Genomic DNA, 235542 nt, shown 5'->3' on the forward strand with positions numbered 1-235542 from the left:
TATAGGCTGTGTGTCAAAGTGCTGCACTACGAGGCTATCAAAGATTTTCCTGATGCATTTTAGCCTGAGAGATTGAAGGTAGATGAAAGTGTAAGGCCTGTACAAGACCCCATTACCAAAGAGAGGATCCACAGTGGAGAATACTGTACTCTAGTGTGGTCACTAATGGTTTCCTAACAAAATTCCAGCTTAGGTCAATAGATGTATGTTACCTTTTCCCACACTGAGAAACATTTTTGTATTAGATTGAAAACATTCTTCACTTTCCTTGATACTTGTTCTGCAAGTAAAGGATCGGAATAGAAAAGAAGATGGGTTTTGCTGTTACAAAGTGAAATGACCATGTTTTAGAGAGGAAGACTGTTGAGCACATACTTACCATTTTGCCTCAGAAGGATGTTCAGATCACTTTGCATCAGTCTGTAGAAAAAAAGTAAAAATAGGCCTGCAAACTTTTTTTGCAAGTCATGCTGAGTCTTAGTACCGACATCAGTTCAGCAATAAGTCACTTAAGGGAAACCACAGTGCTCTGTTACTCGTCAGATGTGCCATGCTCAAATTTCTCTCTGAATTGCTGTCGGTGGTAAAAAGCTGTTTAAAGCAGAGTGGAAATTATTCAAAAGAAGGCCAAAGAAATTAACACAATGCCTTGAGAAATGAAAATGAAGCTCTGGTTTATACGTCAGATCCATACTTAGCTTGCAGCAAATTCTGAAATAGCACATCTAACAGTACAATGCCTTTATAAACCTGAGAATAACCATCAGCTGTTTCTGATTAGCATGTACATCTGACGACAAACTTCATATAATGTCAGGAAAGTCAGAGTCCATTTTAGCTGATTAGTCTTACATAATGATCTTTCCCAAGACTTTAAATGTTACTGATACTGATAGTACAGAAAATGGATTTTTCAGGTTTGAAGTTGCTCTCCATTTTGATAGAAGATAGAATCTTAAGCATTTTGTATTGGAATTTTTAGTTAAAAAGTGGATAGCCTCTGAATTCAGGCAAGATGTACATAGCTGTTTCAGTTTCTCACACAAATTCAATAAAACTTCTGACATGTATGAGACGGCAGCCCTAGATTAATCATTTCGAAGCTAACAGTGAATATGGTAAAGAGGAAACCTAAGCAGAATAACCACTGATTTGAAAATACCTAAACATTTTACAGTGAAAACATGCTCTCAGTTTAAAAGACACACCCATGTCTGAAACAATTTATGTCAAGACAGCTTGAAAGAACAAAAACATTTTCCACTAGACCTGAAGTAATGTAAAGTAATTATTTTCCAAGCAGAGAGACCTGTTATGTAAATGAGGAGGTTTGGTTAACAGTTAAAGAATTGCATGATATATTATGTTATACAATGGTTATTGTCGGTCATATCCAAATAGATATGAGCTCATAACTCTGGATGATAAGTGTTGCCACAAAATGCTCCTGTGGGTGGCTAGATGAGGAGGGTGTCATTGAAAGGGTCATTTAATATGCAGACAATCCACATCACAGTATAGTTTTTCTATTTAGAGAAACGTGAAAACAAATAACAAAAGTGAACAGATTATATCACACAGAGTATATCACATAGTTAAATGATCAAATGATTAATCTATACATGTAATATACCAGATGTGAGCCTGGTTTGAGAAGCTTATCTTTAGGGGTGCTCCTGTGTGAAGAGGTGACACAGTTACAGTCTGACAGCTCTTGCTAAAGCAATAACTGATAGTGACCACAGCTGACTGCTGTACTAGAATGTGGCGGTGCAAAGGAAATAGAACATTGTACTACTGAACTTAGAACAGAGCAGTCTTCACTGTGTGCTACCAGAGTCAGGTAATCTGCTGCTGCAGAAAATGCTAAGGGGGTTGTGTGTGTAAAAATGCAGAGTCAGCATAGCATGTACACCTGTATGAGCAACAAGTATCTTGAAGAGAATGTGTGTGTGCTCTTACCTTCTGACACATCAAACATGTATGTGCAATTGAAGCAATTTGAAATGAGAAGGAAGTTGTTGTCTGAATTTGTCAGATTTTAGGCATCAATTATCATTTGGCTATGATGGATAGAAAAACTATGTAGTTTTATATAATTTATTTCCTGTAAAAGTGTCTTGTAAGTGGGAATGAGCAGAGTATTACTTTGAGGTGGATTGTGTTTCTCTTTTAACTTCATACATAAATGGTAGAAATGGTTGACCAAACAGGGATATCACTATATTAAATTAAATGGCATGGAATTCATGTAATGTATGGATGTAAGTATATGTGTTTACACCTTCATTCAGGTTTACACTCTTTGGTACTGTTTGCAAGAACCAGCTTTAGATAATTCAAGGACCAATGCATAAAAAGAAAGCCCCTAAATGCTACAACTGAATTAAAAGCCAAAGGAACATCTTTCCTCAGACGCATCTGAATTATGTGTTACTGAATATAGATTTTAGATATAATTGAGAATGTGGACTATCACTGTATAAAAACTATTTTGAATGCAGTAAGCAATGATGATGTTGCTACAGACTCATTTTAATGGTAGTCAGGCTGTGATTTTGTGGAATCATGCGTGTGCAGTTGAGTGTTCACAATGTTCAAGTCTTTCTTTTAACGTCACGATTCATTTGAATAGGCTACACTGGAGAAACATGGAATTGTGTCTTACAGATCACTCCATTACAGCTGTTATTCTCTTGGTTCACGATTGGCAAAGAAACATATTCCCCTAAACTTCAAATTAATATAACTAGATGAAAGCATTATGAAAGATAATTTTATGTTTTCAATGACTCTCTTTACCATTTCCCAGTGTCTTCACTTTTATTACGACCTTTGTCAGGTTATAGGTGCGGAAAATGGGGCATTTGCATAAAACAGTACTCATACTGTATCAAGCTGTGAAAGTTATTTTCCATCATGTTAAAAATTAGGTATACATAGAAAGAATTTAGAGCTGGAAAGAATGGTAGGGAGAGCATGACAGGGATGAAATTATTGCATTCTACTTTTTAATCCTATCCGTTGAAACCCACTCCCACTGTTTGTTCAACATTTGTGCAGTGCGGTCAGACTCTTGGACTTTGTGAAGATCATGTTAGTGACAGGCCAAGCATCAAGGGTCAACTCAGCATGGTATTTGCACATGCCAACAAACTCTGAGTAGCAGTCCTCAGTGCCCAATGGCAAGACACCTTGCCATTGGCAACAGCAAATCATCTTTAACTCTTCAGGACCCCCTTGCTCAAAGGAGCTATAAGAACCTTCGGCTCCAAAGAGGAGGTCCCGTCCAGTCTGAGAGGTTCAGCAGTGTAGGTAAGTCTCTATTAATTCGTCACTGAATAATACATCTTGTGTCAGGTTGTTTTTCGTTTGTTATTTGCAGAATGAAATTATCTAATTGCTGGTTGAAGCAGAACAGGCATGCTTGATGACTGGCCCTTTTGTACTTAAGGGGAGTATAGGATTTGTGGGATGTTGAAAGAAAGGCATACCACAAACCTCAATGTTACAAATGTGGATTTTTATCATATTTTCAGTTGTGTACCATTTTTGTGTATGATTGCTGTTTTGAGGTGATGCAATAAAGTCTGGAGTAGCTGCATTAATGCTTTTCATTAATCTAAGATGATTATAAACTAGACAGTGAAGTCAAGTACAGTATGTGGTTTACATACAAAAGTGCCCAATTTGTTATATGCAATAAATCTATTAGAGGCCAGTGCATGAAATGAAATGCTCCATTCTTCACATTAAAGGGCCACTGATACAAAACCAGTGCATTGTGATGTTTTCAGAAAGGACATTGAAACAGAAACAAAAGCATATGCTTTTAACATTAAATTAAAAAGCATTAGACAGCCCTGGATGCCCTCAACAGACCAATTAAATTGAAGTAATCCTATCCTGTTTTCAATTGTCAGGTGGCCTTTCCTATAAGCAGTCATGAAGTTCTCTCATGCTGCTGCCCTTTTAGTGGTTTTGGTCCTGACACATGGTAAGGATTGAACTCATAAGCAACAAGCCACAAATCCTCAGAATATTTTGGCAATTTGGGTGTAAAGAGTAGTTCTAAGGAGAGTGTTGGGGAGTTAATAAAAATCATAAGCATAGTAGGAAAATAAAAATGCTGTTTTTTATCACTACACTGTCTAGACCTGACAGTTTTAAAATTTGGATGTGGGCTCCTTCACAACCAGTGAAGGCACTTCTTCTTAGTGCAGGCTGAACCCTATGACAAAGGTTCAAAACTATCCATGCTGTCTGCTGACAATGAACAGAAGCCCACAGAGGCAGAAAAAAATGGCTTTGTCCTGTCAAGGAAAGGGGTGGTTAGGTCTGCCAGAATTTGCTCATCACACTGCTGGAACACCTTGTGACTGACTGACTGGGTGCCTCTAGTCAGATAGAGTTAGGGCAAGGTGCTTATCCTCCATTCGGTACCTGTCTCCGGGTACACTGTGCAACTTGTAGAGTGAAAAACATAGTCACATTGGCTTGTGTGTGTATCAGAGGATCACAAGGTCTTTGCATTCCCACTATGGTTGTTAGGAAGGAACGAGCCTGATGTTCAGCTGGCGTTTATGAGACATTGGGTTAAAAGGAGGAAAATTATAATAAGAAATTGTGTGAACACTGTCTTATTCTATGGCTGTTAATATCATTACATGATCATTAAATTTAAATGTTTAAATGGGAAAATGAGGCAGAGGGGCGCTGTATGGCAGGAATTAGGAAGGGTGGTTGTTTGTCCTGCAGGCAGCGAGTCTGCATCTGTTGCAAAGAGGGAGGCACCCACACACGTGGACACCATAATCCAGTATGCCTGGGACCTGTCCTCTCTGCTGACCAAGACCACCAAGGACCTAGTGGAAACAGTGAAAGGTCATGAACTGACAGGCCAGGCAGAGTAAGTCACCTAACACTGAGACCAGACTCTGCTTTCTGATGCCACATTCTTAGGACATCTGTGTCCTGCTGAGACAGTTTACTGGAGTCAGTGCATTCAAGTGAATGTAGAGGTTTGAACAGACGGAGCACACTGTATCCCCCCGTTCTGTCCTGCAGGGCCTACATAGAGGAAAAGGCTACCCAGTTGTGGCCTCTGGTCCGGGAATACCTGCAGCCCCTCACCACCACCATCAAGGAGCAGATCAGGCCACTGACCGAGCCTGTGGAGGCCCATTTCAAGCCCTTTACTGTCAAAGTCCTGCCCCAGCTTTGGGACATCTGGTCGACCCTGGTGGATGCCACCGAGGCCATCGTCAGCCAGCTCCAACAGTGACACGGCCCCGGGGAAACAACCCCCAGGTCTCTGCCCACTTTAATATCTATTTTCACAAATAAAAAGCTGGAGAGTTAACATGAATCTTTACTTGATATATTTAATCTTGTTTGTTTGACACTTTGCAATAATAGTATGTCCCCCATATGTTTCCAGCTGCAAGCTGGTCTGGCTTTAGTTGCGCATTGGCGCGTTCCTCACAACACTCTTCGCATTTTAATGCAAGGCATAAAATATAATATGCATCGCAGTACAATGCTTTTCAGGATGTACATAATGATACACTTCTTCATTGTAAAAAAATATGCATATATTAGTGCACATATTTTGCTTTTAAAAATCAGACTCAGTGCTCATTGAATTGATACCAATATCATACAATGCTGAATTGTCACAGTCCTGGAATTGTGGTTATAACCTTGGCTTCATCCGCATGAAGTCGAGCAATGGGTAAGAAAGGGGACTGAAGGTAGAGTTTCCATTCATCTTGTGGTGTTAGGTCGGTATGGGAAATGGAGCATTGCCAGGATTCAATTGCTGGTGCTGTAGCGGGGCCAGTTTCCTTCCATTAAAATGGAGGAGCACATATAATTCATAATGCTGACAGAGTTTCTTAAAAGGCCTTTTGATTCCTCCACTGGCAGCACATATTTGACACCTGTGATCAAGAGTTCTTCAATATTGATTAAGCTGCATCAGCACTAATGTAAGGAATAGCTCAGCCCATTCACAGATTTAGGGCATATTCATAGAGAAACAAAAATAATAAAAGCCAACAAAGACAGACCGACAATGATCCAGGTGTAAAATTAGCAAGCATGGATAAGGAATTGCATTTAATTTATTACAGCACGTTGTTTCAAATAGCTAAACTGTGTGAATATTACATAGTAATAATTACAATTTTAAGAACAATAATACAAATATCATAAACAAAAGAATGTAAACTTTATTCAATGGGTACCCATCATGGTTCAGAATCCTTTGCATGTTGAAATGCTGGAAAACACTGTACAAGGACTGTACAAGGAAACAAGGAAAAAGCACTAAGAACAAGTCAGAGAGCAAATATGTTGAGGGCAGGAATAATAGCAGGGCGACAGAGAATCAACAAAGGAATGTGAAGGCTGAGTCTTGAATCAAAGCAGAGAAATCTGAAAAATATACTGACTATCTGCTGTATAAATGTGTTATACGTCAAAAGAAAAAATGTAGGTTATGTACTGTATGTCACCCCCTGGATAAGGCAGACTGACAAACATATTGACAAAATTGCTGATTCCTGTATTATGTCCTTTTTCATATTATAATACATGGATTATTTATTTTGCCTCTACAATCCTGAGCCATATACTCACTCTTGATGTACTACTCTGAAATTTCTGTTTACTGCTAGGAAGATATCAAATGCGATACATGCAAGTATCTGCAAGTTTTGAATATGTTTCTGCAGGCAATCACTTCAGACAATAATACACTGAACATGCATCCAATCATGTTTGACATTTCTGGTGTAAATATTGTTATGAAAATATTTGCAAAAAAAATCATTGCCAAAAGCCAGTAGCATAATGGATAGTTTTAATAGGATTTTAAATTTTGTGGATACTGCAATATGTTATTCTTCCAACAGAGGGCGACCTACATTAATACATTGCACCTCTCTTTAAACGAACTGCAATTCTGAACTGTAAATACATGTCAGTTGCTTTTCATTGTCATTTAATGAGCTGTATGAGAGACATTGTCACAGAGCTGTGAGGTAGACTATGACTTGTTGTCAGTTTTGACACCTAGAACAACAAAATCACTAGTCTTCCACACTGCAGTGGACTAAAACCAGACACGGAAATGAGCAACATTGCACAGCTGCAGTGAAAAGGCTTCCTTTCTAGATATGTGGTGAATATAAAATTAAGGTCAACCACCATCACAATACTGATGCACATTTTCAAATGAATCACTAACCTTTCATTTGAGAATCAAAGAAAGCCAATGAAGTACTAGCTCACAATCACAGTTAGTTGTTGATGATCCCCCCAGAAAAGTGCACAATTATGTTTTTATTGTGTATTTTATTGTTTTATTATTCAGAGACATATAAAACTAAAGGCATATAAAAGCAGCCAACATGAAAGTGCAAAATGCCAATTTTGTTCAAATCCTTTTTGCTTAAATTGAAGCAGTCCCCCACCCCCATAATCATTAACCCTGAAAGGAGTAATCAGTGAAGAAAAAAAGATTGTCATAATAACAGCCGGACAACAGAACGTTCCATTTTCAAGGAATTCATAGAATGGCCCCAGCTGCTTGGCCTAGCTCATGCCTTGGCCTTTCTGTTGCCAGGTAACAAACAGGCTGTGCTTAGTCTGGCCTTCTTGGTTTAATTTTTTGTGCTATTCCTCCTCATAGTAGGAGTGTAGGAGGTTGTCAATGAACTCCAGCTAGAGCAATGTACTTGTCCACCACAACAGCCCACAAGCCCTCTGCCTGAAGGAGATATGACCAGCACTGAGTGACCTTGTCCTTCTCTACTCTAAATGGACAAAATACCAATAATGCAAGCTGCTGGGATGCCAGAAACCCACATCCAACTCCCACACACAAAAACTCATTCAAAGGAAATGAGCATAAGAGCACCAATCATTCCTGAGGTAAACTTGAGTTTGTTTTTCAAGAAAGCAAATGAATGTAGGAATTGTAGTTAGATATGTGGGAGACATGCAACAGATGGGCCCTTCCAAGCTTTTCAATAACAGTTTACCTTGAGTAAATGGGGGTATGAACCAATTACATTTGGTGACTCAGTTAAGAGAACACAAGTGTGAAATAAACGTTTGTCCAACCATAATGTAGTCCTGTCAGTAGCAAATTTGTTACAGTCCTCAAGTCTTTTCTGCTGATAAACAACTTAGAATAAGATTGAGTTACATGCAATGTAAAAGCTCAGGGAGCTCAATGGAAGGAAAGAATATAAAAAACATAGAAAGAGAGAAGAGCCATAATCACCATGAATCACCTTCTGAAGTGAACACCAAGAGCAGAATATACACTTGAAATGGTGTGTTCAGTAATTGTGCACACTTCGAGCTGTGGTCTTTTAAAATGTTTTAAACCACAAAGACATCCATTGGACAATACTTCACTGATTAAGGGTACTCTCATACTTAATTGTTTTAATTGGAGATTTATTACTTGGATATTAAAGAAAGTGTAGATTTATTCCACAAGAGCATTAGCTGCTCACTTAATTTGCAATGATTCAAGATACAAGATTATTTCAATTTGATGTAAATGAGCACGACTGAGCCTTTGGAATGGATTCCACAACACCCACGACCCATGCACCTCAAAGCTTGCTTGATTGAAGAATTGCCTTTATATTAATATAAATAATATATTAATATTTAATGTTAGAAAAATGCTTTGTGTTGCTGGAGCTATACAGCCCCCTGGAACCATGGACTTCCAAAGAGGGAAATATGGCAATATCTCAGACAATAGATTCAAATCTGAACACTATATAAACAGCAGTTGCAAACCTGGTAGTCATTGGTGTTACGATTGATACAATTTGAAAGACATTTTCTTGTTAGGGCTGCACCACAATAATTGCTATCATTTTAAATTCCTTGATTAGGAAGTAGACTGAAGATCTGTTGAATGGCACCTCTATTCTAATTCAGGATGATATAGTCTTTGACTATGTGTCCGGCCACAAAATGGCTTTAAGCATAATTTGTTTAATGTTCATGTAATAAAAACTGAAATGCACACATTTTCACTCAAAATGCAGATGCCATTAGCTGAGTTTGAATGACAGCACAACAATGAGCTTTGACTCAGTGATCACATATTTTGCTGGCCTTGAGAAGGAAAAATCATCTTGAGAAGAACAGTACCTCTAAAACTGAAGAGGAATCTTAAAATGATCCAAATTATCCACTCACATGACTAGATTTAAAATATATGGCCATAAACCATCACCAAAAGAAATCAGTTGTCATCAGCACTTGTTTTCATGTTGAAGGATCACATTACATATAGTGAACTATTTTCATCTCCAGTCTGTTCAGCAAAGTTCATAACGCCGGTCTTGGGTGTTACAGGGCATGCAGGCTTTAACTCCGTTTAAACATCCCACCAACAGATTCTGCCATAATAAGCTCATAATTGTGTAATTCAGACCCTGCCCTGTTGCCGTCATTGTCTTGAAAGGAGGTAGAAAACTAGACTGCAGCCCCAAGTCGCTGGTGTGCCGTAGCATTGCTGCTCTGGTGCATGACGTCACCCCATAATTAGCCCATGGCTCATTATCAGTCTGAGACAGATAAGGAGAAGGACAGCTCCACACGTGTGGCCAGCTGTTTACATCAATACCAGCTGATAAGCCCCAGTGTTTACAGTGTCCAGGCATGGGCAGAGCCACGCAGATTGGCACGGACTGGCACACACACGCAGGTGGGCACAACAGGAAGATGAAGGGGCTGCTTTGGGACAGCTGCTTGTTCCTCATGTGCCATTGAGCTAGGCTTCACGTTTATCTCATATTTTGAATTATAAGATTTCTTTTTGAACATGCTAAGCACTGAATTCAGTTTTGACTCTACTTGAAAAGGGTCTGTTTGATCAATTACTCTCAAAACACACTTCTTTCTGTGAGACTGTGAATTGTAAATGTACTTGCCAAACTAGAACATCAAATAATGATTTAATAAAATTGCAAAATATATTTACACGTACATAATAAGTGGAACATATATGTTGCAATGTGGCTGTAATAGTTTACTAGTCTATTACTGTTACAAGCTGTTTTGTATTTTAAGGTGTTGGAAGTGTTGAGATCATTCTGCCTATTCTACAGGCTTCAAGTTGAAGAGTATACACAGTATATTCAGATATTTTTACTGAACTTTTTTTTTTTTTTTTTTTACTAAATACTGAAATGACCATGTTGATTGCCCTTTTATTTAAGTGTGATTTTCAGTTATACATTTTGCTATATAATTTTATCCTCACTAGTATGGATTTTAAAATCAGTGAACACAAGGTTCTTGTTAGCGCATAAAAAGCATGCCATTGGCTTACTTCCTGATTCCCTGGAGCCATATTGATTTTTTTGTCATTTTTTAAAATGTCAGACTAAGCAAATACAAACATTAGAACTTAATGAAGAATTTCAGGATGAGTGGATAAAAGTGTTTTAAAAGTGTTACCATTGGTGAAATATCGTATGCGGTACCATTTCCTGCTTGTTTACAGACATTTTTATTTCTACTTTTTCCATTTGATTAAGAATCTCAACAAACAGGTTTTGCAAACACCAGACATGTACTCAGCCCTCCGTTACAGTGATCAAGAGCCTTTTAAAAATCTTTGGTTTGAAATAAGCAGGAACTATTGGATCACCTTGGGGGCCATATTGATTTTTTGCCCTTTTCTTTAAACATCAAGCTTACAAAATACTGAAATTGATCCACAAGATATGGATTCAGCATCCCAAAATAGGTTAAACTGTCAAAAAAGTGTCTGCCAGCTATAGCTCAAAAATGGCTTTAATTTTCATGTATTCCCACTTTCACATTTTAGACTAGACAACCCAGAGTGGAAACCATTTTTTTTTTCCAAAAATGAAAAGCAGAAAGGATCACGGCATAAACTATGTTCTCAACTTGTTGCAGAAATGTACCTAAACCCTCTCTCCAAGTTTTCATTGGGAGTAGGATTTATCTCTAGACTTCTGCATATTATAAATGTTTCCCAAACCTGGTCCTTGGAATCCAGCATGCATTGGAATCCAGGCTTGAGTGAGCTGTTAGCTAAATATGGATCTTTATTTGACATTTCTAAGTAGTCTGTAATACACTCTGTACAAAATGAATGTTATGTTTGAGGTGCCCTCATGTTAGTTGACAGAGGGCTATTTATTTGACACATCTTTGTTAAAATCTTCCTCTTGAAAAAGAAATGGTGCAGCTGTTTCAATTAAGCTTAATTAGTTGTTAAATTACTTGTTGCAGGCCCCATTGAACCACTAATTACTCCTAATCAATGAAGCAGAATACCTGTTTGTATTACTAATTTGTTTAATAGGCTCAAATGAGTAGAAATAATTTATAAAAGCATCTTTACTTGTATCTCTCTGTTGGAGCAAACAGGTTCCTAACAACTCATATCTGCAAGCCACAAACTAACCGCTGATGTTTCTCGAGTCAAATTCATATTAGTACTCGGTTAACAACTCAATCAAGCTTAATTAATTGACATCTCAGTTGCAGTGAAAACCAGCATATACAATGGGTCCTGAAGACCAGGACCGAGAACTGTTTTAACTCACAGATGGATGTTTGTAATCCTTGTAAGATACAAAATATTTTATATTTTATATTATAATAAAACTATCTTGGTTATATTAATCAGTACAAAAATATGTGATCATTTTAAAGAATCTTTTAATGTCTATCTTTTATTTTTCATGGTGGATTTTGTGAACATTCATGAAAATGAATCATTATTACTGTGTTGTATTTTGCCCATTCAGTACAGCTGACAAGACTCTTATGTAAATCTTTTCATCAGTGCCATAGGATTGCAGTGCAATGAGTCTCTAAGGTTTATTCAACATAATTTACCTATTTAAAGGTACATTATATTAATAACTACCTAGAAACAGTTGTAAGATGTAAAAATAGAAAATCATCATCCTTTCATAATGGTTCTGTTCTCTGCTGAATACCACCTACTGCATTCTTCCTTGTAAAAGCTGGAGAGCTCTAAGCAATACAATATGCTTCTTTGATTTTAAAGTTCTTTGTTGCTTTTTGTATAATCATTGACTAATGTACTGTGGATCCTAATTGATCCACAGAGTCTGTATTCAACTTGTGTCTGTGATAGCCATACACACTGATGTGTGAAATAGTGTGAAATTGAGTTTGGAATTTGAGTGATTTTTATCATATTTTTTATACTGTGAGACCATTTGAACGATCTATTCATTCCAAGGATTTGAAAATATACATTTACTGTTTCACTTTCCTCTAGATCCCTTGCCAAAGTGTATGTGCAATTCATTTTCAGCTATTTTGGGGCAACAAATAAACCCTCTGTATTATGGATCATAATTTGATCATGATATGCATGGCATTTTTGTTTGTCACAAAAATGGATGTAAAAAACCATAGTTAATCCACACACCAAAAATGTTTTGATGTGTGATGAAGATGAAAATGATAGCATTCCTCCTCCTATCCTTCAATTCCAAAGGGTTTGTCCCAGCTGAGACAGACTTGCGTGTTGGATTGAATGAATGGACTCTTACAAATAATACGTTTTGTGTGTTGTTTAAGATTGTATTCGATCCTGCTGACACAGGCTTCAAAACCATTGTTCCAGCACACTGCAGACAGTAGCGGTTTACTTCCCAGCTCTGATCAGGCGTCATTTCTGTGTAATTGTTACCGTACTTTTTCTTAATGCAAAATGATGCACACACTCTTTAGGAAGTTCAGGTAATTGCAAGTTAGCATTGTAATATTATCATATTTTGCTGTAGAATTAACCTTTATCCTGAGCAGTAAACTAAAGTGCAGTTATGCATTCTGTAGGAAATTCACATAAATGTTTAGGAGATGTCCTCTGCTGGACATTTTTAGCAATTAGTAAAATGTGTTAAATGTGCTGGCATTAGCTGTTGAGGAAAGTGTTGCCTGGGATACACCCTTGAGGTCCATCATGGTGCATTTGCTGAAATATCACAGGTTTGTTTTCTTACTTTGTGGTGCTTGATAGAAGATGCTAGAAGTGTTTTGAATGCTTGCACAGACTGGATGAGAGTGAGGATGTACAGTGTACAAGCCATCAAATCACAGATTGGAAAAGACACGTCGACATAGTGCCTAGGATGAACAAGAGTAACACAGGGACGAAAAACTGGTAAAGAATGAACAGAACATATGGCTGACGTTTCAAATTTGCAATGAAAATGACACAAAAAGTACAGTACATGCCTTCACTGCAGTCTTTGAACACATCATACACATGTACACATGTCAACAATTTTAAATTTAGCACGTAAGTAAAATATTTAGCACTTACCATATTCAAATTGGCCAGTTGGGCTTGCCCGGTAGGATTTCATTTGCCCGACGAAAAAGGGGAATTGAGATGAAAGAATGGTGCTGGCAAATCACTGGACTCTCAATTGCACTTGAAAATAAAAAGAGAGGGAATAAAGAGGAAAGTATCATTGATGCAAACCCCAAGACGCTGTGAAAGAAAAAGAGGGAAAGGGGGAGAGGACGAAATCGGGGGTGTTGAGGAACCAGCGGTCCCATGTTTCCCATCCCCACTGAGGCACGCTGCTGCTCGGATGTAGAGAATGGACAAGCCCCTGGCTTGCTGTGGCCTCTGTGGTACCAGGGCACAGTCTCTGTGTGCAGAGTTGGTGACAGATTGATACGCCTGGCAGGCATAGCTAATGGTTTTTACTCAAAGGTAACAGACAGTCCCCCTCTCCCCACATACATACACACACACACACACACACACACATACACACACACAGATACACACTGTCTCACACACACACATACGCACACACACACACACACACACACACACACACACACAGACGTACACACAGGTGCTATTCAAGGAAATGGTGTAAAAGTGATGTCATTGGAAATCGCAAAACCCTTTCAGCGTAAAAGTCCCGCCTTAACCAATAGGATCCCTCTCTCTCCCGCTCGCTGTCTCTCTCACCCTCATATAGACATTTGTACAAATTCAAACTAACACAAATAGAATGTATTCAAATACACACATTCATGCACATCAAAACTATAACCTTTATGTCTAGATAAAGGTTATAGTACAGATAAAGGTTACAGCAGATTTCAGCCCAAGCATTCTACAGGTGTCCATACAGCATGTGGGACAAAGCTGCAGAATCAATACATCAGTTGACATAGATTATTATGACAGTGAAAGCAGTAAATAAACCAAACAGAAAAGGAGTGGATGATTCCTTGTTTATACACAAATATACACACAAACGTAACTTAGGTGCATTCTGATATAAAACAGAGTAGCTCTCCTCTCTTCAATGGTTTCCCAACCCTCCCATCTCGTGCTATAATTCTCTAATTATCCTTTCACCCCGATTTCAGAAATTACAGTATAATCAGGAAAAGTAGACACAGACAGAAGCTAATGCAGATGCTTTGCCTCGGCAACAATGGAGTGCTGGCCTTGGTGATGGTTGCTAGGCAATGGAAGAAATCCAGTGGCCTCCTTGGAAACTGGAGGCCCTTGAAAAGGTTTAAAAGAACAAGCAAAACAGGAAATAAATATATGAAGAAAGGAGAGAGTGAGTTATTCTTTTGGCCCTCATTATTCGCAACGGTCTCAACGTTGTCATCTATGACACCTGGGGGGGTGGGAGGGGGATTGCAGAAGGAGAACAGTACTGGTCTGGCAAACAAGGCGATGACTGCGAGGTTTTGATAATGAAAGCAAATGCAGAAATAGCTATGATAACTCACATCTGTGACGCTCAAAGATAACATGGACCCTCAGATAGCCAGATACGGTTTCACCTCTGAGAGGAACATGCTGTTGTGTCCTTGAGCACAGATCAAGCTCTACCTTGCAGCAAAGTCACAACCTTAAACTAAAGGGAATACACCTTCAATAAGATGTTTGTCATTAAAACCAAAACTATGGTATATGGTGCCCTCCTTCTTTTTCATAAAACTGATTAAATGTAGCATATTCTATCATTCTTCCTGCTGAATATATGTTATACTTTAATCTTAATATATTGCACAGAACAAAACCATGGTTGTTCACAAATGCTACATTTTATTCCAGAAAACATGAGGGTCCCATTTATTTACACCAAGTAATCATGATCTTTCATTAAAATCCAACAAAAACAAACCAATACCAACAAACCCCATTTTGGAAGTACAGAGGATGCTTCTGAAACTATATAGAGGCATCCAAAGTGTTCCTGTTTCCCTCAGGTGTAAAGGGAGGGAAGAGAGATATTGAATTCAGTAATACGCAATCATGGTTAAGGTCAGAGAATTCTCTAGAAAATGCAAACTATTTATTATTGACCTCCACAAAGAGATGGCTGTAAAAGAACTCACAAAAAGCTCAGTCTTATGAGCTGTCATGTTTGGTGCATTTATGCTGAGATTAAAAAAAAACATGCTCACTGGGAAATATAGCATATTTCATATTATATGATTATTATCATATATCATATAGGATATTTTACATTGATAGGTCCTGGAGCCGTTCTTAAGACAGAGGGCATCAGGAACACCAACACGTACCAGAGCATTTGGGACAAAAACATAGTATCCTCTGTCAAGAAGCTCAAATTTGTCCAAAAATGTATTAATTCCAGCATTACAACGACCCAAAGCATTCATCCACACCTGCAAGGAAACTGCGTACAAAATCAATGTTCACAACTAGTCAACCCAATTTTCAGACCTTAATCCATTCTAATATTTGTGGTTTGAACTCTGTAAAACAGTATTTACATGAAAACCAAAGGATCTGAAGGACGTAGAGAATTCTGCAGAGGGAATGGTCAAAAATACCAGAAGTACAAATATCAGAAGTACGAGCCTGTACAAAAAAAAAGTAATATACTGAGAATGTATTTCAGGAAATATATTTTTAGCTATGTTTGCTTTGCATTATTTTAAATTTTATTTGGAATATATTTGTGGGAAACATATTTCTCAATATATCACATTTAATTTTTGAAAATAAGAACCTCGTAAACCACTACAGGAACCACCTTATAAGTGAGACAGTAGAAAAAGTACCTTCATGAGTAGCAGAAAAAAGGAACCAATAAGTACATCTTTTTTATGTCTTTGTAACTATTTTTTCAGTGTTATGAGGGCCTTGTATAATCTCATAACTGGCGCTAAAAGGTGATATCAAAGTGACGGTGGGAATTATTTAATGAAGCAGCAAAAAGAAAATTCTCAATCAGCTTTCATTTCCTTGTGTACTCCTTTCCCTTCAGTGGCGTTGTACAGAGCAGCACTCTTTATGTCCTCGTCACACATCCATGGCACTTCGGCAGGTAATGCAGGAAAAATCCAGGGCTCCTCTGTGGGGGCTTGCCTGGAATATCAGTGAGATGCTTCCCACAAAGGTGAGGTCAATCCTCTAACAAAGACAGAAAGCCTGGCCGGGCCTGGCTGACACGAGTCCTGTTGAGCTCGAAAAAAGGCCTGACAATGGGAGCGGAAGTAAAATGTAAATTGTGTACAAATGACTGGCAGATGAAGGCTTGGGGAAGTTGCGGGGTGCATGCAGGAGCTATATTCAGATTAAAGAGGTGGTGTAACTCCCTGTGAACATACAAATTGCACAGCGACGCATATGCCAAGCATCCATCCTTAAATGTTTCACAAAAATAGAATAACACGCATAGAAGTATTCTATCATAAGAGGTTAAAAAATGGTAAAAAAAGGTGAAAAGGTAAAAACATAAGTTTTATAATAGAAAGATGGGTAAATGAGAATATGGGTATTTATATCAGAATGAACATAAATTGATATATTAATCTAGACTAGATAATCTGATAAAATACTGACTAACTATATAAATGTTACTTTATAAATATTTGTGTCACCATGTTACAGCCAGACATCTGGAAAACGATTTTCCAATTCTGCAGACTCCAACTTCACAGCTGAACATGTGAAATGTATGTACATATTTTGTAAGTACCTAGTAAACACATAGAATAGAATCTAGTACCTAGTAAACACATAGAATATACAAATCTTTTACTACTACTTTTCAAAATTAAAAACATGATCATTTTTGCATTCATTGAGCAGATTTTAACTAATTATCTCACCAAAAATGAAAACAGCATATATTTAAATTCAAATTGTTTAAATAATGCCTTTTAATAATCCTTTTGTTAACTTTTTTGTGGAACACTTGTGTAATGCAAAATGCAGCCAAGTATGTTCATAACTAGTATATATCCTGTAAAAGGTTTTTGTTTTTTTTATGGCAGATTAGCTGTCAATTATATGTGCGATATAGATCATTTCTTGAAAAATTTCTTGATAGACCTAATTAATGCAACCCAGTCTGAGCAAAAACCAGCAGACATAGTGTGTCTGTAGAACACTGAGTCTGTGGGCTGTCTCCATTTTGCCCCTACAGCCATGGTTGGGAAATGCTGATTTAGAGCGCTGTCTTAAAAACAGCAGACCGCCAAAGAGCCTCTCTGAACAAGAGTACTCAAATGGAGGAGACTGTTCTTTTGTATGGCCAAAGGAGGCAGGTGCAAAATGCTAGTCACTGCAGGACTAAAAGGTCTTGCTGTGTAGGGAGTAACATCTTAACATAAAAAGGTTTTCATTTTGACAGCGTTTTTCAGGCACCTATTTTTTTGGTATGAAAATGGAAGAAACTCTGGTACCCTAACAAAAAGGCTGTGTTTTTTTTTTTTGTTCAATTGGGTTATATACCGTGTGCACGTGTGTGTGTGTGTTTGTGTGAGTGTGTGTGGAGACGGATCTATTACATAATACACATTTTCCAACCAATTACGCAAATTAGTCGATGTTGCAACATTTCAATTGTATTTCAGACAGCAGTTCAATATAGTTTGTCATTTTTACTCACTTTCTCAGGTGAAAGTAACACTGTCTATGAAATACCTTGTTCACTGATCATTGCTTGTCAATGGTTTGTATTTAAAAAAAAAACATGGTAATATATCCGGTATGATTTCTCACCTGCAAATGTGTAATGCATTCAGTAATGATGTGGGGATGCTGCCCCTGATAGCGTGACAAACTGTTGACCATTGCCAATTGAACAACTGTTGAAAAAACTGTTTTCTAGATGTTGTTCCTTGTTTATTTTTTCCCCAGTGCAAGCAGCTAGGTTATTTTAGACATACTTTGTGCTTTGCAAGTGTATGGGTCTTACAGAGCTGATTATATCACCAACCATTCCTGCTTCATCCAACCAAACACTTTCAATGCTAGTAATGCTGTGGCCCTCTGTGTGGTCCTGCAGACAGTTCTTGAATGAGGGGAGATTCTGCATCAGAAAGATGGGCATGCTGCAGTCACTGATGCACCAGTTCCCGTCTCCTCATCTCCTGCTGTTCCTGGTCAACAGCCTCAGCATCAACCATCCTCATATGTGCATGCTGCCCCTGCTCCCCCCCTCCCCCTCCCCCTCCACCCTCCAGCAACAGCATTCTCAGTGCATGCACTCTCTTATACCCCTGCCATATTCTAATGTTCTAATGTTGCAATCAAATTTACAGTTGGATTGGACACACTCCAATCATTACTCGTGCATTTCTTTGCTGTCTCTCTTCCACTACTTTATTCATTTTCACACCTATTCCTGCACTACTCCTGCTTATACACTTACTCCTTTTTTATTCATTGACCCACCACCCACCCCTCTCATTCATTGCATATTTTACAATTCGCTGCTTTGTACAGATTATATTACGTTATTTCAGATGCTGCTGTTCTCAGAGCCTATTTAAAGTGACATTTCCAACTATATTTGGCATCCAACTTTTTTCAAATTAAGATTCCACAGATAATAAAGGAACAGAAAGGAAAATGGAAGGAAAGGTAAAAATCAATAAATGGATGGAGAAAGAGAGAAGTAGTTAGGCTGGATGGTTACTACAGTGATAACAATTGAGACATTGGATGAAAAACCTTCATGTAAACATATTTTGTAATTTACAACCCTTCCCTGTGATTACAATTGTCTGGATGCACATGATGTTTTTATTTGTGTAAGAAAAATAAAGTGGTGTTTCATAAAGACTGTAAATCTATGTGGTCATATTGATATTGATTCCAGAATGTGTGCCTTAAAATATATATGAGAATGATAGGTTGTTGATTATTGAACATGGAGTCTTTCAGATCCGCCAATATTATATTAGGAAGGTAAACTGTAGCTGGCCATTATGGTCAGAGAAACTGCTGTGCCTGTGTCCAGAAAGATCGAAAGGACAGACCCAGAATAAATATATAGATAGCTCAATATCTTCCTTACAAAAGCTTCAAAATGCAGACTGTTCAAAACTGCTTTGTATTTAACATTATCTTGGCTTTTTGTTTTATTAATTGATTTTATATTAAGGTCTGTAGACCTTAATATACTCATTTTCTTCCTCATCCACAATATCATTAAGAAAAAGTATTCCTTTGCTGAATATTGACATATGACATATTACAGTAACCATATGGAGTTCAGCCAAACATGTTTTTCTTTCCCTGCAACCTGGAGTGCAGACATACTCCATACTCCACATCAGCCCCCTAGTGGTGAAAGGAGCACCACCCTCAAAGACTGCATGTGGGCATCTGCCAATTAGTTGAACACTAATATGGTAGTGCTTTACTAGTAGCTCTTGTTGTATGAGTTGTAGTAATTATAGCATCAGCAACAATAATGCTGGTAATAATAATAATGGTTTCATTCCTTTCACGATTTGTTCCTTTGTTTCATGAATTATTCAACAAAATTGAGATGTCTGTTAAATTTTTTTCCAGTACCAAAGCAGTGTGAGGATGACATTCTCTTTTTTCAGCTTCACTGGCCTCATCAATGTTGTCAAAGATTTCCATACCTAAATCTTACATCTCCAGCTGTGTTCAATTAGACGCTCTAAGAGATATGCAATTATTATCAGTCGAGGCGTGATCGTATGGACTTTTTGCACGTTACCAAGCTGAATGTCACAGACAGGTCTGTATCTGTTTATTTACTGCAGATGACATTAGAATTAACCAGTTGTGCTGACAATGAAACAAAAATGTTTTTGTCTGCTGTCGCCATGGCAGCAGAAAATGGCCAAGATACACATGCTTCACCCTCCCTCTGCAAGTTTAAAATAATGAAGTGCGACCTTATTCTGATTTAATTGACATTTTATAAGAACCTGACATCAAAATAATGAAGTGGATAAATGAAAGGACAAAAATATTTGATGAAAATGACATTCAATAATGCAATATGCTGATAGGCTCGTTATAAATGTGGGATCTGAAAGAGAATAAACAAATGTCAAAGTGCAACAAAGCAGCTGAGCGTGTGTATATGACGCTGTGAACTGCCTTTCACATGTCCATGTGAAACATGTAGTTGATGGGTCTCCCTATTACCCCCAGATTCCCTTCCCTTCCCCCTTTTCAGTATAAACTCTTTTTTATTTATTTTGATAATCACTGAAGCTGGGTTTTTTTTTTTTATTTGAAAAACAAAAAAGTAAAGCATATAATTTTATTATATTTCACTGTGACTCAAAGTCAAGGACAAAGGAATAAATCAAGGAGATAGTCTTGGTAGTGTGGCTTCACAGTTCCATGTGATAATTCACCAATGTTTTTTGGAGGCTACCCTGGTGGTCTACTTACCCAGAGGTGCACCTCATTACACATAAATCTACTGGATTCAGTCCAGCAGCTAGCTTCCATTTACTTCATACATGTATGCATGTGTGAAATGCATGCATAGTATTGATTGATGAGGTAAGCACATGACATTAGTGCACATAACCACACGATCAGCAACGCAATCCATAAAAATTGTCAGGCATGTTTTCATGTATGCGCTAAGAAAACTCTAAGATGGAAGTAATACTGCGAACAATTAACCAGTCAGCCATTTTTTAGAAGTTAAATTATAGTTATAATTATACATAGTTAAATTCTAATCAAGTTATATTGAAGGTTGGTGTTCAACCATTTCAATGTCACCTGTGTAGGAAGGTTGCCTGCAAAGTTGCTAAGCAATAACAAATACTGGAATTGGCAGTTTTTAAATAAAATTTTAAATATAATTTTCTCATATTTTTCTTCAAGAACAATATGAAACACAAAGTATATGAAACCACTATATTTCAGTTGGCGTGTGTCAAACTGTAAGCCAAGACATAAAAGATTCCAGAATTATTGACTATTGAACAAGAAAATGTGTCATTCTGGGCAATATTTAAAATTATTAAATATAATAACTGGATCTCTTTTGTTCAAATAAATAAAAAAAATGTCCCTTTGTCCTCGTTTGAATTTTTGTTTTTCAACTTTAAGTGACCTTTCAATGTTTGATTTTGACTTTTCATTGGTTTGTGGAAGCCATTCTGGACTGACATTCTAGCCAATCGTTGCTTAGCATGTTTTTGAAAATGAAAAGCAATGTTTTGAGTATAACACAATAATAATTATAGGGAGCAATCCTCATTTGATATTTGCTCATACTGGCTACATAAGCCCTTGATAGCTAATCAGTCACTACCGTTTTAATGATTTAATTCAGTCCAAAGGAATTTTACCACTGAAATACCAACCCTTTTTGAATGGAAATTGACTTCTGCAGAGCCAGGTGCAACAAAAGCTAGATGGCCTTCTTTTCTCTTAGACTAGTTTCAAAGTCCTACCTTCTGAAATATTCTAGCGAGGTTATTTGTTTCTTTTGTTTTTTGCAAGCTCTTGTCCTTTTTTCTCCCCACTTCATCTTCATTGTTCCCACAGCCCCATTGTGGAGAGGCTCCTACACACCCACACCAAAACAATGCTGTTTTTTTTCTGCTTGCCGAGTCCAGGCCCTGAAGTGTTCCACTCTATTAGTGCCCCTTAATGTAAATTCCATTTCACCGGCTATTATGCCTCCCTATTTTCCAGACCCGCCTGCTGGTAATACATGCTGCTGCTCTCCCTCCTCCAACCCCTCCCCCAGGGAACCCTGCAAACTGCTTATTCAACAATTGCTTGCCATAAAGATATGTAATGACATTTCAGAGGCAAAGAGGCCTGTGTGGTTTTTAATTCATATTTAATGGTTGTCAGGGTAAATAGCCCACCATCCTAAATGGGAAGTGCTGGAGCTCCCCTTCCCCTCTCCTTCACTTAGGCCTGATTGTTGTCTGCTTTTATTGCTTTATCTTTTGGCTTTTCGGCCTCTCTGTCTCTATCCCGATCGAGCCTGGCCCTCTTTCCAGCAGCACTTACCTGAAAGAATCAGAGTTGGTGTGCGGGTAACACATAGTAACAGAAGTAGGAGTAGTAGTGGTGGTAGTACAGTACCAACCATAGCAAAGTAACAAAAACAGAAGTAGAAGAGTGAGTGGTAGTGTCCTATTGCAGTGGCACAGTCAGCCATTTTTTAGTAGTGTTGTTATTATCGGTGGTGGTGAACACTGTTTCGTTCCAATTATTTTCTTCTATGGGCATAAATTGCATATAAAAGTGAAATTTTGTGAGCGATATACTGTATGACAACTGGTCACATGCTCATAGACAGCAGAGTAAAGTAGGGCACAGGGGTTGCTTATTTGAATTCCGAAAAAGGACAGGGCCACTGAAAGCTAACCATGAACAAAACTTCTGACCTTCAGTACATATCCAGCTGGTTAAAGGTAGCATTGCCTTGAATCAGCAGGTGTCTTTAAGGTAAGATCGTGATGGAACTTTTTGGTCAGTTAAATACAAATGAAACAAAAAGCACGTTAGCAATGCAAAACTACAGGATAATTTTGAAAGTAATAAAAGTCCAAATCGCCGCCCTGTATTCAAAATTACATTCTCATTTTTTTTGCTTGCCTCTTTGTTTGACTCTAAAATGACTCATTTACATGTATTATTTCTTTCTCCCTTTTCAGAATTCAGCTTGTCCCTGTTCTTCCTTCACCATCAAACTGTTTACGCTGTATCCATTTCATATTTGATATATTGCAACGTTATAAATTTTCATGAAGTGACAGATCAATAGACAAGCAGACAGGCAGAACTATAATGATGGCAATAAGGACCAGTTGGGGAGACATATGGCACAGGCAGGTTATATTCAGCCAAGTGCAGCATTTGGCCAGACAAATATAGTAGAGAGAGGGTTAAAAAAAAGCCTGATCATTACTACAAATATTGATGCCCTCCTACTATTTTTTCAAATCAGGACCCAGGCGCTGAAATGTAAATAAATCTATCAGGGCAAGAAGCCCTGATATCATGTTACCACTCCTAACAATCAAAAACCCTTTCATGCTGCCCTGGAGGGCCATTCTTGTAATGCTAGCACACGAGAGAGGCCCACAAATCATCTCTCTCTCTCTCTCCCTCTCTCTCTCTCTTCCTCAGTCCCACACACTGTTCTCTCTGAGCTCACAGTTGTTTATACCCATCTGCATAAGTAATGAAGAAGAGGGTGGAGGGAGAAGGAGGGGTATTCTGTATCATCTAGAATCTCGTCATCTTATCTCCCGTAGTTTCACAAGCATGTTTTAGCCACATCTGACTGATAGTGCCATCTCCGTTTGGACGTGATCGATGACGGGCTCAGCCACAGTCGAGCTGTTGTTTTGACCTGCCACAGCAACGTATTGCCGGTTCTGGATCAGCGAGGTCGAGTAGGTTAGGAGGGTCATGCTACTGTTTGGACACACAGGGTCCGTTTGGTAATGCAAGCGTTACTTGTGAGCATCACTGATGTACCGTCAATGTCCATTTGGCAAATCTATTTTTCTAAATTCATTCTTTTCCTACTATAATTTAGGAACATCATAGTGTCTCACGGAGGGCAAATCTATTAAATCTATCAAATAATTTTTCCATTACACAAATATGTTTTTGTTTGTCACAGAAACAAAAACATTATTTAATGTTATTACATGTTGAGTGACACAATCATTGAAAATGATTTAAAATACACTGGAAACTATACAAATATGAATAGACCTGTACATTTAGCTTACAATAATACATATATTGGTTTCATTTATAAAATTTAACCATCACCTGTTTCCCAGGAACCTACCTTTCACACATCATTCATCAGAAGGATCCAAGCACCAGTGTGTGGGAAATTTGAATATAAGCTGAGCTGAACTCTTTTGGGGACCCCAACACATTCTCACATTTTTTTCTCTGTAATTCCTGTTCAGTCATACAATTACCCCTAAGCAGTAGTGCACAGAATAGTGATGTAGAAAAATAACAACACAAATACTGTACAATACAATTCTGTCATAATGCAATTCAAGTGACATAGCAGGGGTGTGTCTTAGTTTCTTCAGTGTGCTAGTGGGGAGTCAGAGGTATGTTGTGTGTCAGTGCGGTTGAGTCAGAGGGTTGTGTGAGTTGGGTGGGTAGTATGTGAGTGAAGTGAGGTGAGGTTTCAGAATGTGGTTGACCTTTGAATCTCCTAATATCAGTTTCCTTAAAACTGTTCAGATGTGTACCTCTAACCTGCAGTGATCACGTTATGTTGATATAACAAGATTTTTAATTTCTACTTATTTCAGTACGCATATCCTTCGCATAAGATTTTGTTGCATGGTATTAACAGGTGAGAAAATAAAGTGCGTATTTGGCGAGCGTGGGAGAAAGTGCAGGGTATATAGTACTCAGATCTTTGCCAGTTCCGATGAACGTAACCAGATCTCATCTCTCAAGTCTTCCGACTGGGCTCCCTGAGTGCCCGCTTGCTGGCACACTGACATTTGAGCAGAGCACCCTGAGAGGGGCACAGACTAAGGCAAACACTGTCCATTTTAATGAGGGAGATAGTGCCTATTTTCATAATAGATGCTGACATAATAGATGCAGAGCTCACTCTGTGAATAGTTTCCAGCTCAAGTGTTGGGCCGCATTAGTACCTGCCCAGAACAACATGCTGTGTTTCGGCACATCCGAAAACAAATACGGGAAGATGTATTTGCAGCTTAGTCTATATCATCATGAGCTAGCTTCCTGAGTGGCTCTGCTGCTCCAATATTGTCTCCCACAAGACTTGATCTCATAACATTTCAGTCATATGCCTGATGTCTTAACTGCACCACCACACTCCACACACTGTTTAGGAAGGCCTGAATATAGTATGACAGGGTTCCAGACCTGCCCACCCCCCTCCTCCGCCTTAGGCCTCTCTATGTTCAGGATGACCCGACACACAGAGCAAAGAGCCCCATTAATCTACCATAATCACTGTCAGGCTTCCGGCCCACACCCCTCTCATACAGATGGGCTGGACTCATTCATCTGAGCCAATTGGCAGCTTTATAGGTCCTGCTTCTGATCAGGATCCCCTCTCAGTCAATGCACGATCAGGGGGTTCTGAAAGTGAGCCAGATCTCCCCTTCATCATAGCCTCTGTGCTGTCATTTTGCAATGCCAACTGTTCTGGTACATCCCATACTCCACTCTGCTGCTAGTATTTGCTAGTTACAGGCACCTGTAGCAAGAATGTGGAGGTGTAGGGAATCTGTTCTGCAAGTATTAGCATTAGGATGTTTCAGCTGCCAAATCTTATATATAAATATTTAAATATAAATCTAAAGATATTTTATGGCTTCGGATATGTTATACTTTGCTGCTTGAGGTAACCATGAATGAAAATAATTAATCATAATTAAAAACTACATCTCTCAGAATGGATAATGGAGAATTGGAACAGAACGAAATTTTCGATCTTTTTGATCTCAAAGAAGATCACACACACTTAGCTGATAATAACGCTAGTAATAATCACATTGCACATTGGAACAGGCTAAAGGAGATATCCTGTACAATCTGCCGGTAACAGTGTTAATGGCACATTCTAAAGCAAGTAAAACACAGCAGGGGTAAACACTGAAACTTGTGAAGCCTATTTTTTGACCTGGCACATACATCTATGAGACAGAGAGCGAAACCACAGCAGGGATCCATCTGCTCAGTATTCCCAGTGGATCCAGTACTGGATCCCTCCCCCTCCGTCTGTTCTAAAAGTAACCCGGACTCATGTTTGTGCTGGCCTCCTTCTACTCACATAATGGCGCACAACACATTCCAATCACAAAGCCAATGTTATGAGTGTGCGGTCCCAAGCTAGTCTATGTCAGCGAACTATCTCTGTTGATGAATGTCTCTATGGAGGGCAAGCAGGGTGAGGAGGTGGGATGGGGGTGTGCACCAGTCACCCCTGACCAACCCATAATTTTTCAGACAAAAGATTTAAAGTTTGACAATTTCACAAACTCTAAGGTTCAGCTCCATGACTTCACAGGGTCCTAAGGTCACAGATCCTAACATTCTGATTTTGTATCATATAGCGAGAAACTGACTTGCTGTTTCTGTACGTCACTCTGTTTCTCCCTGTTTTTCCGTACCTCCCCTGCAGGCTCTGTGTATGCCCAGAGCTGAGCATACAGCTTGTTTGTTACCCTCTCACAGACTAAGAAAAGCAAATATCCTGCAAAATGTTGCTGGGCCCCCTGTGCGTGGGTACAAGGTGTGTGTGATCACAAATCTTCATGCCAAAGTACTAATCTACCACTAAAGTGCATTAGTAAAGATGTGGCTGAGTGCATAAATCAATACAGATGACAAGGGAAGCATGATGGTGAAAGTGTACATTCTATATTTTTTGTTTTGTTTTGTTTGATTGAAATGAAGCTGAATATCTATAAATATACAGGTCTTTAAATTTTGTGAGAGATATTGGAATGTAACAAAGACATACAATATGTGCATGCATAACTGGGCCAATGGGGGCTTAGGTTTTCAGTCTTTATATTGGAAACAAATTGACTTGGAGCTGAAGCTGATTTCATTTTTTCAAATTTGACAGTAAATAGTACATTATGCACCTCACTTGAAGTATTTGGTTACTTCTGGCATCGTTTCATGATCTTGTTTTGTCATAATCTTATCTAAAAATCTCACAAGTCAGCTAAGGACCCGCTTATAGATGTTTGTGAGAAACAATCCTATTTCCTCATTGCTATGTGTACATTTTCAAAGGTCCTAAAACTGATTACTTGTAAAGCATTGAATTACCATTGTTCCCAGTTGTTTTTAAATGTGTGGACTGGAAAAAACAGCCATACCCCAGGCAACTATTTCTGGAGACCATGAATCAGTTCAGTAAACATTGAGCCTTGTTAAATCTCATTTTTGCTTCCACAAAATTTGTCTTCTGATTTAAATTTGAAATGGAGTGGTGAGTTGTGAAAAACAACCACGCTGGCAGAGAGGGAGGGAGGGAGGGGCAGGTTTTCATTAGTCTTGGGGCTAACTGTTCCTCACAGGAGCTGCTCAGGTTTCGTCTCATCTGCATGAGGACAGGCCTCACGTCTCCCCAGCCGACCAGAGAACGCTGCTAATGAGAGATACAGGATTCAGTTACATTACCCAAACCCAGAGAAGCTAGAGCCCATCGATCCTTGGTTTACCCCTGTGAGTTTCACTAACACGGCTCACTATCTAGTCTGGATATTGGTATTTGGGTGTTGATGGGATTTTTTTTTTTTTTTTTTTTAGGCAGTTGTTTTTCCTGGTACAGCAGAACTGCAGATGGAAGATAAAGGCTGCAGGGCAGAAAATGGGAAAAGAAGAGGAGGGGTGAATCTGAGAAGGCTAATCCCCTTTGTTTTGCCTGGTAATGTATTGATCCGAGAAGAAGTTTGTTCAACGACGCTGGAGATCTTCGTGATTTTTGTTCTGTGTACCCACAGCTTTGTAGATAAGAAATGCCCTCCACTTCCTGCAGCTGCAGTACCTGGAACAGTTTCAGTCTCCTGCTGCTGCTCTCTTCTCAGGTTATCCATTTGGTTTGCGCTTGTTAATTTGACAGTGTTCCACAGAGATGCCTAGTGTCATGTTCTGGGCTGGCAAGGCCTATTATGTCAGCCAACGCCCTACTTTGCGCAAATTACGGCCCTGATGAGTTGTGGAAAGTATTATGATCACTTTTCTAATGAAACTATCAAGGCCGCAGTCTTATTTCCCGATGTTCATCAAATCAAAAGCGGATCAATGCTCCTATGGAAGATTTGAGTATTGGCTCACTGTGGCCGAATCCAAGTGATCCGAGAGTGGACCTGGGTGTGGCTTCCACGATTCCTACGTGATGTACAAGGCTGCGACCTGGAGAGCTGCTCAGTGCATTAACCGTTCTTGGTGTAAAAGCCTTTCCTTGTACCAGATCCAAATGTGCTTTTACTCGGTTTCCCTTTACTCTGCCTGTGCTCTGCTGCAGGACATTAATTGGAAGTGGACTGGGTGTCGTTTTAATGCCTGACAGGCGTGGACATTTTGCCTTGTCTGGGCATTTATCAGCCAGCTTTATTTTATCAAGCAGACTTACCTTGGTGCTACCAATGCCATTACTGTGATTAAAATGGCTGTCTTGCAGAAGATGGAGATGCATGGATTAAGACCATGGGGCAGCAGGGGTACTGTACAGATAACTATTAATGTCAGATTATACAACATTCTGAAAAATGACAAATAACAGCTGCTACAGATTCTGTCTTACCAGGTTTCCATCAATCGAACTGCAATAACAATACCATCCAGTTGAAGCTGCAGATAAATACATTGAAATAAACCCACTGAAAATAGCTAGTTCTCAATATCATTTGATCAAACAGTTGGATCAAGTTAGATCAATGACCCATAATTATGAATAAGGCTACTGGAATAACTGGGGGGGGGGGGGGTCTTTCACAGGGATTACAATAGGATCAAAACCAATAGGCATGAGAAGATGACTTGAACTCTCCACCCCTGGCACACAACCACACACTCAAGAGCAGCAGATCCAGGGGAGCATTGCATGGCTGGCACAGAGAGAGATGGGTGGGGAAGGAGCCACAGATTGGAACTCCTTTGTTGATGTGGTTGTTTAGCAGGTAGTGATGGGTTTGACCCGAGGACAGCTCCACTGTAACCAACATTCATAATGGAGTGATTTCCTAACCAGTGCAATGACCAGTACTCTGTAGGCCGCTGACACTGGCTGACAAGAAGAAGGATTAATGATTACATAGGAAACACAGAGGTGATTAATAGTTTCCTTGCCCCGTCAAAGTACTACCCATTTATCATGTCTAAAAATGGATCTCATAATTGAATCAGACAGTTGCGTTTCACAACAGTTCGTGAGTGGGTATGGGTATAATTATGACCTTTTCGCATTTTCTGTCAGAGCGAGATGCATTGACCTGAAGATTTACGGACGCCTCAAGGCCCAGTGGGCTACTTGGTTGCGACCACTAAACCTTGACACACTGATGGTTTTTTCTGCCCCTAAGCTGTGGGGAAGTCTCACATTAATCAATTACAATGTTGATCTTGTAGTTAAATGAGACGGTCCCTCTTTGTTCACCTTTCTGAGTGTTTTTATTTAACCTGTACATATTCCACACCAAAATGGATTGCATGTTTTTTAGTTTTTTTGGCTGCTATGGATCACTGCAAGGATGTGACTGTGTGCTTTGTTCATTCTCCCAGTACATCTGGCTGTGTCTGGCGAGCAGAGCCAACTGTGCACACATGAGGCCCCCACACCATAGAGGTTTGTCACTAGAGGAACTGAATTTACCATGCTGAATGTACAATTTCATAACTTGGTGTCTATTCATTGTACTACTAATTGTCTGGCACAAGCTCATATTGTTACCACAGTGCAGAACTACAATCAATTTGTCTAATTCACTTCAGCAAACACTGTGTCCAATGAACACCCACTTCAGATGATCAAAATGTCAATAACAACCTATTGTGTTTTAACAACTGATTGAGGAGAACAATGTGATGTTGATATAAGCAACAAGATTTTGATATACTGCATGTCTAAGCAAGTTTACAGCACTTTTATTGATTCCTGAGTTGAATTACTTCATTAGTGAATTAATGAGGTGCCATAATGAAGTTTCACTGTGCGTTTTTTTTTAAATAATAATTTGATAAAGTTGGATCTCAGACAATGTCCTAAATAGGTAACCCAATTGACCATTGCACTATCAAATGCTAACCCTGATCAGTAAGAGCTCTTCTCAGTCAAAGCTCACACATCTTAAACGCCAGAGAGAAGGGATTCTTTCTCATGTGTAGGAGTACTTCATTTAGTCTGTGATTGCCCTTAATGCAATTACTGATTGCTTTCATTGTGTGATGTATTCGGCATATCCTGCTTCAGTCTCCTGTCAATTTTTTTCTTGTTCTTTTTCTTGCTTAACCATCCCAGATGAAAAAGAAAAACAGCAGTCACAGAAATTCACAATTCATTTTTATTTTCAACATATTTATTTTCACTTACTCAGTCATTTTACAGTTCAGTCAGTACCACAGTCATTTTCTATTTACATTTACATTTACATTTATTCATTTGGCAGACGCTTTTATCCAAAGCGATTTACATAGGTTACAGTTCTTTACAATGTTATCCATTTATACAGCTGGATATTTACTGAGGTATGTTTGTATAAGGAAAGCAAAAACGCATCAATGAGAACATGCACTTTCACACTTCACTGTAACAATCCAACAAGTGTCAAAAAGACCCACGGTACAAATTTGCCAGAGGGTTTATAGCAATTAGTCATAAGTGCTTATTATATGTTTTGATGAAAATTCAGTGAAGCCCTATTGTTTGTCCAATGTCAGGTGGTAACAGAGGAAAAAAGCGTTCGTTCTGTAGAGGAGAAAGGTAGCAGCAGAAAACAAGTTCAATTTGTCGAAGTTCTTCTGACGCTGTCTCTTTTTAGGCGTCACATTGAGGAAATGAATATTTTTCAGATGATTCTGGGGAACAACAATGCTGTTGGCATGAACTATGTACAAGCCTCCACTGCAACAGTAAGACAAAAAGTGCACTGTCTCCTATGTTTCAGTGAGCAGTTGTGCATGTTTGCGAGCGCAGTCGCTGAGTGCACATGAAGTCGAAGAACAAAGAGGAAGTACTGAGCCATCAGTGTGTCCTGATTGCAGCAGAAAATAATGGCAATTCAGCTCTTACCAGTAATTGTGGTCAGGGCGTTTTGACCTGCCTCTGTGTATTGTGACTGAGACGGATAGGGGGCAGGGCATTATATTTGTCCCTGGAGGGGGTGCTGGCTCCACTCACAGTTTCTATGATGGACACTACCCCACCACCACATCCATCAGCACTTCCTTTCTGTCATACCATGTGTACTATACATGTATTGTACCTGTAAGATGTGGATGTCACGCATGTTATTCACTGTCACCATCTTTCAGAACTGCAGAGATTGTGAAATACAAGGCATTTTGCATGAACACCTGCCCCACACTCACCTTAGTCTCACACTCGTTCTGCTGTCGGCCATAATTGCATGCGTGGTTGAACTAAGAATCGTTCTTTTTTCAGTTGATACCAGACCAATAAACTCCTAGAGTAAAGGTGTGGTCAAGATACATTGCCACACCCGTTGCCATGCCCACACTGCAAAAAATATTGACAAGGGTGTATGTGGTCTGGGACAGTGAATTTATCCAGAATTCATGCATACAAATTTCTCATTGCAGCTAAAAATATAGAGTTTGAGTTGTAATCATTATCTTTTAGTCATGTCAGTTTTTACAGATATTAATTAACATATTCTTTTCCTAGCTATAAAAGGCAGGTGTCAAAGGTTTAACAAGCACTGTGCTATCATTGTATTTGTCACTTTACAGCATAAGATTCCAAATTTTATTATAACTTAAATTTGACAGTGTTGTAATTAATACTATCTGTCTATCAGAATTAAAACCTTTAAAGCGTCGTTAATGTACCTCTTTAACATGTGTTTGCTATTGAGAGAGCTGCAACAAAGTAATTATTTTACACACTGCTGCCAGAAGAAACAGCAGAACCTTATTTATTAAACACTAATGCATTCAAACACATGATGTTGTATGTATTGGCAGCTAGCCAGGTTTAAATGGTCATACCTCTGTAATGTTTTCAATAACTTATATTTACTTGTTTAGCTGATTTCAGGTTTACTGTCTTTGAGGTGTATAGACACAGAAGTATTGTTTCAGCAAGTATATCTTCATTATCACTTCTGCAAAATTTAGATTATTACTGTTTAGATTGAATTAATGAATATTCCATGGATGATCATATTCCTGTTACACAGTGCAAATGAATATAACAATAAGTATGTTTATATATTCTTCCAGCACTCATACACATGTACTTTCAGATTTTAAGCTTTCAATTAAAACATTTGAAAGGTTTCATTAATTGGCTTTCTTGTGTAGTCAACAGATTTTTAATTCAGCCATTAGGAATTTTTCCTTTCACTTCCCCACACCTTGTCACTTCTGAACTTTTGTTAAAGAGGAAGTCTTCAATGGCACAAATCCTGACATGTGGTCAGACAACAGGATTTGAGCCATTGTCTGCAATGGCTGCTAATTGTAATCTTTGCCTGTATAAGTGGGCAGCTCATTGTTCTAAAAGGATCCATTCCAACTCTGGGGCTAGCTTTGACTGTAATAGACCAATCAGTTTCCAAAGATCGGTGTCATGTGACATTTGTTTTGCTAAGGTCCACCTCTTAATTTCTGCTCACCCGTAACACCTGTCGTACTGCTCACTTGGGGACAGGTAATCCTCCCATCCTTCCATCTATGACTGTCTCTCTCTCTCTCTCTCTCTCTCTAACTCTCCTTTGGTCTATTTCACTCTGTTCCTCTCACTCTGCCTCTCTTAGGTGTCTTGTGACCACAGCTCTTCCCCACTAATTCTCTCTCTCTTTCTCTCTGTCTCTCTGTCTCTCTCTCTCTCCCTCTCTCTCTCTCTCTCTCTCTCTCTCTCTCTCTCTCTCTCTCTCTCTCTCTCTCACACACACACACACACATGTACACAGCAACTAATGGACTGTGTTGCCCCTCCCTCCATCTCTGACTGGAGCGAGGAGGGAAGGAGGCTAAACTCCCAAAGGGCCCTGCTTAGCTGCTGTGGCTCAATACCAGAGCGCCTGCCTGGGAGCAGAACCCCAAGTGTCGGCCAAGAGAAGAGGTGTGTGGGACAGGATCCGTGCCGTTCCTCTGCTGTATCTACATCAAGCTGGCCATGGCTGTGGGTGCTGCGCGCTGGCTGGCCCTGGTACTGGTGCTGCTCTGTCTGGCGCCGCCAGCCCAGTGTGGGTGCCTGGGACCCTGCAGGTGCTCCTTTGCCATGCTGCAGTGCCTGGAGCCCGACACTTTGACCAGCATTCCAGTTCTGGCACCACAGGAGAGCGAGAACGTCACCGAGATGTGAGTCCTTCTGGTTGTCTTTACCGCCAAACTGCGTTTTCTCAGTTGAGACAGTTTTGCCCGTTTCCTAGATCTACCCGGTCTCGTGCAGCTACTTTTTAAAAATAATTTTGTTTGTCGAAGAAAATGTATATAAATCAGGACCACCTGAGTGAAGAAGACCAGACTAAGACAACAAACCTGATTACTTTGATATTGTTGATCTGGCGTGACGACCTGCTGTTATTTCTGTAACTCATTGTTCGCTTGGGTGTCATTCATTAGTTTGTGCTACAAGTGCTTATGAATGTTGTTCTTTCTGTGTGGAGGGTGCCTCACCATGTGTGTAGCCTAATGCAATACAAAGTGCCCAGATCATTTGCATTCATTTTGCATGGGTCATTTCTGCCTTTCTGTGGATATGTGTGATGTTTTCTTTTGCGCTTCCTGATAAAATTGTAATTATGACATCAACAACCATCTTGTTGATGTTTATAGGTGATGTCTTTAACATTGTTGCTTCTCTGCCACAGCAAGAAATTTCACATAAGAAAGTCTAGGTGATACCTTCAGTTTCATTCCTAGCCCAGACAAGTTCTGTTTTTGTTTCAACTTAATCCAATCAGCAGTACTCTCCAGTTAATATTACAGTAGCCCCAAAGCAAATTTGCACAGGTTTCACAAAGTTGAAAAGGGAAAAGAAATGCTCTGTTTGGAAAGGTAGCATTCGATTAATGTGATGGATTCCTTCGACTTGTTTGCTTGGGTATAATTCTTATTTTTGTTTCAAAAATGTTCCACACTCTGTGTGGAAGGTACTTTAGTGTGTGCATAGTTCAGAGCAATAAGTGTCTAAATCATGGATTATTTTTCATGTTATGATACTGATACTGATACTGATACTGATAATTAACAATATTGTTGATGCTGATGGATGAAGTTCTCAGTTTGTACCAACTTAATCAGATAGGTGGTACTCTCCAGTTGTTGTTGACCATAAGCCCAAAGCAAATTTGCATGCTGCACAAAGGTCAGAAGAGAAAATAAATACTGTACTTGAAAAGGTAGAGTTCAGTTAAGGTGATGGATTCCAATGAATTTACAATGGGAGAGAGTAATATGAGGTCATGGATTCAATGCATTTTGGTTGAAATATATATGCTTGTACGGTAACATGCTAGGGGAAGTATATTTTCTTCCCTATGGTTCTTCATACTCTAATCGGCTCATTAAATGGAGGAATTTATCTAGTACAATGTAATTCTAGCAGCCTGACAAAGATAGAATTCAAACATTAACACCCTACGTCGGCTAATGTGGACGATCACAGATTTTGTGATATTTGTGAGGAGATTTTTGTCATTGAAGACATTTCATGTTGTAAAAATTCTATGAAAAATTCTAATGTATCACAAGGAGTAAATTGATAGTCTCTGGCAGAACTCCTCTGTCAGTGATAATAGTGTCTTTTGTTTGTTGTATCATCATACATTTAATTGTCTGGTGAATTTCTCCACAATCTAGATCTGTATGCACTTTGCACTCATACAATCAATGTGTCAATATTTGACAGATCCAGCAACAGTGACCCACCTGTAGTTTGAAGCTTCATCATTGCCCTCAATGAGCACCTGTTACTATCAAAAGCCTTTGATCTCAACTTAGGCATTACTAGTGTCTGCATCTCCATGGGTATCTAATGAAGAGTAGACTCCACACATCCTGGCTCAACTCGATCTACTCTCACTTTTCAAACCAGAGTGTGTATTGGTTATCCACAGCCAAACTATTGTTCAATAAACTCTAAGAATAACCTATTGATAAAGAAGGAGTGGGGAGCCGTGTCTGGGCCTTGGGACTGGCTTGATATTGACGCTGCACTTGACTGATACCTCTCTGATGGCAAACAGTCCCTTTCTTCTGAGCACTGCATTCAGCATCAGAGAGCAGCATGCTCAGATACAGTACTAGGCGAGACAGTACAGCTGGGCATTTAATTATCTATATTGCTCATGAGCAAAAAAGCTTTGCAACTGTAAAAACTCTAGCATGTATCTATGAGAACAGATTTTTTTTTGAGAATTGGATGGAGTAGAGGGGAACATTAGCAAGCAGCTAAGGCTGGCTGTATGCTGTTGTGATTGTGGAGCTGGGTTTATGAGCCAAATGCGCAGGTCTGATTACCAGAGAAGGTGTTCATGTCCAACCATTGGGTAGGGTACATACAACTTGAATTACTTCAGCTGCTCTGATACGTGACTTGTAAAAATATAGGCCATACAATTTTAACAGAATAAAGGGTGTCTGCTACACAAATGATAATGGTTGTATCTCTGTGCTCCTTTTTGTTCTCAAATCAGAAAAACATAGATGTACTCAGTTGGAAAAGGGCTGCTGTCCTCTACTCTTGTAGTTCAGTGTTCCTAAATGTGTGATTGCATTAGAAACGTGTTTAATGTTTTGGTATTCTAAACTCTCTGCATTGTAACATCTCCTGGATTAAAAACTGAATTTGACTTTTTGAATTTAGCAGCTTCCTACTGCATCTCTCTCCAAAGGAACGAGATTCCCGTTTCCTTGGCACTTGTAGCTGGATATGCTGTGCTGAAGTCTGGCAGAGCTCTTAAATTTACTGCAAAGCATTTTGTCAATAACTTTGAAAGCTCTGACTGCGTGCGCGCATACTGAAATGTTAGTGCCCGTAAAAGGTCACACGTTGCAGGGTGTGTGAAATGGACGGAGCGCGGAGAAACATATCTGCCCTGGGGAACAAACGTAGAACACGTAACCATTATCGGTGGAACAGGACCTGAGATACATCATGCATTAGGTTATAAATGCAATTTTCGCGAATTGCAGACGAACGCCCGCTTGAGAACAATAGATGAAATATACCCCATTTGGCCGAATCCAATAAGCCTGGACGATTTGTGAATCGTGTCCCACCTGCCCCGTAACTGAGTTACAGCTCAACTGGTCAATTGGAGACAAACAAATGTTTCTTGAGTAGAATGGCACCATGTTGTCGACTTTACAGAGAATTCAATGATGGTTTTTTTCTTACAATTTAGAGAGAAAAGCATATGTCGTTTATTTGTAATTTAGTCTTGTAGCATTAATACTTTGTGTTTCACCCTAACAAGTTATTAGGTGGAATCAGAAAGATTGACTCCCTTCTTTCCACAACATGTATGGAACCATTATGTTGGTCCAAGTCCCTGTTCTAACATGTACTGCAAGTTGCTCATTTATCTTTTACAATTGTATCACTCCTTTGCAAATCTTTTACCTTGTGTTATCCTACAGCACATATTATGTAACTGCTTTAGCTCAAAGGTCATTGGCTTACAATGGGTAAGTCCCACATCAGTATGACTTGAACTGCTCAGATTTAAATGCACAATTTGATGCCTTAACCACTCCTTTATCCTTTCTTTAAAATATGAAGGTGTCGGACAGAAAATGGTGATAGCCAGTATGTTCATTTTTTTTTTTTTTTTACAGTGAAGTCAAATTTAATATTGAGAGGAAGGTAAAGACCATTGCTGTTCCACAGTTTACAACACTACACAATTGTCATAGTAACAATGGGGGTCCACTGTCTTCAATCCCTGAAGATGACTAACAGCAAACTGATATCTGTAATAGGGCACTTCAGCTAGTTTTCCACTTGTGCGGCGCGATGGTGCATTTCTCAGCAAAGGCTGTTTGCTAGCAGGGCTGTGCTCTTCCTGGTAGTGGAATGACTAATTAGAGCTCAGGTCTTGCCCCTAACGCAGACAATTACTGAGACCCAGACTCCTCTGTTTACTACACCACTGGTTGGTTCAACTGAATGAGGGTACAAATTAAACATTATATTACATTCCCTCAGTTGATAAAGAAATAGAGTTTAGAATATTCAGTCATTGTTATATTGTTATTTGTAGTTGTAGCAGTAGTAGTATAGGTGGTAAAAGTAGCAATGGTAGAAGCCATTCTAGCTGTAGTAGTGGTTGCAGTATTAAAATTAAAATTGGTATCTGTGGCATAAGTATGAATGTAGGTGGTGGTAGCAGTGATAATGTAGTATGGCTTCAGGATACAGGTACACTATGCACTCAGTATGTCACTCAACAATCTAAACATCATTTCCAAGGTTATCCTGACAGCATAGTAAGTTTCTTTTAAGCACTGCAGATAAAGGAGAAAATGTCCTTGTATCATGCAAGTGAAGTTGCTGTTACTGCAATAGTTTGCCACAATGAAAGGGAAGACAGAGCTGGCCTCACGGCTGTGCTATTTGGTTATTTTGTGAGAGCTGTTGGTGTAAAGAGAATGGTAAGATTGGAAAACAGTGCAAATGATTGTAATCAATGGCCAATTTTCCTGTCAATGATGTCACCGGAGTTTTTATATTTCAAGATTTCTGTCAATACTCTTCCTGAGCATATTTATTTACAATATTATCTTTGTGGTTTGCTTTCTCTGTGACTGCTTTTGTCTGGCTTTTTGTTTGCTATTTGTTGACTTTAGCCCGCAACATCAAATGGGCTGGGAGATGGCCTATTGTGTTACCTTCAAAAAGACAAACAGGAGTTCTCTGACATGTACTGCTGTATGTATTTTTTTTATTTATTTTTGAAGGCTTAAATCTTGTTTTGAATGATTATTTTGACACATAATCATTTTATTATTGCTTTCTGTTTTGCTTTGCAGAGATTTACAATTCAATAGCCTTGCTTTTTGCCCTCACTGTAGCAAATTCTAATCACACTGGATGGTGAAGTGGTCAAGGCTGTTATTGTGGTGTGTGTGTGTGTGTGTGTGTGTATGTGTATGTGTGTGTGTGTGCATGTGTGTTCCTATATGTATAAAACATAACAGTGGTTCTGTTTATCTTGTCTATGTGGCCATCTGTCCCCCTCCCTCCCATTCTTCATGAACATGCATGTTGGAAGGACCAAAGGTGTCTTGGAAGATAAACATGAGGAAAAAGTATTATACTATTATTGATTAACTCTGTTTATGCTCTTTATTTTTCTATTTGTGCATATGTGTGTCTGTTTCATACGCAGCTACATTGAAAATCAAGCCAACCTGGAAAACATTACAGAGTTAGATCTCGCCAGTTATCGAGAGCTGAAGAACCTGTAAGCATACAATCTCATTTGCAGTTGTTGTGCAGAAAATTGTTTAGCAGTTTAGCTGGGTTTTTTCTCATACCACTGCTTGGGAAAACATTTCAGTGAGAAGACATTGTATAGTACATCTGTTAAAGCTGTATGCCTTATTTACACACAGTTCAAATACAGTTCAGCTGTAAGGGAAAGCAGCAACCACACTGCTGACATTTGTCTAGTGCAGGTATGAAATATGGTTTATCATACACCATAGTATGGTTGGATTATCTGCCCTAACAAAGTATGTGCATAATATTCACTATGACACATATAGTGTTTAAGCATTAACATGCAAACTAGTAACATGCATGTAAAAACTGTCTAAATCCAATCATGAGACCGCTAATGTGGAATGTAATCTTCCTGCTTAGCTGTTAGGGGACAATTAAAATAACAAATTGAACAAATCGTTACCTTATTATCACTGCCATTAGTTTTTGCATTTATTTTAGCTTCAAAGCATAGAAACATGTTTCTGTTCTGAAAAAAAAAGAAAAGGTAGCATGACCTTAAATTTGTTATTCAATATTGAGGTTAAGGCATTGTTCTCTCAGACCTACAGTGAAAAGGCCCTTGACCTGAATAAAAGAGCAGCCTATACTACATCACAGCAAGGGCTACTCTACAGTTTAATGGTTGGGAAAGAGTGCAGCTTGGATGTGCTGCTTTACTGAATACAACCCTAGACCAGGCATGGCTTCTAATTTTGCCATGTCCTATCTTCTGCATCTTCCGATGAGCCAGGCTCATTGAATTAAACATGTGTTTATTGCTCATAATGCATGCATGTGTCTACAGGCATGGTGCAGATATGATCTGATAGCGGACTTCCACATTGGCGGTTCTTACAAAGCTTCCTGTTCTCTCTCACCAGCACCATCACTTCATGCGGACTGGTACACATTTCTGTCAAGGCCTTCCAGTATAACCTCAAGCTCCAGTATGTGTAAGTGTCCTTGTCTGTACAAGGGATTATCCTTCTCCTTCTTGTCTCAAACACACTTGAGGTATACAGTTTACCGCTGTCAATCAATGACAGCCCTTGCTGTCTGTCTCAATCTCCTCTAGTCACTCCCAGCTTTGTGAAAGTCCCACATTCACACACTGTCTCTGCTTCCTAAACTCAAACGACTCACAGGCAAATTCCAATAACATCTCACACACCTCATCCAAAATGGCAGAGATCTCTCCTGCTCCACATAGATGTTATTTTCTTATTTGTTGGTTTTAAACAGTGAGACCTAGATGTTTCATTATATCATGATTTCTGTGATCTCCAATACAGTGCAAATTCAGGTTGGATACAACATGGCTACAGGGAGAGTGTGATTGTAATTTAGCAACATGAACACTCTAGAGCTCATTTGATATTTAATGGATGAAGGGTTCACCAGCAGGATATCATACGAGATTTGATCCTGTGACCCACATGTCATGAATTAGTAAAACGATTTTTGAAGTCAAATTCTAAAAATGAGTGGCTTAAAAACACATACTTTAAATAGTCTAACTGCAATCACAATGCATGCTTTGCATTGCATGACTAGACAGTTTCAGAAACTGTAAGTTTCAGCAGGACAGCAAGCTTTGGTTTGAACAGAGAGATGTCCATTACAAATGGCATAATTTTTAGCTTTTTCGACAGCACTGAGACCCGGGGTGTCGACACCATGTCAATCACACCACTTTGTAGTTGTGAACACTGATATCCATCATCTCGCCCTTACTGTCTCTGTGCGTCACACACCTTGAGTGTTTGATCTGCAAGAGGAAGGTGGGTGGGGGGTGGACAGGGAGCTGGGGGCAGGTGGGAGGGGGAGGGGTCCTGCGGTAATTGGAGAAGACATCCACCAGTCACCTTTTACTCGCTCACTTGGGCAGATTATTGACAATTGATGCATAATAAATACACTCCACTAAGGGTCCATTATCACTTAATCAATATTTCACAGAGGCTGCGTAGTGTAACAGATGTGCCCCTCCAAACAGAGGGGTTACTCTGGAGAAAAGGGGAGAGAGCTGGGGGGGGTGGGCTGTGCACTGTATATGGGGGTGGCTTTCAAGAGGGCGAGAATTAATGTTTTCAAGTCTGCATCTTGATTTCCTCTCCTCTTGATGGTGCACCCCCATTCCTTTATATGCCGGGAGGGAGGCATAACCAGGAGCAGCAGCTACATTTCCCAGTCATCTTCTCCCTGCGGCTTTCAGCCGAATCGAGCTGGTAACAGATAGGCCCTGATGGCTGACCTGTCTGACATGAACTTTTGGGGATCAAGGAAAACAAATAATTGACCCCCAGAAACCCCATTCCCCCCCTGCCAAAATGGATATGTATCAGTTGCACGGCCACTCTTCCCAAGTGTTGTGCGCTGTCATTTTTGTGTATAGTAAGGATTTATATCTATCTGTTGCCATCAGGGAACATTCCAGCACTGTTATTCTGACCAGCTACACTACAACAGGGATGGGCAGCTCCAGGCCTTGAGGGAAGCTGGTGTTACACATACAGTATCATGCCTTTAAATAAAAAGGAAAACCAATTTTACATGTTGTCTGATACATTTATGACCTGATCCACCACCTTTAGCTTACACTAGTCACTGGATTGCAAAGCTCCTCGAGTCTTTTCAATTAAATGAAGCAACTGTATTGATCTCAATACCCTGTTATTCCAGATTTGAATAAGTTACATTATGAAAGGTATCCATACAACCAGCATGTGTCTAATGCCTCAGAACTGTAAATATCTAACCCTTGATTTAAAATGAAAAAAGGAATTAATTAATGTCCTACAAATTGATATACAATTAAAAAAAAACACTCACATAGGTTCTAATTAGTTAGGCCAACCACCTCACATAAGGATCACTCTTGCTCAATTGCTATTTTCACTGACTTATGTGTATGCTTTTCACTTTACCTTACATGATAAAAAATAATTGTAATGCTTTGAACAAACAGTATCATGAGCTAGTAGCCCTTCTGCCTAAAGATGGGCTAGATGCCCTTTATTCATAACTGTTATTATGATGGTGACATATTCTTGGTTAACACATTTTTTCAATGTCCTGTCATTGTAATTGCTATTTATTGAGATGCTGAAAATGACAAGGTGCAATGACATCAGTGAAGACGTATACCCGTGACAATAATGGGCTTCACAGAGAGATATACTGTACACAGTATATCGTTGTCACTGTCAGAGCTACTCTCCTTCTCACTATAGGGCTGTGTAATCTGACCACTCCACTTTCTATGCTGAATACAGCAGCAAAGCTTCACCCATTGTAGTAAAAACTGGTGCAGTGGTGCATTTCAAGGCCAAGCCGTGTATTTTGTGGCTTTTTCACATTTATACTGGGAAAATATATGTCTATTGTATGGTACGTGTACTGCGGAACACCACAGGACTCAATGTAAACCTTTGGTATTCGTTACTTTTATATTGTATTTAAAGACTCTCTGCAAGACTGTTTTCATGTGCTTCCATCAGTGCGCAAGCCAAGACATAAAAGCTGCCCGTGTATTGCACTGATAATTTTGACTGGTTTTAATGGCATCAGATTCTCACTATCACAAAATTTTGTCATTGTCATCCATTGTCTCTAAGTTGTATTTATTGATTTTATCTTCATGTTACATACAAGGAAATCGCAACCAACAATTCCCTCCATCCCCAACCACTCGATCCCACCCTTTCATATCCATCAAAACCCTGTCATCCCTTCCCTGCTGAGTAAATGAATGAATGAATGAATAAATAGATAAATAAATAAATAAATAAATAAATTTAGAGATCTCAGTGACTGTTTTGCACAAAATTAGCTACATGTACATGTATGTAACATTTTCCAAAATGTCAAAAGAAAACACAAATCAAGAATACATACACCCACAATTACATTCCTTTAAAGGTAACACAGACACTATATATGCATATAGTACGTAGGGGTATGGGAATAGTATTGTATCTATGGTACTGTGCATATTGTACTATACTGTTGTATGGGTTACCTGTAAAGGACTGTGATAGTGGGTATATGGTGACTGAAGAATGATTGTTTGGGGTAAACAATTATTCTGAATTGAGTAATATTTACAACTACCATTAATGTAAAGCCTCTTTGATAAGCGTTATCTCTCTGTGTCACAGAAACCTGGCCTCCAACTCCCTGGAGCACATCAACTGGAGGGTGTTTCATTTTCTTCCCCTTCTGAACCTGTGAGTATGTTTATCTCTGAGTCATCCACTCTGTGAAGTGAAGTGATTCCTAACTGCATTAAAAAAAATAACTATTTTTACACTGTATAATTGTGCCTCTCCTTGACAGTGTACATGTATTGTTGCTTCGAGCACTTTTAACAAGATGGGATGAATGCTATCTTTCTAATATCCTAGTTTTTACAAGGTCTTGTTCAAACGCATGTAAAATCGGTCCATTGCTTCAAACTACTCTTCAAAATGGTTCAGAGCATCAGATAAATCTTTTCATTTCCACTTTAGAGTTCTGAGGGACAACCCCCTTGCCTGCTCTTGTGACATCCATTGGCTACAGCAATGGCAGCGAAGTGGGCGCGGTGACATTAACCAATCATTGAGTTGCCGCTCCAATGGACTCATTCTGCTGTTGGAGACCATGATGATAGAGAATTGCAGTGGGTGGAATGTTTCATTTTTCCTTTAATATAATATAATATAATATAATATAATTGAATAAAATTGTTCCTGCATTAGTTTTGTAATTTGTAGACAAATGTAGTTAAGATCATAGTTAATGGTACATCAGAAAGATTTATTCAGTTTAACAAAGAACCACAGTTTTATGGGCAGATCCCACCACAATGTTCCAGAGAAATGCTCTAATTAAGTATATGTTCATTCTGTGCAGGTATGCCTGAGGTCTCTATCATTGCTTCCCAGCTGACTATTCAGGAAGGAGGGAATTTGACCTTCGTCTGCCAGGTGACAGGTACCCCCACCCCTGTAGTGAGGTGGCACACAGAACGCCTGGAGTCCCATTACACCCTCCAGGTAAGGTTCTGCAGAACAGCATTGCCGGAAAGGGCCATCATTGTAGCTACCATATATCTAAGTGTTTTATCATTGTGACGGAGTGCCGTCACTACAGTTGAGTATGCGCTCTGACTGCCATACCAATGAGCCTGGCTCTTTGGTGTTGCGGTCAAAGTTGCAAAGTTGGTACCCCATAGACCCGGGTTCGAGGCCAGGTGGGGTGGCTGCTCTCACCCTTGGCTACAATCACACTTTGTAGCTTGCATGTGATGTAACTGTACCATGACTGTGCAACAACTGCTAGTAGCAATTTATCATAAGGACACTACTCTGCTCAATTTTGTCTTAGCATTGAAACTTGTTGAATAGTTGAAATTATTCATTTGACTTCACTAATTGAAAAATGTTAAATAATTTCTGAAATTGGTTGGTGTTTTATAAAAGACAGGTAATTCAAAAGCATAGTTGGCACAAAGCACATTCAGCAGCTCCTAGCTATTTTGACACCATCTATTATGGGGCTGTAATATCAACAGAACCACCTATGCAGTATACATACCTCAGCCATCACTCCTGGTTGAAAAAGGAAATAGGTTAAATAGTTTTTTGTTGTTGCTGTTCTTGTTTAGATATTGTGAAAATCCACTGCAACTAATTAAGATATTTGTGTCACCATGGTGAAGCAATGACGGCTGGTCTATGATTCAATCTACAGAAGAGGATCTGGGGTCCCACGCTGGAGCTGGTCCTGCATCTGGTGGACGTCTCCCGTAAAGACAACCTCTACAACCTGACCTGTGAGGCTGAGAACAGAGCAGGACCAGGGGAGGACATGGTCCTGTTGGACATTCAGTGTGAGTCTCCAAATGACAGCACAGACAACACAACACACGCAGCAGGTGTTTTTTAGCTTCCGTCCAGTGGTGAGCTGTCAGTTATGGCATAGGGTGTGAAAGACGGAACATTGGTGATTAGGTGTTTGTGATCAATCTGCAAAAAGGGGCAAAAATGTTCATTGTTAAAAGTCGTCAGAAAAACACACAAACCAAATGCACTCTTTGATACTATTTGTTCCATTTCTGGTCATACCCCTACCTAAAAAAGGTTCCAGTAGGGGACTGGAGAGGACTCTGGGAATATCTGCAGTATAGCTTTCCACAATGACACCTTACTTGAGGGGAAGGGCCTTATCATTGTTATTAAGTGCACTTAGCCCACACAGCTTGACACGCAACTGATAATATCACAGAGTGATATCACATATTGCGAACTTCATCAATTCCCCTTCATGCAATAATTGAAAAATAAATAGCAGCACAGCTTGACTGGACATAGGAGCACTAAAACTGCAGTGCCATCAAGGGACTGAATTAATGCCAGGGAAAATGGTGGTGGTAGTGGGAGGGGGAGGGTGATATTGAGACAAGCATCAGATCTTGTTTGAGCTCTGCTAATGGACCTCGCCCTCATACTCCGGAAACCTAAATTGGTGGGAGCTGATTGGCAGGCAGTAAGTGTGCGGCTGTCCTCATCTGTCAATATCAGCCGACTCCTGGACAGATGCTCGTTAACAGCCTCTCCTTAATTACCACTCAGATCAGCTGGGTGTGTACAGTGCTGGAACTGTGGGATGGTTTTGAGGGTAGATGGTTACCACAGATTCCATGAAGACCTCAGTGGTGTCACCAACTTGAAATATGTTTATGCAGAGGAGTAACCCTTGAAGAACCTCCTTTGCTTTTTTTTTTTACAAATAATGATATGAGTAATATGACTTCTCCTGAATAAGGTCTAAGTATAAAACATACCCTTACTTTTTAAATGATGCATAAATAAAATGACTCACAATTGTTTCTCACCCTTAGGATTTTGAGTACATTTACATTTACATTTATTTATTTAGCAGACGCTTTTATCCAAAGCAACTTACAAAAGTGCATACAGTAAGTATAGCGACAGTACGGGGACAGGATGTGTACAGTTCCACAATGAGACAGTTCTCAGCTGAGAGCAAGGTCTGTTTGAGGACACAGTACTATCAGATTTGTACAACTACAGCGTATAGGGCAACTAATACGATACACCTTCAAACAGCAAACTTCAACAACTTCAAACGGCGCAATGAGCGTCAGGGTAAAGGCGGCAACAAGAAACAATTTAAAAAGCACAGCAATTTACGAAAAATGAGTAGAGGTGGGTGGGTAAAAATAGTGATTATGTTTCCCATATATTATACAGTAACAAAGATGTCCTCTTAGACTACTCATGCTATGCGCTAAATATCTTCGTATCCCATACAAAGCACTTTCTTCAGAAGGGTCATGGGTTAAAAGCTATGGAAGGCAATAAGAACTGGGCTCTGTGCATCAGCATGCCTTTCTTCAGTTAAAAAAATAATTTCCTGCATCTCACATCTACTTTGCTCCCAGGTACCTCCTGTGGTCTGGGTTCCTCACAAGATGAAGATTCATTATTCATGTTAGGTCAACAGGTTTACTGTGCAGATGGAAGACATTGATTAATGGAAAATAATACCTGAAACCTGAGGGACAGACGTCGGCCCTTTTCATAATGTGGGGGGAAAAAGTGTTGAAATCCTTTCAAAGAATGCTCTTCTAATCGATTTCTAAATAGCTTCATCTCAGGAATATACAGAGAAAAACAGGAAATTTTCAGTAAACTGTTTCTTGCCATCTTGAGAGTCAAGGAAGATCTTTTCTGAAAGAAAAAAAATTAAGTTTGCTTCAGTTTTAATTAATTTAGAGCAAATATGCCAGGGATTGAAAAAGACCCTCCAGGGCTGTGGGGTCTGCCAATATTCATTTTGGCTCAGCTCTTAATTACCAGAATAGAAGCCATTATTTCTATAGACAGTTAACCCCCTCAGGGATGTGGGCACAAGTCAGCAGCCTACCCCATACTTTAACTCTGATTTCTAGTGTTTCCTGTCTCCTTATACCCTAGTTCCAGTAAAGATCCTGTGGCTAAGAGATGCCGAACCTCAGCATCACTGGTGCTTCCCCTTTGCGGTGGACGGCAACCCCGCCCCCTCTATTCGCTGGCTTTATAATGGCTCCAGGCTGAATGAGACAGAGTTCACCTACACCCAGCTGATCCCAGACAGTGACGACGGCTCAGTGCAGCATGGCTGCCTTTTCCTTAACAAGCCCACCCATCTTAACAATGGCCACTACACCCTCATTGTGGACAACGGACTGGGCAGTGATCATGCAACTGCCACTGGAAAGTTCATGGACAACCCCTTTGACCCCTTCGATCCAGAAGGGATCATTCCTGGTGAGAGTTTTAGCTAAATGAATTAATGTAGTTTCCAGTCATTTTCAAATTCCTTGTTTCTTGCAAGTGATATATTTTCTAAAAATTGTTGTCTTATCTTTCAAATGCCAGTCCCTAATAATGGCCCAGGTAAGCTTATTGCATGATTTTTCTTAAGTAATATTGCATGAACTAACACCAGTAGTTTTTCACTAATTCCTCAAAACAAAGCTTTAAGAATGCTGCTCACTCCACAGAATCATCAGTTCAACACCAAATTATTTTGTCTTATTTATTATATTTGTTTGATTCATTAATGCTGCACCGTAGATTCATATATTGGGTATTGAGTATCCCTTGCAATTTGCCTATAGTTGCCTATCAGGAGGATGCGGTTTTAAATTTTCAAAATGATCAGACCAGTAGGCCATCATCATGAACTGAACAAGAGTGTTCATTCAGTGTGAAATTAGATGCTTTTTATCATCAAATTCACCTTGCATGTTATCTTTCCATTCTATCTTTCCATAAATAACAAGCTTGACTGATCTTCCTCAGCTCCCACTGACAGATCCAGTGAAAATGTCACAGAGAACCTGGAGAGCAGGGTTTTTGGAGTGAGTATTCCATCAAAGAGGGAATGTAAAATGCATTCAGCACTGGTGTGATCATGATCAGACTAATCCTGCTGTATGTTTCTGGCCAAAGGTCTCAGTGGCTGTGGGTCTGGCTGTGTTTGCCTGTACCTTCATTCTTCTCATGGTTCTGGTCATCAACAAGTGTGGACAGCGGTCCAAGTTCGGCATCCACCGTGAGTTCACACTTCTGTTTGTACCACTCCTTTTGATATCTTATAATGACATTGGGTTTGTTGCTTGGGATGCCAACCTCTAGGAGCAAAACAGTTTGTTTATCTAAGAGAGCAATTGATGGACCACCAGAGCATTGATACTGCAGGCTTAAATGAAAAATATGTGAAGGAAGAGCTCCTGAATTTGCTGGTGCTGGATGGTGATTTCCGTGAGAAGTAAAACCCTGGCTTAGTCGCAAATGACATCATTGCTTGTCCATTTCACAGGTATAATTGCAACAGAAGCCTAATGGGAGATCTATCCAGCAGGAACTAACTAGTGCAAGCTAACCTTTGCTACTGCTTTTGGACTCAGAAGTTCTTCCTGAACCAGGCATAATATTTCTCATAATGCACAGAGCAAATGATTTCTGCTCATCTGTAAAATTGCGCATTGCCAGCCTGACAGCCAGGCAAAGTGCTGGCAAGTCTTAATTACAGCATGAAAAGTAAATACCATCAGGTCCCATAGCTGGCAAAAAGGCCATTAAAGAAGACTGATGGATGTTGGCTTTGCTGGTCTTCTTGGACCCCACTTAAAGTGTCTAAATGGGTCTGATTGCCTCGCTCCCCTCCTTCCCTCATTTCCCTCTTTTGTTCTATTCAGCCAGCCCTCCAGGGGTTCTGTGGTTACTTACTGAGAGGGTTTGATGATTTTGGAACCGGTTTGGCTTTTAAATAGTGTCTGCAAGAGCCTCAGTCGGCTCCTCAATGTTTTAATGTCCACATAGTTGTTTTCCACTGCGTTGCAATGCTAGCCTGACTGTTCACAATGTCCCCAGTTCTGGTTTTGCATGTGAATTAGGACACAGTGTAGCAGTATTCCAGTCAAATACTGCAGAGGTCAAGTAATGAAGAGGTTGTTAGCCAGTTCAGGAACTACTCTTACCAAAAAGCAGGTATCCAGCAAACTGTTACAGTAAAGCTGCTGCTAAAGGTTTGCCAAAGGCTGGAAGGAGATTGTTCTTAATCTCATGCATCACTCAGCTTTCACATTAGAGCTACTCACAAGATGTATCCATCACAGTTGGATCACACATCAGAGATGTCACAGTTTCACGCTTTAGGAGTCTGATTTCAGGTGCTGGAGGAGCTGCAATATGCACCTGACTATGCATAGCAAGGGGAATTTTTTACTGTGTGTTTGGAATGAATGGTACCTCAGTGACACAGCAGTTTCATGCTCTCTCTCTCTCCTTCTCTCTCTGCTTCTCTGCAAATAGGGGCATCTGTCCTTGGCACTGAAGATGACCTTGCAGTCTCCCTACGCTTCATGAACTTTGGGGCCAGCCCCCCCTCTTCAGACGAGGGAATGCTTGACTCTGGATTGTCCAGCTTTGTAGAGAATCCCCAGTACTTCTGTGGCATCATCAAGGACAAGGACATGTGTGAGTGCCAAACACCATATTTTATCTGTCCCTGATCCTTCATATAGTATTTTCAATCAATTTTAACAATTTCAATCTGCCATTCTTCCTTTTGACCATATCTTTTGCATTGTTGTCACGTAACTGTCCATTTGGAAATTTGGATTCCTGATACATTCCCTTCGTAAAGGCAAGGCAAAGTTTCCTGTATCTGCATTTTTATCTTTGGCACTCCAGGAAACTAACCATCTTATACACAATACCAGTGAGTCTACAGGATGCATTCCTTTAACAGTGTGTGAATGAGACTGTGATCTTCACACAGGTGTTCAGCATATTAAGCGTCAGGACATTGTGCTGAAATGGGAGCTGGGAGAGGGAGCGTTTGGCAAGGTCTATCTGGCAGAGTGTGCAAACCTCAGTCCTGACAGTGACAAGATGCTGGTGGCTATCAAGGTACAGTTGTCCTTTTTGGCATTGAGTCCCAGGACTGTGAAATTGACAGAAGACTAGCAGACTGGTGTTTCTGTTATTTTAAAGCTCTGAAACAGCTGTAATTTCCTAAATATTCTCCCCAGGCAGGTTTCTTCATTTGTGTGTACTGTCATAAGGTAGATGATATGAAAACACCCAGAAAAACCAGTGTGGTCAACATTTTATTCCTCTGGACTTGTTATTTGTGTAAGGAACTTGGTTCGGATGTGGGTTCAGTTCCTAGCAGGGACACTTGTTGCAGCCTTGTAAAAATCTTTGCTGTGTATGTCTGTCTGCATATGTGATGAAATCCTGTACAGTACCAAACATAATGGAAAGTTCTAACTTTGAGCCTTTATATGCAGACTCTAAAGGACGCCAATGAGTCCACGCGGCAGGACTTCCAGCGTGAGGCGGAGCTGCTGACTGTTCTGCAGCATGAGCACATTGTCCGTTTCTATGGGGTTTGTGCCGACGGAGAGCCACTGGCCATGGTTTTCGAGTATATGAGGCATGGTGACCTCAACCGCTTCCTCAGGTACTGCAACGTTTCAGCTCTGTCTTCTAAACACAGTGCATAAAACAGAATAGAGGTGTACAGCACCAATGAGACCACACAACCAGAGCTGGTGGGCCCAAATCCCAGTCCTGGGATTACAATGTATACTGTGTGTATTATTAAACAATGCAAGTAGCCATGAGGGTTAGGATTTTCTAAAGAAACCTTTACTGTATGATCAGCACCTTCAATGCATTTCTTCAGGTGAAATAGATCTATGACTCTTTCCTGAAACAAATGTATAATCTGGGAATCATCAAGGAGAATAGGAGTCAGTTCACACAAGACTGTTCGTGAATCCAAACCTTTTATGGAAAGAGCAAAATAACTAAAAAAGAAAATCTGTATTCGTGGCTGAGGGCTGAGGCATTTGTGTGCCCATTTTCTTGTTCAGACTCTGTAGGGAAAAACCCAAGAAAGATGCAAACGTCTGGTAAGAAGCAGTTCACTCAAGGGCACGACCACGCATACAGCTGTCTATGTGAGCATTCTGCACCTGCATGAGGTCCAGAGACACAACCAAAGAAAGGGAAATGTGTCCAGACGAGAACTGCGTGCCATTTGTCCATAGGGCCAGATTGGAAGTAGGGATTCCGGGTGGTTGAGCAATATTCACAAACTATATGATCATGGTGCAATGGAAGAAATCACATTTCCAGCAGACGGTTGGATGTGTCTCCAGCCCCAGCAGCTGCTCCTGCCCTGCCACCTGCCTTTTAAACTAATAGTAATTACACGTTCAACTTCCTGAGAAATGGGGCTGACACCATATAAAACAGTAGGAAGCACGCAAGCGACAAAGCACCAAGCGCATTATGAGGACAATTGGAAACGTGTCAGCATGGATTTGTCCATTGAGGTTTGATGGAAGTAGCATGGGTAACATGTGATACATACAGCAAGACTAAATTAACAAGAAACCATCATTTCATATCAAAATGTGTACCACAGAATTAACAATTTGCTGTCTAAAAATAGTTTATCCAACAGACAATATGCCTATCAGCCTTGTGCTTCTCTCTCCACTCATCTTTTATTGTAGCACATAATGCTCAGCGTAAGATGATAGCCACTGCATTTTAAACTTAGCCAACCACAGATAAAGGAGATTTCTCACAGAAAGGTTTGCTGGCCTTGGTCGTGTTGCATCCTGTATTTTATTATATACCTGTTTGCCCCAGATTTTTTCATAAGCTGCCAGGTCACTCACCTGCTGCTTTTTCCCTCTCTCAGGGCACATGGCCCAGACGCCCGGATCCTGGAGGAGGTGAAGATGCCCCCTCTGGGTCAGCTGACTCTGCCACAGATGCTACAGATTGCAGCTCAGATTGCCTCAGGGATGGTGTACCTTGCCTCCCTGCACTTCGTCCACAGGGACCTGGCCACTCGAAATTGCCTTGTGGGGGAGGGCCTCGTGGTGAAGATTGGGGATTTCGGAATGTCCCGTGACATATACAGCACCGATTACTACAGGGTGAGACGGGCTAGTGGGGTTACAGTTATGATGGCATGGAAGTTCCTGAGTATCCTTTACTATGACATGCCCAAAGCATTACATTTATTTGTATGCTGTCAAACAACAAGACTTTTTGTGCATGCATGTCTGTGTGCTTCTATGCATACATATGTATGGGTGTGGGTGTGTGTGTGTGCGTGTGAGTGTGTGTGTGTGTCTGTCAGCAGTCATAGTTGTGTGTTTATATGTGCAAGCTCATATGTGTGAGATAGAATAGCTCTCCTAAATCTGAACAGTCAAAGGAATGGTGACTTGTAGGCATTGTCAGCATCATGTACTATAGCCAGTTATAAATTCCCTGATCCTAAGTACTGTACACAGCTGTACTTAGTCTCAGTTCATTTCAGGACTAAGGTTTGTGCTACCGTTCCTCTGCTTCGGTTAGGTTGGTGGCCGGACCATGTTGCCCATTCGCTGGATGCCACCAGAGAGCATCATGTACAGGAAGTTCACCACTGAGAGTGACATCTGGAGCTTCGGCGTAGTCCTCTGGGAAATCTTCACCTATGGGAAACAGCCCTGGTACCAGCTCTCCAACAGTGAGGTATGCAAGGAAAGAACAAACACACCCCTTTGGGTACATAAAACCATATGCAAACCATTGGTTTTCTCCAAGAACCATCACAGATGCCTTTTATAACCAGTTATAACCAGTTAATAGTGTTTTAAAATGTTTATCTACTTTTCACATCATTGGAGCATTTGCAGTGTTTTATGATACGCAGTAAGCACGCAAAATAATATAACATTCTGGAGATCACACACATGTCAAGTCCTGCTGTGATAGAATGCCAGTATGCCACTGAATGATATACATTAATACATATAAAAGGGTAGGGTGAGAAAATGGAGCACTTCTTGGGAGCAAAGATGCAGCTGTGATAGAACTGATAGTGAAAGGGACTGTGCGTGGTCTAGTCCTTTTTGATTCAGTAGTAGAGAAGTGGACTCCAGTGAAACCACAGTGGTGCCATTATGGAAAGAGGGGCCTCTCTGCGTCAGAGTGGGGGTAGATCACCTTTCCCATCTACTCTATTCTAATCCCATTTGCCCTCATCTTCGCTCTGGGTCGACTTTGTTTAACCTCGTTAGTCTAATCCCTGCCGGCTCGTGATTGACGTCCCCAGCTAATTACGAAGGGCGCGGATAGATCGTCTTGGACACTCCGGCTCAGCCGAGGGAGGGGGCGAAGGATGTTGGGATTAGTCAATATAAATCTTTGTAAACTCATTGCGGTGATTGAAAGCCTATTATAGCACAATGCAGTCTACTGCTGACAGCCTCTTCAGATGATTTGATTAGCAAAAGCGAGGGGTGAGGTCACCCATACCCAAAACGGGGGATTCAGACAGCCCCACGATTGGCCTGGATGCGAATCAAATTCAACCTTCCACACACCCCCCACCCCCGGAGTCATTGACAGTGAGTGATATACTCCTGCCTGTTTAACAGAGGAGGGTTGACTTTGATACAATTTGGCCAAAGCAATCCCGTAGACAAGGAAATAGAGAGGTTTTTTACCATGATTTACTATACCCAATAAAATGCAATACTGTAGATAATTCACTTTGGTCACCTGTCGTATGGTTCAAAGTGCACATTCGCATGGGCTGAACATTCCATTCCATCTCCATACCGATTAAAGGTGCTTTTCATAATAATATCATGCTCGCAGGCAAACACACTTGCCCTCACAATATGCTTGTGACATTGGAGCATGACAGCAGAGTTGCAAAGAGCGGTGCTGGAATGTTGTGTAAACATTGTGTCCGCTCTGCTGTGCCTTGCAGGCGATAGAGTGCATCACGCAGGGAAGAGAGCTGGAGAGACCCCGCACCTGCCCCAAGGAGGTGCACCTCCTCATGCAGGGCTGCTGGCAGAGGGAGCCCCAGCAAAGGCTGGTCATCAAGGACATCCACAGCCGCCTGGTTGCCCTGGTCAAGAACCCTCCCGTCTACCTGGACATCCTGGAATAGTGGTCGCCGGGGGAAGCAGGGGTGGTGAGGCGGGAACCTCGTCCCGACCGCTGTGTCCCTAATTCAAACCCCTGACGCACAAACTCAAAACCCACGCTGCTCCAGCCTCACCATGACAACCCCCATCTCTGTTCCAGGAAGTATCAGACACAGCATGCAGGCCGAGTGGCTGTATGGCGTGAGGGGCATTGCTGAATACTGAGAGGTGTATGGTTTGGTTTATTTGTACTATAAAGAGAGGAAAACAGCATCCTACCATAAACGAGAGGAACAAGAAACAGTAGGAATGTGTAACAGAAACATACTGTGACAGGATATACCTGTAAAAAAGGAGAAAATTAAATAATGAATAACGTGCTGCCCCTCCAGTTAAGATTTGACAGTGATCTGGGCTATCAGTTCCCAAGCACTGTATGTAAAAAGTTGGATTATATTTGATCCTACAAAACAACAATTTTTGCATTTTACAGTGTCAAATTTTGACAAAAATAGCAAAAGATGCATATTTGCAGATGCAAACTCATATTGCATTTCCCCATTTAGTGCTCGGATTACTACTGTATTTCACAGTGCACTATTTTTCAGCCGTTGGAATGTATTGTGCAGTTGTTAAAAGACTGCATTTATGAGAACTTGGAATTAAAAAAGGAGAGCAGAAACGGCCATTACTTTTTCCCTGATCGCCACAATGTATAGTCGTAGATGTCGACATAGATGTATCCCATAATCTATACCGTTTCCACCATTCTGTTAGTGTCACACAATCAATTTATTGTTTAGGAGATGTCATTGCGCAAAACAACGCTTAGCTTTTACAGCCGTTACATCTGCCAACAGCGCATTGCTGTTAGAACACAGACTGTTCACTCATTGAGACAACGTCTAGTGCAGGCTACATGGGACTAAAAATTGCACTGACTTTTTACAAATAACCTTTCTCTCCTTGGCTGCCCGATGCTGCCTTATCAAGGAAATATATCTATGGCGCACTTGTTGGAAGCTGGTGATTGCACGGTGGTTACATTCCCAGTCCGATACGACACCGGCACTAGTCTTGTCTTTTCACCTTACACTGCGGCAGAATTGCACTGCTGCCGATTATGATGGAGATTAAAGAATACATAAAGGCGAATTTTTCGAGACCATGACGGGTGACATGTTGCTCCTTACTTGACGAGAAGTTAGTCTATACACGGTCTGCTGTGGAAGAATTTCTATCGGTTCATTTTGCTTTTACTTACCAATCGGAAACCAACTGTCTTAAAACCCTATTGTGAAGATCGAAGATTTCAACTGAACGGCTTCTTTTCAGAATCCATTGATTTCTGAAAGAAAGGGGAGTTTACTGTATATAGCCTACTCAAATACAAAGCATATTCTTCAAGCAGAATTCAGAAATTAACATGTTTCTAAAGTGGGTAAAATAATTAGAAACAGAAATTGTATATATCACTGCTTTGATATTGTTTGTTACAGTGTTTTACAAGTGTGGAATATTATTTCTGGAATAACACTCAACAAAATAAAGTAGCCTACTCAACTCAAAGTATATATCTGTCATATTTGCAGTACAGACTGATTTGTGTCCCATGTGTTTTTAAAATAGAGAAAGGTTTTTTTTTTTTTTTCTTCAATTTTGGTTGTTATGCACTGAGCATTGAATATACCCCTTTGCTTAAGAACCAGCTGTTAATGACTTGTTCGTATAAGACCCTGAATGTGAAAATATTGTATATACGTGTACAGATGTTGTTACTAGTTAAGAAAAAGCAATGTTTAATCGGTTTCTTTGTATTATTTTTATTAACAATTACAACAGTTGTGTTTGATACGCATGGTTGCATTCTGTTAAGGTAACTCCTACTTTGCTTATTGCTGCTTGCAAATAAAAAAAAAAAAATCACAGACTCATAAAACCGAAAAGAGGTGGAAAGGGAAACTGAGAAAAGGTCTTTATATATAAAAAAAATATGGATTAACATATTAAATCTATACAGTGCAACTTGCCTAAATCCCAGCTGTAGTGCGAGGGTAATGGAACGGGCTAATAACCGAATTTCAAATTTTCTCAAGGAATCACAACCAAAAAAGCACAAAGAAACTGACTAGGCAAGTAACAACACAGCATTTTCTACATCTTTTATGGCAACCCTATACGGTGTCTTAAAATACTTCTGCAATGTCATTACATTCATTAATACCAGCTCACTAACAACAGACACTAGTTATGTAGGTCGATAGCTGTAAGTAACATATTTATGAAATGGGAGTGAAGCACGGCTAATTACCTATACGAAAGATTATTTGGGAAACAAGTCCCCTATTTTTACAAAACGGGACGTTGCTCCCATCTAGTGTTTACAAAAAAAACTGCAACAGCATCTTATGAAAGATTCACAGTGTCAGTCAGCGTGAAATCAATGTATTCGGTTACATCGTTGATTTGAATTGTTCAGCTCGTTCACTCTTTTGACAGACGTTACTACAAGTGATAATATGCAGATTTCTATAAAATATTAAAGACGGTTTCTTAAACATGGAAGTATTTGGAAGACGGGCATTGTTTTTTTTTCTTGCATTAATGGGGTTGGAATAAGTAAACATATATTAGGCAGGTCCATCAGTATTATTTTTATTGCATTTGGAAATATGGATGTGCCATGTGGACCATCAGCGCCTGGTGATATCAGCAAGCCATTGCATCCTCACAAACAAGAAGCCACAGCCTAAAATGTATGACCACAAAACAGAAGCAAGTCTACTTTATAGATTAAGATGGATAGAGATGCTAGGCAGATTTTGTGCAAAGTGATAGCATGAACTGAAAATAAATCCACAATCCTTACCACAGCAGTCAGGAGAGTAAAAGGGTCTTTTAGTTTCACATAAAGGATTAAAAACAGCCTATTCCTTATTCCTTCAGTAAGAAATAAGAAGCCCTGAGGAGGGAACGTCACTGTGACAATCTGCAACTGTATACTATTTGTAAAATAAATGTCAAAACTTGTGGTCTGAAAAATCGTAATCCTGGCAGTTGTAAATCGTCTAGCTATAAATAAAATGTGATGACCATTCACGGTCAAGATTGCAGTACCTTCCTTGTTTCATTGCTGTCTGTTTCATGAGGTACTTTAAATGGTGAGGTGCATTACAGTTTGTATAAACGTGTCATATTTTCCATCTTCCATTAGCCCTTTAGTAATGTCTTGCTTCAACATGATCTCTCTGCCAGTTACTGAATGCTTAATGGAAAATGTTGCAGAAATCTTCTGCAAACTCCACAGACACCCCCCCAACACACACAAGCCCATACAGACAGACTCACTCACACCTTTTACATACACCCCCCCAAAACACACACACACACACACACACACACACACACACACACACACACACACACACGCCCTGGGGAGCTGTAATGGATTCTGAGTAATGCAATCATTGACTCATTACTTTTCTCAGCAGCGATCTGGCCAAGAGCTCTCATGGGTCCTTCATGTCTGTCTCACTATTTAATTTCACTCCATCCAAACAAATAAAGCCCTCTCCATTCCATCCTCACACCCCACCACTTTCAACTTAGGATCTTCGTCACTGACAAATCTGATTGTCTGACAGTCAGGTATTTTCCCATCTCAGCTCATTTTGGATCCTCCGTGGTGTTCTGATTACAGACATCCTTCTTTGCATCTCATATCATTCTGTCAGGAACACCTAAAGGAAGAAATGTTTATCCTGTGTAACACTTTCTTCAATTTCCCTGACACTGAAACACTGAAACAAAAGAAGTTCTCTCTGATAAACTTATAGTGGATATTAAAAAGAAACAGCATAGAGAGTATGCTGAAGTGGTCGTCAGTGATGTCATTACTTCATCCGACTTAGCTAAGTACATCAAGTCCTTTCATAAAATGGATTTTTGAGATAAAATTAGATTTTTTTTTACATGAACCAGTAATTTTTAAAATTATTCATACCAATTTCAGTTTTTCACTTTTCTTTTTCTTTGGTTTAATGCTTAATGAAATGATTTTTAATAATGTAATAATGAAGTGTATAATGAAATAATTTTAAAATTTCAGTGTCCCCTATAGTCCAGATGTTCGCAGGCAAAAAGGCTACAAATGGATTAAGCCCTTGCACTTGTCAATACACCTAACTACTTATGAAGAGTAAAGTTATGGGCAATGACCATACACAGATCTTTACATCATTCATTTAAACATGAATGTGCAAACAACCTCCCTGCTGCTCTCTGCTGCAAAGGCTTCACTGCAAAGGGTCGGACTGAAAATGGATGTAAATCGATCTGGACTTTCAGGGAAGCTACGCTACAGCTTGTTGATGCTTGTTTCTCACCAGAGACGGGCTGTAAAACCAAACTGTTAACAGACTGTGAGTAGAGAGGTCGGCTGTTTTTTTTTTTGCAGTGCTGCATACACAACAGGATAGGCACAAGCAGGTAGGATTTTATTTGTGTGCCTAACATTATGTCACCTTTTGCAGCTACTACTTGTACGTCTGTTTGTATTATCATTTCTGTAGCTCCAAGGTGTTTTTAAAAATGTGCATCACCCTGTAGCTGACCTGGCAATCCCCTCCATCACAAGCTCCTTACCATGTTCAAACCCAAAGGTAGAATCCATTGTGTCACCACATAGTTCAGAATTACTTGCACAGTGGCAATCCTTTGATCAAAACAGAACTGCAATCTGTGGTTGTGAGTTTTTGACATCGTTACACAGTCATATTATATATATATATAACGCTAATATCCTCTGTCCCTCTGGGCCTCGCTGGCCTGGGTTGTGGTTGCTGCACAGTAGTGTGTCACGGTCATGACTGTCAGAAAGAAGACACTGGCATAGACAGCCATGTCCATCATCAAGGTCACCACCTTGCACATGCACAATCCGAAAGGTCCAACTGTAATCTAGAGCCATTTCCACCACAAAGAAGAGCATAGTCATCAAGAACAGCAGATCAGTAATGGCCAGGTTAAAACAAAGAAATTGATGGTGTTTCTTGCCTATGCTCCTGCTGTAGTGCATAAGGTAGAGCATGATCATATTTCCCATCAGCCCCAAGGAACACACCATTGCCAACTTGAATTGGCATAGTAAGGAGGGAGACTGTTGTTAACTTTCTCCAGTATACTATAATCAGCCACTGGTGTCTTTGGTCACCAAAACTGATTGAAAATGCTACAAAAAGGGACTTCTATGGTTAAGTCAGATAGTGAAGTGTGTTTAAAAAAGGGGGTTTTGTTTGGTTCTTTTATGGCTATGAAACCCATAAAAGTCACCTCATCAGAATATAAATCTGAAATTCACTTAGGTTAACCTTTCTGGCTCTCAGTCCTCAGTCAAGCTGCATCTTATTTCCATAGTTATTCATCAGACATTGCTGAAACAAAACAGGCAAGTGCTGTTCAATTACAACTGAAACTTTTTGTCCCAAATTTCATTTTGTTTCCTTGTAGCAAAACCTCCACTTTTATAGCATTCTTTTATTCCATTATTGAATTTGCCAATTCCTGATCTAATCTCTGTCTTTCCACATTGTTAAAACATCATCTGTAATATATTTAAGTTTATGCCAATAAACCCCATTTGATAACACAATAAGGAAGTGTGCTGCTCTATGCTTATGAATAAACAGAGGTTATGTTCCTGTTTTTTGGTCATTTGAATCAGGGTAGAAAAATCAATATGAACACATTTAATGTCACAGAAAGTGTACACTTCAATTAATTAATTAGATTAGAGATGGCGGGAAAGTGAGGGAGGGGAATGGAACGATGAAGTGGGACAATGAGGAGAAGGACAGCAAACAAATTACTTCCAATATTGTTGAATCCTTACAGTTCTTCACTTGTGTTATACTCTTTCTCACTTGTCAGTTGCTTTGGATAAAAGCGTCTGATAAATTAATAAATGAAAATGTAAATGTAATTGGACTTATCTCTCTCTCTGCTATAAATCACCGATGTAAATCAAGTGTGCTAAACTGGAGTGAAGGTTTAATGTGTGTAGTAATACATTTCATACAGTTGAGTGTAATATGATTATCTTGTTTTGTTTTTTCATTAGATGGGTCAGAGGGTGATAACTGATAAGATACCAGAGGCTGAGTCTGAACACGTATGATTCATATCGATCGAGCTTATCCAAATTTCAGTAGCATGGATCACTGATACAGCTGGATGTAAAAGTACACACTCTGGACAGGACAGCAGTCTATTACAGGGCTTCCACACTAGTGTGTTTCTCTTAATGCTGAGAGCCATGCGGAGAGGCATTGGGTCCTATTTTAAAATCTTTGATATGAGTCAGTCTGGGAGTAGATCAAATAATCATGTGGAACTTAAACACTTTAACAACAGTGAAACAACAGAGGACTCATGGTTCAAAGTTGTTCTTTTTGTTAATCAATCAGCAGTAGTAAAAACCAGTTTATTGAAAACACAGACACAAAAACTATTCCGTTCAAACACATGTCTGATGATGCATTCTGAGTTTGCCTAGAATGACCATGAAACACTCATAAACAAAGAAACTTGAGCCCCTTATAATCGCTGATACTCCACAAGAGACAGTGAGGCTGTCAGGTCATTACAGCTTCTCTGTGCAAACATATGAAGCCCTCCTGACAACCCGCTTCATTATTTAGGTGCTGCCTATTGTGACAGGCATTTTGTTTCTGTTAGCTAAGCATTACAGGGAAGTTATTTTCTTTCAATATGTACGCTTACGTCCTGCAGCATAAAATGAGAACTATGACTTTGTCAGTATCAGTGTTTGGGGACAGGTTGTCACCTGCTGTTATAAAAAAGTATTGCAAGTCTGAAACATTTGAAAGTCTCAGTGAATCCCCATATTACATGTTGTGCTTATTTAGGTATATAAATCTGTTTATCATTTTTGCTACAGAGATCATTTGTCTGCCTTACTCTCATTTTGCTATGGTAACTGTGTTTTATAGATATTACATTACCCACAACAACTTCAACAGGTCACATTTATTATGCCCATTAATACAAATTAATATTTGCTATACTTATTCAGGTCTTTACTTTAGGTCTTCAGATTTACTACATTGCTTAATGGTACAAGGCCAGTGCCCCATCTGGAAATCAAAATGCAGCATTCTGGTTATAAACCCAGTCCCTTAATTCTCTTAATTCCCAGGGTTATGTGTGATAAATAAGAACCTATCCTCTCAACCCATCTTCAGATAAGCAGACAGACATAAGGATGTGGGTAAGTCATTTTTATTCCAACAACTTGTTACATTTTTTCCCGTTATGTGGTAAATATACGTTTTACACAATTTTAGTATGAGATGTTACAACACAGCAAAATATACTTTAAATATTAAAATCAAGAATGGCAGTTTTTCACTGTCATGAATGTTTTTGTCCCATTGTAGGACAAGGCACTCAGTATTATGTCTCCCAAAAAATCACTTCATATTTTATTAAAAAAAAAAAACTGTATTAGTTGAATAGGTCCTATGAAAGGCATCAACACAATTTATTGCTCAACATTTTTTCTTCATTCTAACATCAGGTTGTATTAAAAAGCTGCAAAACTAGTCATAAGGCATGTTCAGCTTGATTTCTTAAAAGCTTGCTCAGATATCAAACTAAGTCTTGTCACAGGCTTCAATTTTCCTAATGGATCTCAGTATAATTTCTCTGCATGTATCTACAAGTCAAGTAGCATTACTTTCATTGTAATATAAATGCAACCACATGCAAGAGAATACAAAAAAAAGCTAGCCGAACAAGAGCTTTATCTCTCTGTGGTACAAAAAATGTGTCATATCTTGCCTTGATATGTATATAAATCAACAGATACTGTTGAACATGAAAATGTAACCAATTTTACACACATATAAGTGTATGTATGTATGTGTAGTCAACAACAAGAACCATAACTTGGTATGGTAAGAAAAGAGCAGGGTTTCCACAGGTTGCTAAAATTATTCCAGCCGTTTTGGACTAAACAGATTTTATACACTTAATTCAACATGGATTGGACAGCATACCATTTACTTTTAAGAAACCAGGACAGAACAGATAAAACTGGCGTATTAGAAGCATTAGCCAAGCAACTGGTATTTTTCTGTGGGGATTACAGGCTGGGCTTAGCCTTTTGCTGTGGGAGAGTAAACCACTTTCCATTTTGTATCACAGAGTAAGAATTGATTATCCAAGAGGATCAATGGAAACTATGGACACATTTAAGGCAATCAGTTCTATGCAACGAGCATTTGACTTTACAGCAAGACTCCAGCTATTAGTTCTTAACAAAAGTGCTGCAGAGCAGCTCAAAGTGGCAGACTGCTGACTGACAGAGAAAGGAATCAGTACCACCTAAAGTCACCGCAGCATGTTTTTGGCATCTAGAGAATCGATGGGAATAACACAGACACACGTACGCATGCACACAGACACAGGATACAAACCTTGCCGTTTGTCACAAGCACACTTTTACATTTTAAAGGTTAAATATTGGATGCAGTATATTCCATTTCTCCATTCAGTAACAGCAAACGTTCTACTAAGCACGTTATTATTAGGTTAGCATGGCATGCATGCATGGCTTGTTTGAACATGGTTCAGTTTTGGAGAGGAGAGTGGCTGCCACATTCTGTTACAACAGTTACCGTTCCAAATTCCAAATTTTAGTGACTGAGAGTCTTAACTCCTCAGACACATCCCCATGGACACAGTTATACATGCTGAAATCAGGTTCAGCATCTGTCTACAAGCCATAACAGTGACATAAGGGTGGTCTAACTGGACATTATTCAATGGAATGGAAGCAGTGTTATGGTGTGACCCCTTAGGCTGTACTTTTGTTTCCCCTCACAAATTAAAAAAGAAGATTAAAGCAAGAAAATAACCTTTTCATTGAGCTTGTCTAGTGGCAGTTTAAGCCAAGAAAAGCAACTCTTTCTTTGTTCTATGCACATTTGCCTGTCTTATAGCAAGTAAGCTCCCTCATCTTCCAGTCCAGCTGAACTTTCACCCATATTGAGCATGTTTGCATAAACTGTGCTACCTTCTAGGAATATAACTATGAATCTAAGTACTGACCTTTATTATACAACAAACCTCCTTCACTGACCACTGCTACACATACTGTTCCTTTCTAAACCGCTGACCCTTTAAATATCTTACTTTTCAAAGTGAGAAGATCCAGGAAGCACACCAGGTTAACAAAAATCTGCACAACAGCCATTCAATCACTAGTACTCTGGGGCTCCTGAGTGGCTGAGCACTATTCCTAGCACAGGCTATGCCCAAACTGCCACGGGCCCAAACTGACTAATGTCATTTGCTTACAATGACTGAGAGCTCAGAGTGGCACAGCAAACCGGCCTTGTTCTGCTTTGGGCAGGGGTGGGTAGGTTGGATAGAGTTAGCTTGTCACATTGTTGGCACCTGTTGCTCAGATGCCTGTAAGGTACTGAGACAGCATTAGGGTGGATGCCACTATTCTCCATTTGGTGTCTGCATCCTGGTGCACTGTGGGACTTGTAGGTTGCAAAAGCAGTTGCGCTGACTTGTGAGTATGGTACATGATTGCATTTGCCTTGTCCTGCAATCCTGCTTGGGTTCAAATGTTGATGCAGTAGGTTGCACTTGATGTTCAATACATGTGATGACTGAATAATAATAATCTCTTATGGCATTTAGAGTGGATTTGTCAGAAACATACAGTGGAAAGAGGTCATTAATAGTAATTGCAGTTTTACACTATGGAAATAAATACCAAAAGCACAATGTTTTTTCTTTAATGTAAACCATAGGCCACTATATTAAATTCAAGAAGTAACAGAGGTTGTGCTTTGTATGCCATAAACCTGCAATGGACATAAATACATCAGCAACATGGACCACAAATAAAGTGTCCCACAAATAAAGAGGGAGGAATGCCACAATTGTGTATACTAGCTAGTATCTCATGTTTGAGATATACTTCTAGAATTTCTGGAATTTTCCATCAGTGCATTCTGATGTAGCTGTAGCTACAGCCTGTGTGATGCAATCCCTCTCAATTTCCTAATTTCTCTGTTGTAAGTAAAAACAGTAAAGTACAAATGAGAGACAGTCTGTGCATCAATATCATTGTAGTAGTTCCCCTGCTATCGTCAAATCTACGATATAAACCAGAAGCTTATTATTGAGAAAACAATAATGTGTGTGGTTTGATGAAAGCAAAAAAGCCCCTTCCAAAATTGCCTGGTGAGAAACAACTATTGTTGTTTGTTTTGGTTCAACACTGCCAGTTGCTCATCACTTCCACTGTCTCAATTATGCAGTAAGTCAGCCTGACAGAATGTGCACTGATACCTGCTTAAAAATCTACAGGACAGGAAATTTGCTTCAACACCTCTGTAAAGTGAGATTACTATAACTGGAACACCCTGCATAACTAATTGGATCTTGAAATCCTGAAAGCAAGTGATTTTACGCTGTGAAAATAACCCTTTAAAGGCTAAAGGATGAAAGCATCTTGTGTTTAACCTCACCCCACCTATGTTATTTATTTTGTGGAAGCAAGTGTTCACACAGAAAGGATACTGTGGTATTCTCAAATGATGACAGAAGTGGCACTTCTATTTCAGCAATCAGCACAATAGTCACTGTCTTTGGTAGCTGTGTTTCCTCAGCTCTGGACTTAACCATAAAACTGATCCTTAAATCATATCAGGTCTAATTTGAATCAATATCATTTTATAAATAGTGTAGGGACAAGTCTTTTTGCAAATATAACCGCCAACATCCAAGTGAGAGAAAGGTGAAGAAGAATGGTAACAGAAAAAGTCAAAACTAGTAGCTTCAGAAATGACTCAAACACATATCTTGGAATTTAACTGTTGAACCTGCCTAACATTCTAGATAGCATAGAGGGTATCTAACCCTACTGCCAAAGGCACTTAAAATTTTTATTTGGACAGCACTGTATCATGTCTAATAGGATTTTAGTAAGCCCAGAGCCAGTTATTTATTAAGGGCTTAAAACAATCATATAAGTACTATCAATGGAGTTAGTTTGGTAGGATACTTGACATAAGTATAACATCCCTGATTTTAGATATTCATAGCTCTTAAAATGTGAATCATGGACACCCTGAAATCTAATACAGATCACCTATCCACATGCTGTGAAAACATGTAGACTGTAGATGACCCACAAACCGTCAGCACATCTACCACAGATCACCTACCAACCATGAATGCATCTGCTATAGATCATCCATTCATCATGAATAAAAAGGCAGCCATCTTTTTTGTCAGGGGCTGTTATTTTTGTGTTAAACTAATAATCTGCTTCATTTAACCCAAAGCCTCAAAATAGGTGTGAATAAGCTCCTAAAGCACCTAAGAATAAGGCAACCTTCACCTGTCATCGACCTGAAGCAAGAAACAACTGAAAGTGTCCTTCAGGCTTAAAAATAACTGGGTCTTCAGCTGAAAAATTAATAGTTAACACACAGAGTTTTACCATGCAAGTGTCTTCAGGGAACTCTTATGGACTTTGATGATCATCGTCTTTACTCTTCCCACCAAACTACAACACACAAGGAAACTCTTTTGCTTGAAATATAACCCTAAATGGAAATCTTAGGATTCTCGGAATAATCTTGCAATATCGGGGTGCAGCAATGTCCAAACTAAGGCTGAAGTGAGCACCATTTGAAGAATTTAGTCAAAGTCCGCTGGTGGGATGCAGTGGACAATTAATGCCATGCCAGTTGGTGGGAGGGGCATTAATGTTCCTTATACTCGGCGGAGGGTTGGTGCTTGGCGATATGGTACAGACCACTGTGACTGGGTGCCCGTAGTAAGGCAGCACTGAAGAACGCCAGGATGATCAGGTTGAGAAGAAAGCCCAGGGCAAGCGCACCCATGGTGCCCAGGAAGGAGGGGACAGCAGAGTGGGCGGTCAGCCAGGCCCTGCGTGATGTCATGTCTGCCAGCACCGCCTCCATCTGGAAGTGCGTGCCGATGACGGCGCAGATGTGGAAGAGCTGGTGGCTGTGGCCTGAGAAAGTGGCAGAGAGACAAAGCGGATGGATTCAACAGACCAGGAAGAGAAGAAAGAATGGAAACATTTAAAGAATGAGATGATACTAGGTATGTAATATTAAAAAGAAACCAAAGTTGTTCTATGAAAAGATAAAACCTATGATATGTATTTGTTGCACATACCAAACACTTATAAATCTGTCTTGTAAGGACCACTGGGTCGATATGTTTGGTTCTTGAAACAAGCCTCTTTTTCTGGTAGTAATTTTTAAATACTTACTTAAGAAAACAAGAAACTAATTAGACTCTGCATACCGATATGTTATAAGATAATTCAGAACAGGCTTGGGTGTCCTGTAAGGACATTTTCATGGTCCACATCCACAAAGCACACATGCTGGGATTGACATCTAAACAGGACACTAGACTGAAGGGAAATGCAGTAGAGGAGCTGAAGTATGTGAAAACACAATGTAGCATGATGTCATACAGGCCAAATAATAGAAGACATGATGGTGGCAACATATGGACAGTCACTGACAGTCATACCAATGTAGTCAAAGCGCCCTGGAGCCAGTCTCTCTGGAAGATGTGATGCGAACAGGAAGCAGGTGAGGAAGGCAAAGAGCAGGTGGTAACAGTGGCTGGGAAGGGCTTCGGTCTGGCCACAGCTCCCCCCAAAGCATAGCAAAAGCTGTACAAAATCAGAGAGGAGGACACAGAATGGTCAGAGTGAGAGTTCAAACCCAGCAAGATGAATTTGGCTGTCCTTAAAATATTCAAACAACGCTGCAAAAGGAGCGAATAAAAGATACAGCAGCACTTCCTTAAATTTGTCTCTCAAAAGTCTGGGACAATGTGCATTAACTGCTGAATTAACAAGTACATATTTAAGAGATTCTTTCCACAGTAACATGGCAATCTACCAAGGGCCTGTTATAAGTTAATAGTGACAAAAAGGATGCATTGATAACCCAACTTGAAGCACCTGTTACTCCAAGAACTGTGTCTATCTTGTAATTTACCTACAGTTTGTACTACACCATTAGAGTATAAAGCAAAAGAATATTTGGGAAAATACATTTGTGTAATTAACTGTGAAATTGTACTGCCGTTTTAATTACTGTCAATGACAACGCTGTAATCTATAATAAAATGTCAATGTAAAACAAATGAACTCAGTATGTTATATACATCCTGCTGTTAAGTGTATAATGGTGTTCCTTTATTTAAGTGCATAGTGGTGCTCCATTACTTCATTCTGTGTGTTTCGGGTCGTGTTATTACTGCAAATGTTCAAAAGTATCTAGATAACACCTCCCATAACTCTCAGGAAGATGGTGAAAAGTCACATCATGTCCCTGCCACTTTAGAACTCATTAGGTCATAAGTCAAAATAATGCTTGATATATTTTAAGTTCACTTTTATTTATTTATTTTTTTTGCATAGAGTGCTCCTGCAAGTGTGCTATGGAGCAGTATTATGGGGAAATTCATGAAAGGTAAGTCATGTTCTATTCACAAAAGCAGACATCTTTACACATCTACATGGGTCTGGGATTTAGCAGCCTCTAATCTGATGTCACTCACTCTGTAGAAGAGAGGTATGTTGTCAAAGATGAAGGGATAAACGAACGCCCCCGTGCGGAGAATTTTACTCTTGCGTGGAAACTGCAATTCAAGGAACCTGTAAAAAAATGAGGCAGTGAATGAAACCTTTTCAGATAGCACTGGCCTTTTCAGTCTTACACTCACCCAGTTTATTTCCTCAGTTCTAGTCTTCCACCCACCACAAACAATTCAACAAGGAAATTTAAAGGTTTTCATGTTACTGTGGTCCATCAGAGCACAGCTACAGCCCGAATGGCTCTTTTTTCCATGTCACTATGGATGCTTAATGTATATTAAGGCCCCACATGGAGAAAGATTAAAAAAAGCAGATTGTTTTAAAATACTCCTGGAAATTCAGATCAATTTTGCGTTAAACACTGCAGTGAACACCAGTTACATTAAATTACATTCATTTAGCAGATGCTCTTATCCAGAGCAACTTCCAGCATAATGATATACATGATGAGATGCAATGTTTCTTTCAGCACTACTGTGAAAGTTACTATCCAAATTATAGTAAGTATGTTTAAGTAATTTGTTGTGGTATTTTCAGGGATTCTAATTACGCATAAACCTAATTCAACAATGAGACTGTTACTGAATGATATAATAAGGTTACAGCCTCTGCGGCATGGTGTGAAAGGCAGTAGTCATGGCCTAATCAGGAAAAAGTCTTAGGCTGCAGGCACCAAAAAAGTCAGTGTCCTGGATCAAAATATCTACTGTGCCTGGTGTCCCTTACCTGGAATAGCAGGACAGACTGGTGCAGACCAACGTGTTGCCAATGGCGATGGGTACAAAATGGCGGTGCAGCCAAGTGTTCACCCAGCAATCAGGCATCACATAGGATCCATAGCTGATGGCACAGCCTGGGCACATGAATAAAAGGGAGTTTTTCGGAGATAGTTTTCGCATCAACTTCATGCCATAAGCTCCTGAAATATGGAAAGTGCTGAAATAAGATGTACCAGATTTGCAAAGGATTTTTGGGTGGTGTGATGGCCAGTTACCACTCCAAACTAAAGCTTATGGTAAAAAAAATCTGCGGCTCTGATATATTTGGAGCTTGCAAAATTGTGTTTCATTTCTCAAACCATTCTATTGTGCATTAGTACTAATGTTTTTTTTTTCTACAACACAAAATACAACCATTTATCATGTATTTTCACACACCAATTTGTTGTAACAATTCATTGGCTAGATGTTTAAAGCACACTGTTTGTGCAGACTTGTGTGTGTTTGCCCAGGCCCATTTTCACAGGTCCGAAGTTAAATAGGCTTTACTGGGTGGTATAACAACACAGAAGGGACTGCAGCAAAGCCCAGCATTGTCTCTGATCTTGGAATGTCACCTCCTCCTAAGCAAGAATATTGTCGCCAAGCTGGACAAGTTTTGAATAGCTGCACAACATATGATGCTCTAGATATATGACCATCTTTTAACACAGTAGGGTTAGCCCATGGTATTCTTATGATTTTCTTAATAAACCAATGAGAGGGACTTATTCAGTTATTATTACTTGTGATCCAATCCGTGCCAACTACACTAGCAACAGTAGTACAAATACACTTTGTACATGAGAGTACACTGGTGGGGGGGCTTCTGAGTGGCTCAGCTGGTAAAAGCACTCGTTCTGAGCACCACGGCCAGGTTCGACCTGACTGTGTCACTAGCCAACAGTCACAGGCGGAACACATTGGCTTCGTTCCGCCAGGGATAGTGGTGGGTACGACGGCAGGGGCTTCGGTCCCATTAGCAACAGTGACCCCTGCTGGTCGATCGGGCGCCTGTAGTCCACATGCCAAAGCTGCATACGAAATGTCTTCCTCCGACTCATCTCTGTGCTAGCTTAGCTTGTGGACCGCAGTGCGAAAAGAAGCAGCGGCTGACATCACATGTCTCAGAGGAGGGCACGTGCTTGTCCACGCTCTCCTGGATTGATAGTGGGGGTTGTGCAATGGGAGCGAACATCGATTGACAAATTGGACATTCCATAGGTCTGGGAATTGACCATTCCAAATTGGGGAGAAAATGGAAAATGGACAAAAAAGAGTACACTGGTGGCAGAAAATAGTAGCAGGAGTGAAAGTGTAATCACAGCCTGGCCATACCGAGGCTATATAAGCTGAGAGCGCCGTAATCAAAGAAGTAGCAGATGTGGCGAGCCTCGGCGGACATGGTGCTGAAGGTGTGGGCACAGCTGGAGGTGAAGGGGTACAGGCAGATCAGCACCATGTAGACCAGCAGGGGCCACGTGTAGCTCTCTGACAGGAAGTCCAGCGTCGAGAAGAGCACGCTGAAGCGCCACAGGAAGTACCTGTTTTCAGGAAACACAGCCATACTTATCAGCAAGAGAACGAGATGGGCGAATACGCACAGGATGCACTGAGCCTGGAGAGACAACCACCAGGACTCTTCAAAAGGGTGCAATGAATTGCCCAAAGTCTAGCTTGGAACAGTGACGACAAAGAATTTAAGGGGAAAGGTCTAAACCAATGTCAGTTATACAGCAGAGTATCACCGATCAAAGTCTCATTATCAAACTCTTTCAATACTTTAAATCAAAATATTCAGTGAAAGAAACCATTACAACGTTTTAAAGGTGTCCCTGCTGCAATCCCTGCAATCCCTAATCCATGGCTGCAATGTGAAGGGTTTTATCCCACCTTTATATTTCACTAGCTAACAACGTTCTTGGCCCACCTTGACAGGAATGTTTAATTCTCAGTTATGATCAAGTTTGTGACTAAGATAAGACAAAAAACACAATATTTCTGTCTGATGTCCCCTTTTTCTTTAAGGCTTTCTAAGACCTGCATCACAGTTTGTAGCAAATGTTGGGGCTATATATAGTAAAATGTCATTTTCCTCATGCTTTTCTGGCTATCATGACAACAGATAAAAAGAAAGGCTAAATTTCTGTATCTCTGTTGGGATAGTGTAAGTATGATGTTGATTCATAGATAAAACAAAAAGACAACATCGACCTTCACCCCTTTCAGGATGTCTAGCTTTATCTGAGAAAACAGTAACCAATGTTCTTGTTACACAGAAATTAGACAACTCAATGACTCATCATTTCAAGCTACCGATTACAAACATAAATGCATGATTTGAGTTAACTACTAAACATAGATACCATCATTACAGTGGTTAACATTTTTCTAATGAATCATGATAACACCCCATTCTTCTTCTGTGTGACCTTGGGATACTCATTAGTTACGGGTTGTTCATCATGTTGCTATATTTGGAGTTGTGTGCGTCTTTCAAAGTTTCTTAATGTGAGCAAATATATATTAAGTTATTTCTCTAGGAAATTGGCTTGTGTTGACAAGACATTATTGTGGCGTAACATTTAGAAAGAACAAATAATTTGTAAAAGCAATGCTCCATTGACACACGTGTAAAGATCTGAATAGAAGCATTTACTTAAATTGGCTCTTGAAACCCCCAAAGGAGCTGATCAACAACCTCAGTCAGGCCATACTGTGAAAATGATTTCATGCACTAAATTGTCAGTACACACAGCCTGCAATGAAGCATAACCCACCCGAAGACATAGCTGCTGTTACTCTTTCATGTAAATGAAAACTGAATCACAAGCCAGCGCCTCTTAACACTGTTGAGTCCACTTGTTAGGACTACGTATCTTCAGTATACACTTACATCCTACAACAATTCTCCACAAGGAGAAATTATTTTGGGATGACAGGATCATATGGACTCCATATGTTAGGCTCAGCAGTAAAGTGTAACATTTTCTTTAAGGTCTGAAGCATTTGACAGCAGTTGGCAAACAACCCAACCTTAAACACTGATTATTTAGGATCTAGAACCTAGACTACTGCAACACAATCTCCCTTTGTGCTTGTCATGGTTCTAGGAAGAAATGTAAACACGTGCAGCACAAACCAGGTGGGCAGGAAGTGGGTCCAGATGTTGACAGTCTCGTTGGTCATCTGGAAGCTACTGAGGATGCAGTCGAGGGCGGAGCTGCGGGGGTGCCGGTATCCGGAGATGATGCCATCCTCACGGAACACCTACGAGGCGGAATATTAATGGGTTCACACTAACAGTTCATGTGCTACAAAGGGAGATTAAGTCCTTACAATGCTTGCCTGTTGCATAGAGAGAAATAATCGGAACTTGATTTTTTGCTGTTGTTGAGGATATCTCAGCTTTTTTCTAGCATATAGAACAAGCTGACAAACGGTAGACGTGCAGAATTTTGGTTCACTACAAATGAATGTGTACATAACTGCTAAAAACGTGTTAGAAAATATAGGGTGCTGGATACATGTTGGAGACTGTGTTTGAGAATGTGCTGTAGATGGGCAGACTGCGGTGGAGGAGCTATGATAATGAGATACAGAGGGGCATTCACACAGGTCACTAACGCAGGGGCCACAATCCCAGTGTGTGTCATACTCACCCGTGGCACCTGGTGGATGTCGAAGAGCTGGGGGAGCTTGATGCTCAGCATGTCTGCGGAGAGTCCCAACACGCCCCTTCCTCTCTGACACACCTGCCTGATCCGGGCCCTCCCAACCCGACACAGGGCGCACCACACGGGACACTCAAAGCGAGGGGGCTCGGCCCCTCCCCCCTCCTCCCATTGCATGTACCGGCCCCAGGTCCAGCCCTGACCCCCACGGCCGTGCCGCCACACAGGAAACACTGCAGGAGACAGGAGGACAAACAGGCACATTACTCACAGAGCTCTTCCTCAGATGCCAAACTGATATGGCTGGCTGTGCCCTGCTATGCGGTCCATGTGGAATCATTCTGAATGAACATTCTGGAAATAACACAGAGCAGCACAGGAACCGCTGCTATCAGCACCCGAATGCATACAAATGCAAGAAATGCAAATATGATCCCATGAGTTATCCGGCTTTATGTATAATTTCAAGTACATTTAGAATTTATCTTCAGATGTCTGAGAAACTAATCGGAATTGCAAGTTCTAACACTGAATCTTGCTGCTGGAATCATGACAAATGACTCCATTATTTCACCTACCCAACACAGGGTTCTTCCTACATATTGCTCCAGTAATCCAGACATATATTTGCATATTTTTTTCAGAAAGCCAAACCAAAAGAGAGTGCTCAAGTTTGCTAGCTTTGTTTGAGAGGGAGGTTTGTGATAAAGTGACACTTGAAGGCAGGGCAGACAGTCTGATAGCTAGAGTCTGCAGACTGGTGCAACTACCTCCAAATCAAACAGTGAGCTGCATTGATACATTGCAGCAGTAACAAAGAACGTGTGTGGAAACAGCACTGTGGCATTACTCAATGGGCACAGACGGAGGACTCTCACTGTGCGTCTACTGAGGTTATCAGATGCTGCAGGCCTTTTAAATTCAAATGCAAGACATTTAACATTTTTGCCTGAAATACATGATGAATAATACACTTTCAAGAAGGTAAAAAGCTGCCATTCTTATGACAGGTAGTCTCAAGAAATGGATACCATTAAACAATTAAGGGCTTGGATTAAAGGAAAAACAGAAATGATGTTAGCTCCCTCTGAGCTAGGAAAATTATGTTGTATCATCTCACATCTTTGAACACTTACAGCAGCTTCTCAACAAAAAAAAAAATCAGCAGCACATACGTAAAAGTGCACACGCATGCACAGACAAAGAGAAAAATACAAACACACATGACAAAGAAAGGTATCCATGCTTTAGGAAATACACTGCCAAAGGCACAGATTTGTGGAGCTGACCTATCCGGGAGCTACTGTGCCCGTGGAGAACAGGAAATGTGATTCACTCAAAGAGCAGGCAAAAACATGCAGGGACACACACACACACATGCACACACACACAAACATGCTTACAGACAGGAAGAGGTCAAGGACCTCACGTGCCTTTTACATAAGAAACCTGTCAATCACTTCAGTGTGCATCAAGCCTCAGTGTCAGCAGCATGGAAAAATGAAACAAAATCTCTCAGGCCTTCAGGACATCAGAAATACTGTTATGCTATATCCTTCAGAGTTATTTCTCATCAGTTCTATAATTAGAAGCTAGCACTTTTGCATACCTTGCTACACTGTCTTTTAGTAACACTGTATTTAATATTTACTATTTATTGTTAATTGATAAGCTAGAGTCAGCTCTGCTTAGAATTTTCTTTTTTAATAGACAACCAATACTTTGAGCTGATACTTCACCAACTGAAGTGTTGTAAAACAAACACTGCTACCACCAGATTTGTAATTAGCAGATGCGTTAAATTTTATTGTATTCTAATCACACTGAACGACAATGTCTGTAACACTACACAAGTTCCAGGCACAGCCTTGGGCCTGGCTGAGAGAGAGCGTATTACTGGGTATTGCACAACAGCCTCCTCCACTCCAGCAAGACGTGACATCATCTGGCTGTTTTTCTGTCACCACCACGCAGACCTCGGCCACCGGAGGGTGCGGCGAAAGGTTCACTCCGCGCCACAGCACAGGCTGGAGGCGTCTCTCCTGTTTACAGGGACAGAGCGTGCCTTGTGTGAGCCGTGGAGACACCAGGGCCGAGGGGCGACTGTTACGTGCGGCGCCGTACGAAAATGAGCAGCGTGAACACAAGGAGCAGAATGTGGCACCCCCCGTATCCATACACAAAGCAGATGCAAGACGCCGGACAGTCACCCGTGGCTGCCTCACACTCGGCCATGTTAAGGGGTAACCCGGCCCAGAGTGGTGTAGCTTGCACAGGCCCTGGCACAGAGCTGTGCAGAATGCACTGGCTGGAGAAGTCAGTGGAAAGTCAGCTGCAATTATCCAGTACTGGTGTACTGCGTGACAGTGTTTATCAGTGACGTTTGCCATCATGGGTGGTACTGATTTTAATATTCAAAATTTGCACTGAATATCTTTCTTCACACCCTGCTGAAGCTCATTACTCACACAAAAATCAATCCCCCGCATAACCAAATGACAAATTAATATGACTGCATGATTATTTGTTGAATTATTAGTCAGGCACCTGGTATGAAGCCTGTTTGTTTGTCTGTACTCTGAACTACATTTCACTAACAATGAAATGTGGAATGACTAGGAATATCCACCTCTAACAGATACACAAATGCCTCCTATAAATGCAGAAATAGGGACACATCACATGAGGGGGCAGAGGTTTACTTCTCTGAAATGTACCTCTTTTTCCTCCAAACTCAATTACCATGGGTAATTGGCCCTGTTTCCATGGCAGGCAACTCAATCTTTCCACATGTTGGAATGACTTAAGCTAAAGAGTTATAAACTCAGATACAAGTATAGGTGTACATTATAGGTATAGGTGTATTGTGGTTATATTCTAAAGAAAAAGACAGAATCACATTTCTGTGGGGACATTAAACCACATATGGCCAGCTATATTTTGAGTAAAGAGCTAATATACTTTCTCATTTACACTTCTGACTTGAAAATTCATGCAAAGAGTTTTCTCTGAATACAAATTTGATTCTGAAAGAGCCTGTTCCTCAGTGTAATCACACCTCTTCCCTGAATATAAAAAAACAGAATTTATTCTAAATCTTGGATTCAAAATAATTAAGTTGTTTTTTTTAAAATAAGATCCTGACAAACAATATTCGAAGGTGGTTTCATCTGGTGTGAAATGAGAAAGCCACACACACCTCAGTGCCTTGTTGCTTGTTCTTTACTGTTTATATCTCTCCAACTTGCAAATCAAGTAAATTCAATTAGCTGATAAGTTGCAAAATGCTTGAGGGCCTTGAAATGTCAGACTGTAAAAACAGAAGGAAATCTCTCAAGCGCAATATGTCAATGATAACTGATTCACCAAGACCAACAACTGCTAGAAGTTAATGCTTTCAATGTCAAAGTGGAAGCACTGTGTCTGAATAGCAGACTCCTCTGCTGAAGTATCCTTTTAGACAAATGTGGCGTACATGTAATCAAAATAGTTCAACCTGACTTGAACTATCTCCCTGCTAATACTGGCAGTGGTTCTATAACTCATTGAATATGACAACTGATTTTTAATGAGACAGAAGGCTCTTTCTGTTGATGTCTAAAGTGCAAATAATATATTCCGTCCATGTGTAACACAGCACAGTGCATTAATGGGAAATGGTTCCAGTCCTGCTCTGAGTCTACTGTAGGGGGAGCATGGATGATAATGATTACCTTGCAGCTTGCCTGCAATGAATAGTTCTGGGATGCCCCATTTAATACTGAACAGAATACAATGTTCTGCACTCTGCGTTGGCCAAGCGCTGGATGGGTCCGGTGGCTAATGCCAAAACTGTAGAAGGGGGTTTGGCCACTGAAATAAGGCCCTCGCTGAATAGGATGGCATGCTGACAGAGCGGGTGCATTCTGGGTCAGCAGTGATGGGAGCAGCTCATGAATCCCTGCCCACCCCCCTCCCTAGTCAGATCTCTGTGACATTTTATCAACCACAGGCACATGACCTGTGCTGTGTCACACAACAGTGGGAGAAGCCCCAGCATTCTTCAGTTGCACCTCAGCATACTGAGGGTGTGCCTATGTCTGCACAATGCCTTACAGCCTTGCAACATGATTCACAGTATGACCAGGTTTGTTTGACTTGAAAACAGTTATGGAGCAAAGCAAAAGCCATCCTTTCCCTGATGTTATACTCTGTTGAACATGGTTACACTTAAAGTCAAAATCTCTCTACACATTAGGCAGAAACACTTCTATCTCCAAAAACAGGAAATGATAGAATAGTGCTTGTACAAAAAGAAAAAAAAAATGCTTGCTCTAATCTAATTTTTCACCCTTAAACCATGCATAATTCATACATAAATGGAAAGAGATGACATCTTCCCTTGGCTTCAATAATATTAACATATTACCACAATGTTATGTTATGATTTATGATTTCCAGATCTGTGCTCCACAAACGTCAAATGTTGTGCATGGCCAAAGAGGTCACGTAACAGTCAATTCACAATGCTTGACAAAATAAATAGTGTCATCTTTCTCAGCAGGAAGTGTGGACTGGAAACGCAAAGCTGACACTTTGTAGTTCACATGAAAGAAGACCCTTTGAGTGCAGGGATCCTGGAGGAACACGAGTGACAGAGATGGGTTAGACAGTACTCTGACACACTTGTACCCCAGTGATAACCACCACTAAATGGAATCAGATTCCACAGTCCTGAAATTCTATGAACATTATGCACTGACCAAACTAAACAGCTTGTTCATAGCAACCTGATGCATGTTGGGTGATGTTTGCATACAAGGAACAAAGTGTGCAGTGCACCTGTATTATTACAGAGCTGCTAATGAACCACACTCACACTTGTTCTTTGAAAATAGGCTGCAGACTCTGAACAATATCAGATTTCTTGTTCAGCATTCTCTCTTGAACATTCAAAAATCAATACATAGAATGAATACCAGAAACTCTAAGGACTTGAATACAAATTGAATCATGCATAGCAAATATCCACAAAAGAAAATGTTCACTAGAAATATCCAACAAAAAGATTAAAAAATAGAAAGCAATAAATAAAAATAAACAAGCAACAAAACTGGATTTTTGTTATTTATAACAGTTGGGAGAAGTGAAACATGAATTGTTTTATTTAAAATGGAAATTTTTGGATCTTACAAGACAAGAGTACAAGAGTAGATCCCAGTCTCTCTCCTTCCTTGATTGGAGGAGCATATTGTAGCATGCATACAGAGCCTGGATTAATCTTTTTGTGACCCTCTGTCTTATCTCCAACTCTCACTGTCCTGTCCAATGTTCCACCCTCTCTCTCTCTCCCTCCTACTGAATTCTAAATTCTTTCCCTAGCTCGTGATTCCAGCACATGACCTTTCTCAATGGCTGTCTTTATCAGCCAGCCCTGACAATAAGAAGCCAATGTGAGGGACACAGCTGCACATATGTCAGTATCCGCATCTGTGCAGCACACGCCAAAGTGCCATTCTGTACTAATGACCATTCACAGTCAGGTGGAGATTAGCTAATCAGAGCTTATTAGACATGAATGTTCACCACGTCCATCATTATCTTAGGCAAACAACATACCCAAACCCTACAGTTAATCTATTGTGACATTGCATTTTTATCTAACGTGTTCATAGTTAGGACTGAGGAAATACACATACCTCTCATCCAGGGCAACGTACATAGCATACATTTTCCATCTTTTATCCATGCATCTGGATACTCCAGCACCCCAGCTTGGAAATGACCCTGCCACACTCTGATCAAACGTCAGGTTCCTTAACCAAGACATTGTTATATACTTATTTATTTGGTAGACACTCCATTTCAGAGCAACCTTCCATGTGAACACACTACATCGCACCAATGTCCTTTCTTTTACATTCTTTTACCATTTTGCTCTGCAGATCATTCCGATTTGCGAAATGTTGGTTGACAAGCTTGAAACCTCAAAGACAGGTTACACAACAACACACATCCAACACACAAAAACTTGCAGTGTGACTGATCTGAACTATATCCTGCTGCGGATATAGGCATGGCTGCCTCTTCATTTGCGCAGCACATCTTGTTCCAGACTCAGTTTACCGTAAAAGTCAGCATTGTTGCTACTATACTGTATTTATTTTATGATAAAAAAGACATCCCCATGACCTTGCCAGAGCACAAGGGCACATAAGATCTTTGATTCATACGTGCTATTTGGTGATGTCAGTGGTGGGGATTAGATAAGGTAAAAACTATTACACGCAGCAGTGGCTTGTTATCTGTGACTAATCCTATGTACCGTGTGTTACGACAGCATCCTCACTCACTGGCAGCCACTGTGTTAAATGGTCTTAACTGAACTCAAAGCTTGAATCACCAACCCTTTCAACGCTAGTGTACTGAAGTGATTAGGTCAAATGTGTCTGAGGCTCCCAGGTTTGAATTCTGACACATTGTATGGAATCCCATATGAAGCAGTCAATTGAAGTAAGCATGATTTTACCCTTTTCTTTTTTATTTAGAGAGTAAATCAGTGAGCAACAGAATAGAACAATTCATTCTTAAGAAATTCATTCGGTGAATCTCTTGCGATTCATTCATTGTTTTCTAACGTACAGTTCTAACTGGACCCTTATGTTTTCAGCTGTACACTAATACCTTAGCGAAACACCAGCATATCTGCTGACTGAAGGTCATAGCTTCCTTCGAAAGCAGGTTGACCTGTCTTGAGATGCCTTTCTAATGGTGCGTTTTTGCAGTAATTTCCAAGTGTGCGATGTAACAGAAGTTGTAAACATATCTGTATGTGAACAGGCCTTTTACCTTTAAACACCATAACTTACAAAACTGAAGAATCGAGGAAAGCTGTATGTAACCCAGTATCAACAGTATAGACACTTGGGAAAGACAGATGAAAACAATGAAGGCCATTTTAGGAATGATGTAGGCAACACTTCATGCCAGTTCATAGCTGCACACATACACTATTCTGGAGGTGACTATTTCAGTCACATCATGTTTCAGCCCTTGATGTTATTAGCCTATAGATCCCATATGCCATACTTTGTGATCAATTTTAAAAATACAAAACAACCTGAGCTACACCACAACAGAAGTAGTATAAAAAAGAAATTCAACCATATTTAATCACTGCTATTTATGAGCAAGTCATTAGATAACTGTGAACAACTGTTAAGATCTCCACACCCTAGCTTTCAGAAAGAATTTCGTAACACCCACTACAACAGCTTCATTTTTCACTCTCAACTGTGCATATGGAACACTGGACATAAAAAAATACCATAAATCACTTCGTAAGGACGTTTTTTTTTATTTTGCTAATGAGTGCTAGGAGCAAGTTACCAGCAGCACAGCAACGTGGGAGTCAGACATGCAGAGAGAGAGGGGTTGCGCAAGAAAGGCTTGGAATGACAGGAAGCCGAGGGGCCAGCCTTGCTCTGTGACTGCAAGCTATCAGGGGCTGCCCATCCAGTTATTTACCAAAGGAACCTGAAGGATTTAGACAATATATTCCTCTGTGCTCACGTGGACCACTGCTGCAACAATAACAAGGGCCATGTGTGCTGAGCTCAGTGAGCCAGTCTTGCCAGCACATGAATGTTCCATCTCCACAGCCCAACCACAAATGAACATTTACTGTGAAACACAAAGGGGGCCTTTGGATGTTTTTCAAATACCGATCCCATGCAGCCCTGTTCCATTTCCCTCTCTTCTTGGACACTGTGATATAGATAGTCTGGAGTACACTGCTGTTTTCTTCACATTTATTTTCAATATAGGGAATCTGTGATTAAGCAAGGAGGACTATACTCATTGAATTTTAGGCTATATTCAAAGCTTTGACATGTGTTTCAAATACTTAGAATAGTTTTCTAAAATAATAAAACATGAGCAATAAACATGTATTAAGCATGGAACCTGATCTTAACTCTGTGATTTGCTTGTATGAGGGAATTATGACACTTTGACAGGGCAGTGTAACCCAAGATCTCTTTACAGTTGATCAGTGCAACGCCACCTTATAATCGAAATCACACTCATCATCATCAGTTGTTTAATTATCTACGTCTATATTTACATGAATACAATTTCCATTAACACGATTATTGTTCACGAATTTCAATCATTGACAACTCAATACTATGTCAAAATACAAGAAACGTGACGGTTAAACGGAATGTTCTCACCCATCCCCCTCAAACTGCCGAGAGATAACTTTCACTAAGTTCATGTGGAATTCATGACAGCGTACACCCCAAGGATCTCAACTTGTAAAAACACATTGTGCTGGAAACAGGAGAAATAGCTAGATACACAACTGTTGATGGGGTTACACAGTAGTTCACGAAATGAAAGTTCAACACATCCATAACGCCATAAATCAGACTGGGAAGCTGGTTTTCCTCGAAGGCATTTCCATGCCATTTCGTCACATCGAAAAGCTGCTGTAAAGATGTGCATCCACAGATCTTGCACCAGTGGGCAAGAAACCGATATGATTAACAGAGGCAGTACTATTTATTTCACCTTCTTGCTGTTGTAATGTGATCCACGACATGATTTACATGACACAAAACATGACATTGTTTCTGCGCACACCCAGGGGCGCGCATAAACACAGAAACTCAACTATAGCCAAATAAAACACTGAATCGGAAAAGTTAACAGATTTTTTTCCAAACTACTTTATGGTAGCGGTGGGAGTGGTCGAAGCGCGCTGTCTGTGTCAAAACTTGCTCTGAAACGGTAACAAGAGCCCCTAAATAAGAATGGAACATGATGTCCTTAGGAGTAAATTAAAATAACCGCCAACTGTCTCAAAAACTTTGAGCTACTTTGGTTGAAGCCGACATGCATTAAATAGCAAGGTACACATGCAGCCAAAAAGTACAAAGAGGGCGTGATTGATCAAATTAAAGCAATCGGAGACAAACCTTTTAGCTTTATTTTGCCGACGAAATGATATCCGCATATCTTGAGAGAGACGAAAATGTGACCAAGATCCCGAGTTCGGAGTTTTATTTATTCATTAAATATTTTTTTATAACTACAGTTCTATCACAATACTAAACGTAGCTACGATAAATTACGACCTAACCGTGCGTCGACTGTCTGACTTCGCATTCCTCTGCACGCGAATTAAAAACACTGTAGTCCAGTCGTCGAAATCCCACCCTCCGAAACACACTGCCTTTTCATTGGATAGGAACAAGAAAGAAACATTGTTTTTGGAATCAGGAGACAGTCAAGAAGAGAAAAAGACGCACAAATTAACGCACAAAGTCGGTTTTTTTCAGTCGATTGGCTAAATGCTGCCGAGTTATACTGCGCTTATTTCAGAGTTTGTGATAGGCTACTTTTTACCACTCTTGGCAAATACCGCGGAAAGTGACCAATACTGTAACCTTGACACAGGCAAGAGATAACTGTGCAGGATTATCAGAGCATACATTTGCAGTGTTTATAATATACGATGATAACATAACCGTTGGTGAAACATCTGTGCGTCTACAGCTGCTGGTTCCTTTTTCATGGTTTCGATTTTATTCTCTTTCACCTGATACCATGATTTGTTCAGCGATGAAGGGATCATACCCCCTTAAGACGTACGCATACTTCCATACTTTTCAAGTGATTTGAGCTGCACAGTGCAAGCTTGCGGCTGACGATACTGACACCCTATTATATTCACGCCAATATTCGGTTATGAGCTACTTTTCATCTGCAGCCAGCAGAAACCTACGACAACCGATTTTACGTTGATACTTGTGTTAGTTTTGTCACAAATACAACACCAACACAGGACATTTGGAGGAGGAGGCTCTTTTCGGAGTCACGTAAGGCCATTACATAACTCGGTGAAACCTTGTTACAGCTTCTGAGAGTTGATACAATTAAGCTTTTTGTACATATTGCAAACGGTTGATGTGGCAGTGGTGATTAATCAAGTTTCAGTTTCTGCTTCGTTAGTGCTTCTTCTGTCCTTCAAGGTTCATCTGGGCACGGGGACAGGCCTGTGTGGAACTCCCAAAAAGTGGGACAATGACCTGCCATCTTCATTTTAGGGTGGCACCAGGGCCACTGCCAACAGACTGACGGCCTCTCTGTGGCGCGATGAGGACTGGGCATTTAGCCGAGTGCTGGCTGGCCCACGGGACCTCCAAACACTGCAGATAATGGTGGGGACAGTGGGTCCTAGTTACAAAGCAATCAGACTCTGAAGAATGAGCTGCAGAAAGGAGAGGGGGGTTGTGCACGAAATAAGAGTAGAGGAGATATTATGTGGAAAAAGATTTGAGTTGATTTGACATACAAGTAAAGTTCCATACTCAGAGAGCAGTCCTGGATTAGTTAATTTACATTTTAAGGTTAGGCGCTGCCAGCTCGAGCTAATGGACTTGGCCAGCTATAAAATGAAGAACACAGAAAGACAGTCTCTTTTTCAGTCTTGGTATTTCACAGTTTCTGGAAGTTTCATCATGCACTTGAATTGTAAATATTCATCTTGCACTGAGATCATCCCTGGATCACTAATATGTGCTTTAGTTAAAATTCTTAGGTATCTGATCCTGCTGTTGGCCAGGTTTTTTTTCCCCACACCATTCATTCTGGCCGTGGCAAAGCCTAATCTTTTTAGGAAATGCACAAACTTCAGTGATGTAATAATAGCTAAACTTTCACAGTAGAGGGCATCTGACATAATTTTTAAAAGTATAACAATAATGACTGGTAGCCATTCCAGCATGTAAACCTGTGTAAAATACAACTGTAGATAGTGTCTTTTAAACAACTGTGAATCGAAATTCACAACTGTCCAAAGCGTTCATTCCAAATTAAAGTGAGTAAACCCAACAAACTCCTTTAGTCGATGTCCAACTTGGAAGACAGGAGGGCTTCTGAAAAGAGGACATTAAGTTTAGAGTCCTGGGTCTTACAGTTTCTGCTTGTGGAAAATGTGTTGCCTGATGGTAAAGCTATTACATTTTGCAATTACTTTCGTACTGGCTGCCAACACAACACTAGTTCTGTTCTCATTACTCTCACCACCTCCATTAAAAATCTGATTACAAACACAAAGCTCAACGTGGTCATGTGGTGCTGGGCATATGGTGGGTCAATGCCCAGTTTGGTTCTTCAGCTCCACTAACTTGCACCTTACTGAAGTTGCTTTTTATTCAATTTCTAATGTCAAGTCAGATTATTATCACGCTTTAACACAATTCCTTCTGAGGCAACTGTCCCCTCAATGTCATAAATTACACACTCAGAAATAATTGTGTTGAAAAAATGCTCTTTGAAAATACATATATATATACAAGGAGTGAAACAGCATTTACACTAGCCCTCCTATGGGAAAGCATACAGTGCAAATAGATTTATCACAAAGAAAACTAATAATTCTGCATTCTTCTCTGGTTTAAAGACTACAAGTTGCTTGTTAATGGTTGTACTAAGGAGCTCCAGAAAAAAAAACATTTGGTTCAATGCAGGAACAGGACATTCTTGAGCCAAAGTATACAGTCTCTGATTTAGTTTTGTGCATTATCTCTATTAGTACTGTTCTTCTGATAATGCTCCTCTATCATTTGGAAGAGCCCTTTTCTCACTCTTTACCAATTCCCATTCTGTGTAATACTCCATAAACAGTACCATCTTTTACAAAGCCTTTTGAGGACAACCTCTGCATGTCCTCATTATAGCATTATATGCCCCAAGCAGGAGTTGCCTCTGAGGCTGATCCAGGATCAGATCTGCTGTTTATCTTATAATGATTGAGGTTAGAATTGTGTTTGGGGAATCTGATCCTACATCAGAAACTCCTCCCTTGAGCATATGTTACAAAAAAAAAAGTATCTTGAGCCTGTGGTTCGTAAACGAAATATTTTATTGTTTAATGCGTGGCCACACACACGTTGGATTCCTCTGCACAGTGCATTATAAGACAGGAACGATGGAGTAGTGATGGTAGATGGGTGAAGGGGGTTTGCTGAGACTGGCAATGCAACTGGACCGCACTTTGGGAGCAGTCGGTGGCCTGCCGTCTCCTTGGCCCCATCTGTGGCGCGAGATTGATCAAAGGACTCCAGCCCACCACAAGGGCTTTGCCTTGGCAGGAAGCCCGAATGTTTTCAAAACAGAGGCATGATGAGTGTTTCAGGAACATACAAGACACTGACCCGATCCCCGTAATTTCCGTTTCTTTATAACACAGCTTACAAAAGCAAAATTTACAGTACGACATAAAAAAATAAAATCGAATTCAAACAGCCAGGGCACAACCTGCCATTGTACATCTTCCCCCTCCATACACAGACAATACAATACTTTAGTCACCAGTCACAAAAGTACACAGCAAAAAAAAAAAAAAAAAGATCAGCCACATAAGAGAGAAACAATCCCTAAGATGTGTACATCCATTGACCTGAATCCTTGGTTACCCTTTAAGCTACAAGTCCCTGTAGGTTTTCAGGCTGAAAGCTGGACAGATATAGGACTCTTCACCAGGGACATTTTTTTCTCTCTCTCGTTCTTTCAGGTTTCTGTTACAACCTTTGCTGTAGCCATGCAAACTCAACACAGGCTTCTTGATTGTATCCTCTCATCTCAACAAAAACTCAGGGTAAAAGAATGAAACGAAAATACAAAAGCACTTCTCTAAATATATATTTATGTGTGTATCTGTGTGTTTCTCTCTCAGCATGTATATACTCATTTATCCATACACAGTATATACCTGGATATATTGTGTAAAGGGGGCACTTTGTTGTTAGTTTGTCCCCCTTGCACACCCCACCCCAGCTTCTGGAATCCTTTCCTTTTGTTGGAGTAGTTGGGGTAGGGATCTGCGATGTTTTTTAACCCCCAGGCCCATTTCTTGCTTTTCTTTCCCCTACTGTTGCACTTTTCCACCCTCTTTCTCTTTCTTTTCTTTCTTTCTTTAGTTATGTTCCCTGGAGACGTGGATACAGACAGAGCAAAATAGTGGGAGAGAGAGAGAGGGAGTGAGTGTGTGATCAGCTGACTGCCGTGCCGACCTCGTCCCCTCATGCTTTCAGCCGATCTCCTTCCACTGCCGGTAAAACTCCACAATGTTCTTCAGCTCCATGCCTGCCGCAGCCACCGCCTGGACAGCAGACTGCCGAGAGAGAGCGGAAAGCCAGGAGGTGAAATTCACGCTGCTTTGTCAAATCATACAGAATCACGCAATATGGCTGATAAAGCTCGATGCAAGGCAAAGATATGATAAATATCGGCTGTTCTGTTTATGATGGCTGGATGTAAGATAATGCCCGTTTTACAAACTGATTTTCACTTGTATAGGCGGGCACGTTCCGTACTTCTGTCTCTAAAATGCAGCACTGACAAGACTTTTATTCAGCTCTTGCGTGGTCTCAGCACTGGCGCGCACAGACCTTCATGGATGGGGAACGCGCCGCTAAGTCCTCTGTAGTCTGTCCCGTGAGGATTGTGACCATGCCTGCCGTGTCTTCGTCCCCGTTGCTCTGGGAGACGGTCAACTGGCGGCAGCTGTCCACCATCTTGTACAGGTGCCTAAAATTTCGACAGTTTGAGAACGAGAGTGTAGAAGATCACATGAAATCCACACATGACCCCGGTGCCGAAAGCAGGTGCAGTCTAAACAGAAAGGCCAGCTTTTAAACCCAGCTGACCTGTTTCGCAACCTTACCAGGCCTCGATGTCCAGCCGTTTCAGCTTGTCTCTCTCAAAGCTCCTTCCAGACTCTTTCTGGCAGCGGATGTATCTGGAAGGGCAACAAGAGAGATCTTGAGAAACAGACACACTCTGTCATGAGTACAGGATTCATGCAATCCTTACAACAAAACCACTTAATCAGCTGGGAAAGGCTTTTTAATATACTAAGCCCAAAATTCTCAATTATTTTTAAGGGATTAAATTAACATCTGGAAGATACAGCAGCTTGTACCTTACATAAATGAAGAAATGGCTGAATAACACTCATGCTGAACTTTGTGCTGAGAACCTTAAATGGCATGTAAGAACCTTAAAATGCAAGAGGTGCAAACAAATACACACCTTATCCTCTTTCAGATACAAAACTGACAACCATGCATCAGACCCAAGAATACTGTAATTTTGTATTCATGATTGAATTTTTTTCGTTGTACAATGGTACCTTTTTCCCCTATACAAATATTAGCTTGGACATATGAAAATTGCGTACACTCTGGAGTGCGTAATGTGGACAAGGCTGAATGATTGTGCATACCGCTTTGTCTCACTATTCACATTGGTTTTTTCATCTAGTAAAATGTAGGCAAATAGAGAGCTACACTTGACATACAATAAAACCAGGAGCAGTAAGTGAAATTACCATGGCATTTTAGAGACGACTCTAAAATATAGTGTCAAGGTGCTAGGAAATAAAAGAACCAATATAATATATATAGTAGTGCCAGGAGCTACTTTGCAACACTATGAGAATCTGCTACATTGTGTTTCTTGGCCTGTTTTCTCTATGCATATCCACCAAATATGAAACAAAATGTAATTGGTCCATAACTTTTACAGGCAAACACATCCTGTTGGGGGGTGGTAATGCTGGCTGCTGAAATATTTTGCAATTATGTACTTTACAGCTGAGTTTCTTACTGAGCCCTGAGAGGGAAAGAGGTAGAGGGAGGAAGAAAGAGAGGAAAAGAGAGGCAAACCTGTTGCCCTTGCGAAACTCTGACTCCAGGAATCGGATTCCATCCCTCGCTCCTGCGTTCTCTTTCTTCAGCACATCCAGACCATCAATCACTGTGGGGAAGGGAAGACCAGCTAAACCATCCGGTAAAGTCCCAACATGCTCACGTTTGCTCAAACCAAAGGCTTCCCATCCAGCTCTTGTCAGGCAAATTTAAATCCTTTCCCCAGCCATGAACATTCCTTTCCCCCAATACAAAGTACTATTATGCATTTATACTCTCTTGACATTTAAAAGGGTTGTCTGAAGTGTTAAATGTTTTCAATGAATTCTTAAATACTCTGAAGGCAGAGTAGCTGCTTTCTGTTCTTTCTTTCTGTTCTACTATAGAATGGCTTTCTGCCATTCTATAGTAGAATTGAGATGTATATTTATTATTCTGAGGTACACTGTTACCCATCTCCTGAAAACAGCAGATAAGATACAGTACATATTTAATCAGGAACTCCACCTTGACTTCACAATGTTTCTTACAGTGAACTTGATTTTCACTTGCATTACTCATTTTTTGCCCAGTACCTTTCCCCTTACATCTCAACTGGCCAGCGTGATTTCATTCACATTTCTGCTCTGGTTAAAAAAAATATGTTTAGACACACAAATGCAATAACTGCTTCTAAAACTCTGTATCTGGAACTAAACGGGCATCTTTGTTGATGTGAAATGATGATAGACTGAAAACTTTTTTAGCGCTGAAGGAGAACAACCCTGAGATTTCCCTACTTTAGCTGAAAACCTGCAATGCTATTTACATCCTCAGGCCAGAGGCAGGTAGAGGTATGTCCGTTTGTCTACCTGTGCGGGGGATGATGATGATGAAGCAGCCGCTCCCCGCTAGTTGCCGCAGGATGCCCAGGTGTTGGCAGAGGGCGGCCGTGTCGGGCACCAGATAGGGGGACATGGAGGACTGGGCCTTGGGCTGCTGCAGGCTGCCCTCCAGCTGGGAAACCTCCAACTACAGAGGGGGAGCAGAGGCAGGAAATCACTGTCAGTGCCTGCATTGCTACGTTCATCAGCTTCACTCCCACTGAATGTTTAGATGTACAGGCCACAGCAGTATGTATACATAATGGAACAGCCCTAATTCAAAGTCACAAAAGAATTCATCAAAACCTTTGTACAGTAATCACTACTATACTCCCTAGATCATTAATTCAAGCCCTGCCTGAGCAACAATCAAAGACCTTGTTCCTTGTTCAAGATTCATTATGTTGTAATAAAGAAATTCACAATTACAACCAAGGCTGTAAAGCTACAGAGCACCTTTATGATGCATTAAGATATTACCTATTAAATTTAATTTTGCCTTTGTTAACACCTAGTTATAGTTTTAAATACAAACTGAATCTATGAATTATAAGGAATCCTAATGTTCAAAATCCATTGGAATAAAATGAAAATACCTTGCTGATGTTTGTCATGGCATGCCGGTAATTAGTGTCTTTCAAATTGCAATACACATTCCAAACTACTGAATGGCAGTTCAGTATTACATGCAAAAATGTTTCAGTTCCACTATGTTTCAACATTTCAATAATTCAGCAGTTGATGAAATGTAAGCAACACTCATAGTAAAAAAGGTTCATCACCTGCATCAAAAGTGTAGTATTGACACCTCTCATAAATACTTCTAAGAGGCTACTGCATCTCAAGGTCTTGCTTTTAAAAAGCATAGTTCTATAGACTACTATTAATTAAGGTTTTAATTCTAAACTGGCTAAATGGAGAACATGGCTACAGAATAGCATCAAAATGTCCTTTGCTAACAGACTTGCAGACACACGCGCGCACACACCCGCAGCAGGTAACCAGTGAGTGGAGCAGTAGAGATGAGAAATTAACAGAAGATGAGCCAATGTAAACCCGGGAGTGGATGTGACCTTGGAATGAAGTGGACTGAGGCAAAGTAACTGGAGAGTGAACTGGGCTGAACTTGAGCTGGCTCTGGCCTCAGCTCTGAGTGTGTGTGCAGTGAGTGTGACAGACCTGCAGGCGGAGCTGGGCCATGTCTCTCATCAGCCGGTTCCGACGGGCCTCCTCCTCAGCCTGCGGGAAACAGAGCGTGGGGGTCACCACACTCCCGTTACCACAGGCTCTTACAGGGGGCACACCTCTAAATTACACAGACTGTAGCCTCTACTGAGCCTTCTGCCAGGCATAAGATCAGGCAGTGTCCACCCAAAGGTGCACACAGAATGAAGCAATATCTTAATTATATGTTTCAATGTAGCAAAGAAATACACAATTCAAAAAAATGCATTCCGCAGAAGGAGTTCATATTTAAACCAGCTCCCTCTCATCCTGCCTTCATAAATTACCAGCAACAAGAAAATACGTTTCTATAATTCAATAAGACCCTAACAGCAACTAATACTTAAAGACAGGCTGTAAGGCCGTAATGAAAACACAAGGACAGACTTAATGTGACAAAAAAGAAAACGGAAAACAGTAAAACGGCAAAATTCCCGAGCAAGAGGGAGTGCAGTTCACTTGCTGCAGACAAAATGCCGCATTTGGAAGGCAGCATTTTCTGTATGCATCAGCACTAGCAGACGGCTTTGGTGTTGGGCCTTTCTATTCAGACACAGGGAAAAGATGCAGACTCGTGAGCTCTTTATGTCCCCCTCTGCTGCCCGTCACTCACCATGCGGAACTGGGCCTTGGCCTGCTGCACCAGGTTCTCCTGTTCCGATTGGCTGATGCTGGTGAAGATTCCCGCCTCCGGGTTGAAGTGCAGCACGTTGCCCTGGAGATTGGTGAGGAAGTGGCCAAAACTGCGAATGCAGCAGAGCCGCACTACACACTGGGAGCCAGAGAGGAAGAGGGAGGAGGAGAAGGAGAAACAGGGACAGTGAGAAAGAGAGAAAAAGAACAGAGAAAGGGAAAGAGAGAAGTTATACATGGCGCATGGAAAGTTCTTACGACAATGTCCTTTTCATCTTTACAAGACTTGAGCAGCATACTGTTCTCAAGCAACATTTCCTCCTCTAACGAGATCCTCAAAGTGATACACGATTTGTATCTCTCAATGCGTGCCGCTCAACTCTCACACCCTCAAGAGCACCACAAGTTATAAAAGAGGATTGCACAGGAAAATTCAGAGGCACACTGACAATCATGGATACAAGTTATTGTCATCCTGTCACAATAAAGCTTGTGTCTCCTGTAATTATGACATGTCATGCAAAGGTATGCAAAACAAAGGACTAATGTACTTTGAGGCATAACAAGGATGTAAATGCAAAATTATTCAAATAGTACAGCACTTCACAGCTACAGCATGCAAGGCTGTTAAGGGTCTTACAGTGCAGACTACGTTTTTGCAGCCAACAAAAAACGCATTTTCAAATATGGCAAAGCCTCATCCATTTGTTTTTAATATTCAAGACTAGGTGACTACTGAAACTAAGCTAAACTGCACATAGCACTGCACAGCCCTGTGGTAAGCAATAGGGCTTTTAACACAATGGCTGCTGGTTACCTCAGACAGGCTCCCTAACACAAACTGCTATTTAAGTCACTGTGGATGAGAGCACATATGGAGAGTGGAGTGGACAGGGGCGAGCCTGGAGGCAGCTGCTGGGGCGTGCCACGGTACCTCCTGCAGCGGGCTGAGCGTGGGTCTCTCGCGGGTGAAGTCCAGCCGCCGGTGTGCCAGGCTGAGGGCGGGCAGGTGGCGCAGCGCCAGGTCTTCGGGCAGGAGCAGGGTCTGCGTCAGGCTGGGCTGCTCGCACTCGTTCAGCAGCTCCGTCACTTCCTTGTTCAAGCCCAGCTCTACGGCACATAGAGAGGGAACGATGCATCACCCACCACTCATTTATTCAACCAACCCCCCTGCCCAACGCAGACCCAGACACAGACACCTTTCAACAGATCTCAGGTCAGCAGTGTCACTTTCCAACATTACAAATGCAGTCAACCCTCATTCAGACCAACCAGGGATAGACAGAAAGGGGAACTACTGTCACCACATGTATTTGTGACATCTTACTTTAGTTATGCTAAAGACCTCCAGGACAGACATCAGGTTTAAATGCCTTGGAATTTCAGAATTTCTTTTCTGAGGAATAACAATAGTTCTTTTCCGAAACATCAGTCCTTAACCGCCCTTTGTCTACTACATCTAGGCAGAGCTTGAAATGGAATTTATTTGCCTTGAAAAAATTCCAAATGTTAAGATGGATGTATTCAGCGCCCAACAAACAGACAGATCGAGCTCAGTGCTGAATGTCTGGCAAGTTCCAGGGTGCAGTGTACTTCAAAGGGAATGGCTAAGCAATCATTTTATCTTTCCTGGAAGTCTTTTCATAAACATTCCTAAGATCTAGTATGTAGGATTGTGGTCTGTGGAGAAGGTTCCACAGTTTGGTAAAGGTATGGTTGTAACTGTCACTGGGATGCCACAGCCACAGTGATGACATAAAGTGCATAAAGTGGCTTCATACGACGATTCATATGGACGATTCTCAGTAATAAGACATCATGGTTTTTCTTCGTAACTTCATTTGGCATATATTGGTTGGAACACTGATTAGGCCAAGTTTTAAACGAATGACACCGGATGTGTGACTTTATTCAGCAGTAACACAAACAGGGTTGATAACACAAGTGCAACATGCACAAGAGGTGATAATGGTTAATTAGGCCTGAGGGAGTTGCTAACACGTCTATGCTGTTAGCCCTCTGTGAAAGAATGTGCTTAATGGGACGATTGTTAGTAAAAATTACAACTACAAGTTAGAAGTTAACTTTGTGAAAGCAAATTTGTTTTGTTTTTGTTACCCCCGAAAAAACTGCTATACTGATTATTCAACCTAATTACAACTAACTGTTCAATTAACTGCTTGAAGGGCTTTGAAAAACCAATTAGGCTTAATGGAGTAAGCTGCTCTGACTCTCATTAAGGGGCAGATATCAACAAAATAGGCTTAACAATTTTAATTGTATCTTTCTCCTAGTACAGACATACCTAAAACAATGCATATCTCTTTCAAGGACTTAAAGCAGAGAGCTCACGTGATATCAAATCCAGATCAGTATTCATTCAATCAACAGTTGGAATAAAGAAAGAAACCTACATGTATCATGTGACCCCAGAAATAGAGTTGAGAAACACTGCAAGAAAGTACTGAAACATTCCAGCCATTAACAGCGCTCACAACACGTCAGCATTAAATATGTACCTGCACCCAGACTGGTCACCTGTGCCCTCCCTACACAAACTGTCAGTTATTCCAGCATTTCAAGTCCAAGGCAGACAGAGAGATGACAGACAAGCATGCCACCATCACAGGATCTAAGTATCTAGGAACTGCAGCATTCAGAGCTGATAACATTTTTAGTGGGAAATGCCCTTTGAGCAGTTCTGCTAAGTTTCTCTTGACAGATCTGTAGCCTTGTGAGATTCTAAGTACACTGCAATCCGCTTAGCAGAATCACATTTCAGCCTAATATGTTGATTACAAACAGAATTACAATTACACATCTATCCCTCCATTTTAAACAATGTTTTTCTTATTCTTCTCCTTCTCAAGAAACATCCTTTACTAAATGCTTAAAACATGGAAAATGTATTTGAATGTACAGTATTTTATTAAAAAATAATTATATTTAAAATTGAGGGTCATGTTAAGTGTAAAATTTTCCATAAGCAACAATCCTCTGGTGCACCCAATATAACTACATTTTTTCAAACATATTAGTTTGATGTTAATTATTTTCAAGCATCCCCATGATAATAACAGTTGGAGCTACTACAGCTACAGTGTCTTGCCGGTTCACATGTTTTCTGTCTTTCGTTTTTTCATTCTTGTTGATCCTAGACAGTGGAATGGTCAGTTTCTCCACTTCATCCTTGGCTGATCTTAAGACCATATGCTCTAAAAGGCAGCATTTTTTGCTATTCACCTTTCCTGCCATGGTGAGTCCTCCCAGGCACTTAGCTAATCTCTATCAGAGTATGTCATATGCTAAGTGCTGCATTACTGGTGAAGTTATGGGTTTGTAGACACAAGACACCCTGTACTTAGAGTTTCTTCCTGTGTATGCATTCAACAGGACACATAAAACAAACATATTTCAGATATTTCAGCATTGGTGCAAGAATGGTTCTGTCATTCTGTCATCTAGCAGTGTTACTGCTGGAATGATTCAGTGCCCCCTCCATCCCCCCATCTCTCTCTCTACCTGCTTCTAGCATCTTGCTCCCATCAGGTAGGAGGTTGAGCAGCACAGACAGTCTGTTCCACAGGCTCTGAGAACTCTGCAACAGAAAGAGATAACAAGATAGTTATCATGTCATAGGTTTCCAAATTAGGCCCTGGGGAAACACAGCATTCCGTTGGAATTATTTAACATCGAAGTCATGGTAAAGAGGTTGCGCCCCTTGTGAAATGCAACAATATTGCAGATCAACTAACAGTTCAACTTTATGCAAGTGCTATTTCTTCTTATAGCCAGGTGAAAAGAAATATGGCACAATTGTATTAGTTCGAAAGAGGTGACATTAAACAGGGGTTAAACATATCCCTTGCAAAATACCAAACATGAGCAATTAGGCAGTTATGCATGTATGATTTTAGCACACTTTCAATAACATTCAATAGGACTGCCACAAAGAAGAAGAAAAAAAACTAAAGTCTAGTGTTTTTGGTAATCACAAAACGTCATCAATGATCTGATATCAGCTCAACTGATATTCTCTAATTTGGCATCCTGTTAAATCTGTAAATCTGTAAGCATTTTATATGTGTATATTAAATATATGAAATAATAAAAAACCATGCATTGTGTCCCAAGGGATTTGTATTACCCTCTGTAATATTCTTTGTATTACAAATATAATGCTTATACAAGTCAGTGAATATGTCTCTTTCCCATATGTTCCATCTATCACTTTTCCATTTGTTCTCTTTTTATTTTAAACATTCACTTCCATCTTACCTGTGCACACATGACAATGATGTCAGTGTTTGTTCTCAGCCAATCCACAAACACTTTTACGACCTGGATCAGGCCCTGATTGGTCAGAATCTCCAGTCTCTCTGAGAGGGTCTTCTCACTGTGACATGACTGGTTACTGTGCACACTGCCCTCGGAGTCAGATTCAATCTCTGTAGCAAAAAAAGGGGAAAAGAAAGTGAATACTACTGCTACTCACTTTTTTAAAGATACAAGCATTTCTGAAGAACAAAGCTTCTTGCATACTGATTTAGGCAACAGGTGCATGAGTGCTTCTCTAACCTTGATTTGAGAGCCGACATACAAATCGCAGGAAAAACTGCAGGATCACATACCACAATACACTTTTGGATTTTGCCTACATTAAGACTTGCATTGTATTTACACAAACCTACATATAATTCTGTCACGTTTATGTGATGCTGAGAGGTTTTTGTTTCTTCTTTCCTCATGAAACACAGCTCAAGAATTGTGAAATTTTGTGTATTCATTACCTTTGAATCCCTTTAGCTCAGAATTTGAATCCTCTGGACTCAAGAGATTTCCACCAAATAAGACATTCCTTGCTCTTTAAATTTTTAGTATACATTCTTTCAGTTAAGTTCAGGCGCTGAACCTTATATTAAAGATATTTATTGGTAGTGCACCACAGTATACTTAATTCAAAAACAATAATTAGTACTAAAAACATTAAGTCACAGTTTGCTTTAATTAAAACCATAACAAGCCTGGCTGGTTTACCGTTGTCGTTTGTTCCATTGGCTGTGCTAGGGCTGACATTGCGGGGCGTGTCCTCAGATGGAGCGGATGCCTCCTGTGAGGGGGCGGAGTCGGGGGCAGGGGGGGCGGCCATCTGGGGACGCAGCAGCACATTGCTGAAGGTCGGGGCAAGACGGAAGCAGCGTTTGGCCTGGAAGAGCTGGGAAGACATGGCCTGCAAGTTACTGGTGATGCTGGGGTCACTAGGCAGCAAGGGGCCGTTAGTGGCTGGGGGGGTGGAGCGCTCCTCCCTGGGGGATTCCTCCTGCTGCTGCTGCTGCTGCTGCTGCTGCTGCTGCTGCGAGTCCCGGGGAAGGCTCTCCGAATCCTCCATGTCCTCCAGATCGGAGCGGGACTCCTGGCTGTTCATGTCAGAGTCTGTTTCCACGTCAAAGGCCGTCCCTCCTTCCTCCTCCTCCGAGCCGCTCTCCCAGCTCCCCTCTTCGGCCAGTCGGTCTCGTTTCCCCTCCTTCCCCATGGAAGGGGTGCTGGCGGGGGGCCCCGCAGCCCCCGGGCTGTCCGCCTGCCCCCTCTCCTCGTAATCCTCCTCTTCATCACTCTCGAATCCCTCACTCAGGTCACTCTCATCCTCCTTGCGGGCACAGCGGCGCCGCCGCAGCATGGACAGGCGGGAGTATTTCTTCTTCTGCTTCTGTTTCCCCTCCTCCAGCTTCTTTCCAGCACCTTTCTTTGATCCAGCTTTCATCCTGCCACCACTGTCTCCCACCTCTCCTTCACCTCTCTCCTCATCTTCCTCCTCCTCCTCCTCTTCCTCCTCTTCTTCATCCTCTCCCCCTGTGCCGTTTGGCAGACCCCCTTCATCTAATGTCATTGGTTCTGTGGTCTCTCTTAGTTCTGGGTCATCTAAAAAGTAGCAGAATGACACAGCTCAGTTCACACTGCAGTCAATATCCTGCCCATGTCACTTAACAGGAAAGTCAGGAACAATGGAAAGACAGGATTTCAGTGCTTTCAGAATCATAATCTCTAAACTGCAACAATTGCAACTGAAGGAGAAAAAAAAAACAACCAATGTAAAATCCAGCCCCCTCTCACTGCTGCCCCTACCTGCCTTCCCTCCAGACCTCCCCTTACCTGTGTTGTCAGTATGAAGTGGTGGCACCTGGCTTTCTCCGTCCTCCAGTTCGGCCTGCAGGCGGATGTTGACGTGGTTGACCAGGTGTGAGAACAGGGCCAGTGTGAAGGCTATAGATGCACTGTACTGTTTAGCACCTGAGACGCAGAACACAGGAATACAGACCTGTCAGTTGTCAGTTTCTTTACTGAGAAATAAACATCTGACAGGCTTCCCACTCTGAATTACCTGACAATCACAGTAGCGACATCTTCGTGATCACAAAATGCTCAGTTTCACAGCTGTCTAGCAATCCTGGTAATTACAAAAGCAAATACTTTCCTTGAATGTTTATCCTTAAAATGGATAAAGGACATAAACCTGAAGGGTTTTTTTTGGGAAAGCTGCACCTTGTCCTAATTAATTGTCCTGATTAAAATACAAACTGTGACTATAATGGATTTTAAATGCATATTCAGCACCCAAGAGATGATTACAAACTATATTATACCATGCCATTTCAAAAATGTTACATGTTCACATGGTAACAATGGGCTCAGCTTTTATATGGTTTTCTGGAACACTGAAACAAGACTCACATTAGTGACCCTGCACTGAACCTGTGACATTTGACATGGCAGGCCAAACTCAGCAGCGTTTTTCCTGCCTGTGAGCTCAGGCTTACTAGTCTTCCTTGGGCACTTCCTTCCTGCTGACAGAGGCCCTCCTTAAATCTCTGGAGTTCAGGTGTTATTATATGGTTAGCCCGCATTCTCATCTCCATCTGTAAATACCCCTGTTCCGAAGCCTGCTATCAGCGCAAGCCAAAGGGAGGATTTGGCTTCAACTCGAGTTGAGACCAAACAGTTGACTATTTGTCCTCAACTGATTAGCTAATCTCAGAATGGAGGTTTTCATTTCCCATTCTTTCCGTTGCGGTCATTTTAAAAATAATAACTGTATTTGTTTTTTCTTTGTTTCTTTGGAAAGACAGAGACAATGGAAAGCAACAGAGCAGAGCAATAGTTGGATTAATGTAACCATCCCCTTTGGCCAAGCCATCAACAGGAGTCTATGGTAAACAGTACACATCCCGCTCCTGTGCCAAAGTGCTGCTGGGAAAGACTTTATTAAATAAAGATGAAAGTAGATGAAAACAGATGAATGCTAAATGCTGCAATTCACACCAGCCTCAAACCAAAGCACTCAACAGCATCTGTGTGCACAATAAGATGCAGAACAAAACCATGCCTTGCAAATGCAGCTACTTGGGTGCCATCAGACAAGGTTTCCAAAGGTTTTCTAAGCAACACACACGCCTTCTTCCTAGTCATGTTGAAATGCCTTTCCTAGTAAATGGCTGCACTCACCCAGTGTACTAGAGGCGCAAACTTAACTGCAGAGTATCAAATTAAAGGAATACCACACACTCAGACTCATCCATGAATCTGTAACCTTGACTCGCAGAAGAGGCCACAACAAACAGAACTTTAGAATAAAAGAACATTCAGCCCGACTACTCATCATTTCTATTGGAACACTAAAGGTGTCTGCTTCCACTAGAGACTACAGTAAGCTATTCTATGCACTAATATCTCTGTATGAAAGAACAGTTGCTTCTAGCATCAGTGTGAGTATCCTCTGAGAGTTGCAGTAACTGCTTCTGTTGAATCTGACACAGGGGTCATGAGGGAAAAAAAAAAACAGAGGCCACTTTTCAATTTTACGTTGTTATTGAACCTCTACAGCAAAGAAACCTGTCGGCATCAAAGCAGTCATTAGACATGAAATCCCCCTTTATTCCAATGACCTCACTTGGCAAGGAAGACAATCAGTTCAATTGATGGAAAGTCAATGCAATGAGTTTTCCAGTTTTCCTTGCTTATTTCACACCAATGTCAAAATATTTCTTACATACAAGAGGGTGTTCAGTAAGGCAGGGGGGCTTGTTAAACTAAGTTCTACCCTAAAATCAAACAATGCAGACTGTTCTGTTCCTGAATGATCAGCTATGTATGAGTATGCCTCTTAAGTTAACGTTTGACATCAAAAAGGATATATTTCCCACACCTGACTTTCTGAGGATTTGAGGACTGTTTGAGTTCTCTGCAGTTCCCAGACTTTGCTGTATTAACCAAGCCCTCCTGGAGTGTTGTTATTCTCATTTTTTGCTTTCGCTTCATTTCATTTACCCAACAACTCACAGACAGAAATCTTCAGTGATCAGATATTTAGCTATGTAGCCAAAGCAAGGTTTCCCATTTTTCGTGGAAATTAAAAGCTTTAGGTATTCTGACATGCATGACTTTCTGACTGGAAAAGCTTCCATTCTGGTGAATGCATTTCACTTTGGGAGTTTTGTGTTTGTATTTACTTGCTGTAAATTCTGTGTGTGAAGAAACATGTCAGGATTATTTCCAGTTTTAGCATGACAGTAACTAGCCTCTAGGGTTTAGTTTTACTGTTAAGCAGTAGCTCTCATGACTGACGGCTTCCTCTTATAAAAAAGAATGCGTTTGATTACATAGGTTGTACAAACAGAAGTACTACTTCTATAAGAATTCTACAGATTTTTAAAGCATATGTCATAATGATTCCACCTTAAAAATTGGTAAGATAACTCAAAATGTATGAGCATATTCTCTTCATCCTCTCATCCTCCTCCTTCCCTCTGTCACGGTCACTGACCTGCCCTCTTGAGGCTGTGAACCACCATGAGGCAGGTGACCACCATCTTGAAGACCAGCGTGTCAGGCAGAAAGGAGCAGCCAACATCATGCTCCTCCTCTTCCTCGCCGGCGGCTGCAGTGCTATGTGCAGGTGTGGGCAGGTAAAACAGCACCAGGTTGAAGTCCTCCAGCACTGACTGGCATAGAGATGTCAACTCTGTTTCCAGTAGGCTGCAGACAAAAGACAGAGACACAAGGCTTATTCTCCAGCATAAAGAAATGGTAAATACACTTACGTGCAAATAGTATCTATTACTAAGCATCTTTCAAACATGCTGCATCTTCACCTGTTCTTGGGCTGTAACAGGCTCTGCAGGTACATGAAGCTCACCAGAAGTCGCTTGATGTCTCTGGACCTGGAGTGTGAAAACAGAGACAGTCTGATTCTCTCAAAAAGCGATTTCAGAGGAACATCTGGGACACATGTAAATCTCATTTTATTGTGTGCACCGATCACAAATAGTTTTTCAATGTTTAATGTTTACACAAGCTGCGGGGCTGTTTGAAAACACCTTAACCGTACAAAACACTCAGTGAAAACACTCCCATCACACACCACCTCCACACACAATATTCAAACCAACACACATTTCTGGTTTATTTGTCTGCCATGGGTAATTTGCAGAAACTGAATCGCATTCAATACAGGGTGCAAAACTGTATGATAATGGATATACTCTTTGCAATGTGAGGGCCATTTCCATTTATGTAGCTTTGACAGTAAGGGACAACAGAAACCTGCTAATATCCCCTTATTAGAAGATGGAAATTGCATACACTAACATTGCAGTCTTAACTGACCAGCTATGGAAAGCAGTGCAAGAGTGAAAATCTTAGACATGGTAACATGCACCATAATTAATTAAACCTCTCCCTTTCTGAAGCAATGATTCTGAAAATGTATCAATTGGATATCGCTGGCTAGTGGGAAAGGCTTGAACGCTCAAGCCTGGCTAATATTCAGCAGCTTTTTATGACAACCTCCTTCTCGGGATTTTCCATTACCGTGGGAACCTTAAATATAACTCATAAGGGTTTTATTCAGCTGCTTCCTGCTGCTGCTGATGATGAAGGTCAGCTCCCCCCCCCTTATGAGCCCCTTTCCCCTTGAATACCAATTTAAACTACACAAGCATGAGCCATACATTCCCATACAATAACATCTGCATTTTAGTTGGCACGGCTCCAGTACACTGCTGTCCTGAAAACTCTGGGCTCCTGATTGGGAAAATGACAGGAAAAAAGTCAGTGGCAGAAGGAAGCAGCCCTCAAAGTGGTTGTGCCCCTCGTATTTTATGGTTTGAGCCAGCAGAAGGCGAAAAGCTGGGGCAAAAGAGATGCCACCACAGCGAGTAGGGTCTGTCTGTTCAATTCTTGTTGTTGTGTTCAGCTTACTGATGCTATTTACCCCCTACCTTTGTGTTAAAATTGAAACCTATCCCTTCCATACATCTTACATTTGTCCATAACAACAGTACACACACTAGTCACTGTTAATCATTCTACTACACTCCTCCACTTCAAAGGGTATGACCACACACCGTACATTTTAGCCATTTTTCATTACTGAGCATGGTTCTTTATCATTTTCACCATGAAAGAAAGCTCTAAGAGAACTCAGTTCCCCTCAGAATAAATAAAATTAAATGAAATTAAACCAAATTTGAACCATTTCCTAAGGTAACCAAACTCATATTGGTTTGGTTAAGAGCTCATGCTCAAGATTAATTATGGCAAAGTCATGGTTTGCGAGGCCAGCGGTGATAAAAGCATGAATCTACTCACCGCTGACGTGAGGGTGAAAGCTTCTTCATTTCCTGCTTCTTCACCTGGTGATACATCTTGGCTGCCTTGTCAAATAAACGCTTCAGGTTTCCATAGGCGCCCTCAAAGGGCGTCTCCGACTGTATACTGTCACACAAACACACATACAAACTACATGTCAGGCCAAGGGACTCCTTCCAGACAAAGTCCTTGTCTCTCAGGTCCTAAGTCTTTAATATCCAAATAGACTGTAATGGGCACATCAGGCAAAAGCAGCGAGCTCTTTCTCCCACAAATTTAATCTAGTCAGAATAAGGGTTCACATTTGGCAGGGTGGGATGGGAAGCTTTTTGCATTATAGAAATAAACACTTATTTCATCATTATTACTTACTTAATGATAACTTTTATTCACAATTAGTTGCTGCGATTCATGGAGACTACCACTTAAATGCTTCACAGCTTAAACTCTTCACTTTCATTCAGAGCGTACATTTACATTGTCTTGGCTGTTGAACTGCTGACCAGATGGTTAAATCCCTAGACTGTGTCTTTTCTTTACATTTCGATGACATGAACGATTCATTCCCTACACTGCTGACCACTGTCATCACTATCAAGATAGATACACGTTAATCTGCTTTATCTGTATGTAGAAGTGTGTCCACACTGACACCATGAGGTGAACACGAATAGTGTTTATGGTATGCGACAGTTCTCCTCACCAGCGAAGGTAGTAGTAGGTGGCTTCCACATTGTAGAATTTACTTCCTGCTAGGGTACCCAGCTGGTTAAAAGGCATTCCTGCAACACAGCACACAGGTGTGTAATCAGTGCAGTGCACTGACAAAACTGCTGAACTCCTGCCAACAAAGGACCAATTAGTACACTCTCCTCACCACAACTCTCAGACAAAATTCAAAGTGGCATCCTACTGCTCCACTTCAGGACTATTTTGTACTTTGAATGACTTTTTGTCTGATACATGACATGGACTCTTAATTCTGTGACAGCCTTTTTTCATTTACATGACCAATTTGAGCTTATGCTGGCATTATTAAACTAAATAGAACTGACACACTGTAAGTGTCCGAATTGTCTGTATCTATGTAAAGCACGTTTTACCGTTAATATGATGAAATGTGAGCAAAGGGGAAAGCTTAAACGTTTGAGATGTTGATGTGATGTGGTAATATCCTTAGGCGAACACGCAGAGACCGGCGCTGTCGCGGGGCTGTCACTCACCGACGTGTGGCGTGACGGACAGGGCCTGGTGGTAAAAGCGCTCCGCCAGCTGCTCCGCCTCCACACCCGCCAGCTCATTCTGGTAGCGTGCTGCAGACAGCATCAAAACAACGTCCAATCAGCCACCTGACCTCTAAATCAGCATTCACACTTCCTACGAGACATGCTGCTACCTATACATGTTAAGCATGCCTTGCTATTCACCCAGTTATTGTTTCCACAAGCAATGTCTGGGAAATAAAATTGCTTTCCTGACAGCATTTCATACTCATACTTTTACTGTTGGCCTACAGAATCTTTTGACTGCTTTTTCCAAGCAGATTATCAGTGCAACACGGTTTGGTACATACCTGTTGCACCACTATAAACAGGTGTGCGAGGATCTATTTTTAAATTCTCCTCTGTGTTGTACATAAGTTGCATGTACCACACATAGACACATTATGGACACATTATAATTCAAAGCACGGCCTTACACATCTCCTTTACTCTTACTCCAGCTCAGATAACTTCATGACATGAGCACATCTCTAGTTAGCTGAGCTCTGTGGACAGCGGCCTTACCAAGATCCCCCAGGTACACCAGGCAGCGATGACAGGCCATCTGGGCCCACTCCATCTCTTTGGCGGAGGCTGACACCGGCTTCTTCCGACCTGCAGGGACAAGCAAAGGGCATGCCCTCAGATTCACAAAAATAAAGATATAGTTTGGGGTTTACAGGGCAACTCTTGTAAGGCTTCAAGATGAACAACAGTGGAACAGTTTGAATGAGCAGCAATATTTTCCCCTCTATTCTATTTGTAAATCAATACAGAACAGCCAAGGCAGTATGTTTTCAAATGTTATTTTAAAATATTCTAATTATGGGTGTCCAAGAGTCTCCATTTAAGGTGCATGATAAAAGAGTGCTTATCTGGAGGCCAGTTTCCACTGAAACATTAACCAAACACCTATTCACATTATTCAAACACCTACGATTAAAACTAACTTCAGGTTGCCAGTTCAGATGTACCACCTCAAGAGCAGGAAAAAAAAAGAACACTGAAACCTGATTTTAAGTTGCTATGAGCCAGGGTGCCAAAATGTGTTCCAGGCTTAATTTGGATATGAGAGGCAATGCACTCAGATATCCCAAGAGAATATAGCGTGAATGAACTAGTGACAAGGTCTGGAGGACACAGCCTTGATTCGGTGCCTCACCGATAAGCGGGTCGGTGACATGTGTCCAGTCTATACAGTCCTGCAGCTCCAGTTGATAGTGAGACTGGATATAGAGCAGCAGGTGCTGGTAGAATCCCACGCCCGCAATCAGGTGAGTTCTGTAGGCACACTCGAGAGCGCTGCGACTGTGAATGTGCTAGAGAGAGAAAGAGAAAGCGCAAAAGTGAGGAAGGGGGAGAAGTGAAAGAGAGAAGTAGAGAGACAGTTAGTGGAAGAGGACAAGGGAAGAGGAGTGTGAAGGGTGGAGAGGTAGTGGGCAAAAGACAACAACTGAATGGTGGGGAAAGGAGAGGAGAGAGTCTGTTGTCCAACTCCTTTATGACCACTGAGAAGCCCCAGTAAAGGCTGCCAAAAGCATACCAATCCTGTTAAGTACAACACCATCACATCAAACAGGTACCCAAATACAGAGATGGGGTCGCTTGTAATTAATAACAGAGTGTGGAGTATTCAACCCCAAGGACGATGATAGACAAAATGTGCAGTATATTACTCCGAGTCAAATCTTAAGGTAATTTTTTATGTTAGGTTTATCATTCTGGAGCATCGTTGAGTTGTTTGTACAACAGTTCTTTGAGAACCACAATAAACGTTTCTCACACGCTAGCATTGTTGCTCTTGTACTTGTTGTCACCCGTTACTAAAAATGATAAAACCACAATGAATTCACGCTACCTCTTATTTCCACTGAACAAAAATAAACCGCAGTCTGAATATTCAAAGCGAAGGGGTTTAAATCAAGCCAGCAAAGCAGAACGGAAGATTTGAAATTTTATGTACAGTGAGTGCGCTTAGCAGTACAGTTTCCTCATAAACCACACACTCAGCAAAGCAGATGGATCAGAATGAGGATGAAGCACTACCTTCTTGTTGGTCTTAATGACTTGGATGACTTCATAGTAGACCTTCCTCCAGAGCAGCTCCTCAGCCTTGCGGCCATAGTCCACCGGGTGCAGGAACATCAGCTTCACACAGAGCTCCCGCAGCCTGCACCAGGAAGAGAAGAGGACAGAGAGAGAGGAGAGAGGGCAAGACAGGTCAAACAGGGGACACCAAGAGTCACATTATACTGATGCATTACATAACACTCTTCTTTAGGAGTGGCAATGATCATATTCATATGTAAAATAGGCAATGCCTGATTTATAGAATTGTAACATAATATAAAACACTGATTCAGCAATGTGTATTTAGGCAACACCAGTCAAACAGAAAATGACATCATGCAATACACGTTACTAGTGCTTCAACAGTGATATTCAGTACCGTTAACAAGACACCCTGTTCATCCAAATACTGCAAAAATAACGTGGAAGTACCTTAAAAATCATAGCACTTAGTTTTCATACCAGCTGTCTTGGCATATTTTATTGAACTTTAATTCAAATACAGGAGAATGTATAGCCCAAGGCGTTGCTGTAAAGAAGACAAAATAAGTCTAATTTCACTTTGCTTTTTGTTTTTATGTAAGGATTCACACACTGTACAGGAAACTGGGGTAACTTCCACACCGACATGCTTTGTTGGCTTATTATTGGCCCTTTATACAGAGCTAGGAAGTGAAATGTAACCTTAACAGAACTGAAGCACTCAGGCACTTACTTGTTGCGCAGGCTGATATTCTCTGGCTTGAACACCTCCCTGTATGATGACTTGTTGCTGATGATGACATCCAGCTTATGAACAGATTCCACTACAGCCCTGGGTCAACAAAGCAACAAACTAATTAATTTAATAGGTGTACAAGAAAGTATTGGTGCTACTTTCAGAATAAAATAAAAACAACTGAAGACACGTATATTTAATTCAGGCTGCAGATGACGGAAATCAACAAGTGACAAATAATTAAGTGATACATAATGTTATTTGTAATTTCAGTCAGCTGTACACATTTCAGTATCAAAAAACATTATTCAAAAGAGTACTTCTCACAAAACAGGATATGTGACGTGTATGGTATGGTTATGACAGGCCTACAACACAGGTGCTGATGAAATGCTAGACAGATATCCACAGAAATAAAATTAATATTGGCTTCTAAGCATCGAAAATTAACGTGTTCTAGAAAGTCAAAGTCAAATAAACAAGACCATGAACACTTATGGATGTGATCACTGACGTGAGAGCACTGTGATCATTGATAACTGATCCTTGCTGCTCAAAGCCTGAGTGCCAGTCTCTTATTTAACATTAGCCTTTCACACTAAACACATAACAGCCTGAAATTAAACCACAGGGAAATAATTTACCTTTGGATATTGGCCAGGAAGGATTTATCTGTGAATGTTTGCCTAGTTTGTATACAGGAGTATCAACTGGATAAAAAAATTTCGATTCAACATCCAGGGACATCAGGTAACGCCACTGGTCTAGTATGAAGCAGCAGGGAAAGTTAAAAGCAATGCAGACCATGCTGACCATGCTGACAATTAAGGGCATCATAAAAGAAGTTTAAAAGAAGAACTGTCTCTGAGGCCATGTAGTGAATCTTGTCTGGAGAGAAAAGTAAATAGAGTGATACGGCTTAATTCACTGAACTCACTTCAGATCTTAACACCTTATGGTGCCTGACATTCTGATAACAGCATTTCTCCTTATGTTATCATTGCATGCATGACTATGGGAAAATCTGACTGTTCCAGACAGCAGGTTATACGCACTGCCCACAAGGTAAAGGGTGGGTCTCTGAACCTTGAAGCAAACCTATCATTACGTTGAATGAGAAGGTAAATGAGCTCCTCAGGTGCACCTCACAAAGATCACAAGATGTCAAAGTAAATAAAGCTAATACTCAACAAATCCCCTTTTAGTCTCAAAAACTCCCAGGGAATTGAGGGGGTAGCAGGCCAAAAATTTTTTTTAATCATTTCAGGCAGACTGGGTCTCATTTTTGATAACATATAAACAAAACAAAACAAAAAAGGTAAAAAAAAATGCTGGTGCTGCTTGCATATTTGCCTTCAGGAAACACCTTCAATTTGTGTAATTACTAACATGCTGTAAGAACTTTTCATGCATGTCACACACCTCACCTCTGCCCTGTCAATTTTCTAAGGGAAAAGGGGATTTGTAGACCTGTCACACCCCTTGTCTGGCAACCTCCTAAATGTGAATTATAAGCACCAGACATTACATTTTTAAAGGCCTGATCATTACGTATCTAAAGAGGGACTACACACAATGGTTGCACTCCAAATTGAGCCTATGTTTACTTTCTTTCAAGGCTACTTCTTCCCCTTTTAGATAAAGTTTGTCGAGTAATACTTCAAAAGGTTATTTGCAAAAATATATAAGCGGATAATTACCTGTCAGGTCTAAAAAACTGTAAATATTTCAAACGAAAGGCTCATAGACTATCATTTGCTGGGCAATTACACTATCTTACTAGTTAGGTAACGTTAGCTAAATACCAAAACCTTAGCAAATGAACACAAGGACGAAATATGTCAAACGTACACATACACAAACCTTACATGATTATTTGATCTCGCAGTTACTTTTGCTAATAGCATAGCTGCATCATTCATGTTTGATTAATTCTAGCGAAATCATAAACGTATCGTTGAATACGTATTTTAAGTTAACGACCTAGCTATAACGTGCTTTCATTTTATCTTAACCAGGGCTAGTCTGGCTACCCGTGTCATTATGGCCCAGGTATTTAGCTATATAGGTACGTAAGATCGGCAACATTGTTTTGCCACAGGATGCACGATGAATAGCTTTAGGTTAGCTATGCCATACTCACGCCATTAACGTCGCGTGTGTCACATCTGCTTCCTTAGCTAGCTAGCTCCACATGATATTCGCACTGCTGTAAATGGGCCGCCCATATAGGGTGGCTAAGTTAGGTAGCAGTCAGACGGTAGGCATGTTCCCAAGCTAGCTAACATTCACTAAGTTAACAAACCAGCCAGACACCTACCGCTAACGTTATCCAGGTAGCTAACTCACAATGGCAGTGACATGCAGTTGTCCGTCATATTAATACAACGTTAACATTGACATTAAGAGAATTGCAAGTAAATACTAAGGCAATTAGACCAAATGACAGGATAGCATTGATAACAAGTTGCGACAGCCAATTAACTAGCCAGCCATACTACCCCTTATCTTAGCTACGGTGATGTTAGCTAACTGGCTAGCCTGCCAGACGGGTATTACTGCTCTGTATTAGCACTATAGCTTTTTACAGACTTGCTAGCGCTTTATCAACGCGACAGCTGGTTAGCTAATAGCTAAGTGCAGCCAGCTAGCTAGTTAGCTAGCTGGGCTATGACATGTAGCTAGCAAGCGAGCCAGCTGCGCAAACGTTAAACATAACTATTACTCACCCAGTTATGTTAATTCAGATTATATCAATTTATCAAGTTATTTGAGTCAGTCCAAGCCGGCCAGTCAGCTAGCAATTTCTGCTGCTGGTAATTTGTTGATGTACCGTTACTGTTGTGTTGACGTTTGGTATGTGGCGAGCACAGAAGATAGCTAGTCTAGCTGGCCAGCTATCTAAAAGCAAGTTAGGTAGCTAGTTACCTAAGTGCCGTATGAATATTGTGTGGCAAGATAGATATTCTGAGCTAGCTAGCTAACTACCAGCTAATGTTTACAGTGGATGGCAAACCAGCTAGCCTAGCTAGCTAACGTTAGCTAGCTACATGGGTTTGGGTGAACGTTCCTTCACTTCTTTGCACCGGCCATGGCAAGTTAACTGACCTGTACAGACGCTTGATGTGAAGGACTTTCGCCTCCGGTTCGCTGTCCTGCCCAGGTCCACTCATGCTAGCAACAGCCCCGAGGTTTCGTCGTTTTCAAAGCGCCCGATGTCCTGCCCACCCTTTGCCAAACTATGCCTGTCTGCGTTCCCCTTGCTAGCTTGACTGTGCGGTGTTGCCTTGCTTTCTTTCACTTGTCTGCCAACCGCTTAACTTGTCCCTGTCTTTCGTTCCTCAAAGTCGTTTGGGCTCGACCCCCTCTTCCCATCCGTTCTGTAGCCGGGTAGGGGAGGGAGTACCTGGATATTTTAGTTTATTTTCGGTCAGCTATCATGTCCCGGTATGAATCTTCTGCTGCTGCCCGTTCCAGGTATCGTTCCGAGGGCGGCCATTATTGTTCAGACATCGACCGCTCGACTATCGCGAGATTTGCAATGACACCTTGGCTCTGTTCGCGGGATAATGCTCGGGGTTGCCAGATGCGTGGGAAGCTTTAAATATTGCTGGAGACTGTGATCCAGATTTTTCGGCTGTGCTGTATTGCGGATAATTTTTATGGCTACATTTGAAAAAAAAGTTTAAAATGATAAACTAAAAGAGTAAAGCTTTAACATGGTTGGATCGTAACTAAAGTTATGTCGCTATATGTTTATAGAATTAAAAATGATTTTTTAAAATAGAATTTAATGTTGTCATCGGTTCCTGTAGTCTAAATCTTAGTAATTCTATGAGTTTTGTTCAATTCAATTTAATTTTATTTAATTTCTTATTATTTCAATTGTCCTATCTACAAGCAAAAACAGTGTCTGGTTCTATTATGTTTGGTGATTTCTCAGACTTTCTACCAGAATATTGGTAGGAAAGACACAAACTCTGGATATTGCTATTAATACCAATACTGTTATGGCCCTCTTATTATTAGTATCACTACGAACAGATGTGAAAACGAGTTAAGACCTGTGACATAAAAACCTGTACACTGAAATGTAACATTAGCCTTTTCTTTCAGTCATGAAATTCCAACCTTTCTCCATTTTCTACGCTCAGATTACATGTTGCAACTGATGAAACAACCCATAATTTGTGTTGACTCTCCAGCTGATGGATGCACTGTTTGAGTCAGATGGCACTGAAAGGGTGTTTGGTTTTGATGATCTGGAACCAGTGAAATAGGTGAAGTGGTGAGGATGCTTCACTTGTGGCTGGACAGTACCCACTATACCCTCATATGTGAATTGTGTGTGTTACCGACCACAAACATATGTGCAAAATATTTAGTGATTTAACAGTTATAAAATTGTGCCACTACGCTGGAGAAAAAAGAATGTTTTGTGAACCCTACCTATTCATGAGTTTCCTATTTAAATAAAGAAAACAAATTAATTGCATTGCTTACATGTCTTATTGCCATGCTGTATTGCTACTGCAGTATTACATGACAATTTATTCTTTACGTACAATGATCAATAATGATCAATAATCACACGTTGTGTGTGACCACTGTACTTTTGTCAAGAAATATCAATCAATGTCATGTCAGTTGTCATGTTTTTCAAAACAACTGGAGCAAACCAACATAATTGCAAAGGAATTTACCTCAGAACTTTTAGGGAGTAGAGATTAGGACGCTGAGTTTTTGGAGTTAAATGTGTACGGCACCTGTTTTTTGTTGAGCTTTTTTTCTATAGTCTGTATTATCTACTGTTAAGACTTGACTCCAGCATAGCTGAAACCTAATATGCAGTAATGCAGCCAAAGGAATAGGAGGAGTGCCTAACCAAACTATAGCATTCACAATAGCATGTTGACAGATGATCCTACTTGAAATGCCTTCACAATCATCAAAATCAAAACTGAACATTAGGTGAAGATTGACATTATTCTATTCATCACTAACCAGTATGGAAACATCCCTTTGTTTCCTGCAGTGATTTTTATATGGATTATACACTGTAATTAAATTCAATTTTTCCATTTTTTACTATCATGAAAATACTTTTGTATGCAGACATTTTGGATGACATATTTAAGTGGTTAGCTAATTAAAGTGAAATGCTTAACAGAGAAAGCTAGCTTTTTCAAAAGTAATTTATTTTGGTATGTGGGAAATATATTTTTACAATGTTCCAATGTCTGGAACAATAGAGTCTGACTCACATCCACATTTGAAATGTTTTTAACTAGACCTACATTGTGTGAGTCGTAGCAAGTTGCTGTCTCAGAGCTTAATGCAAAACCAGTCCCAGACAGTGGTTAGAGTGTCTTTATGATGTGCGATGCATTATAATGTCATGGAAGGGACTGAGTCCCAAGAGAAAACACATCATGACCCCCACATTGTGCAATATTTCAACCATCTATGGAGAAATAGCAATTGCCTTACCTGAATTAGCAGTAGTCCTCTGTGTGTACAAAAACACAAGTTGACACAGGAGTGACAACGGGAGTTATTACAGTAAAAAATCTCCTTCATTCACAGAAAATACAGTTGACCATGTAGCTGTAAATCTTTTTTGGAGTTACTTACTGTACGTTATCAACATTTGTTATGACTACATTATTGCTGGAACAAAAACTTCAGCAGTGTCTATACAGCAGTGTCAGCTGATGAGCAACAAATAAGAAATACAATGTTAAGAAATATAACACTGTCTGTAATCTGTTTGGATTTGTAACATGCTGACCATTTTTAGTAATGTTCACTCATCAGAGGCTGGTTCTTTATTACTTCATGTTTACTTCATGTTCAAAGCTATAGGAATGACCTTACGTTCAACACATTAGAACCAAATGTTTCCCCATCATTGCTTCTTTAGACCCATTTAAGTATAATTGCAGGTTTATTGGGTTTACTGAGTATATTTCAACTCTACCAATGGATTGCCTCTTATACAATAGGTCACTTTTCAGAGGTAATTGTGAGCAATTTAAATTCTGTTGAGAAAAGTAGATTCATTTATTAACCACACACGGTAAAAAAAGCCCACTTTGGCCCAAGAAGAGGCCAAACACTGATTACTGTTTATTTTTTGGACTTTTAATGTTAGGGGCATGAGAGTGTTAGATTCAATGAAGTAAAAAAGAACCAGTTACCTATGGGTAATATCTACCAAAACAACGATGAGATGAAAAACGATTCAAAACAATCATATTTAAAGTTACTTTTTCAACGTTCAATTTCATTGCCTGCTCATGGTTGACAGTGTTATGTAGTATAAACCTGTCACAACAACTGTGTACTGTTATGGTTAAAGGACATACCCTTTTAAGAGGAATAACAAATCAATATGAGAATTAATTTGGCATCAGCTATTTTAAATCTATGTGCTGTATAAGACTCATTTCATACTATATGTACTGATAGACAGCCAGTTATTCCCCCTTGAGTTCAACATGTCTCTGGATTCGATTCAACATTCTGTCTATTCGGTTGCATTTGCACCATTCACCTGTGTCCTCCCATGCGAGATCTCAGAGAGTAAAATGTAATGCCTGATACAAAACATTATTGCATTGCATTATTAGCTCATTAACTATTTTGTAAGCCACTTGCAATATCTCTTTACCACAGAGCTTGACAGTACAGTACAGCTAGTAAAAATGTTCATATCACATGTGAAGTTAGGAATTTAATTATTTGTTTATTTATTTACTTATTCAATTATTAATTTATTTCTATCTCCAGGATTCTCCCACCTGAAAAATATAAACTCCTGCTTATTCAAAAAGAAAATGAAGAAATAAGCATGGACCATCTCAAAGAAATTGTTCAATAAATTAAAGTAACAATAATAATAACAATATTAATCATTATTATTATAATAATCCGAATATCCACATTCATAACAAATCCATTTACAGTGCAATGCACACTTCAATATTCACTCTTTCCATTGACATGTACACAAGGTCAGTCCCCGAATGTCTGTCCGTTTAAAAACCAACAAAAAGAGAGGGGTCGGGGAGGTTATGGCTTGTCAAGGGGCAGGAGCAGGGGGTGTGGTTTCTGGAGGCGTGGCATATGATTTGTATGATTAAGAGCAGTTACAAAATGGCATCAGGATTTACAGGGGACTCTGTACATGTAAAAAGACAGGATTGCAAAAAAGGTTGGGGGGGAGGGGAGGTAATTGTACAGAGGAGTTGCTTAGCAGCTAACAAGTTGATCTGTACAAACTGAAATCCAGCATAACAAAATGTGAAGAGCTATGAGGGGCAGATTTCGGGGAGCAAGATCTGAAAAAGAAGAGGGCTATCTGTATAAATAAGTTAAATAAATCTGAAGTACAACCCCAGCAAACACATAATTCAGAAACATAACTGAAGATCAACAAACCAGGAAGAATCATAATACTAATAGGAATTAATAATAGTAATGAAGATGGTGATAACTGGAAATATTGTTATACTCTATATACAGACATTGCTAGGTCACATCAAAATCACTCTAAAATGCCTCTGTCAGTGACAAAATGAGTGTAAGAGAGAGTGACGGAAGGAGATGTATGTCTGTGTGTGTGTGTGTGTGTGTGTGTGTGTGTCTGTGTCTGTCTGTCTGTGGTTGAGATAGTATGCATGTAATTAGACAGAGTTTTCCTCTGCTTGTATGATCAGTGTAAGTATGGAACATGCTTTCAGGACGCCTGTCCTTTAGGTTGTCTCTTTGAAACTGTCTGTCTCCCAGCGTCCCTGCCGTGTAGAGATATTTCACCCTGTTTTTCAACATGCACACGTTCAGAGATAAAGAGATAGCGGGAAAAGAGAGGGGAAAAAACACACACTCTGTATATACACACTTTCACTGACCGCACACATACAAACAAACTGTATATACACATAGACATACCTTATATACACACACATCCCGTATATACACAAAGAATATACACACCGTATATACACACACATACATTCACTCAAACAAATTCAACTTAAATCTCTCTCTCTTCATTTTTGATCTCTTTTTTTCCCAGTGGTGAAAATAAGAGAGAATCGGAGGAATATCAAACCCCCATTTCAGCAAAGTCCACACAGGGAAATAAAACTGGAGGGAACATAAACCCAGTTGCAAACCGCCGTCCTATCATTGCACTGATCAACTGATTACCCAGCTACAGTAGCTGCCCAGCTGAGCATATCTTATCAAGATGCAACAAAAACAAATTAGTAAGGGGCAGATAAGGTAACTAAGTGTCAAAGGAGAGGATGTTCTCTGATCGTCCGCGAATGAAGAGCTCCACAGCGATTGTCAAGAAAACCGATCCACCTGTCTCTCCGTCAGACAGCTGGATAGAGTGGAAGGGAAGAAGGGGTACGAGTCACGGCAACGTCCAAATCGTTGAAGATGGGGGAGCAGGTATAACAAGTTTTGCATTTCATTTAAATCCAGGGAAAATGAACTTCCACAAAATGAAAATGTCCCAAAAGATTGTCACAAGAGAAGTGAGCTGATTTTTTTTTTGTTTTGTTTTAAAAAAAGGATCATTTCTTATTAGAGTTCCTTAGCATTATCAAGAAGTAATTATCTGCATTGGGTGTCCTTATGACTAGTTAGTGTTCTAGTAGAACAAGATATTATAACGATAAAAAAGAAATCATTGTATTTTGTCCATTACTTCCAGCTTCCAAGTTTTCCGTTGGAGCCAGATTTATTTAAATCAGTTTCTGTTGAATTGAGGCAGTGCATATTTAATATATTTCCTCTCAAAGATAGAGAGAGATAAAGCAAAGACTAAATTACTTACAGTGGGATTGGAAGAAAGTAAAAATAAATGAGAGAGAGAGAGATGGGATTAAGGATACTGGATATGAGAAAATGGAGTGTGGAAAGCCAATGAGGAGAGGAGCAGATGGATGTGTAAACAGGGAAATGATCAGGAAAAAACCACAGAAGAGTGTTAGGAAGAGAAATGAGGAGGACAGTTACAACAAATAAGGCTGAATTACAGATGGAGGGAGAGAAATAAGGAAAACAGCTGGGACTGAAAGAAAGAATATAATGAAAATGGAGCAAAGCATTGTGTTTTATCCCAAATATCTCTCTCTGTTATATATTTCTTCGTATTTCCCATAAAACTGACAACACAATAGGTTCAACACACTGCCAACCAGGAAGCCGTTCTTCTTGTAATTATTGGGCCATCACAACATTTAGGCAGAGAATGGCTCATAGTCCTTGAAGAAACTAAATATCCAACAATAGGTATCTAATACAAAAAGTCTTGCCAATCACCCAATCAGAGAGAGAGCATAGGTAAGGGAGGGATGCCCACTTCAATTTGAATCCTCCAATGACACAGCTTCCTGCGGGATCATCCGTGACTCTGGAGCATCCAGGGTGTGGCGGGGACAGGAGTTGTGCTCATCCCTTGTCCCGCTTTCCCCCTCTGTCAGCCAATCGGATTGTAAGGGTGGGCTCCTGGATTAAGGCCGGGCCAATCTGAGGTCTGCCCACTCTGCATCAACCAATCAGGTTCCAGATTGGCTTCCTCGACGCTTTGTGAATGGCTGGAGGGAGAAAAAGGGAGACAGAGAGAGAAGGAGGGGGGAGGTGTTCGATGAAGTGGTGTCCAATCATGGCTACTGATCCTACGACTGATGGAACAACTGCCCTATGACAGTCACTCTGTGTGTGTTCAGTGTGGACTAATGTCTTGTCAGCCTGTGTTCAGCTCTGAGGCAATTGATTGTTTACCTGAGTCTCTCAATTCTGTATCTCTGAGGTATATTCATGGCAATGCACATTTAACAATCATTAACCCTGTGGACCATGTCTCGACTAATTGTGGATTAAGACATATAACCAACAGGCTTTCTATGCTTACTACTTAATGGGGAAAAAATGTCATTTTTCAATTAATAGTGTATTGGTTACAATAGTATACCATATTTTGGGCCTCAGTGTTTAATGATTAATTAATCCTCTTTCCTTACTCTTGACCAAATTACAATCAGATGCCACTGTTGTGCAATAGATCTGAAAGGCATGGCAGGAAAAAAACAAACACTTCCAACAGTTCTAGCAACCCTTAAAACCAACAGGGCAACCATCACCTAAAATGTTAGCTGTGCAAGGCTAACTTTACACATTTTCACATAGAACAGCTGGTGTAATCTGACTACAGCCTTCAGCATGACAAGGCACACACCTTTACTAAGACCTATCTGTATACTGCAGCAGTAACATGCCTGCCACTCTCAATGATGTGCTGAATCACATACAATTGAGGAGCTAGTATGGCTCATTATGTAAACATCAACACAACTGTATAACTAGTGTAGCTAGAAATAGGAGATTTAGGAAAAGATTCAATCTAACTTCAGTGTAATTTCTTGCAACTAAATGGCAATATTAAGTTGGTTTTCACTTCTCACACCAGACTTCCCATTTATTTCAGGGCATACCAAATTCACAATCTTGTGTAAATAAACACAATCTATGCTTTGCTTAATTTTGTTATTTAATCTGGCACTTAGGGCAAGCCAAAGATATACTTCTTGCAGTGGAATCAAACAGCCAAACATTATTCACTATGTCCTCAGATAGACCCATAAAGTAAAGCGCACTATGTCCAATGGACTGCACGAGATTGGGAAAGTCAAATAAATATATTAATAGCCCTATGTTCTTTAAACTGTAATTATGATTTAGCTGTGAAGTCATAACAGTTATTGTCACATTTCAGGCCTGCTATTCATAAACACATTGAATATACAAATTAGTGTCATATTTGAAGGGATAATTGAAGTCCCTAAGTTTTATGGCAAGTCGCAAATGGAGCAATATTGTACAATGTATGGCGCACGTTGTATCACGTGTAAATTAATTTTGGGTTAAGGCCTTCTTTGAAACATGAAACTATAATCCTATACTACATAACTATACGTCATAGCTTTGCTATTCTGCGACTTAATGTAAGATGTAAAAATTTGGCAACTTATTTTTGCAATGTTGTAGTAGTAAGCAGCTTGTGACATTTGATGACAGGTTATCATTGTGCTTCCTTATTGTATTTTTTGTTCTGCTATATTTACTTTCCATCCGAACACATTTACTGATGGATACTGTTATGTGTACTGTGTGGAAACACTTCAGTTCAATGAATGTCATAATCTTTTGAATTATTTTAAAATGTCAATTCTTTCTCAGCACATATTTTTCTGGGGTGCAGCCCCTAAATTGATCTGCCCACAATGCTAATTACTTTGCAGAACTAAATACTCTAGAAAGAACTAGTTCTCCAAATGATCTGACATAAACATAGCACATGAGCTTGACATGGTTTGAAGATCAGTCAAGAGTTTTTAAACCAAAATTCCGCTTTTACTCTTCATTTGGATGGTTTATGAATCATTTGGCTCAGTTCTACAGAGTCCACAATGCAAATATCACTTCCCAATTCCAGCTGTTAAGAATATATTTTGCTCTGTGATATAACAGGAATTTCAGGATCACTGATGCAAAGTTTGCCCATCCCATGTCTTCATATGGGCCTACAAAACATCAGTTCATATAAATGTCTTGTGTGAAATATACACCTATAGCTAAGTTTTTTAACCAAATAATGTGCGGTATATGTCCTTAGTTGGGGGTGGCATAGCTCCCATAACCTCAGGCAGGACAGATTAACCACAATTGCTCCAGTTGAAAATCACATCAAAAGCCTACCATGTACATGGCCTTATTAGTATAACAATATATATATATATTTATATATAAATATATAGGTACTCTGACACATGTGCACATCATTTTGCATATGGTTTAAGGGAAAGTGCCACAGATTAAGTACAAACTCAGACCCATCTCCAAATGCAGACTGTGATGTACTGCACATAAATACAGTTGCGACAACAACAAAGAACAACACTGAATGACATGCTCTGTCGAAGGCAATCTTGAGTAATAAGTCCTTGAGGGGGTACAGCACCATTTGTCAGATCCTAAAGCCCTTATTCATATTTCTCATCTCTAGCATTTACCTGTAGCACCGTCTGGGGAGGACGGTAGGATTATTAGGTGGCCAGATTGGGACAGTAAGTTTTGGAATTTGATTTAGCCTTCAGGGGTAACCACCCTAACCCCAACCAACCAAGAGGGAATTCTGAATCAGTCTAATATCAGTCTAATATTTGAAAGGCAATAGCATAGTGCTACAGCATGTTTTTTTTTCCTCAATCACTACATTAGAGCCTCAGTCATTGCACTGATTTGATTTGGGGTCACTCTCAGGCCCTCTAGCACCATTTTCAGCAGCCACATTGTTCTCACTGAAGATGTCCCATCTCAGATCTGACCAAGGGAAGTCTTCATTTAGGCCAGGGGATGCTACAAGGTGCTTCACACACCCTGAACGCATTCACTTTCACTTTTCAAAAATGGAGGAAGGGGTTTGTCCTCAAGGGACTTCTTTTGCTGTGATACATCTAATGAAAACATCAACATACCAGTCTTGGGAAATTCAGATTCTTTGGTAAAGGATAAACTTATTCTTTCTTTCCTCAGCGAATGACTATAACATGATTCTCATTGTCAAAGATGCTTGAGCAACCAAGTTTCTCTATCTTACACTGTGCGCTCACGGATTGCACTCCTATTTACACTGAATAAGGTCTTGTAATGGTTAAGGTACAACTGGACATGACAACAACCATGTCAGCCACATTGTAGTCTGAGTGTTTCTGTAAAAGTGTGATTCAACTGTTTATGACACACTTTTTACACCTTGTTCTATTCTTCACTGTTGTTTGCTTTAAAGAAGGGCTCAAAGATATGAGACAGAGGTCAGAGTAAGCACAAAAAAATCTGAAGCTTAACAACTGGCCCTATGGGTAATGGTTTTGCAAAGAAAGCCTGCCCTTGCTACATTCCAGCAGGCTTGGATGGCGATATCAGGAAAATAGGAATCAGTTTGTGTTGCTAACTAAATAAGTGGAAAGACTTAAGTTATAAACACTCTAAATTTTATAATTTTACCTGACACTGTACTTTATGAGAATTATTTGTTTTTCTATGTCCTTGAACCTATTTTGGTAAAAGCATAGTTTTGACTTGACAGAGGTAAACACATGACACTTACAATAACCAAACACACAGCCTCACCCCATCATACAGTACGCACAGCATGCATGCATATATCCACCCTGCCACACACACACACACACACACACACAAACTGAACACTTACAATGAGGTTACATTCAAACATTGAAATAACAACCTTGTACAGCATGTGAAAGAGACAGAGGGAGAAAGACAGCTAGACAGACATAAATGCATGGGAGCGGCGGAACTATGAGATTCATGTTGGAAATGGCACTGTATGTTTAGGTAGCACCAGTTCATCACATATTGGTTCTGAGATTGAGAAGAGAAAACTTTGCACAAGTCCAGTCCAGTTAGTGAAGTCCAGTCCTTATTTACCATTTGAGATCATCAGAGTTTTCTGAAGGTGTTTGGAGGGTGAAATCCATCAACTCAAGCTATATTCTCCTTCCCAAGGACCCTAAACTGCACTAAGTTAAAAACATCACTCTCATCATTAGACAGCTTTCTATTCACCGAATAGTCTCCTGGATTTCTATTTACCCTGTGTCGGTAAACCATGGTCGTTAACTCTCAATCACAACATCATCACTGCTTTTTATTTGAAAACCCTGTTAGAAGGTACTGAAAGGCACTGAGAACGCTAGACCACATGACTATGTCTCAAACAATGGAATCTGAGAGCTGGCATTTTCAGGACAGGAATGTGTCCCCCTTCTTTACCCAAGGAATCATGGGATAACACAAGCAGAGCAACCACAGTAAACAGGGAGATTGCAGCTCTCTGACTGCACTGACTCATACAGGCATTTTGCCTTCACTGGCAGCTGTTTTAACCCTTGAAACATACGCCATAGTTTCAAGTTAATGTCCTGACAGCAAATCCCACTCAATAACACAAAACATACAGAACAGAAAAGTCACAAAATAATGTAGTTTCATTTAGCCCATATTGCTTATTTGGCAGATCAGTACTACTTTGACCTAATTGCCCCAGGTAGCACATAAGAGGACCCCATGATATCCAAGGAGTTCAAAAGAAGGGACCATTATCCTGTCCTGCAACACAGACACTGACCAAAGACCAATTTGACCATGAAAAAAAACACATTCTGGTGAGATCAGGTCAATTGGAAAGCCCTTTTCATGTGTGTATATGCAGTGTGTATAGTGTGTGCACCCCCTTGATCTCCCCTCTCTCTGTCTTGGGCACAACAAGAGGGAAAAGGATGCCACTTTTTCTGCCTCCATAAAAAAAGAGGAAGAAAATGAATGAAGACATGGGACCATTGTTGTCATTTTTGTCTTCTCTCTCTGATTTGATTGGGGCTGTTATTGACCTGCTCCCCCTCCTGATCTTGCTGTTGCCGTGGTCCCATGTGCCATGACGGCTGTCATTGTGGAGGATGTTTGGCTGCCGCCGAGCTCTCCATTCTGGTTTGGGTGCAGACGAAGAGGGGGGAGAGGAGGAGGAGTTAAGGGTGGGGGGAGGACTCCGTTCCAAGGGGAGCTGGCAGAGGAGACGCCCGAGGAAGAGGCTCCAGAGCCGGGAACGATGGTCATTCCTCCTCCTCCAGCATTCACACCGGGGTCTGCAGAACCCAGGGAGGAAAACTGCTCCTCCTAGCAAGACAGAGACAGAGAGGGAAGGGGGGAAAGGGCCGAGGGGTCGGGAGAGGGGAAATCCCAAGGGCGTTGGAAAGGAGGGGTGGGGGAGGGGGGGCAGAGGAGGCAAAAAAGAGTGATATGAGAGGAGGAAAGATGGAGTGAAAGTATGGGGGGTAGGAAAGAGAGATTGTGGATTTAAAAATGGTGAGTGTTGGAAAGATACAGGAAAGCAGGGCAGTGGTGAGTTGAAGGAGGAAAAGAGGTGGAGATAAACAGTGGTAATAGAAAAAGGAAAGAAAATGGAATTGCCACATTAAGGAGATCCACAAGTAAAGAATGGCACATGGCATAGAGAGGTAAATGTAGCGTGAGGTTGAGAGAAGAGAAGGTGATTGAAAGGTAAGGTTAGAGAGGTGATTAGAGGTTCAAGTTGAGGTGAGCGACGGGATTGTACAGTCAGGGTCGTGGAAGATTGGAGGGTGATGCCCAGAAGTAAATAGAAGATAAGAGCGAGGGGTGATGGGAACGTGAAGTTGAAAGGGGATTGGGTGGTAAGGTAGAAAGATGTTATTGAAATGTATGTAGAGAAGTGATCAGAGGGTTAAGTTAAGAAGTGATTGGAGGGTAAGGTAGAAAGGTGGTTGAAGGATGAGGTTGACAGATAATAGTTGTTTGGAGTATGCAGGTGAGAGGCAAATGGAGGTTGTGGTTACACGGCGATTAGACAATGAGATTGAAAGTATGGAAGTTATTGGAGGGGGGAAGTGAGATGGGATTGGATGGTGAGATAGAAAGGTGATTTGAGGGTAAGGTAGAGAGGTGATTGGAGGGTAAAGTTGAGAGATGATTGGTGGGGGGAAGTTGAGTGTGATGAACGGATGAGGTTGAAGTGTGACAATGGAGATGGAGAACAGTATTGTGGTGGTGGAAAGCATAGAGGTAGAGGACAGAGAACAAGGGAGAATATGAGAAAAATAAAGAAAATAGATGGTAAAGGAAGAACAAAGGGGAGAAATAAATGGGTCACAGAGCAGAGGAATGCAGTACAACCACAGAGATGGAGAGAGCAGAAGAGGGAAAGGGGGGACAGAGAAAAAGAAAGGGATGGGAGGGATTAAAAATCTGGGGTTGACAAACAGGTCAGTGTGTGCTGTACTCTTCTCAAGATGCTGTAGAGCACGGGATGAACTACTAGTATGTCAGTATGGATGAATGTCAAAACAAGTCAAAACAGTCCAGTGACATGTAAGGTGTCAAATAAGGCTTGGTCAATGGGTTTCATTACACTGAGCTTCTTTACATTGTCATCTTAAATTGTCCTCACAAAATCATAATGGTAACAGTGATATAATAATCACTGCTGTTATGAAGGTTACACTAGTGTACACAATTAAATATTATTGAACCTATTCTTAGTCAGAGTTTGTTGGGGTAATATTGATTAATACACTTGCTCATTTGCACAGAATCAGGCTAATGCCCCCCTGAGGTTTGGTCAAGGGTTCATTGAGAGCATTAATGTACTAATGTAATGAACTAGTCTCATGCACATAAATACACTGCAATCTTAGGTGTCTTACAGTATTATACAAACTTAGCCAAGGGTGTAAACAAATGAAAACTGTTTTATTAAATGAGGTTACATTTTAAAATGACAGATGAAAAATACTACATAGTAATACTATAAAATAATAGTATTGACACAGGTGGCAAGGGTTATACTGTGGAGAAATTTACCTTGAAACAGATATACATAAAATGTTAACACTATATGGTATCTGAGACTTATGTTTCTATAAAACTTATCTTCAAACCAAATCAAAACTATGTCCAACCCACTAATCAGAAATTCAGAGGCATACCTTTTGGCAACTTCTTTCAATCGGTCTTCCTTGCTTTGCTCAAACATAAACAAGTCCTGGGTTGTGATTTGTGATTAGTGGATGAGACAAAGTTTTTATTTGGTCTTGACCACTATTCTTACCTACATATGGCGTAGGGTAACGTCATTGCCAATACCAGTCTGATTTCAGTTATTAACTAATCAAGTTCATTGTACAAGCCGTCATGTCCAGTCCAATTCAATGAAGTCTGTATTGAGGCAGTGGGAAAGAAAACATTTTGGTTAATTCGGTGCAGTCTTATGTATGTTGAAATATGGCATTAAATGTCTAAAAGTGCTGTTAGAAATATGCACTGTTAGAAAATAAATTTATGTTATCTTCTGTATTTTATGGATTATGTTAAATAAAAATAATTTTCTAAAAAAAAAAATGAAAAGAGAAAATCTGGAATGTAAACCTTGCCTAATGCAAGAGATCCAAACATCCACTGGACATTCACATGAAAAACCAATTTTTTGGACATTCAAAGCCATTTTCAAATCGCTAACAACCCATAAAATGACCCCATTCTGTTTGAATGAAATACTGCAGGGAAGGAAAGGTAGGAGAGAATATGTTCAGATGGTTTTTCAATCTACACTCAGCAGAGAAAGAGGTCAATAATATACAGTATGTGTCCCATAGAAAAATAGGTTAACACTGTTGAAATTGATTTCAATTTCAGTGAGTTTCATGCAGTGCACACATTGCCAATAGTGTATAACCAGTGATGAGTTGAACTGGATCAGCAGACCTTTTCTCTTCTCACTCAGAACCTTATGAAGCACATGGGTTTCAACACTTAAAAATTACCTGGAGATGCACACCCCCACTCCCTACAGTGCTACTGTACCAACAGGAACAGGCCTATGGGCACTGAGGCATAGAGGTGTTTGTCTGTCAGTCTGGATCACTGTCAGTTAGCGCTACTAAGAGCACACTACATCCCCATATCAATCACCAGCAGTAACATCCTTCATATAATACATTTAACTGACTGACATTTCTGACTTAATCTGTCTGCCTGAGAGTGACTTAGCAACTCAATTGCTGTACAGTTGAAAGACTGACCCTGTGATGCATGAAATAATTCACCAGAACAGAAAACTGAATAACGGAAATGCTAAATAAGTAGCTCACAATGCAACTGAATGTCCAATTAAGACACTGTCTGAGTGATGAATAGTCTCTATGGTTCCTTGACTAACAGGCATAATCAGATGGCTGACATTCCTACTAACTACTGCAATTAACTGACATATTGACCAGTCGACATACCACAAGATTTCACCCCTGCCAAATTAAATCCAGAATTGACAGACATCTTGCAGCACCCCAGAATTCAGGGACTGTGGATCTCCTGTAAACTGTGTAAAAATGTGCAGGAATGGCATTACACACAGAAGCATTCACAACACATAGACTGCAGTGGTATTACAGTGCTGAGTGCAATGTGAGTGTGGTTAGTGACACAGATACAGAGACAGACACACAGATATTCTGATCCTCACCCATCTTCCCATGTCTTACTTTTGTCAGCATTGATTGCTCCCCTCCCCTTTCCAAGTCCGGAATTTAAATTTCACTTTAAGATGTGAGGGAATTCAATGTGACAAATGACAAAGACAGAAATGCTCAAATGGCACATTTTCTTGCATTGTTTCACTGTCAGGAAGAAACAGGCAGCCAGCTTCTAAATACCTACTGACATGCATAATGCTATTGCTTATTTAAAGGGACATAATCAGGGATAATGGCAGACCCTAGCGTACACTAGCACAGACATCTTCACGTAATTATACAACCCCTACTGTGCTGACACACTCCATACACAATTCAGTGTCTACCTACACATTTACAAATGCTTGGTCAAAGTCACAATGTGGCAACACAGACACTGATACTGAAACAAAGGCATCACAAACAACAGACATACACACACAAAATAAATGTACTCTTTGTAGGAGGGTATTGTGTTAGATACGGAGATTTCCCATATTTCCCATAGTCTATCTTGGGGAACGGAGGGGAGGAGATCCAAATTAAAAGGGTATGCTCATGTGCCTGCAATTAATGACACATTTTATGGTCACAAACAGGGCAGTAATACTCTTTTTAAAGAAAAATTGTAGCACTGTATGTCAACGTGTATCTGTATATGTCTGTGTGCTCCTCTATGCATATGTGCCATTGTGTTAATTATGTGTGCACAGATAGTCACTTGTGTTTACATGTGTGCATGTGTCTCTTGTTATGCAGACTATGACTAGAAGACAGTCCAGAGAATAGTTTCATTTTTACTTTGAAAATACAATTATGTAGGTTTTTTGTGAATCTTGTGTTTCAACTCTAACCTTATTAATGCTGTTTTTGAATTTCTAAAAAAGTAAGGCAATGATGCTGCTGTGAGCCTGCAGGTTGATAATACCTGTGCATTTTTCTAATTCCACAAATTTTTGTTGAAAACAATTGATCCATTTAAGTGATTTTTTTTTTCAGAACTGGTTCAGATTTTGGCATCCTGGATCCAGTACTTTAATCAAACATTCACAAGCATTATAATTAAGATGAATATTTGACAAAAGACAGTTAACCAATGCTCAGTCTAAATCAAACAGCAAATTAGTTTTTAACATTTAAAATGGGGGGCATTAATGACCAAAACTGAGATGTGAAGTAATAACAATTTCTATGTGTGTGTGTGTGTGCGTGTGTGTGTGTGTGTGTGTGTGTGTGTGTGTGAGAGAGAGAGAGAGAGAGAGAGAGAGAGAAAGAGAAAGAGAGAGGATATAACTAAGTTGCTGTCTGTCTTTCAGGTCAAAATTGTGTCAGTGTTTTTAAGATTTGTGTCGTGTCTGTCAGTTTTTGCTGCACCTCTTTCTAATGGTGACAGTCCCTGTCTGTCAGTCTGTAGGGACTAATTAATTGAATTGTATTCGTCTACAAAGCTTTATGGGAAGTCTCCGTATCCGTCTGCTGGTGTATGCTAACATGACCGTCTGTACATTTGCACTCCAGTCAGTGTGATAATGGCCTCGAACTGAGCCTTTGCAGTGGGTGGGTCAGCATGTCAGTGTTGATTTTTGTAAAGATAATGCATCGGTGTGTATCTTTGGACTGCTCCGAGTGAATGTTCCAGCTCCAGCATAAATATTGATCTCAGTATTCTGTTTAGGTAATGGGTAAGATACAGTTCAAACATTTAATCAACACTGAATACTTGCTGCTTCTGTAAATTGGTAAGAAATGAATACACTCTGTAGTCTTGAAGAAAAAAAAACTTTATATTACATATAGCATGTCCACATTTGTAGGGTTTTGTAGGGTATATTAATTTTTTTAGATACCACAGACAGATACATGTGATTTTAAAAAACAGTGAGCTGAGCTTAAACTATAGGTGCAACAGGTGGTCCCCCCGGTATCTGTAGTTCTGGGGTCGGTCAGATTGTCCTTGGTCTGTCAATGTGTGTAAATATGAGCCGCGGATCGCAGTATGTGGACAGAGATGTGCATACAGTGCATGTCACAACATGGCAGCATGTGGTTACTGAGCTTGCAAGTAGCAGCAGGGTGTATGCTTGATTTGTATATTACCTGTGTACTCGAGGTGGGACGGGCGCGAGACGGGGCTGCACTAGGATGGACTGCCGCCTCCCCTAAGAGAAATCACCGTATCTCATCAACACAGAGAGGAGAAAGAGAGAGAGAGAGAGAGGGAGCAGGGAGAGGGGGGGTGGACGACGTGCTTGTGTTGAAAGATCTGAGGGGATGGGGAAGTTGTGGATTGTCTGAAGCCAAGAATAACTGACACGCATACTCATACATACCCGCACATAAATCCGCACACGTAAAAAATTAGAAAAAAAAAGAGAAAAACCCTTCTAAAGTACAAATGTGACCTGGAAAAGAACTAGCAAATGATAGTCATGCTGCTTAGCCCAAAAGAACTGACTGCAAAGCTGGCATGCCTGAGGATGGTCAGCTGAAGTTAAGGCCTACAACACATAGTGGTAAGTTGGCCTCTATTTACATGCTGTTGATGTGTCATTCACATTTGCACACACTGCAACTGGGCACATCCACAATCACTCTTAGATCTTCTGAATGTGGCACATGAGTATCTGTGTTTATCAAGGAACACACACATATACTCGCAGTAACAGAGAGAGAGAAAGAGAGAAAGAAGGGTAGAGAACACATGCAGTATGACATAGAAACTTCATTTAAAACAAAAAAAGGGCTAACACAGATATACAAACATTAAAATAATCAAAGACTATCAAACGATGAACACGAACCATCAACAACAAGATGACAGACAAAACCACAAAACAACAGCATTTAAGCAGGAGAAGAGAGAAGCACACAGGCACATAAAACAGCAAAGTCTACACAGAACACAAACAGAGAACATAATGACAGTCACACACACAAAACCCATCCAAACCACAGAAACAAAGTTGCCATGGAAAACATGCAATGAGGTTTTTTTTGTTGTGAGAGGACACACTTATTTTATACTGCTCCCACTATGGTTATAAAAAGAACTTCAGTCCGTTAGACAACTTGCTGTGTGTTACACGATGCTACCTTCTTATTCTTATTAAATTGCAAAAATGTGAGAAATCTGTGCTGAACTGAGCAAACAGCACATAAACTGTCCCTAGGAAATATTGACAGAAAATAATCATAAGATAATACGGTAGTATATTATAAAAACCTCTACCTTCACAAGTAAGGTGACATATGAAACAAGCTCTTTACACAAACAGAGCTCTGACATCTATGATTGCCTCGTAGCAGTCCTCACTTCTGGTAAAATCTAAAATCTCCATTTAAATTTGATATCTACTGTACATTGATATATTGCCTGCAATAACTTGCAGTAACCCTTAATATTAAGTGGACTAACACGGCATTGACACATATATAATGCATGATGACACAATGTACCTGTGAACTGGTAATTAATTCTCAAATGTCTGAATTAACAGTTCAATCCCAAGTGGGATAGTGCAGCTGTAACTTAAGAGATGCTTAATACAAATGGCTTCAGCAGGTAATGCTGTGTACATGAACGGGTAAAAGGTAATGTTAAAAGGTAAGCCACTTTGTATGGAAGTGCTAAACAAATAAAGCACACATATGCATAAGGCTCTATCCAAACTAGGAGCATAAAGCATCAGATAAACTGAAAATCTTATTAACTATCAAGTGCTGCTTCTCAACTCAGCAGAGAAAAGTTCAGTGTTTTCAGATGAAGAGTTCTCTGTTCTCTCTCCTTTGTGTCCAAGGCTCATAAATGGAACTATGTGTCTTATTGTGAGAATAAGAGTTTAATTCTTTTCTGAGAAACAGTTGTTCCACTTTCACAAAAAGACTGGGACATGCCACAAGAAAAAGAGTAAAAGAAAGGAATTCAATCTACCAATAACGACACCCTAGTCACATCTGCCTCTGTGACTCATTCAGACTTAACTTGCTGGATGCTCACTTGTAGTTAATATAGCATCTATGGACTACATAAAAGGAATTCATAGTTACTGCAGTAAATATCTGAGGATCACTACATATGTATTTCACCCTTTATTTCTCTGCTATCATGTTTTTCAGGGGTTGATATGGTGATGACACATACGATTCTGCTGTTATATGAAAAATATCTAGTTCTTTATCTTATTGTTCCACACTGCAATTGAAATGCTTTAAAACACAGAGCTATTTGCTACAGCTCACAGGGATTGCAAACTCTAGTGTGCCAGAGATTTTCAAAAACACCCAAATATATCACAAGGAGGTCAGTTTATTTGCCAGGAATGGCTTAGACATGGGCTTTGCCAACCAACCAGAGAGGAGACACTGCACATGACCATGAGGGTAAGCTTAAGTTGAGTGATTCACCAGGAGCCCAGCCACTAAACACACCACTGATAACCTGTTATTTCAGCCACAAGGAAAGCACAGCACATGAAATACACTGCCACAAACAAGGCAATCTGCTGAGGGCTGGCGGTGTGGGTATTGTGGATCTGTGGCTGTTAAGCAAAAAGGCTGTGCCAAATCTCAGAGATGCAAGTGGATGTGTCTTCACCCTGCTTACCCACCCAGGGTTCAGACTTCTTACACATGTACAGACAGTCCTGGGAAGCACACACTACTGAGAATCCATATCCACACACATAGGACACATTAGATATAATGCAGTTGACACACAAATGTGTAGTCCCCAAACCCGGTCAGAGTGCATTAATGAATTCAGAGCAGGCAGAGAGCAGCACAGCCTAGTCCATGCCACAAAATGACACAAAAATGACCTTAGACACATTATAGGAGCATGAGCTTGCACAAGTGGTTGTAGAATATAAAACGAGCATAAAAATTATTGGTGGCAACTTATGTAATCTTTCATATTTTTGCTCCAATTTATTACACTGCTATTCATTTTGCACGCACCTTGGCACGCAAATGAACTGCATGAATGGTAATTTTAAAAAAATTAAAAAGCAAAACATGAAGCTGAGGAGTACATTAAATTCTTTGACCATGTTCATATCTCCTCTTCATGGTAGCTGTTTTCCACCTCTAACACACTTTGGAATAGCTACCACAGAATGCTAACCACTACACAATCTCCTTATCTCTGGCTATATGAGGCTTAGCTTCTGCATTCAGGTTTGTCTTGGTACTAGTCTCCCTCTCCTAACTTTGTAGGGAAGGAAGATCTGTATTCCATACTGAAACTGTATCACCCAGCTGTATCACAGCCTGATAGCACATGCACAATTTCCTACCCGTAAGCAGTCTTTGCAAGTCCAGCAATTTGCTGTATTACAAGTTCCATTACAGTGTGAATCCTGATATGCTGTCTGATATGTTTGACTGTTTGAGCATTCCATATATATGTATCTGAAATAATGTATGCTTGACAGAGGATGGATCACGGTCTGTTCTTCCTCTTCCGTGTTGCTTTTGATGGTGATCTGGAAAAACACATTTAATTTGTGTATCTTCTGATGTGTGGTGCATTGATATGATCTTTGTGGTGTGAACCCTGAATGGCTCCAGTAATGTTCACTGGAGTTCACTTATGTAGACAGACACAGACAGTCAGCATCATGTGGTTCTGCAAAATGACTAATGATTAGTGGTGCGATTATCTGATTTGAGTGATGAGGGGAAGAGGTGGGGGGCACAGGGAAGAAAATGGAAAACATTAGGCCAATATATCCAGCTGTAAAGTGGTTTGGCCAGAACAAATAGTGGTGCATGTGTGCTACAATTTTGTGTATTGCTTACACAACATTCCTGACTTCCAAATAATACACATTGCTGAAATGTTGTGCAAGTTACGGCAAAAAGTAACACTGCCTTAAACTGGTACTGAAAGTTAAGGTCAAACCGCTTTGATGTTGGACTGAATTGCCACTAAGGTGCACATAAAGACGTACTGTAGTTAAGTCATATTGAAAACCATACAGACAAATGACGCAAGACAGACAGACAGTTTTGAATAAGACCATACCGAGAGACAGATGGACAGACAGACAGACACAGAACGATGGGAGGAAAAAAGAAAATCCTACAAATAAGAGGGGTTATTTTAGACAGTCAAACAAGACTGACACAGACAGACAGTCAGACAGATGCACAAAGAGTGAGAGACTCAAAAGCAAAAATAGTGACAGAGAGACTGTAGGAAATAACCAAATTGGCAAAGACAGAGGGACAGACAGGACTGCAGACCTCACTCATACAAGAGCACAGACAGACAACAGACCTGCTCCGCGAACATTCTAGGTTTGAGATCAGAAACAGCTCCACCCCTCAACTCATCTTCTACCGCCATAAGCCTAGGAGTGACAGAGGGGAGAGAAAGAGAGACAGAGAGAGAGAGAAGGTTAATAAAGACATGTCTATTGCAGCAAATACAGACTACATTCCTGTAGCATCCAGCAAGACAGATTCAGCTGAAGCAACCCATTCACAAGAGGAAAATGTGTTATTTTTACTGGCTTGAGAATGTTATATTAGCACCGTGCATAGAGCTTTCAGCCTTTGGTATGATGATTGTTCTATTTATGACAATGGCTAAGGTGCCTCTTTTTTACTTGTCCATAAAATTGTTCACAACACTGCGTCCTCTTGTTGACACCATTGTAGCATGTCGCAGAGTAAGTCTATGAAAAGGAAATATAACTGAGGCTATACAGATGTGAATTCAAATTTTCCCAAAGGTATTCATTTCATTTTTCATTTATTTCCTTTCTCTTTGTGATTGTGATGTTCTTCAAATGCAATCAGGTAAAGCATACTCAGAAAAATTACTCTCTTTATATCATTCCGATCCAGAAGCATCAGATGAATAATTCATTAAACTGCTATATAATTGGCAACACATGTAAAATCTGTGTATCCTAATAACATTTTTATATGGTATGGGAAAATGAATTCTGAAGGGCTTTGATAGCTGGTACAGCACAAGTTCATTATCTAAGGCTTTACAGAGAGGGCTGGATGGTGATAATTATTGCAATAAATGGTCCCATGTTTATGTCAGTTTTATTAAGTTTACACTGATCTTGTTACTTTGAAACACCCTCCAAGAAAAGTCTAATGTGTAGTGACTTTACAATGTGATATATCCCTGTATGGGGCTAGCACATTCCTGTTTGAGCTAATCAAAAGTAGTCTGTGAATATCTCAAAAGGAAGAGTCATGATTCTGCACAGATCATTGAAATAAAGGAGTTTCTCATGTCATAACATTATTGTTGAAGTGGTGCGGGGACCAATCAATGGAGTACATCAATGGTATGGTGTTTCCACACATTTCATGTAAAGATGAATTACAGTACAATATGGATTAAAATGAAGTTAAATGAATTGATCAAACATACCTGAATCTGTTAAACAATTGCAGACATAGGTTAACATTTCTTGCATGGAAGTTTTTTTTATGCTACATTCATGTCATTGCCTGAATAAAATTAACTTGGCTGTGAATCTGGTGTCCTGTTAGAATTATCAGAATGTGATCAAAGGCCGTGTGCCACAAACATTGTGTTTGTGGTACTCTAGTAATGATGGAACATAAAAAAGACTGATGCTCAAGACCTACTATCATCTCCTGATGGTATGGTCAGTTGACATGGGGAGAACAACTTTCCTGTTCAAATTTTGGTTGGTGCAACTGTGACCATTCAGACAGCCTCTCTGTATGCTGAAAAGTCCATTGATGAAAGTGAAACACTCCTTAGTAAAACTGCTTCAAGCTTTTAGTGAACATAGAAGAGCAAATTGCAGTAGAATCATTTTAGGCATAAGTACAAAAATGCCCTACATCTTTAGAGTAGGTGTTTGGTTCCTCGTTATCGTGCTTAACTGCAATATTGTACCATTTGTACTTTTCCTCCCCAGGAACATTTCCTCAGAACAAATTACACATTGCTGTAAAACATTAATAAATAATGAAAATCCACAGGTGAAGATTTCAAACACTGGCATTTGGATGTTTTATTCCATGAAGAGAGTACAGTGTACTGTTCTTTTACAAAATAGGAAGACAAAAATATAAAAATCAAGAACAAGAATACAGACAGAGAAATTGGTACTGGAGAAGTAACAAAATGAACCACTGACATTAAGTTTTAGCATAATCCTTAAAAGACTTATAGGGAAGACAGGGATTCACGAGTGAAACAGACATATGCTACAAAAACAGACCTGCATGTTTACTGTTCAAGTGATATGCTGAGCGGATCAATTTTCATGCAGTCACAACAGAAAGGGAACTTATCCACAACAGGTCAAAGAAGATCATAATGTCTGGCATTCGTTGCTATTAGGAAAGGAAGTAGGACAGAAAGGTGTACTCAACAGAAGTTCACATGTTGAAGACTGAAAGTACCGTCTGGCCAGTACTTGTTGGCTCCTTTTATACAAGAAGAAGAAAATAGACAGAGACCACTATGCATTTGTGACTCCTATTTCATCTTTGTAATACTTTCAGACATTATTTATTTATTTGATAATGTCTACTCACAATATATAGCAGTAGAGCCCACGCAAGATTGCTTATCATTTTCACATACATTATTGCATTGCATTGCACTTAAAAGTACATCTGTGCTATTACAACAAATTACTAAAAACTAAAACTATTTTTGAAAATAACTATCTTTTTCATATTATTTTAAAGATATAATATATTTATACATCTCTAGTGGTATGTGATGTGTACAGTGATTAGGTTTCATTAGGCTACTGTTAACTGAAATTCAAAGATGCAGAAGTCACGTCTTACTGATACTGAAGAAGATTTTCAATATAAAATGCATTACTCAACATAACTAGAAACTAACTGACACTAGCAACCTTCAAGGTAAAACATATGACAGCATTCATGTTCTGCAGACAACCACTTCGTTCTAAAGCAAAAAAAGTTTAAGGTTGGGCTTCTAGGCGTTGCTGGACAACAAGTTGGTGGCTGTTTCTAACCCCACCTGAGACAGCAGTAGTGCTACTGTGACCTAAAGTGCTTTATTCCACCAATAAAGCTGCCTGGGATAAAGCCACCAAAGAGAAAGTCGTTTTCACGGAAGGTTCACGTGGAATAACAGTGCGACGGTTGGCCTTTTGAGGCTTGTAGTGGTGGGATTTTTCACATCCTTCATTAGGAACAAGTGCAGAAACTCTTCTTTTAGAGTTATTCATATATATATATATATATATATACACAACTGTTCTACAACTAGTTTTAATATAACACGAGCAAAAGGAAATCACTCTGCATAGACAATTTCTTAGATTTGTCGTGCAAAATTCAGACACCAAGTTTACCATCCATTTGAGCCAATCTGAGCAGACACAAATTAAAGGTTATTCCTTTCTCAGTTGTCTTTGTGCCACATTTATCTCAAGACAGATTGGCAATTTAGTGGAGTGGTAGGAGTTTACAGTTGGTAAGGGCTAAAAGGTTCATGGGTATGGATGAATCCTGGGAGCCCCAGTGTAGTGCTACAGCAAGACTCTATCCCTCTCACTCCAATCAGAATTGTCACTGAAAATTTGCATTTACAGAATGAGACCGTAATCCATTGGGTGCGAGTTAACATGTGTGTAAAAAAAAAAAACAAAGAAGCACTGATTTGTACTGTACAGCTCCATATAAAATGAATTCTGAAAAGATGTTTGAAATATATCCAATCTACAGTATTTCTTCTTTCTTTATCACAGTTTCTGGATAGCTAAGATCTCTATGTAGCATAGCGTCTTCCCATTTCTGACCTATGGCCAGCTGGCTCATCCTTCACAACACTCTTCAAAGGGCAAAAAAGGCATTGTAATCCTTCAGGTTGTGGTATTATATATTCTTCATTAGTCCTTCTGAAATGCTCTCAGCCATTCTGCTTCTTGTTCCTCTGTACATTCTTTGTACTGCCATGGAAAACATTGCCAGGAGGGTATAACTATGAAGAAATATCAAAAAGCTTGCAGCCTCATCTAGATGGTTTTCCAGAAAAAAAACAGCTCATACGCTTGTTTTTAAAATAATCTTCTCTGACTTCAGTGCATTTACTCCAGTGATGTCCCAGTTTCTATATATTCTGATTGTAGTACTTCGGTCCCACAGTACTCCTCATCCATGTCATGTCACTTTATATGACTGACAGAAACTGCTTCCATGCAACTGAGACGTCAGTTTAGGGAAGATATACCGGCTGGGTGGTGCTACTTCAAAACAATAAGGGGTGTGGGGAAGAAGGGTTTCTGCAGGTTGTTTTTCATGTGTTTTATTTTTCAGTTTTCTCCATTTTCCAAGTTAGGCCTCACACTGTCAACGTCTTCAGTGGTTATCCTGAATATGAATAAAGATATCAGTGTATAATCAGGTGCTTCCGTGTGTGACACTATGGTTTATGTTAAAATTTTCAAACTACCACAGAAACTCAGCTATTTTGGTGAGGCCTGGAATTGTTCCTACCTCGTTTGGCACTCCCTCCAACAGCCTTGAACACCAAATCATACCAACTTAATCCTTTATTTTATGCTTTACCTTCTTAAGAGTTGTACTTTTTCCATTTACTTGACAGTTACGTTTTATACCAAACAAAAATGCACTGCATTATAATGTGGAATAGAACGCAGGCAGTCCGTTTTGCAACAATCTGGCTGACATCAATCTGCGTTTATGATGTACCATACCACCATAAATCACCATGGTTTATGATGATTTTATGATCACCATGTTTTGATGAATGAGAATGAGGAAAAAAGTGACAGCAGAGTCAAAAAAAAAAAAAAAAAAACCATATGAAAAGGTTCATCACATTTTATTCTAGGGGTCCCTGTTTGAGTTTATTGTATTGTCTTTCTTGATTCTCTCTTTGTTTGTAGTCGTGTGAATGAGTGTTGAAGTCTTGTGAGTTCTTACTGACTCTGCAATGCATGTCATGGTACTGAACAGTTATTCTGTACTTAATTTTTATGCGTATTTAAATGTATATATATGTATTCAGCCACATTAATACTTGTGAATACCTGACTTCATTCCATGTTAATCCATGTTTATCCTTTTTGATAAAACAATCAATTCTTAGGCCCCAGCATAGCTCCCATTTATGTGCCTGTAAGAGTCAATCCTCAATAATCCGGTTTATGACTGGTTTCAAAAAACACATTATTTTGTGAAAGCTAGGATTGCCTGTATTTCAAACATACATATTTGTTGGTTAACATTAAAACCCCACTACTTTAGTCTTTTTGCATAGCTCTGACCTGTGTCTACATTACCAGAGAATTATACATCTTCCAGATTCTTCACACATTCCCTCCACCCTTGTATAACCGAACAAAGATTGACGTAACAATTTTTGTAATTTGCCAGGCATGCCATTTCTATAATGGAAAGCTACAGCCACAAAAACACATGGCTCTTTTGACAACTTTGCACTTAAACTACAAAAGTAGTTATCAGGTAGAATTTTTCAATTACATCCCTTTTCTCACAATCACAGCACAGAAATTCTGCTGTCAGCCATTAACAGTCTTCATGCACCACAAATTGATTTTTAAATGCATTTTTTTCTCATTTGAAGCTCTTTGCAGGTACATATGCCATTCCACACCTTCTCTTTGGCATTGGAAACCCAATTCCTAAAAAACTCTTCTGTGTTCTCTTTCTAAAACAACTTGGAGTGGCTTTATTTTTCCAAAGACCTATGAACTGCAGGGGCTTACAACATGTTGGGCTGAATAATAGTGAAAAGTTCCTTGTAAATATTTTATCAGCTTCACACTTTACACACAGCTTACTGCAACATGGCTGCATGTGTTATATGGCTACAGAAGAACACAGTGAGTGTTGTGTATGTGTATGTGTATCATATAGCAATTGTGTCTTCTATACCCAAGGAAGTGAACAGTGCCCTGCCACCTGCTTCTGAAACATTTTACGCCTTTCTCTCTCACTCACTTCAGCCCTTCCACCCTCCACCCCCTCCTTTTACCTGTTGATTATTCCTTTAATTTGGGAGTCTTTCTCCAGCTGCTGTTGCCTCAGCCTCCTCTCACTGTCCTCCAGACGGCTTTGATACTCCTGGAGGATTTTGCTGGTTTGCTGCTCCTGGGACTGGAGCCGCCTCTCGTACTCCTCCAGCTTTCGATGGGACAACATCAGCCGCTCCTTCAGGGAGTGGATCTCCTCCTCGTACTCCCGAACCTAAGGGTGGAGACAGGGGCAGGAATAGGGTTTTTGCGTTGCATGTGTATGCAATCCTTCAGTGCGGTACAGTTTTATTCCATTGCCTCATTACAGCATTTCAATGTTAGCACTTTCTTTTTAATACAAAGTCTTAACTTACAGAGGTTAGGTTATGCTGCTGTGCCAATCTACAGGGAACAAATTCAAATCAACAGCAGTTGTAACTTCTGGTGCCACTTAGTGCAGTCCACCATTAATTGGCATCTATCAAAAAAGCACTACAAATTTAAGCCTCTAGATCACAAGAGAGGTGAAACTTGAAAAAGGATAAAAAGATAACACAAAACCATATTACTGCTCATATTTTCGTTTAGATGAATTATATCCTTAGCTAACACCCTTATGTAGGGTAGTTTACATATTTTTCCATTTTACTACCAAAAGAATTGGGCATAAGAACTCTGCACCAGCTGCTGCAGAACTCCTGCACTCTGGATTCAAAAAAGTAAATACTACCACACACTATCACCAGTCCATTTAAAACAAGGAAGCTACATGCTGCAAAAGTATCATGTTTGTCTGTGCTTTGGATAAAACAATAGAAAATTGTAAGTGGGGAGGGGAGGGGGGGTCATTGAGTATACTCTAACAAAGCTTTTGAAGGACAGAGCTGTTCTTTTGCCAAAAATACATGTCTCACAAGTTTGTTTACTTTCAATGACTCATTATTGTTCAAGTTCACATTCTGCATATTCCCGTTTAAATTATGCATGAATGTGTTCCTTAACACCATCTGTTCAGCACTGATAGACATGACTTGCATTTTTCTGACATCTGCACCATGCATTGAGAAGCCTCTGATGAAGGAGATATGACTCAGACCATTTGGAGATGCCAGATCTCTGGCTGTGACCTCACAGTATGCTATGTTGATCAGTATTGAGAAGCACTTTATAAATAATTAAAAGAAAGTGGCTGAATCTGACATGAGTGGGGGAGGGGCACGCTGCATAACAAGTTGGATTCAGAAGTGAAGTCGAGAAAGGACTTTGGAAGTGACTGCAAAGATTTTGTAGCTTCCAATGACAATGACTAGTGAAAAAAAGACTAGAATAATTCTTTATATCTGTGTAGTGATAACATACAAAAGGAAACAAGAGAGTGATAAATCAAGCAGTTATATATTTCCCAACCAACAACATTACCAACAACCTAATTAAACATCCAGACTTGGTGGTCATCTATTGGCTGTTGTCAGCACTGTGTTTCTCAGATGAACTTAATACGTGATTACTGTGTTGTACGTCAGGTACTAAAGACCCTGCGGGAAGAGGACATGGCATAGAAGGCTTCCATTGACAGACGAATCACTAGACTCACCCTGTCCAGACGTGACTCGTCCATGCTCTTGGAGTACTCCTTCAGCTTGAATTCCTCCCGGTCAATGCGTGAGCTCTCGATGTCAGCTGAGAGGTGAGGCATGTTCGATACCCAGGCTACAGTTCGCTCTGAGGCAGGGGTGGGGGGATTCAGGGTAGAAGGCGACTGAGACCCCTGCATGGATAAAATATCAACAGAATCGGATGAGGGTTATATAACAATGGTGCACCACAACAGAACATGATGCACTTTTAGCAAAATATACCAATTTCTTAGAATGTTATGGCAGGAGAATGTTGACTGGAAAAGAACAGGCGTTATGGAGTCAGAGCTCAGTTAGGCAGGAGGAAGACAGAATGACGTCAGTTGGTTCAGTGGCCTCCAAAGGTGATGACCACTACTTATTTGATTTGGTGAAGACAGTGACTACAGCTATCATTCTCCTACAAATAAATCCTGCTCTATCCCAACCTTAACTCCACATTTTGTGTGGAAAAAATGCATGTACTCCATATATGTCCATATGACAAGGAAACTCAATTACTGTCACTTTTTGGACTGAAAAAAGTGCATGGCTTTTCATAAGAAACACCCATGTTTTCGGCCTGCAACCAAAATTATACCTCAGTTGAACTCTGATGTGCACAGTTCACCCTTTGAGCCACTAGCTGGCAGCAACGAGCCTAACGGTTTTTTCATTTTCTTCAAGGGAGAAGGGTGAGGTGCTTCAAAAATGAATGAGAGCAAGCTATTCTCTTTTTTACCAGTGTGTTTATACAAAAATATAGAAATATGTTTTTCTCGTATAATGTCTATAGTGATTTCATAAAAATAAATAAAAATAACTTGCTTCTGTATTTATCCCACCAACAACAAAAAGTCTATTCAACTATTCATTTGCAGTATTTGCTGGATATCAAGATAATCCTGATCGCAAGTTAATTTGTCTGTCAGCAGAGAAAATAACCAACAAGTTATATATTGCTTCAAAATATCAAGTAATTCACTGTCCATTTTTGCAGTTTCAATAAACTTACTTAAAAATGGATTTAGGAACCCTTGAGATACAGTATGTCATGTTGAAGTGGTTTTCTTCAATACCTGAATCTGTTTTATTGAGCATCTATAGAAAATAATTCAAGATTCCAACAATTTTCCTTACTGATAACTGTTCTTGAGATTTGAAATTTGGAGCTCTTTGCACTAACTCCATTAAGTAACATATTTCATGATTTTGAGGGTAAAAGCAAGCAAAATTCAGGCTGCTTTATTGGCTGTCTCTGAGGTAATGCTACTAGGTGTTTAGGTTACACCTAGGCTGAGAATACATTCTCTGGCTGTTGGCCATTCACCTGTTTGCTGATAGTGGGCTTCAGTAAGTGCTGCTGCGGAGGCTGCTGCTGCTGCTGCGATTGCTGTGCGGTTTGCGTCACTCCCCCCTGCGGTCCCTGGGGGCCCTGGCTCTCTCTGACTGAACTCTGCTGGTGTGGCAGGCCAGGGGCGGGGCTGTCCTTGACAGACAGCTGTTGCCGGGGAGCCTGTTGCCGGCCCCCGAATCCAGACTCCGGGGATTGGAGGAGATTGCCACTGGGCGGGCGCACCTTGGCCGGGGGTGGAGGAGCGGCCGCCGAACTGACTGACAGCTGGTGGGAGGTCTGGGATTTGACGCGCTGCGGGGGGGCGATGGAGGTCTGGCGGACTGGGTGAACGGTGGAAGGAGGTGTGGCGCCAAGGTGCTGCTGCTGCTGCTGCTGCTGGATATTTTCCTGAGGGAGGTTAGAAAAAGTTGAACAGAAGAGAGTAATCGCATGAAATCAAAGCTTCATGCCTGGGACATTAACTTCCCACTTAAAGGTGCAATATAATAATATGTATACAGGATTTTTTTGCTGTTATCCTGATACAGATTCACTTGTTGTGAGAGCTTAATTGAATAAAGAGTTCATATCTGCAGGCACCATCTTGGCCTAATATGTAGTCAGAAATTCTTTACAGGTGTTAAAGTATGAAAAAAGATGCAAAATATTGTTTGTGAAAGCTGTGAAATGATTGTGGAACAACCTATACAGTGAAAACATGTTCTCACATAAATCAGTAACTGCTGTAAAGTTACTGCAAATGAACAAATGGCAATGCACATGTAAAATGAATGTCTTCGGAAGAAGGAAGCATTCCATGACAAATTATAAATATCATACTCTGATAATGTTGGGCGCCAAAATCAATACTACAGAATGAATGTAGCAACTTGTATCACATTCTCATCTTGTTTTTCATCCTCTGTGTGTCTCTTCAAATGATCAATTAGTGAGTATCTAAGGACACACGGTCATTTGGCCTGAATACTGCCCTTACGCAGGTCAATGAATCTATCAGCGTGATGAATGACAGTGAGACCAGAGGCCGATGACTGGGCTCACTCACTGGCATCTGGGGTACCTGCATGTGGACAGACAGCTGCCGGCGGCCGTAGTCGGCCTGGTTGTGCCGGGTGTAGTCGTCGCTGTAGCTGTGGGAGTGGATGATGCTGGGCTGGCCAAGGCCGGCTGCCCCGGGTCGCAAGGTGGACAGGTCCTCGCTGCGGGAGAAGCCGCCGTGGCCGAAGGCTGGGATGTAGGCGGGGTGGGCGGTCTCGGGCTCGGGAGCGAGGAGGAGAGGTGGAGGAGGCTGGGCTCGGCTGTGCTGGTGGTGCAGCTGGGGACCGTCGGAGGCCATGTGGAACAGGGGGTTCTGGAAGGACAGGGGGTAGCGGAGGGCAGCCGCTTGCTGCTGCTGCTGCTGCGACAGGGAGTCCGTGGTGGTCCCCATTTGGCTCAGCTGGCTCAGCCGCAGGCCGCCGGACATGCTGGATCCCCCCGAGCCGGCCGACAGGCGTCCCCCTGCGCGCAGCGGCCCCCCGAGACCACTCCCGAGGCCTCCCAGCCCCCCATAGCTGCCCAGACCGGAGATGGAGGCTTGGGAGGAGTTGAGCATGTCGCCCACAGACTGTAGGTTAGAGATACTGTTCATTCTAGAATCCTGGAGATCCATCACAGACACACTTTTGTTGACACTCAGAACCTGAGAGATAAGTGAGGGTGAGGTTATTATCGCTAAGAAACTACTGTCATGAACCGGGCCTTCAACTGAGCATGAAGTAGGTATCCAACGGAGCGACCCCAGGAATTAAATACCTATGACATTATCTTTATCAGTGACCATTGCTGTGCATACCACAAGTTCTGGCACATTCCTTGACATATCAGCTGCTCCATGAAAGTATGAAAAAGATTTTAATTGACACTATTGAACAGAGCCCCTGCATTCACACCTGAAAATTTTGAGATCTTAATCTATATTGGAATATGATAACCAAGTGAACAAACGACCCTGAACTCATGTTCATGTTTAATGAAAGAAGTTCCATAGCGTGTGTATTCATGTTTTAATAACCAAATTTTGCACTCCATGTGTTAAATATCTGGAAAAAAAAAACACAAGGCCGTACCACAACACTGTACACAACAACACTGCACTCACTGCACAGCACGTCACTGTAACGCACCCACTCGGACAGATACTGATGATAAATACCTTTGGGTCTGGCTCGGTAATGTCAGAACTGCTCGTACAGTAGGCCGGGCTGGATCGAGCCAAAGGGGGGCGGGTCACGTAGAATACATCTTTAGAGGCCCGATGCTGGTGGTCCCGGTCCGCGAAGCCCCCCATGCTCGCCCGCGAGGACATGACCCCGCCGCTGGAGAGACCAGAGGTAGGTGAAGGCAGTCGAGTGATGTCTATGGAACTGGAGCAGTAAAACAAGGAGAGAGGTTCACACCAGAGAAAGGAACGGTGTCACCACGCGGTCATACTGACTGCAGGTCATAGCAGTCGCTACCTGTTAAGGTCTCTCATCATGAAGCTCTGGTAGTCTGAGGATATGCCCCGGTTGAAGCTGGGCCGGGAGAGCAGTCTGTCTGTCTGTCTCTCAGGGGGTGGTCTGTCCGTCTGGTGGCTGGGCTGCCTCTGAAGGTGGGGGTTCCGCAGGGCCATGCTAATGTCATTTAAGAGCCGTGGTAAGGGCCCCAGTTTGATTATAGCATCCTGAAAAAGTGAAAGAGGATGAGACAGGAAAGTTACAATTAACCATTTATTCTTGCTCTCTGTAATTGACTCATTCTTTGCAGGTAAAGTTCAACTGTACTACTGTCAGTGACAATTAAACTGTATGCCCCGGATGTCTTCACAGGAGATGAGCTTATGTGTCAGACTCACCTTACAGAAAAGGTCTGGTTTGCATAAGGTTCCGGTTAATGTGTACCTTTGTTTAATTGTAAACTGACATTGTAGATTTGATTAGGTACTAAGTGCTTTGAGTAAAACAATATATCAGAAGTAGGATCTAGGCCAAGAATACATCAAAACTTTGACTGACCCTCATAAAACACAAAAAAATGGTTTCTACTAGGGTGCACAGGCAACAGCAAAAACATCTTGAGAAGGCAGATTGTTAATGAACATTTGGCAGCTGGGTCAAGACTTGATTTAATCCCCCGTCACACCAATCCAGGGAGACTTGTTTTAAGGGCTGTGAGTGCAGTACATTGAAAACTCACACTGCAGAAGGAATATCTGTGCTTTTCCCTTGAACTGCAAATCCCATATACCTCTGAATGTGGTGAGGGCAGATGATGCTCATACAACAGACAACATGTAATGTCCAGGGAGAGGGCAATGACAAACCCAGGAAAGCACAGGGGGAAGAGAGGAACAAACAAGCCAGTAGGAATCCTACCTACAAACAATAAACACCACAATCCGATCCATATAATCATCCCAACAACACAGTGAGACACAACTGCACAAAGTCTACTGGGAGTACATTTCATCTCTGCATTCAGGTTTGTTTATCTCTCCTCCTGAGTTTCCTCCATCCTTTTTTCTGTTTCCTCAGCAAGACAGCAACAATCCCCAATATTTTCCAAATCTGGGGTAGCGGTACGTCATCACACTTGCCCACCTTACTGAGCTGGGCCATGACCTCCCACAGCAGACTGTGCAGAATGGACAGCTCCCGGCCCAGGTCGATGTAGCCCTCGAAGCCCCCAGCATTGGTCATGCTGTCCAGGTTGGAGATTTCGTACAGGAACTGCTGCATGGAGCCCCACTCCATCTCCAGGAATTCGTTCATAAACCACATATACTCCTCTTTACTGCCAAACCTGTGGGAAAAAGGAGAGAGAGGAGGGAGGAGGGGTGGGGGAGAGAGAGCTTTAAATAGGGGAAGGATGAGGTGCTAAAACAAATCTGAGTATCAAATAAACACATGCAGAAATCTAGATCCATGCACAGGTGCATCTATGGAAGTTTCGCATGTAGAGGTACGTCTGTATATCCATGAAAATAAATACATACATATATGCAGAAATGCATGGGCATGAATAAATAAATACATGACTTTGTATGTACTTTTCATAGTTATGGTATTAATTTGTTAATTTATATAGCCAAAGAACAAGTGTGCCATACTGAATGAGGTAACTGACTTGGAGAAGTTGGCCAGGTTCTGCACCACCTTGGCGATGAGGGTTAGGGTGCGGGAGGTCTGCTCGTCTGGGTACTCCTGGGTCAGGTTGAAGAGGGACGGGGACATGATGGCCGGGCAGAGGAAGCGCAGGAAGAGGGAGTTGCTGATGAGGCGGTCGGCGATGTCCTCTCTCCCCCTCTCGGCACAGCGGACTCTCCAAGAGGCGAAGACCTCCTTCAGCTCCCGTGGAAACACACTGGAGAGGCAGTCACAAAAAGCAGACACAGAGTAAATAATTGCAATGTTTTTTGTGTTCTACACACAGAAACTGAACACACAGAAGGAATGCTGGGTCATTGCTGTACCACAGCACACACACGTAGGGAAGCTACTAACCAATGAGAGTTGACGATCTTGCAGAGCGCCAGCTCACAACACATACGGAGATTGGCTTGATGGTCGGGCAGGACGGAGGGCGGAGTTCTCATAGGGTCAACCTCACAGTTCTCCTCTGATTCGTACAGAGCTCTTATGAACTCACCTGCATATTACACACCGATCATTAACGCACATCTGTACATTGTACATTGTACATTGTGTACATGTACATTGATGCATTTAGCCCTCAAAACGCATGCAACGACTTGACCATTACCCACAGCTGCTGAATTTGGCCCACAAAAACATGTAAACACTTAACAAATCTGTATGATCGTAACACCTGTTGTGCTCCAATGTGCTGCACTCATACTTAGATGAATCCATCATTAGAACAGTTCTCCCGAAGATTGATGGTTTTAAAACAATAAATGGTTGAAGTGAAACAGTATTGGAGAATTTCCTACAGTTGGAGGGTGCACTGCAGTTGAAGCAGTACACCTTCCAATTGTAGGATGTTAAATCCTGAAGGAGCACATTTCTTTTGAAGTACACGCTCAGAGTGAAGACGCTGAAGTTGTGCATGATGGTTTCACTTCCATAATACATGGCATGCTTGGTTCCAAATCCTGGCCATAGAAAAAGAGGAAATGTGACATGTCCCATCTTACCAATGGCATCCTTGAGGTACTTGTGTCCAATCAGCTTGAGGTACTCTTCTATGGCTTTGGTGGCCAGAGTGTTCTCTCTGAATATGAGATGTTCCCGGTCCATGAATCTGTCTACCTCACACATTGCCATGTCTGACAGGAAGTCCTGCAACAATCAGATGACAAACAGAGATCTCAACTAAGGCATGACCCAACACCGAGAGCAAGCCAGCATTTTTACAGTCTCATTACAGCATATGCATGTAATTTTACTATATATGTATGTATGTAACATAGAGAGTAATAATGTACACACACATGCATACATACATATATACAATATAAAACGTCTGAATCTAAATATAAATGTATATAAATATTAATGTTAAATTTATAAATATAAATATAATAAATACTAAAACACTCCCCATACCTTGGCCTTCCCAGTGCTTTGCAGTATGTGCACCAGTGCACAGGCCACCTCCTCTTTGCTCTTGACGCTCAGCAATGGCTCCAGCACAGCGCACAGCGTGCGGTAGTTGTTGGTGACGTACTCTGCAAACTCCTTGTACAGCTCCATGGGCAGGATGCTCATGGTCTGGTAGCGGGCCTTGAGGCGCAGGGAGGCATTGATGATCTTGCCTCCCCCTACACCTCCTCCCTTGGCCAGGACGCTGGGCTGGATGACGGGGTACCACTGCTCCACGAACTGCCGGCCCGTGATACTGGAGATAGGGATGCTGACCAGGCCCAGGTAAGTGCTCTTCTCCTTGGGGCCAAGATTGAGATGGAGAGCATAAGTGTTCCTGTGTAGGTTTACATGCAGTATTCCAGAGCCAGATTATTGAACACAGAGGAGTTTCAACTGAAATTAGCTATCCAAGGATTGTGGGATTGTGCTCCGTGTTTCACTAATCTGTCATTTTCAAAGCAAGAGAATAAAAACAACATTTTCACTTCTGAGGCTTGGTATCATATCTACTCAGCATCAATGTTGAACTAATGCAATGCTGGACTATGATGCCATTACAGTCTGACTAAACTGTTGCAGTACAGCAATAGCAGTGATTCGGGTGTCAGCACGCTCCCTCACCTTGCGTCTCTTCTTGTCCGTCTCCTTGTAGAGGTGCAGGCGCAGGTTGCGGACGGCCGGCAGGTTGTTGAACTCGAAGTGCTCACCCCAGAAGACGGTGTCGGTGCGGGGCTTGCTGGTGGTGCGGGCGTACAGCATGTCGTCCAGGCACAGCTCGCAGTAGTAGCGCTTCTTGGCCGGCAGCTCCCGCGCCTCAATGATCCACAGCTTCAGGACATTGTCCACCCGCCGGCTGTTGTCCTGAACAGGGACAAGAATCGGGATGACGAGGGGACAGGAGGAGACGGAGAGGCAGAGAAGAGTGACTGCGCTGTGTCAAGAAGATAGTCATATGCAGACTCGCACATGCAACGGGTTTCGAACCTGGGTTCTCACTGCTCACTGCCAACCCCTTACGGCCAGCTTCGTTGCCAGTTGAGCTAAAGGCAAATTGCCCCTAGCCTATCCGCAACAATGCTAGTTAACCATGTCTCAGGGAGTGACACAACCACTGCAACCGCTCGGCTACCTGCTACCCACTACCTAAGGCTTTACGCAGGACTCACACGAGCTACTCACTTCAGCTCTGCCACACACAACTCAAAGGGAGAGGCACTAAAACGGGCAGAATTAAGGGAGGAGGAGACTAGATGTGTAGGTGGAAAGTGATGTTTTTATACAAGGGCTCTGGTAAAACTTTAACTGACAAAGCTACATTTGATTCCGCCATGGGAGGAGTGACGGTGAGGCATGAGGTTTTAGTCAGGAGTGACTCATTTAAACCGAGCGAAAGGCCACAAGACAGCGCTGCTCTTAATCTGAATTTGGATCCTCAGGTCGGTCCGCCCCTAGCAGCCCGCAGACAACACACGTCAATCAGCATGTCACCACGCAATCTGGGTTTCGGGCCTTCAGCGAGCCTTTCCATAAAAAGATTTAGATGTGTGCACTCAGAGGCTGTCACAGTGAGTAATAAAACGCGTAAATGCTACTACCTCTGACATTCACGCTATTTTATCACAGCGTGCTCCTGAATCACATCGCTGCGGATAATCCTTAGAGCCCCATGTCAAATCCTCAAGGCCCAAATGATTCAGCGGGGTCAACTCCCACAGTCGCAGCGTCTGAATGAGTCAGACAAACTCCAGAAATATATTCATCTAAGTGCTGCTAAATGACATAATGACCGGCTCTCAATTTGCACAAAGTCTAGAAGGGAGTCTCAATATTGGCAACCGTTGTTTTAATAAAGGAAAGGAGCAACTGCTTATCTGCACTCCTAAAAAAGACAGGGTGTTAAGAGTAAACCATCAGTAACTTGGCAGGATTGGTCTCAATCTGTGAGAAAACTCAGCTGGTACATATCATTCATTTAATTGCAAGCAGGACTCACTGTGCTCTTCGCCTGTGTTCCTTATCGAGAATACATCTTGATTGGGTGGCAACCAACCGCCGCCCATGAAGACCGAAACAGAGCGCTAAAGGCGCTAATTGAAAGTGCAGCAAGGAGTAGAGGACATGCCGACATAAGGGGGAACAGAAATAGGCATAGAAACAGACCAAAAGAGGGAGACAGATCGATATTTTCCGATCTCATTTTTCCCTTCCTTTCTTGTTCTCACCTTGTTGGGTTTTACGGCTCTCTGCAGATTCTCGATCCATTTGTCTCTCTCTGCAGCCGAGCGACAGGCGAAGCACTTAGTCCCCGATGCTGTAGTCACCTGAGGTTAACCATAGTGATATCAATAACGAAAACCATTAGCACCTTGGAAAAATGGCATGTCCAACATTAAGGCCCCTTCATCAGAAAATGTTCAGATAATCTAGCGTATCTATCAAATAATGTGTCTAATCATTTTAGGGCATGAGTTCACTTTGTGAAGCCAGTTTCATCTCATTCTCATAAATGGTTGCAAATTAAGTTAATGGAAAATTGTAGAAAATGCTGTCAGCAGCACTGATAACAGATAACTAATATCTGACACTCCAAAGGAGCACACACATACACGCATATGCTCACGCATGGACATAAACGAATGTACGGATGCAAGCACACACACACACACATACACACACACACACACACACACACATATATACCTACACGCACCTCAAAGCAGTATTCCTGTCCTAGAATACTGGAGTGGACAGGTTTAATGATGGCATCCTCGTCCAATGTGAGGTCTAGAGCCTCAGCTGCACTGCTGGGGGACAGCAAGGACTCATGGGAGTGTGACTCCTTGAAGCTCTGCATCAGACGAGTCCTGGAATAAAGAGTCAGAGACATAGGAAGCCAGAGAGAAAAAATTGTGGTCAGTGTGCTGCACATGTGCTAAGATGTGGAGCAACCAGCAGCAGAGACTGGGTTAAGGTACACTACCAGATCTACGAAACTGCAATTGCTCTGGATATGCTGTGATGACAAACAAAATACTACCACTGACCAACCAATTGTAAAGAGGCTGGGGGTGTGGATAATATGTTCAAAACCAGCAACAGCACTGCACACAGAGGCACAGGTTGTTACAGTGTGTGCGTAAACTCACTAACTGACAGCTCTGAACTCTGGCTGTGGTCTGTCTGCAGCGTAAGTCCAAATGAGCCCTGTGTCAGTTTGTTTGAGGTCACTTCTGAAAACACATGCTCACTACTGATCAATTGACCGAGTCACTTGTGCAATTAGTAAATCTAATCCTCAAAGCTGAACTATTAGTTGGGCCTTTGCTTTAATTCTGTGTCTTACAGCTCTATCATTTTGGCTGACAGCTATGCCACAGCAGATTTATAGCTACTTCTCTGGGTATAGCCACATTTAACAAAGAGTGAAGCTAAACAAATAAACCTTGCATTTAACAGTTTGGAAAGAATCAAAGTCTCTTTACTCAATATTTCTGGCTTGTCAGGACTAAAGCTGACTAATAATCTTTAATAATCTTAGATGGCACTAAGGCCACTGTGCTTTAAAGGATCAATATAAACTTAAGTATTGATCACATACCTTTAAGTTTGTAAATCAGCAAAATACTTGCTTACTCAGCTAGAGCAGTTTGTGTTAATACATAACATTAAACAATTTCAGAATCACAAAAAACCTTCCAAGCAGAAAAACCTTCAAATATCAAATAGGGCTATCAACACTGATGCATAAACCACGGCATACAATAACCGATTCAGGAGCAGAAATGAACAAATGAACAAACAAACTCAGAAATGAAGACATTTTTTGTAACATAACCAGAAAAAAACTAAATTAATTTCCTATGTTTTGGAACAAAATGCTATTTATAACTTTGCAGTTCATAGAATTATTACTTTAATTTCAAGTAATTTTTATAATTAGAGTCCAGAAAGAAATATTTTTTCCACTGGCATGAGGCCAATAGCAGTGGGAAATAACTGTAAGAAAACAACATCTTTTCAACTCGTTTAACCCATATAGCAGTAGCCTCTCAGCCCTAAAGTGCTTTGGACTATGTTGCTATACACATGATGGAGACTACTATTCATTTTATCATTCGTGTATGTTCTGAAATATTTTATTCTACTCTTATATCAGATAACAAACATTACAAAACAAACACTGTGGGATACAAACTGCATATAACATACCCTAATTTTCAAGGATTTGGAACAAAAATAGTGGTTCTGTTCATAACAAAAAATATATATATATCATTCTACTGCCTGATTTTAACCTTTGTGATCAATTACAAACTGATCGTTGTTGATTGCAATTAATCACAGTACTCTACTTAGCCCTGTGTAAGCTGCATAGTTTATTTGTGCTGGCATGGTTTGATTTTATTATGTGGGAATGTGTTACTGTGGCTAGCAAGTGTTAAAAAATACAGCTGATGGTGAAAAGCCCTCAAAACATTCAACATCTAACCCAATGTCAATTGTTATCTGCAACAATGCCTTGCAAATGCCTTGTGTCACTCAGTGGTAACACCCTGAGGGAAAATAGGGTCTATCCCTGCACATATAAACAGGATCTGTCTCCCCAGTTTGGGGTTTACTTTTATGAAGTTAAAACTACAAAATGTACTCACCTTTGGTGTGGAAATACAACAGTAAACAGAGGGAAAGGTTGTGCCACTTCCAGAAGTATGTAGTGTGTTATTTATCTTACAGATAATTTAAGATTTTAGAAAGATATGTACACAGTACGCCTAGAATTCACTTAGGCCACATTAGCCCACCAGTCTAAATATATTCCCTATTTTTCAACCAGAAAATGACATGGTATCTATGATGTTTGCATTTTTCACAATAATAGCACAACTAGGATTCTTCACAAGCATTACAATATGTATAACCTATTAAGGAGCTATCTTTTTTCATTAGCCTTGCTGACAGCCATATGGTTTCCATACAAATGCACATGGTATAGTTTAGCTGGTAGTTTGCTTTTCATGGTTGTCATACAACATTGATACCATACTTTGACCACAGTGTGTCAGTATTGTCAGTATATATTTTATTTTATAAGACTACTAATACAAAGCATTGCATTTTTACAGAGACAAAGTACATTCTATTCTGAAATGCTGATTCATTCATCATGTTTAGCACTTGAGTGATGTTTTCTGGATGCATGTGAAATGTCTTGCTTCAATGTGCAATTTCTGTAGCTCTTTTCTTGCCTGAATTCTTGTTTGCTATAGTTGTTTTCAGTACTGCACTATATCAGGTCCATGAGAAAACTGTGACCGCACTTTCTAATATCACTTGAGGGGAAGAGTCTAATTTGTAATGAATGGTACGGATCTTGTTTCTCCTCATATTATGTATCATTAAAGAAACATACCACATGAAGACATAAAAAGCATCTATTTATCTATGTCAAATTCTTATTAATTAACAGAAGCTGCCAACTAATGTCCTTGTATTTTTACTTGTCCCGTTTGGTCTCAATTAATCACATTCAATTAAAAAGCTACAAATACTTTATGATTTTAAATGCAACTGAAACCAGCGAGCTGCATTACGACCCTGACATTTGACATATTCTGAAACCTGGAGAGAAGATGACATCTGTGATGTAAAAGTTACAGGGACAACTTCTCTTCCTCCCATTTTAACTCCAAAAGCCTTTTTCCATCTGCTCCAAAAAAAATATTTCCTACAAACTTGGCAGCAAAACTCTCCTTGCAAGGCAATATAGGTCGCTCCTGGTGTTACCTGCTGCGGGCCATTGTATACATGCCAGCATAAAGGTGCTATTTATGCCCTCAATGTAAGTGCACTTGGTTGACAAAGACAAAAATACTTTTATTCCTTCATTAAGCTCTTTCTGGTGAACTCTGAAAAAAGAAAAAGAACCCTTGAGCAATAGCAATGAAATGTGCCATCCCTGGGCAGCAACAATGATGCTGGGCGACACACATGTAAACTGACAGGACACTGTGATGCATGAATATTGCATTTGAATAGAAGCGAACGCTTACACACTGACTAACTGAACCGCATGGCTACCGGACCGAGAGACAGAGACAGGGAGAAGAACACAGAAGACAAAACACAGAAAGACAAGAAGGAAAGATAGATATCCCCTACTATGATGTCCCTGATGTGTCCGTCTCGCACGCATTCTCCCCGTGTCAGTGCTTTTACATACATTCACTTATAATATAGGCATCAGAGAACGCAATTCCAACAGGAGAGAGAGATGTGGAGAGAGGGGGGAGTTAAAAATAGACCCAAAGGAATGAGTCAGAAAGAGAGAAATAAAAAGGAAGAGAATGGGGGAGGGAGAAAGAGGAGATAGAGAGAGAGTTAGAGAGAGAGAAAGAGAGAAAGAGAGACAGAGAGGGGGAAGACTCAGAGGAAATAAAGTTGTTATGTAAACTGTAAGACCAGAGAAAGAGGAGACAGAGAAAGAATGAGGAGGAAAGGAGCCAAGGAGAGTTAATTGAGCCAAAGATAAGTGACAGTAAAAGCAGTTCAATACCGCTTACTTCACAACACATATATTCAGGCATTTATGGAAACACACACACACACACACATCCATACTTACACATATGTATCACACCACATCAACACATCTCTGAAATGTTACTGGACAGAATCTGAGTCTTATTGCAATGGTATGATTCACTACAGACAGTTTTGCAAATGCTGCATTTTTTTTCTTCTGTGGTTAGCCAGGAGGGAACAGGTAGTTCTGGTTCCTCCCTTCAACCCTCTGTTTCATCTTATGGAGTGCATAACAAGTAGTTTGGGGATGTGGCTAAGATGATGCATCATTCTAAGTAAGCTCTGAATATGTTTAACATTTTGAATATTAAATCCAGTGGGAAGCCCAGGATGTTCCATAGAAGTGCTTGCTCAGAGATACAATCCGAACATTCATTGTGCCGTGAATGTGGGAGGGCCAACATAGTAAATCATTCGTCTTGATAAAGTAGTTCAATTACGCAATGCATTTATGCACCGCTGCTACATCAGAGACGATACCGAAGTTGCCTTAAATATTGACATCTTTATTTTTTTTTTTATCTTACTTGGCACTTTGCATGAGATACAGAACACTGATCGGTGGTGGTCTGTGCTGCCAAGGGTAGCTAAAAGCAGGGAGCAGGTGTCAAATGAAGCTTAATAATTGTTCCCACTCTGTCATTTAAGCTCTGGATGAAGCAAAGCAGAAGTAAACTCTGGCAGTCTGGAGTCACATGCATCTGACATTAGTCGCAGGCTCAAATAAAGACTTCCCGCCAGCTGCTGTCACCAGTGAGCATTCAGTCAAGCAGGCCCCAACATACTGTGCATCTACAGCCTCTACAGCCAAGCCTTTGAACAAGCACCTTATTTTCAGTTCTCAAGGGCACAGAATCAGCAGGTTTCTAGCTTCTCAGGAGCAAGAAAATGGCTGCATTTGTCCAATACAGAAGCTAATTGATGTAAACAGGAAATCTAAAGTGATATGGTGGCGTTGTGTTCACACTCTCACTGGTCTGAGAGTGCTGTTAGTCTGGTCTGAGATTGCTGCTCAGTTAATGTGTACACTTCTGTTCTCTTGTGCTGGAAGGATAAGATGCCTGGGTAAGAGTGTCTGCTAAATGAATGCAATGCAATGTGATGCAAAGCTAAATGGGGACTCGTGGAACCTCATGAGCTTGATATGGGAGAGTTTAAAAAAACTTCAAATGTGGTCTGATGCAGAAGAATTACTTAAGTTTGTACAAAGATCAATATAAAGTTGTCCTCTAATCAAAATGAACTCTTTAGTCTTTTTGTAAATAAAATAACTGAATGTACACAGTTTAGGTTAACAAAAGTTATGCTATTAAATGCAGTCAAGTGGAAAGGTAACCAGATGGAAATGGCTAGTCATTTCACCTGGCACACATGTTAACCCCTCAAAACAATCAAAACCAAATTCAGCATGAGCCATAACAGTCAGTGTTGGCCCTTGTGTTTTTTTTAACCCTTACGCTACCATACTGTTTGAACTCTTTAAACAGTGAAATAATGCCAGATTGCAAGATACAGTTCACTCAAATAATACACAAGCAACACAATCTGCACCCTGATTTAACAAATATACATGCTGACAGCAGCAACATAGATCCCCCACCCAACACCATCACTACCAGAGAACCATAAAACCCCATCCCTTGAAAATGGATGTCTTTGAGAGGAAAATCAGCCACTTGCCTTGAGGTTTCTTTAGAGAACTACTGCCCTTGCACAGTACTGACTCCAAATATTGTTCACCCGAGAAGCTCCTGGCAGTGCGGGCGAGGGCTGAATTAAATGTGCTTCGTTCGCTGCATTAATTAATAATGAAAAGTAAGCCACCTTCACACCTAAGCAATCATTTTGAACAAGCAAGTTTTGAGAGTCAGGACATACTGTATCAGACAATTTATATGACCCTAACAAGGGCTAAAACCCCAGGTTTAGACAACTGTGCTACCCCAACTGTGTATAGACCACTAATCTCCATTACAATTAGAGAGGTTGTTTGTAATGTTGCATATAAGGAACAGCTGTGCTTTTCAAATAGCATACATTCTTAATACATTAACAAATCTTCATAGGGAGCTGGTATTCATGGTCTAATAGGCGTGAGGCCAGATTTCAGGTTCAGATCATGCTAACTCTGTTGCAATTGTCTAATACGACCTTTGCAGTTGTATGTTTACATAGTAGAGGTTATATATCCCAGATGCAGGCACCTACACAAGCATCCTCAGATCCTGGCCCTGGATATTCTGCTTTGTAAGGAGTCCAGGAAGGTACTGTAGGCACTCCTCACGCCTGTCACTTTGATGTTTCCTGTAACTCACTTCATTCTGTTATCAGCTGTCACTTGTTCTGCTTATTTCCTTATTCCTCACTCAGTTATGTTGCCACTCCTGTTTTTGAAAGCATCCCACTGCATTACATTATTGTCATTGACAGACACTCTTATAGAGTGACTTACACAGTACATATAAAAAAGTGGCATGGAAAGTTATATATATTAACATGTTTGTTCACAACTCAGCAAATCCTTCCGAGGTGGTAAATACAATGACTTTTATAAAGAAAACAGTTAACTGCTAGCTAGCTACTGCAGTAGTTACTACAGCTAACTGGTGCTGTTCCAATACTAGGAACTTACATAAGAAACACTATGTTTCACTAACAACGAGATGCAGTGATGCACCAAATGAACTGTCTTCCTGGATTAACAGGGAAACACTTGAGGCCCTCTACAGGTGATTCATGGGAACAACTCTAGGAACATTTTAAAGGGCACAACATACTTTAAATTAACACCTTCAGCTTTACACTTTCATATTTTCATTAACTCAGAAGCACTTCTAACTATTCTAACTATTGTAAATTTGCACACAGAAGGTACAGAAGAAAACTTTCTATAGGTGACACATCCAGATCCTTATTAAATGAACAGTTCAAAAAATGAAATACACAGGGATATCTAGGACCAGGATTGAAAAATACATATCTAGAACACACAATCACTGCAGCTGAGGCTAATGATCAATGCAACCATGTAATTAAGGATTTGTATTTAAAAAAAAATACATTCACAGAACTCAGAGGCCCTTTCTGCCTATTCCTTCCCCTTAATCCAGTATTCATTTTTTCTACTCACTTTACAAATATCTGATGCTGTGGAGAAGGCCAATAGTCTTGTTTTGTTAAGAGAGAGCAAAGAACCGTATGAGATGCGAGCTGCCCTGTTTGTGCCTGACCAGCCCAGCAATACTGCTCAGTAGAGCATACACTCAGGCCATTTCCAGCATGCTGGATTTTGGACCTTATTAAAAAGAAATACATTTGGCGCTAGAAATAAGTTTGACCCTATCAGACTGTAGTCAGAAGCATCTGCTTGGTGCCCCTCAAGAACTCATGCAAAACTCAGAACCTAGTCATGAGGTAGTTTATGGCCATTGCAGGACTTTTGAAACCCATTTAAGATCTCATGGGCGAATGAATTTTGGCAGCTCTTGCCGAGTCTGAATGTACTTACTGTGCTTACAAATACACACTATGTATTTAGTTAAACTGTACCTTGAAATGACAGACATCCTTATTCATGGCAGAAAAATACAGTCAATATCAATATCTGTTCCGTTCAATTGGATGTTTATTGAACAACTTCAGGTTAAACACCTTTCTCAAAAAAAAACAATAGCAGTGCTCAATTTAGGATTCAGTCCCACAGAGGTTTTTCTTTTCCCCAACGTCAGTTCCCAGAAAGTGATGCCACAGTGCTGGCCATCTTTTGACAATATAGACCAAACGGACGGACATAGACAACACAGACCAAAAACGACAACTAAACCCTGGAGTGATAAACCAACAGAACTAACATTCATGTCATCTTGTCAACACAGAGGCATGGTAAAATCTTTGGTCAAAGCTGATTTGTGCCATCACTGGCTATCAATGTCATGCAAGATCCTAAGCAGTGAACTCTGCTGGTGCCCTGCCAGTGGATTTTTTTTCTATATTGAAGTAATTAAAAATTGAGAAGCTAAAATATGAAACGGCTCAAAAATAGATCATTATGAAATAAACACTCTCAGACATTCTAAGAGCTACAATAAGAGGAGAAGGAGGGGTATGTGCAAAAGATGTCCTTGAAATGAGACAAAGTTAACTAAAACAGAAGTAACCATAGAAGTAACCATTACTTTGATATTGCAGATTGCCCACTCACAATCACAGATATGGACACACAGGCATATGCATACAAAGTACTCACACGCACAGACTTGGGGAGGTGTGTGTTCAGCTAAAAAATATCTGCTCAAATACACACCCTGATACCTACTTCAAATGCATTTAAAACACAGCCCATTCCTCATCAAAGAGACACACAGATAAAAACAAATGGCACCTTTGTGACACGGTTGTGATTGACTGTCACACACACAGTCTGGACTGGACCGGGCCCGGACGGGACCATGGATTCAGTACCTGTCCTGATCGGCGCTGCGGAAGCGGGGCAGAATCATTTGGCGGAAGCTGCTGGTGCGGTCCAGTTTGGGCTGACTCTTGGCCCGCTTGATGGAGCCCTTCAACCTTCTACTGAGGAAACTCTGAGAGAGACACGGGAAGGGGAGGAGTCCAGGGTGCAGTGACATCACAGGGAGGAGGTGCAACATGAGAGTGAGAGGGAGAGGAAGGATTTGATTCAGGGTCCAGTGTGACACAGAGGAGAGAAGGAATGAAGGAATGGATGTAAGAGACAAGGGTGAAATGACAGAAGGCGAGAGGTAAGACAGAGAACCGCATTAAAAATAGAAAACGTTTTTAGAGGAAAATGCAGTGTGAAAGAAAGAGAGAATGAGTTTTATGGGACACAGGAGTGGGAAGGATGAGAACAGCAATAAAGAAGAAAAGTGTTGAGAGTCAGAAGGGAATGGTAAATTTGATCAGTGAATTGAAAATGGATTACAAATTAAAAACAAATGGATCAATGGCATGAAATATGAAAAGTTAAGGGAAAAGAAAACAGAGGGTAAAGAATGAGCAAAGTGAACATAACAGAGAAATGAAGTTGGACAGAGAAACAAGTGAGGCACAAGGAACAAGAGAAAGATGAGAAACTTTTCAGTTCCTATCCAACCATAGTCTAAATACATTGCATAGCTTAGACAAAAATCTGCAATGCTGAGAGATAACCAGAAGAGGGGGATACAGTTCCATAAATACTCAATTCAGGCACACACACCCCCAGAGGCAGACTCAAGAATCAAATTGCAGTTGCGGTGCAACATTTCGCATGCTTTTTCAGTTATCGGCTATTACACACCATTAAATCAAGCAACAGGCTAAACAGATAATATTACAATGTTTCATATAAATACAAATACAACCCCGTGTTTGATGAAAGCATCTGGCTAAATGAACTCAACTTATGAAGCATCCCCTTGGTGTTGTCAAACACGGAGATAAAACACATTTCATTTGAAAGGATTACATAATGAATATATTTCAATTACTTTTTGCCTTTTCATAATTTGACTCAAGTGGTGTCCTGGGTAGCTTGAAGAGATAATACGTAACTGTGAGGCTCATATAGAAATGTGTACATAGACTGTATCCCATTCATACAGCTGTGTTTGAAATTAATCTGCCAAGCCCATTGCTGCATTTATATCTGAGACATGAACCCATTTCACCTAGGTGTAGAATGCAGAATGCATCCTTAGGTACTAGTCCATACTGCTGTTACCCACAACTCAAGCCCAAGTTACAATACATGTACAGGACATATTGAAGAACTACCCATTAAAAGAGAGGAATGAAGTTGCATATGTAGGTGTTTCCACAATTTTTGCAAAACTGAACTTTCGACCAGAAAGCAGAGAAGAAGAAATATGAACGTGAGCAACACACTGTCTATCATGAATCAGTACTTAGGAAAATGTTCATAATTTCATGTTATAAATAATGCATACTGGCAATGCCATTGAACATGCACCTTAAATAAATGAAAAACTGCTGCATTATTATTTTCCTCTTCACTGATGGTTGTTTCTACTATTTAATTAACAGAAGCCCTAACCCACTGTGATAAATGGACTATATTCTGGAACCCAACACTGAAGATTTCTCTGTGGCACTCTCTATGGACTCAAACACAAAATCCTTTGGTCCCTGTTCTTGCCCAACATTTATCCAGTGTGCAACAGAGTTTGTGTTTAATTGGGTTTCTGGAAATGACTAAAAATTTGGCTTAGCTGCAGTCTGATATGATAATTGACTAGGTGACTAATATTGGACTCACTGAAATGTCTGTCTGCCACTTGGTACCAAATATGCATCACTTTTGGCATTCAACTCATCTTACAGACACCAGATCACATTTCTGCAGCAAGCCTTTTCACCACAGAGATCGCAGTCACATACCTCAATGGAGGGCAGAGGTGCCACACAGGGTCCTGCCCCTGGGTTTGAACCCGCAACCCTCCAGTCATCAGCCCAGTGAGTGAGTGAAGAGGAGGAGGGAGGAAGGGGGAGGGACAGGGAGGGGGAGAGGGGCAGCGAGCGAGGGAGAGGAGGAGTGCCTGCCGGCTGTCTGCCAGGCCGAGAGCAGGAGCGAGGGACCGAGGGAACGAGGGAAGGAGCGAGGGAGGGGGAGAAAGAAGGAGAGAGAGAGAGCGGGAGGGAGCGAGGGAGGGGAGGGGTGCTCACAGACTGCCGGCAGGTGTGACGAGGGGCAGGCTGAGGCAGCGAGGGAGGGAGGGAGAGCGAGAGGGATGGAGGAAGGGAGCGAGGCCGGGAAGGAGGGGTACTCACGGATTGTCGGAAGGGTTGAGGGGGGGCTGTGGGAGGGATCTCCATGCTTGGCTGCTTCCCGGTAGCTATGCTCTTTCGCCGGGCGCGAGCGTGCTCTAGGGACAAGAGAGGCAGACGGGCATGTGAGACGGGGGAAGTGGAAGAAAAAGGGTAAGATATGGCACTGTAGGTTTACTGCAGGTCCCCAGAAGTATTATTTTTCATCCTCAACAGAATATAAGACAAGGCATGAGGAGCAGGAGGCACTGACAGTGGAATGAAGAGCATTTATTAATGACGGTCTGGGGAGAATGCCCACCTTGGCATTCTGTGAGGCAAATGTTAGCAATCAGCACTGCACACAGTTACGGGAGGAAAAAAGCCAGCAGAGATGGACGCATAAATAAACAGATCTAACTGACTTCCATCCATGACTCAGTCTCTTATTCAGTGAATCAGTCAGTCAGTGTGTAAGCCAGTCAGTCAATGAGCTCTGTGGTTTTCAGAAGTGTGAATGTAACAGCTGGACATTCGGTAAAAAAACAGTCAATAAAATAATGGATAGATGGATAGATGTGACTATCTCTCCGCTTCCCCTTCCCAAGATCAATGGCAAACTCTTCATATTTATGGCTGTAAATACCTCCCCTCCCTCCTTCTCTCTCACCTTCTCCCTGTGTCTCTCTATCCTTTTCTCCCACGCACCTCTTTTACATAATTCAAATGGTACATCCATCCCCCTCCTCTCTTCATCCCCATTCTGTGTGTGTGTGTGTCTGTTCTGTTCCTTCTTTTATAACCTGCTTTCATTCTTTCATACTATCTCTCCTTTCCCTTATTTTTATCTTCCACTCAAGCCCCACCATCTGCACTAACAGCTCTTTTTCTGTCAATCAGCATCCTTCTTCCATCTCTCCTTCTGCCCCCCCCCCCCCCCAGTCCCTCCCTCTTGCCACCCTGTGCTACAATCAGTCATTCAAAATCACCCCTTTTTTCACCCTTCCTCCTCATTTTTATGCCTTATTTCTCATCTCTCCCGGTGACTGCAAATCAAAACACGCTTTATTGTTATGACAAGCAAGTCATGTCGCCAAAGAGACCGCACATTCCAGACACGGAATGTCAAAGCACGTAGTAAAACAACACAATACCATGTGTCACCAAGATTGTGGCACACAAAGCTCCACTCATAATACATACACACAAGTACGTGAACACACATGCACACATGCACACACACTCACATAATCACCTACAAATATCTAGATGTCCCTCCCAACCCTACAGCAGACTGCTGTTGCAAGTCTGCTTCCTGTAATTATGGGAGATGGATGTGTTTCTGCTCCTCAGAAACAGTGTGAAGTTATCTTGTCTTAGGTATGGTTCACGTCCATCCATGCTTGCTCAGGCAGTGCATGAAGGACAGATCATGCTATTCTCAGCCTGAGGTCCTTGCCCACCTCTGCCTGTTTCAGGTCAGGCCAGTGAAGAGCAGTCTTTTCTCCAATAACACCACAAGACATAATAAAATAATACATTTTGTTAGCTTTATTAAGGTAAGGTACTGTCACAAATGTAAAAACAATGTACAGTTAAAATATGCAGCTAAAACAAAATGGGGAAAAAAATTTCTATACTTCCTATCCTAATTTATTCTAAATATAGAGCTCTCTTCTGAAGACTAAATTGTGTGTGACCTGCTAGTCACAATCTCATTCAGATTCCATATCTGGGTTTGAACTGGATTGAACTTTTCCCCATATTGACTAAGGTTTCTTATGCCATAAGGTCTCGACAGAAGCTGGACTGCCTAGAATCTAAATCAAATTCTGACATTTCTAACATTTTTTAAATGTCAAGCATTTACCGAATCAAGCAGAAGCAGAATGGGTTCATGCTTATGTTGGGCACGATGTCAGAGAATTTAGGTGTGTTTTATCAGTCCAAAATTCTAAAGAAAGTCCCTCCCTCTTTTTAGGGTCCATTTTAACCATGCGACTATCAAATAAAATGGAGAAACAAGTGTGAGATTTACTACAAAGGAATAGTTTCTGTTATTCAATATGGCCAAAAGTCCAACAGTGCATTCTTCAGCTTTTACCTTAATTAGAATACGGCACATGACATAAACATGGAAAAAATCTATATATCACACACTGCTCCTAGAGCCTAATTGCATCCATGAATTGTTTTTTTTCCAAATGGAGAGAAATTAATAATACAAATGTTGGAATTCTGGATGGACAAAGAATGTAATAATAGAGGGACTATCTGTGGGGCAGCGGGAGTATGTCATTACGTGCCAAGATGTTTAGAGTTGGGGTCCAGGATGCTCTTTGCATAAATGTAACCAATTCGGTGATGCAGACATTGAGTAATGCTGGACTCTAAATGTCTGGCATCGGATTTCTGCAGTACCTCAGAGGTCAACACTCGGTCCTTCTGTTTCTGCAATACCTTCCACTCACACCTCTGTTCAACAGTATGGGGAGACCTTTATCATGTGAAAGTCTGATTGGTCTGGAGAGCAACAAACAGCAATTTCCGTTTCAAATTTCACTTACATAGAGCATGGCATTTCAATTACCACTACAGTGCAAGAGTCAACATGAAGTCTAAGCAAAAACAGCAAAAGGAAAATATGTGCAAAGAAGAACACATAAAAAAAAACACTAAAATTGACATAAAGAAAATTAATCAAAATGGTAAGAACTGCATGTCCCTTTTCCCAAAACCATGAAATTCCTACTGATATTCATCAGTGCTTGACAGATGTTTAAAATGAGTTTGGTGAAAGGAAAAGTGTTCTCGTCCTCGTAGTTGGACAGAATGCACTGTAAGCTCTCCGTTACTTTTTCCTGAAAGATGTATTTTACGTCAACCTAACTCTCAGAAAATGGCTCCCCAGACTAAAATGGCTAGTAAAATGAAATAAATACAAAATATGATTGAGAAGGAAATACTTAACCAGGCATTCAGGTACTCACTAACTCAATGCACTACAGTCTCTGTCAGTATTGTTCACTAATTACATAAATCAATCAAAAAGTTTAGTCCAGAATTACACTATATACAGTACATTGAGAAAAGTGCTAAATTATATGAATGTGTTTTCAAAAAAGGATATTTCAGAGAGTTAACATTAAACGAAAATCATTTACAACATTGATCGTTCTTGTATATACTGCACCTTTTATTCCTACACCCCAGATTTATGTAAAGGTATATTTATGTCATTACAAAATTAGAAATAGATAGGAAAAAAATCATTCACTACAACCTATATCAAGAATACTCCATGGAGGTTCATAGAATATTTTAGTCATTAAGAATTACTTCTTATTACAATGCATAAATTCAATATCTACAGTTCCCCATGTCTTCACTTGAGACTGATAAAAATGCTCAGTTTGGTGTCATTAAAGGTCAAGGCTAAATACTTTCATTTAAAAGGAGGTACAAATGTGCATAATAGCTTTCTCTTTTTCTACAAGTGAAGATCAAAATGCTCTTTTTCTGTATTGCTATAGTGTCATATCCACCAAAAATATTTTATTTTGTATAGACAACACCCAGCATTCTCAACTTCTTCCTGTCCTGCCTAAGGTTCCAGTTGTGGCTAAAGACACCACTCTGTAGTGCTATAACTGTTTATATAAGAGAAGACATTCAAAGAACATATTCTGAATGTGAATGATTACCATTTCAATTGATATTACAAACAGATGCTGATGTGTTTAGATTCAACAACAAACAAAAAGCGGACTTGTGCCAATAAATATTTGAAACCACCACCCAAGCACTAGAGGTTCTACACATGAGTTCTACACATTGGTTCAAAGAAGAGTGTGTACACATAATTCAATATTTTCCTAGTGCATAGATTGTTTCTGATCAGACAAATACAAGGACAGCATTCTTTCAGTGGGAGGAGCTTCTTAGTTGAAAGGTCAGGTATAAGACTGCCATGGCTGGCATGCAATGGTCTCCATGCTCAAGTGTCAGGCATTTATTTGTGCAAGAGTTAGACTGTCAAACATTAGAATTGTAAAGCATTGCAATGTTAATGAGATAAAAATGTTGTGATGATAATAATGTGACAATGTCACCCGTGCTTTGTGAGCATCCATGTAAATCTATGAAATCAGTGAAATTGCCATACATCGTTAAATGGCTCACATAATTATGCAAAACAAAACCATTTATTTATACAGTAGGTACAATTCCATTTCTCACTCTCACTCGTTTTAATCAAAATTCCGGCTCTTTGTTTGGTTTCTATGGCAACAATTCCAAGTACCTTCCATTTGAGTCACAGAAACAGAACAGAAAGACAGAATGGAAGACAAACAGACACGCATACATACTAAAACAAACATATTTCAGATTAAACTCTCTGTCTACAAAATTACTATGGAATAGGACAAATGAAGCCAGTATCATCTTGTAGGCATCTTACAAATATTATTTTGTCATAATATAGTCTAAGACGTGTTCTAAAATGTATCCCAGTGTTTCACATTTACAGATATACATACATACAAGACATATAACACGCACATTGTAAACAAGACAGACAGTTAGTTTAATAAAAACTGGCAGGACTGTTTTCAGCATGATAGTACTATATACCTGTTTTTTTTCCGTACAAATAAAAAAATGAATTCACGTGCACAGATCTAGTCATGTGGCGTTCCATTTTACTCCCTGCATCTATATTCATATACATGTATAATTGGGGGATAAACTACCTTCAAGGTAATTTCAGACATCTCTTGGCTTGCATGATTTGACACGTACATTACTGTCTGTGTCTATGTGCATGTGCCTCTGCATGCGTGTGCGAGAGAAAGACTGTGAGTGCTTGCATGCGTATGCCTATGTACATATCTCTGCGTCTGTGTGTGCTGTTTTATTCTGAATGTAAATCTGATGTCAAGATGAAGTGTATGTGTGTGTGGGTGGTAACAGCTTCTAGCTAACTCCCTTAGAGAGAGAGAAGGGGGGGCTGGTGGAGGGGGAATAGGAAGAGAGTGGGTGTCTCTGCCTTTCCTATGCGACTGCTTTTTCCATGGACCTCATGCATGAGATCCTATGCATATCCATCTCGACACTCTGACAAACTGCCTAGAAAATGATACATATTCATAAATGTGTATTAGAAATGTCTGTATTTGTGTACATAGTTGCATTCAACTTCATTTGGAAGTAAGCATCGTAACATATTTAGCCACATATTGCAGCATGCGTTCATGTGGCACCTTTGCTCAATGATCACAGAAAAAAAGGCAATTGTTCTTTCATAATTGTTTATATACTGAACACTGTAATTACTCCATGTCATCAAATTGAGTTAAATTCAAAAACCAAGCAATTAAAGGTTCATTTTACAGGATTTCATTTTCGAGTGCAGCTGTAGAAGTGGCACAGCAGGTTGTAAAAGTCGTTGTGCACTGTTTGTTCTTAAAATACTGCATAGAAAACCACAAGGCCTCAGAAAATCAATTCCTTTGCATTTGTACAGAGAAATGCAATGCCATAAACCATAAGCATGCCTACTGACCAAAACAGCACTAAAAGGGTGACTAATTGATATATCCACATGATTTTGTATGCAGTGATTACAAAATTGCATAAAGGCAAATATTTATGACTTGTCCATAACTCACTGGATGTATTTCAAATCAGAATTTGGCCAAACCATCCTAACGGAGGTTGCAGCACATTCAGACACTGTATTCATAAGGGCCACATGACTCATTTCCTGTTTAAAGTGAGAAATGCCATAATGTACCTTTTACAGCAAGCTTACCTATGAATCAGATCACTGAGACCAGATCAAAAAGTTATTTTACATAGCAGATACATGACTAAGGAACCATATTTATGCAATCCATTATTATTCAAAACACGGGGTTTTTGTATCCTTGTACAAAACAGCCAAAGAATGTACATGTTTGAATTCAACCATTTAATGAAACTGACTAGTGTCTTTCCTGTTCTAATTTACCTATTCCTCTGAGAGAGTTTTCAAGAGGGTAATGGCATTCCAGGACATGGGAAACTCTGGTTAAGAGGAACTCGCTATTTAGCAGAATTGCATCTTTTACTGCTATAGCAATTCAAATATACTTCATTGCATTAAGTTGTCAAATTGGGTACCATCAAGAGCTGAAACCCAGTTAAATACTAGACGTCACAGGCAGCCATAAGACTTTCAGTCGGAAAGCTTGCTGAGCTTGCACTATGGTCAAGAGCAGATCTCATGGCAATTCCAGAGAAACATGTCAAATATGAGATGTATTTAAGAGTGCATGCTGGCAAAACATATGCAAAATCTGTTTATCCATGGACATATTGTGCACAGCCAGGGACTGAGAGCTAACAAAAACAGTTTACACTGATCTAAAAGCAATCCCTGACATGTGCATAAAATGTGAGAGGAATTTGAGAATACTGTGAGAAGTCATGGACATGTGTGAAAAATGTGTCTGGCAGCCTTATTGGGCAGGGCTTATTACCCAGGGCATTGAAAAGTGTTTCTTGCATACCTCGAGACTATAAGCATTAAATATGCCAGAGTAGGTTCAGCAGTACTGTGAGGAATTATGCAAAAGTTGTTTTTTGTGGCCATATATGGTGTGGCTGGGTGTGGCCAGGGACCTTGTATCATGATAAGCAGACAGTGCACTTATAAAGTGCATGCCTGATAAAATAAGAATAAATGAACGCTTATCAAGCACATTATTTGGCAACCAAAGTAGGTACAGAAATTATCATGCAAAATTTGAGCAAAACGAGGCAATACTCTGAAGAGTTATAAAAACAAGAAAAATATAAAGACATAGAGAGACAAAAACAAGGAACATAATAATAGGCTTTCAGACATTCTGGCATGAACGCCTCAGAAAAATGGCTATAATCATTCTCCAAAGGTTTGAAGATCCTACCTGGGAATGATGGGTGGAGCTGAAATTCAATCCAAGACTTTTATCCTTAGTTTGTGTTGCTTTTCTTGCTGTTGGTTCTATTCCACCAGATGAGGAAAGCAAGTCAACCCTGTGGTCCCTAGGCTGTCCAAGGCTTCTTCCTGAGTTTCTTCAGTTTGTGGTTTTGTTTTATTTATTTTTATCCTTTGAGTCCAAAGCCAACATTTCAGCACTTAAACTGGTATTAAGTTGAAGGTGTAGAAATGGATATCAACCTATCCATATTCATATTTAGTCTGTGGTATGTGGATGTGTTCAGATAATTGTGTCTTGGCACTAGTGCGTGTAGTTTTGTGAGAACTAAACAGGGCACCTCATTTGTGCACCTCATTTGCATTTACATAAAGTAAACTTGAATAACACTTGTGCACCAGTATTATTGGAATCTGTGCCTTTCGGTTATCTATATATTTGATCTCATCATGCAAGATTATTCAAGTTCCAAAGGAACTAATTGAAAGCAGGTAATCAGAGAGTTCAGCAGAAAAGCAAAATAACATTGCACTATATAATAAAATAAGTTTTTGAAACAATACCTGCCATTTATTGACTAAAAGATTAAATAAATTAATTAATAAATTAATAAATAAATAGTCTCAACAACTTTCTTATCCAGCAGTACCAAAGAGGAAAGGTTTAGTAGTCGGATGCCACATGCATTCCTAAAATAATCCAAATGCAATAACCGTACGTAAAATATGCAGAAGGGTTAATAAGTACAATGACACTGTAAAGGACGACTTTTCAAACACAGAAATGTATAAACCCCTTTTCAACTACAGAAATGTATATTCAAATTGTTTAAATATTTTATTGCGCTATACGTACAGTAAATTACTAGTGTTGTGTTGAATCTGTATGCTATGCTTCATTTGATAATAAATTCAGTCTTCAGTTGTAAATAATGTTCATAATGCCTTCAAACCTTGCCTTCAACAATTTTTAAATTGCACAATCCTGACGGGTAAAACGCCAACCCACAAAATTCGGGAGAAGATCATGTGTTCTAATCCTTACTGAGATTTCGTGTTTCGTTTCTCTTTCCACCCTCTCTTCATAAATGTATGTAATATTTTTCCGATGAATAAAACCCATATATTAATATAATCTTGAAAAGGTTTTCTTGATATATTAGTATGTTACATATAACTTTTAAACAATCCCACGTATCGTAAAAATATATTTCCAAATGAAGTAAATGTTATAATTCCTCACGGATATTCGGTTCATTCTTCCAGCTCCCCCCAGCCACGCTCTCCAGCACCGGCAGCGGCTGTTCCGCGGCAGGCAGTCTCGCAGAGAGCTCCGTGTCCCCGGCCTCTCCCTGATCTGTTTCACTCGCTCCCTTGCCCCCGACCCTTCCACAATCCACACGCTGTGTCGCTATCCCGCTGCCGTTTCCTCGGTAACCTACAGAATCGCTTCCGAGGTGAAATTCTCTCATGTTTCGGTTGTATTGTGATTCTTTAAAGACACGTATCGTTATCAACCACACTATTGTACTTTGGGATTTTTTTTTCTGTTGGCATCCAATTACAATTTTGATTAAATTACATTTCAAGTTTTAAAGTGATCGCCAGTTTAGATCATTGTCAGTTTAATTCTGTAATTATGTGTTAAGGCTGACTATTTTTAGTCATGTCTTGTTCTTAAAATGTCCTTTTACAAGCAGTTCTGATCTTTGTATTATACATTTGTGTATAGTTTGCTTTTTTCATTTAATACGCTGTCACAATATAGCTAAGTCGATACGGCCAAGTCGTGTGTACCTGCGTATTTCTCAGCACATCAAGGCTTGACTAGGGTGCGTGTGCGTGCGTTTGTGTGTGAGAAAAGTGCGAAAAGCATGTGTTCCAGTGTAGCTACTGTATGACTGCCTGCCAACTGCTGTACGTGGCTGCAATCCTCCCTTTACATGAGTTGATAAGCACACGTCTGTTATGGTCGTATAATTCAGGGTGAAAAAAAATACGGCGTCCAGTCTCCAGATGAATGATTTTCTTTCAGCTTCCAAGCTAGAAAAGATATAGGATGCGGGGAGCGCTTTGCCATGAATGTTATTCCCTCCGCTTTGAATGCCAGTCTGTAGGAGACAGATCAGACTACCCTAATGCGGGGACGAATGCACGCCATCGCTTATCTTTCCAGGAAGCTGGTAAAACACAAGCACGGTTGTTACATAATCAGCGTATTGAAACAAGAATGGATTTCCAAAAATTCCGTCTCCTTTTTCTTGTAATGACCACATCATTTGAATAGTCCGTCTTTCATGCGTTCGTGAATATTTCTTAAAGATGACAGTTGCTATTGCGTGTCCAGTAGGCGCTCTTGAGCAGGTATGTGTGATGTTCAGACCAAGCTAGCCTAAAAGCCCTTCGTCTGCTGTCTCCAGATTTTGCTACCCCTTTCTCTCTCTCTCTCGCTTTCGTGAGGGAGGGTGAGAAGTGCAGATAGGGGGGTGCAAGAAAGAGTAATGGCATGTGGACTGATTGTAACTACTCTATGAGGCTCCAGGGATGAACCCTCCCCACCCCCTCCCCATATCTCTCTCTCTCTCACACACACACACACACACGAAGAGCTGGAAGTAAAATACAGGGAGACAGAGATGAGGGAGAATGTGTGGGAAGCATCCGCAAAACGGCTGTATGGTCAAACAATGGCACACAGTCTAAACACGAAAACAGCGAGAACGATCACACCAATAATCACAACAGCTGGAACTGGTAGTGAAATAACCGAATAACCCCGGTTTTTACCTGCGTTACTGATAAGTGCAAAACGTCATTATTATTGTACTAATGTATCATTATATTAATGGAATCATGATTAAGGTTCTGTTTCCTGTATAGTTAGACAGCCCATTTGCTATGTACTCCCAAAATAAAATAATGGTAATTGTACTGATTTACAGTGAGCTCTTTATTCATGGTATAGGGGACAAACTTATTTAAGTAATTTGGGGATCATAGCAATATCATTAGTTCAACAGAACTGGTCACCCTTTTTCTTTCTTGTTTTATGTAAGTGCAGTGTCAGATATGTCTCCTCCTATTTTTTATTCTAAAATGGTTTAGTCCAGCTTGGGGGACTTAGCTGAAGCTACTTGGGTTCAACCAATGAGAATTTCTCAGAGGGAGGGTGGGATGTTGGATCTATGTCTCCTGTTTCCAGGACAACTGCAAGTCTATGATTACAACCTTTAAACCCATAATACTACAGATGAGTGTGTGAGCGGGCGTGTGTGTGTGTGTGTATGTGTATGTGTATGTGTGCGTGCATGTGCGTGTATGAGTATGCACACACACAATTGTATGTGTTTGTGTGCGTGCTCACATGCTCATGCATGTCATGTGTGTGCATGTACATGGATGTACATGTTCATGCATGTGTGTGCAAGAGTGGGGACTGTGTCCCATCAGACAGTCAATAAGCCATACTGATGATAGTATTTTCTGTAATTTCGGTATTTATCGGGTAGGCAGTAGGAAGGGATTGAGCTTAATAAACAGGGAAAAGAGAAGAGGGGGGAGAAAGACTGATTGAGGGTAAATAAGGGTTCTAAGAACAGGAAGTGGTGAGAGGGGTGTAAAATTGCAAGTACAATTGTTACAATTCATCAGTTTCTGAACCATGTCTGTCTACCCTCCTCTTGCTCACGGTGGCTGTCTGCTCTATAATTATTACCATGGTAACCATCAGTGATGTGATTCTAGCCCCTATAGAAATTTATCATTTAGTTGGTTTGCTGCCTCCTTACCACATAATCCCCCCCTCCCCTCCACACACACACACACGCCCATTTCTCTCACGTTTATTTTCTCACTTAAATTCTTTCTAAGAAACACTTACAATTCCTCACAATCTGCTTTAGTCATTGTGATGGCCCATGTCAGACAGTCCTGCCACTTTCCTACAGCCTGGGAGCCATTCAGGACCATGGACAGCGGTAGTCTCATTTACAGGCAAAAGCATAGCTGACACTGGTTTGTAATGTGCTGCCTGTTGCATTCCTCAAGCCTGTCACAAAGGCACTGCCTGTGGAGCAAGTCCTGTATGGGCACAGCCGCAATGTGGGCTGTCTCCCCAAAAGCCTCTGCTGTGGCAGTGTGGTGTAGTGGTAAGGAGCAGTGTTTGTAACCGAAAGGTTGCTGGTTTGATTCCCTGCTGGGGCATTACTGTACCCTTGGGCAAGGTGCTTATATCCAGCTGTACAAACATGTAAAGTTGTAATCATGTAAATTGCTCTGGATAGGAGCATCAGCTGAATGACAATAATGTAATGCTGCAAGATCATCCTCCCAGCCACTTCAGGAAGACTCACTTTTTTTAAACCCACACTGGGATTTTTTTATTTTAATTCCTTGATTCTGTTTTTGATCTGGCTCATCCTCACAGTGGGGAAAACAAATTGGCCATTGGCCAAGACCATGGTCTGCTTTTATCCAATCACCTTCCAGCACAGTGGCCAGTCATACAGGCAAATGGTAACATACAATGCATTTCACAGATCACTCAGAGCATGAACTTCTAGTGGTGTCTCCAAATCTCTGCCTCTCAGCATGTCTAGTGTTGTAGTTACCATGCCAAGTGTCTGAGGCACCACATCTAGAGGCCTAAGTACAGCACCTGAGTGTCCAACTTGCCACATCAAAGGCATGATTTTAACAGTCAACAAAAAGACTCTGTGCAATTGTTTGGTATTTTGATGTCAGTGCAATTGGCAAAAATGTCAACAGTGCATTTTAGTCCCATTAGACCTAGCACTTTGCCCAGAGGAAGATGATGGGTAGTGGTCAACAAATTTAGGCAATGGTGGTAAGTATTTTGTTGCAGTGGCATTTATTAGAGACCTAGTGGAAAGCTTGTCATTGTGTCTACCCATCTGATATTAAGGGATAATAGGAGATACAGGAAATGCAACTGCTAACAAACATCAATATTTAGTCAACATGTTAATAATTTCAATGACAGCATTGGATGTTTTTAAATTGAAGATTAAATATCTGAACTAAATTCATTCAATTCCTTCCTGAACTCTGCCATATGATTGATGCTTAACCCATGTCTCTTCTCTTGTTCATATCCCGTACCTATAGTACTGCAGAGGTGACAGATTGCTTTGCATGATTATGCCACTGGGTCGCTCCAGAACAATCTGGGGTATTTCCCAATTGGCTGTCATCTCTGCTCTGTGTGAGGTCACACTGGCTACATGCACACATGTGCAAACAACATCAGTCAACAGTGTCATTTATATTACCATCAATTAATGTCCAGGTTGCTGTAAAATCCAACTTTACCATCACATCTGTCTACACTGTATAGCTTCTATTTATAGGAAAGATGTAACCTTTTGTATCAGCAACTGATTACAATAAACAGTAGAAGCTCTGAGAAAAAAATCTGTCAACACCAGGATAAATCTAGAAAAATAAGTATGAACTTTTGTGATATTCCATTCTCTGTACCATGCCAGTACATTATATTGCCCTGAAAACAGGAGCATGTAAATCATTTTCAGGCCCCTCTGATGCCTCTCAGGCCTATCAAATGCCTTTCAGGCCCATTTGATGAGTTGATGTCATTTTTATTTCAATCACAAGGGTAAGCAAGATATGTTCCCATGATTAACACATTTGACAGGCACAACTGATAGCCGTACAATGAACCAGGTCTTTTGTGCTGTCATAATACCATAATTGTGCTGGTGCTACCCATTTCTGCTTGCTCTTGACCATTGTGCAAGGCATCAAAGACTTATTTTTGCACCATTTAAACTGGGCCACAAGTGTCATCATTACTCAGGGTGCTAGAGAGGTAGTGTCTAACTACAGGCCCTTCCAGTGATGGATGTCCTATTCTGGAAGGATTGCTTCTGGACAACATTTTATATTTACACTTCTGACAATCAGTCTTATTCAGAATGACTTGTACATCTGACAATTTATACAGCTGGATATTTACTGAGGAAGATCGGGTTAAACACCTTCCCCAACAGTTCAACAGCAGTTGCCCCCATGGGAAATGAACCAGCAGCCTTTTTGGTTTAGAAGCCCTGCTCCTGAACCACTACACCACAAGTTTCCCTAGGTGGACACAGGCTGCATGGACTACCGTACGAGTGTTTACAGACTTGTAGATGTTTCTGTGATTTGCCCTCTGGCACTGGAGGTATATGTATACATTATTAAAGGCTGTGAATGAGTCAGGATTAATTCATCAGTTTCCGTAATAATAACAATGTGATTTTTCTGAACTTGTGAGCTGAGAATCCACACACACATTATGGATATATGCCAATTTCTGTCTTTTTAATTTTGAAATCCATCAAATTTGATAAATTATACTTTAGGTGGCCATGCTATGTGCCAAATGGGGATATAGACCCTTTTTACATGCACAGGCTTCCATTTCTGATCCTGAAGAGCATCCAGCAGAATGCTAATGCCCCCCAAAACATAGGAAATATGTTTAATAATATGCTGCAGGACTAGCATTGAGCATTCCTCATTTTATGCATTTAGCAATAGTTTGCAGGTTGCTTTGCCTTGAGAGTTCCAATCTAGTGTAGCTGATCACCTTAAATAACCTCACTTCACCTGAGGGAAAAGTGAAAATCACTGCGCTCGTTTAGCTGTAAGCAGCATGTCACCTCTCAGCTGTATTCCACCCCGTCATGTTTTTCAGCCTCACTCTCCCACAGAGAAAGCTTCATTGCTGGTTATGGTCACGAATGCTACCATTCATATGCAATACCTCTAATTAGGGTACCTCACTCAAGTTCCTGCGGTCCACACTAAAAATGTATCAATGGATAAAGTGTGAACAAACGTAATGTTACTGAATAAGGGTGTCTGATTGCTGAATGTAATAATATAATGTAATGCTCAGTGCTGTAGGCTCTTCTCATTATAGAGCACACAGAGTCAAGCAACTTGGCCAAGTTACTGAGAAAAAAGTGGGTCTTTAACTTAAGACAATAGCTTTTTTCTCCAGGCAGGAAAATTTGCATGCCTCCCATGCCAAATCAAAGCAGTAATTTTCATACTAACACAGTCTACAGGCAGAGTATAATGATTAGCTAAGACATAATACCCCATCATTATTAATGGGCCATCCCGAACGAGAAGGCCAATGAGAAACATATCAACACATTATCAAGGCCCATCTTGTCCAACCAGGACAAATGACATCAAAACCCCCAAAAATTTGCAACAGAAAAATAAACCATCTACAAATAAACTCTTTGCACTGTACACCAAAAATAATATGCTACTGCATAGGAAATGTATTGGTATATTAGCCTTACAGTGACTCACAGGGGCTCATTGGTATCCTTATTCCTGGTGTATCAGGTAACTTGATGTACAAATGCACCTCCTGGCCAAAGTTCCCGTCCATCAAATACAATACACACAAAAACAAATATCAGAGGAAAATACAACCGTGAGTCAGCTCTTTCCAGGGAGTAGACTTCCCAGGGGGCCTGAGTGAAAGCAATTATACCATCACTGCCCTTTTACAGGGGCAGTTAAATGCCATAGGAAGGTAAACTGAGTTTACTACTAACTCTGCTCATTATCTCTGGTCATCAACACCAAATCAACTTGGATTCTGGAGAAATCTGTAGGCTACCATTCTACAAGAGGGTAACCTGACCTGTCTGAAGAGACCTACCTGGACTGTAAAACAGTAAGTATATACACAGTATAAAGTATATATTCAGGTTTCGAACACACAAAAAGAACAATCATGAAGCAGAAAATTTAATCTAGAAAATCGTTTCGGATTAAAAAGGCTCAAACTTCAGACATCAACAGCATTCCAAACTGCAGTATCCAGGTGACAATCAAACGTCATTGAAAGGTAACTTTGAAGAAACTGTCAAAACTCAGAGGAGACTTCAATGAGAATATATATCACTGCAACCAGGAAAAGGATTTCCACTGCCCCGCATACAGCATAGAGCAAATGTTATTGCTAGAACATGTCTCCTCATCAGCCAAACTGTACCTTCGCTTCCGGTCTGCCATGGCCATAAAAGTCACGCAAAAAAGTCCACCAGACAAATGAAAATATAAATTGAGCCATATTGAGAAATATGTATCCATTTCCTTGGATTGAATGGATTGAATTAAGGCTTTCTATTTCAATCTTTGCCACCTGATTGACTGGGCACACACATGCTTCAGTATTAAACTGCAAAAGGCGAGTCCATTCCTTACTATTTTAAACATTCTGCTCCTGACCACAACAGTTGTGTTAAGGAAATGCATGTGGCTTCACAGGTTTACATTTTTACTAACAATATACTGACCTTGAAGAAGAGTGGGAAGACTAGGGGCTGTTAACAGAAAATCCATTAAAAACTGTTGATTGAGAAATGAGAGTCAGACATGTTCATCTACTTGTATATTGAGCAGCCTAAAACTGTGCCTGGAAGATTTGTCTCCAAGTCAAAAAGTTATTGGAATCAATCAAAATCCAGGAAACCTATTTCAGGCTGAAAATCCACTGAAATTCATCAATCACTAAACAGTAGCTTAGAATCAGTCAAGGATAATATGTCTAAAAGTTATATGAGAAAACAGTCATTAAGTACAGGGCAATAGGTCCTTTTAGCTAATGTGAGATTTTCTGGTTTTATTTGAAGTAAATGGTGAATGGGCACAATATTAGCATTAAACATTCTGAAAATAAAAAAGTCAATCAATACATTTGTTTTGGCATGTTATCTTTGTTCTGAAAATTGAGACACCCAAGCAATAGTTTGTTTCAGGTGACAGAAATTATTCATCTGAATTTCATTTTTAACTTCAAAGAGGACAGCAGGATTTTTGATGGACATCATAGAAGAGAGAGAGGTAGAAGAGAGAGAAACCTGTCCTACAGAGCAGAGAAAGCCTGATAAAGGAGTTGAGGATATATGGAGTGCATTGGAGAGACAGAGAGGAATCAAGGCAGAAAGAGCCAAAGATAAGGAAACCTAGGGGAAGGAGAGTGGGAGAAAAGGGAACAGAAATAAAACTGGGGAAAACCAGCAAATTACAGGAGAAAGGGAGAGGGAAAGAGGGATGTAGAGAGAAAGAGAGCAAGTGTGACAGAAATGGAAGGGAAGGGGGAAGAAGAAAAGGACCAGAGCCGAGTAATGTCAGAGATGAAAGCAGCAAAAGGAAACTGCTGTGCCTGTTAGGGATCTAACACACTCGCTTCCAATGCACCAGGGGAGGCTTTCACAATGCGGACACACATGAAGCGTGCATACAGAAACCTGGCCAGGTATAGCGCCCAAACTGAGGCAACACATCTGTGATACAGGCACACACACCTGCACACCCACACACACATACACACACACACACACACACACAACTACACACACACACACACACACACAGTTGCCCTATGTTTCCAGTGCTGCACATGAGCCTTCCCATAAAATTTCTGTTGTCATTCTCTTTGAATAGGCATGTGAAGCACAATTCATCATGCATCACTGTGAGTCCTGTGAGCCTTTGTGGGATGGAAGATCAGCAAAGCGTTTCAGTACGATGACACCCGCCATCTCCACCACCGAAACCGCAGTATCACTGTTCAATTAAAAGCCAGGAACGCAGCAGCTGTGCTGGCTTAAAACAGAGCTCTGTGTGAGTACAGCCACAGACAGGAGAGAAAAGAAGGGCTAGAGAGACACAATACAACTAGATATTATATTAGCTGAAACGTATGACAGTGGCACCGTATCTGATTTTTTTTTCTTTTGTATCTATAAATAAACAAATGGACACACAAATTCTAGGTTGAATATAGATGAGAACATACATTTGTGGGGGCAAAGTGTCAATGACAGTAGCACGTGAGAGTACTTCCTCTCATACATCAATAATGAAATATGAACATTTTTAATCATTCTTGTTAGTTATCACCTGTCAACATGGCAGGCATATCGCAAAGCCACATTGTGACTGCTTCACACATTTCTACTTGTTCAGACACAACAGACTAATGTTGTGGAAGATTATAAATATACCAGGAATCGTATTAAAATGTGATTGCAAAGTCTAACCTGAGAGATGAAAGCCAAACATGGTCCTATGCTTTTACATAAGCGTATGGGATGGCCTAACGCATTGCCTGGAAGATCTGGGAGTGTGAATAGAGACAGACGCTAAAGGCATTTTGATTGTCTCATTGGTGACATGATGATTCATTAAAAGATTGGTCTGAGTGCCCATTTAAGGGACACTCACATCAAACAGATGTAAACTGACAGCCTACTTGTAGATTCCTTGAGGAGAGGACTTTATGGCTGTGGTCATTCAGTCTCTTTAATCTAGGCACTAATCACTACTATAAAGTAAAGATCAGGAGTAAATTAATTAAAATTCAAGCCCTACTCATGACTTTTAAGTTGTGTGGCAGCAAAGACAACACATTTGATTATAATGCAAAATTAATTCATTGGTGTGTTAAAATTACCTTGTTTAAGGCATTGTATTTTTCCATTTCAGAATATTAATGAATGTTGCACTGGAATAAAAATGGGTCTCACTGAATTGATTCAATGTCCATTACTGTTGGTCAAAAATGAAATGTAGAAAAGTATGTTCAAAATGGTAAAGGAGATACATGCACTATCCTTTTTACTCTCAACTTGTCTGGAATACATATACTGGAACTGCAGCACAAAGCACCCAAAGAAATGATTATGGAAAATAAAACAGGTAGCATTATACAGAACCAGTCAGGACCCAGGCATTAGATCTGGGAAAAAAAATCTAAGGAGGAAGCCCACGGACAGTCATTCTGGCCCATCCCAATATAGGTCCATCAAGCTCTGTCCTTCATGCCACATTCCCTATTGCCTGCAAACGACCTCCAGTGATTCTGAGGAGTGAACGGCATTACAAAGCATCACAATTGCCCTTTGTATAAACTCTTCCTAAAAGCCAGCCTTTGTGGAAAAGCACAGCAACGTGAGGTCGACCCTGCCTTGCTGCTTTGTCCTGGGCTCGGACTATCGAAAAAGGTTTGGCATCTGGCAAAAGGAATGTATTGGACAGCCACAGAGAGGAAGGCTGTGCATAACAAGAGCAGCGAGAGGGATGATAATGGCTCTCAACATTCACTACAAAATTAATACAGCATCCCCTGAGAAAGCTATCAGGCCACTTAATCAAGACTACTTTAAATCCAAAATGCCCTTTCAACACCTGCTCCCCTAAAAAGCATACACAAGGGGCCATCATCTGTCAAGGTTACCTACAGAACAGGTAGCTGAATGCGTAAGAAAAAACTGCCAAAGGGGCATTGAAACAGTCTTTTACCGAAAATAAAAACTATTGCCTATTTCTAGAGCAGTTATTTTTAAAAAAATAAAGCAAGTTGATGCTACAAGCTACTCCCTCAAAGCAGGATAGGTAAGGCTACAACATATCATAAAACAAAAGTAGCAAAGTACACTGTGCAGTACATGAGAAGATAGAGCAACACTTCTGAAGCTCATTCTCCAGAGACACCACAGGCCGGCCTTTGATGTGACATCATAATTTCACAAGGAATAACTATCCACTGTACTCTTTCATTCCGCTGAATTGTGAGTGGCTCATTTCAAGTAAAATGTCTTGGTTGCAAAATTGGACAAATACAAATATGATATACGCATATATTTTATTTTATTTTACTTCAAACAATCCAAATAGAAAACAGTACAGAATTTCAAAGGTACAGCACTGGGTACATTTGCATTGCACCCATGCATGTGTCAGGGAAGAATTTTTTTTTTTTCAAATGTTAGGCATGTGTATTAAAGTATACAGGTCACGCCTGTCTGCTTTGTGCTCTTTAGCTGGGAATCCCCTCAGTGGTGGAGATATTCACGCACAACATGACATGGGCTGTGAGGTGTGAATGGGATTCCACTGCAATCTTGCCCACGGGAGGATTCTTGAATGTGAAATAGGAGACGACAGCAATCGTGACCTGACCGGCTGTGCTTTAGGTGATAAAAATGTTGCCTAAATAGTATTATCTTCAGCGACATTCAGTAGGGAAAAATAGCTCACTACTCCGCTCTGCTCCTGTGAACTGGGGAACAAAGTAAATGCCTACAGCATTGTTGTTAATTATAACAAGTTGTTCTTCAACCATGGCAATTGGAGAGAAATGAGTTATGTTTGGAACAGCACAATGGTGAAAAAAAGCCTGAAAACAAAGTGCCCAACAGAATTTGTCCATTTCTTTGTACCTGCAGGCTTCACAATAGGGAAGTAACTAACAACAGGGAAATGCTAGAAATCATCCACCCCAAAATGCCTCAATCTGTCTCAATGAACAACGACTCCAGGACATGCTTTCCATAATGTCAGCACCATTGGAAGAGTCAGCCAGGGAGCCCACAGGCTGCTAGGCTGCTATTCCTTACTCCTAAAACTAGCAATATATGCCCAATACATAGCTAAAGACACACAAACCTGGCCTCCATCTAAAATGACCCACATTACCCACTCATGTGAGCCAGTCAAAAAAGTAACTTGATCACTTGTTTAGGGGAATCTTTCAGCTTCAGGCACCAACTATAGTATCTCCATTTAGCCCTATTGTACATCCCCACCTCTTCAACACACTAACAGTAATGTATGTCAAGTGTGGTGTAGGCCAACAACATCCACTCTCTATGTATTAATATTCAGAAGAGGACTTACTAGAGACATTTGCTAAACATATGTTGGAAACTAAAGTGTGGTAACTACATTGTTATGATAAAGACAGAGTCATTGCATCATAGATACTTATGAATATATTGAATATATTCTGTGAGTAATTCTTACCTCATATGGTTATGATGGTCTTTTGAACCCATCAACAAAGATATGGACCTTCAATAAGAAGAGCTCTGTGAAACGTGTCATATATCCAGTGAGGACACATCCCTCCATATCCATTACCAAAGGCTGCCATAACTAGCACTGAATTTGTATTCAGACCTAGTTCAGACACAAGCCTGCACGATGATTCAGCATATCTCCACAAAGGCAGAGAGCAGCTTCGGAAGGGTTTGCTGCTCGGTCAGAGACAGAATAATGGGCTTCATATTCACCAGTAAAGAGCTGTCATCTCAGTCAGTATTATTATTGTTATTTATTTATTTGAAAAATACCCCTATCCAGAATGACTTACAGAGAACTGGTAGCTTCAGACACAGAGTAGGATACAATGTACAATTCACAGGACACCCCCTGTGCTCGTGGCAATTAGAAGTTCAAATGAACAAAATAAAAATCTTTATAACACTATAACAAAATTCCATGTTTGCTTTTATATCTTTCACAAGAGAGAATGAATGCAAATAAAATACTGGATTTTTAGCAATGGTCACTGGCAATATTTTTGGTAAGAACAAAGTACTGGCACCCAGGTGTCTCCATTTAAATCCAAACAAATACAAACTGCAGTGTGTATATATCAATTTCGGTATCAATTATTGACACAACTACACTAACCTCTCTAAGGACACTTTCCCAATCAATCACGGGCCAGTTTGCAGGTCCAGTGGCATGCAACCCTGGATGTTACTAGGGTTTATGATAGGTGGGCCCTCTGTGGGATACAGAAGTTAGTGAGTGGCTGCTGCTCTGATGCAAAGCAGATCATTGACCACTGAGGGTCCAGAGACAACATCAGGCAAAGGGGAGGGACAGAAATACAGTCAGCAGCAGAGGAGTACAGTGAGGGAGGGGGTCATTCAGGAGAGATGAGGGTTTGTACAGGCAGTGTACTTGAAGGGTCCGTGTGCTAGTACCAGAGCTTTGAAACATTTGGCAGTCAACGGAAGAAGGTGAGGGGATGGGTGGCACAGTAATGCTGTAGGTGAAGAGAGAGAGGACCATTATCGCAATTCTGGATGGCAGAGAGCAGAGCTGAGTTACTGTAGCTGCTTGAAAACTGAAGGTTTTGTGGCTCCTCTTATCATGTGCTTGATGTTGTTGCTGAAAAATTGCATATTTTATATATATCTTCAGCTGTGCTGTGATGTACAGATGAAGCTGAAAAATGCAAATGTTTTTGCATACATCAGTGAAATGTCTTAGTGTAGTGTGGACCTTTCATGAACGCACTTAATGAAATTCCTTTGATTTATGCACCTGTATTTTAAACTGTACCATTAAAAAAGACTGCAATCCAATTCTCTGGAGAACAAACACTCTACATGACACTCCTACCTCTCTAGGAACACAGGCTTGAAATGCATGGTGAGTTCCTGGTATTTTTCAATGTTAAGTCACTGGGAATGAGGTAGGCATGTCAAATGTACTTATTTGCTCTCGGGTCAAAACAGGTGTGGATTTAATAAATCCGAACAATGCCCATACCCTTTCATTTATGAATTGGCCGCTGGGCCACATTCACTGCTATAGCAGCTGTGGACAAAGTAGTCCCTCTTGCTCCACACAAGACTGCTTGGATGGTGTCTCATGAGATTAAGCAATGACTTCCGCTGTTTTTGCTTTCCTGACAAGCATATTCACTTAAATTCCTTTAAAGAGGAATTTTCATCAAAATGTATAATTTAATATGTATTATATTATGTATCAGATACTTAAATTAATTAAGGAGAAGAAGCCTGCAGTGCACCCCTGGCAGTCTCCTTTCCCACTGAGAAGGGGGAAGTGCTTTTATAATCAATTTCAAATAAAGGAATTGTCCACACAAGGAAACTGCTCATGGGTACAGCCAGAAGAAATATATGTATCTTGGGTTTGCTTTTTAAGTAACCATAAACCTCAGGGTCAAAGACACTGTACCATTTGTAGCAAAAGGTGAAACACATTCCCCTGGTGGAGAAGCTGAGATTGAGTCTGGTTAGCCATTATTGAAAGTTGGAATGAAATTGTATTCTGACTAACACATTGGGATGGGTCATCTCTCAGTCAACAAGGGTTCTGTATGCATCTCTAGAAGTGCATAACATACAGTATCAAATCTTTATATTTTGCCAAGATAGTACAGTGAGCATAACTGGACAGGAATTGCTAAAGACTAGGGTCAACCTCACAGTATGGTACTGATGGACTGGACTGTATATCAATTGTTTTCCTTTCCTGTATTATTACTGAATGATTAAAAAACATATTTGTTCATGAAAACCATCTCTTAATATCAATGTCACATATCTTAGCTCCTGCCTTGGGTCCAAAAGCCTGTGAACTAAAGACCCCCAGAACTGGCTACCACTCCACACTGTCCTAAGCAAAAATGCCACACTGCACCAGCCACTATTCTCCATTGCAGTAGTCCTTGCTGTCCTAACCTTATACTTTGCTTTTGTTAAACACTGCCCTTTTCAAAAATAAACATGCCAGTGTTCACTGTAACAATTATGAGAAAATACCTAATGGATGAGTGTGCATAAGCAGGTTTATGGCATACTGCGGCAATATGCCAGTAATAATGCTTTAATTAAATGGTGGATCAGGATAATTACATCAGGACATTGTACTCTACTGTTCACTCATCTTTGATACAAGTGTTTCAATATATCAGAGAATCAAGGCTATAACAGGAACATTCCTTTGCCTTCCACAAATCTCAATGTCTCAATGATAGCAATAAAGCACCAGCCTCAACATATTATATATATCTGATAGCAAGGGTCCACCAGTCTCAATATACTAGTGTGATAGCTTCCCATCAGCAAATACTTGAATGAAACAGAAAATTAGATAAAATATTTAACCCTTTCATATGTGACATATTTTATGCTATGTAGTGCGTGTGTTACATTACATGGTTCGTTATCTTTTCATTAGCGTTATTAAGCCTGTTTCCTTAAGACTGTTTCCTCAAAGCTAACGTTAGCTAGAATTTTTTTCCAATCCAGTGTTGTAATCACACCAGTTTGACCATATGCGCGAAAGGGCACACCGGTGTGACCGTACACAAAAAAGGGTTAAAAATCAGACACAAATCCACTGCAATGTGCCATTGTGGCATGACATTTGAGTAGGACTGTGTAATCAGTCAGTGTCTTACTACAGAATGTAATTATCTACATCAATTTAGCAGTCAGACCGATGATAAGTCTTAGTATGTTAATCCCTAACATGCTGACTTTCTCGGGGTACAAGTTCATCATGCATATATCATGTGACACCTTCAATGTTCAATATTCCTTGTCTGTTAATTTATCACTTCTTAAGAGTATTGATGTCTTACAGTCTGCACAGTTCTAGAGGAGCATCACTGTTTCAGCACACTAGAGCCACAGAAAGTGCACGCTCTCCCAAAGAGTCAGTGTCCGAAACCAGGTCAGGTCCAGAAGAGTGTCAGTGCATCAGTACATTGGTCCAACAGAGAATGCATACTTTCTCAGAGAGTCAGCGTCAGAAAGCTTGCACAGTTCTAACAGAGTGTCAGTACATCAGGTCCACAGAGAATACACGTCTCAGTCAGTACTACCGACTCACGGTGGGCTGAGCGTCAGACCTCTGGGTGGGTAACAGTGCGGCGGCGGCGGTGCTTCACTCACCGATCTCGGGGTGGTGCCTCCCCTCAACGGGCACGCTGACGGTCCGCCGCAGCAGCTTGTTCCTGTGCGACTCGGAGCGCCGCTCGCGCATCAATAAAGGGTGAACCTGCGGGGCCAGTGGAGGAACGAGAGCTTCAGTACCCACAGCAGATGTACCACGATGCTCACAGTAGGATGGGGCACATGGACGGGGTGTGTCACACAGTCATACAGCAGGAAGGCCTGATCCAAGCCCTGGAGGACTGTTTGCATGTAAAGAGCATCAAAGGCCGTTCTCCAGACAACTCTCAGCACTTTACACTTCTGCAATATTAGAAATACTATTGACCTTAAAATAGGCATGTATATCTGCAGGAAATGGAGTTTTTTCTAGACTGTATTTCTAAAAAACAATTTAATTGTTTAGTTGTAATAAACAAGCAAACACTAGGTAAGTAAATGGCTTTTACAAGGCAACCTGGCACTCGCTGGGATGCCTATGAGTTACTCAGATAGAGACGAGATGGGCATGTGTTTAGCATGTGTCATTCCAGTGGTCACAAGTTTAAAAGTATAACTAGTAACTAGTAAAGCAGAGGGAAATTTTTAATATTAAATTAACATTGCACTTGTTGTGCAATGTCATTTCACACTGATAAACTGACTTACTCCAGCAAGTGAACCCCACCACACATGCATGTGTGAAACAGTACTCTCTGCACAAGCCAAACGCCTAGCATCACAGGATTTGGCCACCAATGACAGGGTAATGTTGAAAATGCCATTACCTTATATACACACAATTAAACACATTATCTACTGTGCATACAAAATTAATGATTAGCCTTAATACATTATGAAGGCACACAGACATGTCAATATTGCATTTTCCTCCACTGCAATGAAAAACATAAACCAAATATCTGTAAATGAATCACATCAAAATTAAATTTATTAAAATGATATGGACAAACTTTTAAACACAGCACTACAGCAAATTTATTTACATGGCACATACATTTCTGTTCTTTGTCTGCTTAAAGACAATGATCCACCCACAAATGCTCAGCAAAATCTAGCACTCTGAGAGATTCAATTCAAGCTCTCAATTCAAAATGCCCTCCTACTCAAAAGAGAGAAGTACTGACTGTAGATAGAGTCACATTTTAATGACTAGCTATCTATTCTATCAAGACAAGAGGTATGCCTTCGCTAAATGGAAATTACGCCTGGTGAATGCTTCACCTGTTCATGCTGCTCGGCGATGGCTCTTTGGGCTGACCTTCAATAAACACGCAAGCGACCTGGTCCTAGAGCTGCACAACATCCCAAAGGAGCATTAGCACGGCTGTCTGAGTGACCTGGGACTGCGCGTATGCCCTTTCTGTAGAGCAACGGCAGGGAGATATGGGGAGCAGGCGAGTACAGCCAGGCTTGAACAATGCAAAAAGAAGCAGCCACAGTCCAGAACAGCAGTTCCCTTGGGTGCAAGGATTGACTGAGCCACTGTTCACATGCATCAAATGGACATACAGTACTATGTCTGTGGTGCAGAGCCATGTTACCACGATGACTGTGTGTCTGTGGTGGGACCATTTGTCCACTTCAGCAACACCAAAAGGAAAACTGAAAACCAAAATAAGCACATTTCAAGAGACATTGGGAGCTCAACTCCAGATTACACGGGCATCATCTTGGTGGGGTCCCCCAATCAAGCAACAGTACTTTACAGCACTTTACAATGGCTCCTATCAATATCCAGCTTTAAAAGGTTTACAAGGACAAAGGTGGGTTCTATCTTGTTTTCAGACTTTGGAATTAACCATGGCTCGATTGAATCAATAACATATTTATGTATTTTTACTCAACTAATTCACTGCAAATGGGTGCATATCTCCATTAGGTGAAAGCTGTGTTCTGACACATTGAATGAAATCTAGCACAGTGCTGAAGACACATACAGTATATTACCAGCTGCAATGAAATTAGAGAGGGAGTACCTCAATAAAAATGTATTATGCCTAATAAATTCTTTATGACTGGAGAGACAGTATACAGTACACAGTATGTCTCCTTCCCTACTGAGCAGGTCTTTTATGTCAGAAATGATACATCAAGATATAGCATTTTTCCATATATTTTATTCATGGTAGACTGCATGTACACATTTTCACTGGGGGGGGGGGGGGGGGGGGGTTGTTAAAAAACATAGCTGCTTTTAATGACTTTTGATCACTACTTATATCTTAAAATAAACATATGTAAAGCACAACTAGGGTATTGCTTGGCACCATGATCACTAAATCTTCTTCTTTTGATGAGGATGATAGTGATGATGATGTTATTATTGTTAATTAATATTATTATTAGTAGTAGTATTAGTATTACTCTTTAGGACCTTAAAATTACCCTCAAAGATCCTTGGAATAAGAGTTAACAAAATGAGCGTCCTCCAAAGTGTTTGGCTGGACATACCAAAACAACAACTTTTTCAAGAGGAATCATTGGATGCATAACATGTCCATTTTGTCCAGTTAAACACTTTTTCCTTAGAGATGAACCCTGGCTGTCTTTTGCCAGTGCCTTACCAGAGGCACATTACATCCAGATCCATTATCTTTTCAATGCAGAAAATAGCATCCTGAAGGCTGGGCTAATAGCCCACTGCATGTCACCCTCTCTTAGGGGAGATGAGATGGTGAAAGCATGGATGCAGGGCCTGCTCACTGTACCAGCTCTGCACTTCAACACATTATCATGTTTGCCAAATTCTCCAGACCTGACAAGGCACTGAGAGGATGCTGAGTGCTACTACTGGCACAAAAAACAGTACCGTCTTAACTAGCTGCTGGCAACTCTGACCCTGACAGAATCTTTAATTACCTCATCAAAGTGATTAGTAGTTTTACTGAAAGTTGGCAGACATGGGCTCGACGGGTCTTTTCGACATGAGTAGTATCGGAACTAGATAAAAGTCCAAGGTCTCCAGTGGCACAGAATGTGGACCTTCACAGCACAACAGACAGAACAATTCCAAACCTTCCCTGAGTCTAGCCTCCTATCTATTGCTTGTTATACTATACACTATATACTACAGTATCTGTTGCTTGTTATTCTATCTGCAACATCAAAAGCCAATGGCTTAAAGATTTGTTTACCTCAGAAATCAGACCTGTGGGACACCTGCCAATGCATGACACATAAGAGATGCCAGACACTTCACAAATGAAAGAGAAACACCTGTTCCCTACTTTTGGGTGAGTGACATTTCTTGATAAAGTGGTGCCCCATGCGAGGGAAACATGAGAAGCAGCTGGAAGCCTCATTATGGGGGCAGAGAGTGTTGCTTCACTGTATTCTAGTCAGGTCCAACGACACTGGCAAAGAGGACTAAAGACAGAGCATCAGCCAAAATGCATATCTGCAGTCCTAACAAGGGAAAAGCCTGCAACATGCAGTGTCCTTGGGTCTCTTCCTTTCCCAAGTTAATACAGCACTGTTCACCTGCTACTTCAAGTGTAAAATGTCTACCCAATTTATCCAAAATGCAAAAGTCATAGCAGCATCAAAGAAACACGTTTAAGGCAGGATTATTTTCCATTATCATATAGGTACTTGTTACTGAACCTTTGCCTTGGCCTATATCCAGGCCTTTGTTCAGGCTACAGATGTAAACACCTGATGCAGCTTCTGCTTGTACTGACTGAACCATCATAGCCAGCCATCTCCTCAGTTCTCTCTTCTCACAGTTAATGTGGTCATGAAAGAAAGTGCAAACCTGCTGGCTTTTGACCATACAAGACCAGAGATGATTAGAGCTAGACTGACTGTTTGCATTCACCTCGTCTGTTTAGCCTGAATACTCAACCCCCTGCTCCATAGGGACCCCAGATAAACTGCACCAGAGTGAGGGGCGAGCAGAAGCAATAAATCTGGGCAGATGGATGTGCTTTCTCTGGCACAGAGAGCCCCGAGACCCTGCAGGAAGCCAGCCATATGCCACAGCTGCGTTATCGGGTTCAGCATCCAGAGGAAAACGGAGAGGTGGGAGTGGGGCGACAGGTGTGTAATCTATTACACCTTAACGGGCCTAATGGATCACTGCCTAAACCTGTTTCATCAACACCCTTTCTGTCCTCTCCCCAGCCCCTGTGCCCTGGCTCATGGCAGGCCGTTACCACTACCTCATAGCGCCATTTGTCTTCCAGTGCCTGCAGACGTCCTGTTTCAGACTGTATTGAATACGCCCTGGCAGGAGCACTGGGGCCAGCCGCTGGAGGGGTCACAGCATATGTTTGTGTTTGTTCTGACTACCTTTTGCCTTAATTGCTAGATAAATCTTCCTATTAGCATAATGCAATGCGTCTGAAAGAAGCACACTCCATTTTTCTCTACATGCCCCTAATGATAAGAATTCCCTTGAAAGAGCGTATTTAACTACCCAATCGATCATTTGTCATTCGTTATCAAAGGCAGTGGAGTGGCTACAACATTCAAAAACTGCACAGCAGTTCAACTTGTTGGTATTTGATACATCATAATTGAGTATTATTATGAATTAGTGCTATCAAATGATAAAAAAGTGGACTGTGATTAACACTGATTAAATGTGTATTTAAATGTAAATAGATTAAGATTTCATATCTCGGAATATTTCAAAATAAAAGACAAAATTCAGTAAGAACCTATGACAAAGACAAACTTTCGACTATCTGGATGTTCTTCAGTTAATAAATCAAACAGTAAACATCTAATTTTCACTGTAAGATTAAGAAGCTTTTTCACGGAACAATAGTACATTAAACAATACATGAAGTACCTTCTCTTTATTTTTTCACATTCACAGAAAAAGTCATTCTAGCACTAAGAAGAATGAACTCATCACTGCTATGTGAATATCTTGATTAAAATGGCAAACTGTAAGCTTTATATTACGTCTCTCATCAAATATAATAAATACTAAAAGAACTACCGCCTACCTGCATCCTCTACAATCTCAAGTGGCCTGCAGTCGGCATACAGTATATTCATTTTGCAATTCATTGAATTCATTGGCTTTCAGTGATCCCGACATTCTAAAATAGTATGCTGACGAAAGTGACCACTTCTGTTTGGGGGAGAATGATTGTTGGCAATTTGATTTTCAGCAGCAAAAGCATGTTTAGCACGTAGGTGGTACTGTAACCTTGATGCACTTCACTGGTATTAAAATTCAGCAATAGGTACAAGTAACCTTATGTTTAAACATCTACCATAAATACCATGTAAAATGTTTTTTTTTTTTCAAAGGAACAAATGAAACCCCTTTCATTGCTCTTCATCACTTCCAGTTTTAACTTCTCTTATGGGTAACAGTACGTTACTATTCAAGTACATGCATGTACACACACGCGCACACACACACACTAGGACTTCCCAAGAAGGTTGGATATACTTCATGAATATTAAGTAAATATGAGATAATATAATTTTAAGACTATATGATGTACCACAAATGTTAGCCTGTGGAACAAAGTAATACTGCACAAAACGACAATGGGCAGATCATTATAATGGTTTGTCATGTAATTCATCAAATAATGTGTCCCTCATCATTACTCAATCTGTCTTGTCAGTCAATTACATAACCAGCCAGCTCGCGATTCTGGGACGGCCATGTATGTGTAAAAAAATGCTAACAATGCATGGCTTATTAGTTGTGACACATCCAGCTACAGGCAAACCATGCTGCTCTGTTAAGTATATAAACAGCAATGAATTCAGTGTCCATGTTTCATTCCAGCCATGTGTGTCATATGAACATGCATGTCTATGTTTACCAAGAGAAAATGTCTCTCTGCTCCTGTCTTTTTAAGAAAAGAGTCTGGCACCAGCTGCAAGCATACTGGAGCAATATTATGTCATTCCATGGGCCTTGTCCCTTCTGATTACTTGCATAACCGCCAGTCAGATTGGTACACAGGAACACATGACTGTACAGTAGTGCGCTGGTGCATTTAACTTGTGCACGTGGTGTTAGTTTGTTCAGCATTCTAACAGGGTATCAGCCCTGACTTTTGTCACTCTTGCTCCCTCTGGTGGTGGTTTAAGAAAAAGTGTCATGCTGAGTCATACAAAGAGAAGTGCAAGTGGCATTGTTGGGGAATATTGCAGTTTTATAGATTAAACTAAACAAATATCAAGATTTAATACTAATAGACAAATTATCTCAACACAGATGGACATATTTTAGCCCACATCCATATTCTCTAGTTTTTTAAGGCATAAACGTAAATACCAAACATTGACTCAATGTCTTGATCTTGGTATAAATTATACCTTCAGTAATCATGGATTTTACGTAACTGTGATATTTTCTAAAACTAATTAAACAACATTCCAAAAGGCACAGAGGACCCTGCTGCCAAAAGCAGAAAAGCAGGCAGAAGGAAAGAGACAGAATGTAAATCCTTATTAATTCTAAACATTAATGAGGATTCTGCATAGTTTCAGCATCCCTATATACTCATCGTCTAAAAGTATACATGGCTGGGATGGCTGAACTGTTTAGAGCAACAAATGTTTTAGAGTCTCACAGCTTGAATTATCGCTATGCTGGGCATGATCACATAAAATCACTCAAATCTAAATAGGTCTAAGCATAGGTGCACGCATATAAATGTTAAAGCAATCGGTTAGCAACATACACAAAGCACAAAACTTGCATGAAGATGAACATGAGGTGGAATACATTTGGTTTGTACACAAATAAGTTAACCGTGATGAAGACAATATCAAAACAGTGTTACTTTTATGTTATGATGGACATGTTTTTGCAAGAAGATAGACACTGAATAGCAAAAGGAAGGGTACTCATAATTCCTCAATGCAATGTAAGACTAGTGCTATAGTCACATCCCTAGCTGGAAGTGACAGAACTGACAAGGCATGTGATGGGCGTGATTCACTCAGCTAACTGCATCTAGCAATAAGATCCCTTCAAGTGAAAGCTGAAGCTGTGTTTTTCTGGAGATAACACTCCCACAACCAGGGAGAGTGGAAGAGCCGCTCCCACTTGTCACATAAGATGAATGACACGTATAAATATTTCACGCTCATCTGCGGAGTGGGAATGACTATCAGTCGGTCATGATTGATTCGGATCTATTAAAAGTATTGCCTCGTCCGAATACCGTGTAAAATGGACACTTACATCTTATTAATGTTTTTAGTGTCCACCTCAATACTGACAAGCGAGAGCCATCAGTGCTCTGTGCAGTCAGACATCGTAGTAATTATTGGCAGTGGCAGTTGTATTAGTAATATTTCTATAACATTTTGGTTATAGCCACTATGAAGTTAATTAGTACCATGATCATGAATGTAAGTTTATCATCCCCTAATAGATATTTACTGCATACTGGAAGAAAAGGCAGCAGTATTTAGTACATTGTAGTTCCCCGGCAGGTGCTAGCAGATGGCGCCTTTGGAGTGCAGAGGTAGCAGGGGCACAGCAACTGAATGGTGCCCCCTGCTGGTTAACCTAAAAAAATATTTCTGCATGCTGTATTTTGCATGCAGTAGTGACTATGGGCCTGAGCATATCTGATGGTCTGAAAACTCCTGGCTATTGAGTACATCAGAGTCATCACACATGCAGCGAACAGTGATAGCAAGGGATCATTACCTCCTCCTGGTCTAACATATAGAGCTGATTTCCGGATATCACACAAAGACGGGGGTTCCAGCCAGGACGGTCGTAGGAGGGAGCGAGGGAAGGGCCATGGGGGCGATAGGAAGGGGGGGCGGCACACCTTGCATCTGGGTAAAAAAAGAGAAGAAGAAGAGGCACATCACAACCAATGCAAATGCAAAGTGAGTTAAAATAAAATGAACATACAGCTCTCAGTGTCACATTAATCTATCCATGGATCAAACAATCAGAGCACACTCAAACAGCCCATGTCAAATTTCCAAAAAATGAAATGACCAATCAAGTACATTGAGTTGGCTGTTTTTTTTTTTTAACATTTCAGTGAAATAAAGTATTAAAATGCACAACAGGTATCCTAAAATGATTCATGTGGAGATTTCTTTCTGCCTCTACTACAGTGATACTCAACAGCAGGCCTGTGGGCCATGTCTGGCCCACCAAGACCTACAGCCTGGCCAACAGCTACACCCCACCTCCATACTCACATATTCATGTTTCATGTTAAGCATAATTTGCAAGTGATTTAGTGCAATACATGTTCTTGGTGTCTAGCGTAACCTATCAATATTGCAAAATAAGAGACAGCAGAAACCAGCATGGACACATAGTGACAGGCAGCCATGTTTATTTTAATGCACAACCTTGTGACCTGCTTACTCACATTTAATGGCATTAGGTTCAATAAAATTGAGTATCCTTGCACTAGCTAGGCCTTCTGTACTCCCATTCTGATGACTTGATTTCAGATGTGCTAGCTTACTGATAGCAAGCTTTCTTTACAAAAACCCTCTAGCTATGAGACACCAGTATGTAACAAGTTTGCTTCCATTCAGTAGCTAGTTACGTTATCTAGATTAAACATTTGTGCAATATAACAGTGCCTATTATTAGCCAGCCGGGAAACCATCCCTGCATAATATCTAGAAACAATATGCAACATGATGAATTGGGAAGTGGGTTAAGGGAAGTGAATTAAGTCATTTTCATCTAGATGTTAGCAAGGGAGCTCACTACGTAGATAAATAAATTTTAAATCAAATCTTGTTTGTCAGCTGATGAACTGGTCACGTCAGGAAGCAAACTGCTCTACAACTCAGCTAGTTAGCTGGATAACTAGCCAGCAATAAACAGATACACAATAACAACAAGAACCTCTGTTCGTGAAGTATTTTTTTCAAAATTTACTGTTTTTGGGTATGATGGTTTGGCTACTGATAAATTGATAAAGGAACACTAGTGATCAAAACTAGCCAGCTAGCAAGCTGCACACAATGTTTGTCTGACAAAGCTTGTGCAACATAGCAACAGAAACTATGGGGGGCATGACCCCATGTATAGATCAATTTACTGAATACTTACCACACCAACCAAAAGTATTTCTCATCCAAAATTTAAATGTATGAATATTGCACATGATTGGCGGTTTAAAAATAGAACAATGAATCATTAATAGTTTTGAAAAAGCAAAACAAAAAATAAGTAAAAACAGCAAATACATAGCAGAATACACAAACAGAAGACATAAAACTGATGCTGATATGTGGAATATACTGCCTATGTTGTTTCCTGCCTGAATGTAACCACTTTCCAGAGGCAGATGCACTGATATTCCTAACTGCTAACTGAACGATAACAGACAAACAAAACTAATTTCAACAATTTCCAGATAGTACTACAAAAGACCAGACAGTAAAAAGAAGGAAGAGAAAAATAAAACTAATGTACTTAGCAGAAGAGGAGCAATTCAGAGATAGAAACAGAGTACTAATGAGGTACAGCTTACGACTGAGTTCAATGTACAATACACAGATTTTGACAACGTTCAGCACAGAGATAGTTAAAACTGGAGAGAAGGAATAAAAATCCAATAGCGTACACGTACCATTCCAAATCATTACCCGTATTGCTGACCGGTGCAATAATGTACATTTTGGTGTGTGCTCTAATGCAGAGAACCTTGACAGTAATCTTATATTATTGCACTTCAGCACCATGGAGAGCGCCTCCGCAGCAGGAGACTGTGGGCTGTGCTGTAAACGTGAACGTGATCCACGCGCAGTGACAGTCAGACTGAGGCCAGTTCCATTCATACTGGCAACAGAGAGGAATGAAGTGTGATAAATTAAAGCTTCATACCACTGTAGGCCCAAGTGGATTCTCTCAAGCTCACCCTTTCATACAACACATACAGTCTCCATCTCCCTCATTCAAAGTAAGCCATCCGGAAGCTTCTTATCAGGCCTGCACGTTTTTAAATTTCAAGGAAGTACTACAAGGACTGTATGTTTTTTTCTTACATCTTGGGGAATACTGTACATGGGCAACTAATTCAGAATTCACTGACTAAAAGGTTACTTGCAAAATCAGTCCAGGCAATGACAGGGACTAATTCAGTTAGATACTGTATAAAACAGTCACCCAGTCACAATCACATCCTATTTTATTTACTGCGGCCTCAACGGTGCACCACCAGACTGAGAGTAAATCCACCTCTGACCCACTCACTGATCAGGAACTATAGCAGCAAACGGCCTCTTGTCAGAGGGCCCCTGGTTCTATACCAGAAGGGCACGCCATCCAAAGGAGGTCTGGAATGTGCAAGCACTGCAGTTGGATGAAAAGAGGTTTTGATTCAATCTGTGCCAAGCTCAGTGGTATGGAAAAAGGAGGACAGGATTTAAGGATCTGAAATGGCAGCTTAGTCTTGTGCCTCTCTTTTCTTAGCATGCAACCTCACATCAAAAAAAAAAAAAAAAAAATATGCACACGTTTTCCGAAACGGATAATCCGAGGATGCATTAGCATTGTCTTGCCTTGACTTTGAATCCACAAGCTTTTCCAAAGATCAATAAATCAATAATCCAGAGTTCTAACCACTAATCCGCCTCAGTACCATCCAAGCGTCCTTTATCAGAGATTAAGCACAGATTGCTAACTCCTCACATTTCCAGGTTCTGCGACATAAACACAGCCACTGTGTCAAGAGCATAAAGAGCATTCTTGAAGATAGCCAATGGCACGCTTCCAAAAAGAGGGGGGAAAAGGAAACACTGCTGAATTTTGCAACGCCTGACCTCGCGAAAGGTCTGGCATGGTAACAAACAAATCAATGAATGACTGTGTTTCATCTTGTCCATCTGACACTATGTCAGGTGAAATCCCCTCTGCCCTGAAAATGACCTTGTGTGACTGATGACCTGCCAGCCTTAACTCTTTCATCGCCTGGGAAGCCGTTCTCTGTCTGTGTCCCAACTGCGCAAATTCCAGTTTGTGACTAATTAAGATGAGCCTTTGTGTTGTGTTCATATTAACTACGGATAAAGCTACTCTCAAAAAATAAATTAATGACTAAACATGGAAAAAAAATAAAAGATCGTTTTGGATGTGATTTCCAAATAATAACGGTATTAGTAACAATGCTGCTAACAATAGCAATCACACAATGCTATTATCTTTGCACTGGCCTGCAGCAAATTAGCATTTGCTTGGAAATGACTTCAGAATTTAACTGTTTTTCCCTTGAATCAACATGGAAAAGCACGCTCAAAGACCAATGAGACACATTAGCTTCTGACCCTCAGATGAGATCACGCTTAAATGCAATTATGGGGCAAGTTTTTCTTTAGTTCTTTAAAGGGACTCCATCGGTGAACACCAGAGGGATTACTTATTAAGATTTGAAACTGTACAACATTATTTGATTTTCTTCATTTTAGTTGGGTCCATTTCTGAAGTGAATATTTCTTGAGATAAGAACAACTAATTAATCTTATTCAATTAAGCTAAATGCCAATTTGTATAACTAATTTGTTTAAGAGGCTCAAATGATGTATCTGTACTGTATCTTTCTATTAGCAACAAACTTTTGAACTGCCCATTTTTTTACAAAGTCCTAACAGTAGATGGATGTCAGGTGTCAAACCCAGACCATTCATTTATTTATTTGCTCAACACATTAAATTATACATATAATATATTTGGATATCTATTGCAGCAATTGAAGTGAAGAACTTCACACACACACACAACACCAGTGTCCCTATGTCAAAAGTAAACCTGCAGCCTTTGGGTTACAAGCCCAGCTCCTTGATATTGACTTAACAGCTCGATCAATCCTATCTAATCAAGAGCCAGTTGAACTGAAACCCAGAGAACACAGTGTGTCCTCAAAGTGGTAGACAAATGCGTGTGGGTGTGTCTGGGGGGTCAATATGATGCTGGGGTGAAGGACATTGCTGGGGCTAGATTAACATCATAGGTGGTGTACACACCTTGGGTTTTATGTTCATTAAAATTTGATAATGTCCTCCATGATGGTTTTGCTCTCTGATGACACCCTTCTTTGCAGTTCGCGAGGAGTTAACATTCAAATTTATGCTGGGTCAGCTTTACTTATCGTTGTCATTAGAGAACCCAACAGGGTAATGTTGATTATTCACTTCGCTGAACTCCTAACCGGGCTAAAAATAATCTCGCCATTCCTGTGGCGCCCAAGGCATATAATGTACAAACAAGACGGCCCTGGCTACTTCAGAGAAGCAGCATACAGTCCACATATGGTATGTTACTGTATACTCCTTTAGGAAATGCAATATAACACATACCATTATTGCCATGAAATGTAACCAGAATGCAGCTCAAATCCAGCAACAATCTGCCAGCTTTGACCAGAAGAAAGCAAAATATTAAAATAAATGCAACATTTAGGTAGGTTAAAAAGAAAACACAGTGATGTGGATCTCTCAGATCTAACGCGTGCGAGCGTGCTGGAATGTGCCAGAATGTTCTTATCTACGATCGATAAAATAAGGCAGAACAGATGTTGTACACTTTCCTTATATTGCACTCTCGGTTTGGGTTTATTCAAGGTCATGCTCAAGGCTATAGTGTGGAGGGAGTAGGGCTTAATGCTGCCATGAGCCACAAGCTCAAGCCCCCAGTTGAGTAATTAAAGCTGCTGGAGCTGGGAAATGAGTTCTGATCTCAGAGAGGGATGTGAACATTTGTCCACATGGCGTCACTCTTGCTGCACTTTTGAGATTCCGCCCCCAACTCAAAATACAGGAAACAAGGTTACTGCCCAAGAGATGTCACTTCCGAAACACCCACTCTCACTCGCTCTCGCTCTCTCTCACGCCCCCAGCTTATTGCCATGACAACCGAGAAAAGAATAGAATATAAGTGAGTGTTAAAGAGACAGATGATCAGAGAGAGAGAGAGAGAGAGAGAGGGAGAGAGAGAAAGAGGAGAGGGGAAGAGAAGGGGGAGACAGACGGACAGTGAGGGAAAGGGTGGGAGATGGGAGAGGAGAGGGGCTGGAAAGCTGGAGTGTAATGGCACAAGGGAAAGGAGGTGTGCTGGAAGGGAGGATGGGGAGAGAAGGGGAAAGAGGGATACAGGGATGCAAATGGGGACATAAGAAAGAGTAAGAGAGGTAAAGAACTGAGCAAGAACTGATGCAACTGAGAAAGGAGGAAAATGAAATGGAGAGAAGGAGGAAAAGAGACGATAGGAGGAAGGAAGACTCTTTTTTGGAAAAAGGCACCCACATCTTGTTCCCATAGCAACCCAACCACCCATGAAATACTGACTAGTTCCTCCCTCTCTCTCCCCTCTCTTCCGTTACCTCTCTCTATATTTATAAGTAGATGGTCAAACAGATATGCAATGATAAAGATGGAAGGTAGAGGAGATCTGTTAGGCATCAAAAATACAGTATGTTCGCAAATATGTGTCAAGAAATCTGGGAAACGGGTCCAGAAACACAGAGAGACAGATGAATGGACTCAATGGGTTGCATGATTCAGTCAATAAAATAATGGACTATTTCAAAGCCTAAAAGCCCAGTATATCATATCACAAATTAAACTGAAATCCAACTTTCTCACAAACTCACTGTCAGTCTCTCCTCTTTTCCCTCTCAGTCTCATCTTTCCCCTCCCCCTCTCTTTCTCTCTCTCTCTCTACCCATCTGTCTCTCGGCCCCACTCACTCCCACCCTAGCCCCCCCTCCATCTCTCTCACACACCACACATAAGCTCACACACATACACACACAGGCCTTAAGGACAGCAACCACACCATAAGCCCCAATATGAGTGTGAGGAGCTGATAGGAATCACCACTAGAAAACCATAGAGTCTGTGCTGTCTATTTCCTGGTCTCCCTCTTTCTCTCACTCACACATTTCATGGAGCTAGACTTAGGCCTGGCTCTCTGCTGCCAAACTGCACTCCCATGTGATGCTGAATAAAATGGGCATTAAACAAGCCAGCAAATGACTCTCTCCATGTATAGCATATGTCTGTACTGTATGCTTTTCTCTCATATCTATTGGTGTGAACTGAATGCCCTACATGGACAATTACCATAAACAGTACCACTTGACCACAGTGACCAATTAGTGTGTGTCTGTGTGTGTGTGTCAGTGTATGTGTGTGCATGTGTGTGTGCATGCACATGTATGTGTGTGTGTGTGTGTGTGTGTGTGTGTGTGTGTACAGGTATGTGTGTGTACAGGTATGTGCATATAAGCTTGTGTGTTTTTCTGTGCACGCCCTGTGCATCTGTCTCAACTGTGTATGTGTCTGTGTGTATGTCTTCCTGTGCGTGTCCCAGTCTGAGAAAGTGGATTGGGTTTTGGTCCTGAGAGATGAAAAATAATTATAGTGATCTGTCCTCAATCCATAGATAGACTAAGAACTGTGTCATTGTATTATTACCTAGAGGGCACTCACATACACCTTAACTCGCAATCTCCATAGTCATAGCTCCTCCCACTGCTGTGGGCTGAGTATGTGGGGAATTGGTTTATTGAGAAAAAAAAGACACTAATCATAATGTGGAGACATACGTGAAGGGGCTACAGACATCCCATTAGGACTTTACTGCACACCAAATGTGGTGAAAACACAAATATTAGACAATCAAGGGCTGGAAAAGTAGAACAGTGGACAGGGAAGTGAACCACAGGACCTCAATCAGCAAAGAGATGCTATTTAAATCCAGTCAGAACCAGTGTAACAGACCGATCATTTATATTGAGCAGTCATTTGATATCCATAAACGTGAACAACGCCCAAAACATACCTGCCTGGTCACATTACAACAGGCAAGACACTTTGAATTTGTGAATACACTTTGAATACATGAATATTAAATCCAAACCAACCAGGTGAAAGTCACATAACGATGGGAAGGTCAGGAAAATATACATGATTTTAAGACAAACTACTCCTGTCATCATAGAAATATACCATTAAATTATGTGTCCGTTGTAAATCCATACTGTTCTACACACAACTGTACTACTCTAAAAAACTGGTTTACATTTCCCTAATATTTCACAACAGTTTGACAGCAAGTGATACCTATCATAAACTGAGGGGGTTCTCAACAGAATTACATTGATTTATCCAATAAATGGATACGATCGACTATTAATTCACTATAGGTCTCGCTCAATCCCTCTGACCTGCAAGTGGCATGCTTTCCGTGGCAGTGTGTCAGTGCTGTCTGCCACTGCACATGTTCGCAGGTCAAACAGCTGTGACAAGTGAACAAGACTAGGGAGCCACTGACTGACACCAATACTGTACCACAGTCACAACTGATCAGCTAAGCACTGATGACAAGCTGCTTCTAGTGTCTTTATCAGAGGCCACTGATTAAAAACTAAGAATATTACAAGAACTACTACTCCTACAATTACTAGTACTAATAATGTTACTAGTAGTAATGAAAGTATATAAGTAATAGTAGTAATACTACTAAAAATATTAATAATAAATCAGATGCTAGTTTGGGTGAAAAGACAGCTGCCCCTACCCTAATAGCATTATATGGGATCTGTTTTTTTCCAAAAAAATGCCCTAAAGCAGCCGGGTTGTTTCCTCCAAACTCTTAATTGCTTTGTTGGATCAATCCTTGGGCTTAATTTGTCAAAACAGAAAAATGTGTTTGAGGAACCCAGAAAGTGATGATTTAGTAATGATGGCATTTCTGAAGTAAAAGGTTTCAGCGCGCTGACAGAGGTATGGTGTCATTCAATCTAATGCATAGCACGGCGTGTGCTGAAGGGAAACAGCTTGGGATTGTTCTTTCCTGGGACAGTTTGGTACAGATTGTGCTCACATGTTGGCTCCACAAAGGCCACAGGAGCGGCGAGGCTGCGTGTGGCTGGCCTTAATTCTAGCGTTCAGAATCACTCACCAAATGGCGACCTGCATTTTGGAACTTTCTCAACCTCACTTTACCTGCCTGGAACACATGAATGGGTCTCTTGCGGTCTCTCTTGGAATGCAGAGGGTTGTCAAAGAATGCTGCTGTTTCCAGCCGTGTTGGTTGTGACAGCACAGTCTGTGTTGTTTCGCTGCCAGTTACACATATGTTTCCAGCGGAGACAGTGGTGAATGGGAGGTTTATTTATACAGATATGGGGAATTTGACATCTTGGGGGAAGGTGTGTCATTAAATGCATGGAGCATGAGAATGTATGCACTTCAGAAAGCATGCTGGTGGCAATGTGGCAGGGAGGAGGATCATAAGTACAACAAGTGGCACATAACATTGGTCATCAAACCTCCAAGCCTCTATCTGACAGGTGCACTCTCTCACTCTTCACAGGACAAAAAAACATGTAGGCCACAACCAAGGCTCAGAGAAATGCATTCCGCTCCTGTTTGTATTCCATTCAAACCCCTTGATTACTTTATGAGATGAATTATCAGAACTAATTAGCCAAAATAACCACTTGCTGAATGCATTCACTGATGATTTGTTCAGAGAGCTAGAAAATATTACAGCTGTCTAGGAGCAGGGCTGCCTACCATAGGAGTGGCTGTTCTCCACTCGAAATCCAAGGGCTGCCAAGTGGAGGAGATAAGATCCCCATTTAGATGTGGTGCCATATTTATCATGAAACATTATCATCAGCAAGCAATAACACACACAAATGTCCCATAACAACACCACTGATAAGAAATTATGTGGTTTGTCCAAATATCATTCGTTTAAACGCTGCTGGGCTGTCCAGGGCACACACAGGTCTGTTTCTGGGGTGTTTGTCACCTCGATCGCTCATCGATTCGCGAGCATTGCAGGGAACCTGTGAAGAGTTTGTTTTTAACCGCCCACCACTGCTTTGGTAAAGGACATACGCCATGGTGATAGTCAGAAACTAAGAAGGATAAATAGCTGATAATCCACAAAATCATGTTTGTGACCAATGTGATGGCACCAGCCAAGCAAAAATGTTGGGCAGGAGTCAGGCACTAGATTCAAAACCAGAGGCTCATGGGATCCAATCCTGGGTGTGACAGATTTCTTTTACCCTTGAGTCATGTGCTAAATCTTAAGAGCTCCAGTGAACTTTCATTGGAGAATGTCATATATAAAATGTATAGTATGCACAGACAATGATGTCTGCTTTGCATATTCATTACAGAATGAGTTTGCTCTACATATAAAGACTCAGCAGACTCAAACATTCTGATTCCTGCTATGGGTCTATATTAGCATTGATCGTACAGTTATGCAAGTTGTTCACCTTGAAAAGTTAATTTTGTCTACAGATGAGCGTTCTGATGAAGCTATGTGCAACAATGAGTTTAGATGGCTCATCTTTTCACCAAGACCCGAGAGAAGGAGGGAACTTTTTGCTCCAAAGGGGCACCAGAAAAAAGCAAAAGTGAAAACAAAAATAACTGTTGATTGCATGGTGCATTTTTTATTGAGCTGAACATGGCAGTGAAAGCATGTGACTCAAACACGGGCAACACACGAAACAAGCTCACAGCCAAGCAATGAGAGAAAGAGCCTCCCATCTCTCCCCAACCATAACCCAGAAAACTATCTAGCTCCGTTCGATCTTCCTTCTCCGCCACCGCCCTTACCCAGAACACACACAACACATTTTGAATTCTGTTTTGCAGACAAGCATGAGTGACAACATTTTCCCAAGCGCTTGCTCAAAGGCAAAATGGCAGCACTCGAAACGGGATCTGAACTAGCAACCATCTGATCACGAGAGCAACACCCTGACAGCTGTTATCCAACAGTGCCACAAGCCACGTGCGGTTTTCCGCCAGCACAGATAACGGCACAGCAGGACGGGGCTTCATCACGCTTCAGCAGCGCGGCAGTGCTAATCCCACCTCAGGGTCCTGTGACACGTACAGCAGCGCTAACAAGAAAGGACACAGCCCCTCCACTGCACAGCACTTCAAGTGTCTACGGCTTTAACCAGCAACAGGCTACTAGGAACAACAAGCGACGGCCACAAGCAGACGCTATTTTCCTTCGTTGCTGTGATTATATTCACATTCACGGAATCAGTCATTCACACACTGACAGCTGATAGGGTGAGTGATAGCCTGATAGCCCAGTTTAGTAGGATGATACAGCCAGGAATACAAGCACACCCCCCAAGACAGGGACACATAGTCAATAGTCCTGCATATGATCTGATGGGTAGATAAGGACCCTCTCTGTATTTCCTCAGCCACCATGATATAAATAAGTCACTGAGTTAAGCCATTTCACAGTAGCCCCAGGAATCCTCACTAAAGTCATTCCGCTGTCCTTACTGACACTAAACCATCCCAGACTCGTACTCTAGCACTGGAGATAATATCTCCAGTTTCTCCTACACTTTTGACTGTTACCTGTGTGAAAACAATGTGTGATTCTTGTGAAGGAACGTGTGAGCAAAGACCAGGGCTTAATATTCAGCTTCCAACCATCATTCTAGAACATTCTCTAATAAACCAGAGGAAATGACCACTGTACAAAACCTACAGCAGATGTACAGTAGTTGTGCGGTTTTTTTCCACCTTCTTTCTTCAAACTATACCAACTCGTTTGCCAGTTTGATTTTCAGTTTGAATGCCACCATAGCCTATGACCCAATGTGTTTTTAAATGAACCACCCATTCAAATTATTCAATTACAGTCATGGCGCTGAATAATGGGTGTGGCTTACCATCTGTCAAAGAAGACCGTAAACAGCAACGACAAGTATCAATATCAATACATAAGCATTACTGAAATCTACTTGCACAGTGATGCTGTACCAAAGGAACATGATTGGCCACATAACTGTCAGACAGGAGCACAAGGCAGTACTCCATGCTGCATGCCAGAGAGTGTCATGCAACGGCTACAGACGATTGAGAGACAGGTTCCAAATCCTGCATGCTTGAGTCCAAAACCGGGATCAGTTTTCCCAGCACGCGCAATATAAGCTCCTGGATTCCTACACTTCTGTCTGTCAGCTGCCTTTGTGCCCCCCCCCCCCCCCCCCCATTCTCTCTCTTTCTCTACCACTCTCCTCCTGAGGAATCTGCATCATAAACCCTTATCAGCGAGGAACTGGTGACCTTTTCTTGACCTGTTGAGTTTTCAAATTCATGTCAGATGTGCCCATATAACCTGCAGTGTTAATGCACACCCCTAGATGTAAGTGTAGTCATGTGCTTTTTAACGTTTTTCACTTTCAACATACATAACAGGATCATAAATACAGTCTATCAGTGTAATATGTCATAAATGTTTTCTGTCAACATGTACTGGAACCCAAATAATTAAGGGTTCATGTGTTTGCATACACATTTATGCATACAACACAAGAAAGTGACAGAAGATAACAACCATTTTGCCTTAAGCTATGTCCTTCAGAAACCCAGCACCCCAGCAGAGTTCTTTTGAGGTCAGTGTACTGTACATACACACAGTGACTTTAAATAGTCAACCTCCCCCTTTAATAAGACCAGACAGTGTACCATATTTGTAAAGTAGGATGACCTGGTTAAGTTATATGATATTTTACACATAACTTTGCCAGTGAAACTAAGCCATCACAAGAAAAACAAAGAGATGTGGTCAAAAGCTGAGTCATTTAGGAACTGCAGCGACTGAAATGAGGTTGGATCATGGGGTGGTTAGGTGAAAAACACAAACTAATCCATCAAACTCTGAACTGAGAAAAAAAAAAGGTTTTCAATGTAGCCCAAAATGACTGAGTCTATTAGGCCTATTGTTCAGTGCATACATATCTATGTATTTAATTAAACACATTTAGAATGAGTACCATCGAGTATACTTCATCCTTCCCCAGTAACTGTGAACCTGAAAAGGGACAAATGCAGTGTTCTCACTTCCTGAAACTGTAATAACCCCTCCAGACTCTTATTAACATGACAACAGATGACAGACATATTAACATACAGTATCACTGGCACTGGGCTGAAAATGTTGAATTGCCATTCAATTTGCATCCCTCCCATTGAATGTTTGTAGTAATTGAAAACACTCAGTATGCTCAAAACATAAGGACAATATTAACACCAAGTAATGATGAATTAAATATCATATGTAATTTATGCTGGGAAAGCATGTTTTGTGCCATAATTAGCTGACTGAATGCTTGCTCTGTCTGTCAGTGATGGGATACCAAAGTCAGGAGACTAGACAAATGTGTCCCTCTGCTTCAAGCAGCACCATGGTGACAGGACATAGACTCTCATTTTAGTATTCTATCTCTTTTTCTTCTTCTTACTATTATTATTGTATAACTAATTTTGTTGTTATTGTTGACATTTTTAATGGATTTCAGATCAGTTTCAGTGCAGTGGCAACCACAGTAAAGCAAATTCAATGCATAGCTTAGCAGTAACAAACGCAACACAACTAGAGACAAAACACCTAGCCATATACTAAATCAGTGTCAAGATGAAAAACAGTACTAAAAATAAACATGCAACAGAAATTGTTTCAGTTTAGCAAAGTGCCCAGCAATTATATGTATCAGTAATTCACCTGCATCACCCAGTATTAATGTCCACATAGTTCCTAATAATGATTTATAAATGCAGAAATACTTTATATCATACCTCTTGTATGATGACAAACAGTGACAGCCAAGAGCAAGAATACCTTGTGTCATATTACCATACTCATAGTGCGTTAGAATGACAAGTAGGTGCTGCATTACACTATATCAGATTTTACTTAAGGGCAGCAGTGATCAGATATTGGGTGCTAAGTCGTTTACCATGACAACTGTTAGAATTCAATCCTCCCACTTTGCAGAAGTTAACACATGAATGCTAATCGATCCTGTTTAAGGTTGTGTTGCAAGTCTATCCTTAACACTTGTCAGTGCTGTGCAGCTACTCGTACGGCTGAGAGTGGTTACAAAGAGAGTTCTTTTTAAAGGGCTGGTAAAGAGCTTCTGTTCAACATATTGAAACAGGCTTGCTGATTTCTACCCTATTAGGGAATTAATTCAGTATTCAGACTAACTCACAGAGCTGCTTCAAAGCTGTGCAACACAGTTCCAAAACTGAGGTTCACCTGCAGCCATGAATTTAAGATAGCCACAGTCCAGCTGTGTGTCCATAACATAGTCTACCAAAGTGCCACTCAAGCAACTTCAGGGTGGATGGATACATTCCCACCCTAGTAAGGTGGAAATCACCAAGCAAAACAATAGAGATCAACTCAAGCTGAACAATGAAGTAGCTAGGAGAAGGCCACCTAATAACAGTGGGGGGCAGTTTGGAAGATACCATTGACTGTAATGCTATAATGGAATGCATTATAGGCATTACTTAAATAACATCTCAGCTCACCATACAGTGAAAGTGTGATGGGTGAAGTTGAGTGAGCACTCTTGTGCCATGAAGCACTCATAGAAGAGGATGTTTTTGGCTGCCTCCTTGTGGGTGAAAGTACATACTAGTTAGCTAAGTTAAAGGTCATTCCTGAACAATAAATAACATCTACACAATGTCCAGCTTTTATGGCACAGGCCCTTATTTTCCTAACAGTCAGTATATTGGCTGATACATCCATGCTTCCACAGAGGCTGAACACAGGTGACAAAGTTAAGAGGAGACTGGTGGTCACATTTGGGTAAACACGCAAATGTGACACATGTGGTAAGCAAGATAACAATGTTCAGGAAACCCAAAAGACTGAGGTTAAACGTCCTGTTTGAATGACTACAACTCTTCAACTTCACAGTCTGAACCAAATGGACTACTTGCATTGTCATATACATCGTCAAGCAAGATGAAAATTACCTATAATAATAAGCAGTGATGCTATTATGAACAAATCAGTCTGGTGGAAAATGGATTTAAGGAATGTATGAAGCAGCAGATAAAAAATACATCACAGGAGTATCATGTTACAGCAACCTGCTGATGGCGCGTGCTGCTCACCTGTTACCGAGCCTCTGTGAAATGCAATATCTTGGGGCTTCTTTATCTATTCAGACAGCCAGAAAATAGCATCCTAGCTAGCTAGCTCATTAACTTTTAATACCTGTCGGCATAATGCACATATACCCCAAGCAGCAATACTAAACTGACAATATACTCTAGTAAGCCAACAAGGCAATGCTATTAAAAGCAAGTTGGCTATTCCTGTCTTCCACTAGTACAACCACTTATAGTAAAAGGCAAGACACCATCAGAATCTCTCCATGAATATAAATTAAAAGGAAAACAATGCATGCAACACAAAAATATAAATCCTTGGTACAATGGCTAAGTAATAATGAATAAGTTAATCAAATGAATTAGTCTACTGAATTATGAAAAGTAAGGCCAAACCTGTTGTGCCGAGCATAACTGAATCCTAATGCAATCTGAAATCCAGAGCACTGAAAGGAACTCATTTCAGGTTTTACCGAACGTTGCTGGGATGATTCAGTCTTTTTCAGCTGTTCACTTCAAATAGCTGAGTTAGCACTTTCTTTTCTCCCAGTGCTGGGGACAGGGGAACACTGTTGACAAACACTATGGTGGCCCTAGTCAGCAGTAAAACTCCAAACGAGCAGCCCAAACTGTGAAACTTAATGTACTGAATCGTCATTATGTATCCTGTGGACACATCATTTACATCAATGAATACATAAATCATTACACAATACAGAAACAATTCATTCTCTAATAAACCCATTGATGACCAAATCTTTAGGGCCTAGTGTTTAGTGATTTCATGCACTCAAAAATATACTCAGATCTCATACTACAGTCACATATAACACTGGAATTCAAGATAATAATGCTAGTATGGGCTATGAGAAGGAATTCCCCATGGAAAACAAATTCAGATACTGTCACCCAGGCAGAGTTACACCATAGGGTGTGATTGGAGTTACCTATATAAATGTACAGAGGCAGGACAAACTTATGCCAAGAATGAGTTCTGATGATCAGTCAAAATGCAAAGCGCTTTCTGCAAAGTGAAGCACTGAAGCATTTGGCTACAGGTTTGGCTAAAGGATTGAACTTGACCCATGTTGTTGTCTGCACCAAGTTGTGAGTATCCCGTTTGCCTAGTAATGAGGCACCTTGCACAGACACAGCAACCCATGTGCAAAGGTTTAAGCCCTTTGAGGAGGAAGCTTTGGTTTTTTGGCACAGCAGGCGCCAGTGTAGACAGCCTGGTGATTCTGAAAAGATCCAGGCTCAATCCCACAGAGGCAGGCCACATGGGCTACATTTGGAAGCTTAAAAAGAGTTAGAACAGTTTTAAGGAAGATTTCCAATGTCACAAACAAGGACATTCATTATAGACTATATTTGCTATTGCCTTTATCGCACAGCTCACAGCCCAGTAGGCACTCTCTTGCAAATTATGAACTAGCTTTACATTTGACCTAAGTAGAGGTCAAGGGTTCTGACATGCCTGTCAAATCATATGCACAACAAGCCTGCTACCCAACTGTGACACACCCCTCTGTGCTTATTCATCAGCCTTCAGTACTCTTCTGTAAATGTGCCAAAGAGAATGCAAATATATGCAAATGAAGCACTGCTGAACTTTGATTAATTGACTTTTGTGGTAGATGTTTTACTTTTTCCTCAACAAACACTGCATCTAAACTACGCTATCATTCAACTAACCTAATAAAAATTACATCTTGGATATCACTACACCCAGGGAATAACACCTCATGTCTGTCTTCTGACTACTTTGGTTGCAGAAATGGTTTTTGATATTGAGCAAAATATTTGAAATGTTCAATAAGTCACAAATGAATTTCCCTTGTATTACCCTAAAATAGCCATTTTTATCATTTTCAGTAGTAATTCATTTCTCTTCAATATGGTGGAAATAAAACAATGCAAAATGATATTATTACACTATTTAATAGAGAATTTATGGAACACAATTACAAAGTTCTGATTAGTTTTAGTTCTAATGTTACACTTGAAAAAGAATGGATTTCTCTGCCAAATTCCAGTTAAAATTGACCCATCACTCAATGAAACATGATATAATTTATCCTGTACCAATTAATTTTTTTGACCAATTAATTTTTTTTGACCAACTAGCTTTTAATATTATTAAAGACAATTTAGCATGTTATGTCAATTAAATAAGGCAGACTAATCATAAGTTAATTCAACAGCTCCTATATGTTGGGCCTGATATAGTTTCACTCACAGAAACATAGCCCTGAAACATTATTCATATTAGATAGCATCACATGTAGGTGAGCCAAAATATGTTCCTTCTAAGCATCATTAAAAAACAATTCTATCAATCTACACCATCCAAGTTAATATCCCTCAAATCCAAGATATTAATCTCACTTCACATTGGATTTATAAGTATCTTGCTTACTGAATAAATACTTAGATACAAGAGGTGGTTTTGGCACAGGTTGGCTAGTAGAGTGTACTTAATACTGGTGTCAAATGAAGAAATGCAGCAGCAGAAAGCGTATGCTCTGGATGTACTGTCTCTTTAAATATGTGTGCTTAAGTGATGCTGTACCAAACTACAGTACAATCAGCTGTTTGGATTGCTTTGACACTGCACTGTACTTCACCATGCCATGCATCTGCACTCTAATCAGTCTTTAACCATGCCAGTTTCAAGACTGTGGGAGATCATGGGTCACAGTGTAATGTATTCAGCGCATAAGGCCACGTGTGGGAACATGTTTTTCAAACTGTGATTACATACACACATTACAGTGTTGAATACCAACTTTCATCAGCATTTTGATCGATTTCGTTCCACACATAATTACAACTCCAGTTCTGGTTCTGATTTTATTATATTGTGTTTCAGACACAAAGGTTAACAAAATATATATGAAACTGATGTTTATGGATTTTACTGCAATACAATGAAATACAATGGGTTTAAATAAATTCAGGCAGAGGGCTTCAAGCACTGCAACCCAAACCCCTAGCTTTATTTGTATGAACAAAAGCACAGGTATCCATGCATTATATTCTGTTAATGACTTTAGAGTCTAATATCCTTATCCTGAGTCAATTACACTGTTTTGCATCTCAGAAGTAGTCTGTGGGTCATCAACACATCCATGGTTGTTCAAAAACTATAATGATGTACAGTATAACTGTACCACACTCAACGCTATTATTACAGTAACCCACCAAGAACATACAACTGCAATCCTTTTAACATGAGCATGGTGACCTGTTCATTATTCCACAATGCTTCCCACTTATATTTTGGGCAGTTGCCTTTCATTGAGGCCTATAAAATTCTCTGTCTATGCAGACCTAGAGGAGGCTCTAACAGCAGCCCAGGGCTGGTAAGACCTGGGGTGACTCCAACTAAAACTCAACAGGGTTCTTACTCCTGTCACTGTTCCACAGATGCTCACAGTTTGCCATCTGTGTCAAACAAAATAAAAGTTCAATAATTACCAGAAGACGTCAGGCCCCGTAACTTCTGAATGGACTCCTTTGACATGTTGAAGTGTCTTAAAGATATACCACTACCTAAAAAAAAATCTGCATTGTAAACGATTACTGGAGAATGTCAGTGTTGCTTTCTTGGAGTTATTCAAGTGTTAGTCTTGGTTGCACGCCACACAACCCAGTTCATTCTGAGGGAACTGGATTTTTACACTCTGCTGGAGGCCGCATTTCTATTATACATACTCTATAAATATCAAGTCTCCAAAAAAGTGTCCCTATAGGGTCTTACTGCAAGGGAGTTGACTGATTTTACTGTATTAGTAGCAGAATACAGTTTACACAAATTCCCTCACTGGCCAGCGAAATGCATACAACACACGCAAATACTTCTACACGGTCTGTCAAGGATGTGCACTTGCACACGGTTAAATTCACTTGCTCTACACTCACAAACACGCATGCACTCTTGAGCAACATTGACAGACCCTTTAAACACACGATAACACTCCTCAAACACGGGCACGCTGGCATATCGGCACACGGCGATAAAATCGGACATACAAGAAGCGCGCACACTTTCACTGCATTTCGCTATGCCTCTTAGATGCACCCATTAGCTAAATTCTCTGTCAGAGATATGATAGCGCAAGGGAGAGAGACGGGGGGAGAGCATAAGCGAGAGAGAAGAGAGGCAGAGGGGTAGAGGGAGGGAGAGAGATGCAGTGGTGAAATATATCAGCTCTCTTACCTTGAAAGGGAACATAGGACATGTTCTAACGGCATTGAACGTGGTCTTCGCTCCTCGTCAATCTCTCGGCGCGTAAAAAAATACCACACCAACCAAAAAATAAATAATTAAATAATATATAATTTACAGTTGCAGGCGTCGTTGGCAAATATTCCAGTGAAATATATATTTAAAAAAATACAATCCACCACCGTTGAAAGCCATTCACGACGACAAAATATATAACCCCTTGTACACAAATTATATGCACAAAATATCACACGAGCCGTTATTGAGGTGTGGAAAAAACGGGGGAGAGAGAGAGAGAGAGAGAGAGAGAGAGAGAAGGAGGAGGGAGGGAATGTGTGAGTGAGTGCGCGTGTGTGTAGTCTTCAGCGTATAGCTACATACACTATATATTCATTTTCTCTTCTGCGCTTAATGCATTAAAAGTATATTGCCATTCAAAATCGCCGTATTGAATACGGCTCCCTCCACCGCTGTCACACGCGCACGCACCCGCACGCACACTCTCACACACCCCCTATAGATATAGACAGGGAGTGGGGGGGTGGGGAGAAAGCAGGAGAGAGAGACGGCTATGTTCAGATGCCAATTACGCGCTACCATCCCTCTCACACACTACGTTTTTATCTCTTTCAGTCGTAGGTAAGTTCGCCTGAACGTCCATTTTCATCTTATTAACATTATTAATTTAGATGAGGAGAGTGAGATCGGTAGTGTATTCCCATGAAAAAAATGTATCACGATGACAAAGTTATTGATCAGCATCTTCTTTATGACTTCTGCCTGTTTTAGACAGGGTAGGCTACACAACACATAGGTCAAATCAGTTAAACATAGAGGTGAGGATGATTTTTTTTTTTTTTTTTTTAACTGACGGTGGTCAAAATGGGCAACTTTCCCACGAGCGCTTCCCATATTTCCTGGCCAATTACAGGGCAAAGCATTTCTCGCGCGCCTATGCACTATGAGAACTAGTAATGAAATCAGAAAAAAATCGTAATAATAATAGCAATCATCACTATCACATAGATGACGTACTGTATTTGTAGCCAATGTACAGAATAGTATCATGTCTAGGAACAAAAACATTTATGACTATGATTGCAAAAATAATAAAGAGCAACAAATTGGAGAATTTAAATGATATTAATTGCTACATTTTTACTATCTGAATTATGTCGTATTAAGTTAAAGATTTCCTCTTAACTTTCGAAAACACACATTCATATGATCATCCTTCAGCGGATAAGGAAGCTGGTGCCATGATGATTTTGGCAGCGGGCAAGGAAGGAGTAAAATTTTCGCACGTAGAGCCAAGATGGCGATATGCTTGGCAAACAGTTTCCCTACCTGTTTGCAAAGTGGGGTATCAATCTTGGTGCGTCGCTACCATCTAGCGGTTGGACATGGCTATCGTAGCCTTAATACACGGCAAGAGCACCCATTCAAAGGGATGGTTGCAGAAAAGAGGTACAGTACTCGCCTCCCTTCAGGAAAGCCTCCTAGCGGACACTGTAAGTAATGCATATTGCATCATAGCAGGGCCAGAATTAGAAAATTCGTGTGCTCTGAACAGGAGGCACCGTCTTCACTGCCTGTGATACTCACTGTGAATAATGCCACCCCGGATGAGTATCCCATCAGTCCTTGCTAGTGTAATGTTTACATAGCACTGGCTATCAGTATTGAGAGTGTCATAGAGCATCAGCATGACAGAAGAACTGAGCAGGGGCCTCAGTGCCAATCCTCAACAAATTCTGTTGCATCATTGTTAGGAAGCTAATCCAGTAACCACAAAGCTGCAGGTTGGTATCCCTACAGGGACTGTTGTTCTATTCTAAATCTGTCCAAAGTCCCTAACAAGAAGTTGCTTTCACACATATACAATGGATAATATATGTCATTAAAACTGCCTTGTATACAAGTGTCTGGAAAACAAATTTTTAAAAACACATTAGAGTACAGAAATTGAGAGGACCAGCTAAACTTTTTTCTATGCAGTAGGTCTTCAGTTACCCTTCAGTAACGCTCCACATGATCAGTTTCCTCCAGATAACCTGCTCTTCTGGGGCTCTGTCAGATAAGCTACAGCTGGTGCACTTGATCCCTCCTGTTACATAAGTTCCTGTCTACCCTGCTGTCACACGGTTCCTCTCACCCGCCTTTTAGGGAGGCACGCTAAGAGCATGAGCTTTGTTGCTAGAACAGAAGATGGGTCTGAAGTCGCATTATGAGGATGAATCCTCATGGAAAGACCAGAGCCCTAAAATGCATGAAAGGGAATCACAGGACTACGAGCCAGAAGTCACACCACCCTGCAGCCTTCTCCTGCCTGATGGGTGGAGTTGAGCAAGGCTGGGCTTGGTTAGTATCTGCATTGTTGACCTCTGCAGAAAAACAAGACGTTGCTGGACATGGCTCTAGCGGGCCAGTAGGGGGCAGTTTTTGGTCCAAACAACAGGCTGATGCCCCAGTATAGTGGCAGGGTACTGACTCACCACGGACATTAAAGATCCTCTGGCATCTAACACAAAGTGCAAAGTCTTCCCCTGTGTCCTGTCTAAACTCCCGATGAATTTCTTTAAATCTGACCACCTAATAATCCCCCCGGGAAATTTGGCAAAATTATTCCCTCCCCCTCCACTACAGCTAATGTGATGTGGTGAACATTCTGGTGAATAAGAGATGAATTACCTCTCCTTCATTACAAAGTGCTTAGAGATCCTTGAAAGGATCAATATACATGTAATCCATTCATATTTTTATTACCAGAAAAAAAATATGCACAAATGTATATTTAAATGTGATAGCATTTACAAAATTGTCATGGTGTGCACAATGTGGAGAAAGCTGTGGATTGCACATGCAAAAAAGTCAAAACTTTAGTTAATATATTGTTTATTTACATACATGAACAACAGACACATTGTTTTCCCTGAAACCCCTCTGCTGATGCCTAATGCAGTTTTACACACCAGTAAACTTCACCCGAATTGCTCCAGCGGTAGGTATGAAATGCTCTGATAAATGTGATAATGAAGTCTAACAGCGTCTCTGGCTGGATCACACATCTACATGTAGCTCATTTTTCTGTGGGTGGTCAAGGGCGATCCGTACACCTTCAACCCAGAAAAGTTACAAAATTTCACACCATACTGTAGCAGCTTGGATAGCAGTTGGTGCCGCCAGATCTACTGCAGTTGAACCCTGCTGCCATGTCTGAGACACTTGGTTGGAAATTGTGAAGAGTTGGAATACCAGAGGGAAACACAGACAACACTTTATTGAGATGTGACGGATAACTTAATTATTAATTTATTAATTCGTGTATTTGGTGCGGCAACCCTGGGTACAAGTATAAACTTAATTTTAAAAAACTCAAAAACAATACATCAAACCAAACTTGGACTTGACTACAAACCAGTGGCTACAGGTTCTTACCACAGTTCCTGGGCTCAGATGTAGCCCTGGCCTTAAGGAGATTTTTAGAGTTCCACCCATGATCTAACAACAACCTGACAGGGGAACAGAAATCCCATGAAAATACAGCACTGATACATTCAATCCCATCCACTAGCAGATGGTTTAATTCCCACCTATGTAGTGAACTACAGCCAGTTTCTTTAAAAATAATCTAAATCTACCTTATATGTGACAGGGTGGTGCCTGGTCCTTGCATTCATGCATCACTGCTTAGAGAAAGACTTAAAACACTTCTACAAACCACACATTCGATCCACTGGGTCCTAGAGATGACACATTCCTATGGTCCACGTAGAAGCAAAAATAACTCTTCCTTTTGTTTGTATTCTATACATCCCATTATCATTGAACTGTTCTCTGATATATGGATATAATCCAACAATTAAACGTGAAATGCATTTGAAAAATTCAGCCACTGTCTCATTTCCTTGGGAATTATCCAATGAAATTTTACATGATAACATTATTTGTCTTTTTTAATGAAACACAGGTCATCGACTCAAAAGGACTTCGTGGCTTAAAATGCACATTTGAATGTGTAACCATTTCAATGGAGTCTGCTGATCTTTGTAAATCTTTATTATATAAGAACACAATGAAAGAGACAGTGCACAAGCCTTCTGAAAGCAGCCAATTGTTATCTCTAAATTATTCACCCTTATATAAGCTAAAAGGATCTGGCTGACTATCAATGAGTTTGATCTTTGATGGAACATCTAAAAACTGGGGATGGGGATTTCTGCAGCACTGCAGTTCTTTCCTTTGCTTTCAGTTCACATCATTTTGCCCTGGAATGCAAGAACAGAGGTGTCCCACTCAACGAACACAGACAAATAGTTTGTTCTTCTGTCCATCACCCTGGTTATTATGTTTATTATGTCTTCTTGTTTTAACACCACAAAAGGTGATTTAATATCATATGTAGCAATACCTGTGATTATAGTGCAATGTGTCACCTCATCTTTGACCTCATCATGTCGAAATATTGCTAATGCTCAAGCAGAATATGGATGCTGGCAAACACTGAAGTGCCAGCTTTCTAAATAAAAGTGAAACTGCAGGGAAACAACAAATAAATGTATATAATATTCATACTGAAAGGAATAAGAAAATTAAAGTATAAAAAAATGGTATTATGCAATTTATATCATTACCAAATTAAAGAAAAGCTTTAACAAAAAAGACACACCATAAATGCAAACAGCCACCAAAAACTGATGTCTCCATGGAAATGTTTTTAGACCAGATTTAAAAGGTGACTGACATGTAGGCATAATATAAGACAGGATCACTCTAAACTATCACAGATACCATGGATTAAAAAGATGATCGGAAAGAGGGAGAAAGCATACAGTTGAGAATTAAAAAGCCAATACTTGAGAATGACTTGGCTCTCCTAAATGTGGCGCTTCCTCCTGGCTTGGAGTTTTCAACCACGCGACACCAGGTGTTTCCTCTATTGCAGCCTTACTGTTGGAGGTACGTTTTCTCTAGCCCCAGTCATATCTAACAGTCTTTTCCGCTTTCTTTTGTATCCTTCTCTCTCTCTCTCTCTCTCTCTCTCTGTTTCTCTCTCTCTGTCTTTCTGTCAGTGCTCAGTAGACACTCACATTTCCCCACTCCACTAGATACTGCACCTTCCCGTCTGGTGTTACTCGTCTCGCCAAAATCCTCACCGTCTCTCCGCCTCCCCACCCTCTGTCCTGTACTGACCCCTCCCCCCCAACCACACCGGGACAGGATGTGACATCACGCAAAAGGAGCGCAGGGCACTGGTCTGGTTTCTGTGCTGACTGGTGGAAGGGTGGCCGTGGAAAGGGTACGCAGGGTGGTGGAAGATTACAGGGGTCCTCCACACTAGAGGAGGAGGGGGCAGGTGGAGAAAGGGAGGTGTAGGGAAGGAAATGGAAGAGAGGGAGTGTGCAAGAGAGAAAGAAAGAGAGAAGAGTATGTGAACATTTTTTGGCTTTAAAGAAAATTAATATTACTTGGATTACCAATCAATGTCATGTGATTAACTATAAATTGAAAATAGGTACTTTAATGACTTACATGATCTTGTCTTAAAGTGATGCAGTTTTGACACCAACGCCAGCTAAAAAGCTGCTATTTAGCTAATGCATAAAACTTAATTAAATTACATTTTTAATTTTCTGATGTCATGACCTAGACACTCCTTACATAAAGATAACGGCATATTTAAGATAATGTTTATGTTTATGAATGAGGGCAAAGTGGCTGCATACAGACCTGTAATGGTGCAGAGCTCGGGACAGGGTCTGTGTCCCATCGTAAGAGGGGTGATAGAGGGCAAACATCCTCTTAGGGGGAGACCTGAATGAATGGGAGATACATTCAGCTGGCTTCCCTTTCATTAAGCTGGATTTATCCCACAGCAGGACAGCAGAGATGGAGGAAGGGGTGGTAAGACAAGACCGCTACGAGAACATTTTGTATAGCTAGTGCTGTACCAGTAATAATACCCTAATACAACACAGCAGAACATTGTCCACAAGGTCTGATATTTTCACAGTAAGTATGTACAGCATTCACAAGAACCAGGAAATATTCTCCATTACCTTCATGAAAATATTTCACACTAGAAGAATTTGCAAAGAGGCCAAAGTTGAGGAAAAAATTATAAGAAAAAGATGCAGAACAATTTGTTCGTATTATTATGATCCAAATATTGACAAATATCAGAAGGATGATAATAAGTGTCGACAGTAAATGGAAATGATTTTCAGTGTAACAATAAGTTAAGCAGTGAAGCATCTGCACACAAACAGCACTAACCCTGAATTCAATTCATCCTCTGATTTTCTGGAGTTGTAGAAGCTGGTCCCACCTACATAACCATGGTAACATGGTACCATATCGATTGAATTGGCAGCATCACCTTGTGGATGGGGCTAGGGAGAGAGATATATGCATTACATACATGCATTACATTATTCTCATTTATCCAGACAGACTTACAATTTTCACATTTATACAGTTGGATATTTACTGAGGCAACTCGGTTAATTGCTTTGCACAAGGGTACAACAACTGTGCCCTAGCAGGGAACCGGACAAGCAACTTTTTTGGATACGGGCCCTCTTCCTGTGTGTGTGTGTGTAAAAATGTTCTCTCTCTCATATATAAGAAACATTTTTTTTCAATCATTAACTTTATAATTCAATCATAGGACCCTGACTTATTCTGGGGGAAATCTTTAGCATGCTTTCATAATTTATAACCCAGAAGATTATATTTGACATTTTCAATGGAGGTTTTTTTTTAATGTCTGTATATGTTTATGAATAAAGGATACTCTGTTCAAAACTTTCCTACAGAGGTAAAGTGCTCTTTGTTACTTTTTCCTTAAACAATTCCTAACTAATTAATCCATAACTTGAACTTGAAACTATCATTTATCAACTGCCAGCAGGAAAGACACCCAATGTGATGCACACCAAAATAAAAAACACACAACCATCCTACACTAAGGAGCACTAATTTGACAACCAGATTTGAGCAAAGATTTCAAAAATTCTGTGGCGAAATACTATGGAAAAACACTGCAACTGCAGTCTGTCTAAAATGATTCAATGCAGATTTGGAAACATCAAGGAATATCTCTCGATAAAAGATACAATGTAGTATGCCAGAGACCATTTAGTGCATAGTTCTGCATTTCACACTATTGAAAATCAATTATAAAGGTTACAACCTTCAGAAAAATGTAGATTAGATTTAGGATAAACTCAGTGTCATTTGTCATTTGGTCTCCTATCTCACCAGCTATTGCCACTTGTGTAATATGCACAAGGCAACAACAACAACATAGAAATCAGCCAGGTGCATTGGGCCAGCAAAATGTATCCTGGCACCTACATGATGTTATAATTTCTTTCACTATTCCATCTTAAGGGTGATTTTTGGCAAGAAAAATGTATTCCATGACATTAAAGTAGTAATTTAAAATTTATCTGTATTATTTCACTTTCATTGTGTTTGTATTCGCAGCAGATCCCCCTATACTGTTAGTTTTCCTGTACTTGAAGAAGAAAAAAAATGTTGATATTAAGAGTTGATATGGAGTTTGGAATGACACGACACATTAAAAATATTTGATTCCTTGGGCCTTTATTGAAGGAGAGCTGTCATGATGTGTGATGTCACAGCATGTGTAATGTTGGAACACATCATACTATGAAGTGCACTGACAGTGTGCTGGCCCTTTAAATCTGCACGCTCTATCAAGAATGCACTGTAAAAATGCCAGCACCACCTGGCCAAATTGTAATCGACTGAAAAGTGCAACTGGACTTGCTCCCAGACCGTGTACATTTCCTACCTTATTCCTGTGCTTTCGATATTATAGCAAACCTGGCTAATGATGGCAGGTTCGGCTCAGTTATGTATGATATTTCATGTTTATCTGTGTGGATCACTGCCAGATATGAGCAGTTATGTTATGTAATATTAACTATTGTGTGTTCGCACAAGGTCATTTCCCTCATTCAGACTACACAACCACAGAATCAAGACATCCAGTTTCACCATATTCCTGCATCTTTTATTGTATTGTACATTGTATCTTAAATATTTTTAAATGTCAGTGGTGTCTTTCCTGACAGTGGACAGCGGTCTCCTTCCTGACATACAGTCATGCTTTTTATGTTTTTTTACAGCCAAGAAAATGAACAGGTAAATCCACTCCCAGGGGTCCCATTTTCATGGCAATCCCTGATAAAGTAAGGATTTTACTCGCATATCCCCTCTTAGAATTCAGCATGGGTTGGAGGCTGAAATACTGACCTGTGTCTCTATGATGCGACGTTTTGATTTTCGTGACTCGGGCTCCACTGTTCTTCTTTGACATGTCAATGACAGGGGGCTAAACCAGAGAAAACGCCAAAGAAAAACAGTGGGATTTCAATGACTACCATGTTCCAGTGTCACAAACATTTACTGCACTGTCTGGTTCTAAAACAGAAAGTAACCCTGTGTTCCTCTTAATTAGTGTTCCTACAGTATAATCAAACTAATTACCAAAACTTGATGTTTCAACCAACACCCAGCCCCTGCTATAATTGTAACAAGACGTAACGAGACAATGTGTGAATCTGTGGGTTTCTGAGGTTGACTGCAATAATATATGATATATATGAAGTTGTCTGGGATATTACCACTTTCATAAATAACTTTTTTTCATATTTGTACATGTATTTGCATAAACATTTTGCAATATTCCTTGAACCACACTTACAGAATATTAAAGAATTCCTTCAGTCTTTTCCTTAAATAAAGATAAACCTGAAGATTTCCCCAGATTTCAAATGAATCCAATTTGTGATTGAAATTCAATACCAGTCTCAGGAAAATATTATTACTGTTATTAATTGCATTCAAAAATGATATCAGATAATTATTCTAGGTGTTTGGTTAAACATAGTCAAGCTGTACCAAGCAGTGTGTTTGCCAAGGGACTGCCTCTTACATTTGATATGTAAATGAAATAGGAAACGCACATCTCCAGAATGTGTGCACAGCATGAGCAATGCTGTCACTGGGGTCCTCTCACATGACTCTGGGCCCTACTTTTTGAGGTCAATTTGCTAATCGAGGCAGCTCCATCTCACCTCCTCCTGTGCGTGATGTTGATGGGATGGTCTGTGATGAGAGGTGACAGATCAGAGGTCAAAGGCGGAGGAGCACGAACTTGTAGCCCAAACAAGCACTTCTTCTTCTTGATCTCTTTCCCGGAGACGAACCTCAACAACATCATGGACACAGATAGAGCACTCACTGAAAAAAGCATCAGCTCTCACATGATATACAGATTTGTTCCTAAATGAGGGATTTCATACAAAACACACTGCTGGCTGATGTAACATGAATGAAATAAGGAATAACTTAACAGTGGTGCACCAGGTTAAACAGAGAAAAGTAATGTATCTTTATCAGATTGTGATGAGGTGTATTTCTCTCTATTGCACGTAACCATAGTAAAATATCATATATTACCAAATACACAGTTTGGCATTGTAAACGTTTTGTTAGGCAAATATTGGAGATGGGTGCTACATTGGACAATAAAGTTATTATGACTTTAAGAATGATCCAATTTGCTAATCAAATGATTGGTTCCAAGTCCTAATCTGCTTCCTAGTCTGGTTCCTAGTCTTGCATCATGCTGTTCACTTATTTATATATAAACACATGGATTGTTTTGTGGTTGGAACATATAATAAAAAATTTAAAACTTGACATGGATATAAACAACAAACCATTTACGTTAATGCCCATTTATTGGCAGCTAAATTCTATCCTTATTTAAACACAGCGTTTATGTTGTATGATACCAAATACTATGCCAGATTCTAAAAGCTCAAGTTCTTACCTGTCTTTATGAGAGTTCAAAGCATTGAGGAGATTCTGGCAGCGATCTTGTCTTGGTGTGTCTGACAGCTGAGTTAGAGAGAAGAGAAACGATGTGAGAGTTTTAACGATACTGCTGATTAAATCAAGCTTTAGAATAGTGATGAAGTGTGACTAACACAGACCCAGGAAGCACTGCTCCCAGTAAATGGTGATACATAACAACCTGTTGCATTCAAAGTCATTATGCGTACATTCATTTTAAATGGCCAAAGAGACACTGAGGACTTGAATTACGCCAACAGATTAACTATAGGATCATGAAAACATGTTATGATTATAGATCATTATATGGAAGTTTTTTGCCATCCCCAGTCTGAACTGAAATAATTTACCTATAGTAGCGACTTGAGACACTGAGAGCAATGTGCGTCTAATTCACATAAAAAACAAACTTAAAAGTACTTAAATAAATGTACAATTACACAAAGTATTCAAGATAAATTTTATATAAGGAGAATGTCTTGTGTGTTCAAGAAAGAAAATATACCCAACCGAGCCCAGTAGCAAAGAATCCCAGTTCTCATTGGCGAAAGACAGGATTTCATGGTCAAAATCAAAATATTTCCTCTTGCAGCAAAGCGAAAGATGATACAGCACCAAATGGGCCAAATCTACCCTAAAATAGCAAGAGCACAACAATAATAGTGATGTCATTTACACAAGCCTAATAACATTTTCTCATACCCCATGGAGAGGTGGTGTGGGCCTACAATACAACTAAAATTTGCTTTGTCCTTCACTTTGAACAATGACATTAAGCAAGTTTTAAGCATTAAGCATTTCAGTCACTTAAATATCATCATGACTTTGGCAACTGCTGAAATTAATGAAAAACCTTCCGTAGGTAAAAAAAAAAGGATAAAACACTTGCTTTAAGTTCATTCTTCAAATGAAGGACAGAGTGAACTGCAGTTAGACTGTATAAGGTCCTAAGTGGCAACACATTTTACAATAGCAGTATTACCACTATATCTTACAGACTTGTCATTTTATCAGTGTTTTTAACACTTCAGTAACATAATCATATATAATAGGAATGTTATAATTCTCAAATTACAATAACAGTGTTATCATGGTCTTTAAACTAGTTATATGCGATTTTCAATGCTTTTTCGCATTTACACTGTTTGAAATCACTAATTGTTCATTAGGTTTTTCTCACCATAACAACATCAGCATTCGTGCAGGATCGCTGAATCAAGACTAATGCAATCCTCCAATACACTTGTATGCTGCAAATAGTTATTTTTTACACTATAAGTCACAAGCCCACAAGTGCGCATCAATTGGAGGATAGGTGCTAAACCAAGCAAATCGCGGGGAATTGATGAATTGCAGAGTTCTTGAGAGTGGTGACAAGGAAACCCTGGCCAATCTACCCACCCCTAACCCCAGCAGAACAAAGCCAATTTTTTTCTGCCACTGTGAGTTCCCAGTCATAGTTTGAAGATGACACAGCTGGTTTTAAACCCAGAATATGAAGCTCAGGCTGCACTCAAGGCCAGCACCTTGCTGAGTGTGCCACGTGGGAGTCCTGCAATTGGTATTTTATTGTGATTATAATTTATAGTAAAATAAACAACAATGATACATAAAAGCTTTTCTAACAGAACAATATATTCCCTCACCAGCTCATAGGAAGTCTTTGAATTGTCTCTGGTCCATTCATACACACTGAACACCGGAACTGATAAAACCTGGAGTGCCATAAAAAAGAAATGTCACTGTATTCATAACGTCTACACCCTACACCCATTTAATTGAAACTAGGATGGCTGTGTCCAAAAAATAAATTGTAAGGTTATGGTTTGCAAAATTACTGTTCTTGCCATGAAATGAATCATTAGTTGCTTTAGTCATCTTATTTCAGTGCTGATACTGCTAAACGTCACACATACAAAACTTCATTCAAATCATAGTCATAAGTAGGAAACCATGGATAATATGCACAAATCAGAACTGTATTTATGTAACAAAAAACCCTGCTAGCAATTTTGTACATAGAGAAAAAGTGCAGAGGACGGTATCAAACTTTCATGCGACAAACACTCTCTCTATGTATAGGACTCACCTGTCTCCATAGAGAAGTGGTTTGGCCAGACACTGTGTGCATGCTTCATGAAACCACTGACCACAACTACTGCATTGCAACATCTTCAAGTTCCACCTGCAATTAAAAATAGAAATACACACTACAATCACACAACATACCATCTCCACTATACTCTAGCGTAAAACATTCAGCTTTGATTATAGCTAGTCGCAAAGCTGGAGTGATTCAATGTTCTTTGTTGCTGACCCTAAGAGCTAGTCTAGTACTCTTACAAAAATGAACAATGCTACTGCTGATTTGCGACTACAAAATGTCATAAGCCACTTTTGAAAAAGATTCTTAAATTTCACAGCATCATTAAAATCTCTGATGTCAATTTTGGACATAACTTGATTACATTGTTTTTTGTTTTTTTTTGTGAATACTTGAAGCACACATAGATGAGTGACAATGCCATCTGAAAAGAAATAATAAAGATCTCTCCCCAAAGTTAAATTAAAAGTTTCACTCACTCCCCAGGGCCAGCACAGTAGCAATAACACTGTTGCTGGTTGGTCAGATGCTGAGGGTCCCAGTCCAAGGATGAAAGCTGATAGGGCAGGCCTAGTTTCATTATCTGCATTAGGCGGGCAAAACGGCCTCGTTTTAAGGCTCCCCCTCTCTAGGAGACAAAGCAACCTGTCATTAATTATTATCCAATTGTTACTATACTCTAAATGTAAATGATTGACTTTTAAGCTAGCATTTGATAGCTGAATTTCTTGACAGGTTTTCATACATACATAGAGAATGAGATATGAGGACCCCATTGAAGGAATAATTCACAATATTCAAATTGCTGTGAGTGTAACATTAAGCAAAATATTTTGAAAGGTAGCATGATTGGAACATTGACACAGAAATATCAAAGTCTCCTCAAACACCCACAGAATTTTACAACAAATGTCCACAAATTATAACAATAGCACTACATGAACCAGACATGTTTATGTGAACAAATGGTCTACATCCAACCAAACAACATTTGAGACATCGTAACAGCACAGCAGTCTCAGACTGGCTATTTAATTCCTATCCTGGAAAAAAGTTTATTCCAGCTAATCAGATGGGCAAGTGTTTGGCTGAGACAAAATTTTACACACACAGCAGTCCTCTGTGACCTTGGTCTAGAATATTGGATTCTGCAGTTAAACCTATGCTACATTATCTGTCTGCATTCTGAGTTAATAAGTGGGTGTAACTCATACCAAGCCATGACCACTGCAATACATGCATACAGACTTATGTAAAAAAAAAAAAAGAAACATCATTTCAAATGACCAGTAAGACTTTTTTCACTTGCTAGTGTATACAGCTTCCTAAGATTAGAGAGATGTTCATTGCCTTGGTTGCAACTGCAAAGACACATTGTCGGCATATCCAGGTATTGCTGTCAGCCTCAGGTTCTATGGGTGGAGTGTGACACTCAGGATGATAGCCTGTGGAGACAGAGAAAAAGATCAAATATAAACCATTCAATGGCTTGAATTGTAAGTTACAGAGCTTCCCACATGAATATATGAAGTGCAGAAAATATGACACAGTAAATATTCAGAGCTGCAAAATTGCAGTCAACTGCATAAAACAAAGTATAACAACTTCCCAAAAGTCCTGTGAAAGGACTCATTTTCAATTACCATCTTTTTACAATTTTAATGATTTTTAATCATTTTTATGCAAATTATATGTGTTCCAATTCGTTACTTCTTTAACTATTTGACTATGATTCAACCTTTCTCCTCAATGCATAAAATATGCCAGGGCAGGATATCTGATATCATTTTGACCACTTGAGAAAACTGTCATCATAAATTGCTCTTTGGGTGGATATTTCCCTAATATTTACACTAATGAATAGTGCTGAATAGTGCTCCAATGTTATGCACGTCCATGTAATGATTATAAATTGGGATATGAGCAAGACGTTTTCATTGTGGACATAGTGTTAATCTAAGATTCAGCTCATTAAGGCATATTAAAAGGCTTCTGTAATATAACAGACAGGGTGAATTCTAGCTATTACTGTTCATTCATATATTAATACAGTCAGTAAACCATGTGGATTATTTCTCTGTTAGTATAAATACATATAAACTGACTCAAATTACATGCTATGTATGATATTGGATGTGAGCACTCTGGTTACCATGGCGACACTTGAGACAGTTGATGAGAGGTTCTTTAAGAGGCGGAGCATCACAGACACAGCAAACTTCCTCTATTCCAGCAGAAACTGAGAGAAAGAGCAAGAGCGAGAGAGAGAGAGAGAGAGAGACAGGGAACAAAAGGGAGAGAGGGCAACAGAGAGAGATGGGGAGAGAAAGAGAGGATGAGAGAGAGAGAGATCATTCTGCAGAGGTAATTTATGTATATTGATTCACTTCCTTGGCCCTTCATTGATTCCAGCATCTCCAGAACCCTTTCAGATTTTACTCCTTACTCCTTTTGACATCTGGATATTTGGCCCTGCATCATTTCTAACAAGCAGTAGTTCCTCTAACTGCCTGTAGTGAATAAGGGGCACTCTTCGCTAGTGGTCTATTGATATAACAGTTTGTTGTAAAAAGTAAATATTTAGATGTATTACTCAATTTATCTCTGTATTGTATAGCATTGCTTTGATAGTTTTGATTTGTGATGGGTTATGAATTATCAAATATGACAAACAGCATCTCTGGATATGCTGACTTAGAATTAGTATTCTTATGTCTTGTTACACAGTACACACTGACACTGATTAATTACTGCAATACACTAAATACTTAATATCATTGTTCTGATGAAAGTGTTGGCAGGGGCATCAACTACTTTGTTCTAACCTCTACCTCAGTGTAATTTGCATTTTACTTGTCACTAATAGAAGTTCTGACAGCATTAAAACTCATAATCCATTGAAAGAATGACAAAATTCCACACACCTGTCATAACACTTCCAAATACACTACTTCAGGAATACAGCTTATATAAATTGCTTACAAGAGTGGATGTCTTTTCTCAGGACCCAGAACTCAGAGTTGTCCTCAAATCTCACCAAGCAACACTGTTTGACTCCATCTACCTGAAAGAGACCGAGGGGAGGGGGTGGTGGTGGTCAAACCAGGAGAGAAGGACATACAATGCATCATGCCAGTACACACACACACACACACACACACACACTAACTCTTTTGATGTTGCCCAGGTATAGTAGTCCATCACTCCACCGAGCCAGAACATCATCTCCCTCACTCACTCCCCCCATCCTGAAAAGCAGAGCGAGAGAGCAAGAAATGTGTAAAATAGGAATATTCATTATATAGGCACTTTAGAGTCAAACAAGAGGCTACTTCAACATGTGTATATGCACTGAAAGAGTAGGTACAGTGTACTGTAGATATTACAAAGAACACTCAAACATGCAACGTGCAATAATATGTCTTGCTACACACTAATGTATTTAGTTTAATTTCAATATTGTTGTTCAACTCAATCTCATATAGTTAAGAGAGACTACTCATATACTCTTTATTTTTGACAGAAATATAATAAAACTACTAACAAAACGTCAGATAAACATTGTATTTATAATTTATGCAGAGACACAGAGTCTGGAATATGCACACAAATCATTACATATATCAGCTGATAGTGCAGGCGGATCATTAGATAGATACATGCATACAACTGCACAGTTAGATAGCAAGAAAGCTTGTAGCTACCTGTCAAGTCGAACTCCTCTCCGTCGGGGTCACAGAAATAACTATGCAAGCTTGACATGAAATTCTGTATCTTCAATATCTTTCCTCTTCTCAATTAATCTCTGTTTCTATGTGTACGTGTGTGTGTGTGCGTGTGTGTGAGAGTGAGTGAGTATGTGTGTGTGTTTGTGTGTGTATGTGTGCGTGCGCGAAACGGGTATGTCAGTCAACCCGTCAGGGTAAAGGCGTCCGTCCGTCCGTCTCTCTGTGTCTGTGTGTCGCGACGTCGTTTCGTCATGTTCCCGTCTTTCTTCTCTCTTTTCTCTTCCTATTGATGTTATAAACCGTGTTTGCCAGAGCTGCTCGGAAATCAACCCGCGAGAGACGCCATCATCTCTGCCTCTCTCTCGACCGACTTGTTGTGACGCAGACATAAAACACAGAGATAGAGAAGGAGGGAGATAGAGCGACCGAAAGAGAGGGGTGAGAACACCTTGCGTCCGACGGGCTGACCTAAACCCTCAGGCATAGCGACTGATATTACAATTTATATACTTTTTAAAAGAAAAAAAGTTAAAAGGAAATGTATGATAAATCAAATAAATCGCCTGGTCATTAATTATTTGCTGGTCATTTAGGTTTCTTACTAGTAACTCCAAGTTGTGTCACATTAATCCAAAAAACTACGCTATACAGTGTTTGAAAGTTTGAAAGTTTGAAAGCGGGTAACGTGACATTTTTTAAATTAATTGATAAACGCATTTGTTCCGGGATAACTGGAAACGTCTATAATAGGCACCATTGTGTTAGGTGTCCATTGTGGAGAATATTATTTTTTGGAAAAGTTTTTTAATAAAATAATTAAGGATTACATTTTTAAAAAGATCATATTACCGGTGTTTAGATATTTTATTTTCTATTATTTTATTTTCTCTTAGTGTTAATTTAAAACTGTCACAACAGTCTACCAAACTGATTGTTTTTACACTTAGGCCATTCATTCTGGAATCTGGACATATACGGCTTTTTTTTTTTTTTTTTTTTTGGATACCTCCTGGGAATTATAGTCGTGTGGCACAAAAGAATGAACATTTCAATGTACCGCGATATTACCGTTGGCAGCATTATTATTTAAAAACTCCTAAAATGAATTTTGTGCAACACCCAAAACTAAAGTACACTCCTTTTCACAAAATACAATCAATCTACTACAAATTGGTGAACTACCTCACATGACCAGAGCAAGTAGCATAGGAAACCATGCTGATTTGCCAACCCTAAAGAACACAACCAAATCAATAAACAGTTTTCAGGAAAGCTGTGACTCAAAGGCAAAACTTCTGATTCTCAATCCAGTAGAACAGTTTCAGCATGAGACCTGACTCATGCATGTAGCAAATGGGCCCAAGTTGCTTCAGTAAATACATCCAGCTATATTATATTGTAATTAATCAGCAGAATGAGTTAAAAAAAAAACAGTTGTATAAAATTCCCAAGCACATGGTACAGTGTAAGCCAGGCAAAACCCATGTATGATCTAAGGAGGAGACTGCAGAGTGACTCTTATGGTAGAGGGTCTTGCACTGCAGTGGACCATCAAAAGGGTTGTGCATATAGATGAAATAGATGGACAGGTGTAAAGGCTGCAGGGTGCAGAACAGGAGTATACAGGAGAGGTGAGACTGTGTGCACTGTGGGACCAGTATGGATGAGGGCACACTGTATCAATACAAAGCTTTGAACTGGGCATCAGTCAGTATGGGTAGCCAGTGGAAGGAAAGAAAGCAAAGAGACACATGGAATTATGTGGGGAGAGCGAAAACCAGTCAAGCAGAAGATTTTGACAGTTACACTGAGCGTTGGCAGGGATGAAGACATATTGTCTGATAAAACCGGTTCAGAAACTGGTTCAGAAGCTCTGCGATGGCATTGCATCATGTTTTGGAACCAGAATGTTGTTTCTCAAATTTCTTTTTGTAACGGAAGGATTTATTATGTCACTTTGGAAAGCACTGAATGTGCTAGTCTGATCACTTACTGGAGACCAGAGAAAATGGACTTTCCTCTATACTCACATGCCGATTGAGAGAAGCCTTTGACACTCTTCTGTAATATATACATAATATTAATATCAGTGTGCACCAGCACAATGGCCTGTTGTTGCTCAGTAGGGCCAAAATAAGAGAAACAGATCCCCAGCCAATGAGTATCATTTAACATTGTGGAAGTCAATAGATGAAGCTAATATTTTAGATTCCTCTTACATTTTTACACATTACCCATTTATACAGCCAGATCCTTCCAGAGATCATTCTGATTAAGTAGCTTTTCTCAAGGTCACAACCTTATGTCCCCGGTGTTGCTCAAAATCTTCTGATCTCAAGACCAGTTGTTTAATCATTTCTCCTACACCACCTTCCCTGTTAATCCTCCCTTATGTTCACCAGTCTTTCATCACTTGAGACATTTGAGGAGTTTAGCAGGAATGGGAATCCTGCTGGACTGGATTGCTCTGCAGGTGTAATTGATGACACCTGATCTACCTTGGTGCACTGCAAGGAGATTAAGGCAGAGCTGTGGTCAGGCACCAGAGACAAATATCTCATCTGCAGCCCTGCAAATATACATATGCTGAAGGTACAGTATATTGTAGGTACATTAAGTGAAGCCATGTCTGAATCTGAATGGCTCATAGAATTGGACCATAAAGCACCTAGATTTATACATATGCCCCAGACAGGGTGCTAGTTTATTGCTTTACACCAATGCATGTCTTTTAATACTATGCACCAAGCAGAGAGGTAAAGGGTAGATTTGTTTTTACACATAATATGTATTTGGTTTAACTGGGCCTGTGCTTGAACCCACAAACTTCCAGGCACAGGGAAGAAAGACTAATAAAAACTCTGGTATCCAATATCAGAATAACTTAATTTTTTTGGTTGAAAATCTGCAAAGTGAATATTGCAAGATATTTTCTCTAGCCAATGTGTTACACATGGCAAGATGAAATACTCCAGTCTAGTGAGCTGTTTGGAAGTTATGACCCATTTAGATCAATTGAGCCCATAATCGAACCATTAATACTTCGTCTGAACACACAATCTCCATGAAGCTCTTCTGCAACTTGAAATGTATTTTCAACAGCTATTCTGCTGCTTTTCACATGGCTGGCTCAAAAGTGTCTGGCCATGGAGCAGTTAGGCTATTTTTTCGCATTAATTTCAATGGGGCTTATCTGTTAAAAAAAATTATTAGTTATTCTGAGTGCACATTCTTCATGGCTATCTCCAGCAATGTGAGGTATAGTTTCCAAAAGCTAATGCATTAGTCTTGACATGGCTGATGGCAGGAGGTTAGGTCCTAGTCCTACCACAATGGTAATTGTCATTTCCAAATGTAATTTAAAATTCAAATATTCATGATCTTAGGGTGATACAATAACATTGTTGCGCCACTGATTTTCCTTTTACATGAATACCTCTTAGCCAAGGAGTATTCAAAAATATTTTCCAAAAAAGACTAAATAATAACAGAATGAATTAATAAGGGTCAAAAGAGTTCCACACAGCAGAGACTAATATACTGATAGTGTAATTTGTTTTCTTTCAAGTAATTTGGTTATACAGCTCAGTTCATGTAGTTGCAGTGATCTATTTACTGGAAGGCACTTTCAGAAATGCCTTCCTTATACCCATTATACAGAAAGTATCCACTAGATGGCGATCAGATTTAATTTATGCTGCTGAGCTACCTTCTAGCATTGTACCAACCAACCACTTTGTTAATAGAATAAACCCATCAAATCTTTACATCTTCAGTGTGACTGACACAATCACAACAACAATCAACAATCAACAATCAGTTCATTCATGTGGCTCTGTAAGTAAACAGACCTGTATTAGTAATTATCAGGTTACAAAAATATAATCTGAAAGTTCTAATGCCCAGGCAGAATAGTTCCTGTTATTCTCTTTGGCATAACAATGTGTCGAACTTTATGAGGTGTTTTTTTTTTTGTTTGTTTGTTTTGTTTTTTGTTTTTTTTAGAAATGTATTATTGGCACATAAATGGTTAAATTTCAAACAAAAAAGATTTTACTACATCATGCCAGTTCAAGGTTAGGACTGATACAGAATCCTCAAAACAGAGATAATCCTTTAGTGGTTTTCAGAGAAAATGGCAATCAAATTAATCTCACCACTGATGGAATGTCACCTTGAGAATAACCTCTGAAAGAGATCAGATTGTAAAAATTGTTTTGAGAATGCTAGCCACACATCAAACTACTAAGAGCATTCACACCGACAAATGTTTAAGTGAGAGCTTAGGTAGGTACAGAGCCATTTGTTGATGTTTTGTTAGCCATATTTTCAGAAGAAATGTATCAATAGGATTATTTCTTCCATGACACTGTATATGCTCATATAAACCTTGTTGCTATAAATTACATATTTTCTCAGCAAATTCATTATCTTGAAATGATATATTCACAATAGAATGTGTTATGCATGTCTTTTTTTTTTTTGGTGGACTTTGATATAATCTGTTTTGCTGTGATGAACAGAATGATGCAATACAGAATGTGTTTCTTGTGTGTGAATGATGCACTGCCCGTAAAAAAGTAATACCAGCAATATATTTTAAGAGGATGATGGCATGTCATAAATGTAAGATGTTCACTGTGTTGTTATTGCAGGTGTTGAATGAGAATGGATTCAACAGTTCTGCCCCCTTATATTTTAAATTGTAATTTTGTTTTCACTTGTTAGCCGGGAATGTGTGATATGACTTTTTCAACTGTGCAGAAAAAAATCTGCTGATGACAATCTTTGGGGCAGGTATGTACAGACGGAAGTAAATTACCCACTTCTTCTCATCATTGAACCAAACAGGATCAAAGTAGACATGCTATTGCTTGAGTGTAGTCATTTCCACATAGTAGAATAGAAATTTGTAACTTGTCTTTATCCATATGGGTTCTAAGTGGCGTTAATGTTTAAACAGGTATGTCTGTTAAAGAATAAAAATATGTTTAAATGCCAAAATGATGTGGTTATCCTTGCTTTCGCAAATGTTTTAGATGGTACACAAATGTACCTAGTGTAACAGACAATTGTTTATTTATCAGTAATCTAATCACACCTCTATTAGTTATGATAATCATTATGTGGTAAACGCATCAATCTAACCTGCTATGAATTGCTTAGCCGATTTTAGAAAAATATGTGAGTTAAGGTCAAAAGATAGAGGGGTGGATTTCCTGTGTGGTTTGAATTTTAGCGGGTATGCCATTAACCCATGTCCTAGTTAATGAAAGATCACTTCTCCTTTTGTATTTATGATATCATTATTACAGCCGCTACCACGTTTTGCCATAGCTTATATGATACATTCCATATTGTGGGCTACTATTATGAGTCTCCAACAAGTTTCCTTCATGCCGAAATAACATAATTCATTGCTTACTACAGAATGAGATGAACATCATTCTCGAAAAATATTACAGTTTTGTTAGAGTTAAGGTCAACCAGACTGCTGTATTTATATACATTCGTTTACAGGACGATCGTGCTCCCTCTCTACCCCTCTCCCCCTCTCCCCCTTTCTCTCCCCTTCAGTCCCTGTGTATGACGAGTGCGTTGCTAAACACGCTGAGTACACAACTTATACAGGAACTGCGCCGTCAGAGCAAGAGAGCGAGTGTGCAGCGGACGACACGTACTGCAATCAGGCGATAAGGTTTGACAGGCGACCAGAGGGAGACGTAGAGATAGGGATAGATGGTTATAGACCGCGGTTAGGAGAGGCCAGCGGGGAACGGATGGACATGACATTTATCCAGTCTACAAATATTAAACCACAACTGTGAATACTGCAGCTAAGCTTAACAAGTTGGACCCGCCAAATCTACATAGCAAGACCGGACATTCACTGAGTGAGTTTACTTAATGAATAGAGAACTGCTGCCAAATTACTGCCGAAGTCAAGCGCTAGCGACCATTGCTAGTGTAACTGCTTTTTGTCTATTACCCCTCTTACCGCAACTTCTGTCGGATATTCCCGCTTTCAAAAACTACCTTGTCCTAATAGAACGATTGCAGGCAAAAGTCTCAGGTGTTTTTGCATATTTCTGGTGTTGAGAATTATTTTCCATCGTTTACGGTGTTTGCGTCTGCGCCATAAATAAGCTATTCAGTATGCTCTAGCACCACCCATCGGCTGAGGTGTTGATACAGTTGAAAGGGAACATTATATTCATTTTGGGTGTGACATAACGTACAGTATGGTACAATGCTACTGTGTTTTGCATTGGACAGTGGCAGCCATCTTGAGAATTCGACTGAAACTTTTAATTAAGTAGGCTAATCATAATTTCTTGATTTTAACCATGATTAGAGACTTTTCCTGCTAACCCCTGGTCGCACTTCCCCAAATCAACCTTGTTCATCCACAGGATATGAAGTGTCTGTCCGCTGAGTGCTTTCAGTGAGGAGTGAACACCACTATATGTACATAACACATTGTACAATACAACTGGCAATTTGTATTGCTAATAAATTATTATGTTGCAGGTAAAAAATAGTCATGAGTAACTTATAACTTATAACATTTTACTTTTATAACATAAGAATAACAGTATTTGTAGAAAGTGTATACCATAGAGAATAATGATAGCCATATATACTTATATGGCAGTTACAGTAACTTTGTGGATGTAGTTTCATTGTACTAAGATTTTTCTTCTTGCAAAAACCTTCTCCCTCTTATATGTATGTATATATTTTTTCTTTGTTTCTTTTTTCTTAAGTGAAATGTATTCTGTCTTATTGTGAAACAATGTTCCTGTGATATGATAAGTGATACTGTCCATGATGGAATTATGACTCTTGGTAAACTTGGAGGACAGTTTTACCTGTCTTTTCCCTGTCTCCTTCGCTTTCTTTCACCCTCCCTTCCGGAAGCATACACACAGTGTTTATTTGATTCATTTTCAAACCATAGTGCGAAATGCTCAAAAGGAAGGAGAAAGGGAAGGAGGAGCCAGCATTCAAATCTGATGAGTAGATTTGTCTAGTGACATGTAAATCCGACAAACAAATTGACAACACTGCACAATGACCCACCGGCTTTTCTGCAAATATTTGTATCTCTGATCTCTTGATCTGTAGCTTGTCTTGCTCTGCAATGGCAGGATACAATTTACCAACATTTAAACTGTACCCTCACATCTGTTATGTTTTGTTTGTCTTTATTCCGCTTTTTGGATAAATATCCATTTTGTAGCAACACTGGATGAAATGATTGCTGTCTGGAAGTAGATAGAGATTTAACACATTATACCATAAACACTCACCATAAAAGAGAAGATGTTTATTTATTTATTTATTTATGTTTGTCTTTGAGACAGAGATGAGCATTTTTTTCTGTTAGAACAGGAGATAAGAGGCATGACATATTGCTGTCTCCAACAGGTGTGATAGTTATGGCAATTTTAAGTACAATGGAAAAGCAGTGAATATAGTGTGAACATTTGAATACATATTGCATTGTATATTCTTTGTGTATAATTTTAGTTCATTGATTGATTCGGTGAGTTTACCCCTTGTTTTTGTGTTATAGTGGTTTGCACCATGCTCCCCCGCAGTATGCGCACCACTGCCATGGATCTGCCAGGGGTTGGGCCGAGGGATGTGCCACTGATTGGCTACCGGCCATTGCAGCCTGAGACTGACAGCTCCAGGGGCGAATCAGGGAAACTAACTGACAACCGACAGTGGGATGCCCAACAGGTCTGACTCATTCTTTTTTATTATTTGTATACTCTATGTTAATTATATTGGCCATGCTGAGTTGGTGTTAGCTTTTTTTTCAATTCTATTATTACAGTGCTTCAACTTCAGCTACCATCAATCTGTCCTGCCTTCAAGCAAAATATTTACTTACATATACATCTAATTGCAGGATCATTTTTGATTGGTAGAAACATCCAATACCCATTATAGTGATGCAAGGCATTTTTGTTGTGAGTCCACTGTGTAATGTGTGATGTATGATAATGTGTTAGCCAGAAAGCCTGCAGTGTCTGAAATAAGAGTAGCTTCAGAGGGAGGAGCAGCATCAGCACCCTGTGAGGTGCTGTTTCCCATTAATGCCAGCTCTATTTGATGAGGATTTCTTTTCTGACCCTTTTGTAATCACTCTAAATGATGCATAACTATTCCGTAGACAAACAGCGTGGTTTTCGCAAGGTCCCGTGACTTTTCCCTCGTTTGACTGGGGTCAGTTTGCCTGTAGAAAACTTTCATTTTCAGTTCTCCCTATTGTCACAGATAGAAAGCAGGGTAGATGTTTTCGAACAATTTTCTATGGATACCTTGGTAACAGGGTTCCTATCAGTGGCCTGAGTAAACGGCAGATGCGGTCGGCTGGTTTTCAGAGAGTCTCAAGGCCTCAGGGGATGGCAACTCGGCTTGAAAGAGATTGATTGAGAGGAGGGATTTCCTATCAAGGACTGCCACAGGAAACAAGCTATGTTGGTCCATGCATTTAACATTTATTTGTTATATTTCTATTTGTTCTATATTTCTATGTATTTATCAAATGCCATTGCCGTGTATTGCATGTAGTACCTCACTTTCATTAAAAACACTTTGTGACTTAAGTATTGTATTCTGGTAGAGTTCTCTTTCAGAAGCAGAGCTTTTAATTTAGTTAGCAATCATGCTGGAAGTCACGTAAGGGGAAATTTAACAAAAACACTTAGTGAATGATTCGAAGGCAGTGTTTCTTTCCCATCATGGCCCACACAACATTTATTGTTTTAAGGTTAAAAAAAAATTAATGCGGTGTGCAGTTATTGTGCAGGTGGACATACACTTTTCTGTTGAGCTTTCACGCAGTTTGCGGCCCCTTGTTTATTCTGTGTTGGCTGACAGTGCAGCTGCAGAACGGTATCAGCCAGTGCTGACGAAGACATTTGCTTGCTGTTTTTTCAGTGAAAGTGTTTATGTGTTTGTTTCCGGATTTGATTTTGCAGCTAACAATAAAAAGTAATTGACAATGCTCAATTGCACATACACTTTGGAGCATCACTGTATACATTAGACATTATTTTGAGTTCAGTTTCATTTCCTGTTTTTTTGACAGAATTTCTTATTTCAGAGGCTAAAAAGCATTTCCTGTGTAGACTGTTTGTGCATGTAATTTTATGTCTTAATGCAGCAGTTGTGGGCCTTCAATATAATTATTAACTTGTGCTTTGAGGGACATGTGAGGTTCATGATTACAACCATATCAGACCTTGCTTGTGTATTTGTGCTTAGTATTGTGTCACAACACTAGACCCAGTATACTCCTGCCCTGCTGTTATACACTGCTACCCCACTACTACTCAGTCCTGCCCAGCTACTCCACACTGCTGTCCCACTACTCTATACACCTGCTATTCTTCTTTACACTTTTGCCCCACTACTCCACACTTAAGCTCTGTGGTTCCCCACTGCAGCCCTGCTACTTTCCATCGGTCCTATTTAGGCCATCTGGTAACTGTTCAGTTCCTCAACACTTAGACATCATTTAGTACCTAGATTCTAGAAGCTCCACAGGCTATAAAAAGAAGTAACACTGACACAGACAGTTAGCTCTGTGGTAACTTCCCTCTGCTCTGCGTCATGTGACTACCTCACAGCCGGGTGGTAAATTATGCAGTAACGACCGCTGTATAATTCACAGGCTCTTAGTACAAGTGGGTTACTCAGATGACAGGGGCCAGGCCAGAGAGCGCTCAACAAGGTGTAATTGTACCCGCCGGTGTGTTCAGTCATTAATGAGCGATGAGGAAGCCTCTGTGTACAGGGACAGGCCAGAGCTGATGTTGTCAAACCATACAATAGACTCTCTATAAAGTCTGTATCTCCTCAGCTCTCAGTCAGATCTGTTTCCCAGGTCAGGTTAGGAACCGTCATCTGAGAGTGAGATCTGAAGCAGAAGGAATAATGCGCTTGCATTATGAGCATAATACATAATGCATTTAAATGGACTGTTATGGACTGTGATATTTATCATTTTACATTTATTTTTTACTCAGATGTGAATTTAATTTTTCTGGAAAAAAGTGCATACCTGTGTGAAAAACAACTTCTGGGTTGGATGTAACAAGCACACTTTGCCAGACTGATTTTGACATGTTTGGTTCATTATGCCAAATAGTTTTTTGTTTTGTTTTTTTTTCTGATAGCGCCAATCCAGGGGAATTTAAAATTCACTGTCTTGTGAGACAGAAAAGTCAGAGTATCAGCATAATGTTTCATAGCCATGTGTGAGGTTTTTTTGTTTCACAAGAGCAGCGTAAATTAAATATATATTATTATTATTAGATTTTGATACTATTGTATTGTTAGATTATTATTATATTACTAGATTGTATTAGATTTGATATAAGTTCTGACATTTTTGACACTTACAGTATCTAGAGGAAGCTGCAGTACCTAGAGATTTCAGTGCTGGCATTCACAGTGTGCTTAATACCCCAAAATGGCTTACTGAAATCATTCAACAGGTGGCCTTGGTGATAGGTTGTGAATTAAAGCCAGATATGTCACAACAGTCAGACAGACAAAAATGTTCACATGGTGCTCCCCCACTTCCAGTGTGCCTTATGGTCGGAAGAAAACACATGACCATTTGACGCTGTTTCATTCTAACTATTATGTTCTTTGTTGAGTAAGCAGTCAGCTTTGAGGAGTTACAGGAACACAGATCTTGTGATGAGTGTGTTTTCAGAATGGAGTCATAAAGGCCCTGGTGTGAGGAAGGGTTGTGTTAGCGTGTTATTTTGTTAGGGATGGTAATGCACCAAGGGATGTGGATGGTCACAGCCCAGCTGTTCCAGAATATAAGAACAAGCACCAGGTCTCTCAGGGAGGTAATACCAGTACATAGTGTTTCATGACCAGCCGCAGACAGGCACACTACAGCACCTTACACTGGAACTGTGGAGTCCAGTTCATTTTAAAGAATCAATTCATATGAATACATACTGTAAGTCTCTGTGAGCCGATTCATAATTTGTGTATCATGTTTATTGCTTTTAGTGCACATGTTTAGCAAGCAATTGGCTTGTTTAGCAAGATGAACAAGGTGATATGAGAAAGGCCGTATGAAATCAATTGCTGCAAATAGAGTTTTAGTTTCAAAACTATTGGTTGAAAATTATGTAGTAGTTGCTTATTTTCTCTGAAAGAACATTTTAGAAAACATCCCATGGCAAATATATAAACTGACAAGAATAGACAGCAAAATGTTGAATGTAGATAAAAAAACACATAACAAATTACATGAGTAGCTTACTGTTATCACCACAGTGAAGTACTGAGAGCAGACATTTTTGTATTCTGTTGACTATATATTAGTGTATTTTATTGTTTAAATACTCAGTAATTCACTCTGTGTAGCTCTGTGTGTGAAATAAAAGGTACCTTATAATACCTTTAATAATACCTTTTAAATAAAAGGTAATACTACCACATTTGATGAAAACAGTGCTAAACATTTGTTTGCCCTGTGTACAAACAATGGTTAAATGCAACAAGGGTACAATCGTGATGAATTATCAGGACAAATTCATGAAAACATTGTTATTTAATCTCTTGTGTGCATATACGTGTATCTCTGTCAGCACTGTAACACTGGCGTTCATTATGATTATGGTCATTAGCGGAGGGCCAGAGCTGTACACGCCGACAGTAGATGCTCTTTGTCCATTCCTTGACAGTGACAGTAAGAGAAAGGGAGAGAGGGAGAATTTATTTCACTCATGGTATATGGAGGAAAGCGTGAGAAAAGGAGTAGGGAAATGTTGGAAGGAAAGGGTGTGGGGACAGAGAAAGAGCTCTGAGAACAATAGATTTCTTTAAATAAATCTCCTGGGGCTGCATTTATGACCCCAACACATTGCTTGTTTTGGTAAAAAAAAAAATTGTGTAGGCTGCAGAGGTAGTAAACATAATGGTGTTTTAATTACAGTTTAACCAAACGGCTCTAACGATCATTATTAGCCCTAAGCAGAGTGCCAATAACAGGCCTGGAGAAGAACAGGGGTTCAGGGAAGGAAGTGGGAGGAGGCTGAGCAGAGAAAAGAAAGGGGTTCCATGTGGCTCCACTCGATCCATACCTTGCCGTGCGTGTTTGTGACAGTGGTCTGCCAAACTCAATCGAGCTGAACTGTAAGGGTAAGAGCAGGAGGAAATGCAGCTGCCAGCAGTGTGTCCTGTTTCCTGTGTTTGTCTGCGCCCATTATGCACTTCCTGCACGGAGAGAAGGACATGGAGATGGGCCGAGAGACAAGGGGAGCGTCAAGAGAGCGGGAGAACCTTTCCTACACAAAGAAACGGCCAAAAATAGAGCCAAACCCGCTGAACTGAAGCCGGACAGAATGCGGAGGACAGGAAAGGAAAGAAGAAGAAAGAATGAAAAGGAGATGAAAATGAGGGAATGAGGGCCAGAGTTCAGAGGAAAGGGAGTGGTTTCCAAAGCAAAATATCAAGATGGAACAAAGATAGGAACAAGTTCTGTGGTTAGCTGTGGTTGGTGTTCTGTGGTTAGACTGCCCTCACGAGGTTGTGGGGTTAATCCCTGGCCTAGTCACATTAAAGATGTTAAAATCATACTCGCTGCCTCTCTTCTTGGTTATCAGCATTTAAATTACATTATTGGCATTCAGCAGACACTCATGTCCAGAGCAACTTACATAGGGTACATTTTTACATGTTACCCATAAATACATCTGGATATTTACGGAGGCATTTGTGGGTAACTTGTTCTGTGCTGTGTGTCCAAGGGTACAACAGCACTGCCCCGGCGGGGAATCAAAATGGCAACTTTTCAGGTACGAGTCCTGCTCCTTACCACCATGCTACACTGCCATTTCATGGAGTTGGGTAAGGGTAAAGGCCCTGAGGTGGACTGGTGTAATTGGGGTGTAATTGAATATGGAGCTGCTTCATACCACCGAAAACAGGATAAGCACCTGCAGCGTCCAAATGTCTTCACTGCAATTTTGAAATGCTGTACACATAAATGAACAAGTTATAAAACAGGGGTGTACTCTTTATATACATATACCGTATGTGCTTTCATATTTCATACATCACTCTGGAGGCACCACTATTCATTTAAGAAATTTTTGACTTAGAATGTCTGGTCAAATTTGAGTTGAAAGTAAGACCTGCACACATTCTGACTTTGAAGTAATGATACCAACAACTGTAGTTAAGAGCTGAGTTTAAGTTTGAATTTGGCAGACACCCACTTCTCCATTTAAATTCAGCACTATGGAAGACATTTTCCTAACTAAAGATGTATTGAGCAGCCACTCTTCTTCGTTCCTTAAATAAACATTGTGGAATTCCTTGCACATTTGTTATCTGATAATTGTTATTGATTGTTGTTACGGTGGTAATATGGCGGCAATTTTGCGGCCCTGTTGGTAAGGCAACGTTGTCTTTCTGAGGAGACTGGCAGAAGTGAAAAGGTCTGAAAGCGATCCGCTGAAGCGTCATATCTCTCTGCCAATCTCTTCTCTTTCCCACTCTCCCTGCTGCAGCTGTGCTGTCAAACAGGTTTATCAATGTGGGAAGAGTCAAGCGACCTATAGGAGAGGAGAGAGAGAGAGAGAGAGAGAGATTTGAAACGGAGCATTGTTCACCCAGTAGCTACAGGCTGTGTGAGGTGTGTGAGGTGTGTGTGTGTTTGTGTGTGTGCATTATGGGTGTGCCCGTGTGACGTAGGCACAGACGGGGGGGTGGCCTAGCGACAACTTCAGGTGTGTTTGTGTGGGAAAGAGAAAGAGAGGACAAACAAAGAAAAACGGCGCCGAAACCAACATAACTACAGAGCCAAGGGACAGAGGAGAAATACGATACAAGCAGCCAGATGAAAGACAGTGGGGGAGATGGCCTTTTTTCTCAGATTGTGAAGATTTCCAGGAAACTGGCAGCTCTGGGCCCGTCTGGACTTGTCAAGTCCAAGGTAACTCCTGCTTCTGGTATTGAAGTCAGAGTGCGATAGCAACATGTGAGTCTGGAGATGGCGAGAGCGAGAGCAAGGCATGACATATTTAACATATTTAACCATCTGAGCAACGGCAGAGGCAAATAGCAAGAGTGTGAGGCAGCAGAGCAGTCCGTGCTCTGGATGTGGGGCAGGGGAGTCATAGGACTCGGCCTTTGTACCCTTCAGCGTGGCTCTTGGCCTGGATTTTCTTGGTGAGTACAGATCTTTAAGACTAGGAATTTCTGCCTCCCTTTTGGATTAGAAAAGATCAGCAGAGCACTTGCCAGCATACTGGGGCAAATAAGGTGATCCACACAGCGCA

At 40.4% G+C, this 235542-nt stretch overlaps 6 protein-coding genes across 15 annotated transcripts in view; 2 read left to right on the forward strand and 4 right to left on the reverse strand.

Moving 5' to 3' along the window:
* Window positions 1-28525: 28525 nt before the first annotated feature.
* On the forward strand, window positions 28526-53534 carry ntrk1 (neurotrophic tyrosine kinase, receptor, type 1). Its single transcript, XM_036538705.1, has 16 exons — window positions 28526-28539; window positions 33077-33361; window positions 38398-38472; window positions 42656-42724; window positions 43007-43158; window positions 43392-43534; window positions 44232-44370; window positions 46481-46813; window positions 47351-47409; window positions 47501-47603; window positions 48866-49030; window positions 49335-49465; window positions 49849-50021; window positions 51276-51516; window positions 51944-52102; window positions 53349-53534. The coding sequence occupies exons 1-16, from the start codon at window positions 28526-28528 to the stop codon at window positions 53532-53534; spliced, it is 2427 nt and encodes an 808-aa protein (XP_036394598.1).
* Window positions 53535-63353: 9819 nt separating this feature from the next.
* On the reverse strand, window positions 63354-80785 carry paqr6 (progestin and adipoQ receptor family member VI). Its single transcript, XM_036538888.1, has 8 exons — window positions 80603-80785; window positions 71631-71875; window positions 71111-71238; window positions 69307-69512; window positions 67937-68063; window positions 67174-67270; window positions 66133-66277; window positions 63354-65599 (listed from the first exon to the last, which is right to left on the reverse strand). The coding sequence occupies exons 2-8, from the start codon at window positions 71817-71819 to the stop codon at window positions 65325-65327; spliced, it is 1167 nt and encodes a 388-aa protein (XP_036394781.1). The 5' UTR covers window positions 71820-71875; window positions 80603-80785; the 3' UTR covers window positions 63354-65324.
* Window positions 80786-83569: 2784 nt separating this feature from the next.
* smg5 (SMG5 nonsense mediated mRNA decay factor) lies at window positions 83570-107266 on the reverse strand. The gene is made up of 22 exons (XM_036539626.1): window positions 106864-107266; window positions 103753-103851; window positions 103014-103137; window positions 102130-102286; window positions 101493-101582; window positions 100929-101018; window positions 100409-100487; window positions 99706-99831; window positions 98208-98276; window positions 97880-98091; window positions 95212-95349; window positions 94099-94980; window positions 93340-93509; window positions 92584-92659; window positions 89996-90171; window positions 89042-89200; window positions 88384-88443; window positions 87193-87352; window positions 86360-86450; window positions 85357-85431; window positions 85082-85220; window positions 83570-84804 (listed from the first exon to the last, which is right to left on the reverse strand). Exons 1-22 carry the CDS (start codon window positions 106926-106928, stop codon window positions 84721-84723), a joined length of 3321 nt encoding a protein of 1106 aa, XP_036395519.1. The 5' UTR covers window positions 106929-107266; the 3' UTR covers window positions 83570-84720.
* Window positions 107267-111783: 4517 nt separating this feature from the next.
* On the reverse strand, window positions 111784-205623 carry syngap1b (synaptic Ras GTPase activating protein 1b). Of its 9 annotated transcripts, XM_036538019.1 has the most exons (24): window positions 205475-205623; window positions 204733-204807; window positions 187004-187137; window positions 179359-179464; window positions 155860-155954; window positions 153532-153653; window positions 145199-145352; window positions 144711-144809; window positions 143110-143349; window positions 142450-142785; window positions 142038-142182; window positions 141385-141529; window positions 141008-141244; window positions 140482-140683; window positions 139360-139565; window positions 139056-139266; window positions 137922-138467; window positions 136835-137248; window positions 135483-135656; window positions 133909-134120; window positions 128179-128251; window positions 123996-124057; window positions 121929-121983; window positions 118452-118530 (listed from the first exon to the last, which is right to left on the reverse strand). In XM_036538019.1, the coding sequence occupies exons 1-23, from the start codon at window positions 205494-205496 to the stop codon at window positions 121974-121976; spliced, it is 4020 nt and encodes a 1339-aa protein (XP_036393912.1). In that variant the 5' UTR covers window positions 205497-205623; the 3' UTR covers window positions 118452-118530; window positions 121929-121973. The 9 variants fall into 9 exon arrangements, with proteins under 9 accessions (XP_036393910.1, XP_036393908.1, XP_036393907.1 ...); XM_036538017.1 differs by lacking the exons at window positions 118452-118530; window positions 121929-121983 and adding an exon at window positions 111784-113369; XM_036538015.1 differs by lacking the exons at window positions 121929-121983; window positions 123996-124057 and adding an exon at window positions 113245-113369 and having other exon boundaries at window positions 118248-118530; window positions 139056-139218.
* Window positions 205624-208420: 2797 nt separating this feature from the next.
* On the reverse strand, window positions 208421-221588 carry phf1 (PHD finger protein 1). Its single transcript, XM_036539788.1, has 15 exons — window positions 221186-221588; window positions 220651-220729; window positions 220464-220545; window positions 219634-219720; window positions 218832-218926; window positions 217961-218109; window positions 217467-217562; window positions 217024-217092; window positions 215888-216011; window positions 215355-215422; window positions 214594-214725; window positions 213770-213848; window positions 211760-211875; window positions 211214-211297; window positions 208421-210820 (listed from the first exon to the last, which is right to left on the reverse strand). Exons 2-15 carry the CDS (start codon window positions 220726-220728, stop codon window positions 210559-210561), a joined length of 1521 nt encoding a protein of 506 aa, XP_036395681.1. The 5' UTR covers window position 220729; window positions 221186-221588; the 3' UTR covers window positions 208421-210558.
* A 13309-nt stretch (window positions 221589-234897) lies between these two features.
* Window positions 234898-235542, forward strand: part of rgl2 (ral guanine nucleotide dissociation stimulator-like 2) — a 13585-nt gene continuing 12940 nt past the window's right edge. Inside the window, exon 1 of one of the 2 annotated variants that reach the window (XM_036539183.1) lies at window positions 234898-235196. In XM_036539183.1, the coding sequence (XP_036395076.1) occupies window positions 235101-235196 (96 nt within the window). In that variant the 5' untranslated portion in view covers window positions 234898-235100. Of the gene's footprint in view, window positions 235197-235227; window positions 235433-235542 lie in introns of those variants that run through there. The other variant, XM_036539184.1, reaches the window with a different exon arrangement.

The sequence above is a fragment of the Megalops cyprinoides genome, chromosome 10, assembly GCF_013368585.1.
Source record: "Megalops cyprinoides isolate fMegCyp1 chromosome 10, fMegCyp1.pri, whole genome shotgun sequence".
In the NCBI taxonomy this organism is placed as follows: domain Eukaryota; kingdom Metazoa; phylum Chordata; class Actinopteri; order Elopiformes; family Megalopidae; genus Megalops; species Megalops cyprinoides.

Excerpts from the sequence above, each read along its gene's own strand:
- phf1 (XM_036539788.1), bottom strand. The coding sequence starts at position 220,728 with ATGGGGGGAGTGAGTGAGGGAGATGATGTTCTGGCTCGGTGGAGTGAT. Across the intron at positions 220,546-220,650 it reads ACCTGGGCAACATCAAAAGA|GTAGATGGAGTCAAACAGTG; the intron begins GTTAGTGTGTGT and ends GGTCTCTTTCAG. Across the intron at positions 218,927-219,633 it reads CTGTCTCAAGTGTCGCCATG|GCTATCATCCTGAGTGTCAC; the intron begins GTAACCAGAGTG and ends CTGTCTCCACAG.
- syngap1b (XM_036538014.1), bottom strand. The coding sequence starts at position 205,496 with ATGTCCTATGTTCCCTTTCAAG. Across the intron at positions 204,808-205,474 it reads GTCCTATGTTCCCTTTCAAG|GTAGTGGTATATCTTTAAGA; the intron begins GTAAGAGAGCTG and ends ATTTTTTTTTAG. Across the intron at positions 113,370-118,247 it reads AAGATCAGGAGGGGGAGCAG|CCATTCACAAAGCGTCGAGG; the intron begins GTCAATAACAGC and ends TTCTCCCTCCAG.
- ntrk1 (XM_036538705.1), top strand. Across the intron at positions 33,362-38,397 it reads AGCGAGAACGTCACCGAGAT|CTACATTGAAAATCAAGCCA; the intron begins GTGAGTCCTTCT and ends TTTCATACGCAG. Across the intron at positions 43,159-43,391 it reads CATGATGATAGAGAATTGCA|GTATGCCTGAGGTCTCTATC; the intron begins GTGGGTGGAATG and ends CATTCTGTGCAG.
- paqr6 (XM_036538888.1), bottom strand. The coding sequence starts at position 71,819 with ATGCAATGGGAGGAGGGGGGAGGGGCCGAGCCCCCTCGCTTTGAGTGT. Across the intron at positions 66,278-67,173 it reads ACATACCTCTCTTCTACAGA|CTTTTGCTATGCTTTGGGGG; the intron begins GTGAGTGACATC and ends GATTTTGTACAG. Across the intron at positions 65,600-66,132 it reads AGGGCGCTTTGACTACATTG|GCCACAGCCACCAGCTCTTC; the intron begins GTATGACTGTCA and ends CCACTTTCTCAG.
- smg5 (XM_036539626.1), bottom strand. The coding sequence starts at position 106,928 with ATGAGTGGACCTGGGCAGGACAGCGAACCGGAGGCGAAAGTCCTTCAC. Across the intron at positions 103,852-106,863 it reads CACATCAAGCGTCTGTACAG|GGCTGTAGTGGAATCTGTTC; the intron begins GTCAGTTAACTT and ends TTGTTGACCCAG. Across the intron at positions 86,451-87,192 it reads CATCATCATCCCCCGCACAG|TGATTGATGGTCTGGATGTG; the intron begins GTAGACAAACGG and ends CCTTCCCCACAG.